The following is a 288,358-nucleotide window of genomic DNA, read 5'->3' on the forward strand; positions in this document are numbered from 1 at the left end:
CATTGGATTGGAGGAAAGAAGACAGGAACTCGATAACCGTGAAGAAGGGGAAGAAGATGAACAAAAGCAAATGCTCGGCATGGATATGGATGTAGGAGGCATGCTTGGGCAAGATGAAGATGGTATACTGTTCCCGGAATCCCCTTCAGAGGACAGATCAGCTGGACGGAGCTGGGAAGAGAAATTTCATTTTTCCCAAATGCCGGAAGAAAGAAGAAACCAAGATTTTATTGGCATTCATGATACAGGTAAGTTAACCACTTAAGCCCCGGACCAAAATGCAGGTAAAGGACCAGGCCCCTTTTTGCGATTCGGCACTGCGTCACTTTAACTGACAATTGCGCGGTCGTGCGACGTGGCTCCCAAACAAAATTGGCGTCCTATTTTTCCCCACAAATAGAGCTTTCTTTTGGTGGTATTTGATCACCTCTGCGGTTTTTATTTTTTGCGCTATAAACAAAAATAGAGCGACAATTTTGAAAAAAATGCAATATTTTTTACTTTTTGCTATAATAAATATTCCCCAAAAATATATAAAAAAATTGTTTTTTTCCTCCGTTTAGGCCGATACGTATTCTTCTACATATTTTTGGTAAAAAAAAAAAAATCGCAATAAGCGTTTATCGGTTGGTTTGCGCAAAATGTATAGCGTTTACAAAATAGGGGATAGTTTTATTGCATTTTTATTATTTTTTTTTTTTTTTACTACTAATGGCGGCGATCAGCGGTTTTTTTTGTGACTGCGACATTATGGCGGACACTTCGGACAATTTTGACATATTTTTGGGACCATTGTCATTTTCACAGCAAAAAATGCATTTAAATTGCATTGGGCCATACGATGGAGTATCTCAGGATACTCCATCGTATCTCTCTTTTTTGGCCCGCGTATCTATGCGAGTGATTCTTAGAATCATTTTCGCATAGATACACTTAAGATCCGCCATGTGTAAGTCACTTACACTGTCGGATCTTAAATGTAATTACTCCGCCCGCCGCTAGATGGCGTTTACGTTCAGGTCTCATTTGTTTATGCAAATGAGCCTGATACGCCGATTCCCGAACGAATTTGCGTCGCGTAACCGTCGCCAACGTCGTTTGCGTAAGCGTAAACTTACCCCTGCTATATGAGGGGTAAGTTTACACAAGTCCCACGTAGGCCATGTTAAGTATGGCGTCGGGTCCGCGTCGTGTTTTTCCGTCGGCTACGTCGTTTCCCTAAGTCGCTCTTGAATACGACTTTACGTCAATGACGCACACGTCGGCGTCATTGACGTTTTACGCCGAGAACTGGAGCATGCGCACTGGGCTATTTTAAGCCCGGCGCATGCGCAGTTCGTTAGAATCGGGGGCGCTTAATTTAAATAGAAGCCGCCCCCTTGGAGATACGCGTGGCTACGCCGGGCCATTTACACTCCGCCGCCCCAAACTACTGAGCAAGTGTTTGGGGAATACAGCACTTGCTCCTGTAGGTTGGGGAGGCGGAGTGTAAATGGCTTACGCGCCGCCCGCGGGAAATATACGAGAATATGGCCCATTGTTCATTGTGAAAATGACAGTTGCAGTTTGGGAGTTAACTACAGGGGGCGCTGTAGGAGTTAGGGTTCACCTAGTGTGTGTTTACAACTGTAGGGGGGGTGTGGCTGTAGGACTGACGTCATCGATCGAGTCTCCCTATAAAAGGGATCACTCGATCGATACGCCGCCACAGTGAAGCACGGGGAAGCCGTGTTTACATACGGCTCTCCCCGTTCTTCAGCTCCGGGGAGCGATCGTGACGGTGCGGCTATAAACTAATAGCCGTGCCGTCGTCCCGGATCGCTCCCCGAGGGAATCCGACCGCCGCATGTAGCGCGGGGGGGTCCCGATCCGACCCCCGACCCACGCCTAGGCAGGGACGTACAGGTACGCCAATGTGCCTGTACGTGCCATTCTGCCGACGTACATATACATGCGGCGGTCTGGAAGTGGTTAAAGGAACCTATTTAGAAAATGAAAAACAAACCTTTACAACCCCTTTAATCTTCTACATCAGGCAGGAAGTTTCATTTCTTACCATATTACTGCTATGTATAACAAAATAATAACAATAATTTTTTTTTTTTTTTTTTTTTTAACTGTTTAGATGGTCTCAGCTTTGGAGACCAACCTAGTAGGTCAATGACTTTGCCTTCTGCACTTGGACGAAGACCTCCAAGCAGGGACCAACAGCTGGATATGACTGAAGACGAGGTGGACCAAGGGAGTTCCCTAGGAGCATGGGACGGGGAAGAAGATGAAAACTGGAACGCACAGCACTATAACGGAACTGAACATGAAAAACTTGAGGACTTTGATCAAACTTCAGCAGGAGAAGATCAGTGGGACAACTCCCCAGGATCTCCCAGTGAAGATTACTCCAACATTCCAGGAAATCAGGGTGATGAATCCGATATCAATGACTTAATCTCCCCATCCCCCGCTCCGCTTCGCAGCACATGGAACACCAGACTACTTGGCGTGCTTGGTCTAGCGCCTGGTATAGAAGATGAGACTCTTCCAGAATCCTCACATACAGATAGTGGGGAAGGATCATCGGCCATTCCCCCTGGAGATCGTAGAAAGATGTCGAGGGTTACGCAGGTGTCCAACCAGACCAAGTCTACCTTGTCACCTTCTTTCACCAAAATGCAAAATGCACAGAATTCCAATGAGAAGAAAAGCAAAAACGCAATTTTGGCACAATATGGCAGAGGCAAGCTCAACTACCCTTTGCCCGATTTGTCCAAAGTTGGTCCCCGGGTCCGATTTCCTCGCGATGAGCCGGGTTATCGTCCTCCTCAGCCGCACAGGCCAAAAAACCAAAGCCAAAGTGCCCCTGTTCTCTTCAAATCACCAGCAGACATCGTAAGAGAGGTCCTGCTGAGCAGTGTTGAAATGCCAGTCCAAGAACCAGCCATTCCACCCACTGTACCACAGGAATTCAAGACCCCGCAGCAAGCTACTCAGCTTGTTCATCAGCTACAGGTGATTATATGGAGATTTTACACTTTTTATTTGTATGTATCTGGCGGATGTTAGTGGAAGAACCCGTCACCGGCATTCTTATATCTCTGTGGGCCCTGATTGGTCATCCACCAGTTCCTGCCTACTTGGAACAGAATCTCACCCTCTTTCTTTGGCTGGATGAAGTGTCTCGCTGATCTTGCTGGATAGTTTAGGAGAAGGTAAAAAACCCAGCAGGAAAAAATGAGGCTGGCCCATGTTGACCATGGCAGTAGGGTAGACCCTGGAATTCATTTTTAGAGATGTTGTCATTGGAATCCTGTGTTATGGAGTACAACACAGAAGTGTAAATGGGCCCTTGAGTTATTAAAGCGGAGTTCCACCCAGGAAAACAACATTTTGCCAAAAGTCCTAAAAAAATAAATTTATACTCACCCGAAATACCTGTTGCTATGCGGAAGTCCGTAATCTGCCTCTTCGGCACCGCGATGTGTTTTCTTCTTCTCCTTCTCCTAGTGAATGGGGCGCGCTGCTTTCTGGGAACTGTGTGTGTTCTCAGAGAGCAGCCGCCCATTCACAAGCTGGCACGAGACACGGCTTCACTGCCTGTTTCTCCTAGTGTGAATGGCGGCGCGGGACCTGCATCAGTCGTGGGATCGGCATCGGGGGGCCATCAGCGCGGGCAAGTAGGACAAGGTAAGTGTCCTTATTAAAAGTCAGCAGCTACACTGTTAGTAGCTGCTGACTTGCGGGTATAATCCCGCTTTAAAGCGGAGTTCCACACAATAAAGGAACTTCCGCTTTTCGGGAACCCTCCCCCAGGGCAGCCATCACAAATGTTGGGGCCCCTTACACAGCTTTAGGCAGGGCCCCCCTGGGGCAGAGAACAGAGGAGGGGTGGGGTGCTGACGAAAAAAAAAACAAGTGTAATCTCTTCTTTCCTGATGCAAGATAATAAGTGGGGGGGCCCTGGGGACCATCTGGCCCCTTACAGGTGTAATGCAAAATTAAAATAAAAAAAAATTGGAGGGGGGCCAGCTGAGCCTGTAAGGGGCCCTGGGACCATCGGGCCCCTTACAGGTGTAATACAAAAAAAAAAAAAAACGGGAGGGGGGCCAGCCGTGCCCCTAGGGACCATCAGGTGTAATGCCTGTACTCCCCTGATGGCGGACCTGCCCTCCTAAGACAGGTATTTGCACCCACTTCTGAGCATAGACTTCCGTGGGAGTCACGCCACTTCCACCCCCCCACTGTCTCCTGGAAAACACACTGGTCCCAGAAGAAAGCAGGGACCAGTGAGGGCGTGCCGCGCTACTTGCACATGCGTAGAAGGGAAACGGGCAGTGAAGCCGCAATGCTTCACTTCCAGATTCCCTCCCTAAGGGTGGCGGCGGGGGCAGCCGAGAGACGAACGATTGCTCGGCCTCGGCTGCTGACATTGCGGGAGCGCTGGACAAGTAAGTGTCCATTTTTTAAAAGTCAGCAGCTGCAGTATTTGTAGCTGCTGGCTTTAAAAAAAAAAAAAAAATAGAAATCGGGTGGAGCTCCGCTTTAAAGTGGAGGTTCACCCTATAAAAAATTTCGAACACTACATCCAGCCCAGTTCTGCAAATAAAATGACACTGACCTTTTTTTTTTTCCCCTGTAGATAGCGTTTAGCCATAGAATTCACCGCGGCTTCCGGGTAGGGAATCCCGCGGGAGTGGGCGTTCCTATTGACATGCCAATCAGATGGCATGCTAAACGACGGCGCTGTGTGCTAAACGCTATCTACGGGGAAAAAAACTGGATGTAGTGTTAGAATTTTTTTATAGGGTGAACCTCCGCTTTAAGTCTTAATACAAGCATTGAAGAATAAACCAAACTGCTAATGTGATTAGCTACAGAGCTTACATATAGTCAATACCTTTAAATAGCAGAAACAGCCAAGCAGGAGCACAGGTCAATGGCAGAAGAGATCCTGCTAATTAGACACAGGGTGGGGATTGAAGGTTTTCTAGATTAAGGCATCATTTACACTTGTGGGTGGGGGTGGTAAATACCAGGCTGAGCCGTGTTCTTGCCCCCCCCCCCCCATCTGCTCCTCTTTAAGCTGCAAGGACAGGGGATATGAATGCACACATGCCCCAGGAGTGATGCTTTGATGGGGGACAAGGGTATACACAGGCATTGTGGTTTGCATAACGGCATGGCAAAAATTATCCTCTCTGTTGCAGTGGGCAATACCACCTGCCGAACTTGAACTTTATGGGGCCATGCTACAACAAAGCCTCGTACACACGATCGGACTGCCAACCAACTTTTCGTGGATTTTGGTCCGAAGGACGTTGGCCATAAACTTGTTCTGCATACACACGGCACAACATTTTCGGCCAACATTCACCAAACTACATGTTTTTTAAGCTCTTTACTGCCACCCTTTGGGCAACTTCTGCTATTGTTGTCTGATCTTTAGCGTTGGTTCCGAGCATGCACGTTTGTACTTTGGATTTTAGTTGGACGCACTTGCGCACACACGATCGGATAAACCGATGTAACAGATTTATTGCCCAACAATTGGTGAGCATAAACATCCAACTTTTGTTGTCGTTAATTCAGCCAATAATTGTCTGATGGAGCATACACACGGTCGGATTATGCGACAACGCGTCCATCAGACAATTATGGCCATAAAGTTGGATCGTGTGTACGAGGCTTAAGAGTTCTGGCTTTTAGGGGTAAAAATAGGCGATTAGGAGGTGACATAATGACTCTTCACCACCTGTCAAACACCCTCTGAAGAGCGGTTGAGGTGTTTCAGGAAAATACAGCATTATGGCCACTAGATGGAGCTGACAGTCATAGGAAGTAAACGTATTACACAAATTACGGTGTTTATTTGTGACAGCTGTGTGACTGCTTGAGACACAGCAAATTTGTTTAACCACTTAAGGACCCCTTCACGCCGATATACGTCGGCAGAATGGCACAGCTGGGCACATCCACGTACCTGTACATTGCCCTTTAAGCCCAGCCGTGGGGTCACCGGCGCGTGCACGCGACCCGGCCTGAAGCTCCGTGGCCGTGGGACCCGCGGACCCGATTGCCGCCGGTGTCCCGCGATCGGTCCTCAAGAGCTGAAGAACGGGGAGAGGTGTGTGTAAACACAGCTTCCCCGTTCTTCACTGTGGCGCTGTCATTGATTGTGTGTTCCCTGTTATAGGGAAGCACGATCAATGATGTCACACGTCCAGCCCCGCCCCCCTACAGTTAGAAACACATATGAGGTCACACTTAACCCCTTCAGCGCCCCCTAGTGGTTAACTCCCAAACTGCAATTGTCATTTTTACAATAAACAATGCATTTTTATAGCATTTTTGGCTGTGAAAAATGACAATGATCCCAAAAATGTGTCAAAATTGTCCGATGTGTCCGCCATAATGTCGCAGTCATGAAAAAAATCGCTGATCGCCGCCATTAGTAGTAAAAAAAAATATATATAAAAAAAAATTCAATAAAAAACTATCCCCTATTTTGTAAACGCTATAAAATTTGCGCAAACCAATCGATAAACGCCTATTGCGTTTTTTTTTACCAAAAATAGGTAGAAGAAAACGTATCGGCCTAAACTGAGAAGAACAAATGTTTTTTTATATCTTTTTTGGGGATATTTATTATAGCAAAAAGTAAAAAATATATATATTTTTTTCAAAATTGTCGCTCTATTTTTGTTTATAGCGCAAAAAATAAAAACCGCAGAGGTGATCAAATACCACCAAAAGAAAGCTCTATTTGTGGGGAAAAAAGGACGCCAATTTTGTTTGGGAGCCACATTGCACGACCGCGCAATTGTCAGTTAAAGCGACGCAGTGCTGAATCGCAAAAACTGTCCGGGTCCTTTACCTGCATAAAGGTCCGGGTCTTAAGTGGTTAAATAGACACCTTAAAGTGGAGGTTCACCCTAAAAAAAAATTCTAACAATACATTGAGAAGACTGATTACACTGCGGGTATGCTGTTTTTTTTTCCGTACATACCTCGTTATTGCCGTTTCATCCCTCGGCTTCCGGGTATGATTCTTGCGGGTCTGGGCGTTCATAGTTGATTGACGTTCCTCCGACCGACGCATACTGTGCGTCACGACTTTCCGAAAGAAGCCAAACGTCGATGCGCAGGCGCCGTATAGAGCCGACTCTATACGGCGCCTGCGCAAAGACGTTCGGCTTCTGTCGGAAAGTCGTGACGCGCAGTATGCGTCGGTCGGAGGAACGTCAATCAACTAGGAACACCCAGTCCAGCAATAATCATACCCGGAAGCCGAGGGATGAAACGGCGATAACGAGGTATGTACGAAAAAAAAAAAAAAAACAGCATACCCGCAGTGTAATCAGTCTTCTCAATGTATTGTTAGAATTTTTTTTTAGGGTGAACCTCCACTTTAAACTGGAAGCAAATGTAATGCCGCGTACACACGGTCTGAATTTCCGACAAGATAAGATCGATGTGAGCTTTTGGTCGGAAATTCCGACCGTGTGTAGGCCCCATCAGACATTTTCTGTCAGGATTTCCGACAGCAAAAATTTGAGAGCTGGTTCTCAAATTTTCAGACGGCAAAAGATCTCGTCTGAATTTCCGATCATCTCTATGCAATTCCGGAGCGCAAAAAACCTACACATGCTCAGAATCATTGAACTTCATTTTTCTCGGCTCGTCGTAGTGTTTTATGTGACCGCGTTCTTGACGTTCAGAATTTCCGACAACATTTGTGTGACCGTGTGTATGCAACAGAAGTTTGAGCCAACATTCCACCTTTTTTTTTGGAAATTCCGATCGTGTTGGGTTGCGTTGATGGAAGTAGCTTTAGGTGGGTTTTGCACTACCATATGGGAATGCAATTCCCACTTGAAGGTTAAAATGTAAGTCAAAAAGAGGTCAGCTGCAGGTCCAGCGCACTCATCAATGAATTCTGAATGATCGCAGTAGTCACAGTAGTCTCTCAGACCCCAACAGATGCCATCAACACAAACCCAAAGCCCGTCAGCTCAGATCCAGCAATTGTCTCCTGGTTCCTATTTGTATCATTACCATGGCAGGTTTACAACCTAAATCCACAGAACGAGCCCACAAATTGGAGACTATTAAAATAGGGGCCGTACAGCAGCAAAGAAGCCTTGACGTATTTCATGCGATGGCGTTCAGTCCTAAGGCTCAGCTAAGCACCATGGCGTGAAACACCTCAGGGCCTTTTGCTGCTGTAAGGGACTTATTTGAATCAAGTCTCCCTGTGCTCAACGCCAATTGTTCAATTCTATGTATTTGTATTGACTACTATTGGGCAAAGCTGGCATGTCGGAAGGATGGAGTGTGGACACAAGAGTAATTCCCTGGAGTGAACATGGTTCATTCAAGTTTACAACCCGTCACAGATAACAGCTTCATCTACAATATAATCGAATACAGCGCTTCTCAACCAGGATGCCGTGCGGCGTCTTGTATTTTTGCAGTGTCAGCCGTTTACACAGTAGGGGGTCCCCGCCAGGGCCGATCCTAGGGTCAAAGGCGCCTGGGTGCAGAAATATTTCTGGCGCCCCCACATGGGTGTGGTCATGTTACTAACTCCTCTCATTCACAAATGTTTCTGTGGCAATGACTCAACCACAGAGATGCTCCCCCACGGAGTCTTCATTACCCTGGGATCCTTACATGATCTCTTAACAATAAACAAAATACAGGAAGAGAAGCAGAGTACTTTATTGGGACCTGGAGGGGGGCCTTTCTGATGGACACAGAGAGGGCTTCTGTTAGAGAGTCTGTTAGAAAGAGCCCCCAGACATACTACAGACATGATACAGGAGATGGTCAGAGACTGCAGACATAGTACAGGAGATGGTCAGAGACTGCATACGTAGTACAGGAAATGGTCAGAGACTGCATACACAGTACAGGAGATGATCAGAGACTGCAGACATAGTACAGGAGATTATCAGAGACCGCAGACATAGTAAAGGAGATGGTCAGAGACCGCAGACATAGTACAGGAGATGGGCAGGGGCTGTGTATCCTATGCAATCTATCATGCCATAAAACATCTAGAGCAGGGGCAGCCCAGAGCACGTGTAAAGGGATGCTATCCCCAGCACACTGAACACTGACTCACCACGGTTCTCTGTGCAGCCCAAGATAGAGATGGGAGGGGGAGGCATTTCAACTGGAGTTGGTGGAGACAGTGCAGGATCCAAGACTCCCAGTGTTAGGAATTCATTCCTGCACATCAGCACTCAGCAGCCACTGAAAACTAGAACTCTTGTGTCAGGAAGAGGAGCAGCCCCTCCCCCGAGCACTGGCAGGCTGGGCGGGCTCCCCTATGCTCACACATCAGTTCTGGACGGACACACACCTATGCTCAGAACACTAGTTCTGGATGGACACAAACAAGGAGGGAAGGAGGGAGGGGAGAACTCTGGCACTTCGGCGCCCCCACCTCTGCAGGCGCCTGGGTGCAAAGCACCCTGTGCACCCTGCCTAGGATCGGCCCTGGTCCCCGCGCCCATCAGCACCATGGAAATGCATGATGCTAGAGTGTGTGGCATTTCGGGCCACCCCAGCATTCAGAAGGGGACAGAAGTCCACCTCCATTTATCCTGGTCCACCTCCAGCTCACTTCCATGCTGTGCTGTGATAAAGCTTTGGAGGTAGGACTGTCCTGTATAAATGTGGGGGGGGGGGGGGAGGGGGTGGAGCCGGGTAGTCTTAGGATCCCTGATGTGAAAGGGAGGAAAATTGGGGACTCTGATGTGAAGGAGGAGGGGAGCTAAAGATTCTGATATGAAAGAAGGGGATGATGATGTTAAAGGGGGGGGGGCCTCTGATGTGAAAGGTGTGGAGTGGGAGGGGGGGAAACTGAGGATTCTGACGGGGGGGGGGGCGTGTGAGGTCTATTATACTCAAAAGGGGGGCTCTCGTGTGAAAGGGGGACCTCTGAAGTTAAAGGGGTGGGGGAACTACGGATTCTGATATAAAAGGGGGGGTGGCTCCAATGTGAAAGGGGGGATGAGGTCTCTGAAGAAAAGGGGGGGAGGAGGTCTCTGAAGAAAAGGGGGATGAGGACTCTTATATGCAGGGCCAATCCTAGGGTCACAGGTGCCTGGGTGCAGAAATATTTCTGCCGCCCCCACATGGGCGTCATTTTACTAACTACTCCCCTTTACAAATGTTTCTATGGCAATGACTCAACCACAGAGATGCTCCCCCACAAAGTCTTCATTACCCTGGGATCCTTACATGATCTCTTAACAATAAACAAAATACAGGAAGAGAAGCAGAGTACTTTATTGGACCTGGAGGGGGGCCTCTCTGATGGACACAGAGAGGGCTTCTGTTAGAGAGTCTGTTAGATGTTTGGCGCCCCCACCTCTGCAGGTGCCTGGGTGCAATGCACCCTGCCTAGGATCGGCCCTGCTTATATGAAGAGGGAAGGGGGTGAGGACTATTATATGAAAAAAGGGGACTCTGCTGTAAAGGGAGGGGGGCTGTGGACTCCGGTGTGAAGGGGCAGCTCTGATGTGAAAAAAGGGGACTGAGCACTCTGATGTAAAATCGGGGATGAGGACTTTTATAGGAAAGGGGTGACAACTAATAACTATAGTATAAAAGAGGGGGACTTTTATGTGAAGGGGAGGGGTCTGAGGACTATGGTGTTAAGGGGGGGATCTGATATGAAAGAGGGTGGCTAAGGGGGGGGGGGCTGACAACTATGGTGTTAAAGGGGGCCAGGCTCTGATGTGAAAGAGGGGGGCTGAGGACTCTGATGTAGAAAGAAGGGGTGAGGACTTTTTCTATGTAGGAGGGGGGGCAAGGACTGCGATATAAAAAGAGGGGAACTTTTATGTAATATCTATTCTGAAACCATGAATAGTAATAGCAATAAGATGATATGACTGCGGTCTCTGTACTTCCCCTCGTATTGTCTTCCTGTTCTTCTATAGAATCTAATCTTTCTAACCTGTCCTCCTTCTCCCGTCTCTAGGAGGATTATCACAAGCTGCTCACTAAGTACGCAGAGGCTGAAAATACCATTGACCGTCTGCGCCTGGAAGCCAAAGTAAGAGACTACGATGAGGATGGATTCCATCACCACATTCATGTTCAGGGCTGAAAACTGACATTTCCCACCACATTCAATATATTGTAAAAAATTAGAAAACTGGGGCCGGATTGAGGTAGGAGATACGACGGCGTATCTCCGGATACGCCGTCGTATCTATGCGCCTAATTCATAGAATCAGTTACGCATAGATTTCCCTAAGATCCGACCGGCTTAAGTGTCTTACACCGTCGTATCTTAGGCTGCATATTTACGCTGGCCGCTAGGTGGCGCTTCCGTCAATTTACGCGAGGAATATGCTAATTAGGTAGATACGCTGATTCACAAACGTACGTCCGCCCGGCGCTATTTTGTTACGTCGTTTACGTTAGGCTTTTCCGGCGTAGCGTTGCTCCTGCTTCTATGAGGCGTACGCAATGTTAAGTATGGACGTAGTTCCCGCGTTGAATTTTGAACTTTTTACGTCGTTTCCGTAAGTCGTTCGCAAATAGGGCTGGACGTAATTTACGTTCACGTAGAAAGCAATGACGATTTGCGGTGGAATTTCGAGCATGCGCACTGGGATTCTTTTACGAACGGCGCATGCGCTGTTCGTAAAAAATGTCAAATACGTGGGGTCATGTTAAATTTAGATAAAACACGCCCACAACATCCCCATTTGAATTAGGCGAGCTTACGCCAGCCCACATACGTTACGCCGCCGTAAGTTAGGGCGCAAGTTCTTTCTGAATACGGAACTTGCGCCCAAATTTACGGCGGCGTAACGTATCTGAGATACGTTACGCCAGCAGAAAGATCCGCTGATCTTTCTGAATCCAGCCCCTGGAAATTGTCAGGTGTACAAAGTCTGGGCACTCTACCAATCTGTCCCACATTATCCTAACATTGGAGTGAATACACCTTTGCCATTACAGTATCACCTCTCAATCTGTCCCCCAATCCAGGGCCAGGCCAGACAGAGCACAGCGCCCAGCTATCATGGCGCTCCAATGATTACACATGGAAAGCCACCATTAGGGTTCGTTCACGCTAGTGGTGCCCTCTGAAAAGTGCTTCGCATTCGGATCACTCTTCAGAGAGCATTTGACAGGCCATGAGTTCTATCACCTACTCCACACCTGCTTGGACACGCATAGAAAGATTTTCACCGCTCCAGGTGAGCCTTGTAGATGATCAGGGACGGTCGGATTACCAAGGTGCTGGTGATGCACGTAGCAATAGCAATGAAGAGAGGAAGATGGACAGCCGCACTAGTTAACCACTTCCTTACTGGGCACGTATACCCCTTCCTGACCAGGTGAAATTTCAGCTTCTGGCACTGCGTCGCTTTAACTGACAATTGCGCGGTCGTGCGATGTGGCTCCCAAACAAAATTGGCGTCCTTTTTTCCCCACAAATAGAGCTTTCTTTTGGTGGTATTTGATCACCTCTGCGGTTTTTATTTTTTGCGCCATAAACAAAAAAAGAGCGACAATTTAAAAAAAAAGTCAATATTTTTTACTTGTTACTATAATAAAATATCCCATTGTTTTTTATTTATTTTTTTAATATTTTTTTTCTCAGTTTAGGCCGATACGAATTCTTCTACATATTTTTGGTAAAAAAAAAAAATCGCAATAAGCGACTGGTTTGCGCAAAAGTTATAGCGCTTACAAAATAGGGGACAGAATTATTATTCATTTTTATTATAATTTTTTTTTACTAGTAATGGTGGCGATCTGCGATTTTTATTGGGACTGCGACGTTATGGCGGACACATCGGACACTTTTGACACATTTTTGGCGCCATTCACATTTATACTGCGATCAGTGCTATAAAAATGCACCGATTACTGTATAAATGTGACTGGCAGTGAAGGGGTTAACACTAGGGGGTGAGGAAGGGGTTAAATGTATTCCCTGGGTGTGTTCTAACTGTGGGGGGAGGGGGGTGACTGGGGGGGGTGACCGATGCTGTGTCCCTATGTACAAGGGACACAGATCGGTCTCCTCTCTCCCCTGACAGGACGTGGAGCTCTGTGTTTACACACAGAGCTCCACGTCTTGTCCCTGTAGCCGCCGATCGCGAGTGCCTGGCGGACATCGCGGCCGCCAGGCACGCGCATCGGCATCTCAGGAATGCGGCGGGCGCACGCGCGCCGCCGGCGGCGCTCGCGCGCCCTCTAGTGACCTGGAAGAGCGGAGGACGCATATATGCGTCCTGTTAGAGATTTAGAACCACCCTGCGGCCGCACATATTCGTACGGCCGTCGGGAAGTGGTTAAGTGCGAAACGCGTCGGCTGTCCTGTTTTGTGGTTGCGGTGACTGTACATGTTCCAGTTTGAAAATAAAGACAACTTTCTTTTAAACGTTTTTCTGGAGTGCGGCTGTCCATCTTCCTCTCTTCATTGCTATTGCTTGGACACGCATTAATGCATCACACACAGCTGCTCCGCCCACTCCACAGCCCAGAGCTCCAGTGAGCGGGAAGGGGGCAGAACAGAGAGCCAGTGACTGACAGTCTGAAGCTCTCTGCTCAGGGAGCTGTGAGAACCGAGCGATCGGCGGTGTTTGATCGCTCAGTTCTCAGTGTTCAAGCTTGCGGGGGACAGATGCAGCATCCAGCTGGGCAAATATGATTCTACAAAAAAAAAAAAAAATGGATTTACATACTTCTCTTTTAATCTGAGCTATCAGTTTTATGGCTCTGGTTCTGCTCTGCGCTATTAGTAGGACCTCTGCCATTCATAGAATGCCTTAGGCCCCTTTCACACGGTCGGACCGTTCAGGTCCGCCTGTCAGTTTTGTTGGCGGACCTGAACAGGCGCTCCATACATCTCTATGGAGCGTCGGATGTCAACGATGACATGTCCGCTGACATCCGACCCAATCCGATCCGCTAAAATCAGATGGATGCCGATACGTTGCCATCCGTCCATGGCGGATCGGATCGGGTGAGATCTGATGAAAACGGACATGCTGTCCGTTTTTGTACGATCTCTCCATAGGAGATAGCGGCGCTGGACAAGCCCCTCCCCGCTCATTGAGCAGAGAGGGACTTGTCATCCGCCAGCTCAGCGGAGAGATCTCCTGCTGATCTGGCAGACCGCTGAAAGCGGATCCATCCCTGTGTGAAAGGGGCCTTATAGGTTTTTTTCAGTGAATTCAAGGCATTCACTGATTAGAAAAGATGGAGAGGTGGGGAGGTGACCTCTTGATCCCCACCTCATTCAATCAGAGCATTCCTTGCATTCATTGAACAAAAAAAATACAAGTTGATGATCTATAATTGGCGGTGGTGGCAAGCGAGCCCCTTTGTTCAGTGTGCAGAGGGGAAGACGCTTGCACAGAACCCGGAAGATCACGTCTCTTACTTTATGTACTACAGTCATTTACAGTATCCCCAGCAGCCCTCCAGATATCAGATATGGGGGTCATTTCACGGTAAGGATATCATGTTACTCATTCGCATAACTTCTAAAGTAATTAAAGTCCAATTCATTTTAAAGAAATAACGATTTTGCGGTAAAGAACAAAAAAATAAATAAAAAATTTACAGTAAAGATCGCAAAAAACAAAACCGCACGGTAATCTGTTAAGTCCAATTCACAATCAAAAAGGGAACTAAAAAAAGGTGCGAGGTTTAACACCACCCTTTCTGGAACCAGTGCGGAACCACAAAGATGGGCCTATTCAAACCCTCAGAATTGTGCATTCCACCCACCGAGAGCCTAATTCAACCCACAGAAAGGGGTGCAATACTACCCTCACAGAGGGGTCTAATTCAACCCACAGAAAGGGGTGCAATACTACCCTCACAGAGGGGTCTAATTCAACCCACAGAAAGGGGTGCAATACTACCCTCACAGAGGGGTCTAATTCAACCCACAGAAAGGGGTGCAATACTACCCTCACAGAGGGGTCTAATTCAACCCACAGAAAGGGGTGCAATACTACCCTCACAGAGGGGTCTAATTCAACCCACAGAAAGGGGTGCAATACTACCCTCACAGAGGGGTCTAATTCAACCCACAGAAAAAATTTGCTTTGCTAACACTGAACCGCCTCTCAGCCAATCAGGTTGCCAGGTCTGTTACCGGTCACCTGATTGGCTGAAACGTCAGGCGCTGTGATGGGACGCCTGAGAGAGGATGGAAGAAGAGACAGGTTAGTGCTGGGTAGCATCTGATGGGGCACAGTAGCGGCAATTGAAGGGCACACTGGCAGCATTTGATGGGGCACACTGGTGGCAATTGATGGGCACAGTGTCAGCAATTGATGGGTACAGTGGCTGCGTTTGAGGACACAGTGGCGGCAATTTATGGGTACAGTGGCTACGTTTGATGGGCACAGTGGCTGCAATTGATGGTTTTTTTTTTTCAGTTTGTTTGCACCCCCCCCAAAAAAAAATTTGAGCACCAGCCGCCACTGGGCTGGATTCACACATATGCATGCGATTCGGATAGGAACCGAACCGCATTCCTATTCAAATCACACACACTGTCTGTGCAGGGCGAGTTGAGCCATGCATTTGTATGGCTCAAATCGCACCAAATCTGCAAAAAAATTATGCAGGAAACTTTTTCCGCACTGGAATAGGATCACATTAGGTGACTAGGTGCAGGTACCCGTAGAAATATTTGCCAGCACACCATTGAACAACGTAAACAGCGTCCAAATGGATGTTTTATTGCATGATCACAACACAAAGAAAGTGCAACGTTTCGGAGCCACGTGGGGCCCCTTCGTCAGGCATGTGGTCAGGTACCCCGCCCCCCCTCCTAAGTCACCCCTTGTCTCCACCCCCTAACCACCTTCGAGCATGATCCTGTGTAGCCAGCAACAATAGATCCCCCCCCCTAAAACAATAAATTCCTTCAACAAGAACAATTCCTTTCTAGCAGCATGAGATCCCACCCCCAGCAACAATAGATCCCCCTACAACAGATTCCTCCAACTACTTAGATACCCTCCTAGCAACAATTGTCCCCCCCCCCAGTAATAATAGATCTCCCACAGAAAAATACCTCCGACAACAATAGATTCTCCAGCAACAATAATTTCTCTCTAGAACAAAAATGTTTTCCCCCCAGCAACAATAGATTTTCCCACCAACAATAGATTCCCCCTCAGCAACAATAGAAATGTTTTTTTTTTATTGTCAATTTTTTTTTTTTTAAACATTAAAAAAAAATCTAAAATATTTTTGTTCAAAAATGTAAAAAAAGAATAAAAAAAAAAAAGGATAATTCACACAGCTTCTCCAGGTAGGCTGTAAGGGCCCCGTGATTTCTAACAGCAGCCCTGATACCACGTGGCAACTTGTAAGTTGGGTCTTGTTTGAGAGAGAGTAGCGGTGGTCTATTAATAAGAACCATATTTGTTTTTTCTGTTCGATTTATAGATGTAGATATTCTCAGTTCATTCTACAATTTTTTGCATTGTCTGTCATAATGTACTACCAGTATTAATATAAAGAACAAAAGGTTGAAACGCCATATTTTAATAAAAAAAGTCTTTTTTTCCGCAGGTACATCTTTACTCTGACCCCGCACAACCAAGCCACAGTGTTCAAATGGGAACGGTCATGCAAGGATCAAAAGTCATGGAGTTCACCATATCTCATGCCCAGGCAGCAACCTTCAGCTCAGTGAATGAGGACAATGCCATATCCAAAAATGACACAGGTACATGGAGGATGTATTTTTGGACTACATAAAAGTCACTGGATATAAACTATACACCAATTTCTAGGGGCCAGATTCACAAAGAGATACGACGGTGTATCTACAGATACACCATCGTATCTCTGACTTACACTGGTCCTATCTATGCGCCTGATTCATAGAATCAGATACGCATAGATAGGACTAAGATCTGACAGTGTTACACTGTGTTACACTGTCGGATCTTTTTTTAAATTTAAAAATGGCGCCGGGGGCGTTCCCGCTGATTTACGATAAATAATATGTAAATCAGCGAGATACGCAAATTCACGAACGTACGCGGACCCGTCGCAGTGTTCTTACGTCGCTTCCATAGCGGTTTTCCCGTCGTATACTTACCCCTGCTTTCATCAGGCGCAGCCAATGTTAAGTATAGCTGGCGTTCCCGTGTCGAATTTGAATTTTCCAACGTCGTTTGCGTACGCCGATTCACGAACACGCGCGTCGCAAGTCCCGCTCACGTCGAAACCACTGACGTCCTAGTGACGTCAGTGGGAGCAATGCACTCCGGGAAATTCCCCGGACGGCGCATGCGCATTTAAATCGGCGCGGGAACGCGCCTGATTTAAATAGTACACTCCCCCTAGCCGCGGAATTTGAATTCCGCCGGGGGATTTAGGATCTGCCGTCGCAAGTTTGGAGGTAAGTGGTTTGTGAATTAGCCACTTGCCTCCTAAACTTGCGGGAGCGGATCTTAATTCACGTAGATCAAGCGGATCTATAGATCCGCTGAGCTGCGTGAATCTGACCCTAGGAGTTTTTCTACGGCTGGTAGGGTTTGGTCCCATTCAACTGGACTTGTTCTATAATGGTGAAGATGTTTCACTGCTTATCCATGCAGCTTCTTTAGTTCTAATGAGTGCAGATGTGCCTCGGATCAGCTAGGAAACGTTGGTAACATTACAGAACAAGCCCAGTTGAATGAGACGAACTCCAACTAGATATACCATGACCTGGATAGATGAGAACCTTCACATGCCTGTTCTTGTATGGTTTACTAAGGTCCTTCATGGAAGTAGATCAAAGCTTATAAATTATTTCAAAGTCTTGACAGAGTTTCAGCTATGTTATTCAAAATATGAGAGGTGAAATTAGAACTCTTTAGTGCATAGAAGGTAAGACCTAATGGAAAAGAGCCAAAGGCTGCTTGAGGCCAATTAGCATCAATAATCACAGGTCAGAAAAAGGGGGGGGGGGGTGTTGATTGGGACTTTCGAGGCACTGATAGAAGACCATAAAGGTGATATAAAACAATATTTATTTACATACAATGTACAGTATAAAAAACATTTGGGACAGACCCCACAAATCAGATCAGGTAACAAGACCATCTGTGTCTAATGGGTGGAGCCATTGACCTCGACCGGTTTCGCGGTTGTACCGCTTCTTCAGGAGGGTCAATGCTGGTCAAGGCGATCAGGTCCTGGGTCTGATAGTCCCCCCGTGGCGCACAAGGGGGATAATTAGGATGGGCTCAGAAGGACTATAAGAAATTTATAGAAACTGGGGCAGAGTGGAAGCGGGGTGAATCAATTGATGCGGCAAAAACAAGGTGTCCGGTATGGATGTAAAGGACAATGTGCCAGGCGCAAAATGATGAACTCGCTGCGTGTCCCCAGGGAGAGCAGCCGTGCTATCTCTATCTTAGACACGCAGCGAGTTCATCATTTTGCGCCTGGCACATTGTCCTTTACATCCATACCGGACACCTTGTTTTTGACGCAGCAATTGATTCACCCCACTCCCACTCTGCCCCAGTTTCTATAAATTTCTTATAGTCCTTCTGAGCCCGTCCTAATTATCCCCCTCGTGCGCCACAAGGGGAATATCAGACCCAGGACCTGATCGCCTTGACCAGCATAGACCCTCCCGAAGAAGCGGTACAACCGCGAAACTGGTCAAGGTCAATGGCTCCACCCATTAGACACAGATGGTCTTGTTACCTGATCTGATTTGTGGGGTCTGTCCCAAATGTTTTTTATACTGTACATTGTTGTATGTAAATAAATATTGTTTTATATCACCTTTATGGTCTTCTATCAGTGCCTCGAAAGTCCCAATCAACACCCCCCCTTTTTCTGACCTGTGATTATTGATGCTAATTGGCCTCAAGCAGCCTTTGGCTCTTTTCCATTAGGTCTTACCTTCTATGAATTAAACGGGATGCTGGCACATTTGATTTATTTTATAGCTAGCCTAACAGAGGCAATACTCTCCCTTCTTGAACTCTTTAGTGCAGGCATGTCCAAAGTCTGGCCCACGGTTCCGGTTTTGAACGGCTCGCCTGGTTATCTAAACATATATATTTTTTGGTAATAAAAAAAAAAAAAAAAGCCGCGCGGCTTTTTTTTTTTTTACCATTTATTGCTTTTGTTTATCCAACGTCAGCTGCTGCCTATAGACTCTGTTGTGGGAGCGCGGTTTTTTTGTTTTCCATATATATTTTTTGTTGCCCCTGACAATCTCTGAGCACCGGGGCCACAACAGATATATAGGCTGGCTGCCTTGGAGGGGACAGGGAGGAGGCGGGACGAGTGCCGTGCATACAGGAGGAGATTTTCCTGTTTACAGGCGGCCTCTGCAATAGGAAGTCCCGTCTCTGGCGCTGCCATTGGACGACTGTTCTATCCATCAAAGGAGGCGGGACTTTCTATTAAAGAGGCCGCTGTGTAAACAGGAGATTCTCCTGTAGGTAATCTTTGGCACTCGTCCTGCCCCCTCCCTGTCCCTTCCAAGGCTGCATTCCTGGAAATGGTGGGTGCAGCATTCCTGGCAATGGTGGGTGCAGCATTCCTGACAATTGGGGGGTCTGCAGGTGGGCACTGACCCTTATTTAAGTTCACAGTTCTTTATTTAAAAATTACGTTTTTTTCCCTGAAACTTCAATCTTAAAGTTGTATGTTATACGCCAATAAATACGGTATATCCAAATAATACGTCTGAGCTCATCTCTTCACCACACACAGACACAAAGGCCAGAGAATTCTTGTTGGGTAGAGTATTAGTGCTCGGACGAACACACTTAGGGCCAGATCCTCGAAGTTACGCTGGCGTATCTATTGAAACGCCGCGTAACTTCTACTTTGCTCCGGCGTATCTTTGTTTTGTATCCACAAAACAAGATACGCCTGAAGCTGGGCTAGATCCGACTGGCGTATGTCTTAGTACACCGTCGGATCTAAGGTGCATATTTAAGCTGGCCGCTAGGTGGCGTTTCCGTCGATTTCTGCGTCGAGTATGCAAATTAGCTAGATACGGCGATCCACGAACGTACGTCCGGCCAGCGCATTTTTTTACGTCGTTTCCGTAAGGCTTTTTTCGGCGTATAGTTACCCCTGCTATATGAGGCGTATCCTATGTTAAGTATGGCTGTCGTTCCCGCATCGAATTTTGAATTTTTTACGTTGTTTGTGTAAGTCGTTCGCAAATAGGGCTTTGCGTAGATTGACGTTCACGTCGTAAGCCCTGGCTTGTTGCGGGTTAATTTCGAGCATGCGCACTGGGATACCCTCACGGACGGCGCATGCGCCGTTAAAAAAAAACGTAATTTACGTCGGGTCAAGACGTATTTACATAAAACACGCCCCCATCACATCCATTTGAATTGCGCGCCCTTACGCCGCCAAAGTTACACTACGCCGCCGTAACTTACGGCGCAAATTCTTTGAGGATAAGAAAAATACACTGTAAGTTACGGCGGCGTAGTGTATCAGAGATACGCTACGCCGGCCGCAACAATGCGCCAGGCTACGTGGATCTGGCCCATAGACCGAATTGTAATGGTTCAAAGAATGTCAGGCAAAATGGTCGGCCCTCACACATGTTCACTTCATCAAATCTGGCCTTCTTTGAAAAAAGTTTGGACTCCCCCTGCTTTAGTGTATAAAAACTTTTTTTTTATTGGTCTTGGAATTAAGCAAAGAAGGGTTAGGTGCTCTATTATGTTTTTACTGCTGTCTGTGTCTGTGGTGGGGAGGGGGGGTTGACTTTATTTGTCCTGGTGACACCTGTCACTTGGATTAAAAGTAGGGAAAAAACCTGCACCAGAACTTGAACCAGAGGAGGGTACATATGCAATGGCCACCCACTGAACTTGAGTCATTCTAATGGAGGTACCTGCAACCGCATGCATGTGGGGTTCAAGGGTGTAAAGCATTGGATTCCTGTTTACAGACAAACATTAGTGTAGCCCTCACTGTAGTATCACTTAAAAATTAAGGCAGGCATATTCGTTGTACTTTTTTTACCATGTATTGCACCCGGGCCAATATACCCGTACAAGTGTGTGCGGTGGCCCATAGCTACACTATATATAATTACATCTACTTTAAAATGTCTCTGCTTGCTCCTAGGCTCCTCTGCTCCACTGAATCAGTCAGCAAGTCCCTCAGATGCCACGTTACCAGGTACCTCAGGTTCTTCCCTTCTCCAGGGACCTGAAGACAGTGCTTCCATTCTAAGATCACACCTGGAGACCCTTCATAGAGAGGTTAGTGTATATCCCTTACATTTACACTGGACCCATGTAAGACCTGTAAGACCTCCACATTGCTAAAACTGTCCATACACTAGTAAAAAAAAAAAAATGAATTTTAAGAACGTCCATTAAATTTTTGACAAATTGGCATTGGTTTCCAACCGTAGTGAGGAGAGAATTCGAAAGAATTGGATGGAAAATTTGTTTCCAGAGCAAATGGAATTCTTTTGTTCCAAAATATAATGTTAAAAACAAACACAATATTTAAGTACTTTTGAATGACATTCGTCAAGCCATCAAAAATACTGAGAATCTTTGTATTACTATTCAGGAATTATGGGGCCCCTTACACAGCTTCAGGCATGGGCCCCTTGGAGCAGAGAACCGCGGGGGGGGGCTGCCGCCTGAAATTGAGAAGCGGGGGGGGGGGGGGGCCCTTTACAAAAAAAGAAGAAATAAAGAAAAGTATATATAAAAAATCCGGGGCCCTTTGATAAAAAGAAAAAAATATATATAAAAAATATATATTGATTTTATTTAAAAAGGGGGGTTGCCATCCAGGGCCCTGGGGACCTCTGGGCCCTTTAATAAAAAAATGTTTTATGAAAAGAAATTACGAAAAAAATGGGAGTTGCCATCCGGGACCTCTGGGCCCTTTAATAATAATAATAATAATAAAAAAACAAATATATAAAAATAAAAATAAACATTTATAAAAAAAAAAAGGGGGGGGTTGCCATCCAGGGCCCTGGGGACCTCCTCTGAGCCCTTTAATAAAAACAAAATATATATATATATATATATATATATATATATATATATATATATATATATATATATATATTTTTTTTTTTTTAATTATAAATATATAAAAAGAAATAAAATAATATAAAAAAAAAATTATAAAAAAGGGGGGTTGCCATCCGGGCCCCTGGGGACCTCCCGGACCTCTAAAAAGAAAAAAAAATTGGCCCTTTAATAAAAAATAAAATATATTTAAAAAAATATCCCTGGGGACCTCCAGACCCCTTACAGTACCCCTGTACCACCCTGATGGCGGCCCTGTTACTATTAGTATGATTATTTGCACAAATGTTTGTTCCAAAAACATTAGCTTATGGCTTTTTGTGCATTGATTACATCAGGGCTCTAAGGAACACGGTGCAAACCCAATTCTCCGGAGGAATGGAAGGTTTCTATGGAGAATGAAAACTGCCGGTACTGATGCACACTATTTTTAGTGCAGATCTTCTCAGGCTTTGTATAGGTTATCCAAGGTACACCCAGTAGCAGTTGAATGCCCTGCAGAGATATATTATACAGTACATCTGAAGCATGTCCCTTAATGGAGAATGAAATAAATAGGATTTTTGTACTCACTGTAAAATCATTTTCCTGGAGTCCATTGAAGGTTATTGAAACTCTTCAAATTCTAGACTATTTGTTTATACTTCTTTCTATCTATAGATTGCTAGACCAGATAGTCTAGAAATCCAGTAATTCCTGTGTCCCTCAAGGGACGATGACAACATTTTTATTTTTATACTCACTGTAAAATCCTTTGGTGTCCTTTTATGAAAGTGCGGAAAAATACCGCTTTTCAGTTCTCAGGCCCCATACACACGAGAGGATTTATATCCGTATCCGCGGATAAATCCTCTCGAGGATTTCAGCAGATTTCTATGCGATGGCGTGTACACACCATCGCATTGAAATCCGCGCCGAAATCCTCTGGCGATGACGTGTCGCGCCGTCGCCGCGATTATGACGCGGCGACGGGCGCGACGCTGTCATATAAGGAATTCCACGCATGCGTCAAATCATTACGACGCGTGCGGGGAATCCCTTTGGACGGATGGATCCGGTGTCTGTACAGACGAGCGGATCCATCCGTTGGGATGGACTTCAGCAGATGGATTTGTTGAGCATGTCAGCAAATATCCGATCTGCTGGAATCCATCCCAGGGGAGATTTATCCGCGGATAAATATCCGCCGGAGTGTACACACCATAGGATCTATCCGCTGAAACCCATTCGCTGGGATTTATCTGCGGATAGATTCTATGGTGTGTATGGGGCCTCAGGCATTCTCAGGGGAGATCGCTCTCCTCTGAGTGCCTGTTTATGAAACTTTGTAGATCGCTTCTCATGTTAAAGCGGAGGTTCACCCATAGAGAACACATTTTCCCCTTAGATGGATGCTCGTTTTGTCTAGGGGAATCGGCTATTTGTTTTAAAATATGAGCCATACTTATTGTTTACTAGATGCATCTTCTCCGCCGCTTCCGGGTATGGGCTGCGGGACTGGGCGTTCGTATTTTGATTGACAGTCTTCCGATAGGCTTCCGACGGTCGCATCCATCGCGTCACGATTTTCCGAAAGAAGCCGAACGTCGGTGCGCAGGCGCAGTATAGAGCCGCACCGACGTTCGGCTTCTTTCGGCTACTAGTGACGCGATGTATGCGACCGTCGGAAGCCTCTCGGAAGACTGTCAATCAAGAAGGAACGCCCGCTCCCGAAGACGGTAAGTACGGATCATATTTTAAAACAAATAGCCGACTCCCCTAAACAAAACGAGCATCCATCTATGGGGAAAAGAGGAGAAAAAACAGAAATGGGTGAACTCCCGCTTTAAGATGAGGAGCGATCTACAAACGGCTGGAAACTCCTGAGAACTTCTTCTCTCACTGTAATCTCGCGAGATGTAGCGGGATTACACTATGAGGAAGTGAAAAATACAAAAGTTGAACACGAATCAGCACACATTATACACCACATATTAATAAAATAATAAAGTTACATTCCCACCAAACAATATACATTAACCTAATTATTAAAAAATAGTTTTCATCTATAATTAAATCTCATACATGTGCCTATTTAAATGTGAATGGTGTATAGTATATGAATGGAATCCACATATCTAATGCAGCTATACACCATTCATAAAAATGAAAAATACATTTACAATCATTAAATATTTTTTTTTAATAAAGTATACAAATATAAACCCGTATAACTGTAATAGCACAGTCCATGTGTAAAACATATTTTAGGGTTTACAATTTTTTTGTTACTAATAAATTAGAAATGATATAAAAATGACTAATAATAGCATTTTAATGCAGGTAGAATTTATTTATATATATATATATGTATGTATGTATGTATGTATGTGTGTTTATTTTTATACGTATATATCTATATAAACATATATAGATATATACGTATAAAAATAAACACACATATACATACACTGTAAGGGCCAAATCCACAAAAGGGATACGCCGGCGTATCTACTGATACGCTGTCGTATCCCTGTTTCTATCTATGCGACTGATCCACAGAATCAGTTACGCATAGATATCCTTAAGATCCGGCAGGTGTAATAGTTTTACACTGTCGGATCTTACGATGCAGTACCTTGGCCGCCGCTGGTGGCATTTCTCGTCGAAATTCCGCGTCGGGTATGCAAATTAGCACTTACGGAGATCCTCCCACTGACACCAACAATGGGGCACTATGTTTTCCACTGATACCAATGATAGGATACTACTCCTCCTACTAATACCAATAATAGTGCACTACTCCTCCTACTGACCCCCAACACTGAGGCCCTATTTATTCTTACTGATGCTGGGCTCGGCACATTTTCTACCCCTGCTGGCCACAATCCGACCCTCCTAAAGTCTAAAGGACAGTAGACTGGCCCTTTGTTTGAAAAAGTTTGGAGACCCCTGCCCTAGAAGGATAGCTGAAATTTCATTGGGTGCTTTGTGCAACAGATCCAAATGCACTGTGCACCAATTAAACATCTTCATCTTTTGCAGGTTGACCTCTTTGAGGGGCTGTTGCAAGGAGGAAACCTGAATCCTGAAGAACAACAACAGGTAAAGGACAATGAATAAAGGAGGTCTGGTATCTCTCTAAACTGAATTCATTTCCTGTGTGTATGACCTTGCATATTGTACGTTTTCCATCCAGGCTGTGCGAGAGCTCCGTGGCTCTCTAGACGTACTGGAACGCAGGTACTTACAGGCCCAGGAGCAGTATCGCCAAGAACAGCGACGCACTGGGCGTCCATTTCAGGAACTGGATCCACAGAGGTAAGCAAATGGACATTGTATAGAGAGGAGAGCGTTCAATGCTTTTCAAAACCTAGGCAAGTTGTTTTTATTAATTTAAAGGGGTTGTAAAGGTTCATGTTTTTTCACCTTAATGCATGCTATGCATTAAGGTGAAAAAACGTCTTACGATCACTGCCCCCCCCCCCCCATTTTACTTACCTGATCCCTGGAAAGTCAATCAACTCCAATGACGCGGGGGGGGGGGGGGGTGGTTGTCAACCTAGCCCTGGAGTCGGCGGCTATGGACGGCAAATACAGGACTCGGGAGCACGCCCGCAAGGTAACCCCCTTGGGAGAGCGCTTCTCAGAGGGGGTTATCAGAAGCGTGGAGGAGCCGAGACAGCCGCCGAGGGACCCCAGAAGACGAGGATCGGGGCCACTCTGTGCAAAACAAGCTGCACAGTGGAGGCAAGTATAACATGTTTGTTATTTAAGAAAAAAAAAAAAGCTTTAGTATCACTTTAAGAAAAAACATGTAATATATTGCAGGCTACCCATCCTTAGAGGTGCTGGCTGAATGGGTTTTGTAGTACACTGAGATAGTTGGCAACAATGGCCCAGATTCAAAGAGATCTGCGCTATATTTGCGGAGGCGCAGGGCAACGATTTTGCCTTGCGCCCACGCAAATATTTTCCGCTGCCCTCGATTCACGGAGCAGTAGCTCCGTAAATTGCGAGGGCGCGCCGGCAAAATTGCCCGGTGTAAGCGCGCGCAATGTAAATGATCCCACCGGGGGCGGGAATCATTTAAATTAGGCGCGCTCCCGCGCCGAGCGTAGAGCGCATGCTCCGTCGGGAAACTTTCATCGCAAGGAGGTCATTTGCTTCAAAGTGAACGTGAATGGCGTCCAGCGCCATTCACGAATCACTTACGCAAACGACGTGAAATTCAAATTTCACGTCGCGGGAACGGCGGCTATACTTTAGCATTGGCTGCCCCTACTATTAGAAGGGGCAGCCTTACGCTAAAGATGCCGTACGGAAACTCTGTACCTTGCGTACGCAGGGCCCGCGCAACATTGTGAATCAGCGTAAGTATGCAATTTGCATACTATACGCTGACCACAATGGGAGCGCCCCCTAGCGGTCAACGCAAGAATGCAGCCTAAAATCTGCGGGCATAAGAGCCTTATGCCACGCAGATTTTAGGCTGCAGTCTGCGTAACGGGTTCTCTGAATCAGGAGAACTCGTTACGCCGGCGCAAGTCAGCAATTGCGCTGCGTAACCTATGGTTACGCAGGCGCAATTGCTTACTGAATCTGGGCCAATGTAACTGATAACACTCCAGCATAGGCAGAGTTCACAAAAAGTTGAAGAGAATTTTAAATGTGCAATACTAGGTGTGGACGTTTCCCTTTCAGGAAGGTGTCCTTAACCACTTCCCCCTCAAGTTATTTTTTTCATTCTTTGCACATCTGCATTTTTGGCTATGTTGCACAATATTTGCACAGCTGTTTATTTTCATGAATTTTTTTGTGAAACGCATGCAATATAATACCAGATTTTTGGTATATAGAAAATAAAAGACGAACCTTTACAGCCCCTTTAAGCAGATCAAAACATGTTTCAGAAGATATATTTGCTTCTTCAGGGTAATAATAAGGTATATCCATTCTAGAAAATAGCATACAAAAAGTAAATGACAAAGAAATAGCAAAAAAACAAACAAAACACAAATCTAATAATTTGGGATGTTGGCAGGATATTGTACTTTAATATATCAGAATATATCATTTGGCTCTAAACTTTAATATGTACTGATATGAGGCATCTCTTCTTCTTCACAGAGAACTTGCAGAATCCATATTTCAACTGGGAGTCCAACTGGATGAAGTACAAGAAAGAGTAGACCATTCCACCTTGTCCAATCCCAGCACAGACCTTACACGTACTACTCACCATTTAGATAATGCCCCATTACCATCAGCAGTGGTGCCTATTCCAACAACTCAGACCCCGTACCCACGGGTGAGTAACACATGGCCTCATGAATGCCCCCTAAAGGGATGAATTTAGTTGATATGGGTAGTACATGTCATGTAGTAGTATTGATGGACAAAATCCAAGATCTCATTAGTAAAGGGTTAAGCCCCATACACACTGAGACAATTGGGCAAACGATCTGCCGTTTTTCCGCAATGTTGCACAGCAAGTTGGAAACCGAGGATAGAAATACCGTATATACTCGAGTATAAGCCAAGTTTTTCAGCAAATTTTTTTGTGCTGAAAATGCCCCCCCTTGGCTTATACTCGAGTCACCTTTTTGCGCCTGATCTCCCGGAATTTGGGGGCCCTGTACTGGCTAGTCGTAGGTCCCCTGGACCCCAAACTTGGCACACATGTAGCCCCATTTCTCCTCTATAAGTTGTCTAGGAGACATACGGCTGGGGAGCACCAATTTTTTAAAGCCGGGCACCCCTTCCATAGACTCCCATGTTAAACGTCAGTCTAGTCATGGACACAGTGAGGCATGGGCAGAGTGAGGCATGCACATGGACACCCTCGGCTTATACTCGAGTCAATACGTTTTCCCATTTTTTTGTGGTAAAATTAGGTGCCTCGGCTTACATTCTGGTCGGCTTATACTCAAGTATATAGGATAATGTAAGAAAATTCTCGTACGACAAAGCCTTTATTTGTTGTTTCTGATCATGCGCAGTCTTTTGTATCTGATAATTCTCATATGAAAACGGTACACATTAAAATGAAAATTGTTTGTTCTGTTCCCAAGATGAGAAAAATTTTGGAGTTTGCCCCCTACAGAAATTTTCGCTCAGAAGGTCGGAATAGGCTGTCGAATGTTGTTTACACACTATCAGAAAATCCTATGATCGTTCCTCAGACGGAAATGTTTGCCCGATATTTTTATAGCGTGTACGGGGCATTAGTTCACCATTCAGAAAAAATGTAAACCAACACCCCTCCCCCAGTGCCCTCTGTACTTACCACGGTGGGCGATTTGTTTTCAGTGCACACTCAGCCGGTGCATCGGTTTGGGGTGATTTGAAATCCCCACTCCTCGTCCCCTTCTTTCTGTAGGGGCTCCGGGAGGGATCAGAGCAGTTCTGATTGGTCAAAGCTGTCCAGTGTCAGCGCTGACCAATCAGAACTGCTCTGATCCATCCCTCAGAGGTAAGTATAGCAGGGATCAGAAGTTAGGGTGTGTGATGCTCACCTTTTCATAGTTTCTGAAAGGTGAACTTACACTTTAAAACGGAGGTCCGCCCACACCTTGAAATACTAAAAGTCAGCAGCTACAAATCCTGCAGCTGCTGACTTTTAATATATGAACACTTACCTGTCCAGGGAGCCCACAATGTCGGCACCACAGCCAATCTTCAGATCGACTGTCGGGTGCAGCCGCCGCCATTGCCGGTAAGGGAATCCGGAATGAAGCCTTTCGGCTTCACAGCCGGTTCCCTACTGCACAAATGCAAAGCACGCTGCGATTTCAAATTGGCCCGGTGGTGGAGGAAGGAAGGAAGGAAGGAAGGAAGAGGAGGCTGAACTTCCGAGAGACGGCACCGTGGCCTCATCTCCCAGAAGTGGGGAAGGGGACCTGTCAAAAACAGGAAGAACAAGTGGAAGTCCCACTTTTGGGTGAAACTCTGCTTTAAGTGCTGTTTGCAAGTTAAAGAGTATGTGGTTTTACTCTATAGGAGGGGAATCCGCTGAGGGGCACATACCCTTAAAAGAAAATATCTAGGCCCAGATTCACGTAGATCGGCGCATCTTTCTGCCGGCGTAGCGCATCTCATATGCGCTACGCCAACGTAATTCTGAGAGGCAAGAGCAGTATTCACAAAGCACTCGCTCCCAAACTTGCGCCGGCGTAACGTAAATTGGCCGGCGTAAGCCCGCCTAATTCAAAGTAGGTTGAAGGAGGGCGTGATACATGTAAATGAACCGTGACCCCATGCAAATGAATGGCCGAACGAACGGCGCATGCTCAGAATCACGTTGCATATACTCCCTAAGATACGACGGCTCAATGCCTACGACGTGAACGTAACCTACGCCCAGCCCCATTCTCGTACGACTTACATAAACAACGTAAAATACGACGGCTGTTCCGACGTTCATAACCTAACATGACTTACCCCTGCTTTATGTGGGATAACTTTACGCCGGACGTACGCCTTACGTAAACGGCGTCGACTACTGCGACGGGCGTAAGTACGTTTGTGAATCGGCGTATCTAGGTCATTTACATATTCGACGCGTAAATTAATGGAAGCGCCCCTTGCGGCCAGCGTAAGTATGCGCCCAAGATACGACGGCGTAGGAGACTTACGTTGGTCGTATGAAGCCAAAATTCAGGCGTATCTTGTTTGCTGAATAAGGCGCATAGATACGAAGGCCCATCCGTGGACTTACGCGGCGCATCAGAAGATACGTCGGCGTAAGTCCTTTCTGAGTCCGGGTCCTACTAATTTGGCATCGCCTTTTCATTTTATTTTAGATTTTATATGTTAGCCCAGTTTTATTCATAAAATTCACCTGCAGCCATACAATTGCAATATACAGTAGTATGTTCTACAATTATCCTCATGTCTCCGTCTCTAGGTCACATCCCCAGGGCCTCCTGGACCTTCTGGTAATGCTATGGATACATCATATAAAGAGGATCCAGAAGAATGTTTACCTCAACCAGTCCGTTTTAAACACACGCAGCTGGAAAGGGATTATGGCACCTTGCTATCCACGTAAGTGTGCACGGCATCCACCTCGTCTTTTCAACATTCTGCATTGTGCCAGGTTAATGCGATGGAGCTACATTGCATCATTGTGGGTTAGCCATCAGGCTTGGGCTACAGATTCTGTTAAAGTGGAGCTCCACCCAAAAGGGGCAGTTCCACTTAAGGGCTCCCATCCCCCCAGGTTGTTTATGAAACTGAGCTTTTGGGGAGGGGGGGGGGGCAGATACCCGAATTGAAAGGTACCAGCTCCCACTTTCATTCCGGTCGCCTTAAGCGATCGGAAGCAGAAGTTCTCCTTCCCAAAGTCTTCTGGGACCAGTGGGCACCTGGTTGTGAAGCCCCAAGCTGTGCCTATAATGAAGATGCCGGCACCGGCGCCACCGAGGGAGAACACCTGGTGAAAATGGCTGGGGTGAGTGCACAACTGCATCGTGGAACAGGTGAGTGGCTGTTTTAATAAACAAACATTTTTGGAATTCTGCTTTAAGGTGCATATGAAGTTACATAGTTACATAGTTAGTCAGGTTGAAAAGTGGGGGTGTTAAGAATGATATAGGGGTGAAGTGGGGGTGATAAGGAACTTGAAGAATCCCCATCACTGTGTCACATAGATCAAATGATGAAAAAAGTAACCTGTGTGGGTGCAGGGCCGTTTGAAGGAATTTGGGGGCCCCAAGCAAAATGGACATGGAGGCCCCACCAACCCCCCCCCCCCCACATGCACGCACGCAAAGCCTCCCCATGTTCTTTTTACTCCCCCCTCCCTATGTTCTTTTTACACCCCCTACCGGGTCCATACCATGTGGCAGGAGATTCAGTTTCCTGTTCCCGGCCGGACTGAAAGGAAGTGAGCACTCAGTGTGCACTTCCTGTCAGTCCGGCCAGGAACAGGAAACTGAATTCCAGCCAGAGTCCGGACTGACAGGAGGAAGGAAGAGGAGCTCGGCCACGCTACAGAGAAGGGGAAGTGACAACTCAAGGCAGCAGTGCTGCAGGCTCTCTATAGAGCGCTCAGGCGGCTGCAGCATATTGGGAGTGCGGCAGGGGCCCTTTTTGGGGCCCCAGGCCAGCTCGGGGCCCCAAGCATTTGCTTGGTTTGCCTGCCTTGTAGCGACAGGCCTGTGTGGGTGCTTCAGCAAGTCAGGCTCTCTGGCACTATACTTTGCTAGACAGTGTCAGGCTGACCATGGAAACACCAGGCCACCTTTGGCATTGGACTGGTATGTGGATGGGCAGATACCATGCCACCCACAAATGCCATTTAGCACATTTATGCTTGATGTAGCTGAAGCAAGGACACATGTAGGCAATTGCAGTCTACTTTCTCCACTGCAGGTGGTGCTCCCTCACAGTGGCGCCACAGTTGGAGAGGTTGTTAAGAGGAACACAGTTCCTTCATGGTTTTCTGGGTCACTGATACCCAATTGGATGCTGCCCCATGTAAATCTAGTAGCCATCTTGTGTCAGGCAAAGCCTATTTAAAGGCCCTAGCTCCCAGGGTTGGCACACTTTTTGCGAGTCGGTAGTGTGAGGAAAGGTACCCCGCCAGTTAGGGACAGTACTAGCACTAGGGAAAGGTTCCTGATGAGGAGGTAAATTGTTGGGACGTAACTTCATTGGACCTTTTCATGCTTGGGACCGAGGTGGCCAGGTCGCATGCTGCTTTAACAGACGCCGTCAACCTGACCGATACCTGTCATCTTCACATTGGAAACTGTGTACCCGTTTGGGCAGACGTCCCTCTGGGTTATTGTGAACTGTCACTGCCTTACGTCAATATAAGTTTTCTCTTGCACCTGACTGTATGAATTATTGCTGCCGCATTACGCTGCACCCCACCTACTCTCATTCCCTTCTAAATCTTGTATACAAGGGGTTAGTCCTCTCTAACCAATTCAGAAGAGCATAGGGAAAACCGACTGATAGATCTGTAAATCCGAGCCTTATGTAAAGTAGCTGAATTATGAGATAGATGCACATTTCCAAATCACCTGATCATCACTATATGGCCTTGCGGGAGGGCCCAGTGTGGCCCTAAAATATTAGCTACACTTAACATGTGTGACTTTGCACCAATTCATAATGTTAGCACCGGAAAGTTGGTGACGTTTCCTCACTCCCATCTCTAAGCCAGACGTCATTCTAATAGTAGTTGGCATTGTTTTTTTTCCCACCTGATTTATTAGGTTTTGCCTTCATTATTTTTTAGTATTCATCTTCTTATAAAATAATATTGTTAGTAGCCATTTTGGCTTCACTTTGGCTGCAGATACAAGTACTTTCCCAGTTTGTTAATACCTGTATGTAAGCGGGGTGAGGCGATTCACTGAGGGAGACACACGTAAAGTTCTTTGAACAAGGTAACGTTTATTACCGAGAGGCGGTAGTAGTAACAGTCTTTACAATCAAACGGCAAATGGTTCCTCTCCAGGCATGGAGGCACAGATATGCAGTACAGATACTAGTTCTAAGCGATGTGGCTTTCTGAGTATCACAGGCACTTCCCACTTAATGGTACATTATATACCCCAGTTCACAATGCTTATTGGAAGAGGCTGGAAAAAACACATTACCCGTAGCAGCTGGGAGTCTTTCATTCGACCAAGGTTACCACTGCAGGACTCCGTAGGACCCTTAAACTATCCCTCACAGGCCGGAACACTCTCCCTGGCTTCTCCTGTCTCTCCCTCACAAGCAGGGTCTCTGTCCCTATCTACATCCACACGTGTTCTCCCTAAAAACTTGCCTGACCTTTACTATAAAAAGAAACCACCCAAAGATGGTCGCCCAAATCTCTCGAGATCTCGTGCGGCCTATCAGAACAGAGGGCTCCTCCAAAATGGTGTTGGAGACACTATAGAGGCAGAAGTGTTAAACATAAATACATACAAAAAACATAACAATTTGACTGCAGTATGAACACATATGATTACTTTACCACTTGCTCTTGCAGCACTAGACTGCCCTATCACTGACAGCTGCTTACATGTATATTTTCTTTGTGCTTTTAATCCTATAGATATAGCAGTTTTAAGTCCCTTCCAGATGCTCTGGGACTGGAGCAGGACGAATGGCCTCAGCAACTTCCGCAAATTGCCAAACCACATGATCTCCAAGATGGCAACCCAGGACAGCAGCAGTTTCAAATCTCCAGAGCACAGGATCATGCACAAGCTAGAAGACCATCAGGGCTGATGACCCCTGTTAGTAATCAGAGTCATCATGCCCATGCACAGGCTGTCAATTTACAACCTAAGGCAAAGCGCCAATCTCCAAGAAGTCGTCAGCAGCGTCATTCAAGGTCCATTACTCCTCAGAGCTTTCCACTGGCTGGAAGTTTCACAGAGGATGGGCATGCTAATAGTCCAACTGGTGGCACCAATGTACCCGTCACACCATCTCCCACAGAGCAACGTAGAGCATCTTCTGTGTCTAGCACACATGGCATTGTTCCAGATGAGGAAACATCATCATCATCCAGAAGGTATTATATCTGTCTGTCCATTCGTTTTACCTGCATTGTGTACATACAGTATATAAAGGTTTAAGTGTAAGTATACCAAAAAGTAGTTCTCACTACCAGTTTTGACCATTAATTATCTACTCCCAAACCTCTGCTGGTTCTTCCCTCCCTGATGACGGCCCTGCATACCTTTACCACTCTAGATTAGCTTTAGAACACCCTGTAGTATCACACCTCCTTGATTCTCCATACAATTAAATACAACCTGTAGAATTTTCTCCATAGATTTTAGAAGACATGCAATTTACCGGCCCCTTCCCTTTCTGAATGAACATCGTTAGTGATCGGTAGTTTGTGTTTGGGTTTTGGGGTGCACACCCTAATGCAATAGGCTGCGCGCACCTATGAGTGTGAGTGCATTCTGGGGAATTCATAAGGAGTGTCTAAGAGAATCCCATCATGGCTTTTCACCGAAAATGTTGGTACAGACAACAGGTTCATGTATCTTCTGGAAACAGGTACATACATTTGGTGCAAGCACTGCATGTAGAGGCACAATGGGCACCCCATCTTCAGTTTAGCTGAACTTCTTCTTTGCCTCAGGCCCTCAGCAGCTTTCACAGACGACCCATCAGCCAAGGGCCTTTCAACCTGGGCCTGTGGGGTTCAGAGACACTAGTTCCCTATCAGATCAGTTCCCCTTGTGATTAACAAGCAGGCCGTGGAAATATTTCACAGCCCATAGACAGCCTGCTACTGGCTGTAGAATCCACCCACTGCCTGCTATCAATCACAAGTAAACTAGTCCCTCAGATTCCCCATCAAGGTTTTCCCACTGCCATTGTCATGGGCTACTAGGGGCCCATCAGCTGTGGAAGGAACAGTGTCCTTTATGACCAATGGCAGATGGGGAGACAAACATGCCGCCACTCTACTACACAGCGTGCAGAGACAGGCACTATGCCTTTCTCTGTACTCCAAGTTACAGTTGGTCTTAATTACCTCCAGTTTTATCTACGAACTGGAGGCAAGGGTCTATGAATTTAGGGCAGCCATAGCCTCAGTAAAAGCAGCACTATTAGGAACTACCTGGGTCGGTAAAGCTACAGGAGATATTAAAGCACCCTCTACCGTAGGTAGGTGCTAGAGTAGGATTTTTGTAGGAGAACTGTCAGTGCAGGTAAATTTAGGCAGGCCTATGCTTCAGGCTAGGCCTGCTTGTTTTGATCTGGGGGCAGGGAGTGGTTGGTGTAGCAGTGGGTATGACCACCTGTTCAGGGCTGCCATATGGGGACCTCCGGGCCCCTTACAAAAAAAAAAAGGGGGTTGCCATCCGGGCCTCTTACAGATGTACTGCCTGTACCCCCCTGATGGCGGCCCTGCACCTGTGCTCTAGTTCTGGGACGCCTCCCCTGCTTCCAGGGAGAATGGTCTGGAAGAGGGGCAGGGCACAGGACTGGAGTGGCAGGGAGCGCATGCGAGGAGCCCTGACCAATCCCCAATTGGAATTGGGTGGGGGCAGGCCTCCCATATAAGAGGAGGGGAAATAGTCTGCATGGTGATGCAAGGGAAGTGAATTTTGATATTATCTGTGCATCAGTTCCTCAAGGCTCAACCGAATTTCAAGTTCTTAACATGATGGCAAAGCAACATGTTCTTTGGGCATCCCATATTCCCCTTTCCCCCAAAATATTTTTATGCCTCAATTAACAAAAATAAAACAATGCAAATGACTGTTCATTGTCTCTGATGTGATAGATGGAGGTCTGGCAGCAGGCTGATATGGTGAATGTTAGTTACTAGTAGCAACCAAGTGCTACATTTAATTTCTCACATTGTGCATAAATAGGGGGATCTGTAATACCTTTTTTCTCCCTAATTGCATTTGTAGGTGCTGGAGAAGGTATTGCTTTTGCTCTTGTGTAATTGTACAGCATAAAGAAATGATAGGATTCCGTTTCATGAAGACAGTGTCTTATCACTTGTCAAAGCTCCCTCCATAACCTAGTATGGAAAAGAATGTGCAGTCCAGCACTCCCACCATTCATCGGTTACGTTGCCTGTGCTCAGTGTACATGTTAATAGATTTGTGTCTGTGTTCTGTCAGGATGTCGTATGGGTCAAAGACTTTCCCACAACGTGTATCACAGAGCTCCCCATTGCCCCAGCTGAAAGAACAGTCTCCTCGGACCCCCACCACCGAGTTTTCCGTCAGTGAGGAAAGCATCCAGGAATCGCCATCTCATAAAAGCATGAAGAATGTCATCCCTTCAACTCACAAAGTGTCACCAAGGACTCCTAAAGAAAGCATGGCACAGGTAGGACAAGGAATCAGACTATGTTCATACAAGTGATAGGCCGGCCCTATGATGGGACCGGGTGGTACCATGGGTACCAGGCAGCACTTTTAGGGGGGCAGCATATTTTTTGTGCTATAAATATATATATATTTTAACTTTTTGCTATAATAAATATCCCCAAAATTTAGAAAAATAAACAATTTTCTTCAGTTTAGGCCAATATGTATTCTTCTACATATTTTTGGTACCAAAAAAAAACAAAAACACACAATTAGCGTACATTGATTAGTTTGCGCAAAAGACATTGTGGCCGCCGGCAATTCACAGATCCCTTTATACTCCTGGATACATGTATAGAGCCATGGCAGGTCCTTTTATACGCCTATATGCATGTATAGAGCCATGACAGGCCCTCGTTATACTCCTTTATACATGTATAGAGCCACGACAGGTCCTCTTTATACATTTATAGAGCCATGACAGGTCCTCTTTATACTCCTATATACATTTATAGAGCCATGGCAGGTCCTCTTATATTCCTTTACATGTAAAGAGTCTTGACAGGTCCTCTATATACATGTATAGAGCCATGACAGGTCCTCTTTATACATCTATAGACCCATGACAGGCCCTCGTTATACTCCTTTATACATGTATAGAGTCATGTCAAGTACTCTTTATAGTCCTATATACATTTATAGAGCCATGACAGGTCCTCTTGATATTCCTTTACATGTAAAGAGTAATGACAGGTCCTCTTTATACTCCTTTATACATGTAGAGCCATGACGGGTCCCCTTTATTTATCATGATATAAAATAATGAATGTGGGGGCCTTTTGGTTGGCGTGATTTTTTTTCTGGGGGGGGGGGGGGGCAGCATTTCATTCTTGGTCCCAGGCAGCACAATGTCTTGGGCCGGCACTGCAAGTGATTGGTATTTACAAAAGTCTCACACTGTATGAAAAGCAGGACAGGGGGGAAAAAAAAGGAATGCAACACCGATTAACGGTATAGGTAAAGAGATTGATACATATCTGCCCAAGAGCTTGTAATTTGGCTCAGCAAATCCGATATACTCACCTCTGTCAAGTCTATTGGTTAAAACACCTTATTGCACAGTTGATATACAGTGCCTTGAAAAAGTCTTCATACCCCTTGAAATTTTCTAAATTTTTTGTCATGTTACAACCAAAAAAGTAAATGTATTTTATTGGGATTTTATGTGATAGATCAACACAAAGTGGCACATAATTGTGCAGTGGAAGGAAAATGATAAATGGCTTTCAAAGTTTTTACAAATAAATATGTGAAAAGTGTGGAGGGCATTTGTATGGCGCCTTATAATCCCTCTGATGTGAGCTTTTGGTTGGAAATTCCGACCATGTTTAGGCTCCATCGGAATTTTTCTGTCGGAATTTCCGCCAAGAAAAAAATTGAGAGCTGGTTCTCAAATTTTCCGACGGGAAAAGTTCTTGTCGGAAATTCCAATCGTCTGTATGCAATTCTGATGGAGAAATATCCTCTGCATGCTCGGAATCAAGTCGACGCATGCTCGGAAGCATTGAACTTCACTTTTCTCGGCTCGTCGTAGTGTTGTACGTCACCGCGTTCTTGACGGTCGGAATTTTGTGTGATCGTATGTATGCAAGACAAGTTTGAGCTGAAAAAATCCACGTATTTCTTGTCGGATTTTTCGATCGTGTGTACGCGGCATAAGGGTTTTGCTTTTTGTTATACTTAACCCGTTTGCCTGGAGATTTTAAACTCAGCTAAAAAAAAATCTCCTCTATATACACGTGCCTTAGTATAATTTTTAGAATATGTTTTATAATATAGTTTACAATAACAGAATTAGAAACTAGATTCACAGACTAGAATATATCGTGAATCAAATTTTTTTACTTATTTTCATTACAGAGAAGGATTTTGTCCCCAGAGACTGATAGTGGTTTCCTTGGTTCAGAGAGTGGACGCTCCTTCCCGCTCCAGAAACAGAGACATCGGCTTAGTCTAAACAGGTAGGTACAGCTGCTTCAATGTCCTAAACCAGGGGTCTCCAAACTTTTCAAACAAAGGGCCACTTTATTGCCCTTCAGACTTTAGGAGGGCCAGATTGTGGCCAGCCGGGGAGGAAAATGTCAGTGAGAACAAATATGGCCTCAGGGTTGGTGGTCAAAAGGAGGAGTATTCCCCCTATTAGTAGGAGAAATAGTATCCCATCATTGGTATTGGTGGACGATATAGTGCCCCATTGTTGGTGTCAGTGGGAGGAACAGTGCCTCGTATCAGTGGGAGGAATTGTGCCCCAAGGGCCAGATAAAGGCTAGCAAAGGGCCGCATCTGGCCCTCGGGCTGCAGTTTGGAGACCCCTGTCCTAAACCAAAGACTAAAAATGTAATATAGAATCAGAATTCATCTCACTCCATGCTGATCTGAAGAACGACATGATGGGAACCTCTATCTACCTAATATAATACCTAGTATATCAATAGGTGCATACTACATGATTTGACTATTGATACCTAGTTCCAATTACATAGGAACTATCGACTATCTTGCAAAACGAGGAGGACCATCCTGTGGCATTATACGGGTGACCAGGGGCGGACTGACAACTCATGGGGCCCCCGACAATAGAAAATTATGGGACCCCTGGGCTTACAGATGGCCACCACGCTAGGAGGCAGTGCAGAGGCGGGGCAGCTAAAATCTCAGGATTTTCATATCAAAAGCATGTCGGTTTCAGACAGATCAGGGACAGATGTAAAAAAAAAAAAAACACAGATTTTTTCATACTGTCCCTGGTTTTACTGAGCCTGGCAACCCTGATGGGGCCCCCTATTGGCATGGGGCCCTCGGGCAGTGCACGAGTGCCTCAATGGTCAGTTCGCCCCTGTGGGTGACAATGACCATTTGTAGGAGGACCATTAAATATGTTTCTATTGTGATGTTTTTGACTATTAACTGTGAGTGTTCTTGCTGAAACTTTTCCCGAAGAAGCGGGTTATCTCCTGCGAAAAACAAACTGCGTCGAAATTACAGTTACTCACTGTGCTCCACCATAGGGGAGCCACCAATAAAAGTTTTACTTTTCATTTTTTTTATTTTCCCTTGCTAATGCGCAAGAGGTATCGGGAAGCAAGCAGAAAGAGAAGACCATGTAACATTGAGTAAAGCTGTGCTTTAAGTCCTAGGAGGTAGAGAAGGAAGGAGTAATACTTACCTTAATATTGACACCAGCAGGCTTCCTCCATCCATGCAACTGGTCCAGGGCTGCCACCTCTCTAAGGTGCTCTCGGCTGCAGTCACATGCTCACCTCCTCCACGTTCAATTCAGAGATAATAGTCTTGCCCTGTACATGATGACCCAGAGGAACCACGGAGAGCCTGGAGCACCAGGGAGAAGAGGACAGTGCTGAAGCTGCCCAGAGCAGTGAAAAGGATAAATGATACAGCCCCTTGTAATACACTGGCTGGAAAAGCGCCCAGAGGCGATTCAGTTCGCATGTGTAGCGCTATACAAGTCATTCATTCATTCATTCATACCCCTGGAGATAGTATTTAGCCCTTGTAGCATGGGGGACCCCACTTTTTTTATTTACACTCCTGGAGTTCAACTTAAGTAATATAAAATAACCAAATCATTATGCCAATAGCAGAAATGTAAAATGTGCTCTGGCCCTCAAAGAGTTGAACTAGTTGAGAAAAATAAAATTGGTGGCCAGATCTTCCAACCACCATCTCATATCTGGGACTAGCTTTTGTTTCCAGAATAATTCACTTCAAGCCTTACTTTTTTTTACAGAGAGGACCACCCTGTAACAACACATGATTCCTCTAATGCTGCTGTGAAAAACGTAAGGCGGCGCTCTAAAAATGGCAGCAGTAACTTCTCTGGGACCCATAAAGTGTTACGAGACCATAGAGAGAAAAACAACTCCTGGATGGGTCCATCGGAAGCCAGCTCTCCCTCCCTGGGGCCCAAGAGCCTTACTGACAGTGAGAGCCGGGAAGAGAGCCACACTGGTGAGTGTTCTACAGTATATGGTAATAATTTAATTGACAGTTTCTCCGCCATGGAACATTTTTATTTTAGAGCCATAAGGAGCTTTTTTTGGTGGTATTGATTTACCACTGAGTGTTTTCTTTTACTGTATAAAGCACAAAAAAAATCCATTAGCACCACCTGAGCAAGATTTGCAAGATACACTGGCAGCCAGGCTTTTTTTTATTCTGGCTGGAATGTACTGTACAAGTATACCCTCTCCCCCCTTAGCCCTTTTATGATTTCTACCTGGAAAATATGGCCACTGGTGACAATGAAAAGAAAACCAGCACACCAAGAAGTAGATTCTGAAGCAGGATGTACTGAAGTCCGATATCAACAAAAACGTTACACCAAGTTTCAAAAGCATGGCAGCCCTTTCTGTCACCTTGAAATGCCACCATGGGCCACCATGTTCTCGAAACATTGGTATAACTTGTTTGCCGATCTGGCACTTCAGTAGATGCCGTTTCAGAATCCACTTTTCCGAGTGCTGGTTTTCTCTTCAGTGTTGGGATTTTGCACTTTTAAACCATACACCCACCCCACAAGGGTTACCTATGGATGTTTTTCGATATAGTTTGATTAATCAACATTGGTGACAGATATAAGTCTGAAGTTATAAGTGCAAATGTTATTTGCATACCCCCAACTTTCTGAAATTAGAAAAAAAGGAAACAAAATATGGACCCATCCACCAAGTCAACATCACGTCCTCGTTGCATGAAGAATTAATATGTAAACATATGATCCAGTTGACCCTGCAAATCTTTTTTTCACAACTACTTTTCCTTTTATGAATATTATGTCAACCAGAGTTCCTCCAGAGGTCGTTAGGGGTTCCTTGAACTGTGGCTGATTGACCTCCCATTTATTGGAGCCTACATAGCTTCAGGGCCAACAACACTTGGCAGAGCTAGCTGACTTTTTAGCTGTCTGTAAGGGTGAAATTTGACCACTACTGTAAGGGAGGCATTCTTTCCTCTGACAACCATTGTAAGGTTAATTTTCCCCACCGACCTTTCAATGAAAGGGTTTTAGTAGGGGTCCTCAGACTTTAACATTTCAAGGGTTCCTCTGGGTAAAAGGTTGGGGAAGGCTGAGCTACATGGTATGATTAAACCAAACTAAAGCTTTAGTGTAGTACACGATCGGCAGTTCAAGAGCACTTTTTTTGGGGGGGGGGGGGCAACTGAAGAGGAAAGAGGAATAAAATGGTACTCATTCCAAAAAATACTTTCAAATTAGAAACATTGTAAGGCCTCGTATAAACGATCAGAATTTCCGATGGAAAAAGTCAGACTGACTTTTTCCATCGGAAATTCTGACCGCGTGTATGCCCTATCGGAGAAATTCCATCGGAAATTCCGATGAATTCCATCGGAGATTACATAGAGTTCTCTTTTCCTCTGATGGAATTCCTTCGGAATTCCGATGTGAGTTTGGTCGGGCTAAAGCCCGATCGTGTGTACAGGGCTTAAGCGAAGATTACTGGAACCACTGGGACGGGGCTAGACTTTCAGTGTCATCTACGGGCTGAAAGAGTTTCCCTTAATGTTTTTTTAATGCATACTAAATAAAAGATCTTGGAGCGAGCTTCTAGTGCTAGATGTCTTTTTTACCCCTAGGATGTCAGTGTAACAATAATGAATTTGGATTTGTAAAGCCTCATCTTTCTCTGCGCTGTTCCATTTTCTGTTTTCATTCAAACAGACTCCACAGTGCAAGAATAACTAACTAATAAAATGGCTTCAGCATTCTTTGTACTAATGACTCTGCTCTTACAGATGAATCAGACTCAGAACAAGAGAGATCAAGCAAGGTTATTGGTAAGGTGTCTTCTGGAGCCTCTCTACTTCCTTCACCTACTGACGAGCCATCCCAGCCTCTCCAGAACATTATGGAGTCTCGCATAGCCAGAGAGTAAGTCAAGAATTAAATTACTGTATATGCTTTATGAAAACATAATGATTTTACTAGAATCTGCTTTGGACCATCTTGTGTGTTTACTGCCACCCTTTCTAAAAGCAGTGGTGATTGGAGTTTGGTGGAAAGATCTCTGGTCAATCACAGAAGACTATCATGCCTTTGAACTTGCTAGGGAACTTAAACACTCCTGGAATCTATTGCCTAGCACAGCTACAGTTCCTCCTCCTTCATGCCACATAATTGCCCTCTCTATTTCTGGGGGTGTCTAGTAACTGTGTTGGCCCAGCTCCTGTGCTCTGCCCCTCACCCATCTACCAAACCTTTTATGTAGCTCAAAAGGGAAGACACAACATGAGTGAGTGTAAGTGAGTGAGAAACTTATATATCGCAACACATGCAAACTGAATCGCCTCTGGGCGCTTAGTATCGGTTCCCTACTGTCCTTTTGCCTTCAGAAAAGCTGGGTTTTGAGTTTTTTTCTGAAGGCCATGTGATTCACCTCCATTCGGATGCTGGTTGGTAGAGCGTTCCGTAGTCTAGGTCCTTGGACTGCAAATCTTCGTTCTCCTTTGGACTTGTATCTGGCTTTGGGTATCTGGAGTAGATTTTGGTCGGTGGATCGGAGAACACGATTGGGGTTGTGATTTTTTATTTTTCGCATAGATATTGGGGGGGCATTTCCTTGAACACACTTATGCGTTAGACAAAGTGCCTTGAAAGTGATTCTGTCTTTTACTGGCAACCAATGAAGGGATCTCAGTGAAGGCGAGATTGATTGGCCGTATTTTGAACGACTTGCAGATGAGTGATTTGGTATTTTGGGAGTCCGAGGTAAAGGGCATTTGCATAGTCGAGCCTGGAGTTGATAATTGTTCCCACCACGACTGCTATGTCTTCTTTCGGGATAAAGGGAACGAGTCTACGTAGTAGGCGCAGCAGATGGTGGGATCCACTGACTACTGACCCCATTTGTGCATCCATTGTCATGTGGGTGTCAAAGATGACTCCGAGACTTTGGTGCTAGGGGTGATAGTTTGTCCCAGAATGGGCGGCAGTGTCCATGTTGGTGCAGGAAATCTCTTTCGGTTGGCGTGAAACAGGAGAAGTTCTGTTTTTGAGCCGTTGAGTTTAAGGTAACTCTTCGTCAATCGTCATCCAATTTTCTATCAAAGTAAGGCATTTCTCTAGTCCGAGATAATGATCCTTATTGTTGCAGATGCGAAAATATAGTTGCATGTCATCCGTGTAGGAGTGGTAGAGTAACTTCTGGTTACTGATGATTTCAAAAAGAGGGCGGAGATAGATATTGAATAATACAGTCGACAAGGGGGATCCCTGAGGGACTCCGCATGACAAGTGGGGTACTATAGAGAGTCTGCTTCGGCTGCTGACTTCACATTCAATATGTCTGCTCCCAGCAACAGTTATGCCGCGTACACACGATCGGATTTTCTGTTGGAAAAACCTTGGATGGTTTTTCCGACGGAATTCCGCTCAAGCTTGGCTTGCATACACACGGTCACACCAAATTCCGACCGTCAAGAACGCGGTGACGTACAACACTACGACGAGCCGAGAAAATTAAGTTCAAAGCTTCCGAGCACGCGTCAAATTGTTTCCGAGCATGCGTCGGAATTGCTACAGACGATCACATTTTTTTTCCGTCTGAAAATTTGAGAACCTGCTCTCAAACTTTTGCTGGAGGAAATTCTGCCAGCAAAAGTCAGATGGAGCATACACATGGTCGGAATTTCAGACGAAAAGCTTACATTGGACTTTTACTGGCAGAAAATCTGACCGTGTGTACGGGGCATTATAGGGCTTTTTGAGGTCTGACAACAGGATCTCTTTAAGCCCAAGTTGAGATTTTCCTTGTTGCTCAGCGACAACCCCATGTCATTCAACTGTCCAATAAAAGAGCTTTGGAGAGCAGTAGAGAATTGGCACTATCCATAGGGGATAGGACCTATTCAGAGAAATTAACAACTTATATACTGCCTGACCTTAGGATCTAAAGGAGCCACCATAAGGACTAGGGTTGGCACCATTTGTAAAGGCCAAAACCAGACAATGGCCAAACGTTGTCTTCTTTTCTGTGTGGCATTATTATGGGTTGTGTTTTGTCACTTCAAAAAATATGCATAAACTATTGAATTCGCAAAAGAACAATACTTCCATATTACCAGATAAATTGTCAGGTTTTAGAGAAAGAACCATTATTAAAAGACTACGGTGTTATATATACTACCCTGTTACAGATACATATTAAGAGACAATCATGACTTTATATTTATATGATGCAGGACATTCTTGAGTCCCAATATCAACCACACTCTGTAGAGTAGCCATTCTGTCTCTCTCTCTCTCTCTCTCTCTCTCTCTCTCTCTATCAGGGTTCGGTTGAACTCCAGAGGATACTAGGGGTTCCTTGAGGTGTGGCTGTTTTGGCTTCCTATTTGGCAGTACCAGCACAGTTCTTGAGCCCGTGCCACTTGGCAGAGACAGCAAGACACTGCTGATCTTTTGTAGCCATCTGCAGGAGTGGCATTCTGAACGGTGTAAGGGTTGCACTTGTCTCATTGACCACCAATGTAAAGAGCATTCTTCCCACAGACCACCAACAAAAGAGACATTATTCCCATTGACCACACATGTAATAAGCATTTTTACCATTGACCAGCAATAATAACGTGCACTCCACCCAATGACCACCAACATAAGGAGCATTCTTCTCATGGACCGCCAGAAGAAGCCACACTCTTCCCACGGACCACCAAAGTAAAGAGAATTCTTCTTACCGACTACCAATATAAGGCACACTCTCCCCATGGACCACCGAAGTAAGGAGCATTCTTCCCACTGACCATCAATGAACTGGTGATAAGCTGTGAACTTCCCATGGACTACGAAAAGAGGGGTGTAAATCAGTGATTTTTAAGGTGCTCCTAATAACATTTAGGCCAACAGCCAATAGTGAACAGTAAAGAGACAGTACACAATTCATTGAAGTATTTTTGATAAAATACTCCAAATCAAACCATCATTGTATATTGCGTGGTTTGAACATGTTTTGCCAGGATTGGCTTCTTCAGGGTTAAAAGAACCGCTAATATCTTTGCTGGTTTGTTCTTCTACCCAGCATCAAGATACTAGTGGTTTATTTTTCCCCCCGAAGAAGCCAATCCTGACAAGACATGTTCAGACCATGTGATATATAAATAATGTTTTTTATTTGAGTATTTTATCAAAAATAATTCAATACATTTTGTACTGTTTTTTTAACTGTTTATATTGGTAGCCTAAATATTTTTAGGAGCACCTTAAATATCCCTGATTTAAACCATCTTTTCTTGTTCTTGGGATGATGGTGCAGACAAATTACTACACATACAGATGGTGCTACTTCCCATAGACTACCTCCAGTCCACACTGATAAGCACAGACTATTGTCTGTCTTCAAGAGCTCCTTGTCGAGTGGGTGTATGGTGCGCCACTGTCCATCTCACCACCTGTATCAATAACAATTGCTGTTCACGCAGCCAGCTAGCTGAAGCCACCAACTCACTGACAGTCAATTTGTTATGAGAGCATTTCACCATGCTGGAATAACCAATAAGTAGCAGGCTGATCTGTAGGGTGAAGATACTTCCGAGTGGTGGCTTCTGGAAAATTACCACTTTCTACTATATGACCGTCTTGTACAGATATATCATTGAACATGCTCCACAAAAACAGACGAGAGGTTCAGAGTCACGGGGCCAGATTCAGATGGGTCAGCGGATCTTTAGATCCGCGTAACCTATCTGATTTACGTTACGCCGCCGCAAGTTTTTGAGGCAAGTGCTTTATTCAGAAAGCACTTGCCTCTAAAGTTGCGGCGGCGTATCGTAAATCCCCCGGCGGAATTCAAATTCCGCGGCTAGGGGGTGTATACAATTTAAATCAGGCGCATCCCCGCGCCAAATGAACTGCGCATGCGCCGTCCGTAAACTTTCCCAGCGTGCATTGCTCCAAATGACGTCGCAAGGACGTCATTGGTTTCAACGTGAGCGTAACTTACATCCAGCTCTTTTCTGAATCGACTTACGCAAACTACGTCAAATTTCAAAACTCGGCGCGGGAACGACGGCCATACTTAACATAGGATACCCCTCACATAGCAGGGGTAACTATACGCTGGAAAAAGCCGAACGCAAACGACGTAAAAAAAATGTTCGTTTCGGATTCGGTGGAAATCCTCATTTGCATATTCGTCGCGTAAAAAAAAACGAAACGCCACCTAGCGGCCGGCCTGGAATTACAGCCTAAGATCCGACGGTGTAAGTCACTTACACCTGTCGGATCTTAGGGATATCTATGCGAAACCTGATTCTATGAATCAGGCGTATAGATACGACCGACGGAACTCAGAGATACGACGGCGTATCAGGAAATACGCCGTCGTATCTCTATCTGAATCTGCCCCACGTACTGAAAGCTGGACAAGGAATGATAACTGGGATGTCCAGTTGAGAATTGGACAGCTCGCAACCCTACCATGGGTACAGAAATCAATTTAATCAAGATGCAGCACTTCAGCTCTGATGTTACCAAGATTTTTTTTTAGGCCAGGACAAGTTAAATACAAAAAAAAAAAATATGAACATTCCCAGCCTTTACTTATAGTTTAGGTCCTGAAATTACCATTCTCCAAACCTTTGGTTTTAAGATATCCGTTTACGAACTGGTGCTCTGTAAGGAATTATTCATCCAAGACAGACTCCAGATAGGAAGAAAAAAGTGGGAAAAAAAAAGGGGGGAGTAAAAAATGTCTCTTTTTTACTCCTTTTAAAAGTTGAACTCCAGGCAGATATAAGACACAAATGAATGCATCACTATCAGATAGGACTGTGCTGTGTGAAGCAGCTGGGGAAATCTCAGGACTGGGTAGACAGAAATGCAAATCCTTTGGTCTCATAAATGTATTTCATTTGTGCAGCTTTATGGTATTTTTCCGGATATAACAAAAACAGATTCCTATTGCATGTTGTGCTAGAAAAAAAGAGAAGTATTTTAAGGAACCAAAAGAATAGACTATTAAGAAACAAGGTTGTTTTCTTGTTTACGAGTCAGCAGACCACTTCCAGGTGCTCTGCTAGGACTGGGTACAGTACATTTTGCGCTAAGCTTTTTTCCCTCTAATTGGGTCTCCAAAGTATTTTCTAGCTCACTAGGCACATCTGTGTACACTTGAATTTGCTTAATTGGCTAAACCAGTAGTTGTTAAGTGGAAGATTTGATGAAAACATGATCCGTTAAGGATGCTTTACCCAAGAGTGCAACCAATATAGTGACTTTCTCCATTTCTCGTTCTGTAAACATAATTTTAATGAAAGAAAAGAGCTGTGCACATAAGATATGTTATTAGATCGGGCAGTTGCTGGCTAAAGCTGGAGTTCGAGATCTGCCATTGGTGCTGGAAAACACTAGGTTGTCTGGAATCGGTGTCTTCTAAAACAATGATCCAACTAAACATGTAGGAAGTAAAGATAAGCGCAAACTTGTTCTAGACCAGCGATTCGTAAAATATTTAGGCCGGGTTCACACCGTCCCCGTATGCAGCTCACAGCAGGGGTCCAGTTCATGCTGGTTCACTGGTTCAGGTCCGATTTCAGCCCAAATTTTGAGCTGAAATCCAACCTAAAACATACCAAAAAAGCACACTTTTTTTCCGGCACACCGCACCAGACCCGCTGCGGAAATATGTGAACCAGCTCCATAGGGAGCCAGTCACATTCTCCTGCTATGCCAATTGAATGCGGGGTAACGCGCCAAAGGGCCAATATGACAGCTAGACAACCATTTCCAGAGACACCTGACCATCAAACCTAATTTATGGCCAAATGTACGTAGACACACCGTCATGTGGGTCAGCAGACTAGGTGTTTCCAGTGAAGGTTACAAGGACATTTAGGACAATTGTGCACCTCCAAACTCCTGGCAAGTTTGGCGAAGGCTTATTTCTGTTCCAGTATGACTGGGCCCCTATGCAGAAAGCCAGCTTCGTAAAGATTTGAGTTCTAGAAGAGGATTCATATTTATGATGTTGTTCCTTCCAAAGCGTGTAAACATACGCTTATGACATCTCTCTAGGGCAGGAGTCTCCAAACATTCTAAACAAAGGGCTGGTTTATTGTCCTTCAGACTCTAGGAGGGCCAGACTTTGGCATCGGGGAGTGGAAATTTCCCTGACATCAGTGGGAGTAAACATTACCACATTTGGTATTAGGGGGAGGAATAGTGCCCAATCGTTGGTATCATAGGGAGAAATAGTACCCCATTTTTGGTGTCGGTGGAAGAAATGGTGCACTATTGTTGGTGTCAGGTGGCAGAATAGTGTCTCATATCAGTGGCACAAGGGCCGGAAAAAGGCAAACAAAGGGCCACATCTGGCCCTCGGGCCACAGTTTAGAGACCACTGCTCTAGGGCAAGTTGGAACGTCCGAAGCATAGGTTTCAAGTTTGGGTAAAAAAAGTTTAGAGAGTTCATCAGATCTTGTTTCCCAAATATCTACCGTGGGAAGAAGGCCATTTTAGTGTGAGGAAGTCTTTGAATAGTGTAGAACCCCTACAGCCTCTGATAGTTATTTTTGTAATAAGAGAGTATACTGAATTTTCTAAGCTGTGAAAGTAATTTAGGAAACAGATCATCTGCTACTTTGTGGTAGCCTGAGTGGGTAGGGGGGCCAGGAATATCGGGGGAATTGCATATGGCACTTAGCAGGGATTTCCATAGTAAGGAGGATAAATACAAGGGGGGGGGGAGTGGGCAGCCTTGCCTAGTGCCACTGGTAAGATTAAAAGGCATTGGATAGAATACTTTTCGCTTTGACTGCTACAGAGGGGGTGGAGCAAGACGTCTGGAATGAATCAAAATGTGAGGCAGTTGATCCAGTCAAATGCTTTTTCTGTATCGGTAGATAACAGATAAGAGTCAACTTGGAGGCTAGAAAATATTTATAGAAATTAGGGCAGTCTAAGCCGCCCATCCAAGTAGGTGTTTGGAGGGAGGCCCTGGCAATCCTTGGATTTGATTTTCTCCAAATAAATAAAGATGTAGAGAATCTATATGTTGAAATTATCGCTTTGGGAGAAAAATGTTGGGCGACTTGCAGAAGATAAAGAAGCTTAGGGAAAAAAATAATTGTTATTTTATTTTTACGTCCAATGAGATAAAGGGGTAAAGATGTCCACAGGGGAAATCTCTTTTCCATATTGGCCATTACTGGGGAAATTTTTATTCTAGGGCTTTGATTTAATTAAAGGACAAAGTCTAATGGTGGAAGAGAGAATCTAACAGTGGGAGCATTGACAAATCAACGTTCTGCAGATAAAACACAAATGAATTTCCCATTGGATAAGGGGTAGTGTAAAGTTCTTCCTGGTCACTGGTAACAAAAAATGATCTAGTCCTTTCTGGTTCACCTCTTAGCTGGGGATCAGAGATTATGATGGTCATTTTCGGGAGAGCCAAGCATCAATCGATGTTGGAAAGCCATAGGAAGATTCCTGAAAGTACAGTGTTTGACTTGGAAGATTTTCAGAGCAAGACATGGATGAGTAATAAATCGGGAATGACTGACGATTCCCTTTCTTATACAATATACGTTCAATAAACACCATAAGGCCCCGTACACACGGTCGGTTTGGTCCGATGAGAATGGACCGAAGTTCATTTTCATCGGACCAAACCGACCGTGTGTATAGGTCATCGGTCTGTTTTCCTTTGGTCCAAAATTTTAAAACATGCTTCAAAACCGAACCGATGGACCGCTGCCTGATCGGACCAAACCGATGGTTAGTACAGAAAAGCATCGGTTCAAAACCCACGCATGCTCAGAATCAAGTCGACGCATGCTTGGAAGCATTGAACTTCGTTTTATTGAGCACGTCGTGTGTTTGACGTCACCACGTTCTGACCCGATCGGATTTTGGACTGACGGTGTGTACACATATCAGGCCGTACGGCCACTTCAGAGGTGAACCGATGAAAACGGTCCATCGGACCATTCTCATCGGTTTTGTCCGACCGTGTGTACAAGGCCTAAGCGTGCGCAAGGGGGGTGCCTAACCCTAGGGTTGGCAACCCATCAGTGGCGATCTCCTCAGTGATCATGGGCAGGTGACAGGTAAACTGCAATTCTTCCTTGCTGACCACAAGAACCTGGACAGGAGGTGGAATTTAGTGGAACCAATCTGTAATTTCCGCCTGCAGCAGCTGAAAGTAGGCTTCTCCTCTCCCTCTCACCAACATTCAGCTGCCACAAGAGGAAAATACCAATACCATAGCGATATATGCCCCCCGTCCCTATTCTTTCTTCTGCCTGGGTCCCCCTGCAAGCTCCCTTTTTGCCGGTCACTCCCCCCCTATTGCTTCAGGATGGAGAGCTGGGAAGAGGTCAGTAAATATGAGGTGCACACCCTAATGCCATAGGCTGCGCACACCTATGATAAACACCCATGTCTTTTCTATGCCTCCCCTCTTCTTGCTCAGCACTTCCTGACTCATCTCCTGGGGTTTGTGTTTGGCAACAGGTAACTAGGTGTTGCTGTATTCCACAGATGAAGGATTGCTGACTGTTAGTTGTTTGTTAGTATGGACACTTTGTGAATATAGGCAATCAATATATTATTTGTGAACCTCTATGTTTACACCAATGTGTCTATGCATGTACACAAGGAATTATATTATCAAACTGTACAGATATGGAAGATCTTCCTACGAATGTTTTGTAAGTATTAAGAACGATAACCAGTTTGATTTCTCCGTCTTTGGCCGCTGATCACTAGGAAAGCGGACGGATTTTCTGCATTGTAAAAAGTTCTGCGATATTAAAAGCTTGGCAGTTGTAGTAGATCATGCCATGGCTTGTTCTGTTATTCACGTTCCTTGGATTTTGTTGTTTTTTCTCCCTCCAGTGAGGCCATCCACAATTTACAGAAGGAAGTGACTCAGATCCGTCACCACCTCGAGAACAGCCTGAACCGATCACCAGCCCGGGGCAAGATGGGCAAGCCAGCCATTGTTCAGTGAGTGAATGGGGTTATGAGTACAAATACCATCAGTATTAAATGGTTGGCATTTTTATTTATTTTAGGTACTTATATAGCCCTGACTCAGCACTATATATAACATTACATTATTTTCAGTCTCTGCCCTCAAAGAGCTTACAATCCGTGTGCCAAAACTCCCGTCTGCTAACTTGGCTTGGGGTGCCATCAACAATTTATGGCACCAAAAGCTTGATGTGCATTTAGAAAAATTTTTTCTGAACTGCGCAGCAAAACATGCGTTTTCTGTGTGTTTTGTCGTGTTACCAAAGACATGTTGCTAGGTTAACTGGATCCTGTCTAAATTGGTCCCAATATGTGTATAAATGTGAGTTGGGGACCTTAGATTGTAAGCTCTTTGAGGGTAGGGACTGATGTAAATGTATAATATATATGTAAAGCTCTGTGTAAATTGACAGCGATATACAAGTACCTGAAATAAAAATAATAAATTAATATCTGGAAACACCAAGGGCCAGATTCCCGTAGATCTGCGGCGGCGTAACGTATCGCATTTACGTTACGCCGCCGCAAGTTTTACGGGCAAGTGCTTGATTCACAAAGCACTTGCCTGTAAAGTTACAGCGGCGTAGCGTAAATCCCCCGTCGCAAGCCCACCTAATTCAAATGATTCGCCGTCTCTAAAATTTCCCGACGTGCATTGCGCTAAATGACGTCGCAAGGACGCCATTGGTTTCGACGTGAACGTAAATGGCGTCCAGCCCCATTCACGGACGAGTTATGCAAACGGCGTAAAATTTTCAAATTTCGACGCGGGAACGACGGCCATACTTAACATTGAGTACGCCACCTAGGGGGCTTGTTTATCTTTACGCCGCGTATCTGTTACGGAAACGGCGTAAATTTACTGCGACGGGCAAGCGTACGTTCGTGAATCGGCGTAACGACTTATTCGCATATTCTACGCCGACCGCAATGGAAGCGCCACCTAGCGGCCAGCGTAAATATTGCACCCTAAGATACGACGGCGCAGGCCGTCGTATCTTAGGCATGTTTAAGTGTATCTCAGTTTGAGAATACATTTAGACATACGTTGGGCTTAGATTCGGAGTTACGTCGGCGTATCTGCTGATACGCCGGTGTAACTATTTGAGAATCTGGCCCCAAGTGTTAATGCAGCCTAAATGCCGCGTACACACGATCGGAAAATCCGACAAGAAATCCGTGAATTTTTTCCTGACGGAATCCCGGCTCAAACTTGTGTCGCATACACACGGTCACACCAAATTCCACCCGTAAAGAATACGGTGACGTACAACACGACGACGAGCCTAGAAAAATGAAATTCAATGCTTCCGAGCATGCGTCGACTTGATTCCGAGCATGCGTAGGATTTTTCTCCGTTGGAATTGCATACAGACGATTGGAATTTCCTCCAAGAACTTTTCCAGTTGGAAAAATAGAGAACCAGCTCTTAATTTTTTCTTGGTGGAAATTCCAATGGAGCCTACACACGGTCGGAATTTCCAACCAAAAGCACACATAAGACTTTTCCTGTTGGAATTTCCGATTGTGTGTATGCGGCATAAGAGGTAGCAATGGGAGGGTAGGGGGGCAGCACTTGGTGCCAATTAGGCCCTGTTCTACTGAGACCATCATAGAAAAGAATAACATCCCAACAAGAAAAGAGAGAAAATCATTGACCTCATCATTCTACCTGTTTATTGGCCAATCACAGGACAGCCTGGGGAGATCACCTTCCTGTATTGCAGAACTGCAGTAGGGAAAGTCAATTAAAAACTTGGCTGTGCTGTGTAAATCTCAGGACTAAATGGACAGTATATAAATCCTTATCAGGTCAAGCAGCTACCATATACACATGTATTTAATCTGTGTATTTAGCCATTTGTTGGTAGTTCAGCTTTAACCTTTATTCGATACTCACGTAAAAAAAAAAAGTTCAGGATTTAAAAACAAAAAAAACAAAACAGTTATGCTCACCTAAATGTAAGCAGCATCGATCCGATGCTGCATCTTCCCCCCTCTGGCACTGCGGTGAGAACTGAGTGATCAAACACCACTGATCACTCAGTTCTCCCCCTCCGATCTGAGTAGAGCCAGGACTGTCATTCAGTGGCTTTTTGCTCTCCCTTCCAGCGCTCCAGTGAGGTTGTGGAGGAGGAAGGTGGGGCTGGTGAGGTGACCAGCTGAGAGTCTGAGCCAGGTGCCGGTCCAGACATCCGTGTGGACCCCGACCACATGGTTGAGATCTTTCCCGAGCCTGGACTGGCTGAGTGATGCCCGCTGACAGCTGAGAACGAACTGCACTTCTGTGATCCTTAGAAGTATAGCCAAAAACGCTTTGGCTATATTTCTCCTTTTTGAGTCTGTTACTAGACTCTACAGGTCTTATACCCTAAACTACTCTTTTAATTTTAACCTTATTTGGGGAGGGGAGAACAGGTTTTAAATGATGAAATAATTTATTTTTGTTCTTTGCAGGAAGCAACACGATGAGGAAGGTCTTCACTTTTCACCTGGCTTGGAGACACCCATTTACGGACAGAGGGCACCAGTTAATGACTCAAGGGAAGGTAAGTGTCCAAGGCAGCTTGTAGAGCTGGGTTTCTTTTACATCTGTTAAACTTTTTTATAAAAGATGACCCAGAAAAAAAAAAAGGGAAGAAGGTATCTCGCTGGAAGAGAATTCTTCCCCAAGATGTAAAAAAAAAAAAAAAAAGAAGAAACCTCTTTTCTTCCAATCTTAACCACTTAAGCCCCGGACCAATATGCTGCTAAATGCCCAAAGGCGTTTTTACAATTCGGCACTGCGTCGCTTTAACAGACAATTGCGCGCTCGTGCGACGTGGCTCCCAAACAAAATTGGCGTCCTTTTTCCCCCACAAATAGAGCTTTCTTTTGGTGGTATTTGATCACCTCTGCGATTTTTATTTTTTGCGCTATAAACAAAAATAGAGCGACAATTTTGAAAAAAATTCAATATTTTTTACTTTTTGCTGTAATAAATATCCCCCAAAAACATATCTAAAAAATTTTTTCCTCAGTTTAGGCCGATAAGTATTCTTCTACCTATTTTTGGTAAAAAAAAAAATCGCAATAAGCGTTTATCGGTTGGTTTGTGCAAAATTTATAGCGTTTACAAAATAGGGGATAGTTTTATTGCATTTTTATTATTTTTTTTTTTTTTACTACTATTGGCGGCGATCAGCGATTTTTTTTGTGACTGCGACATTATGGCGGACACTTCGGACAATTTTGACACATTTTTGGGACCATTGTCATTTTCACAGCAAAAAATGCATTTAAATTGCATTGTTTATTGTGAAAATGACAGTTGCAGTTTGGGAGTTAACCACAGGGGGCGCTGAAGGAGTTAGGGTTCACCTAGTGTGTGTTTACAACTGTAGGGGGGTGTGGCTGTAGGACTGACGTCATCGATCGAGTCTCCCTATAAAAGGGATCACTAGATCGATGCAGCCGCCACAGTGAAGCACGGGGAAGCCGTGTTTACACACGGCTCTCCCCGTTCTTCAGCTCCGGGGAGCGATCGCGACGGAGCGGCTATAAATGAATAGCCGCGGCTTCGTCATGGATCGCTCCCCGCGGGAATCCGACCGCCACATGTAGCGGGGGGGGGTCCCGATCGGACCCCCGACCCGCGGAAAGGCAAGGACGTACCTGTACGCCCATTTGCCTGTACGTGCCATTCTGTGGACGTACATATACATGCGGCGGTCGGGAAGTAGTTAATGAGTGGCCACATGTCTTGTTAAACTCCCTTCCACAAAAAAAAGTTTTATCCCTATTGTGGGGTCACCAGTACGGTATTTGTACATTGAAATCATATCCCCTCTCAAGCGTCTCTTCTACAGAGAGAATAAGTTCAGCGCTCGCAACCTTTCTTCATAACTAATATCCTCCAGACCCTTTATTAGCTTTGTTGCCCTTCTCTGTACTCGCTCCATTTCCAGTACATCCTTCCTGAGGACTGGTGCCCAGAACTAGACAGCATACTCCAGGTGCGGCTGGACCAGAGTCTTGTAGAGTGGGAGAATTATTGTTTATCTCTGGAGTTAATCCCTTTTTAATGCATGACAATATTCTGTTTGCTTTGCTTGCAGTAGCTTGGTATTGCATGCCATTGCTGAGCCTATCTACTAGGTGTGTAGGCAAGACTGATGAAAGTCAGCTTCATCGGATATCTGATGAAAAAATCCACCGGTTTGTTTTCATCAGACGAACCGATCGTGTGTACAGGGCATAGCTCTACCATGTGAAATGTGATCAACCTATGTAAAATTACCACTTGCCGACTGCACTGTCCAGAATAACATGTATATTGATGATATGATTCTGCACATCCAGGTTTTCGTGTTTTTTCAGCTCTTTAGCACCACCCTTTGGGCAACTTCTGCTAATGTTGTGCTATGGTTAGCATTGCTTCTGAGCATGCGTTTGGACTTTGGATTTGTATACACACGGTCAGATAATCCGACGGCACACATTTGTTGTCGGAAAATTTGAAAGCATGCTATAAAACATTTGTTCAACAATTGTCCGATGGAGCGTACAAACGATCTGATTTTCCGACAAAACCCTGCCATCACAGATTTGTTGTCGGAAAATCCGATCGTCTGTACGAGGCTTAATAATGTCACTGGTTCACAAAAAAGTGTCAGTCAGGTGTCGGATTTGTCTGCCGCAATATAGCAGTCCCGCTATAAGTCGCTGATCTCTGCCATTACTAGTAAACAAATAAAACAATAAATAAAACAATCCGATAGTTTGTAGACACTATAATGGCGCGTACACATGATCGGAAATTCCGACAAGATTTTTTCTGACAGAATGTTGGCTCAAACTTGTGTTGCATACACACGGTAACACAAATCTTGTCGGAAATTACGACCGTCAAGAACGCAATGACGTACGACGAGCCGAGATCAATGAAGTTCAATTGGCAGTTTGGCTCTTCTGCTTGATTCTGAGCATGCATGTTTTTTTTGCGCATCGGAATTGCATACAGACGAGTGGATTTTCCGATAGGAACTTTTTCCGTCGGAAAAATAGAGAACCTGGTCTCAATCTTTTGTTGGTGGAAATTCCTACAGAAAAAGTCCAATGAAGCCTACACACGGTCGGAATATCCCACCAAAAGCTCACATGGTGTAACAGTGCTTTACCATGCAGGCCAGTGCAGCTTTGGCATCATTTTCTATGTGTCATAGCAGTATTTGTTTTTCTCCAGTGTAGAAAAACACATGTCATTGCATATAATGGGGTAGATTCAGTAAGCAATTGCTTAGTTGCGCCGGCGTATCGACTGCTCCTGATTCAGAAAGCTCGATACTCCGACTGCAGCCTAAGATATGACTGGCATAAGACTCTTATGCCGTCGTATCGTAGGCTGCATTCTTACGATGGCTGCTAGGTGGCGTTCCCGTAGTGGTCAGCGTAGAGTATGCAAATTGCATACTCACGCCGATTCACAACCGTACGCGTGCCCTGCGTTCGCATTTTACGTCGTTTGCGTTCATCGGTTTCTGCGTAAGGCTGCCCATGCTATTAGCAGGGGCAGCCAATGCTAAGTATACCCGTCGTTCCCGCGTCTCGATTTTTAAAAATTACGTCGTTTGCGTAAGTGAATCGTTGGACGCCATTTACGTTCACGTTGAAGCAAATGATGTCCTTGCGACGTCATTTACTGCAATACAAGTCGGGAAAGTTTCCCGACGGAGCATGCCCACTACGTTCGGCGCGGGAACGTGCCTAATTTAAATGATCCACGCCCCCTACGGGATCATTTAAATTACGCGCGCTTACGCCGGGCAGTTTTACAGAGCGCACACGCAAATTACGGAGCTACTGCTTCGTGAATGAAGCGTAGCGCAGGTAATTTATGGAGGCGTAGCGTAAAAACGGTACGCTGCGCCTCCGTAGTAGTGCACGCCCCTACCTGAATCCACCCCAATGTGAACAAGCCCCTAGGAAACCAATTGTAGGATGCGGTAGGCTACTATCTGGCCAGAGCTCAACTTCCTACCATGCACCTAAACAACTACCTAATAGTATGTGCCACACCTGGCTGTAGGTATACCCTTAGGCTGGTCATACAAAGTTCTTGTACAATTTTCCTTTAGATTTACCAAAACCATACAATATGATGCCAAACCTAAAACACTTTGTATGCAATCAGGCAGGCTCTTGCACTACATAGTTGAAGGAAATGTAATAATGTATGGCCAGTTTTATTGACATTTGCCTGTGAGGGAAAAATCTACAAAAATATATATATATTTTTATGTTAATTTATGTGATTCACAGAACACAGGTGGAGAAACTCTTCACCACATGACCATGACCCTACTCACCAAGCTACTCAAAGAGGAAAAGGAATCCAAGGGCCATATACAGGTGAGTTATTAGAACTTATGTTACGGCTAGCATGCAGGGCTGTCTTAATGAGAGGGCACACCTGGGCACTGCCCAGGGGCCCCTTGGATTTTCCCCAAAGCAGCTGGTCCTTGAACCCACCCTGCTCCGAAATTGGGGGCCCCGTGATGGCACTGAGAGTGATAGATACACAGAGGAGGCAGTCTGCCTCCTACCAGTGTTGTAACTAACGGCGTTTAAATAAACGCCGTTAGGTAACGATGGGCCTCCTGAGGGTAACGAGTAATCTATCAGATTACTTTTTCCCTCTCGGCAACGCCGTTCCCATTACTGGGCGGCGTTACCGAAATTACTCCTACCCGTGTCAGCAGTACTGCAGCCGTCGCCCGTCGCCGTCGGCCATCCATTATTAAAAAGAGCGCGCCTCCCGAGTGTGCCGTGATTGGCGGAACACTAATTTTCCCAGCAGAGCCTCTGTTTAGTGTTAACCCTATCACGGATGTCCTCTCATCCCGAGGCTGAGGATGAGAAGGCATCCGTGATGGGCTGAACACTAAACAGAGGCTCTGCTGGGAAAATTAGTGTTCCGCCAATCACGGCACACTCGGGAGGCGCGCTCTTTTTAATAATGGATGGCCGCCGGTTTAGCAGTAATATTACTGCACGAGAACACAGCGGAGTCAGATTAACCCTGCACGCGCCGAGAGCTACTGCCGAGGAGCACTGCATCTGGATGACCACGGGGGACACAGGCTTGTATAGGCTACCTACGGGGGGGGGGGGGTTCAGTCTATATGTCAAGGGGGTCAGTCTGGGGGGGGTCATTCTGTATGTCGCAATGGGGGTCAGTCTGTATGTCATGGGGGGGGTGGTCAGACTGTATATCGCAAGGGGGGTCAGTCTGTATGTCATGGGGGGAGGGTCAGTCTGTATGTCATGGGGGGGGGTCAGACTGTATGTCGCAAGGGGGGGTCAATCTGTATGTCACGGGGGGGTCAGTCTGTATGGAGATTTTGTAACAGCCTCACTGTGCCTGTAACATACATGTTACAGGCACAGTGAGGCATGTTTACAGATGGCACAGTGTCGTCTTATACGCTGGCAAAAAAAAACTCAGTTACTTTGCTGATTAACTAATTACTTTGCCAATGAAGTAACTGAGTCACTAACTCAATTACTTTTTCGGACAAGTAATTTGTAACTGTAACTAATTACTTTTTTAAAAGGAAGATGAGCAACACTGCCTCCTACCTACTTGATGTCTGTTTACCTGCACGGTCATCATTGTAGGGGGCCCCGGAGCATTACTTTGCCCAGGGGCCCATGATGCTATTAAGACGGCCCTGCTAGCATGTAAGAAACATGGTGGCCACTATTTTCTGACACTCTTTTGAAAATGCTAGTTGCCTGGTTAACCCATATGGAGCCCCAAAATTGTAATTTCTATAGTCTGTGGTTGCCAGGTCTGGCTCTCAATCTTGGAATATTTGTTCTGCTGCATGGCAAAGCCACCCAAAGATGTTTATTCCTATCTATTTGTGGACCTAAAATCATCATTTCTGGAGACAAACTATGGTTACCTGGTCTGGTGCCCAATCTCGGAACTGCTGTTCTGTTATATGACAAAGCAGCTCAAAGAAGTTCATTTATATCTAGTAGTAATTTATATCTAGTAGTCCTAAACTCATAATTTCTGTAGTCTAGAAATGGTTACTTAGTCTGGCATCCAATCTTGGAATCTTTATTCTTCTACATGGCAAAGTTACCCAAAGTTCATTCATTCATATGCGTTTGTTGTCCTAAAATCAGACTTCCTGTAGTCCATCTATGGTTCCCTGATCTGGCACCTAATGTTGGAGCCATTGTTCTGCTAAATGGAAAAGCCACCAAAAGAAGTTAATTAAAGTGGTTAAAAATAACAAACATGTTACTGTATACTTACCTGCTCTGTGCAAAGGAATTGACAGAGCGGTCCTAATCCTCCCCTTCGACGGTCCCCTGCTGTAACTGTCCGCTCCTCCTCTTCTGAATGCCCTCATATCAAGCTGGGCTGTGTGCCTCCATAGACACACACAGCATGGCTTGGCCCCATCCCCATTCCCTCCTCACAGGCTTTGATTGACAGCAGCAGGAGTCAATGGCTCCTGCTGCTGCCTCTGTGTCTAGACAGGCACGGCTCTGGATCCAAAGAGTAGCCAATAGTTTATAGCCGAGCTGGGTGGAGCTAATCATAGAAGCTTTTTTTTACCTTAAAGCAGAAAATGCATTAGGGTAAAAAAAAAAAAAAAAAGCTTCTGCCTTTAGAACCACTTTAATATTGGTTTGTAGTCCAAACATTATAATTTTTAGAGACAAACTATGGTTACCTGATCTGGTGCCCAACAGGGCTGGACTGGGACAAAAATTTGGCCCTGGACTTTATCCAGACTGGCCCACTTTGACAGGTCTCTCCCATGGTGGCCGGACAACTCCCGCCCCCTCCCCCCGGCCACCCAAGCCCCCTCTCCCCCTTCACTAGCCACTAGCCGTTCTACTTTATTAGAGTATAACGGCTGGTACTGGTATTCTTATAGGCAGTACCAGTGGGGAAGCTAGACATTATTTCACCCGGGGCAAAGAATCAGTTCGGTGCCCCCCCCATGGGACAAGATTAGGCAGAAGTGAGAAACTTCCAGGGCAAAGCTGTTGAGTCAACTGTCTGTCCCCTCCCCCGTGTTCCTTCTGGTCCCCCCCCCCCCCCATGCTCCTCTGTCATCCCCCCTGCTCCTCCCCCTGCTTCTCTGTTTCCCCCCAGGTGAGCGCTGCAGGGAAAAACAGAGGAGCAGGGGGCGGCGGTCCGCTGTCACTGAAGCCAGCCCACTGAGCCATCGGCCCACCGGGAAACTCCCGGTAGTCCCAATGGCCAGTCCATCCCTGGTGCCCAATCTTGGAACCTTTGTTCTGCTATATAGCAAAGCCACACAAAAGTTCATGAATATCGATTTGTAGTCCCAAAAATCATAATTTCTGTAGTTTGACTATAGTTACCTAGCCTGACTTCCAGGCTCTGAACTTTTGCTCTGCTGCATGGCAAAGACATTCAGTGTCAGATATGAAGATTCCACAGTTGGCTTTGTGGTGCACCAAAAGTAAAGATTCCAAGACTGGGCACCAGAACAGGTAACTATACTGTAGCTAGAGATTCCATAAATGGACACAGAGCAGGTCCTAACATTTTAGTGTATGGTTACCTTCTCTGGCACCCAGTCTTGGAACCTTTGTTCTACTGAATTGCAAAGCTGCGCAAAGAATTTCCACCTCTGACACATACAAGACATAGCAGTGATGTAAGAAGATTCTTCAGGTGGCTTTGTGGTGAAGTAAAGCAAAGATTGGGCGCCAGACTAGGTAACTATAGTTAGAGATATCAAAAACGGTCCCCCAGACTAGGCAAGTATAACCTCTTATGCCGCGTACACACGATCGAAAATTCCGTCAAGAAAACCGTGGATTTTCTTCCGACGGAATATTGGCTCAAACTTGAGTTGCATACAAACGGTCACATAAAAACCGTCAAGAACGCGGTGACGTACAACACTACAACGAGCCGAGAAAAATAAAGTTCAATGATTCCGCACATGCGTTTTTTTTTTTTTTGCGCGTCATAATTGCATACAGACGATCGTAATTTCCGACAAGCTCTCAAATTTTTGCTGTCGGAAATTCCAACAGAAAAAGTCCGATGGGGCCTACACACGGTTGGAATTTTCGACCAACAGCTCACATCGAAATTTTCTTGTTGGAAATTCCGATCGTGTGTACGCGGCATTCCACTTTTTTTTTTTTTTTTCTTTTAACAGACGGGGTCACCATAAAAATATTTTCTTGCTTCCTTAGGAACACGATACCGGTTTTTAAATCCTGCACCGATTGACATGACTGAACATGTTAGTGTGCCACATTGTCAGAGATGCCAAGAACCCGAAAGAAAGAAGCACGGTAGGAGCCACTTAGATACATCTGTATAATCACGCTTATTTACTGGATTTCAGTGGCAGACGAAAATGTTTTAATGTACAGTAGACAAATGCTTTGTTGATTAAAAGCTTCATGTGTCCATCATCTGCACTGAGCTCAGGCCGGCGAAGACGACCTCGAACCAATGGAGTCTGCCCCTAAATACCCCTCCCCAGCATGCACAGCGAGGCGATGAACCCTCCCGATTGGCTGCCGAGGAGAAATATCCACACTACTCTGACTCTACTGCTGCCACCTGCTGGTCTGGGGTGGGACCAACTCTCTAGACAATGACAGTATACACACACACACACACAGTACAGCCAAAGCTGGAACAGAGGCCCTAAATTTAGCCAAATAAACACAGTCAGAGGCAACAAACTTTTTGACCACCCTCTAAATTTACCGCAGCACCGGCTATGAAAGTAGCCAGGCGCTACATAAGTATACATGCACACTTATTAACCAAGTTAAACTAACCCCCCATCCTTTACAGACAAGGAAGCTGCCATCTTAGCCTCTGTTTGATCTACAGTTGCCAAATTGCTGCACATATGATCAATAGATATAGTGCAGAAATGAAGTAGACCTTTAGCATCAGAAAATATTATTGCCCCATTTAGCAGAAATTACTTATTGTAGGCATTTTGTATAACTGCCCACCCCTCTCTGGCATTGACTAAATGAAATGTTTGCCCACGTCCATTCAAAATTCCTTCATTTGCAAGATGCTTGCATGAGCTGCCAATTTACCCCTACAACACTTCAATGGGAATCAAATCAGGGCTTTCATAGAAACCAATCACATCCTTCCTCTCTTTCTTTAACCTGCACTACTTTAAACACTTAAATCCAATTGGTTCTTCTGGGAGCATACCTTTTATATGAGGCTTGTTGAGATTGGACATTAATGGCAACAGAGTACAGAACACTCTACAATGCTGCATTTATTTTTTTTTTTTTTTAATGATATATTCCATAATTGTGTTCTCTGCAGTTACCATGAAAACATCAAAGGAGGAGGAGGAGAGTGTCCCTCCTACACACCCAGCCTGTCCGTTATGTAAGGGGAACAATGGATCCGATAATACTCCAAGAACTGGTGAGTTTATTTTAGGATGTCGGATCACGAATTAGTCTAGTGATCAGGAAGGGGCAGATCCACATACATACACTGCGCCCGGCGCAGATGTAAGATACGCTACGCCGCTGTAACTTACTTGGGGCTTTGGTTTGAATCCTCAACGAAAGTAACGCAAGTTACGGCGGCGTAGTGTATCTCTTGCGGCGTAAGGGCGCGGAATTAAAATTGGGCGGGTAGGGGGCGTGTTTCATTTAAATGAAGCGCGTTCCCGCGACGAACGAACGGCGCATGCGCCGTCCGTAAAAACTCCCAGGGTGAATTGCTCCAAATGATGTCGCAAGGACGTTTTTTTTTTCAACGTGAACCCCATTCACGGATGACTTACGCAAACGACGTAAAATTTTCAAAATTAGACGCGGGAACGACGGCCATACTTAACATTGAGTACGCCACCATATAGCAGCTTTAACTATACGCTGGAAAAAGCCGAACGGAAACAACGTAAAAAAATGCGACGGCCGGTCGTACGTTCGTGGATCGTCAGAAATAGCTAATTTGCATACTCGACACGGATTACGACGGGAACGCCACCTAGCGGACGCAGAAAAATTGCATCTAAGATCCGACGGCATACGAAGACGTATGCCTGTCGGATCTAACACAGATGCCGTCGTATATTGTTTTGTGGATACCAAAACAAAGATACGACACGCAAAATTTGAAATTACGCAGCGTATCAAGCGATACGCCGCGTAATTTCTTTGAGGATCTGCCCAAAGAGTTTATAAGAGACTCTGTCTGTTCCAGAATGGGGAGATTTGTGGATTTGAACTATAGAAGTACAACATTTCTTTAGGGGCTGAATGGAAGTTGGTGAGCAAAGATGAGGGGGGGGGGGGGGGGGAGTTTTATTTATAATGTGGAGTAGAGCTATAAGAGGGGGCTGAATAAAGTTTTGTAGGCAGAGGTCAGCAGGGATCGGGGAGTTTAATATAATGATGAGCAGAGGGGGGTATAAGAGGGGGCTGAATGAAGGTTGGGGAGCAGAATTAAGCGGGAAGTATAGACGCGTTTTGTAAGCTGCGTTTTCCTCCCCTGGACACCTTTTGCTCCTGCCCTGTGTACACGAGGCCTAAATGTGGTGAATGAAGCTTTTTAGGAAAAATTGGTCAAAAGTGAGTGTAAAGGTCCAAGAAGACTGTGGCTGTGGGGGGGTGACAATGTGTTTTGTGTTGTGGGGGTCGGTGGAAGTAGCTGGGTAGAGGTCAATGTTCTTTGATGGGGTTAGTGAGAAAGGGAGTTATTGTAGGCTGCCAGGGAGAGGCGTTTGTTGAGTACAAGGTAATTTAGGCAGGGCCGATCCTAGGCAGGGTGCACAGGGTGCATTGCACCCAGGCGCCTGCAGAGGTGGGGGCGCCGAACATCTAACAGACTCTCTAACAGAATCCCTCTCTGTGTCCATCAGAAAGGCCCCCCTCCAGGTCCAATAAAGTACTCTGCTTCTCTTCCTGTATTTTGTTTATTGTTAAGAGATCATGTAAGGATCCCAGGGTAATGAAGACTTTGTGGGGGGAGCATCTCTGTGGTTGAGTCATTGCCATAGAAACATTTGTAAAGGGAAGAAGCTAGTAAAATGACCACGCCCATGTGGGGGCGCCAGAAATATTTCTGCACCCAGGCGCCTGTGACCCTAGGATCGGCCCTGAATTTAGGGTGTTGTACAGAAGTGATGCGAGAGCGAAGGGGTGATCAGGTTAGCCGTGATCAGGGCAGAGTTGACCTCTATTGGGGGAATTAATGGAAATTGTGAGGGAGAGGCCAGCTGTGATTGGGGGGATATGAATGAAGGTGATGGGGGAGGTTAAGGCAGGTTGCCGAACACAGGAGAACTATGAATGGGTGGATTCATGGAAATAATGAAGGGGTGAATGCCGTTAGTTAGGCAAAGGTAACCGTATTCAGAGAAGTCTATGGTGGGGAAATGTATTTTTTTAGACCGTGGAGTGGTAAGAGTTATAAGAAATATATTTGTAGATGCTTATAAAGTGATTTGTGTTCATTTTAAAGCCCAGTTCCAGACTAATACATCTGTACTGACTTATAGGAAATGAATAGCATGTCAAAAGACACACTGCGAATTGTGAATGAGCCCTAAACCAAAAGTTGATGCTGAACTGGTTGTAACCAGTATTACACTGACACCTACAGGCAAGATTGTGAACTACATTAGGATGCAAGAGACCCAACATCATCCAAAGCCTTGTTATAGTTCTCTTAGAGCAGATTGGGAAGGAATAGATCCTTTATCTGGGTTTTATTGCTGAACTTCCAACACTTGCTGTCCCAGTGACAGGGTATCTAACGAACAGAAACTGGGAAATCTTTTCAGCATGGCCGCCATCAGGGGGGGGGGGGGGGGGTACAGGCAGTACACCTGTAAGGGGTCAGGAGGCCCATAGGGCCCCATATGGCAACTCCCCTTTTTTTATTTTATTTTTATTAAAAAATATATATTTTTTTTCATATATTTTTAATTTTATTTTTTATTAAAAAAAAAAAAAAAAAAAAAAATTCTAATATATTTTTATTTTATTTTTTATTAAAGGGACAATTTTTTTTTTAGGGGTATGGGGGGCCCGGAGATCCCCAGGGCCCCGGATGACAACCCCCCTTTTTTTAATAAAAAAAATAAAAGTATATATTTTTTTTTTATATATATATATTTTTTTTTTATTAAAGGGCTCAGAGGTCCCCAGGGCCCCATGTGGCAAACCCAATTTTTTCACTGCTCCAGGGAGCCCATGCCTGAAGCTGTGTAAGGGGCCCCATAATTCCTGATGGCTGCCCTGCTTTTCAGTGGGGATAGAGGAACCCATTCATTTATTTTAGCAATAATAGGAAGGATTAGAAGTTCTTATCCTTCCCAACATTGCTAAAATAAATAAATAAATCTGACAAAGGATCTATTCCTTCCCAATCTACTCTAAGAAACTTATAAAAAGGCTTTGGATGATGTTGGAACCCATGCTTCGCATGAGCTGCTTCTTATTTCTTCTTCTGGTGTCTCTGAGACAGGAAGGGAGGTTATCCCCATTAAAGTCACAGGCAGTAATCAAAGACTGACAGAGGTTGTAACCCTTTTCTGCGCCAAGTAAAACCACCAGGGGCCAGGTCAGGGCTCCATGTCTGAATGGACACAGGGAGCTGTGACTCGGCTCGGGTGTCCCCATAGCAAGCTGCTTGCTGTGGGGGCACTCAACCGGAGGAAGGGGCCAGGAGCACAGAATAAGGACCCGAGAAGAGGAGGATCTGGGCTGCTCTGTGCAAATCCACTGCAACAGAACAGGTAAGTAACATGTTTGTTATTTTTATAGGAATTTTTTTTTTACTTTAGTATCACTTTAAACTTACAAAGATAGTGTCTTATGTTATCTCTCCAATATTCTCTCTTTTCTTCCTCATGGGCATCCAGTGAACTTCAGAACTGTAAAACTTCTGTCAGCCTTCCTCTCTAACTGAGCCAAGACCTAAAAATCAAGGCTGGAAATGTACATATAAGTTTGCAAAAAAAGTGACAACGTTGTTAAGACCGGGGAGAGAGGGAAGAGTTTACAATAAGGAAGTGACTGCTCTGGGCTTCAACAAAATGGTGGCCTCGGGCACAAAGAAACATAAGCAATTCTGGAGGCAATTTAGGCCCCTTTCACACTTGTACGACTTGTCCTGCGACTCGGTACTGAAAAGTCGCATGACAAGTCCTACTCCATGCTTTTCAAAGAATACCACTCATATCTGTGCGACTTCAAAGTAGTCCCTGCACTACTTTGGTCCAACTTTGAGATGACTTGAGGTCCCTAGACCTCAACATTATCCACTTCCCGACCGCCGCATGTAGATATACGTCGGCAGAATGGCACAGACAGGCACATCAACGTACCTGTATGTGCCTGCCTAGACGTGGGTCGGGGGTCCGATCGGGCGGTCGGGTTCCCTCGGGGAGCGATCCGGGACGACGGCGCGGCTATTTGTTTATAGCTGCTCCGTCGCGATCGCTCCCCGGAGCTGAAGAACGGGGAGAGCCGTATGTAAACACGGCTTCCCCGTGCTTCACTATGGCGCTGCATCGATCGAGTGATCCCCTTTATAGGGGAGACTCGATCGATGACGTCATTCCTACAGCCACACCCCCCTACAGTTGTAAACACACAATAAGTGTACACTAAATCCTACAGCGCCACCTGTGGTTAACTCCCAAACTGCAACTGTCATTTTCACAATAAAGAATGCAATTTAAATGCATTTTTTGCTGTGAAAATTACAATGGTCCCAAAAATGTGTCAAAATTGTCCGAAGTGTCCGCCATAATGTCGCAGTCACGAAAAAAATCGCTGATCGCCGCCATTAGTAGTAAAAAAAAAAATTAATAAAAATGCAATAAAACTATCCCCTATTTTGTAAACGCTATAAATTTTGCGCAAACCAATCGATAAACGCTTATTGCGATTTTTTTTTACCAAAAATAGATAGAAGAATACGTATCGGCCTAAACTGAGGAAAAAAAAAATGTTATATATGTTTTTGGGGGATATTTATTATAGCAAAAAGTAAAAAATATTGAATTTTTTTCAAAATTGTCGCTCTATTTTTGTTTATAGCGCAAAAAATAAAAACCGCAGAGGTGATAAAATACCACCAAAATAAAGCTCTATTTGTAGGGAAAAAAGGACGCCAATTTTGTTTGGGAGCCACGTCGCACAACCGCGCAATTGTCTGTTAAAGCGACGCAGTCCCGAACTGTAAAAACACCTTGGGTCTTTAGGCAGCATATTGGTCCGGGGCTTAAGTAGTTAAACAGGCATTGCTTCAAATCGCGGCAAAATTGCGCCACTTTCAGGTCGCACCAGTATGAAACGGGCCTTACAGCACACACACTAATTTTTTTAGCATACTTATTAATGAGGAATGTATGTTTTCTCTTTCGTTCATAGACGGACACAGCATCCTTTGACCTTAGGGTTATGTTCCTCCTACCAGGAGATTTTAGGCAGAATTCTTACAGCACTTAAGGTGTTAAAACTTTCCTTCATGCCGCTCCTCCCAGGGGGCGTGGCTCCCCCAGGCATAACCCACACCCTGCTCCAGCAGCCTCAGTTTGTTTCTGCCTAACCGTCTGGACTCTGGAGTTTTTTCTTGCAAATTTTTTTTTTTTTTGCATTTTGCGAGTTTTTTCTCGCTTTTTTATTTTATTTTTATTTTGAATCCTGCGATTCTTCTATCAACAGCCGACTGGGTGACAGGCTGGGTCCTCGACCCTTGTAGTCCCCCCAGGTTCGGCCTTCGAGCGTGTGCCGGCCCTCAGCTCCGCTTTGGGACGTCCACGACAGGCCCCATTGCTCCAGGGGCGGCCGGGGAACTTCGGTTCTAGGGCACACATATGACCGGTCTCTATGGCCTTGTCACAGTGTGTCTGGCTGACAGCCATGCCGTTCGCGGACGTTGGTTCTGTCTGGGATACCTCCAGCCGGGTAGTCGCAGGACAGGTAAGTAGTGGCCCCTTACTCAGGTAAGTGGTCTGGCTGGAATGTTTTCCCTTGGGAGGTCGACTGAGGGTTTTCCCCTGCTTTCCTCTCTCCCTTATTCCTCTCCCTCCTTCCCCCTTTGGGTGACGGCTGTGCAGGGGGTTTTTTTCCCTGGGGCTCATATTTTTTCACTCGGGTATGGCTGGGGCTGTTCTGTGTCACTGCAGGGGACTGTGGTGGACATTCTGGGCATTTTTGTGTGTGCTGTGTACTGTTTTGGTGTACTGTCATTTTTGGGTACACTGTCTTTTTAAAACTGCGCAACGGCGGCCATTTTGCCGGAGCCGCGCTTGTATTATTCGGCGGCCATTTTCTTGTGGCCGGCGCCGTTTTCAGCACTAGTTCGGCCTCTAGTGGCCGTTTCGGCGGGGAAAAAAGACCGCGAATCATCTGAGGGGACAGACGCAGCGCTGCAGCTTCTCCTCAGCACACACTTGTCCTTCACAGACCGCGCTGTACCAGGGGGGGTGGTGAGTCTCAGGGGGCCCCAGACTGTGCTCTAGCGGCCGGGAGGTGACCTGTGGGGGACTTTTTTCCTGCCATTGGCAGTGGGGGTGACACGGCAGCTGCAATATGGAGCCTGAATCAGGCCCCTCATTCCTCACAATGCCGGAATTAACCCTTAGCGCCCCTCCCCCTGCCACATCTGTTGAATCGGTGTCGGCTGTCCTGGAGTCTTTTCTCACCAGGTTTGAAGCTGCCAGTGCTCGGTTGGGGGGTAAAAAAGCGCCCCCCCCCCCGGAGGCTGTTTCTGGGGATATCTCTGACGCAGAATCTGATAACGCTGTTGCTGCTTCTGGTTCTGTCATGTCAGAGGATGCGGGCTTAACCCACATGGACAGCGAGGATGACTCTGCTGCGGAGTCTGCTGACAAGGAATTTGTTGGAGCTCTTATAACTGCGGTACGTGAGACTCTTCATTTAGAGGATGTGGCGGAGACACCAGCGGTGTCAGTCCCTTTTGGATTCCGCAAACCACCGCGTACCGCTAAGGTATTCCCTTGTGTTCCTTATTTGGACAATTTGTTGTATACGGAATGGGATACACCGCAAAAGGCTTTTACTGTTCCTAAAAGCTTTGCTACCCGTTACCCCCTGGAGGAGGACTTTTTAAAAAAGTGGGTCACTCCTCCGTCGGTGGACCCTCCTGTGTCCAGACTGAGTAAGGCTACTACGTTGCCTGTGGAGGGGGCTCCTGCTTTCAAGGACCCCGCTGATAGGAGAGTGGAGGCCGTGGCCCGCTCCCTGTTCTCGGTGGTGGGTTCGGCGGTAAGGCCTGCTCTGGCCGGCGCCCTGGTTGCTCAGACGCTAACTGAAAGGGCGAAGCTCCTGCTGCAGGATCTGGAGGTCCAGGGTGCTTCCGAGTCCTCTAGGGACCTGGCTGAGCAGTTGATTCAGGGTCAGAAGTTTCTCTGTGAGGCGGATATGGATTCGATTCCTTTGCTTTCCAGGGCTTCTGTCTACGCAGTGGTTCTGCGCCGCCTTATATGGCTGAAGTGCTGGTCGGCTGACCAGTCCTCGAAAAAGGACTTGGTGGATTTGCCCTTTAAGGGCGGACGGCTCTTTGGGGCATCCCTGGATGACATCATTAAGGATGCCACTGGAGGTAAGAGCACCTTGCTCCCTCAGTCGGGGAAGGGTAAGGAACCTCGCCGCAAGCAAGGTCCTACTTTTACTACCCCTAAGCGGTTTTTTCGTGCGCCCAGCGCGGCTGGAAAAGGTCCGCAAGGGGCAAAAGCCCCTGCTGCCGGGCGTAAGCGCCCCTGGTTTAACAAACCAAACAAGCCTGCGGACAAGCCTGCTTCCGCATGAAGGTCTGCCCCCGCCCGGGTCTCGGGTGGGGGGACGGCTTCACGACTTCGCGGATCGGTGGAACTCTCTTCTGACCGACCGTTGGGTTTGCGAGGTGGTCGCCTCGGGGTACAAGATAGAGTTCCTCTCTTGTCCCCCAAACAGATTTTTTCCATCCAACCTCCAGCTTCCTCAGGATCGGCGGCTAGCCCTGTCCGGGGCTGTCCAGGATCTTCTGGACAGAGGGGTGGTTGTGCCGGTTCCCTCGCTGCAACGGTTTCGGGGGTTCTACTCCAATCTGTTCGTGGTTCCCAAGAAGGGAGGGGTTCGCCCTGTCCTGGACCTAAAGGCCCTCAACTCCTTTGTCAAAGTGCAGCGATTCAGGATGGAGTCGGTCCGTTCTATCATAGCGGCCCTCCACCAGGGGGACTTCATGGCGTCCTTGGACATCATGGACGCATACCTGCATGTCCCCGTTTGCACAAGCCACCAAAGGTATCTGCGTTTTGCGATCGGGGAGGACCACTATCAATTCGTGGCCCTCCCGTTCGGGCTGGCGTCGGCACCACGGGTGTTCACCAAGGTGCTCGCCCCGATCCTGGCCTTGCTAAGGCAGCGAGGGATCGCTATCGTGGGATACCTGGACGACCTTCTCCTGAGAGCTTCTTCAAGCTCAGAGTTAGAGGAGGACGTGTCCATCACGTGTCGGACTCTGCAGGAGTTCGGCTGGCTTCTGAATCTCAAAAAATTAGTGTTGGTTCCGTCCCAGAGGCTGGAACACCTGGGGCTGGTTTTGGATTCGGGGGAGGCAAAAGTGTTCCTCCCATCGGAAAAACTGCGGACCCTGCAATCTGCAGTGAGACAGTTGTCGACCCAGAAGTGGTCGTCTCTTTGCTTCTGCATGCGGGTTCTGGGTCTGATGGTGGCCTCCTTCGAGGCGGTTCCGTATGCCCAATTCCACACCAGGGTACTACAGAAGGAGATTCTGTCACGATGGGACAGGGTCCCATCTTCTCTGGATCGCCAGATTCGGTTGAGCCATCTGGCCAAGTCTTCCCTGGCATGGTGGCTGACGTCTCCGGTGCTTCGGTCCGGGAAGTCTTTTCTTCCGTGCCGCTGGACAGTGGTCACGACGGATGCCAGCCTCTTCGGCTGGGGGGGGCGTCTGGGGCACCCAGTCAGCCCAGGGGCGCTGGACTCAGGAGGAGTCCCGCCTGCCGATCAATATCCTGGAGCTCCGAGCGATCAAGCTGTGCCTTGTCAGGTGGTCCCTAGAGCTGCAGGGCCGTCCTGTCAGGATCCAGTCCGACAACGCCACGGCCGTGGCGTACGTCAATCATCAGGGCGGCACAAGGAGCTCGGCCGCGGCGACGGAGGTCGCTCACATACTTCGGTGGGCCGAAAGGTCCGTTCCGGCCCTGTCAGCGGTATACATTCCGGGAGTTCTGAATTGGCAAGCCGACTTCCTAAGTCGCACGACTCTGGATCAAGGGGAGTGGTCTCTCCACCCGGAGGTTTTTCAGATCCTGTGCCAAAAATGGGGCACTCCAGACGTGGACCTTCTGGCGTCCCGTCTCAATCGGAAGGTACCACGGTTTGTGGCCAGGTCAAGGGACCCGTGGGCAGACGCGTCAGACGCGTTAGTGGCTCCCTGGGGTCAATATCACCTGATTTACGCCTTCCCTCCTCTAAGGCTCCTACCCCGCCTGCTGCGCAGGGTGGAAGCCGAAGGGATTCCAACGATCCTGATCGCCCCAGATTGGCCGCGTCGCTCTTGGTACGCGGACCTGGTACGTCTGGTGGCAGACGCCCCCTGGCGCCTGCCTCTGAGGGAAGATCTCCTGTCTCAGGGCCCGATCTTCCATCCTGCTTTACGGTCACTGGCTTTAACGGCGTGGCTGTTGAGAACCAGGTACTGAAGGACCGGGGCCTGTCGGGCCCGGTAATCTCTACCATGATGCGTGCACGGAAGTCCACTTCTCGAAAAATTTATCATCGTACATGGAAAGCATACATCTCTATGTGTGAGGAGATGAAGTGGCACCCCCGTACTTACGTGGTGTCCCGGATCCTGCTGTTCCTACAGCGGGGAGTGGACCAGGCTCTTGCCTTGAGTACGATCAAGAGCCAGATCTCTGCTCTGGCTGTTTATTTTCAGCGTCCCGTGGCAGCGCACTCTTTGGTTCGCACGTTTGTGCAGGGGGTCCGGCATGTGGCCCCCCCGGTGCGCCCTCCGCTACCTTCTTGGGACTTGAACTTGGTCCTCTCGGCGCTTCAGCGTGCCCCCTTTGAGGACATTCGGGAGATCCCCTTGCTGACTTTGTCGCAGAAGGTGGTCTTTCTGGTAGCTATTACCTCTATCAGACGAGTGTCTGAACTGGCGGCCTTGTCTTGCAAGGCCCCCTACTTGGTCATCCATCAGGATAAGGCGGTGCTGCGCCCGCGACCTTCTTTTCTTCCGAAGGTCGTTTCGGCCTTTCACATTAACGAGGACATTGTTGTTCCATCATTATGTCCTCAGCCGAAGAACCCGAAGGAAGCCGTTTTACATTCTCTAGATGTGGTTCGGGCCCTTCGAGTTTACTTGTCGGCGACAGCTCCGTTCCGGAAGTCGGACTCGCTGTTCGTGTCTGTGTCCGGTCCCAGTAAGGGCCTGGCAGTCTCGTCGGCCACCATTTCCAGGTGGATCCGACAGGTTGTGCTTCAGGCCTACGCCCTGAAGGGGCGGGCGCCTCCCTTTCGGGTCACGGCGCATTCGACCAGGGCGATTGGAGCCTCCTGGGTTTTCCGACACCAAGCCTCTGTGTTACAGGTGTGTAAGGCTGCGACCTGGTCGTCGGTCCACACTTTTTCAAAGTTTTATAAGGTGGATGTGAGTGCATCTTCTGATGCCTCATTCGGCCGCAGGGTGTTACAGGCGGCAGTTTAAGGTTGGAGTTCCTCCGTTGAGTAACTCCGGTTTTGTTTGGGGTGTAACCGGTTGTTTGCTGTGTTATTTTTCCCACCCCTCGTTTTTTGACACTGCTTGGGGACGTCCCTAAGGTCAAAGGATGCTGTGTCCGTCTATGAACGAAAGAGAAAAAAGGATTTTTGTACTCACCGTAAAATCCATTTCTCTGAGTTCATAGACGGACACAGCACCCACCCCTCCTTGGTTTGTACTGCTTGTTACGAACTGAGGCTGCTGGAGCAGGGTGTGGGTTATGCCTGGGGGAGCCACGCCCCCTGGGAGGAGCGGCATGAAGGAAAGTTTTAACACCTTAAGTGCTGTAAGAATTCTGCCTAAAATCTCCTGGTAGGAGGAACATAACCCTAAGGTCAAAGGATGCTGTGTCCGTCTATGAACTCAGAGAAATGGATTTTACGGTGAGTACAAAAATCCTTTTTTTTGATAAAGGAACATGAATTGTTATCAAACTGTTATGGGTAAAGTTCTGCTGGTTCTTCTTCTAGAAATAGGTAGGTGATTTCTCCAGCTTCTACCCAATACTGAAATGTCAGATTTGGCTTTACTGGCTCTTTGCAGTCCCTATATTGCAAGAATTTATTTTTCCATCCACAGAGGTCTACCCTTTCTAACTATTATTTTTCCTACAGAAATGACGAACGGTGAACACAGGCGTCATCGGAGGCATCAGCATTGCCAGCACTGGTATATGGGTCCTCCTCCTCCGGTCAGCTACATCCCCAGTCCACTTGTGCCTTACAGCCCTCCAGTCATGTGAGTTATTCTTTTTCATGACAGTTCAGAGACACGTGACACTTTATTGTGACCATTTACACACCTCCCAACTTTCTGAGATGGGAATGAGGGACACCTATCAGCAAAAGTATGCAGGCATAGGACACACCCCTTACCACGCCCCCTTAAAGGAGAATTGTACAAAAAAATAAGATTGGTTAAACCCACAAGTGCTTTTTTTACCACTACTATTTCTTTATATTGACTTTATATTGAATTTACAAATGCAGCAATTTAGAAATCAGATGAAAGGTTTAGCGCTGGGAACACTTTTTGATAGATAAAAAGTGCATTTTATATACAACTATATAGATCAGAGCAAAATGAGGGACAAATGAGGAGAATGAGGGACAGAGGGACATTGCTCCAAATCAGGGACAGTCCCTCGAAATGAGGGACAGTTGGGAGGTATGCATTTATCAACCTAGTATATGCTCACAAAGCTGGCCATACAAAATCTCCCACTACTGGCTGTTATATTATGATAGGTGAGCGATAGCGCTGGACTAATGCGATCTGAAGTTAAAGAGGAAGTAAACCCTAATGGGTTTTACTTACTCTTTTTCTACTTGAAAAGCTTGCAAATAAAAAGAATAATGGGCTAGTATGCATCGCATACTAGCCCATTATGTGACACTTACCTGCAAAAGAATCCAGCGATGTTCCGTGTGTAGGCATCGGCCATCTTCTGTCTCCTCTTCCTTCCTGGCTGCGGACTCCGGCTCTGTGATTCGCCGGAGCCGCGTGATGTCACTCCGGCACATGCGCACGAGAGCCGCCATTACGGCACAGAGTCTTGTTTCTTCTGCGCACAAGCGCAGTTAACATTTGTTCGGCGGAGTAAGTGCAATATCTCCGAAACGGCGGTATCGGTATCAGGACAACCCAATTTTGACACTTTCAGGGAACCAGTGACACTAATACAGTGCTCAGTGCTAAAAATGTGCACCGTCACTGTAGTAATGACACTGGCTGGGAAGGGAGTTAAACATCTAGGGCATAGGTGTCAAACACAAGGCCCGCGGGCCGAATCCGGCCCTCCGGGCCATTTCATGTGGCCCTCGCACCTCTCCTGCAGCTGCAGGAGAGCTCCAGCCCTCCTCTGGTCTTCCTCCAGACCCTTACTTTTAAGCAATGCATCCAGCTTCTTCCCAGAAGCAGCATAAGGAAAGGGGGGTACACTGATGTAAGAGAGGGTGGGGGGACTCAACTTCTGATGGGGGGGGGGGCTCTTGACATCTAATGTAAGGGGGAGGGGATGCGCTGGACATCTAATCTTAGAGGGCAATCTTAATGCTGATGCGGCCCACGATGGAATGGAGTTTGACACCCCTGATTCTAGAGTAATCAAAGGGTTAAATGTGTGCCTAACCAGTGTTTGTGTTTACTATGAGTGCTGTTTTTACTAGAGGAAGACATGGATTCCCTCCTTTCCAGAGACACAGAATCCATGCCTTCCCTGCTGTCAGAACCACGATCTGCCTTGTTTACCTAGGCAGATCCCCGTTCTGTGTAATTTACTGGCGATCGGCGGGTGCTGGAGAACATTAAGTGGCCAACAGATCAGCTTCTGCTGTGTATTTTCTTTCCCTGACGGCGCGCACGCGCCCCCTGCAGGTGGGAGGGTGGAATTGCGTATCTATACACACACGTTATTCGGCGCACAGTTGCCAACCTGTAGCAGTAAAACTGCTATAGGGCAGTCGCTAAGGGAGCTGGTTAATTGGTCATAAATGGCCAAGGTACAAGTGTCTCGTTAATTATTCTGACAGTTTCTTCAGCCTTTGTTTCACCTTGATATGTATACTGACCCTTCTTTCCTTTTTCCAGATACAGCACTCCACCTGGCATCTATGTTCCTGCTGGGTATAATGTCGCTGATGTAAGATCTTCATTTTCAAGAACCCCGTCCCCCAGTCCAGACATCTTGGTTTTGGATGATTTAAGCCGGGCATTAGAATCAGCCAAGGAAATGAAAATAACCAGCAAACGAATGTGCCGATCTCTGACCATGGACCTCAGCATGAAGCAGGGTCTTCATGGTTCCTGTCTCTTCTAGGGACCAGCAGAGCCTTACATAAGGTTTTAAATTACACATTCCCAAATAAAAGCTGTGAATTCATTTTGTAGCTGGATTTCCTAGAAATATCTGCACTCGCTTTTCTCTAGATAAAGCCCCCCCCATGTAGCACAAACCCTCTGCATTGCTATAGAAGACATCCCCAGTCCAACAGGCCGGTCTTTATGGGCCCTGTGCATTGGTTAAAAGTCTAGCCTTGCTCGGAAATGGAAGTCATAGGGCACTTTAGTCATTTGGTGGTTAAAGCACAAAATGACTGAGGTTCTTACAAGGTTTTTGCAGAGATGTGCGACTTCCAGGGCTTTTCCCTTTTCCATTAGATGTCGAGAGCTGGGACAAGCTCTGTCCTTGTCTGCACTCCAAGCAGTTGCTACTTAAAGTGGAGGTTCACCCGGAAATGTTAATTTTTAACATTAGATTGAGGCTCATTTTGTCTAGGGGAATCGGGTAGTTTTTTTTAAAATCGAAGCAGTACTTACCGTTTTAGAGAGCGATTTTCTCCGCCGCTTCCGGGTATGGGCTGCGGGACTGGGCGTTCCTATTTGATTGACAGGCTTCCGACGGTCGCATACATCGCGTCACGATTTTCCGAAAGTAGCCGAACATCGGTGCGCAGGCGCCATATAGAGCCGCACCGACGTTCGGCTTCTTTCGGCTACTCGTGACGCGATGGATGCGACCGTCGGAAGCCTGTCGGAAGCCTGTCAATCAAATAGGAACGCCCAGTCCCGAACACCATACCCGGAAGCGGCGGAGAAGATCGCTCTCTAAAACGGTAAGTACTGCTTCGATTTTAAAAAAAACACCCGATTCCCCTTGACAAAATGAGCCTCAATCTAATGTTAAAAAAAAAATTTCGGGTGAACTCCCGCTTTAAGAGGACCCAATGAAGCCTTGAGCGGCACCTATCAATTTAGTTTGGATCACATAATATCTAGGTCTTTGGTACTATACAGTTCCTAACGACACCGTGGTACATTTTGGATATTTCATTACTCTAGCCCAGCCACTCTCAACCAGGGTTCCTTCAGAGGTTGCTAGAGGTTCCTTGAGCTTTGGCTAATTGGCCTTTTACAATGGTGCCTGCATAGGTCCAGGCAGATCCAGTAGCTGGACCCAAGTATCTTTTTTAGATGTCTGTAAGGGAGGCATTTTGATCACCAAAGTAAAGGGGGCATTCTTGCGACCCCGATTGTTTTTAGTTGGGGTTCCCAAAACCTGAAAATTTTAGGGCTTCCTCTGGGTAAAAAAAAAAAAAAGGGGGGGGGGGGCTAGTTCAGCCTTTCTTAATCTGTTTCCCCTCATCTTCCAATTTTTTTTCCCATCACCCCCTTAAAAATAATGACAATATACTGTGTATTAAAAAAATAAATAAAATATGACTCTAGCCCAGCCATTCTCAACCAGGGTTCTTCCAGAGGTTACTAGAGGTTCCTTGACCTACCTCCTGATGGTGCCTTCGTAATTCCAAGGCCAACGCCACTTGACAGAGCCTGCAGCAGACTACCAATTAGGGTGGCATTTTGTTAATCACTGTAAAGGCGAGTGATCTTCCCTGTGACCACCAATATAGGGGATATTCTTCCAACTGACCCCAATTTTTTAATTTTAGATGGAGTTTCCCCGAGATGTGAAAATAATTTCAATGTTTCTTTTTTAGTTAAACAGGTTCAGAAAGGCCAATCTAGTGTATTTCTCCTTATCTTCCTAAAAATATTTCCCCTCATCTCTATAAAAATAATGGACTATACCAGTCTCCAAACTTTCTAAACATAGGGCCAGCTTACTGTACTTCAGACTTTAGGGGGGGTGTAGGATTTTGGCCAATGGGGGTAGAAAATATCCCCGATTCATTGAAAGTAAACAATGCCTTGGGCTTCATGGTCAGTGGGAGTAAAGAAATTACTAGAACGCGTAGTGCCCCATCGTTGAGATCATGTTGGGGGGGGGGGTAGCGCCCCATTGTTGAGATCATGTTGGGGGGGGATCGCGCCCCATCGTTGAGATCATGTTGGGGGGGGAATAACGCCCCATCGTTGAGATCATGTTGGGGGGGGGGGAATAACGCCCCATCGTTGAGATCATGTTGGGGGGATAACGCCCCATCGTTGAGATCATGTTGAGGGGGGGGAATAACGCCCCATCGTTGAGATCATGTTGGAGGGGATAGCGCCCCATTGTTGAGATCATGTTGGGGGGGATAGCGCCAGGGGTCAAGTCCTGGGGAAAAAAGTGTGGGAACTCCCACCCAAGATCCACTCCCCCACCAAAAAAATAAAATGGTACGCTCATATGCATAATTACTAAACCGCATGTTTTTTTTTCCACTGTACCTTAGTAATCCTTTATGTTACTGGCCGCTTCCTGTATATGGATTCATCGGGTAGTGTGCGGGTATTCCGTCACTTCCTCGATGCCGCAATGTCTCCTGGGAGCTTTTGTCATTGTTCCCAGGAGACATTGCGGAGGTCGGCCGCGAGTTATCGCGGGATTTAGAAAGAGCAAGTTCTTTTTAAAACATTACTAAGGTTCGCCTGCCCCTGACAGTGTCATGAGATGGGCATCGCCGCTTAGTGAGGGATTGGCTCGGCTGCTCAAGGCTGCTCTAGTCCTGCAAAGGGAACTGCGTTCCTGCTGTGAAAAAAGTGCAGGAACTCCGTTCCCACAGGACTTGAGCCCTGGATAGCGCCCCAAGGTCTGAATAAAGGCTAGCAAAAGAACCGCAGTTTGGAGACCCCTGAACTATACAGTATATAGAACAGAAAATTCAGACATGGACCATTTTTTATAACGTGTGCTTCCTACCCATGAACGTAATATTTGGTACTATGCAATTTTTTTCAACACTGTGGTACATATTGGATGTCCATTACTAATCCCCCTCAAAATATTTCCACATACCCTTTAAATAATAAAAAGACTAATGGACTATATATAAAAACTAATTCAGACATGGATCTCTCTTAATAAATACCGTCGGCTTCCCACCCATGACCATAATACCTCTCTCTGTCTTTGGTACTATACAATTTTTTACAACATTGTGGTACATTTTGGATATTTATTACTTTAGACAATCATGGTTTTCCTTTTTTAACTAAAGCACTGATCTTGGATAACTAAAATGCTTTTGTATTTTTCTGTATTTATATATTTTTGTATTTCAAATTTTAATATGAAGCTTAAAATTTGTAATAATAATTTATGTATATTTATATGTCTGAAGAACGGATCCTACAGGAATCTTTTTCTCTCGGCTGCTAGAACAGTTCTATCGTTAACATTTTTATTAGCCCATCGACCTATTCCATGGTTCTGCTGCAAAATATACATTCCTACATGTGTGGTCACGTTTCTGCGTGTCCAGTAGCAAGATGCAAATACGTTTTGTTTCCTTGATGACTTTTATTATGTGTCAAGTCTTACCAAATTAAGGAAAATGTCTGTCCAATCACGTCTAATGTATTTATTGTTGAATGAGGTGGTCTTTTTAGTTTTACTTTTCAGATTATGTTTGTTTTTTTTATAGCAATGCAAATCATGTTTGTGGTTTTATTTTTCTTATAAGAAAAGGTTACAGTTTTTAAACTGTGAAGGATTCAAGATGGCAGCTTTTACCAGAAACTATTTGGGTGTGTACGATGCTTGCTGATATTGTGAAAGAACAATGTGGATATATTTTTTTTGTATTTGATTGTTAAAAAATAAAAATGTAATGTTTTTTTCAAGCCTGTTCTTTGCTGTTTTGTTGCTGAAAATATTAATTTTAAAGCAATTACCTGGAGTCTGGTTATAAATAGAGCAAAAAAAAAAAAAAACACTTAAAACTACCAATAAATGGTGTATTACATGCTGTTCATGCTCAGTCTCTAGGAGATTCGTTTTCTGGGTATACTGGGTATATGGAAGGGTTTACAACCACTTTAGGCAAAATGTTATTTGTATTTTTAATTTTATTTTTTCCGCTTGTTGGCAACCACTGCGTAGGAACATCATGCATAACGTAGAAATATACACAGCATAGACATCAGCCCAGCACACTGTTATCAATACCAAAGTAAAGTGCATGTCTAATACAATTCTAAACAGGTACATATAAAACAGTATGGAGGAGGCTAAACTGCCCCATGAAGAACACCCCCTTGTATCAAGGGGTCTACCTCTCATACGTTCCCCTTTGCCAGTCATAGTTGCCTAGATCTCACGATCCATCTCATGATCCATTACCGCTCCTTTCCATTGAAATCAATGGGAAACCGCGCTAATACCGCCGGCAATGCGCCTCTGCAGAGGCGCATTACCGGCGGTATTAAAGCGGGGGTTCACCCTTAGAGGGCACATTTTAGCCTTAGATTCCTGCTCGTTTTGTCTAGGGGAATCGGCTATTTGTTTTAAAATATGAGCTGTACTTACCGTTTACGAGATGCATTTTCTCCGCCGCTTCCGGGTATGGGCTGCGGGAATGGGCGTTCCTTCTTGATTGACAGTCTTCCGAGAGGCTTCCGACGGTCGCATCCATCGCGTCACGATTTTCCGAAAGAAGCCGAACGTCGGTGCGCAGGCGCAGTATAGAGCCGCACCGACGTTCGGCTTCTTTCGGCTACGAGTGACGCGATGGATGCGACCATCGGAAGCCTCTCGGAAGACTGTCAATCAAGAAGGAACGCCCGCTCCCGAAGACCCATACCCGGAAGCGGCGGAGAGGATGCAGCTCGAAAACGGGTAAGTACGGATCATATTTTAATACAAATAGCCGATTCCCCTAGACCGAACGAGCAGGAATCTAAGGGGACAAGGGCAAAAATTTAATAAATGGGTGAACTCCCGCTTTAACCCTTTTTCAGCCGCTAGCGGGGGTTAAAACCGCACCGCTAGCGGCCGAATATCACGGTAAATACGGCGATATATCGCCGCTAAAAATGGTGTCGCTATACCGCACCTCCACTGCCCTGTGTGAAAGGGGCCTTAGGGATTTTATGCTCAGCTGCAGCCGCTCTGTCTGTATAAATCAATGATAGGATGAGTGAGCGGTCCTGCAGCGGATAGCATGCTGATAACTAAGGATGAGCTCCGGCGTGTTCGCATAGAACACGTGCGGAGCCTGCCAGGAAGTGGGCACCCGCGCTGCGCTAATCACAGCCAGGCAGACATTTCCCGATCTCTGCAGCCGAGCATCGGGAAATGTCTGCCTGGCTGCGATTAGCGCAGCGCGGGTGCAGACTTCCTGGCGGGCTCCGCACGTGTTCTATGCGAACACGCCGGAGCTCATCCTTACTGATAACATGGAGCCATAGATGAGTGGACCTGGATGCAAACTGTCTGCATGCAAGGCTGCTCATCTATCCAATCTAGTTCAATCAAAAAAAAAAAAACACACACACACACCACAACAACCATACAGTCCCATATACACAATCCTATACCCACACAATGCATCCAAAGAAAGGCAAAAAATAAGAAAAAAAAAACTCCCAGCAGAGCATGATCCAATTTGCTCCAGCAGTGCAAAAAAATCCTTCCTGATCCCCCAAGAGGCATTTGGATATTCCCTGGATCAATTTTACCTATAAAATGTTAGTACTCAGCTATATTATGTACACCTAGGAAAGAATCCAGTATATATATATATATTAGGGCTGTGACTGATTAAAATTTTTGTGTTCGATTAATCGTTTTTTTTTTTTAATCGATTAATCGACTAATTTCGATTAATTAACGCACATACAGATACAACTACTTTTAGCTGATCTCCTTGCATTGCAACTCTGCATTAGCCACTGGTAAATGTGGTGGGGGCAGTATGGGGGGCAGATGTGTATATTCTTGCAGTATGGGGGCAGATGTGTATATTACAGCATCTGCCCCCATGCTGTAATATACACATCTGCCCCCATGCTGTAATGTACACATCTGACCCCATGCTGTAATATACACATCTGCCCCCATACTGCAAGAATATACACATCTGCCCCCATACTGCAAGAATATACACATCTGCCCCCCATACTGCCCCCACCACATTTACCAGTGGCTAATGCAGAGTTGCAATGCAAGGAGATCAGCTAAAAGTAGTTGTGTGGCAGATGTGTACATTACAGCATGGGGCAGATGTGTATATTCTTGCAGTTTGGGGGCAGATGTGTACATTACAGCATGGGGGCAGATGTGTACATTACAGCATGGGGGCAGATGTGTACATTACAGCATGGGGCAGATGTGTACATTACAGCATCTGCCTCCATGCTGTAATATACACATCTGCCCCCATGCTTTAATATACACATCTGCCTCCCATACTGCAAGAATATACACATCTGCCCCCATGTGTACATTACAGCATGGGGGCAGATGTGTATATTCTTGCAGTATGGGGGCAGATGTGTATATTACAGCATGGGGGCAGATGTGTACATTACAGCATGGGGGCAGATGTGAACATTTCAGCATGGGGGCAGATGTGTACATTACAGCATGGGGGCAGATGTTTACATTACAGCATCTGCCCCCATGCTTTAATATACACATCTGTCCCCATACTCCAGGAATATATACATCTGCCCCATAATGTTACCACACACAGATGGTTGTCCTTTCTTACCTGACTATCAGGCAGGCAGACCCATCTGCAGAGTAGCCGATGGACACACGTGCGCAAGGGAAGAAGATACAAGCAGGCGGGCAGGTGATGATGACGTCAGCGCGCCGCGGCTCCGGAGCTAGGCCGAAGCCGCGGCCTTTCCTATGGGCGAGACCGCGGAGCTCACTCCGCGGATCGTCATCGATCAAAATAATTTTAATCGACCAAAGAAATTAACGATTAATCGACCAATTAATCGTTAATTTCCGCAGCCCTAATATATATACATACATACACACACATACACACACACACTGAATATTTTATTTTAAATCAAAGCAATGACTATATTATATAGACCCATAATTGTTAACCATAATTAATCTAAATTAAACCAAGCAAGTTAAAATCAAACTGAAAATTTACCGTAACCATCAATGGGAAAGGACACGGTGGAGGTATTTTTCCCAAACACTAGTAAAATCAGATATGTTGAGCTAGTGGTCCTATGTGTAGGTTCAGCCCATTGGGACTTCAATCAGAGCCAGAACTCGCAGTCAGTGACAACTTGTAGGCATTTTATATTTCAGAGATTTACTAAAGCTGAGCACTCAGAACCTGGTGCAGTTGTGCATGGCAGCCAATCATCTTCTAACTTTCCACCGTGGTGAAGAGGCAGAAGAGCTACTTCCGCATAGCAACTGCCCTTTCAGGTGAGTGGAAAAAAAACAAAATTCAATTTTTTTTTTTTTCATTTATTTTAATATCTTTAGGAAAAAAAAAAAAAAAACGTGTGGAACTCTACTTTAAGCTTTGACAGTAATGCCACGTACACACCATCACTTTATGTGATGAAAAAAAACGACACTTTCTGTGAAGTAAAAAATGACGTTTTTGAAACTTCAATTTTCAAAGACGAAGTTGCCTACACACCATCGTTTTCTCACAATGATCTTGCAAAGTGAGGTTACGTTCCACCACGTTTTACCATTGAAGCTCGCTTCATAAGTAGCTTCTGGGCATGCGTGGATGAAAAAACGTCTTAGAAAACGACGTTTTTTGCTACACACGGTCAATTTCTGTGAAGTAAAAAGTGCACTTTTGAAAAACGACACATAAAATTGAAGCATGCTTCAATTTTTTTTGGTCGTTTTTTACAAGACATAAAACGACGTTTTCCCCCACACACAGTCAATTAAAGTGACGTTTTTAAGAACGTTATTTTTTTTCATCACATAAAGTGATGGTGTGTACGCGGCATAAGGCTGCATTCACACCTGAGCGTAGCGTTTTCGGTCGTTTTTTTCCGGCGTTTTGTCGCGCGTTTGCATACAGCGTTGTCCGACGTTTTTGAACTTCAACGTTTTTTATTTTAGCCAATAGGAAAAATGATCATCTCTTTAATCACTTGTTGCTACGTTTGTAGATTTTTTTTATCTTCTGCCTGGGTAAAATGTTCTATTGATTAAAGCGACAAAACGCCCGTAGAAACGCTCATTGTTGCGCTAGACCAGCCTTTCTCAACCAGTGTGCCGCGGCACACTGGTGTGCCGTCAGAGGTTCTCAGGTGTGCCGCGGGGTCAGTGGAGAGAAGGCTGTCAGATGAGCTCTCCTGCCGAACTGTGAAAAGCTCTGTCGGCTTCAAAAATGAAAGTGAAGTGCAGAGGAGTGTGCTGTGCTCTCTGCTTCCCCCTAGAGTGCAGTACCCGGCTAAAGAGAAATCTGAAAAGGTACTGAGCTAGAAGCTACATTATTTTTTTTTTAAATGGCTTTATACATTTGTCTGTGTGTGTGTGCACATGTGACTGTCTCTGTGTGTGTGTGCGTGCACATGTGACTGTCTGTATGTGTGTGTGCACATGTGACTGTCTGTATGTGTGTGTGTGTGTGTGTGTGTGTGTGTGTGTGTGTGTGTGTGTGTGTGTGTGTGTGTGTGTGTGTGTGTGTGTGTGCACATGTGACTGTCTGTATGCATAGTTGCCAACATTTGTCCTGGGACACTTTGCAGCACAGCTATTAATTAATTACCACACTCACTTCCCCGAAGCTCCACCCACTACGCATAATGTTCGCCAGGCGAAGATTATGCAGAGTGGGTGGAGCTTCGGAGAAGTCAGTGTGGTAATTAATTAATAGCTGTGCTGCAAAGTGTCCCTGCAAATTTTTTAATAATGTTGGCAAGTATGCTGTATGTGTGTGTGCACATGTGACTGTCTGTCTGTATGTGTGTGTGTGTGTGTGTGTGTGCGTGCGTGCACATGTGACTGTCTGTATGTGTGTGTGTGCACATGTGACTGTCTGTGTGTGTGTGTGTGCGTGCACATGTGACTGTCTGTATGTGTGTGTGTGTGCACATGTGACTGTCTGTCTGTATGTGTGTGTGTGCACATGTGACTGTCTGTCTGTATGTGTGTGTGTGCACATGTGACTGTCTGTCTGTGTGTGTGCGCACATGTGACTGTCTGTCTGTATGTGTGTGTGTGCACATGTGACTGTCTGTCTGTATGTGTGTGTGTGCACATGTGACTGTCTGTCTGTGTGTGTGCGCACATGTGACTGTCTGTCTGTATGTGTGTGTGTGCACATGTGACTGTCTGTCTGTATGTGTGTGTGTGTGTGTGTGTGCACATGTGACTGTCTGTGTGTGTGTGCACATGTGACTGTCTGTCTGTATGTGTGTGTGTGTGTGCACATGTGACTGTGTGTGTGCACATGTGACCGTCTGTCTGTATGTGTGTGTGCACATGTGACTGTGTGTGTGCACATGTGACTGTGTGTGTGCACATGTGACTGTCTGTATGTATGTGTGTGTGTGCACATGTGACTGTCTGTATGTGTGTGTGTGCACATGTGACTGTCTGTCTGTATGTGTGTGTGTGCGTGCACATGTGACTGTCTGTATGTGTGTGTGTGCACATGTGACTGTCTGTCTGTATGTGTGTGTGTGTGTGTGTGTGTGTGTGTGTGTACATGTGACTGTCTGTCTGTATGTATGTGTGTGTGTGTGTGTGTGTGCACACATGTGACTGTCTGTCTGTATGTGTGTGTGTGCACATGTGACTGTCTGTCTGTGTGTGTGTGCACATGTGACTGTCTGTCTGTATGTGTGTGTGTGTGTGTGCACATGTGACTGTCTGTCTGTATGTGTGTGTGCACATGTGACTGTATGTGTGTGTGTGTGTGTGCACATGTGTCTGTCTGTCTGTATGTGTGTGTGTGTGTGTGCACATGTGACTGTCTGTATGTGTGTGTGTGCACATGTGACTGTGTGTGTGTGTGTGTGTGTGCACATGTGACTGTCTGTCTGTATGTGCACATGTGACGGTCTGTCTGTCTGTGTGTGCACATGTGACTGTCTGTCTGTATGTGTGTGCACATGTGACTGTCTGTCTGTATGCGTGTGTGTGTGTGTGTGTGCACATGTGACTGTGTGTCTGTATGTGTGTGCACATGTGACTGTCTGTCTGTATGTGTGTGCACATGTGACTGTCTGTCTGTATGTGTGTGCACATGTGACTGTCTGTCTGTATGTGTGTGTGTGTGTGTGTGCACATGTGACTGTCTGTCTGTATGTGTGTGTGTGTGTGTGCACATGTGACTGTCTGTCTGTATGTGTGTGCACATGTGACTGTCTGTCTGTATGTGTGTGTGTGCACATGTGACTGTCTGTCTGTATGTGTGTGTGTGCACATGTGACTGTCTGTCTGTATGTGTGTGTGTGCACATGTGACTGTCTGTCTGTATGTGTGTGTGTGCACATGTGACTGTCTGTCTGTGTGTGCACATGTGACTGTGTGTCTGTATGTGTGTGCACATGTGACTGTGTGTCTGTATGTGTGTGCACATGTGACTGTGTGTCTGTATGTGTGTGCACATGTGACTGTCTGTCTGTATGTGTGTGTGTGCACATGTGACTGTCTGTCTGTATGTGTGTGTGTGCACATGTGACTGTCTGTCTGTATGTGTGTGTGTGCACATGTGACCGTCTGTCTGTATGTGTGTGCACATGTGACTGTCTGTCTGTGTGCGTGTGTGTATCAGGTTTGCCAACTTTCAGTAAATTTACAAAGAGTTTGTAAAATCCATACTTTTTGCATTTGTCCATGAATGTCAGTTACAGACATGCAGCCTACATGTCCGCAATGGACATTCAAGGACAGATGAAAAAAGTACGGATTTTACAAACTTCGTAAATTTACTGAAAGTTGGCAACCCTGGTATGTATGTATGTATGTATGTATGTGTATGCATGTGTAAGCCTGTGTCTGTAGTCTGTATGTATGTTACTTTTAATCCTGCCCCCCCCATTCCTGTACCATGACAATGGATTTTGTAGGGCTTGTTTGATAGCAAGGACTGCTGCTTCTCTGAAAAGCAATCCATGCACAGATCGCTTTTCAGAGGCATTTGACAGGCCGTAAAGAGGCATTATGTTGCCTCTTTACTACCTGTTTTAAGCCCGTAAATGCAGCATCACTACACCGCAACCGTGCAATGCACACAGTTGCGGGGTAGTTGCAGTGCACCCCCATTCACCCTCGGTATACCTCCAGTTGCAGCCACAGCATGTGAACACCCCAGCTGCTGCAGCTAAAGGTAGAGAAGTTGGGGGTGGTAAAAACGTCTCAACCATGTGGTTTTAACGCCCCTTTGACATGTTAACAAGCCCTTGGTTCACATCTGTGCAGCTGCATGTAGGGCAGACCATTCATTTCAATGGGCTTCTGTACCCACAAAAATGCAGGGAAACAAGTCCCCAACCTTCTTCTTTTTTTTTTAATTGCACTACAGCTAAAGCACCCGACATTTTCCAATGTGTGGGTGTACCATTAAGAATTAATGGTACCTCTAAAGAGCAGAGCATTATTCTGTGTGTCAGGAATGAGCGCGATTTTGCGCGTGTTCTGCGACACACCATAATGTGAACCAAGCCTTGGACTGGGGTGCCTCAAGACTGAAAATACTTTTTAAGGGCGCCCCGACTGGAAAAAGGTTGAGAAACACTGCCATAGAGAATAATGTATTTTTTCCCCTCTAGCGTTTTGGAGCTTCAGGCGACAAAACGCTCAGGTGTGAATGCAGCCTAAAACCTGGAAGCGGATTGGTTACTATACAGAGCCGTGCCAGATTTTGCACTCTCTACTTTTAGTAAATCTTGCCTACATGTGCTTTTTGTTCAGACTTGCAATCACAGTGCCCGCCACCCAGCAGGGAAGTCCTCCAGTCCAGTTGACCTCCTGTGTATCTCTGGGATGTCATTGGATCGAATTCAGAGAGCCGCAAATGAAGTCAACGCAAAACTGTGAAATTTGTTTAAGGCCCCTTTCACATTGAGGAGTTTTTCAGGCAGTACAGTGCTAAAAATAGCGCTGCTATCCCGCCTGAAAAACTCCTTTACTGCAGACTCAATGTGAAAGCCTGAGGGCTTTCACACTGAGGCGATGCGCTGGCGGGAGACAAAAAAATCTCCTGTCAGCAGCATCTTTGGAGCGGTGAGAGTAGCGGCGTGTATACCGCTCCTTCCCATTGAAAACAATGGGAAACCGCGGCAATACTGCCCGCAATGCGCCTCTATAGAGGCGCATTGTGGGCGGTATTAACCCTTTATCGGCCGCTAGCGGGGGTTAATACCGCACCGCTAGCGGCCGATTCACGTGGCAATCCCGGCGGTATAGCGCCGCTATTTTTAGCGGCGTTATACTGCCACCGCAGCTCCCGCCCCAGTGTGAAAGGGGCCTAACTCATCTGTTATAGAAAGGAGAATGGTCTTCCTAGATGAAGTGTAATTGCACATTATTATTATTTTTTTTTATAATAACCCCTCTGGGTGATCAATGTGCAATAAAAGGTTTTTAGGAAAACTTTGTAGCAGATTCCTACCTTTGTTCAGAAGATATCGCTGTGTGCTGTCCTATTCCTGAATGGGAGGATCTGCCTTGATGAGACTCACCTGAGCAGATCTCAGTGTTCTAATGAGGAAAGCTGTGGAGTTGAAGGCCTCATGCACACTGGGCATTTAACCCCCTGGTGTGGGTGGAAGGTCCAGGTGTGGCACTGCTGCCTGTAAAACTCTATGAGAAGCCGGGACTGTACGGTGCACCCGCGGCATTATGCGTCCAGAGATAAATGCATGGAACCCAAGCAGCCTGCCTTCTGGGCACTTGTCCCTGGGCACATACCGCCCTCAACATTAGTAACACCATCCAGCTGCTTTCAGCCAGTCACAGTGTTGTATGGGCTGAACGATGTGCCTGTGACTTCCTGCTGCACCTAATCATTAATGTCTCATGCATTGGGGTCTAAGGCCTCATTCATATATAGATGAACAGTGTATTGCTGCGACTGGGCTGGCAATCGATTACGGGTGTCTGTGACTGCTCAGCCTGTACAAAGCAATGACAGGCTGGAAGGAGGTGTAACTGTCTGCACATCCAATAGTTATCTGTAGTTAGCAGTGGCTGACGCTCATAAGGGGCGCTGCCCCCCCTAATCCATTCACCCAGCCCCTAATCTCCATGCAGGGCATCAGACGCATGGATTTCAATGCTTTTTTTATTCTTTTAAGCACGTGATTAGAGCCCGAGGCTTTAATTGGCTTCAAAAAAAGGGAGTGCTCGGGGGTCAGAGTACTGCACCCCAAGCCCACCCACTTGTGTCACATTAGCAAATTAGCAACTGTGCCCATCAAACGCAGCCACTATGCCATCAAACACAGCCACTGTACCATCAATTGCTGCCAGTGTGCCCATCAATTGTCGCTACTGTGCTCATCAATTGCTGCCACTGTGCCCCATCAATTGCTGCCAGTGTGCCCATCAATTTCCGGCTACTTTGCCCATCAATTGCTAACAGTGTGCCCATCAATTGTCGCTATTGTGCTCATCAATTGCCGCTACTGTGCCCCATCAAATGCTGCCAGTGTGCATCGCCCGGCACTTACCTGTCTCGTAGCAGGTCACGGTGGCGTCCTCCACGTCCACGCTCCTCGATGTCTTCTCCCGTCCTCTCTATCAGGCATCCAATCACAGGCAGCCAATCAGGTGATTGGTAACAGACCCGAGCACCTGATTGGCTGAGAGGCGGTCAATGTTAGGAAAGTGATTTATTCTCTTTCGCTAAGTGAACAGCGAGCGCCCAGCATGGCGCCTGCTGTTCACCATTTTGGACAGCCTATGGCGCTAATCAGGTGCTTCCAAAAAAAACAAAAAACGCTGATGTAATTCAGGAGCCTGGCGCCTGACAAGGGGCCGGACACCTGAATAGGGGGTGGCAGCAATGCATGAATCTATCTATGTGAGAGAAAGGTGGCAGGAGAGAGGGGGCGGCTCCCGTGCGCCCTTTATGGACGCACCGCCACTGCCATACACTATAAGAATTTTGTTAGAAAATTCTTATTTCAGGAACATTTGTCATCAAAATCATCGAATGTACTAAGAATTTTCATATAAATTGTCTGTTTGCAAATCTACAAGAGTATGGCGAGCTTTACACTTTCCTGTGTTCTGTAGGACCTGGCTTCTCCTGTGCTCTCTGGATCATGTGATATGAATTTTCCCATAAGGCCCCTTTCAGACTGGGGCGGGAGCCGTGGTGGCGGTATAACGCCGCTAAAAATAGCGGCGCTATACCGCCAGAATTGCCGCGGGTATCAGCCGCTAGCGGTGCGGTATTAACCCCCGCTAGCGGCCGATAAAGGGTTAATACCGCCCGCAATGCGCCTCTATATTGCCGCGGTTTCCCATTGTTTTCAATGGGAAGGAGCGGTGAAGGAGCGGTATACATGCCGCTCCTCTCACCGCTCCAAAGATGCTGCTGACAGGAGATTCTCCCGCCAGCGCATCGCCTCAGTGTGAAAGCCCTCGGGCTTTCACATTAAGTATGCAGTGAAGGAGTTCTTCAGGCGGGATTTTTAGCGCTGTACTGCCTGAAAAACTCCTCAATGTGAGAGGGGCCTTATATAGAACGCAGAGGAAGCCTGCTCTTGCTTCCCAGCAGTTCATAGATCAGACATATTGAAAGTCCAGCAGCTCCAAGTTAAAAAAAAATATTGTCATATGTGAGTAATCAGACATGCTATAGCAGTAATAATTTATACACAATACCACCAACAACATAAAGGGGGGACGTTGTGGGCCCAGTTCAGATGACAGAAGACCCATAATAAAATGTCCCAGGTAGCAGGCCCTGTAGCCACTTTTTGTTTTGTGGAAAACATAGATTATCCACTTAAGACACCGACCAATATGCGGGTTAAGGACCTGGCCCCTTTTTGCGATTCGGCACTGCGTTGCTTTAACTGACAATTGCGCGGTCGTGCGACGTGCCTCCCAAACAAAATTGGCGTCCTTTTTTTCCACAAATAGAGCTTTCTTTTGGTAATATTTGATCACCTCTGCGGTTTTAATTTTTTGCGCTATAAACAAAAATAGAGCGACAATTTAAAAAAAAAACAATATTTTTTGCTTTAATAAATATCCCCAAAAAATATATAACATTTTTTTTTTCCTCAGTTTAGGCCGATACATATTTTTGGTAAAATAAAAATCGCAATAAGCATTTATTGGTTGGTTTGCGCAAAATTTATAGCGTTTACAAAATAGGGGATAGATTTATGGCATTTTTATTAATCATTTTTTTTACTACTAATGGTGGCGATCAGCATTTTTTTGTGACTGCGACATTATGGCGGACACATCGAACACTTTGACACATTTTTGGGACCATTGTCATTTTCACAGCGAAAAGTGCTATAAAAATGTACTGATACTGTGAAAATGACACTGGCAGTGAAGGGGTTAACCAGGAGGGGGCGCTGTAGGGGTTAAGTGTGTTCTAAGTGTGTTCTAAGGGAGTGTTCTTGTTGTGGGGGGGCGTGGCTGTGCGTGTGACATCACTGATCGTCTTTCCCTAACACAGGGAACAGACAATCAGTGACAGCCACACTAGGAAGAACGGGGAAGGTTTGTTTACACTTACCTCTCCCCGTTCTTCCTCTCTGTGACCCGATCGCGGGACACCGGCGGCGATCGGGTCTGCGGGTACCTGCGGGCACGGTCACGGAGGACGGGACCAGGTCGCGAGCGTGCCACGGCTGGGCATCTTAAAGGGGACGTACCTGTACGTCCATGTGCCCAGCCGTGCCATTCTGCCAACGTAAATAGTCGTGCGGCGGTCCTTAAGCGGTTATTGTTCAGTAAGATATTTTTATGTAAAAAAATTGCCCTGCTAGCGGACAAATATCGCCACTAAAACTAGTGCCTCTTTACCGATAACGCGGCCAGATGGCAGTGTGAAATAGCTCTTCAGATAATTCAACTTCACTCCATGCCTATATAAATATAGAAAAGAACAAGAAAAATGCGCCTACTAAGTGCAGTATGTAAAACAATGATGGATTTATTGGTAAAAATCAGCCAAATGGCTACTCACAAGGCAGTGGTGAAATACATGCATGTAGAATAAAGTTGTGGGGTCACTCTGTCGGCCGAAACTGCGTGCAGTATTAGCAGCGGTGCGATCTGATGCACTCGTCTCAAAAAAGGCCCACACCAAAGAACTTTTGAAATAACGCTGAGAGACAGCAGCGCCCTGCACATGCGTAGCTCTGCGTTGTGATGTTGTCGGTGTGCTGCCCTTAAGCTGGCCCCTGGAGGGCATCCTGCCTCATTGGAGATGTGCCTGTGCCTCCTCCTCCTCTCTCCTATCAGGCACCCACGTAGAGTCAGTGACCTCATCATTCCCTCCCTCCTCATCACTGTAGAAAACCTGGCAGTATGCTGCAGCTGGGGGAACATGACTGCCAGATTGCTGTCCTTCTTGGGCACCCCCTCTCTCTAGGTTTACGTTACTGCCTTCCTCTAGCTGTGTACCATCATCGGAGCCCTCAAAACGCTGCGCATCCTCATGCAGCATGTACCCAACAATGTGTACAAACAGTTCGGGGGACTACTCAGGAGGACATGGTGGGGCTAGGGAAGGAGTGACTGATGCCATTGAGCAGAGGGAAGAGGACGCCTTGGCAGTTGCTTTGCCAGACAAAGTACCCTGAGCCTGGGTAAGAGAGGATGAGGACGGCTTGGTCATCCACTCTACCAAGTCTTCGGCATGTTGCGGCTCAACGCGGCCAGCTGCCGAAAACAAGGACGAGAGTGTCCAACGGGCACGTGCTGATGAGGATGCACCGTGTCCACGACCAACACTGTTGCCTCTAGACGCAGAGCCTGCTTGCCCTCGTGACTCTCTGCCTCTCCTTGTTGTCCTTCCAGACATACTAATGGCCTGCAGAGGACAAAGGCAGCACACACACCTCGTAGCTTTAGGTGCAAACTGCAGAGGACACGGGCAGTACACACCAAGTAGATTTAGGTGCAAACTGCAGAGGACACGGGCAGTACACACCAAGTAGCTTTAGGTGCAAACTGCAGAGGACAAAGGCAGTACACACCAAGTAGATTTAGGTGCAAACTGCAGAGGACACAGGCAGTACACACCAAGTAGATTTAGGTGCAAACTGCAGAGGACACGGGCAGTACACATCAAGTAGCTTTAGATGCAAACTGCAGAGGACACGGGCAGTACACACTACGTAGCTTTAGGTGCAAACTGTAGAGGACACGGGCAGTACACACCAAGTAGCTTTAGGTGCAAACTGCAGAGGACACAGGCAGTACACACACTATGTAGCTTTAGGTGCAAACTGCAGAGGACACGGGCAGTACACACCAAGTAGCTTTAGGTGCAAACTGCAGAGGACAAAGGCAGTACACACACCACGTAGCTTTATTGTGCACACTGCAGAGGACACGGCCAGTACACAACAAGTAGCTTTAGGTTCAAACTGCAGAGGACAAAGGCAGTACACACACCACGTAGCTTTGTGGTGCACACTGCAGAGGACACAGGCAGTACACACTATGTAGCTTTAGGTGCAAACTGCAGAGGACACGGGCAGTACACACCGAGTAGCTTTAGGTGCAAACTGCAGAGGATAAAGGCAGTACACACACCACGTAGCTTTATGGTGCACACTGCAGAGGACACAGGCAGTACACACTACGTAGCCTTAGGTGCAAACTGCAGAGGACACTGGCAGTACAAACACTAAGTAGCTTTAGGTCCAAACTACAGAGGACAAAGACAGTACACACACCATGTAGCTTTATGGTGCACACTGCAGAGAACACAGGCAATACACCACGTGAGAATACTGCAGCTAGCACAATCACCTGCCTGCCAGTAAATTAGGAAGAGCTGATCTAGCTAAACTATACTGTGTATAAATATATGTACAACACCTGGGATGCATATATATCCTCTACACACTGTAACTTTAACTGACTAGCCTGCCTGCTCTATCTACCTAGAAAAAATTACACTCTCTCTCTCTCTCTCCGTCTCTAACCACCGCCGCAACACACTACACAAGGCCGACCTGCAAGTGGCCTTTTATAGTGTGGGGCGTGTACTAAACCCCCTGAGCCATAATTGGCCAAAGCCTCCCTGGCTTTGGCCAATTATGGCTCTCCGTTTTTTGCGTGCTGTGATTGGCCAAGCATGCGGGTCATAGTGCATGCTTGGCCAATCATCAGCCAGCAGTGCACTGCGATGCCGCAGTGAATTATGGGCCGTGACGCGGCACTCGAATTTGGCACGAACGGCCCGTGATGTTCGTATTTCAACGAACAGTCGAACATACGATGTTCGAGTCGAATATGGGTTCGACTCGAAAACGAAGCTCATCCCTAGTCAATAAATGGCATGCAAAATAGAAATTGCTATATACAGTATAAATCACAAATCAACTGTGTAAATGTACCACACAATATATGGATAACAAGAAAGACATATGCAGACACCGAGATGGTTCCAAATGGTACAGGAGCCAGAGAGCAATTCAAGGGAAAGTATCCTTTTATATAAGGATTAGTGTTTTATCGAATGCAAGAACAGAAAAGCCCCCATCCCCATAAAAGGGCATGGAGCATAGCATCAACATGTAGTTCAGGTAATAGTCCTGACCTATATGGAATTATATTTCTAACTTTACTTCTAGAGGCTGTCAAGGGTAATTACTAGCGATTTGGATAGAACTTTTATCTCCAAGTTTATTTGGATCATATGTTGTCACAGGGATTAAAGGGTCCAGACCATAAAAAGCTGGGGCCCAAAAAACTCTCTGGCTCTCTGGCTCCTGGACCAAAAAACTCTCTGGCTCTCTGGCTCCTGGACCATTTGGAATCGTCTCGGTGTCTGCATTTGTCTTTTTTGTAACCCATATATTGTGAGGTACATTTACACAGTTGATATGTGATTTATACTGTATATAGCAATTTTTTTTTGCATGTCATGTATTGACTTTTATCTTGTAGAGTCTATTCATTGCATTCCTAAATAAAGAATCCCCGAAGAAGACTCAGTGAGTTGAAACTCGCAGGGGTCCCTCTGGGTTGCGATGCTCACTTGATGAATGGAGTTCCTTTCAATTTTTAGTTCATTTCATGTAACATGTATATTATATGTGCATGATTTTTATTTCTATATTTTATTGTGAGTACTAATAAACCTTTCTACATTTGATACAATCACGTTTCCATATTGGTGCCTCTAATGTCCCATCCCAACTTTTTCTTTTTCCATTTACCATTGGGATGTGGCACCCTTTTGACACCTGGACAGCCTTGGCATTTCTGATAGAATTTGATTAAAGAACGTCAGTTAAAATGTGCCCATTTATATTGCTGGTCAGTGAAATCCTCCCTTGCCTACATAGTCATGTAGCACACACCCCTAGGGACTGCTGATGAACTTGGAACCCCCTACTCCTGCACAGTCAGGCACAACAAATTTTCACAAGCACCCCAGAGTCAGAGAACAGTCTGTGACTTTGTTTTTGTTATTTATTGAAGGTTAATATTTTGGATAGGGATAGGAGGTTATGGGATGCCCACTTGACTTCAGCAAAACTTGCAGAAACAACTTCATGGACATCTTCCTATATACAGTCTTTATATAGGGCCATATTCTCAGTAGAGTTACGACGGAGTATCTCAGGAAACTCTGTCATATCTCTCTTTTTTGACCCGCGTATCTAGAATCATTTTCGCATAGATACGCTGAAGATCCGACATGTGTAAGTCACTTACACTGTCGGATCTTAAATGTAATTCGCCGCCGGCCGCTAGGTGGCGTTTACGTTCAGGTCTCATTTGTTTATGCAAATGAGCCTGATACGCCGATTCCCGAACGAAATCGCGTTGCGTAACCGTCGCTTATGTCGTTTGCGTAAGCGTAAGGTTACCCCTGCTATATGAGGGGTAACCTTACGCCAGACCCTTACGCGGACCCGACGCCATGTTAAGTATCGCGTCGGGTCCGCGTCGTCTTTTCCCGTTGAGTACGTCGTTTTCTTAAGTTGTTCTTGAATACGACTTTACATCAATGACGCACACGTTGGCGTCATTGACGTTTTCCGCCGAGAACTGGAGCATGCACACTGGGCTATTTTTAGCCCGGCGCATGCGCGGATACGATCGAAACGGGGGCGCGCTTAATTTAAATATAAGCCGCCCCCTTTAAAATACGCGGGGATACGCCGGGCCTTTTACACTACGCCTCCGCAAACTACGGAGCAAGTGCTTGAGGAATACGGCACTTGCTCCAGTAAGTTGCAGCGGCGTATTGTAAATAGCTTACGCAAGGCCGCCGCAGAATATTGGAGAATCTGGCCCATAGTCTCCTTCACTTGCATGCAGCCCACACTTGTTTACTTCAGCTGAATCACTGTGAGATAATCTGACAGGCTCCCAGTCAGATTTTAGCAATGGCCCTTCACAGGCCTTGATGCGTAGCAAAACAATGTGGTGAAACTTATTTTCTGTGACCACTGCTCCCAGCACCACCTCTTCAGACACTGCCAAGTTCAACCCACCAGGCTGCAGCTGCCCTTTTCACTAGCTCTCCAGGCTAACTCTCACACCAGTCCCCCGACTGACTTCACCAGTCCACCCGGCCAACTCTCAGGAGATCTCTCATTAAAGGATGAAGACTACATGTGGCAGTCTTCCCCCTTGTTAGTCCCCAACAGTGCTGATCTACTCACTCTGTCCTCTCTTGCTCCCGTGCCTCCAGGAAGGGCTTCCTCCCTTGTGTTCTGGCAGGATGCTTCCAGCACCTGAGCCCTGGCCCAAGGCAGGTCATCTCCATCTTCCATCTGACTGTGCCCGTTGGCCCATGACCAATTGTGACCAATTGTGAGGCAAGTTCTGCCCCCTTCCAGCCCACTAGTGGGGATTGGCCAAGGCCTCAAATATTCAAGGTAGTTCCTCCTAACCTCCACCCACTAATTCTAGAAGATTCTCCAACCTTCTAGACCAGGGGAGGCACCAGATAGCTGCCAGGATGAGTCACCCAGTTTTGAACTTCACTGAACCCTGACCCAGATTCCATGGCTCAGACTTTGCTCTGAGCCAAACTAGAATTTGCCTACTCTAAACTCTAACACAACCTTCACAAACTTCTAGTGCACACTAGAGAGTGCTACGGTCAGTACAGACAGGCTCAGGGGCGGCCCGTACATTAAAGGTGCATGGATGCTGTCCCCCCTATCCATGCGTCCGGCCCCTTGCAGGATGCCGATGCATGGATTCCAATTCCAATGTTTTTTGAAGCACCTGATTAGAGCTTCAAATTAGGATGGGATCGGGGCGCAGAGAATGAAAACCGAGCCCACCCAGGTGTGTTACAATAGCGAATGAATATTCGCAATTGTAACACTGATCCTCCTTTTGGCCAATCAGGAAGGGGGTCTTGAGACCCATTACCCTATTGGCTGAAAGGACAGGCAATCCTATTGGTCGTCTAGGAGGAGGGGAGGAGACGCACCCACTGTGAAGGAGGAAAGAACACAGAAGCTGCTGTCCGATGCCTGATGCCTGCTGCCCGCCACCTAGAAGGGGTAAGTGCTGGACCGACTGGCAGACAGCGAGCGAGGTGCCGCCGGCCAGGGGGTGGTTGCCCCCCCCCCCAAAAAAAACACCATCCCCCACTGGACAGCTCCCTTAGATTGGTAGTTAGTGGCAGTAGGGGCCTTTTACATTGGTGGTCAGAAAGCTAAAAAGACCACTGGTGTCTGAGATTACTTATTTATAGTCAGAATTTGCTCACAGCTCAAGGAATCCCCTAGCAACCTTTGAAGGAACCCTAAGGTTCCATGGAACCCTGCTTGAGAAAGCCTGTGATTCTTACAAAGTTTTCTACAATATAAATAATAAATCTGAATTTGTTTATATACAGTGTCTTGAAAAAATATTCATACCCCTTAAAGCGGATGTGCCACTAAACAAATATATTAAAAGCCAGCAGCTACAAATACTGCAGCTGCTGACTTTTAATATAAGGACACTTACCTGTCCTGGAGTCCAGCGGTGATCGCAGCAGATGACGAGCCGATCGCTCGTCACCCTGCTGCTCCCCCCTCCATCCCCGGTGAGGGAACCAGGAAGTGAAGCGCTCCGGCTTCACTGCCCGGTTCCCTACGGCGCATGCGCGAGTCGCGCTGCGCCCGCCGATTGGCTCCCGCTGTGTGCTGGGAGCCGAGTGTTCCCAGCATACAACGGGGGACGGACGGGAAGCAAAGAAAAAACCCGTCTTTTGCCCGTATCGTAGGGCCGGAAGTGGGTGCAGATACCTGTCTGTAGACAGGTATCTGCACCCCCCTCCCCCCTGAATGGTGTCAAATGTGACACCGGAGGGGGGGAGGGTGCCGATCAGCGGGACTCCACTTTAGAGTGGAGATCCGCTTTAAATCTTTCACATTTTGTCATGTTACAACCAAAAACGTAAATGTATTTTATTGGGATTTTATGTGATAGACCAACACAAATAGGTACATAATTATGAAGTGGAAGGAAAATTATAAATGGATTTTTTTTTTTACAAATCAATATCTGCAAAGTGTGACGTGCATTTGTATTCAGCCCCCTTTTCTCTGATACCCTCAACTAAAATCTAGTGGAACCAATTGCCTTCAGAAGTCACCTAATTGGTAAATAGAGTCCACCCGTGTGTAGTTTAATCTCAGTATAAATACAGCTGATTTGTGAAGCCCTCAGAGGTTTGTTAGAGAACCTTAGAGAACAAACAGCATCATGAAGGCCAAGGAACACACCAGACAGGTCATGGATAAAGTTGTGGAGAATTTATAAAAGAGTATGGCACAACTGCAAACCTATCAAGACATGACCGTCCACCTAAACTGACAGGCCGGGCAAGGAGAGCATTAATCAAAGAAGCAGACAAGAGGCCCATGGTAACTCTGGAGGAGCTGCAGAGATCCACAGCTCAGGTGGGAGAATCTGTCCACAGGACAACTATTAGTCATGCTCTCCACAAATCTGCCCTTTATGGAGGAGTGGCAAGAAGAAAGACATTGTTGAAAGAAAGCCATAAGAAGTCCCATTTGCAGTTTGCGAGAAGCCATACGGGGGACACAGCAAACATGGGGAAGAAGGTGCTCTGGTCAGATAAGACCAAAATAGTTTTTTTTTTTGGCCTAAAAGCAAAACACTATGTGTGGCGAAGAACGAACACTACCCATCACCCTGAACACACCATCCCCACTGTGAAACATGGTGGCAGCAGCATCATGTTGTGGGGATGCTTTTCTTCAGCAGGGACAGGGAAGCTGGTCAGATTTGATGGGAAGATGGATGAAGCCAAATACAGGGCAATCTTAGAATAAAATCTGTTAGAGTCTGCTAAAGACTTGAGACTGGGGCAGAGGTTCGCCTTTCAGCAGGACAAATACCCTAAACATACAGCCAGAGCTACAATGGAATGGTGAAGATCAAAGCATAGTCATGTGTTAGAATGGCCCATTCGAAGTCCAGACCTATATCCAATTGAGAATCTCTGGCAAATCTGGTAGAGACAGACCCAAAAAGACTTGTAGCTGTAACTGCAGTGAAAGGTGGTTCTACAAAGTATTGACTCAGGGGGCTAAAAACAAATGCATGAAACACTTTCCACATACTTATTTGTAGAAAAAAAATTCAAAAGCATTTATAATTTTCCTTACAAAATCCCAATAAAATACATTTACATTTTTGACTGTATGACAAAATGTGGAAAATGTCAAGGGGTATATTTTCTAGGCACTGTATCTATGTGTTGAATTTTTATCCTTTGAGTGCCATCCTAGAAAGTGCTAATTTGTATTCTTTTTTGGTGTACTTATTTACTGGTTTGGACAATGGCACTCTAGGGCTTTAGCGCAGTGTGACCTTTGATTTCTCTTGTCTTTTCTAAAACCATTGGATACAGAGATGTGGATGTCCATCATTTGGGTAACCATTATGCCCCGTACACACGATCGGTTCGTATGATGAAAACGGACCGTTTTCATCGGACAAACCGATCGTGTGTGGGCCCCATCGTTTTTTTTTCCATCTGTGAAAAAAATAAAACCTGTTTTAAATGTTTCTTATGGTTAAAAAACCGATAGAGAAAAACGATCGTCTGTGGGGAAATCCATCGGTCAAAAATCCACGCATGCTCAGAATCAAGTCGATGCATGCTCGGAAGCATTGAACTTCATTTTTCTCAGCACCTCATTGTGCTTTACGTCACCGCGTTGGACACCATCGGATTTTTAACCGATGGTGTGTAGGCAAGACTGATGAAAGTCAGCTTCATCGGATATCCAATAAAAAAATACATCGGTCCATTTTCATCAGACAAACCGATCGTGTGTACAGGGCATAAGAGTACATAAGAGTACCACAATGCCGCGTACACATGATCGTTTAAACCAATGAGAATGGTCTGATGGACCATTTTCATCGGTCAAAACCGATCCTGTGTGGGCGCCATCGGTTAGTTAACCATCGGTTCAAAAAAAGGCAACTTGTTTTAAAATTAACCGATGGATTCCTAACCGATAGGACAAAACCGATCGTTAGTAGGCACGACCATCGGTTAAAAATCAACGCATGCTCAGAATCAAGTCGACGCATGCTTGGAAGCATTGAACTTCGTTCTTTTCAGCGCGTCGTTGTGTTTTACGTCACCGCGTTCTGACACAATAGTTTTTTTAACCGATGGTGTGTAGGCGTGACGGACCATCAGTCAGCTTCATCGGTTAACCGAAGAAAACGGTCCATCGGTCCGTACTCATCGGATGGACCAATCGTGTGTACGCGGCATTAGAGTACATCATATAATAAAGCTCAGAACCAAGGTCCTCGGTAACAGAACCTTTCTCTATTATTAGAAGATACTTTTAACATAAACACTGCTTACTGTACGTCTTTAAATCTCTTTATTACTTGCAGGCAAAATGACAAACTGTTTCACAGAACAAATATTACAAGAAATGAAGGAGTGAGACTGAGGACTCTGTAAACCAGTCTGAGGCTCCATGCACACTGGGCTTAAGAAAACGTCTGTTCTCTCAGGAGTAAAAAACGCTCATATAGAGCATTTTCTGTACAAAGTTTAGACGAGTCTAGAAGAGTTTTACGTTTTTTCTACCTCTAAACGTTAAACTCAAAATATGCCTCTTAATGTCCTAGTGTGCATGGACACATAGGATAACATTTGCTGCTTCTACAGGCAGAACACAAAACACCCGTAGAAGCAACGTTTTTTAAGCCAAAGTGCATAGAGCCTAAGATTTAGCGTTTATTCATTCAGATGTCAACCGCTTCTATAGCAGCAGATCAAGCAAGAACTAAAATTGTACCATATAGTGAATAACTGAACACACTGATTTTCACATCCAATAAAACACAATCAGCGCAATTTGAGCAAGTTTTGTTATTGAAGAGTTGTTTTTATGTGAGTATGATGTTGCCCTAGCTTCCTTTCCCCCCAACAAATTGAAGAACTATAACTTAGCTTTGTGAAATGGATTGGAGTCAGTTGCTGTTACAAAATGTGCTACCTTCATAATAGGTCAGCTCCTTCAAGTGTAATTTAATTTAAGAAATTAATTTGAGTATTTTCTGATCATAATTATGAGCGATTCTGAGACCTCCGTCTCACTCCAGCTTTCCAGAAACATAAATATCTCTTCATATATTATATATATATACGACAGAACTAAATTCAGACATTTAGTTCGCTACACACATTAAAGATGCAAGCATTCATTTCCAAGAGCTGGGGCAGGACAAGCTCACTCAGATACAGAAACACACATTTCCAGAACAGTGAACAAATCGGTGGGGAGGTCGAAGGCTTAGTAAGAACTGCAGGGGCCTACTTAAATATAAGCTGTGGAAAGGGTCATGAGGGACGCATGTTCTAGACAGTGTTTGAGATGCATGGCATCACCAGATTTTTACCCCATCAAACGTTGTGCTTTATGATATGGGGGAACGCTACAGGCCCAAACGTCCTGCCATATTCCTGCACGTCCAGTAAAAACATGGTAAGAATGTGCATTGTGGAAACATAAAAGTGACTATAAATAAAGCAATGTAAAGAGTAGCAAAATCTAGATACAGATTATATGCTACAGAAATACGACCGAGAGGCAAAGCCAAAAGTGCAACACGGAAGAACTCATAGTAAAAATGGCTGATTGGGCATATATCCAGGCTAGCGGCAGATGTGTGAAAAATAGTCAATTATCCAAAAACACAAGATCCAAAGTGCGCTGGGGTCATTACAAATTCCAGGACAAACAGACAGAATACAACCTCCACAATGCAGGGCTCACAAGAAAAATAGGGGGCGAGGAGTACAAAATGGCTGACGTTACATCCATGCCATAATGCAAAAAAAAGCCTCAATTAGAGACCATGATTTAGCATTGGTTTAAAAGTAGGGTTGGGCTGGAGGAACTCCCTTTCTGCTGGTGGGGCAAAGAATAAACTGAAGATACGTCTTCAGCAGCCAGTTGTCAGGTTGGGAGTGGGTAGAAGAAGGTTTGGGGGGAAAGATAGGCTACAACATCTGGGGGAACAGGGGAAATCTAACTGCTGATTTCATCATCTGTCTTATTCATTCTCTTCAGAGCGTCCAGGAGTTTTTGAGGGGTGAGGATGTGAGTGGAGCCTGCAACACAACAGAGGAAAAAGAAGAAGAGAGAATAAAGAGAGATAAGTATACAATGATTGGAACAATTGATCTTCGTAAAATCCAAAAACATTCTTCTTGTGCATATGTTTTCTAAGTTAGTGCACTGAACCCCCCCCCCCCCAACCTCGAAAAAAAATAATGGGGTAAAATTCCTCCCTACAATCAGATTTAGTGCCAACCCTAAAAATTCAGTTTTGATCAAATGCCGTGTTGCTTTAATAAAACCAAAGCCAACCCAACTGGTTCAATTTTGTATATACATACCAAAACTTAAACATCCTCTCCATTCCAGTTGCCAAACCTTCCCACCATTAAACTCTTCATCTATTTCTTACGTTATGAAGAAGAGCCCCCAAGACCAGTGACGCTACATGGTGGGGGTTAGGACCAGAATCTCGGGAGGGGAAAAGTTGCCATTGGTAAATAATATATCAGGACGGATCCTGCAGCCTTTATTCAAAACTGAAATAATGGCTTGGGTCTCAGACTTTATTGCGCTGCTTTATTTATAGAAATGGTTTGAAGACCATAACCTATTGGATTAGAACTCATATGTGCTATATGAGACCATCATTCCATTTGTTGCCAAACTAAAATTCCCAAAGCTAGATCAGCCAGTTCCTTGATCCATGGACATACAGTATGGGGAGATGAAACTTGGGCGCCTTTCATATGGACCGTGTCCAGCCTGATCAGTAGGGATTCCGTGAATAGATTCCCTACTAAATCGAAGCGGAACAGAACAAATGTCACTTTGTGGCATTTGTGTCCATTCATTTTCTATTTTATTTATTTTTTGCTGCATTTAAAAAATGGAGCTTTCAGGACCCAACTATAGATAGCTGTATATAAACAGACCTGCAACCTTTTAAGATCAGACTACCTTAGATCCTTCACGTTTAGGTCCATTTGTTTTTTTGGACCTGGAAAGTAATCAGATGTAAACAAACACAAGTCAATTTACATCCGGCTGTCCATAGACTAACATGAAGCTTCTGATCAGGTCTGCCTAAAAACCCGACAGGCTGACTTAAATGGACCACCCAGGTGAAAGGGACCTTTGTTATTACAAAAGTAAGTCAAAAGCAGTATCCTTTTCAGGTGGTTCTGAGTCGCTTTCACTTGTGTTTGAGTTGCTTTTGCATTCACATTGAACTGGTACTTTGCTCTAACTTTTTTAAAACTTTTTAACATGGAGCAACTTTTAAAATATTTTTTTCTCAGGGAAGCCCTACTATTAATTACCATATCTACATCTTATGGTACATTGGTGCAGCAGTCAGCGGAAAGAATGATTCTCACATTTGTGGTCATTGGGAAGAATCCCTTCCCCCTCTATAGATAGCTAAAAAGATCACCGACATCAGTGGTTAAATATTTGAGGGACAGAAATTGTAAATTGCTCAAGGAGCCCCTACCTGTCTCTCTCGAGAAACCCTACGGTTCTACGGAACCCTAGTCAAGAAAATATCTACGGTTTTGATGTCGGAATGTCCGATCGTGTGTACGCGGCATTAGAGATTTGGAAACCTATCAACAGAGATAAAGAGAGGTCTCCTTGCAGTGGATGCCATGCCTCATAGGTGCTAATAGGGAGACCCCCTGACATGTACTGACAGTAAATAGATATGTCACTGAAAGTTAGAATGAGATGTCTTAATGTCTGAGACATTCCAAACTTTTGCAATCCTCTATATAATGTTGACTTTGGGAAAATAGCATATCAAAGAATGCAGGACACCAGTATGTGGACTATAGATTTATATATAGAAAGCTACTTTTGTAAAAAATCATTACCTTAAAAATATAAAATATTAAAGATCTATATTTAAAGGCAGAATACATTAAAAAAGAAACATATAGAGGACATGTATTATGTCATCCTGCACAGACTCTGATTATTAGCTTGGGTTTTTTAGTTTGACAACCATCTAACAGTGAATAGAATATTAAGGCTTAGTAAGAATTATTTTTTACATCATAAAATGTAATCTATGTAGACTGCAATTAACCATTTAAATAACCAAAATAGGCTTTAATATTACCTGTCACCATTTTAAGAATGAAAAGCAAGTCCCAAGTAGAACAAACTAGAGCCAATCAAAGGCTATAAATTATGGATCAATAAATCAATCTGCTGTTTTAGTTTAAAAGGCCAAATGCTTACATGTATTTAGTTATAAATGTAAATAACATTATGTATGGATTGTTCTAATGGGGACTGGAACATTGTCTACAAATATATCACCCATAAACATACAGAAGATATCACATAGCCTTCCCAGAATCCCCGGCATGCAATGTCCTCTTGGATGCCCCACCCGACTCCCCCACCAGTTCAAAAACTGCCTGGGGCTCATTTAATAGCATGCATTTAGGTACGACATTGGCATTAGCTTTCATCTGGTGGACAGTGCAAAACAGTAGGTAATGTAGAGGGTCAAACAGTGTATGTGCTGTCATTGCAACCAGATTTCGGGTGTCAAAGTTCCAGTGCAGGTTACTAAATTGCGTGAAAATTTTAGTAGGTTGCCATGAACAATACAGACACTTTGTTCTTTTAGGATCTTTGATTTAAACAAGGCTTATTGATTAGTGGTCATCCTTGCCAATGTTGTCCTTAAATCCATGAAAGTGAGTCCCCATGGTGTCACACATCCCCACCCCCAAAATCAATGCTTGCTGAGCTGGAATCTGTGGCATGCACAGATCCCATGAACGAGCAGTGAACATAAAAAGTGACTCGCATGTGCTGTGGCCCAGTCCCTGCCCAGGGAGAGAAGGAGTTAATGGAACAGTTGTCCCCGGTATAATGCTGATAATGCCAAACAGTTGTGGTTCAAACCAAGAAATCAGTACCATTTGAATCATCTTTATAGTTATTATGGTTGGAATCCATATTAATACAGATGTACCCATCCAGGTCTTGGTCATTTAGGGGTAATTTGCAGTAGGCCCATTGACAGAAGAGTGGACATTTTGTGCAGTGCCTAGAATTCAGCCTATTAATTAGGACCTAATGGTAGATATGGGGATTTTGGCACCTCTTGAATTGTACTTGTATATTGGTGGTCTCTCGCCAATGGATAGGCAGATTCATAGCCATAACAAAAATGTCTGTGTTACAGGATATGAGCCATGAGTATAAAGGTATTGGACAGGTATTGGATGGACTGCTTTGGCATTAACCCATTCTCCACCACAGCAGGGTAAGAGTGTATGTTCCTTGCCTTGATTTGTGCGTTATGACTTCATGCAACCAGTGGCAATGTTTTTGGTGGTGGTCTACAGCCACCCTCCATGTAATTTATTGTTACAAAGACAGTGGTAGAGCCAACAAGTGAGCTGCTTGCAGAACTATAAGCTTGAAAATGTTTGTCCCTTGATGAATATGACAAGATGATTTATGGAAAAGGGATGAAGAGGAGCATGTGATGATGAATGTAAGTTGTTTATGTCCTGTATTATAACTATGTGATAATAGTATCTTCATGTAATGTTACCATGTAACTACCATAAAACAGGGATTAGTTCTAATAATTATTAGTTTATTAGATTATTAGTTCTAATAATAATGAAACCAGTAGCACTGCAATAGTAGTAGATGTAGAAATCACTATAGGTCCCATGGTTCCTAAAGGGGCAGCTCAAACCTCAATTAAAGGCCCCTTGTCTCTATCTCCTCATTGTCGCAATTCAACATATTCATTATATTTTTTTATCAGCTAGCAGTGGATTTTATGCTTTTGGAAGTTGCTATATTGTATTAAAGCGGATGTGCCATGTAAAAAAAATATTAAAAGCCAGCAGCTACAAATACTGCAGCTGCTGACTTTTAATATTAGGACACTTACCTGTCCTGGAGTCCAGTGCCGTCCGCAGCAGAGGACGAGCCATCCTCAGTGAGGGAACCAGGAAGTAAAGTGCTCCGGCTTCACTACCCGGTTCCCTACGGCGCATGTGCGAGTTGCGCTGCGTCTGCTGATTGGCTCCCGCTGTGCTCTGGGAGCCGAGTGTTCCCAGAGCACAACGGGGGGAGAAAGGGAGGTGACGTCCTGCCCACAGTCTGCCCAAAACTGTGTGGCCCGAAGTGGGTGCAAATACCTGTCTTTAGACAGGTATCTGCACCCCCCTCCCCCCTGAAAGGGGGGAGGGTTCTGATCAGTGGGAGTTCCACTTTAGGGTGGAGCTCCGCTTTAAGTATTTGAGTGTATGGCATATTCTAAAAAAATATATAATATTGCAGGCTTTATATAAGCCCAGAAAAATGTAGTTGTGCCCCTAAAAAAGTGGCCATAGGCAAAGGTTCCCTCAGATATTATCTGGCACCAGCCAGGCTATATATGAGGTACCTCAAAGTGCTGTTAAGGCCTTCAGATAAACCAACAACAGAGGTCATTGGCATAGTGAAGTATTTATCATCATGCTCTGATAAAGAGGTGTCAATGGGTGACTTGGACATTTAGAGCACTACATTGGGTGTGTAGAACTCCTATGTGGTTGCTTCTAGACATGTGCATGCGTTTTCGTCCGAATTTCGGGTATTTTCGTTATTGTTTTAACAAACGAAAATGAACGCGCAGAATCCGAAATCCGACAAAAAAAAATGCTTTATTTTCGTTGCTACAACAGTTCGATATAGATAGAAGATTTGACATGACGCTGACAATAGCGATCTGTGTCTATCGAAACTGTGGTCGAATGTGCCTAACCTAACTCTATTAGTCCAAGATTATTCTACATAGAGAGGAAAGATTTGACATAGAGAGAAAAGATTCAACATTATAGAGACAGTGTTGGGGTAGACCATTCGACGTGAACGACGAAGATTCAACGAAGCAGCAAAAAACATAAAAACATTGAATCTGTCATTGAAGGCTTATGGTGTCTGTCGAAAGTTCTAAAAAGATTCGACAAGCAGCTAAACTGTACGAAGCCGCAATCGTACATTTCCGGTCAAATGCTCGGCCCATAGGCTATAGAAGAATTCTAATGTTGATTGACTAGTAATCATAATTAATAAATATATTTATTACTAGTCATACAACATTACAATTCTTCTATAGCTTGAAGGCGGAACATTTAACCGGAAATGTACAATTGCGGCGACGTACAGTTTAGCTGCAACTTTGAATCTTCTTAGAACATTTGACAGACACCATAAGCCTTCAATGACAGATTCAACCTTAATTAATTCGGATTCTCGGAAAATTCTTTTTTTTAACGAAACAAAATAAATAAAAACTAATTTCAGGAGTAACTAAATAAAAAAAATTTGCAGACGAAAACAAAAATCCGAAACTAAATATTTCAGTGTGCACATGTCTAGTTGCTGCCAATCATCAACTAAAACAGTTATTTGTTCTTCAGAGTCAGAACCATCCTTAAAGATGAAAGAGTTGCAAGTATATTTATATGAACAAAATTTTCACAACATACTTCACTTTGCCTGCATGATCTTCTGCCTAATATAGTTGGATTCATCAATATAGAAGCTGCAATGTTGCATAATTTAGACTGTTTTAGGAGGTTATTGTAGATATAAACTTGGCAATCCAGGCGCCAGGACGGTTATGACTTTTTGGCGTATCATGAAAAATGCAATCTTGGTAAAAGTGTATTGGTTAGGTTGGAAATGTTCACTTAAAATATTACTGTCTGTTTTACAAAAATACAAGAAATTCTTGTGGATGTGAAGATTGGGGGAAAATATCTACTTGCGTCAACTGCAAAATTTGGAATTATATAATCAGAATATTAGGCAAATCACGATTTAGTTTTTGTCTAGTTTTGAGAATTTTGTCTAAATGCAAACTCTGAAATTGTACATTATACCCTAGATGGATGTTATTCTGTCAAATTGAACTTTTATACATTAAAAATTATTTTTTTATATATTCATTTGTGTATCTTTGCACCTTTAAAGTCCCAATTTTCCTCTCAACATTGTTATCAATCAAAAGGGATGTGTTGCCAATGACTTACAGATAACAAGTTATCAATTTCTCTTATAATTTAGTTCAATCACAGCTCTGCTTGACCTATGTATAATGTCAGAATGTTATTCTGGTCAAATATAAGATGGTTTTCACTAAATTGTGATGCTGTTGGCATGATTGCCAGTGATGACTGGCATCGGAGGATATTCCTTGCCAATAGATATCAAGGCACTGTCTTTGGAATTGGGTAGATTATATCTAGATTGATATGGGTACAAAATGTCTGGAGTGTGTTCTGAGTATACATAACATATGAGCATGTATGTCCACCAGCCTTTCATGTGGCATCAAAGACATCATTTAGTACTCAGATTGCATCTTAACACCCATGTGATGTCTATGGTCAAATTTTCATCTACTCAGCATTTAAAGAAACCAGTGCAAAGAGAAATATGTTCATTGCTATTGATGAGTTCCTTCTTAAAATACTGCTTGCTATGTTGTCACATTAATCCTCTAAAATGGAGTGTCAAACCAAATGTCAAAAAATCATGAAGAGTTTAATTCATCATAAAAGTTTAGAACAAGACATGTTTTAGGAGTTCTTAAGTGTCCCCTTCATCAGGGCTTAAAATTGCTGGTAAAAGTCTGGTTGGTCTCAGGCTTGAATGGGTTACCAATTGTAAAATTTAAAATCTTAGTATTAACTATTTAATCCATTCAAGGCCAATTAAATACAGACTTGTACCAGCAATTTTAAAGGAGGGTCCCTTTAGAACCTTCAAAACATGTCGGCTTATCCTTTTGAATTTTTATGATGACATAAACTCTCAGTATTTGGTCTGGTGATCCTGACAAAGTGTCTACCACGACAACCATCTAACCAGCATCTTCAGAAGGAGAGGTCAGCATTGGTAACATACAAAGTTCTCTTAGCCCGGGATTTTGTTCATCTCGATAATATATAAGAATTTAAATGTTGATGATTCGATGTCCATAAGGAGTGTGGAGAAAATTAACAATTATGGAGGATATGGGATGAGAAATTAAAAGGAACAAAGGAACACGGAGATAAGTTTGGGAAAGTGATGTAACAATGAAAAGCATTACACAGGGTCATAATATAATAAGAAAAAAAAGAAAGTTGGGTCATATATTGATCATGGGGTGACATGATCAGCTGGAGGAAACAGGACACATTTTCAATTCTTCCTAGAATGACAATTACAACAGAAATAAAAACCAGCAAGCATTTTACTATAGTAAAAACGAGAGAAATGAATCAGTGACGTCCGAGCTGAGGGTGAGTGGGGCAGAGATATCCACAAAGGGTGGGGGATTTGGGGGTATTAAAGTCTCTCTTTACTTTTTTTTAGTCCCAGCTCGTTAGACCTCACTCCATGATGGGAGACGGGTCCTCGAATGACACCCGACTGCTGTCTCGGAAGTCTGGGTGTCTGAGGTCTCCAAGAAATTTGATGGGTGTTAATATGTGTGTGGAACCTGTGAGAGAAGAAAGGGGGGCTGACAAAGGCCTAAGACGGACAGGTAGGAGCAGTATAGGGATAAAGAGAAGGAACTGTTAAAGGACTAATGCAAAGAATATGCATGCGGAAGAGAGGCATGGTATAGAAACACAAAATAAAAAAACCAAGGAGGCAGCAAATAAATCAAAAATGCATGGTGGCATAGATAAGAAAGGTAATACGCATAACCAATGCTGAAATAAAAATAGAGAAATAGGCCTTCTCATAGACCAATATAAGGCAAAACAGGGTGAGGGTTGAATAGCAGAAGGATAAAAACGACAAGGAGAAAATGTCTTAGGAAACTCTAAGGAGACAGAGCCAGCAGGGATGCTTTGGTGATTCTGAGTTATTAGGAAAAGCAAAGCCAAGAAAAGATAAGAGCAAGTAGGGGGATGTTTACATGAGAAGGAGGGGGTCAATAGGAAGCGAAGACAGGAGGAGGCAAAGGAAGTTTGAGATAGAGGATGGAAGCACAGAATAGGCTCAGACAAAATGAAAAAGCACAGGGGAGTCTGAGACAGAAGTGAGAAGCCAAGAGAAGGCCGACATAGAATGTGGGAGGCTGGGGAAAAATAAGGATGTGAGGAGAGGCTGAGGCAGTAGCGCAAGTGAGGCTGAGTTAAAAGATAGAGCACAGGGGTAGTTGAAAAAGAAGGAAACTCAAGGGAAACGGAAGTAGAAGTAGTAAGGACAGGAGAAGCTGAGACGGAAGAAGGAAGGACAAGGGAATCTAAGACGGAAGAAGGAAGGACAAGGCAAGCTAGGACAGAAGAAGGAAGGACAGGGGAAGCTAAGACAGAAGGAAGGAAGGACAGGGGAAACTCGGACAGAAGGAAGGAAGGACAGGGGAAGCTAAGACAGAAGCAAGGAAGGACAGGGGAAGCTAACACAGAAGAAGGAAGGACAAGGGAAGCTAAGACAGAAGAAGGAAGGACAGGGGAAGCTAAGACAGATGTAAGGAAGGACAGGGGAAACTAAGACAGAAGGAAGGAAAGACAGGGGAAGCTAAGACAGAAGGAAGGAAGGACAGGGGAAACTAAGACAGAAGGAAGGAAGGACAGGGGAAGCTAAGACAGAAGGAAGGAAGGACAGAGGAAGCTGAGATGGAAGAAGAAAGGACAGGTAAAGCTGAGACAGAAAAAGGAAGGGCAAGGGAAGATGAGATAGAAAAAGGAAGGACAGGGGAAGCTGAGATGGAATGACAAAGGAGGCTGAGACAAAACAGCACAGGTGAGTCTCGGACAGGAGGAAGAAGCACAGGGGAGGATGAGGCAGAACAAAAAAGAACATGAAAGGGGAGGCTCAGAGAGGAAAGGGGAGCACAGAGATACTAAGAGAAAAAAGGGAAGCACAGGAGGGCTGAGACAGAAATAGGAAACACTGGGATGGCTAAATCAGAAGAAGGAGCACAATGGAGGATAAGTTCATGGGAGGTTGAGAGAGAAGAAGGAAGCACAGGGAGGGCGAGACAAGAAAAAATGCACCGTAACAGAGAATGGAAGCTAAGCAGAGGTTAAAAGAGGAGGAGAGAATCTCATACATTCACATAAATGTGCCATAAAAATATAAATAGGACTATAATAAATCAGTAAAGTCAATCCGTGGCTTTCAATCGCCATTATGGAATAGAAAAAGAAATAATACTGATAATACTGCCAAAAACACCTACTGTCCTCAAAGTGAAAATATATTATTTTCTAAATACAGTACATGATGCTGTGTTTAAAAAAAATGCTGGGCTATATAAAAAAAAACAGTACAGATTCCCTTTATGGTGAACCATTCTTGACAGAAATGCCTGCCCTGCCAATGCTGGCTTCCTTTAGAAGTTTTTAGTCCTTCGGCTTTTATACTGATCCTTCAGCATCCTTACTAATTGAAACAATGCTTAGGAGCAAGAATACAGCCAGGTCTCCTGATCTGTATACTCCAGTTCTAAAGTTGGCCAAACACTGATAGATTTTCGTATGGACGTTGGCGGTCTCCTCAGTACATTTGATAATGCCATCAGAGACTTGAATGTTGTTAACAAATAAATAAAATTTAGTTCACTTTTAACAATTAATTTTGGAATTAATTAAATTTCCCAAACAAAAACCACACTCACTTTTCAGGCTTGCTTACACTAGGGGATAGTATAGCCATGTGGTTGAGCCAGGTGTTTACCACCCATTAACTGCTCCCCTTAAGCTGGAAAGGAGGTAGGGGTGTACACGTGCCAAGGCCGCAATGCTTTGCTTCAAGGCTAGGGCAGGAAAGATACCCTCCAGCAGGGCCGATCTGCCTTATAGGCTCACTTTGCAAGCCGCTTAGGGCCCCTGCAAGGCTGCGGAGGGCCCCCCAAATTACTTGGGGCCCCAGGGATGTCAGGATCGGCACTGCCTTCCAGTCACATTCATCAGGGACTACTGCCTGCCAAACGTGACCCATTCAGGTGAATAGGGCCGTGCTGCAATAACAGGGAGGGTATTTATGAAAGGTCTCCGCACAAATGTGAAGTAGAAAGCTTCAAACAGTGTGGTTTCTTTGTAATCATAATGCAAAAAATACACTCAAAATCCAAACTTAGCACATTTTTGTGAATGGCATCCCAGGGCTCTAAGAAATTAGAAATAGGCAGAAGGAGGACATAAAGCTGAGTAGAGATCACAATGAGAAAAAAGGAAACAGAGGAGCAACAACATAATAGACAGAGATGGCTTACTGCATGACAGACATGTATGGGAAATTCATTGGATGGGGTATAGATCAGCAGTGAAGAAAGGGGAAGCATAGTAAAGACAGACAGACTGACAAGAGACAGCGAAAGACGAAACTCTTAACAAGAGAGACAGAGAAAGACATTAGACGTACACTTCTCTAGCGGTGAGAAAACTGCACAAAACTCCACAAATACAATTATTTATCATTACATTGGATTGGACTTCTAAATCGAATGTCAAACTTCCATCAAAGTGAAAACTCTCTGATGAGTAATTGGCTGGGATAGCCAATGATAATTGAACTTATTAGTAGCTTTATATTAAAAAAAAAATTTTTTAAACAATTTTGTAATAATTTTTGCTTTGGGATAGAGGGTACTAAGCTACAGTTTTTTCACCATAGGAAAAATGTTCATCTTAAAGAGCAACATTAGTGATAACAGACAGACGTTTTAACATTATAATCACCATAAACAGACGCAAATTTATTTTACAAGGCAGCGCATATAGTACAGGTGCTGTTCAAACTGTCGTCACTCACAGCAACAGTTTATGGCTGTCATGGCCTTAGTAACCCTATGCTTGCATTGGGTTATAGCAATGTTTTTCAACTCCAGTCCTCAAGGCGCCCCAACGTATCTTGTTTTCAGGATTTCCGTCAGTTGGGAAACGGCTGTGGTAATTACTAAGGCAGTGAAACTGATCAAATCACCTGTGCAAAATAATGGAAAGCCTTAAAACATGACCTGTTGGGGCGCCTTGAGGACTGGAGTTGAGAAACACTGGGTTATAGCACTCTGTCTGCCTTATTAAATAAAACACACAGACTTCAATGAGAAAGGCATAAAGACCATTTCAGAATGAACCACGCAAACACACAATAATATGCACCAACACGCAACAGACACCCATTCTACGGGTACAGACATACTTCTCTACAGGGCTACAATGGAAAGAGTTGGCATTGCCTACATCACAAGTCTCAAACTGGTGGGCCTCCAGCTGTTGGGAAACTACAAGTCCCATGAGGCATTGCAAGGCTGACAGTTTTAAGCATGACTCCCACAGGCAGAGGCATGATGGGACTTGTAGTTTCGCAGCAGCTGGAGGGCCACCAGTTTGAGACACCTGGCCTACATCATCCATGTTCCCATGGCCATCCTTCCACCAGATGTTAAAAAATTACAGCTGGTATTGGATTTGCAGTGTTGCAGTACTATTCTCAACCGTGGGCTCAGTAGACAATAGAAGCATGGTGGCAGGTAAGGCAAATAATTAATTTAAATAATACTTCTATAGCTTTTCTTCCAGGAGACTCAAAATATTTAGCTGGTGAAGCAGCCACCTTGGGCTCACTCACTCGATGCCAATTAACCTACTAGCAATGTAAAAGGAAACCAGAGTCCTCTTTGGAAACCCACGCAAGCAGGACATGCAAACTCTATTAAGAATGTGCCCTGGTCAAAATTCAAACCAAGGACCCCAGTGTTGTAAGGCAGAAGTGCTAACCACTAAGCCCCTTCTTCAATGGTGAGACCTTCTTCAATGTTGTACATGCTAAAGTAATACAGCACAAAGAGCACATAGCTCCTCTAGGGTAAGGAAAAAACTATCAAAACGATTGATAGCTTATAAAGTCGATGAATCCCAATAGATGTGAAATCTGCGTTTATTTTCCTACTTTCATATCATTGTGAAGGTGTACTGGGTACCCACCAAATAAGAGTCATTCCATGTTTGACTAGCAAGCCTTGTACACACGCACGCTTTTCTCTGCCAAAAAAGCTCCTGGGAGAGCTTTTTTCTAAGAATACTGTGCGTGTGTATGGTTTCTCGCCGAGAAAACTGCCTGGAATCTCTATGAGAAAAATAGAGAACCTGTTCTCCATTTTCTCATCGTGATTCTCGGCATAGTTTTCCTACCGAGAAACCCGAGCGTCTGTATACTTACCTGCCTCCATGGAAACCCGCGCATTCTCAATGAGACTTTGGCGTATTCGCGGTAGCTTCCAAGCTTCTACTGATACGCCGTCGTATCCCTGTTTCTATCTTTGGAACTGATCCACAGAATCAGTTTCACATAGATAGACAGAAGATCCGACATATGTAAGGGACTTACACTGTCGGATCTTAGGATGCAGTACCGCAGCCGCCGCTGGGGGCATTTCTCGTCGAAATGCCGCTTCGGGTATGCAAATTAGCACTTACAGAGATCCACGAAGCTTTTAAGCTTCGTTTTTTCTCCGTAAGTATTAGTTTGCCGTCGCAATATTAGGGCTGCTTTTACAAGGGTTAAACTGTTTAGGCCTTGTAAAAGCAGACCCTTCTATCCCGCGTCGCCGTCTTTTTTTTTTCAATTTTTTTTTTCCCGCCGCAACTCATATTTTTTTTTTAAGCCCGTCGCGATTCTCAAAACCCGGCGCAACGTAAAACCGCGCAAAGCACGTTGGGAAAATGACGTTGTGAGCATGCGCAGTACGGCCGGCGCGGGAGTGCGCCTAATTTAATGGGACTCGCCCCATTAAATTAGGAATGCCTTGCGCCAGCCGGATTTAAGTTACACAGCCGAAAATTTCTAGGTAAGTGCTTTGTGGATCGGGCACTTAGGTAGAAATTTTCCGGCAGTGTAACTTAAATCCGAATATTTAAGTTACACCGGCTGGCTGTGGATCTGGCCCAAAGTGATTGACGTGATGACAAAAGCTTCCCCCCGGTGCATAGAGCGCGTCACCAGTTTCCAAAAGAAGCCGAACGTCGGTGCGCAGGCGCCGTATAGTGCTGTATAGAGCCGACTCGCAGTTCGGCTTCTTTCGGAAACTGGTGACACGCATTATGCACCGGGGGGAAGCTTTTGTCATCACGTCAATCACTTAGGCCCCATACACACCATAGAATCTATCCGCAGATAAATCCCATCAAATGGGTTTCTGCGGATAGATCCTATGGTGTGTACACGCCAACGGATATTTATCCGCGGATAAATCTCCCCTGGGATGGATTTCCAGCAGATGGATATTTGCTGACATGCTCAACAAATCCATCTGCTGGAATCCATTCCAACGGATGGATCCGCTCGTCTGTACAGACTTACCGGATCCATCCGTCTAAAGGGATTCCCCGCACGCGTCGTAATGATTTGACGCATGCGTGGAATTCCTTATATGACAGCGTCGCGCCCGTCGCCGCGTCATAATAGCGGCGACGGCGCGACACGTCATCGGCAGAGGATTTCAGCGCGGATTTCATCGCATAGAAATCCTCTGAAATCCTCGAGAGGATTTATCCGCGGATACGGTCCGCTGGACCGTATCTGCGGATAAATCCTCTCGTGTGTATGGGGCCTCAGTCTCTGAATAGGAACGCCCACTCCCGCGGGAGCCACTACCCGGAAGCGGGGGGGAAAATAGCTATACGAGGGTATGTACAGCGAAAAAAAAAACATGTTTTAGGGTGAACCTCCGCTTTAAGATCCTCCTACAGTTTTCGTGAAATTTGACCATTTGATGTGATTTGGAGGGTGTGTGTAGGGGGAGGGGTTTTGTGGGGCCGTGGTTAAGTTCCGGCACCTATTGTTTGAGAAAAAAAGCCCTGCTGAAATAACATGGGTGCTCAGTATTGTGGCACCAAGCACCTGTAGAGATGTAGCCTAAATTGCACTGAACTGCATTAACTGTACAAGCTCAATAAACTAAGCAAAAGACAATGTAATCATGATAAACTGAACCTAGGAAGCTATAAACTGTCCCTGGACTGCGCCCGAACTGTCCTTGCTCCAACTGTTAACCACAGACCCATCTCACTGCATGCCTGGAGCATCCTCTCCAGGAAGGCAGATGATGTCCCATGGGAGGCCATAAATGGGTTACAATAAAAGTAAACTCACACTCACACAATATCAGTCATATACAGATGGATAAAAGCACATAAATAGGGACAATATTAAACGGGGGAGACACATCTAAACACAAAATATGGGCAATCACAAACACACATGAAACGCACTCAAAGAATAGAAACATATACATAATGAAAGAGACAGACATGTAAGTTATGATGGACGCACATACGCAGCTACATACGCACAGATTAAAAGTGTTTCTGTCCACATCCCAAAAGCAGATCCCAGTAAACAGCCCTGTGCATGTTGGATGGTCTATGCATACGTCACTCACCTATAAGGACTTCCCATTTGCCACTGGCCTGAGATACCTCATATGCACAGCGCATCTCACTGAAACCCAATCCACCAAGGATGAAGATGATCAGACGTGGACCAGCCCGGTACTCTCCTGGAGCCTTGTTCTTGTGCCAGTGTCCATAGCGGGCACTGAGGATAGAATGTTCAACAGGTTATGATGTTCAAATATTCCATTAATATAAAAGAGTATATTTTTTTAACATTGACTGGTATATAGCAGCAAGAGCCTTCCTGGTGGAACCATTGTCTTCTTTCTGTTTTATTTTGCCTTCCTCTGGATCAACTGTTGGTATAGAATTGTGAATATGTAGGTTTTCTGCAACTTAAGCAGAGCACCTTCCTTGTTCATCCTCCAAGAATTAAGCAACATACACACCCTACTGATCGTGATATTCCCTCTCGGAGGCCAGTAGTCACAAAAAAGGAAACTTTTGTGCCCTGGATGCTTGATCACCCTGTCCTTTGACACACTAGCACTAAATTGACCTTGAGTTGGATTGCAGCTTTTGAAATATGGATGTAGGTGGACAGGTTCCTAGGCGCAAATGAGAAGTATGAGCCCCCAGGACGTCTTAATAGTATCACAGGCCCCTGGGAAAAGTAATGCTCTGGGGCCCCTACAATGGAGACAGTGCAGGTAAACGGACATCAAGTAGGTAGGAGGCAGACCAGCGGAGCTTCCCCTATTGGGTGGAGCTCCGCATTAACTACATGAACAATCATTCTGTTACATACATAAAAGTAACAAAGCTGTCCTGTGCATATAATATATCTGCTAGATTGATGCCTCCCCAGCACTCTGACCCCTCTACACCCCTGATGTCCCCCCAGCACTCTGACCCCTCTACACCCTAGATATTCCCCCCAGCACTGTAACCAAATACCATAAGATACCCCTTGTATTGTGATCCCACTACAGCCCTGATACCCCCTACACTGTGGCCTCTCTACATCCCTTCCTTCGAGTCCTGAGCATTCAAGCTGCATGGGGCAGGGTCAGAGCCTCACTGGCGCTCCGGCCCTGCCCCTCCCTGCTGGCTGTGAAATAATAGGTATCATTCTGTACAGCACGGCACACCGTTGCCAGCCTACCTCCTCTGTGGCAACATCACTCTCAGGGCCATCATGGGGCCCCCAATTTCGGGGCAGCGTGGGCTCAAGAACCAGCAGCTTTGGGAAAAGTGCAGGGGCACCCATGCAGCTGGGGCCCCTGGGCAGTGTCCAGGTGTGCCCTCTCATTAAGACAGCCCGGTGAGCCCCTGGTATGTGCAACTTCATTCACTTTTCCAAAGGACGAAATTGCCAGTTTACTAACGATAACAATTTTACATAGTAACCTAAATAACTATGTAATGTAACCTCATTTTAGTGTCTAGGTCATCCCTATTCAACCTTTTATCCCCAAGGAACCCTTGCCATCACCAGATTCAGGGTCAATCAGCCACCAATCAAGGAACCCCTATCAACCTCTGGAGGAACCCTAGGATCTCATGGAACTCGGGTTGATTCAGGTAATGGCGCAAGGGCTATCATGTTTTGCTATAAAAAATAAAAAAAAGATAGGCTGGCCTACAGTCTGGCTAGGGAGCATCCCACTTCAACATACTAATTTGGAAAGCAGGGAAAGTATATTTTTTTTACATGTTTAAAGCCACTGATTAAAACATTGACACTAAAGACTGAAAGATACAAATAATTATGATATAGCCAAATACTAAGATTCTTTGGTGATTTTTTTTCCTGGTATCTCAGTGAAGGATATGGTCTCACCATAATACAATCTATTTAGTCAATCCAAAATTGTTATCGTTAGTAAACTGGTAATTTTGTCCTTTGGAAAAGCAAATTAAGTTGCATATTAATATTAAAATGACATACCAGAGGCTGGTGTCCGAGAGAGAACATCATGATCAGTAGGGTGTGTATGTGGCTTAATTCTTGGAGGACGAACAAGGAAGCTACTCTGCTTAAGTTGCCCACCCACTAAGGCCCCGTACACACGACCAAACATATATGCTGAAACTGGTCCGCGGACCAGTTTCAGCATACATGTTCGGTCGTGTGTAGGCGCGAGCGGGCAGAATTCCAGCAAACATTTGCCCGCCGGGCCTTTTCCCAGCAGACAAATATTCCTGGACTTGTTTTAAAACCGTCCGCTGGAATCCTGCCCGCTCGGACATGTTCGGTCGTCTGTACAGACCTACCGTACATGTCCGAGCACCCGCCATCCCTCGCATGCGTCGAATGACTTCAACACATGAGTGGAAGCATTCAAAAGGCAGACCCGCCCACGTCACCGCGTCATTGTCGCGGCGACGGCGCGGACACGCCCCGCGTATTGTTTACGCGCGGACTTCTGTACAATGGTTAGTACAGCCATCGTACAGAAGTCCCCGGGCAGACATGTACGGTGAAAACGGTCCAACGGACCGGTTTCATCGTACATGTTTGCCCGTGTGTACCCGGCCTAACATGCAGGAAAACTGGAAGATGGAAGGAGGGACTTCTTGTTGGTACTCAAGGCCAGATGCTAATCCAGCCCAGACTGGAGGAAGGACAGAATATGTCCCACTGAGAACTTCTGATACAGTGAGAGATAGCATCGAAAATTGTATTTTTTAGGATGCAACATTTTTACTGTATAATTAGTAAGACAGGCAACATAGAAAATCTCTTAAAGATTTACTAAATCCTAGTTTTAAAAAAAAATAACAAACATATCATACCTCCTCTGTGCATCTGGTTTTGCACAGAGTGGCCCCGATCCTCCTCTTTTGCGGCCCCTCAGCGGCACTGGTGGCTCCTCCTCTTTGCCCTGTCGGAGAAGCACTCCCTTTCAGACACCCGTGTGGGCACGCTACTGAGTCCTGCCGCTGCGTCAATTGACACAGACAGCAGGACTTGGCCCCGCCCCGCATGTCAATGGAATTTATTGACAGCAGTGGGAGCCAATGGCTGCGCTGCTATCAATCTATCCAATCAGGACATGAGACACCATCCAGAGCTGGTGTGCTCGTTCCTGTCGCAGGAATTACGGGGCTCAGTTAAGTAAAGGGGGGGGGGGGAGCTTCTGCATGACAGGAGTTTTTTTGCATAGAATGCATTAAGGTGAAAAACCTTGAGGGTTTACAACCCCTTTAGAGGCTACATGTTTTTTTCCTGGTGGGCAGGAGGGGAAGCTGCCTTAGGCGCAGTGGTGGGGGGCATTCCTCACTGCGCACTCCAGATGGATGGCTGGCAACCAGGGGGGCGTAACTTCATGCCTACTCTAACATCTACTGCTGTCCCACCAACATGCCCACTCCCTACCCTATAAGCCCATGAAAAACACAGCTTGCATATGTAACTACCTTCTAGCTGCTAGAAAGCAACTGATTGGCCATGCATGCTCACTGCACACTCCATGCCAACCATGGGCAGCCAGAACAAGGTGGCAGAGAATGGGTGCAAGGCAGTACACCCATTCTACGTCATGCATTAGCAGCGGGAAAGTGGGGTGCAGTTCTGCATACTTACCCTGGGCTCTCAATGATTCTGCCCCAGGTCTGCTTCAGCAACCATATGTTGGAATTATCTTTATGTTTTTGGAATTTTTGCACTCATTCATTGCCCTGCCTACATAGGCTCAATTTTTCATATGCAACTGGCATACCAACCTCACAGCCGTTGTACTAAAAGAAGCAGAAGAGCGTGTGGAGATGTATGGGTAGTGTTTTGTGTCCAGCTTGTCCTCAATGGTATCCTGGATCAAAGAGAATTAGGAAAATGTGAGATCCACTCTAAGAAAAGGACAGATCCTGGATACAACCAGGAGAATGATCAGGAGACACATGGAAGATAAAAGAAAACGAAATATCGTACAACTGAGATTGTCACCTGTTTTTTAGAATACTTCTCTTAAAGAGATATTAAACCAAAAAGGCAAGCTTTTTTTATATTACAGCTTACCAGTTTTTAGATGTAATGGCTGCATTTGTTTTCTTTTTTTTTTTTTTTATATATATATATACTTGGACTTACTGTACATTGATCGCCATTACTATGTGTTCCCATGTGGCGGCGTGGCAGCACTAAACAAACTGGATGGGTTTGGTTTTTATGATGTGTACTCTTGCTATTGTTCCTCATTAAAGTAAGTATTACACTATATGGTGTTTTCTATTTATTGGCTATGGTGTATGCTGAACAACAAGCGGAGTGCTGCCCCCTGGAGGATGTTCATTAGCAAACTTCAGACAGGCTTGTACATGGGCTTTCTTGAGCAGGGGGACGTCGCGGGTGCTGCAGGATTTCAGTCCTTCATGGCGTAGTGTGTTACCAATTGTTTTTTCTTGGTGACTATGGTCCCAGCTGCTTTAAGATCATTGACAAGAGTCTCCCGTGTTGTTCTGGGCTAATTCCTTACTGTTCTCGCGATCATTGAAACTCCACGAGGTGAGATCTTGCATGGAGCCCCAGACCAACGAAGATTGTATTTCCTGCATTTGTGAAAAAACTTTGTCATCCTCTCACCAAGCTGCTTGGCTATGGTCTTGTAGCCCAATCCAGCCTTGTGTAGGTCTACAATCTTTGGTCTTGGCCATGGTGGAGAGATTGGAATCTGATTAATAGATTTTTTCTGATTGATTCTTTTTTACTCCTTTCTTTACTGAGCTCTCAGCCCCTGATGATATCCCTATACCCCTGTGACGACGTCTTTGTGAGACAAAACGATTGTCGGGAAGTTGACGCGCTGGCGTCTTCGCCCATAGGAAGGGTGTCTGCTTGCCGGCCGGCTGTTTGTTTTTAAATGCGATTTTTATGGGAGCTGAGGTGGCTCAACGCGATTGGCACTGCGCTGACAAGCCATTCACCTGCAGCTAGGGGTTCGGATCCCGGTCTCGGCTACATGTGAATTGAGTTTGGTGGTCTCAGCCCGGCTCCCCGTGGGTGTGCTATGCGAGGTAAGCCTGCACTTAGTACGCCCACCTCCATCCCACAAAAACTACCACACTTACACACGCACTCGAAATTGGGTTAACATGCACGCACTTTGACCACGCGGTCTCTAAAAAGAGAGGCGAAGGACTAACGGGGCTGGTTGAGCGGGCTAATCCTCTCACTCCCTTATAGGGAGTCCCTCTGCCCCGTTGGGCTTCAAAGCGGAGCAGGTAGGCGGGCTGTGTGGGAGGACCCCCTCACACACCTACCATTGCCACCCGGGGCATGGAGAAAGGTGGCAGATTGCCTCTGGGGGAGGCCTGCCTACTCCCAACTCCTGCAGTCCGGCTCCTCTCTCGAGTACACGCACAAAATACACTTAAAAAAAAAAAATGCGATTTTATTCAGATACCTTTGTGAGTATATCTGATTTTTTATATATTAAACCTTGTGCATACAATATTATGCTATGCAAGTATTTCTTCCCTTGGTACTGTACGAGATATCTGGTGTGAGTGAGTTGATCGTTTCCACTCGTTCGGATCATTTCCATCAACCCTCCAGCCGTCGCCATTGACGAGATCGATCTGGATCCGCTCGGATTTCTTGTGACCATCTTCCTGGTGTACGACCTATTCCAGTTCAAAGTGTGTTTTCCAGGCCTATCTAGCCTGTGTTATGGTAAGCAGGCTTGTACTTCTGGTGAAGGGACACGTGTGGTATTGGTGCCATCTTAGATTTTTCTTCACGTTTTTGTCATTCTGGAATCATTTTTGCTTGACACATATGAGGACTTTTTTTCTCTTTTTTGCTGCCATTTGTTGGCAATTGGACTCTTATATTATTTAATATAATATCACATGGGTTACATTCACATTCATGCACCAAATGTGGTATTTGTGTTGTTTATATTTTAAGACATTTTCCACTGTTTATTTACATGTTGGTTTATAGCGCAGTTTTTCACTTTTTCTACCCCTTTTTTATACCCTCTCTACACCAAAAGAAAGTTTTATGGTAAAAATTCAAAAATACACCAAAAGCATATCAACTCACCTCCATAATATCTTTAACAACCGGAGTCCATCGAGACAACTGATAGGTCTGTTCGCTGATTCTCTCTTTGCGGTCTGGTTTGCTCCTGCGGCGAAGTGTGGACTAAAGATTGAGCAAATTATTATCTTGTGAAAAGACAAAGTGACAGCTTTAGGAAAAACACAATATATTTCCAATATGCTGGCCTGATCCTGATCATTATTAAATTGTCCTCAAAATTCAAGTCTTATCCAGATTATGTATTTATTATGTGAAGACCAATTCACAGCGTGCGGCAACCCATAGAAAGCACACTGATTGTATTTATATCCGTGGAGATGAATTCTGATTGGTTACTACACTTCACTCTTTTTATTTACTTACCAAATAAAATGAACAGATTTCCTGTTTGTATGTTATTGTGTGGCACCAACTGCATGTATTAAGTAAATATATATATATATATATATATATATATATATATATATATATATATATATATATATATATATATATATATATATATAGGGCTTTTTTTCAGGGGGAACTCAGTTCCACCACCTCTGGCTCTGACCCTTTGGTGCCTGCTCACTACAATCACTTATAAAGATAGAAGTCTGGTTTCTGTGTTTATAAGTGACAGCTCTGCACTCTGTGTGCAACCCTCCTGAACTCTGCGCTCTGTATGTAATGCAATCCTGGTAGTTAATGCCCCCTTAAGACCCTTCTACTGTTTGTGAAATCTGAACAGGGTCGTGGTTGAGTTCCTGCACCTATTTTCTGAGAAAAAAAGCTCTGTTATATATATATATATATATACACACACACACACTGTATATACATACACATACAGAAATTCATTGCCTAAATAAACTATTCTAAATAGTAATGAGCCAAGGTACAGCAAGCAGTCACATAGCAGGCCATCAGTCCAATCAGCTAAGGCCGCGTACACACGATCGGTCCATCCGATGAGAATGGTCTGATGGAAACCGATCGTGTGTGGGCGCCATCAGTTAGTTAACCTTCGGTCAAAAAAATAGGAACTTGCTTTAAAATTTAACCGATGGACACCTAATCGATAGGTCAAAACCGATCGTTAGTACGCACGACCATCGGTTAAAAATCCATGCATGCTCAGAATCAAGTCGACGCATGCTTGGAAGCATTGAACTGAATTTTTTTTCAGCACGTCGTTGTGTTTTACCTCACCGCGTTCTGACACGATCGGTTATTTAACCTATGGTGTGTAGGCACATCAGACCATCAGTCAGCTTCATCGGTTAACCGATGACAACGGTCCTTCGGACCGTTCTCATCAGATGGACTGATCGTGTGTACGAGGCTTAAGGCCACGCATAACATCATTGATCTTATGGCATCATTGACATCAATGTCGTTGTCTAAATATGACTATGTGGCCATATTTGGATAATTTCATCAGCCAGCATGTGTGGCAGGTGGGGAATTTCAGAGCTGCAGCTAATTGGGCCAGTGGTCAACTCTCCCATGTGTTTGGCCCAAATTTAGCTCATCACCAATTCTGACATAATGTATAGATGTGATTTATCGTATATGAAAAAACGGGTGCTATTTATATACAGTAATATCTTGGTTTGCAAGCATAATTTGTCCCACAAGCATGCTTGTAATCCAAAGCACTCTTGTATCAAAGCAAATTTTACCATAAAAAATAATGGAAACTCAGGTAATTCGTTCCACGACCATTTATTCATATACAAATGATCAAAATATGAGCAAAAGCTCATATTAATACTGTACAGTTCTGTAGTAGGAATAATGCACTGTACCTCTGTGTTGAAAAAAAAAAGAAGAAAAAGAATTACAGTTTTAATGTAAAAAAAAAAAAAGAAGAATTACACTCACAATGTTAAGGAGTCTGGAGCTCATCCATGTAAAGCTGCTTTGTACAGTATATTACAGTAAATCTGCTGGTGTACAGTATACAGTCCTATATGTGGCCAGAGGTTTGGGGGTGATGGTGGCTCCCAGTGCTTCCTGATGAACTCAGAGACACTCGGGAACTGCGGACATCTCTTCTGGGAGCTCCAAACGCACGTTACACCTGCTCCACCCAGCTGGGAGTGTCTCTGGGTGTCTCCGACAGATTTATTGTACATATACACAGTAACTTTACATGGATGAACACCAGACTCCTTAACATTGTGAGTGTATTTCTTCTAGTAGTAGAAGTAGTAAATCCAGTGCTCGTAAATCAAGACAGTGTTCGTATATCAAGGCAAAATTAAAGAAAAAATGTTGCTCGTCTTTTAAAACGCTTGTATACTGCGTTACTCGTAGACTGAGGTATTACTATAAATTATGAAATAAGGCTCCTTGAAGCAAATGACCATTCTGTATGAATAAATAAATATATATATATATATATATATATATATATATATATATATATACACATACATACATACAGTATACAAAATAAGATGATTGTAGTGGTCTTTGTGGTTGAAGAGAGACAGCCTATGAAGGAGCATCACTAAAAATGAGTTGTGTGCTTGTGTTGTATATATATATATATATATATATATATATATATATATATATATATACACACACACAAATACATACTGACCTTACCATTTAGAAATATACCTACATCAGTAATGATGGGAACTCCTAAATGACCCATATTGGTGATGATCTCGCTGTCTTCTGGTGGGATCTGTGCGTGCTGGATCAGTTTATTCAAATTCTCTTCGGTGATCCCTGATTGGGAGAGAAAAGAGACACATTTAAGCAAACTATACAAGAGGGAATGGGAGATGAAGAAGCAAGATCTGTGGTCAGAATTTGCCATATACATGATCTGGTACCTTTATGACAAGGCATCAGATGCAGCATGAACCCCAATATATTGGTGTATCCTTTAGGTTTTATACCAAAATTGAAGAACTACCATAAATGGATTCTGATTATGAAGTACTATTTATTACATCAGTGGTCTTCAAACTGCGGCCCGGGGGCCGGATGTGGCCCTTTGCTTGCCCTTTAATGGCCCTTATAGCACTATCCTGCCTACTGATACGAGACCCTATTCTACCAACTGACACCAACATTGGGACGCTATTCCTCCCATTGATACCAATGATGGCACCCTATTCCTCCCAATGATACCAACAATGGGCCACTATTCCTCCCACTGATGCCAATGATGGGGCACCATTCCTCCTAATGATACCAACGCTGGGGCACTTATCCTCTCAACGATACCAATGATGGGGTACTTTTTCTCCCAATGATACCAACGATGGGACGATATTCTTCCCACTGACACCAACGTCGGGGCAATGTTTACTACCACTGATGCCTGGAAACTTTCCATGCCTGCTGGTCGCAATCCGGCCCCCATGGAGTCTGATGGACAATAAACTGGCTCTTTGTTTATAAAGTTTGGAGACCCCTGCATTACATGAACTGAACATTTAGACCAGTATGTTGGAATCACGTGTTTGGTATCTAAATGATTTGCGGTTTCTTTCCCATTGTCACCCGGTATAGCTGGTGTTACCCTAAAGTAGTCTTTATCAACCTTTTTAACATGTAGGAACCTTTGAAATAACTTACCGGTCCCAAGGAATCCCTGCTAATAATTACTATGGTATATCCACAGCCAGGGCTGCTGTTAGAAATCACGGGGCCCCGTACAGCCTACCTGGCAGGGCCCCCCTCAAATATATCAAAACAAGATTTTCACTTAAAATATACTAAAATCATTCTTAGCGGACACAAAGATAACAGAGAAGCTGTGTGAATTAGCCCTTTTTAAATAGTTTTTTACATTGTTAAACAAAAACATTTTATATATTTTTTTAAAAACATTTAAATGTTTTGAAAAAAAAATATTTTACAATTTTTTAAAAATATGTTTTTTACATTTTTCCCCCAAGAATTTTATTCAATTTTACAAGGAATTAAAACAATACATAGTTACAATTTGTTATTTTTTTAATGGGACAGGGAAGCCGGCAGCTGTGTCTCTCCCTGCAGCAGCTGAAAGTCAGCTGCTGCAGAGAGTCACATAGGGCATCCTGTAATTGCCCCTCCATCCAACTGCACTGATTCCCTCTGCTGTTTGGGCCCCCCTGTGAGCCCGGGCCCCCTACAGGAGGACTGGTGGTCCCCCCCTATCAGCGGCCCTGTCCACAGCTCATATATCTACAGCCTGAAGTGATAGTCAGTGGGGTGAATGCTCCTTACAAAAGGTAATTAGTGTCTGTGGTAGCAGATCATTAGTGTCTGTGTTAGCAGATCTAAGAGGTAGACATCGCTCTTTGTTCAAGGAAGTCCTACCAATCTCTGCAGGAACCCTTGTTGAGAAAGGCTGCCCTAACAATCTGCAGGTTGATACCGTGTATTCAGTCATAAGCGTCTGCCTTGCAACAGTGGGGTCATCATTTCGAATCCCAACCAGGACTATATCTGCATGTAGTTGACATGTTTTCCCTGTGCTTGGGTGGGTTTCCTTCCACACTCCAAAGACATGTCGGTAGGTTAACTGGCTCTTGTCTTAAAATTGGCCTTAGTATGTACATGTATGCATGTGAAACAGGGACCTTAGATTGTAAGCTCCTTGAGGGAAGGGACAGATGTGAAGTTTCAGTATGTAAAGCCCTGCATAAAATGTCAGTACTATATAGATACCTTTATTAAATATATAAGAACATCGGGTTTGTATGTAGGCTGCTTCATTTGATTATTCTGTTTGTGTAAGATGAGGAAGGGGCAGATTGAGTAGTTTTCAAGTTGTCAAGCCTATGGGCCACTGGCCTTTTATGTTCAAGATGTGAGAAGCAACAATAGGCAACTCATCAGTACCGAGCTAGGGAAACTGATGAAGGACAACTTTTGACAGCTGAAAGACAAGTTGAGTACAGTCTGGTGTGTAGGACACAGGTGTTCACAAACCAGGAATGTCACTAGGCACTGACCTCCGGTTGTGACAATTTTTCAATGGACTGGTGAACCTGGTGTTCCCCTTGCCCATAAGGGCAAGGGGAACAAAAACCACAACGTTCACATTGTTGGGGTTGAGATCCAGAGGCAGTTACCCCTTTTACATTTGGAATATAATAGTAATGCTGTGGGCATTTCTATATACAGTATATGGCAGATAGGGAGATAGGGAAGAACATGCATTCAAACACAGTCACTGCACTTACCGTTCTTAAGGAAGATGTAAAGGAGAATGATGCGAATTTTATCATATGTACTGACATTTCCATCCAGTAGAATGGGTACAATTGCCCTCATAGGATCTTTGATCTTCTCGCCCTCTGCATCTGTGCCCATAGCAAGATCCTGAGAAATGATCATAAATGAATATGGAAGTGTCCTCCTTCTTGTAACATTAAAATCAGAAAAGTAACAATGTGCTAATACCATAAAATAAAGTAGGTATGACTGACTATGGGAGCCAGACTCTTATGTCAGGAATATCAAAGAGTACAGAAGGTGCACTGACATCAGAACACATGAGGTCAGGCTGGGAGGCACAGATATAACTGCTCTACTCCTATTTACCAGCAATGTGTTTATATTACATAAAGTGCAATTAACCCCGAAAAGAAATTTTTATTTTTATTTTGCAGCTTTCCAGTCCTTAAAGGAGTTCTCTGACCTAAAACTTTTAACCCCCGCTGTGCCCGGGCTGTAAAACTATACAAAATAAACTGTCACTTACCTGCCTACGATCCCCCGTTGTTCCGATATCGCCGTCCCGTTCTCTGGGCCCGGGCCCCTTCCGCTTCCTGTGTGTCGGTGACTCATAGTGCGCTCAGCCTATCAGCGGCCGCAGCAATGTCCCGTCGCGGCCGCTGATAGGCTGAGCGCACTATGAGTCACCGACACACAGGAAGCGGAAGAGACCGGGACCGGAGAACGGGACGGCGATATCGGAACAACGGGGGATCGTAGGCAGGTAAGTGACAGTTTATTTTGTATAGTTTTACAGCCCGGGCACAGCGGGGGTTAAAAGTTTTAGGTCAGAGAACTCCTTTAAAGTGGAGGTTCACCCAAAAACTTAATTTTTAACATTAGATTGAGGCTCATTGTGTCAAGGGGAATCGGGTGTTTTCTTTTAAAATCGAAAGCAGTACTTACCGTTTTAAAGATAGATCTTCTCCGCCGCTTCCTGGTATGGGCTGCGGGACTGGGCGTTCCTATTTGATTGCCAGGCTTCCAACAGGCTTCCGATGGTCGCATACATCGCGTCACGATTTTCCGAAAGTAGCCGAACGTCGGTGCGCAGGCGCCGTATAGAGCCACACCGATGTTCGGCTTCTTTCGGCTACTCGTGACGCGATGTATGCGACCGTCGGAAGCCTGTCAATCAAATAGGAACGCCCAGTCCCGAAGACCATACCCGGAAGCGGCGGAGAAGATCTATCTCTAAAACGGTAAGTACTGCTTCGATTTAAAAAATAAATAAACGATTCCCCTTGACAAAATGAGCCTCAATCTAATGTGAGGTGAACTCCCGCTTTAAGCCCTGTACACACGGGCCAGAATCTCGTCAGGAAAAAAACTTTTCTTTTGAATGGCAAGAACGCGGTGATGTCATCTATTTTTCTCGTCGAGATTCTGGCAGTTTTCTTGACGATAAACCTGAAAGCCTCGTACACACACACACGGTTTTCTCGCCAAGAACCAGCAAGAAAACTGCTGGCAGAGCTTTCTTGCCGAGAAAACCGTGCATGTGTACGAGGCTTTAGATTTAATGGCTGCATTCGTTTGTATTTTTCAGGCTTTTTCTTTTACCTGGTGATCCTGCCAATAACACTTCCTGTCCCAGAGCGACATGTGCTCTCTCCCTGTACTGCATCTAGAAAGAGCAGCGTTGCCACCCTAGGACAGAAAGTCCTAGGGTTAGGACTGTAGGACACCTCCGTCTATCATCATCTTCATACAAAAGGGGAAGATGTTCTGTAGTTCACGTAGGTGAACTCAGCAGAGCTGATAACACTGTTTGATAACACTAAAGAATGAGACTCCAGGTCCGGGGTGATACTAGACCTGATATACTCCAACTCTTGTCCAATGCCTGAGTAGCTGACCACTGTTTCAAGACTCAAACCCCGCCTGCTGAAGCTTGCATTAATAAGGCCTTATGCACACCTAGCATTTTGTAAACGCAAATGTATTTGCATTTTTCTTAGCGTTTTTTTGCATTACATGCATGGGGCAGACTATTTATTTCAATTGGCTGTCTTACATGAGACAAATGCGGCAAAGTAGCTCACAGAGCTTATTGCAGGGTTCAGTTTTACGCATAGTTTACTGCACTTAGGTAATGCACTAGGAGGTGGCTTCAACTTAGGTATTGCACTAGCAGGTGGTTTCAACTTGGGTATAACCACAGCACATCAGTGTGAAAGGGGGGTCCGACTAATTGGACCCTCCATTCACCTCTAAGTAGTGGCAGACATAAACCGGCTTGTGTCCTACCTCCAATCTGGTCCGCTTAAAAAAAAAAAACTTGGAGCATAGCAGAGCAGACATGGACATGCCATCCACCTGCTCCGTTCATTGTGGCCCGCGACCAGTTACCAGGTCGCTTATGTGGCCCTCGCTCTTCAAAAGGTTGGTCACCCATGCACTAAGAGGTGGTTTCAACTTGGGAAATCCAACAGGTGCGGCTTTAACTTAGGTACTGCACCAAGAGGTGGCTTCACCTTACTAGTTGTAGTGATATAATATATAGTTTTCAGTAGATAATTGATATTTAGGTATTAGTATGATGATGCAAGTTATGCTCTGCAGCAACACCCAAGTTCTCCAGAGAGTGCAATTTATTTGACTTCCAACACAGAACAAAGTTCAAAGTCCACAGATGATACAAATCCAACAGAGTACATATAATTCAGAGTCCCATTTCTCCTAGATGAATTATAGACCTGTGCCTTCATATTCATAGATAATATAACTAGACAAGACTGAATGCCAGCTTATATTGCCTATCCACTGAATGGCTGAGCAATTGGATTGGCCATCTTTGATCTACATTGTGTCTCTCAGAGTGACAGATAATGACCCTAGCCGGAGACAGCTTCAGTCATCACATGCCCTAATTTGCATTCTTGCATATTAACATCAACAAGTCTCTTTTGATATGTGCAATTATATTAACAGGTACCAAATGTGGCCTGAGTACAGGTTTGATGTGTAAAATAGACTTATCCTGGTTTCTTGCATATTGACATCAACAAGCCCCTTTTAATATGTGCAATTAGATTACAGATACCAAATGTCAACTGAAATCTGGCCTGGTCAATTTTGGACTTATACATATATCTATAATAATATAATATCCCACATAAATCGGCCAACATATTACAACACTAGTGCACTAAGAGGTGGCTTCAACTTGGATATTGCAATTACTTGATACATCATGTCTTACCTGTTCTACGCGGCAAAGTTTATCCACGGTTCCCTGGTAATGCTTCATGCAGTCCTCAGCCAGGTGTAGGTGAGTGGAGTACTGCAGAGAAATCACCCATTTACTAATTACTGCATAGCAATGCAAATGTTAACAGTCATGGCAAGACAGAACTGGGGAGTAGCCATCATCTATATAATGTAGACGCATGGTGAAATGGCACTAAGCACTCTGGAATTATGAGTCAATATTAAACAGGCTGGCTTTATCAGAGGAAAGCTTGTCCATTGGAGAAATACATTAAGAATGTCACTGGAGGACTGGGTGAGGGGCATGTGACCTTGGGCCAATACCAATATAATATTTTGGGGCCTTGAGTGGGAATGGTTTACTGTTCAGACATCAATCAAAGTAGGAGGCACAGACAGCGACATTTGCAGAGAGTTGTTTGGAGGTTTCTGTGAAGACTTACAATTGAAGCACCAGGCATTGACTTCCTTTACATCTATCAGATAACATGTAACCAAATTTCTAAGCCACAAGGCAAGTTGATGCTGAAATATAAAGTTCACCATGCACGGCTCAAATTTCAGTCAATTCCTGCTGAATCAAACAATATTCCCCTGGTGACCCTATTGGTACCACTTGGCTCAACAAAACTCGACTGGAGCCAGGTGGAAAGTTGTTGGCCAAAAAGCGACCGCATCCAAAAAGATGAAGTCGCTGTTTAGGTGTTCAAGCACCTGCAGGTTGCATACAATAGGAAGCAGTGCAGATTCCCCCATCTACACTGTTCAGCATGGATGAATCTAGTGATTTTCTCTCATTTTGCCCATAGGCTGAACAAAAGAAATCTAGCCACGTATGGCCAGCTTAAATCTGTACCTATCACGTAAGTCTCCTACGCCGTGGTATCTTAACTGCATATTTACGCTGGCCGCTAGGGGCGTGTACGCTGATTTACGCCTAGAATATGTAAATCAGCTAGCTACGCCTATTCACGAACGTACGCCCGGCCGTCGCAGTACAGATACGCCGTTTATGTTAGGCTTTTTCCGGCGTAAAGATAAACCACCAAAAACATGGCTCAGCCAATGTTAAGTATGGACATCGGAACCGCGTCAAATTTTTAAAATTTTACATCGTTTGCGTAACTCGTCCGTGAATGGGGCTGGCCGTAATTTACGTTCACGTCGAAAGCATGACGATTTGCCAACGTCATTTGGAGCATGCGCACTGGGATACGTCCACGGACGGCACATGCGCAGTTCGTTAAAAATGTAAAATACGTGGGGTCACTAGTATTTTACATAGAACACGCCCCCAACCAGCCTATTTTGAATTAGGCGGGTTTACGCCGGCCCAGTTACACTGCGCCGCCGTAAGTTTCAGCGCAAGTTCTTTGTGAATACAGGACCTGCGGCTCAAACTTACGGCGGCGTAGTGTATCTGAGATACGCTACGCCGGCCAAAATCTACGTGAATCTACCCCAATGTCTGCTCATGGTAGTATGACCAAGGTGGATCAGATTCGTTGTAGTAGTAGAGAGACTGCTATGTCTGCAAATTTTACTATAAGCATGGATCACATCAAGTGCACTAATAGCAAGGTCTGTTGAATATTCAAGGAACATAGATCAGATTCGATGTACTAGTAGAAAGATTTCTATGTTCGCTGACTATACTACTATAAATGTTGATCAGATCTGGTATAATAATAAAGAGATTGCTATGTCTGGATCAGATCAGTGTAGTAGTAATGAGATTGCTGTGTCTGAATTCAGTAATTCTAAGCAGTGATATGTTATTCAATATCTCTACTCACCTTGCTTAACTCTTTTTGGTACTGTGGCATCTTCTTCAGCATTTGCGAAAGATCCCTCATGGTTGCCTAGGACAGACAGAATAAATCCCATTATCACTACTGTGGTCACGTTACCTATTGGTGTTACCATGTACCGGTATGAAGAGTCAATCACCTTGTCACCTGTGTTCATCCTCTTGCTGGAAGAAAAGTCCTTCAGAGAGCGGGTCACCTCCCTAGGATTCAGAAGAACAGAACAAGTCAGCCAAATAGGAATATACTTATAAGATCCATTAATCTTTTTTTTTGCGTCCCACTGGGGAGATTTTCCTCATTTCATTTCTCTAGACACAACAAGAATTGTGAGGAAATCATCTCTTAAACCAGGGGTCTCCAAAGTTTCTAATCAAAGGGCCAGCTTATTGTCCTTCAGACTTTAGGGGGGGCGGACTGTGGCCCTTGGGAGAAGAAAAAGTCCCAACATCAGTGGGGGAAAAAAAATGCCCTATTATTTGTTTCAGTAGAAGTAATTGTGCCTCAACATTGGTGTCAGTGGGGGTAATTGTGCCCTATTCTTGGTGTCACTGGGAGAAATTGTGCCCCATCATGGGGCCCAATTGTTTGTGTCATTGGGAGAAATTGTGCCTCATCATTGGTGTCATTGGTCCCCATTGTTGGCATCATTGGGAGGAATTATGGCTCCAAGTGCCGGGTTAAAGCAAGTAAAGGGCCGTATCTGGCCCCGGGCCATAGTTTGGAGACCACTGTCTTAAACTAAAATGTCACTGTAACAAGTGTCCCCATTAGACAATTTCTCCGTTATTCCTGTTCCATTTCTATTCCTCCCCCTCCCATTCCTTCGCCCCCAGGGCTGAGGATTCTCCCCACTCCCTTCTGTTACATTGCTAGGACCTGGAGATCAGCTGCTCGAGCGCCAGCTCTGCATCAAAGGAGGAAGTGGAGAGAGTCACGTGTGCCTCCATATCAAGAAGCACTGTGTACTTCTCTTTTCTCCAAAAGAATGAAACAAATTGTTAAGTGTCCAAGGGAAGGACAGTAGATGCAGGGATGGGAATGGATTTAAATTAACCTGTTTGTAGGCAGGTGTGCTCATTCACAGGGGTGCCACAGTTGAAGAGGAAGTCAAGGGGAACACAGTTCCTCTATGGTTTCCTGGGTCACTGGGGAAGCACCTGATTGGATTCTGACACCCCATGTAACTCCAGCAGCTATCTTGGGTCAGGCAGAGCCTATTTAAGGCCCTGGTTCCCAGGTTTGGAGTGCTTTTGGTGAGTTGGTAGAGTGGGGACATCGCACCTGTTAGGGACAGTACTAGTGATCGGAAAATGTTCCTGAGGAGGAGGGAAAGTGTAGGATATCAACCCCCTTGGACAACTTCTAGTTTGGGGCACAGATGCTGTCAACCCGGCTGATACCTGTCATCTTCACATCATTGGAATTTGTTATTTTACCCGTTTAGGCAAGCGTCCTTCCGGGTTGTTGTGAACTGTCATTCCTTTACTTCATTACCGTTTTCTATTGTACTTGTATGTGTGAGTTACTGCCGCCACAAATGTTGCACCCCACTTACATGTTGGTTTGCCCTCCGTGGGTAATGCATATGTTCATTTTAAGGTCCAATCTAGCCTCTATAGGCCAAAGTACTTACTGGGAAACCTCTGCAATGTGTTTGTGACGCAAGGTCACCCAAAGATCGTCATCTTCATCTAAGAGGACCTCCTTGACTCGCTGTTCTCCTATACCACTCGTTTCATACCTAAGACAAAGATATTTTAGAGATTTAAAACTCTAAAACTGTCATTACAGAAAAGCAGGACTTCTGCCCACAGCAAACAAGCAGATCTATTTTATTTTTTTTATAGAAAAATGATAGATAACACCAATCTGGTTGCTACAGACAATGGACCTTTTTAAAACGGAACTTAAGATTCATCCAACAGTAAAATATACATTTGCATGATCATGTTAAAAATATTGGAAAAACTGGGAAAAAATGGAAAAACACTACCACACAAGTTAAAGTGGAACCATACACTAGGATTATAGAAACGCAAGTAATCGAACATCTACCGTATTTTCCGGCGTGTCAGACGGCGGCCATCCATTATTCATCCTCGGACGAGAGGACATCCGTGATAGGCGGAACACTGAACAGAGGCTCTGCTGGGAAAATTAGTGTTCCGCCTATCACTGAACAGCCTGAGGAGGCGCGGCTTTTGAATAATGGAATCGCGGCCGTCTGACTACTCTGCAAACAGGAGAAGGTAGGGAGGTCGTCGAGGCAGGGAATGGAATGGCACAGTGAGGCATGTATAGATGGCACAGTGAGGCATGTATAGATGGCACAGTGAGGCATGTATAGATGGCACAGTGAGACATGTATAGATGGCACAGTGAGACATGTATAGATGGCACAGTGAGGCATGTATAGATGGCACAGTGAGGCATGTATAGATGGCACAGTGAGGCATGTATAATGGCACAGTGAGGGGTCATCTTATACAGTGAGTATATCCCAAAACCAACATTTTAGCTGGAAAATTAGGGGGTCGTCTTATACGCCCAGTCATCTTATACGCCGGCAAATACGGTAATACAACCTTTCCCAACCATTTTACCGCATTGGAACCCTTGAACTAATTTTCAGGTCTCAGGGACCCCCTGCTAATATCAGACTATTGGGGATCATTGCGAAGATGACCCTTATATTGGTGGTGGTTAGTGATGTGCTTGGTTATGTGGCCATATTGGTCAATGATGTCATGAGCATTCCCACCCCTTTATGTACATGCAGTTGCAAGGTAGAGAATGCCCTGGCCATAGCTGATTGACCCGGAATCGACAACTTCCTTCCACGTTTGGCCAAACATGGTTTCAAACAGAATTCACGGTCATCTGTATTGGTGGTTAGTGGAATGAACTCCCCCCTGTGTAGGTGATAAGAATACTACCCTTGCAGTCATGCCGCTTCTTCTTTTGATGTCTGGTGTCAGACCTGAAATTATGCAGGCATCATCAGATGGAAAGTCAGTTGGCCACAGCTCAAGAACCCCTAGCCATCTTTGGAGGAACCCTAGGGTTCCTTGGAACACTGGTTGAGAATGGCTGATCTAATAGCTTTAATAAATAACAGAATGGACAAGTACACCGAAGTAAACAGAAGTGTACAAACACAAAAATTCATAGGCAGTCCACTAAGATTATTGAAGGGAGTTATTTATGTGGCATCCTCAGCATCTTTGTTCAAGATCTTGTCCTACAGGTGATGATGATCATTAATGCCACATGCACAACACCATCCATAAGTTGAAGAGGAGAAGCAGAACCAATCCATGAGGGAAGGGTGGCATGGAAGAAATGTTGTGCAGAGAAGAGAAATACAGGGCCAGATTCTCGTAGGAGATACGACGGTGTATCTCCAGATACGCAGTCGTATCTCTGAGTCAGAGCCGTCGTATCTTGGCGCCTGATTCAAAGAATCAGATACGCCAAAATTTCTCTAAGATACGACCAGCGTAAGTCTCCTACGCCATCGTATCTTAACTGCATATTTACGCTGGCCGCTAGGGGCGTGTGCGCTGATTTAAGCCTAGAAATATGTAAATCAGCTAGATACGCCTATTCAGGAACGTACGCCCGGCCGACGCAGTACAGATACGCCGTTTACGTTAGGCTTTTTCCGGCGTAAAGTTACCCCTGCTCTATGAGGCGTATATGAGGCGTACCAATGTTAGGTATGGACGTCGGAACAGTGTCAAATTTTTCAAGTTTTACGTCGTTTGCATAAGTCGTTCGCGAATAGGGCTGGGCGTCATTTACGTTCACGTCTAAAGCATTGGCTTTTTGCGGGTTAATTTGGAGCATGCGCACTGGGATACTTAATGGACGGCGCATGCGCCGTTCGTAAAAAGCGTCATTTACGTGGGGTCACAATAAATTAACATAACACACACCCACATCTTCCACATTTGAATTAGGCGGGCTTACGCCGGCCTATTTATGCTACGGCGCCGCAACTTTGCTTTGAGAATACAGCACTTGCCTGTCAAAGTTGCGGAGGCGTAACGTAAATAGGATACGTTACACCCGCACAAAGATGCGCGCTCCTACGTGAATCCGGGCCTCAGACTTTTGTATTATGCTGTATTGCAGTAACTGTCATGTGCACCCGAAAAGCAGTAAAAATGCACTCCATGTAGACCCCAAAAAACAAAATGAACATTTGTCTCTGAACAGTACAGAGTAATTTGATCAAGACAATAAGATAGGAATAGTGCTGGGGTTTTCTTAATATATCACATATATCAACTTTTTATCTTACTTATAAACATCATTCTCCACCGGCAGAAGGTCATAGCTCATGGCCTGGAAGGTTAGCTCATGTAGAACTGGGGAGGCAGGATCAAAACCCCGATCCAAGATAATGAGTTGGGAACGAGCCTTGTCTGGGCCCTGGAATTGAAGAGAAGAAACCAAAAGTAACTAAAGTAGTCCACTACTATATTTTTTTTCTTACAATGGCCACCATTAATCAGATATTTTCCATTCTTAATGACTGTAGTTGTTTAATGCCTCACCTCCCCCATTGTGGGATCATCAGCCTTGTATGCATCAAGCTTATCTTGGATCAGCTGCGCAAGCATTGCGTTATCCTTGTAATCTCTGAGGGAAAACATACGGGGTAATCACTATACTTATGTAACCTACTAAACTTCTACAACCATTTGCACTACACAGCACCCCGCAGCATCAATCCTTCATGCACATAACCAGCATACATCACTGTTTAATCGCTATCCTGTTACTTTTTCAATCATTGGTAATCTCCTATACAATATGCTCACTCTTGGGAGCCACTGTGTCTATTCCTTTATAACTGAACTTAATCCCAAAACTAATCTGTTTTCCAGTGAATTTATAAATAGATGCTAACCCCTAAATCCCACTTATTTCATTTGCTGTATTTTTTCTGTTCAAAGATTACAACTTACAACTTACCGTACCCGACTCACTGTTGATGCTTTCAGGCTATAAAAACTAAAGAGCAGCTAGCTTAAGAAATTGAGGTTGAAAAAAGCAAATGGACAGTGTAACAGAACGACCCATGACACCCGAAGACTTTTGAAGGATGAGGGGTACTCCTGTGCCAGCGTCACTAATAACTCTTGGGTCTAGGGTCATCCTGTGCCCCTTTTGGGCATAGGGTGACTGAGAAATAGTAATTATAAATTACATGAGATGGGACATTACTGATAATTCATATTGCAGGATATCTTGAGATATTACAGTTTGGTTCATGCTGACCCACACCAGGTCAGTGGAGTGTTTTCATTCAATGTGAGGACACATGCTTTTGAGATGTTAATTGAGGCTCCTGAAAGACCTTTCGTTATGTATGCTAATAATACTGTTTTGTGTGTGGAATGTGACTTGTCAAGCTGTAGTAATAACCTGCTCTAATGTAGAGACAGGCTGTCTGGAATGTTTAGTAATTAGCCCATCTGAAGGTGTATTGAAGCCAAATTGTGTGATGCTGGGGGTGGAGAGTTCTTTGTTCCTTTGATTACTGTAACATGTTGTACTGTATATAAGAAAGCTAACCATTAAAGCAGTTGTTCATACATTTTGACTATGGCCCCGTACACACGACCGAGGAACTCGACGTGCCAAACACATCGAGTTCCTCGGCGAGTTCAGTGTGGAAGCCGCCGAGGAGCTCGGCGGGCCGACTTTCCTCATTGAACAACGAGGAAATAGAGAACATGTTCTCTATTTCCTCGCCGAGGTCCTCGTCGGCTTCCTCGGCCGAAAGTGTACACACGGCCGGGTTTCTCGGCAGAATTCAGCTCTGAACCGAGTTTCTGGCTGAATTCTGCCGAGAAACTCGGTCGTGTGTACGGGGCCTCAGAGAACGGAGCTTGTCTCGTTATTCTGGGAAATGAAATGGATCGTGTCTGCTAGATTGTGGAGTGTCCGATAAGCTGTCGTGGCTGATGGAATGGGAATATCGTAAACGGTGGTGACCGTTACAGACAGTTTTACTTTGCTGGGGAATTTTCACTTTGCCTGGGAAATTTCCCTTAGCTTACTAAATGAGGTGACTTCCATCATCCAAAAATTGGTGACTTCAATCATCCTGCTGTTATAATAGAAGACATTGAAGAGTTGATTGAAGGATCCAAAAAAAAAATAACAACCTAGTTAAGCTAAGAGAGAATTATCCATAAGGAACAAGAGGTCCATCACTTTAGAACCGATGCAAAAAACTGAGAACTCACATTAGGGTTATAAAGGGATGCCTAGGGGGCATGTCCTCAAAAGCTATGCTGAGTCCGACATACAGTCACCTGATGTTACGAGCCTATAGCCCAAGGTCTATGATTATCAAGCCTGTGTTCTGTATTGTACGATTAAAGGAGTTGTAAACCCTCAAGGTTTTTCACCTTAATGCATTAAGGTGAAAAACCATCTGCGCTGCAGCTGCCCCCCTTTTTCTTACCTGAACCTGGTTGTTCCAGCGACGAGCACAAACCCAGCAGCTCCAGGCACTGTCTCGGGTCCTCATTGGATAGAATGATAGCAGCAGGAGCCATTGGCTCCCACTGCTGTCAATCAAATCTAGTGACATGGGAGCGGTGGCCAGAGCCGAGTCTTGCTGTCTGCATCAATGGACGCGCAGCAGCAGGACTTGGGAGCGCACCCCATGGAAAGCGCCTCTCCGTGGGGGGCACCCAATGAAGAGGAGAAGCCAGGAGCATTGCCGGGGTACCACAGAAAAAGAGGATCGGGGCTGCTCTGTGCAATACCCTTGCACAGAGCAGGTACGTATGACATGTTAGTTATTTTAAGAAAAAAACAATGAACCTTTACAATCACATTAATGGTATACTGTTTTTCTTTTCCTGATGATTAAATATTCTTTGATAAGTGACTTTTCCACACATTCACTAAGCTAAGAAAAAAAATCCCTTACAGAGTGAACCCCCTATTTGCCTTTAGTAAATCAGTGCCGTTTCATGTAGTCTAACCTTTAACAGTTACAAGAAAATATTACCTATCAAAGAGATCTCAGCCCACCTTTACTGATACAATCAGAAAAATCCTGGATTCAACTTTATTTTCTTGGCTGTGTGTACTGTAAATGTACATGTCTCAAACTCTGCCGCTTCCTCTGTCACTATGGGCCAGATTCACAAAAGAGATACGACGGCGTATCTCCTGATACACCGTCGTATCTCTGTTTCTATCTATGCGACTGATTCATAGAATCAGTTACGCATAGATATCCCTAAGATCCGACAGGTGTAATTGTTTTACACTGTCGGATCTTAGGATGCAGTACCGCGGCCGCCGCTGGGGGGAGTTCGCGTCGTAAACCAGCGTCGGGTATGCAAATTAGGAGTTACGGCGATCCACGATGGATTTTCACGTTCGCTACGTCGCGGCTAGTCTAGTTTCCCGTCGCAAAGTTAGTCGTCGTTTTGGGTGCCTTAACTTTACACAGCAATCGTATTGCTGTATAAAGTATGGCTGTCGTTCCCGCGTCGAAATTTTAAAATGAACGTCGTTTGCGTAAGCCGTCTGGGAATACAGAATTACGCTACGCGCATCACCGTTCGAAAAAATGACGTCACTGCGCGCAAAGCACAACTGGAATTGCGAAACGGAGCATGCGCAGTAGGTCCGGCGCGGGAGCGCGCCTAATTTAAATGGCACACGCCCATTTGAATTGGCCCGCCTTGCGCCGGACGTATTTACGATACACCGCCGCAAGTTTCCAGGTAAGTGCTTTGTGGATCGGGCACTAAAACTGGAAACTTGCGGCGGTGTAACGTAAACGGGTTACGTTACACGGCCGCAAATGTATGTGAATCTGGCCCTATGTGACTAGCAAGGGTAAGAATCCATCACACTTAGACAGCTCGGTTCCCTGCTCCTTCTAAAACTGTGACCAGCCATAGTACAAATCTATCTCACTAAGCGAAGGGTTAAAGATCTCAAGGCTTGGGTGGTACATTGTCTACTATATAAAAACAAATGTCCATCAATCTGTCCCCCAATTGCACACTGCAAGCTATTCTAAATAACAGAAGCTGCCTATAGGGGCCCACATATTGTCCTGCTCCAAAGAAATAACTAGAAAGGGAAGATTTTTTTTTTTTAATTTTTAGGTATATATAGCCAGATTCAGGTAGTGTTACGCCGGCGTATCAGTAGATACGCTGACGTAACTCTGAATCTAAGTGTATTCTCAAAATGAGATACACTTAAATCTAGCTAAGATACGACAGCCTTCATCGTCGTATCTTAGCTTTCTACTTAGGCCGGACGCTAGGGGCGTGAACGCTGATTTATGCCTAGAATGCGTAAATCAGCGAGATACGCCGATTCACAAACGTACGTACGCCCGTCACAATTAGTTACGCTGTTTACGGAAGACATACGCCGGCATAAAGATAAAGCTGCTCCCTAGGTGGCGCAGCCCATGCAAGGTATGGACGTCGGAACAAGCCTATCTTTTTACGTTGTTTGCGTAAGTCGTACGCGAATAGGGCTGTGCATAAGTTACGTTCACGTCGTAGGCAGTGTTCGACGTATCTTAGGCATTCTAGCCGACACATGCGCTGTTCGTTGATAACGTCATTTACGTGGGGTCATGCTTAATTTCCCTAAAACACGCCCACCTCTTCCTCATTTGAATTAGGCGCGCTTACGCCGGCCCATTTACGCTATGCCGCCGTAACTTAGGACGCAAGTGCTTTGTGAATACAGCACTTGCCTCTCTAACTTGCGGTGGCGTAGTGTAAATACCATACGCTACGCCCGCACAAAGTTACGCTGCCCTACCTGAATCTGGCCAATTGTGTGAATGAGAACACATGACAAATATATTGAAATTTGACTGCCTATAGTCTATATAAACAGTAATTTGTCCAAATAAACAGTCATGTAGTTGTAGCCAAGGTCATCCTGAAGAAGGGTGAGAGCCTGAATGACTGATTCAATTTTCCCCCAAATTCTTTTTTTTCTGTGTATAAGTAACTGGTTCCATTGTGCCCTAAGGAACAACGGCTTCCCCTGACAGCACTGCTTTAATAACACACCCGCGGTAGCGCACAGCTGGATATTCTTTCAAGGTGGCACACAAAGTGGCGAGCTGCTCTGCAAGGCGCTCCAGGATCGGGTTCTTCATCTGAGCTTTATGAGGACTGTAGAAACTGTGGAAGGAATCGGGGTAATCCAAGGAAAACACCTAGAAGATATAGTCAGTAAAAGTCTAGTGAGAAAAGACATTAGATGGGTCAAGGCATATAATTAACGTATACCGTATATACACCATATGGCTAAAAATGGACACCTTTCCATTTCATTGAGCGCTTTCAACCTTGTGGTGACAGTTTAGGGAGGGATCTCATCTGTTCCAGCATGACGGAGTCCCTGTGCACAAAGCCAGCCCCATAAAGACATGGATTGGTGAGCAACTTGAGTGGCTTATACAGATCCCAGACCTCACCTTTTTTTAACGCTATTGGGATGATTCTGAACACCGACTATGAGCCAGATCTTTTCATTGAACATCGGGTCTTGATCCCCCCCCAATGCTTGTGTAGCTGAAGTGTACAAGTTCCACAGAAACACTCCAAAATATTGTGGGAAGCTTTACCAGAAGAATGGAGGCTGTTATCATTTCAAAGGGGGATGGAGGTCGGGGGCAACAATATACATGGCCATAAGGCCATGGTTTTGGAATGGGATATCCAACAAGCTCATATACTGTAGGTCTGGTGGTTCCAATTAACATGGTTCCTTTCTGAGATGCTAGTGGTTGCAATACCACTGCACAGAGCAGGTAAGTATGACATGTTTGTTATTTTAAAAAAACGTAAACAGCGGCGTTCCACCCAAAAATGGAACTTCCGCTTTTCGGGAATCCTCCCTACCCCCCTCCAGTGTCACATTTGCCACCTTTCAGGGGGAGGGGGAGCAGATACCTGTCTAATACAGGTATTTTGCTCCCACTTCTGGGCATAAATCACAGCAGTATCCGCAGATATCTACGCCACGTCCGGCGCCCCCCCCCCACTGTCTTCTGGGAGACACACAGTTCCCAGAAGACAGCAGGGACAATTCAGATCGCGCATCGGGACTCGCGCATGTGCAGTAGGGAACCAGGAAGTGAATCCGCAATGCTTCACTTCCTGATTCCCTTACTGAAGATGGCGGCGGCAGCACCCGAGAGCCGAGGAATAGATCGGCTTCGGGTGCCGACATCACCGGCGTCCTGGACAGGTAAGTGTCCATATTTTAAAATTAACCCGCTGCAGTATTTGTTGCTACTGACTTAAAAGAAAAAAAACATTTTGGCGGAACTCCGCTTTAAGCCCTTAATATCACTTTATTGTGTCTGCAGTCCCTGACCATCTCTTATAGCTCTTCTATAGTCTTTGACCATCTCCTGTTGCATGTTTGCAGTCTCTAACCAGGGCTGATCCTAGTGTCACAGACACCTGGGTGCAGAAATATTTCTGGCGCCCCCCACATGGGCGTGGTCATCTAACTAACCCCTCCCCTTTACAAATATTTATATGGCTACGACTCAAACACAGAGATGCTCCCTTAAGAAGTCTTCATTAGTGTCCCCCATCAGAGCCCCCCCAGCAGGTGTCCCCCATCAAAGCCCCCCCACAGCAGGTGTCCCCCATCAGAGCCCCCCACAGCAGGTGTCCCCATAGATCAGTACTTGTCCAATAGATCCCTGTAGCTCGGGCGTGCTGGGAGCAGAAGCACATTACAGGGGGGCGGGGCATACGTGGCATCTTTGGTTACTTGGAGGGTGGCACTCGGAGAGCATTTCTGGGAGTGCACGGGATGATTGGCAGCAGCTCCGGCCAACCCAGAAGCCTCTCATCACACCGCCTATGCGAAAAGAGCCGACACACGCAGAGGGGGTGGGGCAGACAGGAGACTGCTCCATGCACACCAGACAGAATTAATTAGTGGAGCCTAGTACCGGAACGTGTTCCAGTACTAGGCTCCGCTGTGGTACCCAGCCCGGGTTCCGGGGACAGTGGGAGGTATGCGCTCTTGTCAGTTGCCAGCGGAGAGAGCAAGCGGGATGGGGAACCGCTGCACCCGCTACATGCGCTCTGCCTCTGGACACAGACAAGGAGGAGGGAGGGGAGCACTTTGGAGCTTCGGCGCCCCCACCTCTGCAGCGCCTGGGTGCGAAGCACCCCGTGCACCCTGCCTAGGATCGGCCATGTCTCTAACAGCTTTCTGTAGCAATCACTGAACATTACAGTCAGCCACCTACAGTATATCAGGAAAGTTGACCACCACTGGTATAGGGAACTGCAAGAAATTGATACCAAATCAAACTCACGTACTTACACAAGCTGCATTTAAAAATATATTTATTGATATAGTAATGAAAATTCAGCTAAATCACTGTAAATATTTTATATCTACCTGGAGGTTAACTTTAAAAAATACATAAAGCCTTCACTGCCCAAATTTTGCCCATGTGACACTCACCTGTGACTCGTAGGGAAGGAATGCGATGTTGATCTCGGTCAACGTCTTGATAACTTTGGATGCTCGTGATTTGACCAGCTCATTAAACAGGGTGTCTGGACAGGCTGTGGAAACAGGTTGTGAAACAATAAGCACAATGGCTGATGGAAGAAAACAAAGGGAAAGATGCGGGGGGGCACCAGACCGGGGAGGAGATAGGAGGGTGATCATCTCAGTGTTAGTGACACACTTACAGTCTGTAAAGAAGACGTGTGCTGCTTTGTACTTAGAGGAAGAAGGATCTTTGAAGTCATTGATGAGGCAATGAACAGACTGCAAGAGAAGGAAGGAGCGTGAGAGGAAGCCAAAGGTACAAGGTGACAAAGATGGAATAAGAAATGTGCACAAGCTATGGATCTGATCTGAAATTAAAGTTCCTGTTTGTATAATAGTGATCCCCCGCGCTAAAAAGAAAAGTTACAACCAATGCTGCTACTTATAACCATAAATATCAAAACCTGTGAAAATGAAATATATACAGTAAAACCTTGGATTGCGAGCATAATTCGTTCCAGAAACATGCTTGTAATCCAAAGCACTTGTATATCAAAGCATTTTTTTACAGGGTATAATAGAGAAGAGAGGCACCTCTAATGCCCTGTACACACGATCGGTTCATCCGATGAAAACGAACCGATGAATTTTTTCATCAGATATCCGATGAAGCTGACTTCCATCAGTCTTGCCTACACACCATCAGTTAAAAATCCGATCGTGTCCAACGCGGTGACGTAAAGCACAACGACGTGCAGATAAAAATGAAGTTCAATGCTTCCCAGCATGCGTCGACTTGATTCTGAGCATGCGTGGATTTTTGAGCGATGGATTTTCCCACAGACGAACGTTTTTTTCTATCGGCTTTTTAACCATCAGAAATTTTTAAAAGCGTGCTGACGTCACCACGCTCCCAGCTGATCGGCCTGAGCCGAAGCTGGCTGAACTTTTTTCTCTAGTCTCTTAACCTTGCACACCAAAAGCTTTTTAGATGTCAGTAGTTTGTTTCCTTTGTATGGAATAAAGCGACCTCTTTTTTACCAAATACTGCACTATGAAGCCGTGTTTTTCCTTTTTATGCACACGTTCCTGTATTTCCTTTTGATGTGGATACCATCCCCGGAGATATTCGAGATGGCAGTGTCCCCTGAATCACCTGTGGAGGAGTGGACCAGGACGGAGCGTTTGGAACAAGCCGAGGATACTCCTTTGTGCAGAGCCTGTTTGATCCCTGCGGGGGTCCTACTGATCTGGTAAGCGGCCATTTACTTACCTTTGATGGTGGGATTGTGATTGAAGATTCTTGCATTATCCCTGTTGGTGGATAGAATTTGGGTTCCCTGCATTAATGCTATAAGGACTGTACCCCCAAACCATTTATGCAATATATTATTTGTTTGATTTTCTCCTTTTAGGAGTAAAAGGACATTTGTATCTGCCCATTTATCAACTTACTTTTACTAATTTTGAGGGTTGCGCACTTATCTGTTTTATTTTTCACGTGTTTCAAGCCTAGTATTCAGGTTTTCTGTATTTAGGTGCTGCACCTTTTTTCACATATTTTTTCAATTTATTTATTACGTTTTTTGTCTTCACCAATCATTGGTGTCTTTGCACACATTTTTTGCACTTTGTTTGTTAAATAGGGGTTAGCGCGGATTGTTTTTGCTATATATAAATGCTTCTTTAAAGATCCTTTTTAGGGAAGTCCACCACCCACCTACTACGGTAATATTTACCTTCCCTGATCTGTCTGAGTCTTGAGTCTAATCCCTGTGTAAGCTTTGAGTTGGAGCTTATATGGGGCTAATGATCTCATATCTCACATGTGATAGTGTTTGGGCCTGGTGATTGAATTCTGAGTCCCGAACATTGCACCCTGAGAGTGAGGAGAAGGTCACATGCTCCTCCGTACCCAGAAGTATTGGGTATTTCTGAGAACCCCTGACAGACAAACAGAGTGGTGGGGGTGCCTAGCAAAGGTGGACATTAATGGGTGAGGGAGGTTGGGTGGCCTGTCAACAGAATCTTTCGCTTACCCAAATTTGCTTTGCCTTTTTGAGCTAATTTTAATAAATATTAAGAATGATGTGGTTCCATTTGAAAAATGTCACATGGCATTCAAAACTTTAAATGGCTTTACCCTCTGTCTCTAGTTCCCCCATATAAAAAGGACAGGCACCCCAAAATCCAGGCTGCTCTATAATACCTTTATGGTTGCTGATCTGGTCCTATTGCGTCCAACCTAATGTGGAAAACTACCGGCCCATCACATGATGGATGTCCTCACTAATCAATATTAACTTACATAAAGAGTGGTGGGTAGGGGAGGATCAGAGCACAGTGGATTGTCATTTCAAGAGAACCTGTCATTTTAACCAGAATTAGCACAGTGGCAAAGTCTCTTTATGGCCTCGTACACACGAGGTTAACCAGAGGACAACGGTCTGAAGGACCGTTTTCATCGGTCAAAACCGATCGTGTGTGGGCCCCATAGGTTATTTAACCATAGGTTAAAAAAAAGCCAACTTGCTTTAAAATTAACCTATGAATTCCTAACCTATAGGTCAAAACCGATCGTTAGTAGGCACGACCATCGGTTAAAAATCCACGCATGCTCAGAATCAAGTCGACGCATGCTTGGAAGCATTGAACTTCGTTTTTTCAGCACGTCGTTGTGTTTTACGTCACCGCGTTCTGACACGATCGGTTATTTAACCAATGGTGTGTGGGCGTGACGGACCATCAGTCAGCTTCATGACAACGGTCCTTCAGACCGCTGTCCTCTGGTTAACCTATCGTGTGTACGACTCTTAAAAGCTTTAGGAAAAATCTCTATATTTAGAATACTCCTCATAAAGGAAGATGAAAATATGGTAGCTACTATTGTTGACTTGTTTTAAGGTGTAGAGACTCCAGGGTTACATAGCTAATAAAAAAAAAGTCCATCTCGTTTAACCAATAGAAAAAATAAAATAAATAGAAAACTTCCATATGCAGGATCCTATACTCATTGTTGATCAAGGGGAAGGCAAAAAAAAAACAATAAAGCATGATCCGATTTTGCTCCAGTGAAAAAATCCCTTTACTGGTCCCCCAGAAGGCAATCAGATATTCCCTGGATCAACTATCCCTAGTGTTATGAACTATAATGCCGACAGGGCCGCCATAAGGGGGGTACAGGCATTACACCTGTAAGGGGCACAATGGTCCCCAGGGGCCCGGCTGGCCCCCCTCCCGTTTTTTTTATTACACCTGTAAGGGGCCCAATGGTCCCCAGGGCCCCTTACAGGCCTGGCCGGCCCCCCCTCCCATTTTTTGTATTTATTATACATTTTTACTTGCATTACACCCGATGGTACCCATGGCCCGATAAGATTACACTTGTTTTTTTTCGTCAGCACCCCCCCCCCGGTTCTCTGCTCCAGTGGGGGCCCTGCCTAAAGCTGTGTAAGGGGCCCCAAAATTTGTGATGGCTGCCCTGAATGTCGAGTACACGCAATCGGAATTTCCGACAACAAATGTTCGATGTGAGCTTGTTGTCGGATAATCCGACCGCGTGTTGTAGGTTCCATCGGAATTTCCAACAACAAATGTTTGAGAGCTGGTTCTCAAATTGTCCGACAACAAAACTTGTTGTCGGAAATTGTGATCGCGTGTACACAATTCCGACGCACAAAATTCCACGCAATGCTCGGAATCAAGCAGAAGAGCCGCACTAGCTATTGAACTTCATACATCTTGTACGTCACTGCGTTCTTGACATTCGTAATTTCCCGACAACATTTGTGTGACCGTGTGTATGCAAGACAAGTTTGAGCCAACATCTGTCGGAAAAAATGTTGTTGTCGAAATGTCCGATCGTGTGTACGCGGCATAAATGTAAATATCCAATTATATTTTGTGCATTTAGGAATGCATCCAGCTCTTTTATTTAAACAATCTATTGAGCTGACCAGGAATAGTTCCTAAGGGTGCCCTACCTTGAGGTAAGTAGTCCTCTATATCCTAGCTTCACATCCTAGTGAGTCATTAATCTGGAACCAATGAAGTCTAAAGTGCCTTATTGCCTGTCCATACTTGTTCCAGGTTAGTGGCTCTCTAGGGTAGTAAAACAAGGATCAAGATAAAAATGGTGGAGCGTACACCAAGTAAGCAGTGGCAGCTCACAAATTTCCGTGCTGACAGACGTCCTATTGTTAAAACAAAATAAAAAAGGTAGGATAATAGAAGTCACCAAAGGACCTATAACTGCTGTCTGTATATTGTATTATAAAAACAAGACACATTACAGCATGAGTTATGAGAATAGCCTTGTGTGTTCTGCTCCACAGCCACCAATTACACCAAACGAGATTGCATCTTCTAGGCGGGCAGGAATCTGACCGGTGTTTGTAGGCAATACAAAATGTCCTGAGTCGTTTTCCATCAGGAAGTTTTATTGTCAGTAGGGGAACCCTTCCTGCTTTTCTACATATATTCTTTAGAGGATTGATAGACATTAGGTAACATTTTAGCAAGCTGATTAATAACAGTGTTAATGCAAAGAAAAGCGAGAGCCAGCAGAGAAGGGAAACATTGGATAAATACATATTGATTTTACATTCATACTGTTGCAGTTACTTCAGTGCAGCCTAGCCATTCAATAACACGATACTCAAGAACAGGGCCGTTTGAAGGAATTTGGGGGCCCCAAGCAAAATGGACATGGAGGCCACCCAGTTTGCTGCTAATAACAGATTGTTCTGGAAAACCCATCCTGTCTGATATTAGCATGTGACATTGGACATTCCCTCTCCTTCCCTAGTGAACCCTTCGGAACACGTAGCCTTGGAGAACATATTACTTTTAAGCAGATGACATCATCCACCTAACCCAGGGGTCTTCAAACTTTTCAAACAAAGGGCCAGTTTATTGTTCCTCAGACCTTAAGGCCCCGTACACACGACTGGATCTGTCTGCTGGGATTTATCCGCGGATCAGTTCCAGCAGACAAATCCGGTCGTGTGTACGGCCTAGCGGACATTTTTCGGCGGACATTTGTCCAGCCGATCGTTTTTTCAGCGGATAAAAATTTTGTAGCATGCTAAGAAATCTATCCGCTGTAAACCTGTACAGACTCACCGGATAAGTCCGACCGATCCCCATCCCTCGCATGCGTCGAAGTATTTACCTTCCAGGGTCGCGCACGTCACCGCGTCATCATCGCGGCGACGGCGCGGCCACTTCGCGACACGTCACCGCAGATGTTTTCCGCAGGGATTTTGGTCTGACCTAAATCCGCCAGCGGACATATCCGATGGAAACGGTCCGGCGGACCGTTTTCATCGGATGTCCACTCGTGTGTACAGGGCCTAAGAGGGCCGGATTGTGGCCAGCAGGGGCAGGAAATATCCGCATCAGTGAAAATAAATATGGTGGTCAATAGGAGGAGTAGTGCCCCTATCAGTAGGAGGAATAGTATCCCATCATTGGTGTCAGTGGAAGAAAGAGTGTCCCAATGTTGGTGTCAGTGGGAGGAATAGTGACTTACATCAGTGGAAGGAATAGTGCCCCAAGGGCCAGATAGAAGCTAGCAAAGACAAAAGGCAAAGACCCCTAACCTAATCCATCATAGTCCGATTAAAGCAAAAAGATTTCATACTTGACTGATCTGACTGCAGTTAGCTGAAATCTGATCAGGTGGTACAAATTGTTAAAATCTAGGGCCCTTTCACACAGGGCGGATCAGTAATGACGTGTGTCCGTAAGCTCAGCGGGGATTGCTCCGTATATCCCCGCTGAGCCGGCGGCTGACAGGGCGGTCCCCGCACTCTGTGTAGGGACCGCCCTGTCTTTTCTCCGCTCTCCCCAATGGGGGATCGGATGAACATGGACCGTGTGTCCGTGTTCATCCGATCCGCAGACAGAAGAAAAAATAGGGGTTTCTTCCGTCCGCAAAATCGGACCTTTGCGGAGGCGGGTGATTACGGGTGTCAGCGGATGTTTATCCGCTGACACCCGCAATCACATAGGGACCAATGTATGTCCCTTTTTCATCCGCAAACGGATGGATGAAAAAGCGGACATATGGTCCGCACACGTGAAAGGGGCCTTAGGGTGTTTTGTTGCTCTTTGAATTATTTTTCAATAAGCAGGACTTGACTTTTTTGCATTTGACATTTTGCCATCTAAATTCTGTTTCAATAGTTTATGTTGCATTTTCAAGGAAATACATATCAACAGTTCTGCCCACTTAAGTAAGGGCTGTGCCAAAATGTTGGGACCGCTGAGCATTAAAAGGAAAAATACAGTATTCAGCGCTATGAAAAACTAGCGTGGGTAGTTAACAAATAATGCAAAATCATAAGAATACCACCAGCAAAGGTGATCCACATTCCATGACCTGCATGCACACTCGGGCAGCCCATAGATATTCAACCAGCGGAATTCAAACATTCAAAGTGGATGGGGGAATCTTCTCCCTGAGCTATTGTATTCTGACAATGAGGAGGCTTCCCCGCCATCAGAAAACGCTGATCAGAGCTGCTGGTTATAGACTACAGCAATGATCGAGTGGGGAAAATCTGACAGGGCAGTTGTACAGAAGCTTAGATCAACCTCTCTGCCTATACATGGATCAAAATGTGGCATGTCCCTCCTGAACTGCCCAAATTTTGATCTATGTATGGCCAGCTTTAAATGTAGATAGTAAAGGCCCATGGTAGCAATGGGGGAAGAGGACAGAAGAGGCAGGAAAAGGGTTAATATAGACATAAATAGTGGTAAAAGGAGTAAAAAGAGAAAATAATGAATGCCCCCATGGGCCCAGAACAAAGAGCAAAATAAAATTATAGGAAACTGATGCTAGATAGATTTAGCATTTCATTCCCGAACCGACAGAGCCAAGTTTGGGGTCAATAGCACCTATGGCCGTGGAGATATGGCGTCTAAAGCTGACCCTATTTTCCCATAGGCGCCCATGTTAAATCGGTCTCAACACACCCAACTTTGCACGTCCGGTTCTCCCAAAGAACCATTCTGAAGGTGATACAATCAGGTCTTAAAATCTTGTCCAGTCTCTATTTTTCTTGCATACAGTAGATAAGCAAGCTATCAGCCCTCACCTCCCTCCACCTTTACCCTACCATTGACATAAGCTTGGCTGTGCTGGCCGAACTGAAACTACATGCTATGAACTGAGTGTTACATAAGGGCAGTTCCATTGGACCTGCTCATCTGACCTCCTTTAGAATCAATACCTACATATAAAAGATAAACATGAAGTTTGGTTGAATTGGTACCTTTTCAGAAGGTGTGATCAGGTATACTGCTTCCAGGCTGGGGAGTGGTTCCCTCCGCTTGTTAATGTCCTCAACAACTGCAAGGAAAAAATAATTATTCACAACAAGCCACTGGACAAATACCTGTTTTATTAGCACTTTACAATGACAACGTCTAAAGTCTTTGATTTTTTTTTCATAGATATTACATGTGAAAAAAAAAAAGTTGATTATATATATATATATATATAGTGGTATGAAAAAGTTTTAAGACTAGTTTTGTAACACACCAACAGATGGCAGCACAAGGCTGCACACACAGGCCCAGATTCTCGTAGATCGGCGTATCTTTGTGCGGGCGTAACGTATCCTATTTAGGTTACGCCTCCGCAACTTAGACGGGCAAGTCCAGTATTCTCAAAGCACTTGCCCTGTAAGTTGCGGCGGCGTAGCGTAAATAGGCCGGCGTAAGCCCGCCTAATTTAAATTTGGAAGATGTGGTCGTGTGTTATGTAAATGTTATGTGACCCCACGTAAATGACGCTTTTTACGAATGGCGCATGCGCCGTCCGTGGACATATCCCAGTGTGCATTGCTCCAAAGTACGCCGCAAGGACGTATTGGTTTAGACGTGAACGTAAATGACGTCCAGCCCCATTCACGGAAGACTTACGCAAACGACGTAAAATTTTCAAAATTCGACGCGGGAATGACGTCCATACTTAACATTGGTACGCCGCATGTACGCCTCATATAGCAGGGGTAACATTACGCTGGGAAAAGCCTAACGTAAACGGCGTATCTGTACTGCGTCGGCCGGGCGTACGTTCGTGAATTCGCGTATCTAGCTGATTTACATATTTCTAGGCGTAAATCAGCGTACACGCCCCTAGCGACCAGCGTAAATATGCAGTTAAGATTCGACGGCGTAAGAGACTTACGCCAGTCGGATCTAATAGAAATATATGCGTAACTGATTCTAAGGCCGGGTACACACGAGAGGATTTATCCGCGGAAACGGTCCGGGGGACCGTTTCCGCGGATAAATCCTCTGGCGGATTTTGATCTCATGGTTGTACTAACCATGAGATCAAAATCCCCGTGGATTTCCGTCCGCGGTGACGTGTCGCGCCGTCGCCGCGATGATGACGCGGCGACGTGAGCGACGCTGTCATATAAGGAATTCCACGCATGCGTCGAATCATTACAACGCATGCAGGGGATGGATTCGGACGGATTGATCCGGTGAGTCTGTACAGACCAGCGGATCAATCCGTTGGAATGGATTCCAGCGGATCGATTTCTTAGCATGTCAAGAAATTTTGATCCGCTGGAAATCCATCCCCGGGGACAAAAATCCGCGGAAACAGATCCGCTGGATCGTACACACCAGGGGATCTATCCGCTGGAGCCGGTCCGCGGATCAATTCCAGCGGATCGATCCTCTCGTGTGTATGGGGCCTTAGAATCAGGCGCATAGATACAATGGCGTATCTGGAGATACGCCGTCGTATCTCCTTTGAGAATCTGGGCCACAGTCACGTGGACAACGGCGGATCCAGGGGGGGGGGCAACAGGGCAATTGCCCCCCCCGAGGCAATCATGTCACATTGGCTTTTAAACTGCTTTGCGGTGCCTGCAGCTCCCGCTGCCGAGTCTCTCACTCTCTCTCCCTCTCTCATCACCAGGGCTGGTAGGCTGCCTGTCCTGCGGCTGCTTTGAGCTGTAGCTGACTGCAGCGCTCCCCTCTCTCCTGAGTGTATGACATCGGGCATCTCTCGCTGTGTGTGAGAGTTGGGTCTGTGTTCGGCTGTGCTGCCTGTGCTAGACCTGCTCGTGTGATAGTAGATGGAGATGGAACACTGATTGAATCAGTGTTTTGTCTATCACACAAGCCCGTCTAGGGGGGGGACTTTGCTAGAGCCGAACACAGACCTACAGCTCCTGTTTGTTCCATGACACACGTCGGGAGAGGAGATACCTGCTGTGTGTGATCGAGGCAATGCCATGGTGAGTGCCATGCACAGTGTGGCTGCATTAATAGACAAAAGTGGGGCTGCATTCATAGACAAAAGTGGGACTGCATTTAATTACAAAAGTGGGACTGCATTCAATTACAAAAGTGGGACTGCATTCATAGACACAAGTGGGGCTGCATTCATAGACACAAGTGGGGCTGCATTCATAGACACAAGTGGGGCTGCATTGATATACACAAGTGGGGCTGCATTGATATACACAAGTGGGGCTGCATTGATATACAAAAGTGGGGCTACATTGATATACAAAAGTGGGGCTGCATTGATATACAAAAGTGGGGCTGCATTGATATACAAAAGTGGGTCTGCATTGATATACAAAAGTGGGACTGCATTAATATACAAAAGTGGGACTGAATTTATACACAAAGGTGGGGCTGCGTTCATATGCACAGTGAGGCTGCAATGGTGGGCACTGATGAGGCTGCATTGATCTCTTGTACCATGTGTTCAGTCTCTGACCATCCCTTGTACCATGCCTGCAGTCTCTGACCATCTCTTATACCATGTCTGCAGTCTCTGACCATCCCTTGTACCATGCCAGCAGTCTCTGACCATCTCTTATACCACGTCTGCAGTCTCTGACTATCCCTTGTACCATGCCTGCAGTCTCTGACCATCTCTTATACCACGTCTGCAGTCTCTGACCATCCCTTGTACCATGCCTGCAGTCTCTGACCATCTCTTATACCATGTGTTCAGTCTCTGACCATCTCTTATACCATGTGTTCAGTCTCTGACCATCCCTCGTACCATGCCTGCAGTCTCTGACCATCTCTTATACCACATCTGCAGTCTCTGACCATCCCTTGTACCATGCCTGCAGTCTCTGACCATCTCTTATACCACGTCTGCAGTCTCTGACCATCCCTTGTACCATGCCTGCAGTCTCGGCCATCTCTTATACCATGTGTTCAGTCTCTGACCATCCCTTGTACCATGCCTGCAGTCTCTGACCATCTCTTGTACCACGTCTGCAGTCTCTGACCATCCCTTGTACCACGTCTGCAGGCTCTGACCGTCCCTTGTACCACGTCTGCAGTCTCTGACCATCTCCTGTACCACGCCTGCAGTCTCTGACCATCTCTTATACCACTTCTGCAGTCTCTGACCATCCCTTGTACCACGTCTGCAGTCTCTGACCATCTCCTGTACCACGTCTGCAGTCTCTGACCATCTCCTGTACCACGTCTGCAGTCTCTGACCATCTCCTGTACCACGTCTGCAGTCTCTGACTATCTCTTATACCATGTCTGCAGTCTCTGACCATCCCTTGTACCACGTCTGCAGTCTCTGACCATCTCCTGTACCACGTCTGCAGTCTCTGACCATCTCTTGTACCATGCCTGCAGTCTCTGACCATCTCTTGTACCATGTCTGCAGTCTCTGACCATCCCTTGTACCATGCCTGCAGTCTCTGACCATCTCTTGTACCACGTCTGCAGTCTCTGATCATCCCTTGTACCATGTCTGCAGTCTCTGACCATCCCTTGTACCATGCCTGCAGTCTCTGACCATCTCTTGTACCACGTCTGCAGTCTCTGATCATCCCTTGTACCACGTCTGCAGTCTCTGACCATCTCCTGTACCACGTCTGCAGTCTCTGACCATCTCTTGTACCATGTCTGCAGTCTCTGACCATCTCTTGTACCATGTCTGCAGTCTCTGACCATCTCTTGTACCATGTCTGCAGTCCCTGACAATCTCTTGTACCATGTCTGCAGTCCCTGACAATCTCTTGTACCATGTCTGCAGTCCCTGACAATCTCTTGTACCATGTCTGCAGTCCCTGACAATCGTCTACAACTATGGGATAGATTTATCGCATTTATATTTAAATATTTTTTACTAGTAATGGCGGCGATCATTGATTTTTTAGCGGTACTGCAACATTGCAGCGGACACCTAATTGAGTTCTGTAAGCAACACCTTATTTTCTGGCAGTGCCCCTCCCGAGACTAGACTCTGGATCCGCCCTTGCATGTGGAGCACCGACCTTCATAAGTCAGTGTGCCAAGAGACATTGTCCTGTGTACTTTGGGAGCTGTGCAACTGGTGCTTATTTGACCACGTGCATTACCACGTCTGCTATTTCATCATGGACATCAATGATGTCAATGTTAACAACGGCAATGCTGCAAAGAGTCGTTTGAGGTGTTTTGAGTAGCACATGCTCTTTAAAAGCGGAAGAACATCACTGTAAGATGACGAGAGATCAGGAAGACCTTCAACGAGCTCAACCCCCAAAACTGTCAAAACCATTCAGCAACTTGTGCATGAGGATCATTGGAGAACAATTGTGCATGCCACTCAAAACACCTTGAACGACTCATTGCAGCATTGCCATAAACTTGCCGAATAACGTCAAACATCTCTGTGGCAGATTTGCCCAGTTTCACACAGAATTTCACGTTTGCACTTTGTACTAATCTGCTGTCCATGATGATGCTAGGCCATGTGTGTCCTAGCAACCTAGGACGCTAAGTGGCAGGAGCCTCCTGCATCCTAGCAACTGAGGATGCTGGGCACCAGAAGGCATCCCAATCAGAGCAATCAGATAGCCAGATTCAGTAAGACCTGCCTAACGTTAGGAAGGCGTAGCCTATCTCATATACGCTACGCCGCCGTAAGTTAGAGAGGCAAGTGCTGTATTCACAAAGCACTTGCGTCCTAAGTTACGGCGGCGTAGCGTAAATGGGCCGGCGTAAGCCCGCCTAATTCAAATTGTGAAGAGGTGGGCGTGTTTTATGTAAATAAACCATGACCCCACGTAAATGACGTTTTGAACGAACGCCGCATGCGCCGTCCGTGGACGTATCCCAGTGCGCATGCGTCGGATAGAATGCCTAAGATACGTCGAACACTGCCTACTACGTGAACGTAATTTACGCACAGCCCTATTCTCGTACAACTTACGCATACGACGTAAAAAGATACGCTTGTTCTGACGTCCATACTTTGCATGGGCTGCGCCACCTAGAGACCAGCATTATCTTTACGCCGGCGTATGTCTTCCGTAAACGGCGTAACTAATTGCGACGGGCGTACGTACGTTCGTGAATCGGCGTATCTTGCTCATTTGCATATTCGACACGGGAAAACAACGGAAGCGCCACCTAGCGGCCAGCGTAAATATGCACCCTAAGATACGACGGCGTAGGAGACTTACGCCGCTCGTATCTTAGCCTAATTTAAGCGTATCTGGTTTCCAGAATACACTTAAATTTACGACGGCGTAACTCTCTCTGAATCTGGCTAAGAATCTTTGTTTGCACTATATGCATGTAAATGTTTACACAATTACATGCATACAGTGTACAGGTGTGGTAATGCACATAATCAGAATAGCACCAGTTGCACAGCTCCCAATGTACACAGGACAATGTCTTTTGGAACACTGACTTATGAAGGTCGGTGCTTGCCTTGGAGCCTGCAAAGCATTGCAGCTGCGATCAGATTCGCAGGTGCAAGCCACAGACTTCCTTCAGCCCCAGGTGTGTACAGAGCTACATACCATCTCTTATGGAGCTGGAGGAAGTAAACAATGGACTACAAAGTGCAGTGATATTACCGCAATTGTGCTCCATTGGGTTCTACAAATTCCTCTGCCACAGGGGTGGATGGGACAGGTAGCCTTTCCAATAACAGATCTGTAAATTGATCTGTGAATAAAAGGCACAGCTGTATGAGTGTAGCCACACACAGTCACGCTAAATACAAATACAATGAGGGTGCTCAAGGGAGAAGAACCCCACAATTCAGGTAAGTGAGGGGCAAGGGTAGGGAGGGGATGCTGGGAAATGTGACTATGTTTAATTGTATGCCCCAAATACAGGGCAGGACTTACCATTGGGCTTGACTGGGCTCAAGCCCATGGGCCCTGCCCAATAGGGGGCCCCCGGGCTCAATCGCTGCAACCCCCCATTCGTGGCAATCACGGCAACCCCCTCCCGCAATTTTGCGGCAATCCCCTCCAGCCAATTCGTGGCAATGGTGGCAATTCCCTCCCGCAATTTCGCAGCAATGCCCCGTTCGCGGCAATCGCAGCAACCACCTCCCGTAATTTCGTGGCAATTTCAGGAAACCCCCCCTCTCAACAACTTCGGTGGATGGATGTAATCCTTGGCACCCCACTCGCTCAACAACTTCGGTGGATGGATGTAATACTCGGCAGCCCCCAGCCCCCCCCCCCCCCACTCAACAACTTCAATGCTCCAGGGGGCTCCTTCACTGCAGCTGTATAAGGGGCCCCAAAATTTCTGAAGGCTTCCCCCCCCTGCTCAACAACTTTGATCGGCGGCGGTCAGCGGGCTCAACAACTTACCCCCCCTTCAACAACTATGATCGATCGCGGTAACAACCCCCCCCCCCGCTTCTCTGCTCCAGGGGGCCCCTTCGATTATTAAGCCCAGGGGCCCCCACCACCCTAAGTCCTGCCCTGCCCAAATATGAGTGTAACACGAAACATGGTCAGAAAAGTGGACTGTAAGGATGGCCTAATGGCAATGATCTTGAGAACCAAATTGGACCTGCTCCAGTCTCCAATAACTTATCACTGGAATGGCAAATAGTAAGAGGTCAGTAGGTAACCTGAATTACAGGTAATACTGATTTTTGCTGGTTTATTGGACCTCTTATCTATTTGTATCTAAAATATTTCCTTTCCTATTCCTTACTTGTTATTCCTTCAGTCATTATATCCGTCATCTTACAACATGATGATAACATGCGTGTGCTCAGCTGGTCCACTACAAGAACCTGCAAAAAAAAAAACAAAGAAAAAAGGTATGAGGCAATATAGAAAGCAATAAAAAAATAGAAAGGGCTCAGTGTAATCATTTAAACCATAAACAATATTTATGGTAGCCAATCCAGCTCATTTTCTAAGCCATTGAACTGGAACAAACATGCAGGTCAGGAGTTCTGACTTCTTCCTGACTTTTAATCTTCATGTTTGTTCCGGGTCAGTGACTCAGAAGATATTAAAACCGCAGAAACAGCCATATAACTAGCATTCTTATGCCCCATACACACAAGCGGAATTTCCGCCAGCAAAATTTAGATGGGAGCTTTTCATCGGAAATTCCGACCATGTGTAGGTTCCATCAGACTTTCGCTGTCGGAATTTCTGCCAGCAAAAGTTTGAGAGCTGATTCTCAATTTTTCCGACGGAAAAAATTCCTATTGGAAAATCTGTTCGTCTGTATGGAATTCGGATGGGAAAAAAAACATGCATGCTCGGAAAAAATTTCACGCATGCTCGGAAGCACTGAACTTCTTTTTTTCGCCTCGTTGTACTGTTGTACGTCACCGCGTTCTTAACGCTCGAAATCTCAGAGAACTTTTGTGTGACCGTGTGTATGCAAGCCAAGCTTGAGTGGAATTCCATCGAAAAACCATCCAGGATCACATGGTCTCAAGCAATGGTATACAGACTTTGAATATTGAGGATTAGGAATGTCTGATAATAATTAACATAACAATATAGATCAACTGACACAGATTTGTCAAAGTAATATACAATAATATTGATGGATGGGATTGGTTTGAAGCAATGGGAAGTTGGGGTCATTGTGGTATACAACCCCAATTCCCAAAAAGTTTGGACACTGTAAAATGTACAAAAAATTTAGAATGCAATGATTTGTAAATCTCATAAACCCTCTACTCAACTCCATCGGTCTCAAGAAGTCAGCTCAACTCATACCAAAATCGATATCAGCAATGGCGGTGCGTCCATAGAGGGCGCAGGAGCGCCGCCCCCTCTCTCCTGCACCGCTCTATCACCAATAGATAGATTCATGCATTGCATGAATCTATCTATTGTCGCCGCTGTCGCCCCCTATTCAGGTGTCCGGCCCCTTGTCGGGCGCCGGGCATCTGAATTACAGCGGCGGGGTGTTTGTGGAAGCGCCTGATTAGAGCCGTGGGCTCTAATAGGCGTCCGGATTAAAGCCGTGGACTCTAATAGGCTTCCAAATTGGTAAACAGCAAGCGCAATGCTGTGTGTTCGCTGTTTACACAGTGCTGTGTTAGAGAAGTAATTAAATTGCCTCCCTAACACTGACCCGCCTCTCAGCCAATCAAGTGCTCGGGTCTGGTTACCCTGTCACCTAATTGGCTGAAGCAACAGGCGCTGTGATTGGACACCTATCAGGCGTCCAATCATAGCAGAGATGGCGGAAAGAGGACGGGAGAAGACATGGAGGACTCGGAGCGCGGAGGACAGCGCAGAGACAGGTAAGTGCAGCATTTGATGGGGCACAGTAGCGGCAATTGTTGGGGCACACTGACGGCAATTGACGGGGCACACTGACGGAAATTGCAGGACTTTTTTTGACGCCCTGCCAGCGCAGCTCTCAGTGTGAAAGCACTCGGTCTTTCACATTGGGATTGCAGATGAAGCTTCTCTCAGGCGATTTACAGGCGCTTTTATTTTAACGCTAAGACCCCTTTCACACTGGGGCGTTTTTCAGGCGCTTTAGTGTGAAAGCACTGGGGCTTTCACATTGGGATTGCAGATGCAGCTTCTTTCAGGCACTTTTTTTAACGCTAAAGTGCCTGAAAAACGCCCCAGTGTAAAAGGGGTCTTAGGGTGGCAGTCTGACGAATACTGTATAGAAGGCATTCTAACCATTGCCCACCAGCATAAACGGCATTCTTCCAACTGAATTTATTTTGACCTGGGTTCCCCAGAACCTGAAAATTACTTCAAAGGTTCCTCTGAGGCATAAGGCCGCGTACACACGATCGGTCAAAACCGATGAAAACGGACTGAAGGACTGTTTCATTGGTTAACCGATGAAGCTGACTGATGGTCTGATGTGCCTACACACCATCAGTTAAAAAAACTATTGTGTTAAAACGCGGTGACGTAAAACACAAGACGTGCTGAAAAAAACTAAGTTCAATGCTTCCGAGCATGCGTCGACTTGATTCTGAGCATGCACGGGTTTTTGACCCTTGCTTTTGCATACTAACGATCGGTTTTGACCTATCGGTTAGGCGTCCATCGGTTAAATTTTAAAGCAAGTTCTCTTTTTTTTGACCGAAGGATAACTGACCGATGGGGCCCACACACGATCGGTTTGGACCGATGAAACGGTCCTTCAGTCCGTTTTCATCGGTTTTGACCGATCGTGTGTACGCGGCCTATAGGTTGAGAAAGACTGGAGTGTATCTTCCTACGTGTCTGGAGTACTGCAATTTACAAGCCTCGAAATCCATTGAGCTAGCTCAGGATACATCAACAATTTTTTTTTTCTAGCACCATGAATTCTTTTTTTGTGGGAGGTCAAGATAGACAGAGTGCTTCTCATGACCCCACGTCCTCTTCCAAAAAGGTGCCATCTCACCAGTGAAATTATTGTTCCTTCACAGCTTCCAAGGACAATGCCTCAGAGCAAAACAAGAAGGCCCAAAGCTAAGCAACTGTGAACTTCACTTCTGTAGAATTAAATGTAATAATAACATAAAGCACAGTACCTTCCACTCTCCTTTCTTCTTAACCTTCCTGATCACATCATGCATGATTTCTGTAACAAAAAGTAGCATTTTAAATTATCGTAATAAATATGCATCTCAAAATTCAGTTTATTGTACATAATATGCTTATAGGTAACAAAACAAGAAAAAGCCAAAAGTAAATGCTATGCATTTGCGATACAAAATCTAAAAAGGGGACAAAGAATGTGATGATGGCACCCTGAACAACTTTGTTTATTGCAAATTGAATCCAACACTGGAAAAGTGAAGAACTACGCAGACCTGTGCATGGTCACAATGAATAGCACCTACTGTATTTGCTGGCGTATAAGACTACCTTTTACACTTAAAAAACTGGCCAAAAATCAGGGGTCGTCTTATACGCCGGGTCAGTTGCTCGGATGCCTGCTGGACGTGCGGTAATACTGTATTTAGCTTCGGCTACATACAGTATATACCGCTTAGCCAATCCCGGTGAGCGATGTATTCAAATGAATACAGAGCCTGTTTGGATTGGGGTAACAACCTCTGCCAATCCGGATTGGCTTTGAGAGGCAGAGAGGCGTGGGCTGATAATGTTACAGCCTCTGCTAATCCAAGCAGGCTTTGTATTAATTAATAGAATACATCACTCGCCGTGATTGGCTTCATCTCCAGCAAGAATGAAGAAGAATATGGCTCCAGAAGAAAGAAATATGAAGCATCGGAAGGGGGGTCGTCTTATACGGTGAGTACAGGCAAAAAAATCTTTAAAAACTTCAAAATTAGGGGGTCGTCTTATACGCCGGCAAATACGGTATATAGCTTTTAATTAATGCCGTCACCCATGTACACATTTCAGTGATTTTGCTCACTTCTGTTTCAATACGTTTCTATCAAAAGTTTTCCAAATTAACAATAAAAATGTACGCGGTGTAGACAATAATACACATAAATAGGCTAAAGGGCCATCTGTAAGTCCATGACTACCCTGTACATAATCAATAATGCAACTTAAGAAATTTGTTGACTATTCCCAAAGCAGCATGCGGTTCATAAAGAAGATACATGGTTGGGATGGTGGAGGCAACGTGTAAACGTAGGTTTTTAGGAGCTAGCCGATTCAAAGGAGTATAAAGTTGACAACGGCTACATTGCTATTTGAATTCTGAGGTGAGGTGGAGTGTCGAGGTCCAACACGATGCGGGTAAAAGTAAAAATTATGGGGTAAAGGAGGTGCGGAGGGTGAGAAAGATATTAAAAACAGGTGGCGGATCCTAGCCACACTGGCCAAAATTGTTGCCATTAGTATAGAAGAGATGTCAGAGGGTCAATTGCTTGCAATCAAAGTCAGCAGGAAGGTCAAAACTACCTTCCATCTGGTATCCCCCTCAGAATTATTTACTGTCTGGAGCCCCCTACTAAATCACTCTCACTCTGTAGCACTGCTTACACAGGTCTGAGGAATCTCCCCCTAGAAGAGTACTCAGGCACCACCCTCTGCACTGTGGGAAGGCAGGGAATAGGGTAATGTTGGCCATGACCACCAGTGGGTGAAAAAAGCAGTGGAGACACAAGTGGAAGAGAAGAACTGTATGTACAGTATGTGATGCCAACTCCTCTTCTCTAGACATGTGCGTTCCCGTTCTTAACGAATAGATTTTCGTACAAATTTGTTAGTTTTCGTACATACGTAACAAATCGAGCATACGAAAAGCTGAAAGAACCAAAATATGAAAATTACGTAATTACGAATAAGCAAAATAACGAACAAGCAAAAATACGAACGTATGATTGGACAATCTTACTAAAATACGAAACACCGAAAAAGCAAAAGAACGAAAATGACATCTATAACGAACGATTTGCATTCCGTATTTTAAATCCTTTGTCTGTTCGTATTTTCATTCTTATGTTCGTATTTTCATTTGTGTGTTTTGTAAATCCGTTTCTTTGTCTGTTCGTAAATTTGTGTACTTGTATCGTTCTTTCGAATGGGCAGTGTAGTTAGTGAGTCATTACTTAATATCTTAGCCAATCAGCTTATCTCTTTTGTGCTGAGTCACATTGTACAGTGTAAAGCCTCGCACACACGATCGGACTTCAAACAAACTTTTCCTTCGATTTTTGTCTGAAGAGAGTTGGCCGGACTTTTGAAACCGAAAAAGTTAGTCCGATAGAGCGTACACATGGTCGGATTTTTTGGAAAACGCTCTTTTTGACGTTTGTTGGCAAAAAGTCCGACCGTGTGTACACGGCTTAAGAGAAAGTATATCTTAATATGGATTAGCCGCGTGCTGCTATGTATTTACGAAAGTACAAAATTACGAATTTCGAATCAACGAAAATAAATTAGACAGAATTACGAATCATTCAAGATAAACGAAAATAAAACTGTTACGAAAATACGAACGGGTCCGAATCTTTATGAATCTACGGAATGAGGCGAAACAGAACAAAAAAATACGAACATTTTTGTTGTGCACATGTCTACTCTTCTCTAATGCGGACTTCTGGGCTACATGGGCAATGTACAGGGTTGCTTTAGGCCGAAAAACAGTAGCACTCAATAGTAAGTAGATGGGTAGAGTCTATCCTAAAGATCATCATTGTTCATTTGTGGTCAGGACAGCACCAACCCTTGGTTTAGCCAACTGTGTTGCAAAGGTGTGAAAACAGGAGTTTAGAAATGATGGGCTTACAAGGAAACCTAGCACTTTTAGAAGGTGGACAGCAATAACTATCATGACAGGTCATCCTTTCTAAGGCCGCATACACACGGTTGGTCAAACCCAATGAAAACGGACTGAAGGACCTTTTCATCGGTCCAAACCGATCGTGTGTGGGCCCCATCGGTCAGTTATCCTTCGGTCCAAAAATGTAGAACTTGCTTTAAAATTGAACCAATGGACGCCTAACCGATCGGTCAAAACCGATGGTTAGTATGCAAAAGCATCGGTTAAAGGTCCACTCATGCTCGGAGTCGAGTCGACGCATGCTTGGAAGCATTGAACTTCGTTTTTTTCAGCACGTCGTGTGTTTTACGTCACCGCGTTCTGACACGATCATTTTTTAACCTATGGTGTGTAGGCACATCAGACCATCAGTCAGCTTCATCGGTTAACCGATGACAATGGTCCTTCGGACCGTTCTCATCGGATGGACCGACCGTGTGTACGCAGCCTTACTCTCTTTTTTCACGCATTTTCAACACGATTTTCTTACCACAAAAGAACAATGATACTTTTTAGAGGAAAGTCTCATTTTGTCTACTCGATATTCTGAACTTCTGTTGGATTGTATATTCCATCTAAACCCTGCAACGAATGAAAAGACTGCTGCTTGCTAATGTAAGTACCGTATTTTTCGCTGTATAAGACGCTCCGGCATATAAGATGCACCCAATTTTAAAGGAGGAAAATCTAGAAAAAAAAGATTCTGAACCAAATACTGTACAGTAGTCAAATATTTGTCCCCCACTGGTCATCACCATCACACCACCCCAACATTAGCCCAGTAACATTAGCCCAGTAACATTAGCCCAGTAACAGCCAGTAACATTACATTGCCCTGCCCCCTAATAGCCAGTCCAACACACCTCACTGTTCCTCCGATGCGCGCTCTGTTAGGATCCGCGCGCAGAGGGGTGATGACGACAGTGCGCACCGCTGCCGGGTGTACCAAGATGGAGGACGGGCTCCGGAGCTAGGCCAAAGCCGCGGTCTTTCCTAAGGCGTTCTGTTCCAGTTCGGATCGCGGATCGCCAATTGGACAGGTAAACTTGTCTATTCGCCGTATAAGACGCACCAACTTCCCCCCCCCCCCAGTTCTGGGGAAGAAAAAGTGCGTCTTATACGGCAAAAAATACAGTAAACCCCCCTATCGTTTTAAGCCAAGGAAGCTGCCATCTTTGCCTCTGTTTAATCTACAGCTGCCAATGCCATGATGCTGCACATGTGATCAGTCATGACACCAGCCATTGCATGGTTTGACAGTTTGACTGAGAGCACAACCAATGGGAGAGATACAATTTCGTCACGTGACGAAAATAAAAAACAGTTTTATGGATGAGTTTACTTCCGTTTTAATGACTTTTGACTTTGCTTATCATCCCTTCTCCCCCAGCAGCTTCCTCGAACTACGCAATCAGTTGCTTCATTTTGGCAATATAATTTTAACCCAAGTGTAATTCATTTAAACATAATTTCATTTTACAATCAGTTGCTTAATTTAGTGTCTTGACATGACCAGATACGAAAAACATTAAATAAAAACAGTGGAATACAATAAGCTGTGAACTGCACTGCAACATGTTAAACTGTGGATTTATTGGAGATATGCTAATATATGCCCCCATTCCTTCACTCTGGACTCCCTATGTATCAGAAGCCCTACCCTACAATTTATAAACAGCTGGGATTACTGCAGCAATGCCGTAACTAATAATTACCAGAACACATTTAACTTCATATGTACCAACTGAGAACACGAAGATCTGTTTGCCGTTTATCAGGGATGTATATACTGTATATACAGTACCGGTATATACAGGGCTGTCTTAATGAGAGGGCACACCTAGGCACTGCCCAGGGGGCCCAGCTGCATGGGGGGCCCTGCACTTTCCCCAAAGCAGCTGGCCCTTGAGCCCACGCTGCCCCAAATTTGGGGGCCCCAGGATGGTACTGAGAGTGATAAATACACAGGGGAGGCAGTCTGCCTCCTACCTACTTGGGCCCGGATTCAGATACAATAGTGTATCTATCGGCGGGCGTAACGTATTTCAGATACGTTACGCCGCCGTAAATTAGGGCGCAAGTTCGGTATTCAGAAAGAACTTGCGCCCTAAGTTAAGGCGGCGTAACATATGTGGTCCGGCGTAAGCCCGCGGAATTCGAATGTGGATGATGTGGGCGTGTTTTATTCAAATTAATTGTGACCCCACGTACTTGAAGTTTTTTACAAACGGCGCATGCGCCGTTCGTGAAAGAATCCCAGTGCGCATGCTCCAAATTAACCCGCAAAAAGCCAATGCTTTCGACGTGAACATAAATTACGCCCAGCCCTATTCGCGAACGACTTAATCGACGAAAAATACGACGCTGGCCCGACGTCCATACTTAACATAGGATACCCCTCATATAGCAGGGGTAACTTTACGCCGGAAAAAGCCTAACGTAAGCGACGTAAAAAAATGCGCCAGGTGGACGTACGTTTCTGAATCGGCGTATCGACCTAATTTGCATATTCCTTGCGTAAATCTACGGAAGCGCCACCTAGTGGCCTGCGTAAATATGCAGCCTAGGATACAACGGTGTAAGAGACTTACACCGGTCGGATCTTAGGGAAATCTATGCGTAACTGATTCTGTGAATCAGTCGCATAGATACGACCGAGCGCACTCAGAGTTACGACGGTGTATCCGGAGATACGCCGTCGTAACTGCTATCTGAATCCGGGCCATGATGTCTGTTTACCTGCACTGTCATTGTAGGGGCCCCAGAGCATTACTTTGCCCAGGGGCCCATGATGCTATTAAGACGGCCCTGAGTATATACAGTATTATATATTGGACACAATTTGCAAAAAAAAAAAAAAGGCCTAGTAGAAGTGCCCATGTATCAGGAACACGGACATTTGGATAAATTATACAACAAGCAAAAGTCAGCCCCATACTACTTTCCCAACGGCAGCTGCATGGACTTCTCCTACATTATTGTTTGGTTGGGGGCATTATGATCCAGAGCCTATTGTTCTCTGGAGATAAGAATGGTACCTGAGGGCATATGCCGTACATACACACCGAGTATTAGCATGCATGTCTGTTTACTTACTGGGGGAAGGAAAGAGGATTTCAATATAACACAGCCGTGACAGATTCACACACACAGCACATTATTATCTTGTATACAAGATCAATGGGTTGAAACGCACAGTATTGCAGAAATGTTTTTTTTCTTTGTGATCAACCCTACGAAAAGCTACATTACATTCATCCACTAAAATAAAGGATAAAGAGCCATACTTGTTTTTTTTTTCTATACATTTTCTTAATTATACTTGTCCTCTTAAAGCGGAGTTCCGGCCACAATTTCACTTTTTAAATATAAATACCCCTGTAATACACAAGCTTAATGTATTCTAGTAAAGTTAGTCTGTAAACTAAGGTCCGTTTTGTTAGGTTGTTACAGCATTTAGACACTTTATAAAATAGAAATTGACTGGGGCCATCTTAAGTGTGGGCATCATGAAGCCAGACTGTATGACTTCCTAGATTTCAGCTTTGCAGATCTAGCACATGCTCAGTGCTGCACAAGCAGTGTCAGATCAGGTTTCAGCACCTGTGCTGTCCAAGTCACATGATTCTTTGAGACTGGGGATTGCACAGACTCCTGGAAAGTTACACCCACTACATTCCCAGGAGTCTGTGCGGTGTAGGTTAGGAAGCATTAAGCACCTAGGTGCAGGAAGTGGGAAGATTAACTATTCTGCCTAGCAACAACACTTTGAAGGCATCTAAAAAAAAAAGAATTTTTCGTAAAGGACTAATGACATTTTTTTAAAACTACTAATGTAATGTTATATTTATGGGTAGAACTCCACTTTAATTTTAGGTACGAGAATGAATACTGTCAAGACTCCAAATTTTGGCGGGGACAGAATATGTTGGTATGTTTTGGGTCATTTGGAAGGGAATGAATAATCAAGTTTGATGATATCACAAACAGTAAACTGTAAAAAAAAAAATCTGTATTTTCAAAATTGTAAAATTGTCATATTTTAGTTCTCTTCAATAATTGTGTTTCACTAGGTCTAGAGACTAAAGAATATGCCATGGTAAAATTTACTACTCAAAAATGTAGCGGATTGGATTCTGGTCAAGGGTTTTCGGGCAGCTGTTCACGCTTATCCACGTACCCATCCGCAAGGATGTCAAACTAGCATTGCTTCATTGTCCGATCCCGGGTCTCTTTTCCTATCAACAGAAATTGGCCACCAACCAGTGGCGGCTGGTGGGTTTTTCTTTTGGGAGGGCAGCAAAAAATCAACATCTCCCCCTGGGGCAGCACTACCACCCCCCTCAGGGCGGCCGGCGGCACAGCACTACCAACCCACCACCCTGGGCAGCCGGCGGTCTGGCACTTACCCGATCTAGGTGGCGGGCTGTGGTGTCCTGCAGCATAGCTCGGGCGGTGGGGTGCGGGCAGTGGCTCTGGTGTCCGCTTCTCCAGCGGCTTCCTCCATCATGTGTCTCCTTTCTCTTCCGCCTAAGTGCTAGGCATCCAACAGGATCACATGACGCATTGGCCAATCGGGAAACAGGTCTATCGACCTGCCTCCTGATTGGTGGGGAGGAACTTTAGTGTGAAAATACCGAAAATTCATTCACTATCGTCACACAACTGGGTGGGCTCAAAGCACAGTGCTCTGCGCCCTGAGTCCACCCTTATTTAAAGCCTTCTAGAGCCTCTGGCTCTAATTACGTGCTTCAAAAAAATACTCCCCCCCCCATTGGAATCCATAGTCCAGCACCCTATGTAGACCAGGGGGCCGGACGCATTGGATGGAGGGGTGACATCCGTGTGCCATCTATTCTATTCCTACCTATTTATAGTTGCTAAACATACAATATCAAGGGGCATTTTCCCTATTGATCCTCAAGGAATTTGTTTTGGTAAGGAATCCTAATTTCTGAAAAAAAAAATTAAGTTTTCTTCTGAGCTAGAAAAAAATTAAAGTCTACCTTAAAGCCAAAGCCACTTCAAGTTTTATTTGCTTATTACGGTTGCCAGGGTTGCCAACCATTAGTAAATTCATGGACAGTTTGTAGAATCTGTGATTTTTACATCAGTCTGTGAATGTATGTTACAGACATCACAGATTTTTACAAACTGTCCATGAATTTATTGATGAGTGGCAACACTACAGGTCGCAGTGCTGGAAAGACCCTGCTAGAGTCCGGCTCCTCTCTCGAGTACACGCACAAAAACAAAAAAAAAACAGTTCCCTGTGCAGAAAAAATGATCACATGGGAGTATTTAGTGTTTTTTTCTGCCAGAAAGCACTAATCAAAAACAAAACCAGAATGCCCCCCCCCCCTCTAAATAGGCAAACATATGCCTATAAATGTTCTAATATGCATGGTAAAATAGGATGACACTGAGCTGATTCTACAGGCAGACCCAAAAAACTCTTGTAGGCGTGCGCACAGGGTGTGCCGGATGTGCCCAGGCACACTGCCCTGGCTCCCCCCTGCCTGCTTTCCTCCTCTCCTGGCAGTCGTTACTGTGTAGATGTTTTAGGATGAGTGAGTAAAGGGGCTGGTAAATATGTATTTATCAACCCCTTTCCTTTCTGAATAAACATCGTGAGTGTGTGTTTGAGCTTTGGGGTACACACCCTAATACAATAGTCTGCACACACCTATGTGTAGAAGAAGCCTTTTTTAAGCCAGTGTGCATGGACACTAGAATAGAAATCTATCTCCAACCAGCATACCATGATTTCTCTCCTTCCACCCCCAACTCCATTATACAGTTGTATTTTTGAAAAAAAAATGTTTTATTACAAAATACTTTTTTTTTATTATTATTACAAGATCTGGCTTTGCAAATCTTTTTTTTCTCGCCTAAGCAGCAATGAAGTTTCCATAGTGGTGGCTGGTGCTCAATTTTTTTGGGGGGGCCACAAACTGAAAAAAAAAACATCAATTGCCGCCACTGTGCCCATTAAATGCCACCAGTTTACCCCCTCAAATGATGCCAGTTTCCCCATCAAATGCAGCCAGTTTCCCCATCAAATGCAGCCAGTTTCCCCATCAAATGCAGCCAGTTTCCCCATCAAATGCAGCCAGTTTCCCCATCAAATGCAGCCAGTTTCCCCATCAAATGATGCCAGTTTCCCCATCAAATGATGCCAGTTTCCCCATCAAATGATGCCAGTTTCCCCATCAAATGATGCCAGTTTCCCCATCAAATGATGCCAGTTTCCCCATCAAATGCAGCCAGTTTTCCATCAAATGCAGCCAGTTTTCCATCAAATGCAGCCAGTTTTCCATCAAATGCAGCCAGTTTTCCATCAAATGCAGCCAGTTTTCCATCAAATGCAGCCAGTTTTCCATCAAATGCAGCCAGTTTCCCATCAAATGCAGCCAGTTTCCCATCAAATGCAGCCAGTTTCCCATCAAATGCAGCCTGTTTTCCATCAAATGCAGCCTGTTTTCCATCAAATGCAGCCTGTTTTCCATCAAATGCAGCCAGTTTCCCCATCAAATGCAGCCAGTTTCCCCATCAAATGCAGCCAGTTTCCCCATCAAATGCAGCCAGTTTCCCCATCAAATGCAGCCAGTTTTCCCTCAAATGCAGCCAGTTTTCCCTCAAATGCAGCCAGTTTCCCCTCAAATGCAGCCAGTTTTCCCTCAAATGCAGCCAGTTTTCCCTCAAATGATGCCAGTTTTCCCTCAAATGCAGACAGTTTCCCCATCAAATGATGCCAGTTTCCCCACCAAATGCAGCCAGTTTCCCTTCAAATGATGCCCGGCACTTACCTTTCTCGGATCAGCGCCGTCCTCCTCCACGCTCCCTCCGAGTCCTCGATGTCTTCTCCTTTCCTCAATGTCGCTTCAGCCAATCAGGTGACCGGTAATCAGACCCGGTGCACCTGATTGGCTGAGAAGCAGGTCAGTGTTAGGGAAGCGATTCCCTAACACAGCATGGTTTAAACAGGGAACGTACAGCAGTGCACCCTCTGTTTAACCATTTGAAAGCCAATAAGAGCCCATAGGCTCTAATCAGGAAGCCTATTAGAGCCTCTGGCTCCACTGCGTTTCCACCACCTGTCCGATGCCTCCTGAGATTTTCACATCACGCATCCCAGGAGGCATCAGGGGAGGCATCAGGGGAAATCTACACAACACTGTGCATATGCCAGGCAATCTCCACCATACTGCACATCATCAGGGGGGCGGCTGCCAGGACTAGGAAGAGACAGCCGACCCCTTGATAACACGTGAAGAGAATGTGGCATGCTGTGGGGGATTGGCAGATTAAACCAGACAATGCTGCATTCTCTAGGCATGGGATTACCTTTTTAGAAAGAAGAAAAAAAGCACAGTGGTAGTGAAATTCCTCTTTCAAATATTAAATCAGAGGACCCAAACAGAAAAATGATTGCTGTAATAAGGCCAGAGAAAATTATTATTGCCAAAATAATATAAAGATATACAAAGACAAATAACGATGGCCATGTAATAAAATAAAAATTATACAACAAACACACACACGCAATAAATGTATTTGTTGCCATTCAAGCATAGTTCCTAATGTTGTAAAGCGCTAAGCAAACTGTAGGAGCTATATAATAATAATAATAAATTATTAATAATGTTTTCTCATTTGTAGAGCAGAAAATGAAAAGCAAATATATCAATAAAGTCATAATTAAAGTTCAAAACAGAAAATAGATTTATGAGCATCATTGCAATATAATAATACTCCTACATGCAGTACAAAAATACTATTTAACCACTTCCTTACTGGGCACATATACCCCTTCCTGACCAGGTGAAATTTCAGCTTCCGGCACTGCGTCGTTTTAACTGACAATTGCGCGGTCGTGCGACGTGGCTCCCAAACAAAATTGACGTCCTTTTTTCCCCACAAATAGAGCTTTATTTTGGTGGTATTTGATCACCTCTGCGGTTTTTATTTTTTGCGCTATAAACAAAAATAGAGCGACAATTTTGAAAAAAAAACAATATTTTTTACTTGTTACTATAATAAATTGCCCAATTTTTTTAAAAAAAATTATTTTTTCTCAGTCTAGGCGATACGTATTATTCTACATATTTTTGTTAAAAAAAATAAATAAATAAAAAAATCGCAAGAAGCGTCTGGTTTGCGCAAAAGTTATTGCGCTTACAAAATAGGGGACAGAATTATTATTTTTTATTATTTTTTTTTACTACTAATGGCGGCGATCAGCATTTTTTTTCGTGACTGCGACATTATGGCGGAGACATCGGACACTTTTGACACATTTTTGGCGCCATTCACATTTATACAGCGATCAGCGCTATAAATATGCACCAATTACTGTATAAATGTGACTGGCATTGAAGGGGTTAACACTAGGGGGTGAGGAAGGGGTTAATGTGTACCCTGAATTGTGTTACTAACTGTGGGGGAAGGGGGGTGACTGGGGGAGGTGACCGATGCTGTGTCCCTATGTACAAGGGACACAGATCCGTCTCCTCTCTCCCCTGACAGGACGTGGAGCTCTGTGTTTACACACAGAGCTCCACGTCTTGTCCCTGTAGCCGCCGATCGCGAGTCCCTGGCGGACATCGCGGCCGCCAGGCACTCGCATCGGCATCTCAGCGATGCGGCGAGCGCGCGCGCCCGCGCCGCTGGCTGCGCGCGCAGGCCGTAAAAACACGGCCTCCCAGAGATGTAGAGCCACCCTGCGGCCGTACAAAGTCGTACGGCCGTCGGGAAGTGGTTAAATACTATTTAAAGAGGAACTCCAAGCTGAACTTAAAAGACATTAATAAATGCTGCTCTGTATTCATAATACATCAGGAACTTTTTTTTTATTAATGCCTGGATGTGACATGTTATCAGCCTCTTGCAGCCCCTGTACAGCAGAGTTAGGACGGTGTCCGTGTAATTCTCTCCCCCCAGCCTCACACGTGCTCCAGTCCCCCATATGTGCCCTGTGTTGTCAATCATAGTCTGTGTGTTTTATGACTCAGTCACCACTGATCTGCTGATCTTACTCTTGGAAAAACTAGGCTACTAAGCCAATTGGCGATCCATTACAAACATTATGGGGCAGATCCACAAAAGAATTACGCCGGCGTATCTATTAAGTTCCCGCGTCGTATCTTTGTTTTGTATCTACAAAACAAGATACGACTGCATCTCGGATCGATCCGACAGGCGTACGTCTTAGTACGCCGTCGGATCGTAGATGCATTGTTTCCGCCGGCCGCTAGGTGGCGTTTCAGTCGAATTCCGCGTCGAGTATGCAAATTAGCTAGCTATGGCGATCCACGAACGTACGTCCGGGCGGCGCTTTTTTTTGCGTCGTTTGCGTTTGCCTTTTTCCGGCGTATAGTTAAAGCTGCTATATGGTGGCATACTCAATGTTAAGTATGGCCGTCGTTCCCGCGTCGAAATTTGAATTTTTTACGTCGTTTGCGTAAGTCGTTCGCGAATAGGGATTTGCGTAGAATGATGTCACCGTCAGAAGCTTTGGCTTGTTCCGGTTTATTTTCGAGCATGCGCACTGGGATACACTCACGGACGGCGCATGCGCCGTTAAAAAAAAACGTTGTTTACGTCGGGTCACGACGTATTTACATAAAACACGCCCCCATCACATCGATTTGAATTGCGCGCCCTTACGCCGCCAAAGATACACTACGCCGCCGTAACTTACGGCGCAAATTCTTTGAGGATTCGAAAAAAAAAGTAAGTTACGGCGGCGTAGTGTATCTTAGATCCGCTACGCCCGCCGGTAATATGCGCCGCTGTACGCGGATCTGCCCCATTATATATTTATATATGTATGTATGTATGTATGTATGTATGTATGTATGTATGTATGTATTTTTCCCCTTTTTTTATCTTGTTATTATTTTGTTATACTTATTTGAGTATTTATTATTTGTATGTATTTGTTTTCTTATTTATATTTTATATTCTTGTGTATTTATTTTTTTCTTATTTATATTTTATACTTATTTGTGTATTGTATGTATAATATGTAATTATTGTTTATTTATATATTTTTCCTCGTTTATTTTTTTCTTTCTTATTTATATTTTAGATTCTTTTGTATTTATTTTTATTCTTATTTGTGTATTATTTTATTTATTTTTTATACTTATTTGTGTACTGTATGTATAATATGTAATTATTATTTATTTATATCTTTTTCCTCATTTATTTTTTCTTATTTATATTTTATACTTATTTGTGTATTATATGTATAATATGTAATTGTTTATTTATATATTTTTCCTCATTTAGTTTTTTCTTATTATTTTTTATACTTATTTGTGTATTTATACATTTTTTCTTATTTATGTATTTAATTGTTATGTATTTATATCTTTTTTTCTTTTATCCTTTTTAATTTTATTTTCCTATTTATTTTATTTAGGTTGAACAAGATGGATTTGAGTCTTTTCCAACCTGACTATGTAACTTTGTAACAAATACGTCCCAATCCATAGTTTAAAAATATTGCACAAAACAAACTTACATTACATAGTTACATAGTTGTAAAAACACAAGTCCACCCGGCTCAACCAACAACAAAAAAAAGAATACCAGCACAGCCAAAAAGAAAACCTCCATATCCAATAACCACAGTTGATCCAGACGAAGGCAAAAAAAAAAACAATAAAGCATGATCCAATTTGCTCCATTAGGGGAAAATATTCCTTTAACCACTTCCTTCCCACTGTATGTCGTCCTGGGCTTTGATTGGGTATATCTGAATGATGGGTGCAGCTACAGACATCATTAAGATATCCTCGCTGGCAATTCCCTACACCAGGGCTCGACAAAATCCAGGCGCCCAGTCGCAATTGCGACAAGAAATTGTGACCTGGCGCCTGGGGAAGCTTAGGCCTGCAGAAGGCCGTGGCCTCAATTACCGGCTGGCCCTGGCCGGCCGGTATTTGAGGCCGTGGCTTTGTGGCCTACTGCAGGCCTAAGCTTCCTAATGTGATCTGGCGTCATCTTGTGGTGGCCGTTGGCATTACAAGTAGCAAAACAGCATTTCCAATGTGTTTTTACTGCCATCTCCGTCCCTCTAATTAGAACCCACAAACATTATATATATTTTTTATTCTAACACCCTAGCGAATAAAATGGCGGTCGTTGCAATACTTTCTGTCACACCGTATGACAACAGTAAAGTTAGCCCAATTTTTTTTTTATATTGTGAAAGATAATGTTAAGCCGAGTAAATTGATACCCAACATGTCACGCTTTAAAATTGCATCCGCTCGTGGAATGGCGACAAACTTTTACCCTTTAAAATCTCCATAGGCGACGTTTACAAAATTCTACAGGTTGCATGTTTTGAGTTACAGAAGAGGTCTAGGGCTAGAATTATTGCTCTCGCTCTACCACGGCGATACCTCACATGTGTGGTTTGAATACCGTTTACATATGCGGGCGCTACTCACATATGCGTTCACTTCTGCGCGAGCTTGGCGAGACAGGGTGCATTTTTTGTCTCCTACCTTTTTTAGCTGGCTCCTAGATTCCAAGAAAATTTGTCAAACGCTGTCCTACACCATAAGAACAATAAGGCCCCATTCACACCTGAGCATAGCGTTTTCAGGCACAAAGTTGCAGGATTTTAGCGAAATTTTTGCGGCTTTTTTTGCAGCGATTTTGTACAGGTCAAAAGGTCACCAATGTAAAAAGCTCAAAAACGCCCAATCACGTGACGTCCGGCCTCGGCAGTTGTAAACACTACCGTGTATTCGGTGGGAAAGCCGAGATCGTTTTTATTTTTTATCTCAGGCTTTCAAGCCTAGAGGAGAGATGTGGGGGGTCTTATGGACCCCTATATATCTCCATAAAGAGGACCTGTGTAAAAAAAATTAAAAAAATTAAAATAAAACCAAAACAATAAAAACCAAAACAACACGCAGAAGCGAACAAATACGTACATCGCACCCACATATCTAAGCGACGTTCAAACCACACATGTGAGGTATCACTACGAATGTTAGAGCGAGAGCTCCTCTGTAACAATAAACAGGTAACCTGTAAAAAAAAAATTTAAGTGTTGACTATGGAGATTTTTACCGAAGTTTGGCGCCATTAAACAAACGTGCAAAATTTTAAAGTATGACATGCTAGATATCCATTTACTCGGCATAACATCATCTTTCACATTATATAAAAAAATTGGTCTAACTTTTTTTTTTTTTATTAATGAATTTTTTTTTTTTTTTTTTTTAAACGCTGTTGAAAAATTGCTGCGCAAATACCGTGTCACATAAAAAGTTGCAATGACCGCCATTTTATTCCCTAAGGTCTCTGTTAAAAAAAAACTATATAGGGCTAGATTCAGGTAGGGGCGCGCAATGTTACGGCGGCGTAGCGTATCGTATTTACGCTACGCCGCCGTAAATCAGAGAGGCAAGTGCTGTATTCACAAAGCACTTGCCTCCTAAGTTACGGCGGCGTAGCGTAAATGGGGCCGGCGTAAGCGCGCCTTATTCAAATGAGGATGAGGGGGGCATGTTTTATGTAAATGGGCGGTGACCCGACGTGATTGACGTTTTTTACAAACGGCGCATGCGCCGTCCGTGTACATATCCCAGTGTGCATTGCTGCAAAGTACGCCGCAAGGACGTATCGGTTTTGATGTGAACGTAAATTACGTCCAGCCCTATTCGCGAACGACTTACGCAAATGACGTAAAAAATTCAAATTTCGATGCGGGAACAACGGCCATACTTTACGCCGGAAAACGCCTTACGTAAACAGCGTATCTTTACTGCGACGGGCGCACGTACGTTCGTGAATCGGCGTATCTAGTCATTTACATATTCTACGCCGAACTCAACGGAAGCGCCACCTAGCGGCCAGCGGAAAAAATTCCATCATAAGTGACGACAGCGAAGGCCGTCGTATCGGTTTCGATGTGAACGTAAATTACGTCCAGCCCTATTCGCGAACGACTTACGCAAACGACGTAAAACATTAAAAATTTGACGCGGGAACAACGTCCATACTTAACATTGCGTACGCCTCATAGAAGCAGGAGCAACGTTACGCCGGAAAAGCCTTACGCAAACTACGTAAAAAAATTCCGCCGGGCGCACGTACATTTATGAATCGGCGTATCTAGGTCATTTGCATATTCTACGCTGAAATCTACGGAAGCGCCCCTAGTGGCCAGCGTAAAATTGCACACAATTATACGCCGGCGTATTCAAGTTACGTCGGCGGAGGAAGCCTATTTTTTAAACGTATCTGCCTTTGAGAATCGGCGTAAAGATACGACGGCGCAGATTTGAAATTACGGCGGCGTATCTGGAGATACGTCGCCGTATGTTGTTGCTGAATCTAGCCCACAGTGTTTGGGGGTTCTGAGTAATTTTCTAGCAAAACAAAATCAAAATAGGAGGAGTGCCAGAATTGGCCTGGTATGGAAGTGGTTAATAAACTGCAATCCCCCAAAGACATCTTGATAACACCAAACATTTTCCAGGTTTTGGCACTGTGCAGCATTGTTTTAACCCCCCCGACATCTTTAAATATATTTTTCTTCCGTGTGCATCAGCTATTACAGTAGCTTTAGTGCTTTGCCCTTTAGGTTTATTCAATGTTTGTTTGTCTTTCTATCCAGATACAGCAAACCATCTTTTATTTTAAAGTAATAACAGCGATAGTAACAGTAAATTAATAAATTGTGTTTTTATTGCTATTTGTATTCTGCTGTGACAACGCACAACAGCAATTCCAGCGCTGTGTAATATATCAAAAGAGACAAAATCAGATTTCCGAATAAAAACTCACCGCAGACGCAGGATAGGTTTTTACTTTTAGAAGGAGGTCAGCTGTTATTTTATCACAGGGGTGAAGCTGGACTAGGCAGTTAGTTACATGCATAACCTTATCAGTAACCATGGGGGGAATAATTTGTCGGCTCTCAACAGTTGGAAAAAATTATATATAGAGCATGGGCACATATGCGTTGTAAGGGGTTAGCTCGGTGGCGGGGTGTGTGACCCCTTGGATGGGTTCCCTACACACTGAATTTATACAGACAGGCAGTTGAAGACGGTTGAAAACAAAGGGCCAGATTCAGGTACAAATGCGGCGGCGTAACGTATCGCCTTTACGTTACACCGCCGCAAGTTTTCCTCGTAAGTGCTTGATTCACAAAGCACTTGAGTATATACTTGCGGTGGAGTAACGTAAAGACGTCTGGCGCAAGCCCGCCTAATTCAAATGGGGCGTGTACCATTTAAATTATGTGCGCTCCCGCGCCGAACGTTCTGCGCATGCTCCGTTAGGAAATTTCCCGACGTGCTTTGCGCGAAATTACGGCGCCCCGACGTGTTTGTGAATGGCGACGTGCATAACGTACTTACGAAAAAGAAAAAAAAAATTGACGTGGGAACGACGGCTATACTTTAACATGGCTCGTCTAAAGTTAAGCCATAAAAAAGCAGGCTTAGCTTTGCGACGGGAAAAAACGACGAGTGACAACGTAACGCATGCGAATACCTTCATGGATAGCCGTAAAAGCCAATTTGCATTCCCGACGCTGGAAAACGACGCCAACTGCACCCAGCGGCGGCCGAAGTATTGCAGCCTAAGATCGGAAGGCATACGAAGCCGTAAGCCTGTCGGATCTTAGCCAAATGGCGTCGTATCTTGTTTGTGAATCACAAATTAAGATACGACGCGGCAAATTTTAAAATACGCCGGAGTATCAGTAGATACTCCGGCGTATTTCTTCTGTGAATCTGGCCCAAAGATTTGGGTTTATTCTTCCATCTTGCTGGAAACAAGTGCAAGCATCCAAACAGCATAAACAAAATCAAACATAAAATAAACCCTGGCCACTTGGGGCGTCTATCTTCACCACACAGGAACCTATCTATTAAGTCTGGCACATCCTAGTACTGGGCAGACAGTGCTGGTCATACAGCAGAAAAACAATAGTCTTTTGATTTTTATCACACAGAAAAATCAATCCTCTCCTCACCATCTCAGAAGACTTTCAGTACGCTGCTCTCCTTACTCACAAAGCCTCAGGATGCAGCAATTCTGTGGTAATACTCTGGATTACTTATAGAGGTCTTAATTGCCTCATTCTGAACAGCTGACGTTTTCCAACGGCCTTAGACCTTTCCTGGCTACTTCTCGCAGCCGACGCCTAATAACAATTGGTGTATTGTCTAAAGAAGGCAGAAATGTATGTCCCGTCTGTGACAACACCCACAGATTTGCCTGACTTCCTGTCACAGCGTATACATTTTTTCTTCTTAAGAGAGCACCGTAGTAAAAAAAAAAAACTACGCTTTAACCACTTTAGACCCGGACCATTATGCAGGTTAAGGACCTTGCCCCTTTTTGTGATTCGGCACTGCGTCGCTTTAACTGACAATTGCGCGGTCATGCTACGTGGCTCCCAAACAAAATTGGGGTAATTTTTTTTTTTTTAAAAGGGCTTTCTTTTGGTGGTATTTGATCACCTCACCTTGATCACCTTTGCGCTATAAACAAAAATAGAGCATCAATTTAGAAAAAAATTCAATATTTTTAACTTTTTGCTATAATAAATATCCCCCAAAAATATATATAAAAAAAAGTTTTTTTCCTCAGTTTAGGCCGATACGTATTCTTCTACCTTTTTTTGGTAAAAAAAAAAAAAAAAAAAAAAAAATCGCAATAAGCGTTTATCGATTGGTTACAAAATAGGGGATAGTTTTATTGCATTTTTATTATTATTATTTTTTTACTTCTAATGGTGGCGATCAGCGATTTATTTTGTGACTGCGACATTATGGCGGACACATTGGACACTTTTGACACATTTTTGGGGCCATTGTCATTTTCACAGCAAAAAGTGCTATAAAAATGCACTGTTTACTGTGAAAATGACAATTGCAGTTTAGGAGTTAACCCCTACAGCGCCCCCTAGTGGTTAAGTGTGACCTCATATGTGTTTTTAACTGTGGGGGGGCGGTGCTGGACGTGTCACTTCAGTGATCGTCTTTCCCTATATCAGGGAACAGACGATCAATGAAACTGCCACAACGAAGAACAGGGAAGGTGTGTTTACACACAACTCTCCCCGTTTTTCAGCTCCGGTGACCGATCGCGGGACACCCGCGGTGATCGGGTCCGCGGGCGCGGTCACGGAGCTTCGGACCGGGTCGTGAGTGTGCCACCGCCGGCACGCTCGCGACCCCACGGTTGGGCTTAAAGAATCACGTACAGGTACGTGATTGTGCCCAGCCGTGCTGTTAAGACCTGCAGTGGTTATGGCACTGAGGCCTTCTTTCCGTCCCTCAATCGACAAGCATAAGTGAATATCACTACCATAGGAGGTAGAGGGATAGTGGAGATGAATGCAGTTTCCAGGAGGATTCTTCCCAATGGTTAGAATATTCCCCCAAACATGAGCCTATACTTCATGAAGGGTGTACCAGGCATTGAACAACTTTATTGAGAAGGCAGGCTCTTATATACACCAAAAAGAATACTTGCAGTAATCGGATGGACAATGACACACTCCACCCACAACATCATACAATGGGTACTAACGAGCCTCCAATACACATCTTTTAGGAGACAGACATACTGTCTCTGAGATAATCTACATGAGTTAATTACTAATCATTTAGGTGACAAAAGATATGCTCCTTTCACCTGCTACACAATACACATTTATCATCAATCGAAATTCACACAATACAGTGTCAATTAGCATCACACCATGAAAGGTTCCTGAGAGCCAGACAAGGTTCATTTACATGACAGTAGCAGACGACATTACCACAACAAGCTTTTATAGTACACCCGCCCTCCCTCTGCCTGGGAGATACTGAGATCAGTTAAGGAATAAACCAATTATCTCCAGGCAGAGAGAACACAAATTTTCCAAAAAGTTGGAACACCCCTTTCCACACAAGGTATCCCTACAATTACATATCCTCTGATAGCCCCGATCTGGGGGACCAACATATCCAAATTTCACTCGTATCGGTCCAGGGGTTCTTAAAAAACAAACCGAACCTATGAGAAAATACAGAATAAAGTCTATTTTCTTCACACGTGCCATTCTGCCGACGTATGGTTGAAAAAAGACCATCCAGTTCAACCATTAAAAGAAAAAAAATCATACAATCCCATATACCCAATTCTACACCCACAGTTGATCCAGAGGAAGGCAAAAAACCCCAGCAAAGCATGATCCAATTTGCTACAGCAGGGAAAAAATTCCTTCCTGATCCCCCGAGAGGCAATCGGGTTTTCCCCGGATCAACTTTACCTATAAATGTCAGTACCCAGTTACTGTATATTATGTACATTTAGGAAATAATCCAGGCCTTTCTTAAAGCAATCTACTGAGCTGGCCAGAACCACCTCTGGAGGGAGTCTATTCCACATTTTCACAGCTCTTACTGTGAAGAAACCTTTCCGTATTTGGAGATTAAATCTTTTCCTGATGTAAAGAGTGCCCCCTTATCATTTGTGTTTACCGAAAAGTGAATAACTCAACACCAAGTTCACTATATGGACCCCTTATATATTTGTACATGTTGATCATATCCCCCCTTATTCTCCTCTTCTCAAGAGAATAAATTCAATTTCTCTAATCTTTCCTCATAGCTGAGCTCCTCCATTCCTCTTATCAGTTTGGTTGCCCTTCTCTGCACTTTCTCCAGTTCCCCAATATCCTTTTTGAGAACTGGAGCCCAAAACTGAACTGCATATTCCAGATGAGGTCTTACTAATGATTTGTACAGGGGGGCAAAATGATATCTCTCTCTCTGGAGTCCATACTTCTCTTATACAAGAAAGGACTTTACTCACTTTGGAAACCACAGCTTGGCATTGCATGTTATTATTGAGCTTATGATCTACCAAAACCCCCAGATCCTTCTCCTCCATGGAGTTGTACTCCCCCTAGTATGTATGATGCATGCAAATTCTTAGCCCCCAAGTGCATAATTTCACATTTATCAACATTAACATTAGAGCACAGAATTAAGTAAGTATTTGCTCCTTATTCAGCACCCCTGAGACTTAATGGGTATTTAACCCTTGACATGTTTTGCCCCAAAGCCCTGGACAGCCGTGTAAACCCAAGGAAGAAATGAATAACAAAAAAAGGTTATTTTCATACTGCAAGCCATTGGGAGTGGGTCAGCCAGGTAAGAGATGTAACAACAGATCGTTTTCATTTTGGACTTTTCCTTCAATAAATAAGCGAAAAGGATAAAAGGTGTGCTATTGTATTCAGGTTTATATCAGATCTCCACATCCAAAGCCAAACATTTTTTTCCATTCAGCCCTGAAGAATCTTATGGTGTAGTAAGCACAAAACAAAGGAAGGGGCCCTATTAAAGTGATTAATTACTGCGTCCTTTGAATGCAAGCTGATTACCTACTTCCAATCTGTCACTGCTGAGGTTGTGGGAGGGTAATAGAATTGTGTTCCAAAGACCAGACTCCACGACAGCTGTTTGCTTTCTGCCATCATTGATAACTCATCCTGATTTCTATTGGCTGTCCCATTGTTTGAAGGTTTGTCCCTGGAAAGGCCATGGATTTTCAGCAACATTTATTATTTTACAGTATCTCACAAAAGTGAGTACACCCCTCACATTTTTGTAAATATTTTATTCTATCTTTTGATGTGACAACACTGAAGAAATTACACTTTGATACAATGTTGTGTAGTGAGTGTATAGCTTGTATAACAGTGTAAATTTGCTGTCCCCTCAAAATAACTCAACACACAGCTATTAACGTCTAAACCGCTGGCAACAAAAGTGAGTACACCCCCTAAGTGAAAATGTCCAAGTTGGGCCCAATAAGTGATTTTCCCTCCTCAATGTCATGTGATTTGTTATGCCGTGTACACACGATCGGTCAAACCGATGAGAGCGGCCTGATGGACCGTTTTCATCGGACCAAACCGATCGTGTGTGGGCCCCATCGGTTATTTATCCATAGGTTAAAAAAAAAGCAATCTTGTTTTAAATTTAACCGATGGATACCTAACCGATAGAAAAAAAAACGATCGTTTGTAGGCACGTCCATCGGTTAAAAATCCACGCATGCTCAGAATCAAGTCGACGGATGCTTGGAAGCATTGAACTTTTTTTTTTTTCAGCACGTCGTTGTGTTTTCCGTCACCGCGTTCTGACACGATCGTTTTTTTAACAGATGGTGTGTAGGCGACTGACCATCAGTCAGCTTCATCGATTAACCGATGGAAACGGTCCATTAGATCGTTTTCATCGGATGGATCGATCGTGTGTACAGGGCATGAGTGTTACAAGGTCTCATGTGTGAATGGGGAGCAGGTGTGTTAAATTTGGAGTTATCGCTCTCACTCTCTCATACTGGTCACTGGAAGTTCAGCATGGCACCTCATGGCAAAGAACTCTCTGAGGATCTGAAAAAAAGAATTGTTGCTCTACATAAAAATGACCTAGACTATAAGAAGATTGCCAAGACCATGAAAATGACCTGCAGCACGGTGGCCAAGACCATGCAGCGGTTTAACAGGACAGGTTCTATTCCCGAACAGGCCTCACTATGGTCACCCAAAGGAGTTGAGTGCACAGCGTCAAATCCAGAGGTTGTCTTTGGGAAATAGACATATGAGTGCTGCCAGTATTTCTGCAGAGGTTGAAGGGGTGGGGGGGTCAGCCTGTTGGTGCCGCACATATTGCTAGTTCCTATATACTTCTGTGCAGATCAGTGGTTTTCAACCTTATTGAGACCAGGACCTGGTAAATATTTCCAAAGTAACCTAAGAGCCGGTTCACACTACAGCGGCACGACTTCGGGGGCGACTCTGCAAGTCGTCCTGAGGACGACTTCAGAGGCGATTTGCAAAACGACTTCTGTATAGAAGTCAATGCAGGTCGCCCCGAGCCGCCCCCGAAGTCGTACAGGAAGCTTTTTCTAAGTCGGAGCAACTTGCGTCGCTCCTATTAGAACAGTTCCATTGCATTCAATGGGACGCGATTCGTCAGGCGGCTAAGCCACCTGACGTGTCGTCGCCCCAGTGTGAACCGGGTCTTACAGTATAAAAACTTATAACAACACCATAAAATTATAGGAATACAAATGATGTATTGATATGCTGGGAGACTCTGGATGGGGCTGGGTGTCATTGTTGGGGGACAGGGGTTCTAAAGGAGGTTTTGGTGAGATCTACGGCAACTGTGGGGGATTGGGTCTCTCTCTGGAGAGAGCTGTGGGTTTCTTAAGAAAGCCGAAGGTGAGCAAGCCAGGGTCCGGGGGCAGATGGAACAGATAGGGATCAAGCAGAAGCTTAGTCAGTAAACAAGCCAAAGGTCAGTAACAAGTGGTTGCAGGTTGGGAGCCAGCAGAAGTGTACTCGAGGAACAAGCCAAAGTTTAGTACTGAGTGGTAGTGAAATATGGACAGCAGCAAGGTGCACAATATTGCCTGGAGAGAGAGCACTAAAATCTGACAAACAGGAAGTGCAGAGACATGGCTTAAATCAGGAAGTTCATGGGAGGAGCAAAGATATCAAGGCTCACAAGAAACAAGACACAAAGCAAGGTTGTCCAAGGAATCATGCAGAGAGCAGTCCAGCATCTCAGGTGGCACAGCTAAAAGAAACAAAGCCAGACAGCACAGAGGGTCCAGGTTCAGATCCGGATCCTGACAGCATTCTCTGAATTGTGCCCATGCTGAGCAGCCAAACTCCTGTATTTAAATTGCATCAGGGCACCTGCTCAGCACAGGACCCAGAAGCAAGTGGAGATCACTGCAGTAGTGGTTTCTATTCAGGGCCGGATTCCTGACAAGACCACCGAGGCCAGGCCTCAGGGCGGCAGTGGATGCAGGGGCGGCGCCGGTTGTAACACACAGCGGGAGACTGCTGTGTCACGGAGCTTACTGTGAAAAGTTTGGGCGCGCTGTGATAAAAGTCCCGCCCTCCTCCTAGACCAGCTCGTGTGATAGAGGCAGCGTTCTGTCTATCTGTCTATCACACGATCTAGTCTAGGAGGAGGGCGGGACTTTTATCACAGCGTGCCCAAACTTTTTACAGTGAGCTCTGTGACACAGCAGGAGATGCCCGGTGTGCGTAATGCACACACTGACTGGTGAGGCTACATTGTTTGGCACAGTAAAGCCTCGTACACACGATAGGTTAACCAGAGGACAACGGTCTGAAGGACCGTTGTCTTAGGTTAACCGATGAAGCTGACTGATGGTCCGTCACACCTACACACCATAGGTTAAATAACCGATCGTGTCAGAACGCAGTGACGTAAAACACAACGACGTGCTGAAAAAAACGAAGTTCAATGCTTCCAAGCATGCGTCGACTTGATTCTGAGCATGCGTGGATTTTTAACCGATGGTTGTGCCTACTAACGATCGGTTTTGACCCATCGGTTACCAACCCATAGGTTAATTTTAAAGCAAGTTGTCTTTTTTTTTAACCGATGGTTAAATAACCTATGGGGCCCACACACGATCGGTTTTGACCGATGAAAACGGTCCTTCAGACCGTTGTCCTCTGGTTAACCTATTGTGTGTACGAGGCCTTAGGCTGCAATGATGGAGAGGGGGGTTGAGGGGGGCTGTAATGATGGTGAGGGGGGCTACAATGAGGGCACAGTAAAGCAGCAATGACAGTGCGGGAGGCTGCAATGAGGGCACCGTAAGGCGGCAGTGATGGTAAGGCCGCAATGATGGTGAGGCGGCAATGATGGGCACGGGTTGGGGGACTTTCAGGTTTATTTTGGCGGGGGGGGGGGCGTCTATGAAGGGAGTAAATCCGGGCCTGTGTCTACTTCAGTTATTTCCAGCTTTCAGGGGCATAAGCCGGGTATGGTATGTAGCTACATAGGTTCTTGGTGTGATGGCAATATACACAGGAGCATGACTGGGGGGCAAGGACAGAGCCCGGTCACTCTATAACAGGAGGGATCACCAATTATTTTAATTAAAGCTGCAGATGTAAAAATGTTGAAAATTCGATTTTGGTATTGGTTTACATACAATTTAAGTTGGCCATAGAGGAGTTTATTCATTCTTTCCATAGCATTCGATGAGCCAATCGTTGCATCGTTGAAATTTTCCAGCAAACTAACTTTTTTCGGATCATTTTCAATATTAAACATAATTTTTTGGGATTGATTTCTACTACTACCCCTATAGGTCATTATAGCTCAATGCGCATTTCACTTATTTTTTTTTTCATGTAATGTGACCAGCTTATTCAGAATGTATCTTTTGTGTACAGCTGAGCAAATAACAGCAGGCATGGTGATGTAGAGGATGACACTGCAAAGAGAGACCTTACAATGAGTTCTTACCAGGAATTCATCTACTTTATTTTATAGCTAGCTAGTTCTTTTCCAGCCTACTTAATATAGAATTCTTAACATACCTATATACAATTATCTTAAAGTGGACCCATTTATTAACCACTTAAAGACCAGGCATTTTCCTGACATTTGTTGTTGACAAGTAAAAAACTGTATTTATTGCTAGAAAATCACTTAGAACCCCCAAACTTTATATATTTTTTTTAGCAGAGACCCTAGAGAATAAAATTGCAATACTTTATGTCACACTGTATTTGCACAGCGGTCTTTCAAACACAATTTTTGGGGAAAAAATACACTTTAACCGGTTAAGCCCCTTAGGCAGCTAAATGCCCAAGCCAGGTTTTGCGATTCGGCACTGCGTCGCTTTAACAGACAATTGCGCGGTCGTGCGACGTGGCTCCCAAACAAAATTGGCGTCCTTTTTTCCCCACAAATAGAGCTTTCCTTTGGTGGTATTTGATCACCTCTGCGGTTTTTATTTTTTGCTCTATAAACAAACATAGAGCGACAATTTTGAAAAAAATGCAATATTTTTTACTTTTTGCTATAATAAATATCCCCAAAAAACATATATAAAAAAACATTTTCCTCAGTTTAGGCCGATACGTATTCTTCTACATATTTTTGGTAAAAAAAATCGCAATAAGCGTTTATCGATTGGTTTGCGCAAAATTTATAGCGTTTACAAAATAGGGGATATTTTTATTAATTTTTTTTTTTTTACTACTAATGGCGGCGATCAGCGATTTTTTTCGTGACTGCGACATTATGGCGGACACTTCGGACAATTTTGACACATTTTTGGGACCATTGTAATTTTCACAGCAAAACATGCATTTAAAATGCATTCTTTATTGTGAAAATGACAGTTGCAGTTTGGGAGTTAACCACAGGGGGCACTGAAGGTGTTAGGCTTCACCTAGTGTGTGTTTACAACTGTAGGGGGGTGTGGCTGTAGGTCTGATGTCATCGATTGTGTCTCCCCTATAAAGGGGATGACACGATCGATGCGCCGCCACAGTGAAGCACGGGGAAGCCGTGTTTACATACGGCTCTCCCCGTTCTTCAGCTCCGGGGGCCGATCGCACCCTCGTCCCCGATCGCTCCCCGCGGGTTTCCGACCGCTGCATGTACCGGGGGGGTCACGATCGGACCCGCGGAAAGGCGGGGACGTACATGTACGCTCATATATTCTAAAACTAAAAGCAGCCTTTTCCAACCTTTTACCCCAGAGGAATCCCTAAAACAATTTTCAGGTGAAACAATTATTAAATCCAATTCCTTGGGGGTCAATGGGGCAAATACCCCCTACATTGGGGGTCAATATGAACAATGCCAACCTTAAAGACCGCTAGAAAGATCATTGATTTCATGCTGCTTGCATACACACTCTCAGACCAAATTCCGACCGTCCAAAACGCTGTGACGTAAAACACTTCGACGAGCCGAGAAAAATTAAGTTCAATGCTTACGAGCATGCGTCGACTTGATTATGAGCATGCATGTTTTTTTCTCCGTCGGAGTTCCACACAGATGATCGGAAATTCCGATATGATTTTTTTTCATTCGGAAAAAAATAAAACATGTTCTATCTCTAAACGCAGACGGAAAAAAGTCCAATGGGGCCCACACACGGTCAGAATATCCGATGAAAAAATTCCTGCTGACTTTTTTCATCGGAAATTTCGATTGTGTGTACAAGGCATTGTCCTTCTTGCCGTGGCCTATATGGCACCACCTGCTAGTATCACTAAAAATACCCACTACCACCATGGTCGAACCCAGTGGTGGTCACTATGGCGCATTGAGAAAGGACCCCTGTATGGCCCGAAAACATAGGCTTTATATGGCGCATATGACTTTGCACTAATATGAAAGTGTATATTATTTGCATCGAAATGCTGATGATGGATTATCTTTCTTACTTTTATCTACAGGGCACCATCTGCTAGTGTCACTACAAGCACCTCCCAATCACCAAGGTCAAACACTGTAAAGCCTCGTACACACGCTCGGTTTGCGTGCGTATACTAACCTGTCGCTGTGGAAACCCGCGCATGCTCAAAATGACTTCAACGCATGCGCGGTAGCTTCCTAGGCATAGGTAGGGTGCAGCAAGATGGCGGCGACGGCATCGAATGTGACGAGCGCATGTTTGTCGTACGCGATGACGTCACCGCGTTCTTGCCTTCCAAAAGAACCGCGGTTGCCAAGAATCTCGTCAGGAAAAACAACGTTTTTTTCCTGACGAGATTCTGGCCCTTGTGTACGAGGTTTAAAAAGTGCAGCCTATGGCCTAGATTCACGTACGGCCGTTCTACGTTGCGCGGGCGTAGCATATCGTATTTACGCTACGCCGCCGCAACTTAGAGAGGCAAGTGCTGTATTCACAAAGCACTTGCGTCCTAAGTTACGGCGGCGTAGCGCAAATGGGCTGGCGTAAGCGCGCGGAATTCAAAGTAGGCTGGTAGGGGGCGTGTTGTATTTAAATGAGGCTTGACCCCATGTAGATGCATGGCTGAACGAACGGCGCATGCTCAGTATCACGTCGTATTTACGCCCAAACATACATCGGCTCATTGCCTATGACGTGAACGTAACTTAAGCATAGCCCTATTAGCGTACGACTTACGCAAACAACGTAAAAAGATACGCTTGTTCCAACGTCCATACTTTGCATGGGCTGCGCCACCTAGAGACCAGCTTTATCTTTACGCCGGCATATGTCTTACGTAAACGACGTAACTAATTGCGACGGGCGTACGTACGGTCATGAATCGGTGTATCTTGCTCATTTACATATTCAATGCGGAAATCAAGGAAGCGCCACCTAGCGGCCAGCGTAATTTTTGCAACCCAAGATACGACGGCGTAGGAGACTAACGCCGCTCGTATCTTGGCCAAATCTATGCGTAACTGATTCTATGAATCAGGCGCATAGATACGCCGGCGGCCATTCGGACTTACAACGGCGTATCTGGAGATATGCCGTCGTAAGTCTTTGGGAATCTGGGCCTATACCTATATTGCTGCATCAAAAATGTGTGTGAAATGCTCAGGTAAAGCTAATTTTTGACAGTTTTTTTTGTCAAGTAACTAGCTTTCCATTGGCTAAAAAAATAAATAAAATACTCAAGCCTGAAACACGTTCAAAAACATGCAACAATCCCTGTATAAACACTCAGCTTCCGCTGAAAAATGCTCGGCTTAGACCTGTAACATGATATGATATTTTATACTGAAATATTAGCTATTTTATATTTTACCTAAGGACCCTTTCACACTGGGGCGTTTTTCGAGCGTTATTCAAGCGTTTTTCAGGCGCATTGGCGTTAAAAAAAAAAGCCTGTAAAGCACCTGAAAGAAGCCTCATCTGCAATCCCAATGTGAAAGACCGAGTGCTTTCAGAGCCCTGCCAGCGCCCGAAAAACGCTGGTAAAGCACCGCTAAGACCCTAACGTTTTAGGGTGTTTTTGCAGTGCCTCAGTGTGAAAGGGTAAGGCGTTTTTACAGCGCTTTCAATTCATTTCAATGGAGAGGGGCGTTTTTGGAACATTTTTTTTTCAGCGCCCAAAAGCTGCTCCAAAGATACTGCTTGCAGGACTCAGTGTGAAAGGTCCATTGAGATGCATGGAGAGTGTTTTATGAGCGTTTTAATAAGCGATATTTTTTTAACGCTAAAACGCTGTAAAAACGCTTCAGTGTGAAAGGGGTCTAAACGTTGGTCATACTGTACGGACAAAGGTTGCATAAAAATGTACTTTATGGGCCAGATTCTCAAAAACGCGCCTATCTATAGGTGGGCGTAGCGTATCTCAGATACACTGCGCCGCCGTAACTTAGTGAGGCAGGTCCTGTATTCTCAAAGAACTTGCGGCCAAAGTTACGGCGGCGTAGTGTAACTGTGCCGGCGTAAGCCTGCGTAATTCAAAGTAGGCTAGTGTGGGCGTGTTTTATGTTAATGTATCGTGACCCGACGTGATTGACGTTTTTAACGAACGGCGCATGCGCCGTCCGTGAATGTATCCCAGTGCGCATGCTCAAAATTACGCCGCAAATGGTCGATGCTTTCGAAGTGAACATAAATTCCGTCCAACCCCATTCACGGACGACTTACGCAAACGACGTAAAACACGACGCTGTTCGTACGTTTCCGACGTCCATACCTAACATGACTTACCCCTGCTTTATGAGGGGTAACTTTCCGCCGGCGTATGTCTTACGTAAACGACGTATCTTGCTACACCGGGCGCACGTACGTTCGTGAATCGGCGTATCTAGCTCATTAGCATTTTCGACGCGTAAATCTACGGAAGTGCCACCTAGCGGCCAGCGTAAATATGCAACTAAGATACAACGGCGTAAGAGACTTACGCCGCTCGTATCTTAGCTGAATTTATGCGTAACTGATTCTAAGAATCAGCCGCATAGATACGACGGCTCTCATTCAGACTTACGACGGCGTACATGGCGCTACGCTGTCGTAAGTCCTTTGAGAATCTGGGCCTATATCTTTTTACTAGCAGTCAGCCTTTACCTTTCCAGGTCATCTGCGATTTCATGCATCAGAAATGCTTCTACACATCAGAACCTTCTGCACAATGGATTCTTTTTTAGATTATCAAATATTTAATGAATGTTACGGGAGATTTAAGTGGTCTTTTTAGATGGACTGAAAACAGATTCTTGCCACATCCACTGGGCCAAATTAGTGAATTAGTGAAATGTACGCAGTAAGTATTTATTTCCTCTTGCTTGAAAAATGTACGTTAGAAATATTTCCCCCTTACCAGCGACTAAGAGAGTCTTCATATAATATCATTTCACACTTGTGTGACAAATTCCACCTACCGACCAACCTCACCTCTCATGAACGCCAACAGTGAGCCAGTGTAGAATTGCACTAGCTTGTGTATAAAGAGGACTTTACTTTAGGTCTAATATATGTAAATAGCATACAGTCACTATATTTACCGAACTCTACAATGGGCAGTTATTTCAGAGCCCATCAGATCAGAATCCAACCAAGTCTACGGCCCCGTACACACGACCGAGGAACTCGACGTGCCAAACACATCGAGTTCCTCGTCGAGTTCAGTGTGGAAGCCGCCGAGGAACTCGGCAGGCCGACTTTTGCCATAGAACAACGAGGAAATAGAGAACATGTTCTCTATTTCCTCGCCGAGGTCCTCGTCGGCTTCCTCAGCCGAAAGTGTACACACGGCCGGGTTTCTCGGCAGAATTCAGCTCTGAACCGAGTTTCTGGCTGAATTCTGCCGAGAAACTCGGTCGTGTGTACGGGGCCTACCAGTTTTCTACCAGCAATGTGCATACATCGCATTCTGTAATGAATAAAGCAGTATCCCTCTTTTTTTTTTTAAACACCTTTAATTATTTATACATTTTTTTTTTACTATTTTTATATATTAGCATTTGCTGGGCAGAACTGGGCCACCCTAGGTTGTAGCACATGACATTATATATTGCATTTTAACAGTTTTAGCTAGTGGGCCAACTGCTTTTTACCCAATATTTACTACACAGAGAGTGTGTGTGACTGATGGTGACGTTAGATTGTTAGCTCTGCAGGGCTGCATAAAGAGTGGTCAACTGTCATGCAATACTATTCAATAAAAACATCTATATAGATTTATAGTGATATATATATATATATATATATATATATATATATATATATACATAGAGCTAGATTCACAAAGACTTTACGCCGGCGTATCTATTGATACGCCGCGTAAGTTAAAAGATGCGCCATCGTATCTATGCGCGCTATTCAGGGAACAAGATACGCCTGAATTTCTGCTTCATCCGACCGACGTAAGTGTTAGTATGCCGTCGTATCTAGGGTGCATATTTACGCTGGCCAATAGGGGCGCGTCCGTAGATTTACACGTCGAATATGTAAATGAGCTAGATACGCCGATTCACGAACGTACTTGCGCCCGCTACGCCGTTTACGTAAGGCTTACGTCCGTCGTAAAGTTATCCCTGTTATATCAGGCGCAGCCAATGTTAAGGTATGGACGTCGGAACAGCCGTCAAATTTTGCGTTGTTTACATAAGTCGTACGTGAATGGGGCTGTGCGTAGGTTACGTTCACGTCAAAAGCATTGAGCCGACGTATCTTAGGGAGTATATGCGACGTGATTCTGAGCATGCGCGCGCATGTGCCATTCGTTGGGGGAGTCATTTACATGGGGTCACGGCTAATTTTAATACAACACGCCCACTACCTTCCGAATTTGAATTAGGCACATTTACACTACGCCGGCGCAACGTACGGCGCGAGATCTTTCAGAATACTGTTCTGGGCTCCCTGTTTTACGTTGGCGTAGCGCATCTCATATCTAAGGTCCATAAAGACATGGATGAGCGTGTTTGGGGTGGAGGAACTTGACTGGCCTGCTCAGAGTCCTGACCTCAACCTGATAGAACACCTTTGGGATGAATTAGAGCGGAGACGGCGAGCCAGGCCTTCTTGTCCAACATCAGTGCCTGACCTCACAAATGCACTTCTGGAAGAATGGTCAAACATTCCCATAGACACACTCCTAAACCTTGTGGAAAGTCTTCCCAGAAGAGTTGAAGCTGTTATAGCTGCGAAGGGTGGGCCAACTCAATATTGGACCCTACGGACTAAGACTGGGATGCCATTAAAATTCATGTGCGTGTAAAGGCCGGTGCCCCAATACTTTTGGAAATTTAATGTAATATACACATATATCTATAAATCTAGATAGATAGATGTTTTTATGAAATAGTATTGCATGAGAGTTGGCCACTCTAGTGAGAGAGAGAGAGAGAGAGAGAGAGAGAGAGAGAGAGAGAGAGAGAAAAAGAGATATATATAAATATACTAGTATCGGTATCAGGACCGATACTGAGCATTTGCGCGAGTACTTGTACTCGCGCAAATGCTCCCGATGCTTCGCCCGATACTTTTTTTTTTTCAGAGACAGCGGGCGGAGAGGGGGCGGAGAGCGGAGCAGTGAAGTCCTCAAAGAGAAAGCCAGCCCCCCCCCCCCCCCCGTCTAGTTGATAAGCACAGGGAACAATACAGCTTCCATTTGAATAGCTGTGTGTTCCCCCGCCGCCCCTCGTCATATATAGCCCCTCCCTCTTGTCCGGGCACTTTGATAGACAGATCACCCGTCCCAGGATTGGATGGGTGATCTGTCTATCAAAGTGCCCGGACAAGGGGGAGGGGTTATATATGAGGAGGCGCGGCGGGGGAACACACAGCTATTCAAATGGAAGCTGTATTGTTCCCTGTGCTTATCAACTAGACGGGGGGGGGGGCCTGGCTTTCTCTTTGAGGACTTCACTGCTCCGCTCTCCGCCCCCTTGCCGTCCCCTCACCGCCCGCTCTCCGCCCACTGTCTCTGAAAAAAAAAAGTATCAGGCGAAGCATCGGGAGCATTTGCGCGAGTACAACTATTCAAATGAAAGCTGTATTGTTCCCCGCACTTATCAACTAGGCGGCGGGGGGGGGGGGGGGCTTGGCTTTCTCTTCGGGACATTGCTGCATTTGTGGGGACATGGCTGCATTTGTGGGGACATGGCTGCATTTGTGGGGACATGGCTGCATTTGGGGACACATTTTAAAAAAAGTATTGGTATTCGGTATCGGCGAGTACATGAAAAAAAGTATCGGTACTTGTACTCAGTCCTAAAAAAGTGGTATCGGGACAACCCTAATAATATAAACACAAATAGAGAGAGAGAGAGAGAGAGAGAGAGAGAGAGAGAGAGAGAGAGAGAGAAATGTTGATATAGATATATAAGAATAAAGACATTTTTTTTTATAAACATTATATATATATATATATATATAAAAATAAATAAAAGGTATTGGCTATTTTTTTTTTTATATTGCTACAGAAACTCCCTGTGAACCTTTTAGCATAATTTTCTTCCATTTTTTTCTTTGGCGTTAATAAAATATTGAATTGTTTAAAATTCTATTGATGTCACTTCCCTATTCAGGATAACAATGTTCACACACTGGCATACAATGCAGTGTTGGCGTTGTCACCCTGATGTGTGCACTTCCCATACATGGCTTCAAGTTGATGTGTGGATGAATGACATGCCTGAATACCTATTCTAATGCCCCATACAGACGGTCGTTTTTTGTGATGAAAAAAAAATGACGTTTGAAGTGATGAAAAAAAACGACATTTTTGAAACTTCATTTTCAAAAACGATGTAGCATACACACCATCATTTTGAAAAATGATGAACAAAGTGACGGCACTCTAAAGGGGAAGTTCTATTCGCCTTGAGGCTGCTTTTAGCTGGTTACTTGTTAGTAAAAGATGATTCGTGCTTTTTTGTCTGTTAAAGCGTGATGAATGTGCTTACTCCATTATGAATGGTAGTTTTACCTCCCGTCTCAAAACTTGCTTCTGGGCATGTGCGGGTTTAAAAACGTCGTTTTGCCCACACACTATCATTTTCATTGACACAAAAAATGACATTTTGAAAAACGACACAAAAAATTCGAGCATGTTCGAATTTTTTTTTGGTCGTTTTTCTGAAGACATAAAACGACATTTTCCCCACACACTATCATTTTAAATGACGTTTTCAAAAACGTCATTTTTTTTCATCACAAAAAACGATCGTCTGTATGCGGCATAATAATGGGAAGAGGAAGGAGGATTATGCTTTGGGACATAAAGGTGATATAACCGGAAGCGACACTCTCCCTGCCGACGGCTCCAACTGAGACAGTAAAAAAGTGATCATGTGACTGCCATCTAAAACACAAAAGAATTAGAAATTTCTCTTGCAAATTTCAGATCATTTTGTGAATGAGAAATGTCTCTTGTGCTTGTATTTCATTTTGCTCATAGGTTTACATAGGCTTTAATGCACACTCAATGCCAAGTCTACAATGTTTGGAAATGGAAATGCACTAACATTTGAAAAACATATTATAAACACATGTCTAGTGGATGTAACTAGCATGCAGACATGCACAGCTTCTGTAAAGTGCACAATTCACATCCCCCTCCCCTCTCCCCTCCCAGGATTGGCTGTCTTTCCTGTGTTTTGATTACATGTTTTCAAAATATGGGGTGATCCACAGTTCAGTGTAAACAGCCATCAGAATATACATAGACAAGAAGCTGTGCATGTCTGCAAGCTAGTGCACGAGATATGTAAATAACCTGTCACTCAAGCAAGGACTTTGGTCTTTATCTGGAAGTCTGTTTTATTTCACTGAACAATAAAAAGAGGATTGCTCAGAGCTGGATTAACTCTGTGTGGCAAGACTGGGCACAGATGATAGGAAATCTTATTCTCTACATTGTGACATTAAAAAAAAATTGGGGCGTTTACATACACTTTAAAGAAATAAAACAACATTCAGGAAAATCTACATAAGTGTCCAGTCCAGTGTAACAATTGGTGGCAGCCGGCCGAATTGTAGGTTTGACATTGACGGACCGACCAAATGGGGGGGGGGGGGGGGTAGTGGCGGATTTTTTTTGGCCCCCCAAAATGGAGTACCAGCTGCCACTGGTAGTAATAGAAACTGCTGAACTGTGGTAATTCATATTATCTACAAACGTCCATTAAATGTGCTGCTAACAGAATTTAGATTCTTCAGGAAAACCTCATCCAAATATAAACTCCACTATTCCACTAATGAAGAAATACCTAAAGCAGAAATAAACCCATCAATTTAGCAGGTAATCAGTTACATTCCTGGTATGGGTGTGTGCAGCCTATTGCATTAGAGAGGGCACCCCAAAGCTCAAACACACATAGATGCCTCAGCAGCATCACTGGACAGTGAATGAATGGAAAATGCTCTATGCTGAGCGGCTTTCTGTTCATTCACAAACTGAAGCATAGTATAAACAGTTTACTATGCTTCCGTTGGACACAGTGGTCCAGATTCTCAAAGGGCTTACGACGGTGCAAAGCCATGTATGCCGCCGTAAGTCCTAATCTGGGCCGTCGTATCTATGCGACTGTTTCTTAGAATCAGTTACGCATAGATATCCATTAGATCCGACAGGCGTAAGGCTCTTACACCGTCGGATGTTAAATGCAATTTTTTTTTCCCGCTAGGTGTCGCCTCTGTCGTTTTCCCCGTCGAGTATGCAAATTAGCTAGATACGCGAATTCCCAAATGTACGCGTGGCCGACGCAGTGAATTTACGACGTTTACGTTAGGTTTTTCCGGCGTAAAGTTGCCCCTGCTATATGAGGGGCAACCAATGTTAAGTATGGCCATCGTTCCCGCGTCTAAATATATAAATTTAAGTTGTTTGCGTAAGTCGTCCGTGAATGGGGCTGGACGCCATTTACGTTCACGTCAAAACCAATGACGTCCTTGCGACGTCATTTGGAGCAATGCACCCTGGGATATTTTTCGGACAGCGCATGCACAGTACGTTCAGCGCGGGAACGCGCTTAATTTAAATACTACACGCCCCCTACCCGCCGAATTTGAATTAGGCGGGCTTGCGCTGGGTGATTTACGCTACGCCGCCGCAACTTTACATGCAAGTGCTTTGTGAATAAAGCACTTGTCTGTAAAACTTGCGGCGGCGTAACGTAAATTAGATACGTTACGCCCGCCGAGTTTTACGCCCATCTACGAGAATCTGGGCCAGTGTGTTCACTGTGTTCATTTAGAAAAGGAAGGGGCCAGTAAATAACAATTGATTAGCCTTCTCTCCCACCCCCCATCCTAAAACATCCACCGCAGCAGCCAGGGGGGAGATGAGAGGAAGGAAGGGAAGTCAGTAGCACTGCGGTGGGGTGAATCGGCACCCCACAGAGTGATTAGGGTGTGCCCAGGTACACCTGACACACCCCTTGCGCACGCCTATGATTCCTGGCATGCTGTCACATTACCTGACCAAAACGTCAAACCAACAAATAACTGGCGTTATAACTGATCACATGTGCAGCTCCACGGAAGTTGCAAATCAAACAGAAGCTAGGATGGCAGCTTCCTTGGCTGACAAGGACAGGAGGGTTTAGTTCCACTTTAAAGAAGTAAATCTGGGTGCTGTCTACTGTATTACAGTTCATAGGCACACCGAAGCTACGACCTCTGCCTTTGATTGTCATGTGACTGCCTACGACGGCCATAACCATACTAATAAATTATGTACTAGAACATCTGCTCAGTAGCAGCAGGCATCATATGTGACTCAATCTGCATAACACACACATTATATGACTGTGTATGCTGACACGTATATCCATTGGTGTATATTTGTGTAAGCGTCTTGTATGCAATAGTTCATAATATATATATATATATATATATATATATATATTTTTTTTTTTTTTTTTTTTTTTTTCAGCACACTGTACTACAACCATCTACAAAAAAAAAGCTACGGTCTACTATAACTCCATAAATCAATTATAGAAACTGATACCTAGTAATAAATAGTCTATATGATATATATAATTGCATACAGTACACCTACACACACATGTATATATATAAAACAATCTTTTTTAGTAAGATTAGTGTATATATATATATATATATTTTTTTTGTAGATGGTTGTAGTACAGTGTGCTGAAAAAAAATATATTTACACTCACACACACATATATATATATATATATATATATATATATATATATATATATATATATATATAGCTATATATAAATATATAGACAATTTCATAAACTACACTTGCATGTATATGCACACATGGATACACTAAACTGCTCTGAATTTTTTTATTTATATATATATATATATATATATATATATATATTTTTTTTTTTTTTTTTTTTTCAGCACACTGTATTACAACCATCTATAGGGTGATACGTAGTCTATATGATCCTACAATGTAGCCCTATATATGGTCCTACATCTGGTATCTCGTCTTGCTCTCTGAGAACAGACATTAATAACAGCAGGTCAATAAAGGACAATGCTGACCCCCCTGTCCAGCGACTGTGACGGAAGGAATTACCCCCAGGAGATTTGGGTGAGGGGCAGTGAGAGGGTTAATAGGGCGATGTGTAAAGACAGATAATATAAATGGGGAGGTATATTGATCCAGTTACGAGGAAGAATAGAATTCAAAGGTATAATCATAGGGCCAGATTCACGTATATCGCCGCATCTTTGAGGCGGCGTAGCGTATCCTATTTACGCTACGCCGCCTTAAGTCAGAGAGGCAAGTGCTGTATTCTCAAAGCACTTGCCTCCTAAGTTAAGGCGGCGTAGCGAAAATGTGGCTGACGTAAGCGCACGTAATTCAAATGAGGATGAGGGGGCGTGTTTTATTTAAATGAATGGTGACCCAACGTGATTGACAGTTTTTACGAACGGCGCATGCGCCGTCCGTGTACATATCCCAGTGTGCATTGCGGCAAAGTACGCCGCAAGGACGTATTGGTTTCGACGTAAACGTAAATTACGTCCAGCCCCATTCACGGACGACTTACACAAACGACGTAAATTTAAAAATTTCGATGCGGGAACGACGGCCATACTTTACATTGGCTACACCACCTAGGGGGCAGCTTTATCTTTACGCCGGCATACCTCTTACGGAAACGGCGTATCTTTACTGCGACGGGCAAGCGTACGTTCGTGAATCGGCGTATCTACTCATTTGCATATTCTATGCCGAACGCAATGGAAGCGCTTCCTAGCGGCCATCGGAAATATTGCACCCTAAGATACGACGGCGCAGGCCGTCGTATCTTAGGCAGGTTTAAGTGTATCTCAGTTTGAGCATACACTTAAACATACGGCGGCTTAGATTCCGAGTTACGTCAACGTATCTACCGATACGCCGGCGTAACTCTTTGTGAATCTGGCCCATACTGTTGTAAAACTAAATTGATACATTTACATAAAGAAAAAAAATCTGAAGATTAATTAATACAGTTGCAATGAAAGATGTAATTGGAAGGTATATAATTGGTATACATCTCTCATTTAAAAATCCCAAAACCCCCTTTTTGCGACAGTTATAAAGAGATACTGATACAATTACATATACAAACAATAGGAAGGTGTGTTGATATAAACTTAATTGGAAGGTATATTGATACAGTTATAAGGAGATACTGATACAATTACATGGAGCAAAAGAATTGGAAGGGAAATTGATACAGTTATGTGGAAAAACTGATACAATTTACATAAACAACGAATAGGGAGGTGTGTTGATACTGTTATAGGGAGATGTGTATAAAAATTGAATTGGAAGGTATATTGATACAGTTAAATAATGCTAGGTCTTATTTTCGGGGTAGGTCTTACGGGAAAACACAGAGATGGCATTGGAAGGTATATTGATGCCGTTATAATGAGAGATAGCAATGGAAGATATATGGATGTAGGTATAAGATGAGGTAGATTGGAAGGTATATTGATACAGTTATAAGGAGAGATATCATTGGAAGGTATATTGATACAGTTATAAGGAGATACTGATACAATTACATGGAGCAAAAGAATTGGAAGGGTAATTGATACAGTTATGTGGAAAAACTGATACAATATAGGGAGATGTGTAAAAAATAATAATTGGAAGTTATATTGATGCAGGTATAAGAAGAGATAGCATTGGAAGGTATAGTTATAATGTTTGCTGATTGATTTTGGGCTTATAACCATCACTTGTCACATACGAGTCATTATTACTTTGCAGCGCAGCTATTATTTTTCCCATACAGTTATAATGAGAGATAGCATTGGAAGGTATATTGATACAGCTATAATAAGAGATAGGATTGGAAGGTACAGTTATAATGGAGAGATGGCATTGGAAGGTATATTGATGCAGGTATAAGGAGAGATAGCATTGGAAGGTATATTGATACAGTTATAAGGAGAGATAGAATTGGAAGGTATATTGATACAGTTATAAGGAGAGGTAGATTGCAAGGTATATTGATGCAGGTATAAGGAGAGGTAGATTGGAAGGTATATTGATACAGTTATAAGGAGAGGTAGATTGGAAGGTATATTGATACAGGTATAAGGAGAGGTAGATTGGAAGGTATATTGATGCAGGTATAAGGAGAGGTAGAATTGGAAGGTATATTGATACAGTTATAAGGAGAGGTAGATTGCAAGGTATATTGATACAGTTATAAGGAGAGGTAGATTGGAAGGTATATTGATACAGTTATAATGAGAGGTAGATTGGAAGTTACATTGATACAGTTATAAGGAGAGGTAGATTGGAAGGTATATTGATGCATCTATAAGGAGATATTGATACAATTAGATGGAGAAAAGGAAATGGAGGGTTAATTGATACAGTTACAAGGAGGAATGGAAAGGTATATAATACTATCACAAGCAGATATGGATACTGTTACAAAGAAGGGGAAGATGATGGGAGAAGGTGGAGCCTAGGAGGGGATGGGGAATGATTAATGATGCCAGTATTTTACTAGAAGCTGCCACTACATAGGATCTATATTGGAATAAATAATCCCCGGCTATTGCAGACAGGTGGATTGCAGAGGAAGATGGAGGGATGAGGAGGGATGAGGAGGGATGGGGTGAGTGTGTAGGGAGGAGTTAGGATCACAGAGATGATTGATGTTGCAGTATGCCATGGGGAGCCATCTGGCCTGATTTTGGGGAGCATGCAGAGTGAATGGGGGGTACCAGCCATACAATGCAGGGGTCAGGACCAGCATTGTCCAAGGACCGACAATACAAGGGGACTGATGACACAGAGGACAGGGATGGATCTGGTGCATGATGCAGCCACACATCCGCAGCAGCCAGGGAGGGGTCTAATCCACAGACAAGGACAGCACAATAATAAGACATTGGGGGCCCCTCACCTCCCCTCTACACCCCAATAATCCTCTTACTTTCTCCCACCACCGCCTTGAGCCCGCTGGGTGCCATGATCCTGTCCTGGTCCAAGCGCTAAATCCGATCCAGGAGATGTGCAGAGAGGAGAGGGCTGCTGTCAGCTGACTGCAGGGGATGGGGTGGAGAGAGGGAGACAGGGAGGGGGGAGGGGGGAGGACTATGCTGCTGCTACTGCTGATGCTGATGGTGAAGAGAGGAGGGGGAGAGGATGGAGCACATATCAGCTGACCAGAATACAAGAGGAAAGAGCATCAAAAGGGAGGGGATGCTGCAGGAGAGAGCAAGAAGGTGGGGTGACATCTTGGATCAGGTGTCACCAGGACCCCCTCTCTACCTCTACCTCCCCCTGTGCATGCTATCTCCTAATGATCATTGTCACCCAGCACAATGTTCTCATTTATTAATACATCTCCATAAAAAAAAAAAAAACACCCTGCTCTCTGACTCTATGGCCCAGATTCTGAAACGAGATACGACGGCGTATCTCCAGATACGCCGTCGTATCTCTGCGTTGCACGGTCGTATCTATGCGCCTGATTCTTAGAATCAGTTACGCATAGATTTCCCTTAGATCCGACTGGCGTAACTGTGTTACACTGTCATATCATAAATGCATATTTACGCTGGCCGCTAGGTGGCGCTTCCGTCAAATTCCGCGTCGAGTATGCAAATTAGCTAGATACGCAAATTCCCGAACGTACGCCCCGGCCGACGCAGTACATTTGCGCCGTTTACGTTAGGCTTTTCCCGGCGTAAAGTTGCCCCTGCTATATGAGGCATAACTGCGGCCAATGTTAAGTATGGCCGTCGTTCCCGCGTCGAAATTCGAAAATTTAACGTCGTTTGCGTAAGTCGTCCGTGAACGGGGCTGGACGTCATTTACGTACACGTCAAAACCAATACGTCCTTGCGACGTACTTTGCCGCAAAGCACACTGGGATATTCCACGGATGGCGCATGCGCCGTAAGTGCAAAATGTCAATCACGTTGGGTCACAGTACATTAGCATAAAACACGCCCCCCTGTTCAACATTTGAATTAGGCGGGCTTACGCCGGCCGATTTACACTACGCCACCGCAACTTACTGAGCACGGGGGCAGATTCACAGAAGAAGTACGCCGGCGTATCTACTGATACGCCGGTGTACTTTCAAATTTCCCGCGTCGTATCTTTAGTTTGTATTCTCAAACCAAGATACGACGGCATTTGGGTAAGATCCGACAGGCGTACGGCTTCGTACGCCTTCGGATCTTAGATGCAATACTTCGGCGCCCGCTGGGTGGAGTTTGCGTCGTTTTCAGCGTCGGGTATGCAAATTAGCTATTTCCGTCGATCCACGAACGTACGTGCGGTCGTCGCATTCTCTTACGTCGTCTGTAGTCGGCTTTTTCCGGCGTAAAGTTAAAGCTGCTATTTTGTGGCGTATAGATAGACATGCCATGTTAAAGTATGTCCGTCGTTCCCGCGTCGAAATTAGAATTTTTTTTTTTTTGCGTAAGTCGTACGTGAATAGGAATGGACGTAAGTCACGTCGAGGTTCTAAAAACGACGTCACTGCGACGAAATTTCGTGCAAAGCACGGCGGGAAATTTCGAGACGGAGCATGCGCAGTACGATCGGCGGGAGAACGCGCCTAATTTAAATGATCCACGCTCCCTACCCAGATCATTTGAATTAGGCGGGCTTGCGCCGGTGGAATTTATGCTACGCCGCCGCAACTTTACAGGCAAGTGCTTTGTGAATCAAGCACTTGCCCGTAAAACTTGCGGCGGTGTAACGTAAATGAGATACGTTACGCCGCCGGAAATCTACGTGAATCTGGCCCCAAGTGCTTTGAGAATACAGCACATGCCCATCTAAGTTGCGGGGGCGTAACGTAAATCGGAAACGTTACGCCGCCGCAAATATACGCCGTTCTACGAGAATCTGGCCCTATGGTTTTAAACCTATCGTGCCCTTTCTCAGCCTTTTTAACATGGAGGAACCCTTTGGAATTCTTTTCTGGGCTCAGGGAACCCCCGCTAATAATTATTATATCAGCAGCTCATGATACATGAATGTGATGATCATTAGAAAGAAAACCCCTTTCATTTGTGGTGGTTGGAAGAATCCACCCTAATGCCTTGTACACACAATCGTTTTTTTTCCGTCGGAATTCCGCTCATGTTGTCTTGCATACACACGGTCACACCAAATTCCGACCGTCAAAAACGCGGTGACGTTCAACACGCAAAAAAAAAAAATGAAGTTCAATGCTTCCAAACATGCGTCGACTTGATTCTGAGCATGCGCGGTTTTCTTGTCGGAATTTCCAATCGTGTGTACGCGCCATAAATGTAGGGGGGGGGGGTAGGCTACTGTGTGTAGGCTCCACCTGAATTTTTCTGTCAGAGTTTCCGCCAAGAAAAATTTGAGAGTTGGTTTTCAAATTTTTAGATGGGAAAAGTTCTTGCCGGAAATTCTGATCGTCTGTATGCAATTCAGACGGAGAAAAATCCTTTGCATGCTTGGAATCAAGTCAACGCATGCTCGGAAGCATTAAACTTCATTTTTCTCGGCTCGTCGTAGTGTTGTACGTCACCACAGTCGGAATTCTAAGTTTGAGCCAAAATTCCGTCTGAAAAAAATCAACGATTTTCTTGTCGGAATTTCCAATCGTGTGTACGCGCCATAAATGTAGGGGGGGTGGGCTGCCAGGCACACGAGAGCGGCCCATTGGGCCGGAGCACCCCATTCCTCCTTCATTACCTCTTATTAGTGTCCACCTATGTAATAGGAGGAGTCCTTTCATTTGTCTACCATGGTTGAGACGCAGGATCTTTCATTCTATGAGACGCAGGATCTTTCATTCTATGAGACGCAGGATCTTTCATTCTATGAGACGCAGGATCTTTCATTCTATGAGACGCAGGATCTTTCATTCTATGAGATGCAGAATAGTGTAGGCAGGGCTCAAAATTTCAAGTCCTGAGCTACTAGCCAGGCCTCAAGGCATACTCGCCACCAGTTGCCCCGCCCAACCCCTACCATGTCCCACCCCTAATCCCGCCCCTAGACACGCCCTCATAAATCTCATGAAATTACACTTAAATGTTTTATGTAGAATTAAGTAATAAATATTAACAACAACTTTATCCGTGCCCAAAAATGCAGCCTGCCCATGTCTATCAATGCAGCAAAATGTCCCCATTTTCCAGCCAGAGTCCCCTCACCCACATTGCAGCCATTGTCCCCTCACCCACATTGCAGCCAGAGTCCCCTCACCCACATTGCAGCCAGAGTCCCCTCACCCACATTGCAGCCAGAGTCCCCTCACCCACATTGCAGCCAGGGTCCCCTCACCCACATTGCAGCCAGAGTCCCCTCACCCACATTGCAGCCAGGGTCCCCTCACCCACATTGCAGCCAGAGTCCCCTCACCCACATTGCAGCCAGGGTCCCCTCCCTCACATTGCAGCCAGAGTCCCCTCACCCACATTGCAGCCAGAGTCCCCTCACCCACATTGCAGCCAGAGTCCCCTCACCCACATTGCAGCCAGAGTCCCCTCACCCACATTGCAGCCAGAGTCCCCTCACCCACATTGCAGCCAGGGTCCCCTCCCTCACATTGCAGCCAGAGTCCCCTCACCCACATTGCAGCCAGAGTCCCCTCACCCACATTGCAGCCAGAGTCCCCTCACCCACATTGCAGCCAGGGTCCCCTCCCTCACATTGCAGCCAGGGTCCCCTCACCCACATTGCAGCCAGAGTCCCCTCACCCACATTGCAGCCAGAGTCCCCTCACCCACACATATTGCAGCCAGATTCCCCCCCACACATATTGCAGCCAGAGTCCCCCCCCCCCACAACACATATTAGCCAGAGTCCCCCCCCCCACACATATTAGCCAGAGTTCTCCCCCCGACCACACACACACACACATATTAGCCAGAGTTCTCACCCCCACACTAGGGTGACCACGTGTCCCGGATTGCCCGGGACTGTCCCTTAATTAATACTTGTGTCCCGTGTCCCGGACACCCTCATTACGGGACAATACAGAGTCCCGGAATTGGCCTGGGCCGATCTAATGCCCCCTAAAATAGCCTTTGCATACATCCTCTCTGTCTCAGCCTGTGGTGGACCCCTAGCTGACAGAGAGTGAGACCCCTTTTTACTTTATTTCCACCGCTGGCTCAGTGCCCAAACTGGTTGCTACCTGGCTGCCTCCCGCTTGGCGTGTAGCAACCAGTGACGTCAGAGCAGGAGAGAGGGAGAGACCTATAGCAGCAGATGAGAGTTTAACTTCCTCCTCCGCGCCTTCTGTTCAGCTCCACCCACCTCCTCGTGTATGTTCTGGAGTCCAGCCAGGCAGCCAGAAGAAACATCAGACTCTGAGACAGACTGCAGGGTACAGATGAGAGATGGTACAAACTAAGGCAAGTAACATTACAAAGCACTGACCAGCATTGAAGATCCATCGGTGTTATAATCCTGTCGGCTCTCCCTCAGCAGTCAGAGTTCAGTAAGACACTGGAGTGTGTGTCTGCACTCTGCACAGGACACTCAGAGGCTTGCTCCAGATAAGGGTCGGCAGGAGAGACACTGACACATGACACCCTGGATGGAAGGAGGAAACATCCTTAGATATCAGGGCAGGGTTCATGCTGGGACTTGTAATACTTCACTTTTGGGGATGTGACTCCCCCCCCCCCCCCCAAAAGTGAAGAACTACAGGTCCCAGCATGAACTCCTCAGAGCTGAAGATGTTTCCTGCACACATGATAACTCCTCACACCCAGTCCTGTCCAGCTGCTCGATGTCTCTTCTCTCCCACTACTTGTTTGCCTCTCCCTGCAGCAGCCCCCCTCCCTCCTCCTTCACCCTCAGCCTTTCATGTTCTGCCACCTTTTCACCTTCTAGTCTTGTTACCCCCTCTGTATACCAAGCAATCCTCTCAGGAGTGGCTCATCAGCGACTATCACAACCTCAGAATCCTGCCAGCATTCCATTCATTGCTCCTTCAAACTGACAGAAATGTTTTAGTTACTCCACTGCAGCGGTGTAACTACAGGGGGCGCCATTGCAACCCAGCCTCATACTCCAGGGGGTCCATGCAGCTTCCCTCTAAACCTGGATAGGAGGGGTGGCATATAGAGGAACTGATGCCCTCCATGTTCTTCTTGCAGCCACTGAATGCCTGCAGGAGGTAAAGGAGGAAAAGCGGGCATTCAGTGGCTGCAAGAAGAACATGGGGGGGGGGGCATCAGTTTCTCTATATGCCACCCCTCTTATCCAGTTTCCTTCTGCTGCCCACAGGTCCCTCAACACTCTCCTGGCTGATCTTCCCCAGTAACTTCTCTGCTCTCTCCTACCTCACCCCCCATTCGCCAACCCCCTGCTGTCCTCTGGTCCCACCCTGTGCTGTTCTTCAGTCCCCCCCCCCTCCTGTGCTGTCCTCTGGTCCCACCTGTGCTGTTCTTCAGTCCCCCCCTCCTGTGCTGTTCCTGATTTGAAGGAACTGTCCCTCATTTAGGGCATTGTCCCTCTGTCCCTCTTTCCTCTTTGTTTGTCCCTCAAGGAGCCAATATAAAAGAATAGTAGTGGTAAAAAAGCACCTGTGGGTTTAACCATTTTTATTTTTGTTTATAATTCTCCTACATATTTTTGCTAATAGGTGTCCCTCATTCCCATCTCAGAAAGTTGGGAGGTATGCCTCTATCCATCCCACGGTCCCCCTGTCCATCCCACGGTCCCCCTGTCCATCGCACTGCCCCTCTGACTACTCTGTGCCCCCCCCCCCCTGACCACTCAGTTGTTCTTCTTGATGCCTAGGGCCCACTTTTGATCTTGCGCATGGGCCGCTGATTTCATACGCCCCTGCCCCCAAAATCTGCAAAAAAAATGGGGGGGGGGGGGGTCCCTGAATGGCAGTTTGGAAATGTGGTCACCCTACCCCACACACATATTAGCCAGAGTCCCCCCCCCCCCACACACATATTAGCCAGAGTTCCCCTCCCCCCACACACACACACATATTAGCCAGAGTTCTCCCCCCGACCACACACACACACATATTAGCCAGAGTTCTCACCCCCACACACATATTAGCCAGAGTCCCCCCCCCCCACACACATATTAGCCAGAGTTCCCCTCCCCCCACACACACACACATATTAGCCAGAGTTCTCCCCCCGACCACACACACACACATATTAGCCAGAGTTCTCACCCCCACACACATATTAGCCAGAGTCCCCCCCCCCCCCCCCCCACACACATATTAGCCAGAGTTCCCCTCCCCCCACACACACACATATATTAGCCAGAGTTCTCACCCCCCCCCCCCCACACACATATTAGAAGATAAGAATGATCCATACATTGATGGTCAGTGGGAAGAATGTTCCTTACATTGGTGATCAGTGGGAAGAATGTTCCTTACATTGGTGATCAGTGGGAAGAATGTCCCTTACATTGGTGATCAGTGAGAAGAATGTTCCTTACATTGGTGATCAGTGGGAAGAATGTCCCTTACATTGGTGATCAGTGGGAAGAATGTTCCTTACATTGGTGATCAGTGAGAAGAATGTCCCTTACATTGGTGATCAGTGGGAAGAATGTTCCTTACATTGGTGATCAGTGGGAAGAATGTTCCTTACATTGGTGATCAGTGGGAAGAATGTCCCTTACATTGGTGATCAGTGGGAAGAATGTTCCTTACATTGGAGATCAGTGGGAAGAATGTCCCTTACATTGGTAATCAGTGGGAAGAATGCTCCTTACATTGGTGATCAGTGGGAAGAATGTTCCTTACATTGGTGATCAGTGGGAAGAATGTCCCATACATTGATGGTCAGTGGGAAGAATGTCCCTTACATTGGGGATCAGTGGGAAGAATGCTTCTTACGTTAATAGTCAATGAAAAAATGTTCCTTACATTAGTCGTCAGTGGGAAGAATTTTCTTTACAATGGGAGGCAATGAGAAGTATACCCCTTGCATAATTAGTCAGTGGTAAGAATGCTCCTATTACAATAGTGATCAGAACGCCACCCTCACAGACACCTAAAAAGATCATTGGTGTCATGCCATTGGTTATGCCAAGGGGAGTTGGTCCTGGAACTATGCAGACACCATCAGATAGGAGGTCATTCAGTTACAGCTCAAAGAACCCCTAGTACCCTCTGCAGAAAACCTAGGGGTCCATGGAACCCTGTTGAGAATGGCTGATCTATACACAGAACATGATTTGTATAGGAGGCTGTATGATTTGGTAGATGTAGCCATAGGAATTACTAGTGAGAATTATTCATACATGACACACCTTGCCTTGGGTAACAAAATAACATTTGGTCCTGGGACACACTGGGCACCTTTGCTGCCAATGTGCTATGTGCTTGTGCTTGTACTGGGTGTCCAAAGTGCCTCTGTGCCTTTAAGTAGGATTGGGCTACCTCCAGGCCCACCTGCCCCTTATCCATCCATTAGAAGGCATGTGCCTCCATTGTGGAGACCCTCATAAATATACAGGCCAGCCAGAATGCTGATTGGGCGTACACTAGCATGCATGCGTGCGCAACGTCCATTGGGCCGCGAACGCGCATGTGCCGAATGGCCGTTCCACTGCGCATGCGTGCGGGAACACGGCTGGCGTGGCTGAAATGGTTGTTTCTCTGACAGTCAGGCAAAATGGTCGGCCCTCGCGCATGTTCACTTTATCAAATCTGGCCCTCTTTGAAAAAAGTTTGGACACCCCTGAGGTAGTAGATGCTTTGTCAGTGTCACCACACTATGGCAGTGTCTCTCTTCTTATAATCCTTCCTAAAGTCACAACATTACTAAAAGGTCTTTTTAATAGAAAGTATGCATTTACAACACACAGAAGACACCAGGCTCTGTTCAAGAATGGTGCCAGAACCGAGCGCAGTCACTAAGGCTAGGTTCACATCACGATTTTTACATCCGATAATCGGACCGTTAAATCGGATGAAATCGTATATGACAAAATCGTATGTAATCGGATCAGTCATCCGACTACATACGATTTAGATTGACCACAATATAGAAAAAAATCGGACACGATTTTAATACGATTTCAAATCAGGACCAAAAATCGTGGTCAAACACGATTTTTGATGCGATTTTAAATCGTATCAAAACGGATGCGGATCAAATCGGATGCACTTGGGGACCTACATTAATGAATGGAAGTGAATGGATACGTTTTGCCATACAGATTTGTACGATTTCAAACCTAAAAATCGTGAGAACAAGTAGGATGATAAAATCGTGGTGTGAATGCACCCTTACCCTTTCCTCAGTTTCTGATGTCATCAGTTTGTGCCGAAACTCCTTTATGTGTATATAAAGTCAGCACTTTTTTATTATTATTTTTGGATTGAGTAGCAAGGGATTAGAAACACATTTGTTTTTTGTTTTTTATTGGTAGCCATGTATACGCTATGGGTAGCCACTGTCTCTATGTGTTCTGGTTACTACAGTCACCAGGACTGAAACTGGGGGAGAATCCTAAATTTTGAGATGTCACCAGGATGGGAACAGAGAAAAGATCTTTGAATAGGGAGACTTAAAGGAGATTTCCCTCACTATGAAAAGAGATTTCCTGTCACTTCCTGCGCTGCCTACAAGGTAGAAAGTTCATTATAATCTCCTCAATGGGACATACAGTTGCAAGAAAAAGTATGTGAACCCTTTTGGAATGATATGGATTTCTGCACAAATTGGTCATAAAATGTGATCTGATCTTCATCTAAGTCACAACCATAGACAATCACAGTCTGCTTAAACTAATAACACACATAGAATTAAATGTTACCAAGTTTTTATTGTTCAAAACACTGTAAACATTCACAGTGCAGGTGGAAAAAGTATGTGAACCCTTGGATTTAATAACTGGTTGAACCTCCTTTGGCAGTAATAACTTCAACCAAACGTTTCCTGTAGTTGCAGATCAGACGTGCACAATGGTCAGGAGAAATTCTTGACCATTCCTCTTTACAGAACTGTTTCAGTTCAGCAATATTCTTGGGATGTCTGGTGTGAATCGCTTTCTTGAGGTCATGCCACAGCATCTCAATCGGGTTGAGGTCAGGACTCTGACTGGGCCACACCAGAAGGCGTATTTTCTTCTGTTTAAGCCATGCTGTTGAGTTACTTCTATGCTTTGGGTCATTGTCCTGTTGCAACACCCATCTTCTGTTGAGATTCAGCTGGTGGACAGATGGCCTTAAGTTCTCCTGCAAAATGTCTTGGTAAACTTTGTAAAAAAAAAAATTCGGGTGAACTCCCGCTTTAAGTGGTATCACTGCATTTGAAATCACAATAGAGCGCTGGTATCTTTTTAATCATCACAACTGTAGCTGTGGAAAAAAAAAATTACCAGGATTTTAATCATTGGCTATTCAATCAAAACTAAAAAAAAAAGTTCTGTCTATAGATTTACTGTGTTTCCTACATGTTGCATTAAATCTGAGCAGTTAACCCATGAAGTGCTGCTACTATACTGTGAAGAGAACCAACACCAGTGAAGGGATGATTTCTACAGGGACCTTCAACCTGCAGGATGTGTGTGGGAAGGTGCAGTCTACTTTCTCAACTGCAGGGTGAGAGGAAATCAAGAAGAACATGGTTCCTCTATGGTTTCCTGGGTCACTGGGGAAGCTGAAGCTATCCGGTTGAATGCATGTGACTCTGGCGGGCCTTCTTGGGTCAGGCAAAGTCTATTCAAGACCCTGACTTCCAGGCTTGGCGTGCATTTAACGTGTACATAGTGTAGGGACAGGTCACCCATCTGTTAGGAACAGGGAATAGCGACAGGGAGGGGTTACAGACGGGTAGGGACAGGATAGGGACATACCTACCATGCTTCCAGGAAGCCTCCCCATTTGGGAACAGACTGGCCAGGCCCCATTCTGTCCCTCAAGACAGACGCTGTCGACATAGCTGAGGCCTGCTCTGCTACACATCACTGTTGTATTCTGTGAGCGTTCCCGGTCAGGTGCCTTCCCGTCAGGCTTGTTGTGAAATTTAACATTAATACTTCTGTTTCTAAGTTCTGTTTCTCTAACTGGACTCTGAGTGTTTACTGTCGTACGACCCTGTTGCACCTCCCGACATGTGGGATACACTTCATTACAGGGAAGTTATATCCCTGGTGCTTTTTCCCTCAAAAATGTTTCACTATTCAGCATTAGGGTTGTACAGTGGAACCTTGATTTGCGAGCAACTATTTTTTTTAATTCTGACTCGGTTTGCGAGTGTTGTTTTGCAAGACGAGCAGAATTCAAGCTAAATAGGCCTGCAGTACCTCATTTGGCCTGGAGGTACAGGGGCGCAGAAGCCGAGCAGAGCCAAAAATAGGCCTGCAGTACCTAATTTGTCCTGAGGTACGGGGGGGCAGGAGCCGAGAAAAGCTGAACATTGGCCTGCAGTACCTCATTTGGCCTGAGGTATGAGGGCGCAGGAAACGAGTGTCCTTGGGCTTTTTTGGCTGTTTTCTGCGCTCTCTGGCACCCCCCCAACCTCTGGCCGCATTCAGTATTGCATCCTATTGAAGTCAATGCAGAACAAATAATTTTGGTTTCTATTGACTTCAATGGGAAAACTCGCTTTCATATGTGAGTACTTTGGATTACGAGCATTCTCCTGGAACGGATTATGCTCGTAATCCGAGGTTCAACTGTACTGCATTGAGATGTTACCCAATGGTAGGAAGAAATAGATGCATGGAATTGTGAAAATTTTGATTTCTGAACACTAATTTATGGACACAATGACTATATAAAATAATTGTGTTTATTTTTAAAGTGGAGGTTCAGCCAAAAACCTTTTTTTTTTAACATTAGATTGAGGCTCGTTTTGTCAAGGGGAATCGGGTGTTTTTTTTACAATAGAAATCCGTACTTACCGTTTTAGAGATACATCTTCTCCGCCGCTTCCGGGTATGGGCTGCGGGACTGGGCATTCCTATTTGATTGACAGTCTTTCGACAGACTTCCGATGGTCGCATACATCGCGTCACGATTTTCCGAAAGTAGCCGAACGTCGGTGCGCAGGTGCCGTATAGAGCCGCACCGACGTTCGGCTTCTTTCGGCTACTCGTGACGCGATGTATGCGACCGTCGGAAGTAGGGTTGTCCAGATACCGATACCAGTATCGGTATCGGGACCGATACCGAGTATTTGCAGGAGTACTCGTACTCGCGCAAATACCCCCGATACCTAAATAGAATACTTCCCCCCCCCTTTCCCCCCCCGCCGCCGCCGCATCGAGGGACATGGCTAGAGGGACATTGCTGCATATGTGAGGGACATGGCTAGAGGGACATTGCTGCATATGTGAGGGACATGGCTAGAGGGACATGGCTGCATATGTGAGGGACATGGCTAGAGGGACATGGCTGCATATGTGGGGGACATGGCTGCATATATGGGGGGACGTGGCTGCATATGTGGGGGACATGGCTGCATATGGGGGGGACATGGCTGCATTTGGGGACACATTTAAAAAAAGTATCGGTATTCGGTATCGGCGACTACTTGAAAAAAAGTATCGGTACTTGTACTCGGTCCTAAAAAAGTGGTATCGGGACAACCCTAGTCGGAAGCCTGTTGGAAGACTGTCAATCAAATAGGAACGCCCAGTCCTGAAGACCATACCCGGAAGCGGTGGAGAAGATCGCTCTCTAAAACGGTAAGTACTGCTTTGATTAAAAAAAAAAAAACAGATTCCCCTTCACAAAACGAGACTCAATCTAATGTTAAAAAAACAATTCGGGTGAACTCCCGCTTTAAGTGGTATCACTGCATTTGAAATCACAATAGAGCGCTGGTATCTTTTTAATCATCACAACTTCTGCCAGACCTTTGAAGTAAACCAGATTCCTCGGTCTGACACAATCTCGTCTGTGATATCCTGCAGTCTCACCACATCTCTAAAGAAAACATCAGCTGTGGTAAAGCTGAAGAGGTACATATCATTGGTAGGTAATGAGTCATTTTGTGAGTTGATCCACCACCACTACAAAGACTGAATTGTACCTTTTGGAAAATGGGAGCTCTGCAATAGTCCATTGAAGGCATGCTTCAAGGGTGAGTTGGTACAGACATGGATCTGAGGAGCCTTTGGTGTGAGCCCAAATGGCACAAGACAAGAATGAATGCTCTGCAATCCTTAAAAAGATCAGGCCATCGGAAGCAAATCTCGTGTCTTGGCAATGCCAAAGTGCCAAGCCAAGTCAGGTGAAGACCATGGCAAAACCATTAGGGATGTTTGCCCAGAGATCTTTAGGGATACAATTCTTGTTCTTATGCAGAAGCTGGCCATTTGAATGACAGTGGGCCAAATTAGGAAAAGATAGGCAAGTCCTGGAAGTTTCTCTGATCCAGGATAACCAGTTGATAACCAGACTGAATGATCAAGACTGGCTGTCATTTTTAGTACTCTAATGCCGCATACATACGAACGGATTTTCCGTTGGAAAAAAATCAGATGGTTTTTCAGACGGAATTCCGCTCAAGCTTGTGTTGCATACACGCGGTCACACCAAATTCCGACCGTCAAGAACGCGGTGACGTACAACACTAGGACGAGCCGAGAAAAGTTCAATGCTTCCGAGCATGTGTCGAATTGTTTCCGAGCATGGGTGTTTTTTTTCCCGTCGGAATTCCATACAGACGAACAGATTTTCCATAAGGAATCTTTTCCGTTGGAAAAATTGAGAACCTGCTCTCCAAGCCCGTCGGAAATTTCAACGGAAAAAGTCTGATGGGGCACACACACATCGGAATATCCAATGAAAATCTCCCATCTGATTTTTTCCATCGGAAATTCCGACTGTGTGTACCCGGCATTATGTTGCTTACACACGATCATTTTTCGGCATGAAAAAAACGTTGTTTAAAAAAAAATGTCATTTAAAATGATGGTGTGTGGGCTTCACATCATTTTTCAGCTTCTGAAAAACGACAAAAATTTTTTTCGCACATGTTGCATTTTATAACGATGTTTTAAACAATGTTGTTTTTCGGGTTGTAAAAAATGATCGTGTGTGGGCTAAAACGGCGTTAAAAACCTGCATATCCTCAGAAGCAAGTTCTGAGACGGGAGCGCTCGTTCTGGTAAAACTACCGTTCATAATGGAGTAAGCACATTCATCGCACTGTAACAGACAGAAAAGCGCAAATCGTCTTTTACTAACAGGGAATCAGCTAAAGCAGCCCCAAGGGTGGCGTCATCCGCATGGAACTTCCCCTTTATAGTGCCGTCGTACGTGTTGTACGTCACCGCGCTTTGCTAGAGCATTTTTAAAAAATGATGGCGTGTAGGCAACGTCGTTTTAATGATGAAGTTGGAAAAACTTAGTTTTTTCTACATGCCGAAAAATGATCGTGTGTACGCGGCATTAGACCTGGATCAGAAGGTCAGGTGAAAATCAAACATCTTTAAAAGAAGATAGCCCAGCTAGCCTGGCCTGGTCTAAGGTGCTTGGCTGACCTTAAATATTGTAATATCCTATGGTCAGTCAGGATGAGATTGGCTACCCCTTTCTAAAATATAATGTCATTCCTTTTCATATTTCAAAATAATAAATCAACAGGATGCAAGACTACCTTAGACCCAGAACACTGATCGCTCCTAGTGTAGTTTCTAAAGTGTCAATGTCTATGACAAAAGCTAGGGCAGGGTCCTGGTACTTCTGGGGTGCAGAGGTGTAGAGCATCTTCAGTTTGTCAAATGTGGACTTTTTTACCAAAAATATGTAGCAGAATACATATTGGCCCAAGCTGATGAAAAAATTTGATTTTTTTTTATTATTTATAGCAGAAAGTAAAAAAAATATTTTTTTTCAAAATAGTTTTTTGTTTGTTTTTGTTTTTTGTTTTTTTTATAGCGCAAAAAAAAACTTGCAGAGGTGATCAAATACCACTAAAATAAAGCTCTATTTGTTGGAAAAAAATGACATCAATATTATTTGGGTACAGCATCGCATAACCACGCAATTGTCAGTTAAAATAACACAGTGATGTATCGCAAAAAACGGCCTGGTCATTAAGGGGGTAAAACCTTTGTTTATGCTACACTACTCTACGAGGGTGCTACACTTGGGTTCGGTATGAGCCTGTGTTTGGGGAAATCTGGAAGTAAGCCGTCCAATCAAATTATATTAAGGGGGTTCAAGGCTTGGTCATCTCCTGATAACAAGGCATAGAAGTGTAGAGTATTCTATTTTTTTCTTACTGAATGTCAGAGGTTCAAATCTGCGCCTTATGCCATTTTTATTTCTAGGTGATGATGTCCATGCAGTAATCAAACATGACACTAGAGGGAGGCAGAGCTCAGCTGTTTATTCTGGTTAGAAAGTTACCAAATACTGGCTTCATGCCATGGTTGCCAGGTTGTCCTATATTTAGCTTATTAAGCTGCTTTGCAAGAAAAGAAAAAAAAAATGATATAAGCCACAAACAAGCGCTTCCTGAGTTAAGCCCACATAGTTTATTAGAAGAGAAACAAGATACAATAATACCACAATACCTTCTTTGATCTACTGACATACCGACAGACAGGTGGGTCATGGTGTACTTTTCGGGCGTAGGAACCCTATGTCTTCCCAGAATGTTCATGCTTGCTCCAGACAACACAACTGACTGTATCAGCTACCAAGAAAAATAAATTGCCATCATGCCACAGCACAGACATAAAACAGAAAAATCAGCGCGGCTCTGTATTCATTAAAGTGGTTGTAAACCTCAGACATGAAATATGAACAAAGCATATCCCTCTATAGTGTGGCCCGGATCCACAAAGAGCTGCCTATCTTTAAGGCAGGCGTAGCGTATCTCAGATACACTACGCCGCCGTAACTTACAGCGTATTTTCCGTATCCACAAAGAATTTGCGCCGTAAGTTAGGGCGGCGTAGTGTAAATGTGTCGGCATAAGGGCGCGGAATTCAAATGACTAAGATGTGGGCGTGTTTTATGTTAATTCAACTTGACCCCACGTAAATGACGTTTTTTTTTAACGGCGCATACGCCGTCCGTGGGGGTATACCAGTGCGCATGCTCGAAATCACGTCGCAAATAGTCAATGCTTTCGACGTGAACGTAATTTACGCAAAGCCCTATTCGCGAACGTTCTACGCAAACGACGGAAAATTAGACGCTGGCCCGACGTCCATACTTAACATTGCGTACGCCTCATAGAGCAGGGGTAACTTTACGCCGAAAAAAGCCTAACGTAAATGACGTAAAAAAAAATGCGCCGGGCGGACATACGTTTGTGGATCGACGTATCTAGCTAATTTGCATACTCTACTCGGAAATCAACGGAAACGCCACCTAGCGGCCAGCGTAAATATGCACCTAAGATCCGACGGCGTACTAAGACATACGTCAGTCGGATCGGGCCCACATTCAGTCGTATCTTGTTTTGTGGATAAAAAACAAAGATACGACGACGTATCGTAGAACTTACGCGGCGTATCAATAGAAACGCCGCCGTAAGTTCTTTGTGGATCCGGGCCTTTGTGTTTGGCTCAATTAAGAGCACTAAGTGTAATTTCTGAATGCTACTTTGTTCCTCTGCATGAACCACTTCTGACACGTTCTCCTGACACCAAGACATCATGGTGACAGGGGAAGGATCTCCAGCAGATTGACAGCCTCAGCTCTCTCTTCCTGTGAGCTGTGTGAAGGGGGTGTTTCCCTTCCCTCCAACCAGCTCCCAGAGCTCTCTTCACTGAGCTCTGCAGAGTGTAACTTCAGCTCTCCCTTCCCTTTTTTTCTGAACGCTCATGCCGCGTACACACGATCGAGTTTCTCGGCGGTGAAAACACAGCCGAGAAACCCGACGGGAAAACCGAGGACCGGCTTGGTCCCTTTTCCCTGTGTACACACCGCCGGTTTTCCGGACAGTTTCTCTCTTGGTCGAGAAAACCGGGCAGGTGTAGGCTCACTAGCAGTTTTTCCCTATGGGGAAACTGCAAAGCAAAAAAACGCTGCGTTTCGCGGCGAGAAAAATTTAGAACATGTTCTAAATTTTCTCGTCATGATTCTCTGCGGTTTTCTCGTCGGGAAAACTGCTGGAGAGCCTACACACGGCCGGTTTTCTCGTCCAAGAGAAAACATGACAGTTTTCCCGACGAGAAAACTGATCGTGTGTACGCGGCATAAGACAAGCTCTATAAATTCTGGACTTTGGATATAGAGAAGAGAAGACTGCATATAAACAGATACAACTTATGTAGGAGGATTTGTTTCATCTCTGTATCACCTGAGGCCAGCCACTTCACTGGGTATATGTAAGGGTTTACAACAGCTTTAAAGAGGAAGTACCGTATTTAATCGGCATATACCACGCACTTTTTTCCCCTGAAAATCAGGGCAAAATCGTGGGTGTGCGGTATACGCCGATACCCGCTTTCCCGCGCCGAGTTTTGAATACTGCGCCGACATATACCGAGCGTAGTACACTCGGGTATAGTCGGGCAGTCTCGGCTCCTTCCGCGCTCACGTCCTGGACATACAGGACGTCAGCACGAGAGTTGCCGAGCATTGCCGACAATACACGAGTGTACTGCGCTCTGTATATGTCGGCGCAGTATTCAAACTCGGCGCGGGAAACGAGCAGGGAGGACGCCGCAGAAGGACGCCGGACCCGATGAAGAGGACACCCGAAGCCGCAGAAGGACGCCGGACCCGACGAAGAGGACACCCGAAGCCGCAGACGAACGCCGGACCCGACGACGCCGCCGCGCAAGACACCAAAACTGTAAGTACAAAAAAAACGTTTTTTCCACAGGATTCGGGGCAACTTTAGGGGTGCGCGGTATACGCGGGAGCGCGTTATACCGCGATAAATACGGTAACTCCTCTTTTTTTTCCCCCAATACACCCTGCAAGACAAAGGCATAATGAGCTAGTTTGCATAGCATACTAGCTTATTATGAAGTACTTCCCTGAGATCGAAGCCCCCGCAGCGGTGCTCGTTGCCCTCCTCCGTCTGCACCATCTCTCCACGAGTGACTTCCGCGTATTGCGGCTCCAGTGCTGTGACTGGCCGGAGCTGCGATGACGTCACTCCAGCGCATGCGCGCGGGTGCCGCCACCAATGACTTGATCGCAGTTAGAAGTGGCACACTCAGTGCACCTGTGTGCCGTTGTCTGCGGCGCATGTAACGTAGACATCGGTGCCTTTTTTTTGCAAATATCTCCTAAACCATGTAGGTTTGGGAGATATCTGTTGCACCTACAGGTAAGCCTTAATATAGACTTACCTGTAGGTTATAGTGGTCTGTAAGGGTTTACAACCACTTCATTACATCATTAAAGCAAAAACCCGCAAAAAAATATTTAAGATTAGATTGAGGCTCATTTTGTCTAGGGTAAGCAGTACTTACCGTTTTAGAGAGCGATCTTCTCTGCCGCTTCCGGGTATGGTCTTCGGGACTGGGCGTTCCTTCTTGATTGACAGGCTTCCGACGGTCGCATCTATCGCGTCACGATTTTCCGAAAGTAGCCGAACGTCGGTGCGCAGGCGCAGTATAGAGCCGCAGCGACGTTCGGCTTCTTTCGGCTACTCGTGACGCGATAGATGCGACCGTCGGAAGCCTGTCGGAAGGCTGTCAATCAAGAAGGAACGCCCAGTCCCAAAGACCCATACCCGGAAGCGGCAGAGAAGATCTATCTCTAAAACGGTAAGTACTGCTTTGTTTTTTAAAAAACTAGCCGATTCCCCTAGACAAAATGAGCATGAATCTAATCTTAAATTTTTTTTTGCGGGGGTGAACCTCCACTTTAAATGTATTTTCTATGCAAGCAATGTAAGTGCCTGAATGTGACCTGTTATTGTAAGTGGATTGGATGACCGCCAGACTGAGGACATCCAGTGGCAGAAAATAGGACTGCATGGGAGTGCTCTGGATTGAAGTGAATATTGCAACAAAAGCAGTTTTTCTGTTTTAAATATTTTTTCTTGTTATATTTATTGCTATTTTTTACTTTAAGTGACCTGCAGCAATTTTTTTGATGCAGTGCGCTAAAATACCAAACCATGAGTTATGGTCCACTAAAATGCCCTGGGTGGTTTGTTTTGTCACTCATAATTGTGAGCGCTACTGAGCTACTGTCTTATCCAACAAATAATGTGTCATTTTGTTCGGCACCTTTTAGGATTCATTTCTGCTAGACAGAGAAGCCATGATGAGCAATCCTTTGTGTCTTATTCTATCAATTTACCTTTAGGGTGCCACCAATTAGATTTCATGAGGATATTTATTTATTGTTCTATTTTATGCAATAAACTCACTCTATATGTAATCCAGAATGTTATGTAACTTTTACTTGGTATGTAGATGATCTCATAAGAAACATATGGTGAAGGGTTTAATAGAATTGATTACACGATGTTCTGTATATGTTTAAAGTATAATTAAACCCTCAGTAAAAATGTCTTGCCTATAATAATTCTGATACTAAAACTAATATTAATACTAATTAAATAATATAAATACAAATAATACTGTTAATAATATATACTCATATATATATATATATATATATATATATATATATATATATATTGTGAGGGGTTAGCTCGGTAGCGGGGTGTGTGACCCCTTGGATGGGTTCACCACACACTGAATTTATACAGACTGGCAGTCGAAGACGGTTGAAAACAAAGTTTCTGGTTTATTTTTCCCATCTTGCTGGAAAACAAGTGCAAGCATTCAAACAGCATAAACAAAATCAAACATAAAATAAACCCTGGCCACTCTGGGCGTCTACCTTCCACACAGGAATCTATCTATGAAGTCTAACACAGCCTACTGCTGGGTAGACAGTGCTGGTCATACAGCACAAAACAATAGTCTTTTGATTTTTATCACACAGAAAAATCAATCCTCTTCTCACCTTCACACAAGGCTTTCTGGCACTGCTCTCCTACTCACACAGACTCAGGATGTTGCAGCCAATTAGTGGTAATCCTTTGGACTTCTTATAGAGGTCTTTAACTGCCTCACTCTGAACAGCTGGAGTCTTCCAACGGCCCTTAGCCTTCCTGGCTATTTCTGCAGCCGACGCCCAATAATTATTTTATTTATTTATTTATTAAAATTCTTAAAAGTACAAAAAAGTACAAAACGCAGTCAGTTACCCGTAGGCCTCGATGCGCCGAGAACAACAATACAGCAACAACCAATAATGATTGGTGTATTGTCTAAAGAAGGCAGAAATGTATGTTCCGTCTGTGACAACACCCACAGATTTACCTGACTTCCTGTCACAATATATATATAATATAAATGTTTATTATTATTATTATTATTATTATTATTATTATTATTATTATTATTATTATTATTATTACTAGTAGTGGTAGTAGCATATATTAATTGTATTTTTAATGTTTATCAGCATTGCTTTTATTTATATTATTCAATCAGTATTATCAACATTAATATTTGTATTATTTAATCAATATTAGTATAATTTATTATATTATTATTAATACTACTAATAATGATGATACTAAATTATTTTAATATTGATTAAATAATATAAATAATACAATTAATATTATTATTATTTTTATTATTATTATTATTATTATTATTATTATTATTATTAATAACAATATTAATAATAATAATAATAATAATAATAATAATAATAATAATAAATTATAATAATGCTGCTTGAATAATATAGATAATACCATTTGTCAAGATGTAATACTTATGACAATAAAAATGATTGTACCAGAATAATATAGATAATACCAATGCTGATAATAATAATACTATTAATACATACTACTACTACTACTACTAATAATAATGATAATAATAATAATAATAATAATAATAGTAGTAGTAATAATATTAACAAAAGTAATATTAATAATAAATAATACTAGAATACTAATACTGATCAAATAGTAATCTGCTTTTTTTTCTTCTTTTAAACAAATTTATACCTACAGTACCAATTTATTGCCTTTACAGGGAGTGCAGAATTATTAGGCAAATGAGTATTTTGACCACATCATCCTCTTTATGCATGTTGTCTTACTCCAAGCTGTATAGGCTTGAAAGCCTTCTACCAATTAAGCATATTAGGTGATGTGCATCTCTGTAATGTGGTCTCTGTGGTCTAATGACATTAACACCCTATATCAGGTGTGCATAATTATTAGTCAACTTCCTTTCCTTTGGCAAAATGGGTCAAAAGAAGGACTTGACAGGCTCAGAAAAGTCAAAAATAGTGAGATATCTTGCAGAGGGATGCAGCACTCTTAAAATTGCAAAGCTTCTGAAGCGTGATCATCAAACAATCAAGCGTTTCATTCAAAATAGTCAACAGGGTCGCAAGAAGCGTGTGGAAAAACCAAGGCGCAAAATAACTGCCCATGAACTGAGAAAAGTCAAGCGTGCAGCTGCCAAGATGCCACTTGCCACCAGTTTGGCCATATTTCAGAGCTGCAACATCACTGGAGTGCCCAAAAGCACAAGGTGTGCAATACTCAGAGACATGGCCAAGGTAAGAAAGGCTGAAAGACGACCACCACTGAACAAGACACACAAGCTGAAACGTCAAGACTGGGCCAAGAAATATCTCAAGACTGATTTTTCTAAGGTTTTTATGGACTGATGAAATGAGAGTGAGTCTTGATGGGCCAGATGGATGGGCCCGTGGCTGGATTGGTAAAGGGCAGAGAGCTCCAGTCCGACTCAGACGCCAGCAAGGTGGAGGTGGAGTACTGGTTTGGGCTGGTATCATCAAAGATGAGCTTGTGGGGCCTTTTCGGTTTGAGGATGGAGTCAAGCTCAACTCCCAGTCCTACTGCCAGTTTCTGGAAGACACCTTCTTCAAGCAGTGGTACAGGAAGAAGTCTGCATCCTTCAAGAAAAACATGATTTTCATGCAGGACAATGCTCCATCACACGCGTCCAAGTACTCCACAGCGTGGCTGGCAAGAAAGGGTATAAAAGAAGAAAAACTAATGACATGGCGTCCTTGTTCACCTGATCTGAACCCCATTGAGAACCTGTGGTCCATCATCAAATGTGAGATTTACAAGGAGGGAAAAACAGTACACCTCTCTGAACAGTGTCTGGGAGGCTGTGGTTGCTGCTGCACGCAATGTTGATGGTGAACAGATCAAAACACTGACAGAATCCATGGATGGCAGGCTTTTGAGTGTCCATGCAAAGAAAGGTGGCTATATTGGTCACTGATTTGTTTTTGTTTTGTTTTTGAATGTCAGAAATGTATATTTGTGAATGTTGAGATGTTATATTGGTTTCACTGGTAAAAATAAATAATTGAAATGGGTATATATTTCTTTTTTGTTAAGTTGCCTAATAATTCTGCACAGTAATAGTCACCTGCACACACAGATATCCCCCTAAAATAGCTAACACTAAAAACAAACTAAAAACTACTTCCAAAAATATTCTGCTTTGATATTAATGAGTTTTTTGGGTTCATTGAGAACATGGTTGTTGTTCAATAATACAATTAATCCTCAAAAATACAACTTGCCTAATAATTCTGCACTCCCTGTATATCTGCACACCACACACATCTCTTCTCTCCGCAGTTTCTTCTTCCGGTAGCTTCTTGTTCATGTACCCGCATTTTATATGTGGGCGCAAGTCCCACTGATCACATGGGGCCAGCTGCTACCTGGGGATAAGCTGGCCATACACCTGTAGATTTTCCAGCGAATGTTAACTCAAGCATTTATATGAAAATTTGCATGAAAATTCTCAATACATTCAATGACTGGTAGAATGTAAGGCAGGGGCGGACTGACCATTCGGGCACTGCCCAAGGGCCCCATGCCACTAAGGGGCTCCATCAGGGTTGCCAGCCTCAGTAAAACCAGGGACAGTATGTAAAAATACGTTTTTTTTTCTTACATCTGTCCCTGAAATGTCCCTTACCGACATCCTTTTGGTCTAAAAATCCCAAGATTATAGCTGCCCCGCCTCTCCAGTACCTTCTCAGTGTGTGTATGTATACTGTGTGTGTACTGTGTGTCTGTATGTGTGTGTATACTGTGTATGTATACTGTATGTGTGTGTGTATACAGTACTGTGTGGCCCCATAATCTCCTATTGCCTGGGGGCCCCATAATCTCCTATTGCCTGGGGGCCCCATAATCTCCTATTGCCTGGGGGCCCCATGAGTTGTCAGTCCGCCCCTGCTTAAAGGTACTTTGGAAACTTGTTTTTAACATTAGATTTTGGAATGAATTGACTTTACCAAACGGAAAGCACCATCACTGTTATGCCGCGTACACATGATCAGAAATTCCGACAACTAATATTCAATGTGAGCTTATTGTCAGAAATTCCGACCATCAGACATTTGCCTTCGGAATTTCCTACAAGAAAAATTTGAGAGCTGGTTCTCAATTTTTCCGACAGCAAAAGTTCTTGTCGGAAAATCCTACACATGCTCGGTATCATTGAACTTAATATTTCTCGGCTCGTCGTAGTGTTGTACGTGACCGCGTTCTTGATGTTCGGAATTTCCAACAACATTTGTGTGACCGTGTGTATGCAACACAAGTTTGAGCCAAAATTCCGTCCCAAAAAAATCCACGGTTTTGTTGTCGGAATTTCTTTTTTTTTTTTCATATTTAAATCTTTTATTTTATTTTTTTGTTGTCGGAATTTCTGACCGTGTGTACATGGCATGAGAAATTCATTTGTTTGAGAAAAAAATCCCATCCTGCTCCTTCAAATTTTCTTGTCACTACAGTCAACTATCTTCAGTGTGCTTACATCATCATAATACTGGAGCTTATATGTTATAGTCCTGATGGGTTTGTCAAATTATTACTTCTGCAGGAATGGATGAGCACTAGGGGTGCAACGGATCACAGTTGACCCGTGATCCGAACGGGTCACCCCCTTTGGATCAGAACACACTGTGACCCGCGGATTGCCATGGCTCCAGAGCTAGGCCGAAGCCGTGGCCTTTCCTAATGTTACGGCCGCGGCTCCGGAGCTAGGCCAAAGCCGCGGCCTTTCCTAACGTTATTGCCGCGGCTTCGGCCTACCTCCGAACCGTGAGTTTTTTGATCCGTTGCACCCCTAATAAGAAACCATGTTTCCAAAGCCTTAATAAATATATTATTTTCTCTAAACTCATCCTCCTCAACAATACTTTCATGGAACCTTGGTGTTCCTCTAGAGAATTCTAGGGGTTCTTTGAACTGTGGCTGATTGGCCTCCCATCTGATGGTGCCTGCATAGTTCTGGGGCCAACACCACTTGGCAAAGACAGCTTCAGGACACCAATGATCTTTTTAGCTGTCAATAAGGGTGGCATTTTGACTCGGGGGAGGGCATTCTTCACACTGATCAGCAATGTAATGAAGATGCTTCCCTTTGACCACCAATGTAAGGTGACTTCTTTGCACTGAAAACCAATGCGATTAGAATGCTTCCCAATGATCACCAATGTAAGGGAGGCATTCTCCCCACTAGCCACCTCAATTTACGGTGAGCATTCTCCCCACTGGCCACCAATTTAAGGTCAGCATTCTACCAACTGGCCACTAGGGTAAGCAGGGCCGTTTGAAGGAATTTGGGGGCCCCAAGCAAAATGGAGACCCCCAAGCACCCCTTGCGCACACAAAACCTGCGTTAGCGCTACACAAATTTTTTACACCCATGTTCTTACTCCCTCCCCCCAGTCCCTATGTTTTTCTATTCTCACCTCCCCTTCTTCCCTGTAGGCTGCCACTGTAGCGTGGCCAAGCTCCTCTTCCTCCTCTTAGTCTGGTGTTCTATCATTATGGGTCCCCTATCAGATAGTGCCGGGGCTGGGCCGGGTACCGCGTGGTACAGGAGATTCAGTTTCCTGTGTTCCCGGCCGGACTGAAAGGAAGTGAGCACCCAGTATGCACTTCCTGTCAGTCTGGCCGGGAACCGGAAACTGAATCTCCTGTACCACCTGGCCGGACTGACAGAACTTCAGGAGGAAAGAAAAGGAGCTCGGCCACACTACAGCCTGGGATAGGGAAGTTGGGGGCCCCAGGCCAGCTCGGGGCCCCAAGCAATTGTTTGTTTTGCCTGTCCTGTAGCAACGGGCCTGAGTGTAAGGAGTATTTTCCCCAATGACCACCAATATAATGGGGGAAATCTGCCCCCTGACCCCTAATGAATAGACTTTTGATACGCTTTGCTAGTACTTTATGAATAAATTAACATTTGACTTTACATGCTGCCAATCTAAAGTTTATTGGAGCAGAAGACCTTTGCAACACATTGGCTATGAAGAGTTTATTGGCATTGAACATTATCACAATTGTATTTCAGGGACAGTTGCAACAGAACTCAGGTCCTCGGAGGGAAAAGAGAACCTATTGTTCTCTGACCCAATGTAATGGTTAGAGGAGTCAGAAGGAGACAAATTGCCTAATAATGTGCTTCATCTAATCAAGCAGAGTGATTTTTCTGATAAAGGTCATTTTGTGGTTTAAAACATTCGGTTTGATGTTATGTGTACAATAAATCTTTTCATTATTCTTCATTCAACTGTCTTATGTTACTACAGTTTCAAAGTATTTATCCCTTTTACCTCTACAACAGACCTTCTCAATCTTTTTAACATGAAGAAACCCTTGAAATAGCTCTTATGTCACAGGGAACCCCTTGCTAATAATTGCTCATGGTACACTGCCGTGAACTGGTGGCAAACAAACTATTTTACACCCAGAGATGCTCTTTATAACAAAATAATTTTTAGTAACAATGAAAGGAAACAAAAAATAATACCCAAAACGAAAAAGTAATATTCCCTCACATTGGTGGTCCATGAAAAAGTGTGGTTAGTGGAGAAGGGATCCCTTTGATCAGTGGTCAGTGGAGAAGGGATCCCTTAGATTGATGGTCAGTGGAGAAGGGTTTTTCTTAGATTGGTGGTTAGTGGAGAAGGGATCCCTTAGATCAGTGGTCAGTGGAGAAGGGATCCCTTAGATCAGTGGTCAGTGGAGAAGGGATCCCTTAGATCAGTGGTCAGTGGAGAAGGGATCCCTTAGATTGATGGTCAGTGGAGAAGGGATTTTCTTGGATTGGTGGTTAGTGGAGAAGGGATCCCTTAGATCAGTGGTCAGTGGAGAAGGGATCCCTTAGATCAGTGGTCAGTGGAGAAGGGATCCCTTAGATCAGTGGTCAGTGGAGAAGGGATCCCTTAGATCAGTGGAGAAGGGATCCCTTAGATCAGTGGTCAGTGGAGAAGGGATCCCTTAGATCAGTGGTCAGTGGAGAAGGGATCCCTTTAGATTTGTGGTCAGTGGAGAAGGGATCCCTTAGATCGGTGGTCAGTGGAGAAGGGATCCCTTAGATCGGTGGTCAGTGGAGAAGCGATCCCTTAGATTGGTGGTCAGTGGAGAAGCGATCCCTTAGATCGGTGGTCAGTGGAGAAGGGATCCCTTAGATCGGTGGTCAGTGGAGAAGGGATCCCTTAGATCAGTGGTCAGTGAAGAAGGGTTTTCTTTAGATCGGTGGTCAGTGAAGAAGGGATCCCTTAGATTGGTGGTCAGTGGAGAAGCGATCCCTTAGATTGGTGGTCAGTGGAGAAGGGATCCCTTTAGATTTGTGGTCAGTGGAGAAGGGATCCCTTAGATCGGTGGTCAGTGGAGAAGGGATCCCTTAGATCGGTGGTCAGTGGAGAAGCGATCCCTTAGATTGGTGGTCAGTGGAGAAGGGATCCCTTTAGATTTGTGGTCAGTGGAGAAGGGATCCCTTAGATCGGTGGTCAGTGGAGAAGGGATCCCTTAGATCGGTGGTCAGTGGAGAAGGGATCCCTTAGATTTGTGGTCAGTGGAGAAGGGACCCCTTGGATTGGTGGTCAGTGTAGAAGGGAACCCTTAGATTTGTGGTCAGTGGAGAAGGGATCCCTTAGATTTGTGGTCAGTGGAGAAGGGATCCCTTAGATTTGAGGTCAGTGAAGAAGGAAACCCTTAGATTGGTGGTCAGTGGAGAAGGGATCCCTTAGATTGGTGGTCAGTGTAGAAGGGAACCCTTAGATTTGTGGTCAGTGGAGAAGGGATCCCTTAGATTGGTGTTCAGTGGAGAAGGGTTTCCTTAGATCGGTGGTCAGTGGAGAAGGTATCCATTAGATTGGTGGTCAGTGGAGAAGGGGTCCCTTAGATCAGTGGTCAGTGGAGAAGGGGTCCCTTAGATCGGTGGTCAGTGAAGAAGGGATCCCTTAGATCGGTGGTCAGTGAAGAAGGGTTTTCTTTAGATCGGTGGTCAGTGGAGAAGGGATCCCTTAGATCGGTGGTCAGCGGAGAAGGGTCCCTTAGATCAGTGGTCAGTGAAGAAGGGTTTTCTTTAGATCGGTGGTCAGTGGAGAAGGGATCCCTTAGATCGGTGGTCAGTGGAGAAGGTATCCCTTAGATCGGTGGTCAGTGGAGAAGGGATCCCTTAGATCGGTGGTCAGTAAAGAAGGGATCCCTTTAGAGTTGTGGGTATTTGCTGTTTTTTTTTCTTTTGGGATAAAGGTTATACATATATTAATAAAAGCTGACCATTGTAAGCACTCCTGTCAGCGGTAAATGGTTTGTTCTAACCCTCAATCTGGAACTTTTGCTGGTCAGTTTGGTCTGGGGTTAAAAGAATTTGAAAAATAACAGACTTACTGGCTGAATCACCAGGTGAAAATGAAGGGGAAAAAAAACCCTAATCAAAAGAAAACGAATGCAGCCATCGCATCTAAGTACTGGTAAGCTACATATAGATTGCATTCTTTTTGGGTGTAGATATATTAGCAAAATGAAGTAACAATGATGGTACTATTCTCTGTACAGAGATTAATGTTACAACGCATCTTCCTTCACTCTCACATTTGTATGGCCCATCTACAGTGGTGGAGATTCAGTTACATGTCAATGACCTTGAGCTCTTTTCACGCTGAAACTGAACTTTAACTTAAAAGTTTGCTTCAAATTTGAAACAGTAACTGAAACTGTGGCCAAATATAGGTAAGCATTAAAATATATCATGTTAAATATAGATCAGAAATGTAGTCAGTTGATCATCAAGGCACACAATGTTCAATCTAGGTCATGAACGGTAAGTATTTGGTTACACAATTGTATGGATTGTCTCCTGAAGGATTGAAATATTGTTACATTTCTATTATAAGATTATCTCTTCGTACATTGTACAGAACATATGGTCATTGATATCAGGGGAGGAAGGTCATTTCAAAAACTGTGTATATGTGAATGCAATGTTTCATTTTATTTTAAATAGTTTGTTGGGGCCAAGCTGGCCCAAATGAACTATTTCCATTACTAAGAAAGGCTCCTGCTGTCAGTACTATAGTACTATATATATATATATATATATATATATATATATATATATATATATATATATATATGTGTGTAGATAGATAGGGCTGGATTCACATAGAGCGGCGTATCTTTGTGCGGGCGTATCGCATCTCATATGCGCTACGCCGACGAGAGAGAGGGAGGAGGGGAGAGAGAGGGGAAGGGGGAGAGAGAGGGAGGGGGAGGGAGAGAGAGAGGGGGAGGGAGAGAGAGAGGGGGAGGGAGAGAGAGAGAGAGAGAGAGAGAGGGGGGGAGGGAGAGAGAGAGAGAGAGAGAGAGGGGGGAGGGAGAGAGAGAGAGAGAGAGAGAGGGGGAGGGAGAGAGAGAGAGAGAGAGAGAGAGAGAGAGGGGGAGAGGGGGAGAGAGAGGGTGAGGGGGGAGAGAGAGAGATAGAGGAGGGGGAGAGAGAGGAGGGGGAGAGAGAGAGGTGGAGGGGGGAGAGAGAGGGGGAGGGGGAGAGAGAGAGGGGGGGAGAGGGGGAGAGAGAGAGGGAGGGGGAGAGAGAGGGAGGAGGGGAGAGAGAGGGGGTGGGAAGAGAGAGAGAGGGAGGGGGAGGGAGAGAGAGAGGGGGAGAGGGAGAGAGAGAGGGGGGAGGGAGAGAGAGAGAGGGGGAGAGAGAGAGAGAGAGAGAGGGGGGAGAGGGGGAGAGAGAGAGAGAGAGAGAGGGGGAAGAGAGAGGGAGGGGGAGAGAGAGGGAGGGGGAGAGAGAGAGAAGGGGAGAGAGAGAGGGGAGGGGGAGGGGGAGAGAGAGAGGGGGAGGGGGAGAGAGAGAGGGGGGGAGAGAGAGAGGGGAGGGGGCGAGAGAGAGAGGGGGGGAGAGAGAGAGGGGGAGGGGGAGAGAGAGAGGGGGAGAGAGAGAGGGGGAAGAGAGAGAGGGGGGGGGAGAGAGGGGAGAGAGAGAGAGGGAGGGGGAAGAGAGAGGGAGGAGGGGAGAGAGAGAGGGGGAGGGGGAGGGAGAGAGAGAGGGGGAGGGAGAGGGAAGAACAGTATTCACAAAGCACTCGCTCCCAACGTTGCACCGGCGTAACGTAAATTGTCCGGCGTAAGCCCGCCTAGTGGGGGTGATCCATTTAAATCAAGCTTTACCCCATGCAAATGATGGGCCGAACGAACGGCGCATGCGCGCGCATGCTCAGAATCACGTCGAATTTACTCCCTAAGCTACGACGGCTCAATGCCTACGACGTGAACGTAACCTACGCCCAGCCCCATTCACGTACGACTTACGTAAACGACGTAAAAGACGACGGCTGTTCCGACGTCCATACCTTTGGGATGCGCCTCCTTATATGTGGAATAACTTTACGTCGGACGTACGCCTTACGTAAACGGCGTAGATTACTGCGACGGGCGTAAGTACGTTCGTGAATCTGCATATCTCGCTCATTTACATATTCGACGCGTAAATCAATGGAAGCGCCCCTTGCGGCCAGCGTAAATATGCGCCCTAGATACGACGGCGTAGGAAACTTACGTCGGTCGGATGGAGCCACATTTCAGGCGTATCTTCTATGAAGAATCAGGCGCATAGATACGACGGCGCATCCGTGCACTTACGCTGCGTATCTCAAGATACGTCAGCGTAAGTGTCTGTGAATTAAAGGGCACAGTGGCATCAATTGGCACAGTGGCGACAATTGGCACAGTGGCGACAATTGGCACAGTGGCGACAATTGATGGGCACAGTGGCTGCGTTTGATGGCATGGCATAGTGGTGACGATTGATGGCACAGTGGCTGCGTTTGATGGCATGGCACAGTGGCTGCGTTTGATGGCATGGCACAGTGGTGGCAATTGATGGCACAGTGGCTGCGTTTGATGGCATGGCACAGTGGCTGCGTTTGATGGCATGGCACAGTGGTGACAATTGATGGCACAGTGGCTGCGTTTGATGGCATGGCACAGTGGCTGCGTTTGATGGCATGGCACAGTGGTGACAATTGATGGCACAGTGGCTGTGTTTGATGGCATGGCACAGTGGCTGCGTTTGATGGCATGGCACATTGGTGACAATTGATGGCACAGTGGCTGCGTTTGATGGGCCCAATGGCTGCATTTGATGGGCCCAGTGGCTGCATTTGAAGGGCACAGTGAGGCTGCAATTGTTTTTTTTTTTTCTGTTTGCGCCCCCCCCCAAAAATTTTGAGCACCAGCCGCCACTGTATCCCATTCCCATAATGTCACTGTGGCTACTGCAAATGCATGCCTCGGCGTCCTATGTCCAATGGGCCCTGTGTTCTACTAGATGACATCAAAGGACCTGTTACTACCGGAGCATAGGAGAGAAGAGGCTGCAAGGACCGGTCTTAGGGCTAATGGAAGTGGAGGATAAGGAAATCAAAAGTACTTTTTGTGGCCCCCTAGACCTGAACCAGCATTTATATTGCAGTGTGAGGGCAACCCCTTGGTAAGGGAGAATTTTTCCATTCCCTGGAGTTCAACTTTAATGGGACCATATGATTCAGAAGGAAAGAACTCTAAAAACGGCAAAAGGACCTAAGTATTGCCATCTGCATTACAAATAGCAAAGAAACGTTTGGGCTTTAACCGCTTCAGCCCTGGACCATTTCGTAGCTAAAGGACCAGGCCACTTTTTGCGATTCGGCACTGCGTCACTTTAACTGACAATTGCGCAGTCGTGCGACGTGGCTCCCAAACAAAATTGACGTCCTTTATTTCCCACAATTAGAGCTTTCTTTTGGTGGTATTTGATCACCTCTGCGGTTTTTATTTGTTGCGTTATAAACAAAAATACAGCGAAAATTTTGAAAATAAATGCAATATGTTTTACTTTTTGCTATAATAAATATCCCCCAAAAATATATAAAGTTTAGGCCGATACGTATTCTTCTACATATTTTTGGAAAAAAAAAAAAAAAACGCAAAAGCGTTTATTGATTGGTTTGCGCAAAAAGTTATAGCGTCTACAAAATAGGGGATAGTTTTATGGCATTTTTATTAATAATATTTTTTTTTACTAGTAATGGCGGCGATCTTAGATTTTTATCGTAACTGCGACATTATGGCGGACACATCGGACACCTTTGGCACTATTTTGGGGCCATTGTCATTTTTACAGCGATCAGTGCTATAAAAATGCGCGGATTACTGTGAAAATGACACTGGCAGTGAATGGGTTAACCTGTATGGGGCGCTGAAAAGGTCAAGTGTTTCCTAGGGAGTGATTACTACTGTGTGGGGGCGTGGCTTGGCGTGTGACGTCACTGATCGCCGTTCCCTATGACAGGGAACAGGCGATCAGTGACAATCACACTAGGAAGAACGGGGAGAGGTTTGTTTACACTTAACTCTCCCCGTTCTTCAGCTCTGTGACCCGATCACGGGACACCGGCGGCGATCGGGTCCCGCGGGCGCAATCACGGAGCTTAGGACCGGGTCGCGAGCGCGGCGGCGAGAGCGTGACCCACGGCTGCGCTCTAAACCGCTTAAGGACCGCCCACGCCATATATACGTCGGCAGAATGGCACGGACAGGCATGTACCTGTACATGGCCCTTCAAATGCCTGCCGTGTGGTCGCGAGCGTGCCGCCTTCCCCGTGAGTCGGACTGCGGGTCCCGCAAACTCGATTGCCGTGGAAATCCCTGCGATCGTCTCACGGAGGTATAGAGCAAGGAGATGCTTGTGTAAACAAGCATCTCCTTGCTCTGCCTAGTGAGAATGACACTGATCTTGGCTCCGTGTACTCGGAGCGGAGATCAGTGTCATGTGACACAGAGCCCATCCCCCCCACAGTTAGAAACACAATGCAGGGAACACTTAACCCTTACAGCGCCACCTAGTGGTTAACCCCTTCACTGCCAGTGTCATTTTCACAGTAACCAATGCATTTTTATTGCACTGATCGCTGTAAAAATGACAATGTGTGTCGAAAGTGTCCGATGTGTCCGCCATAATGTCGCAGCCACGAAAAAAATCACTGATCGCCGTCATTACTAGTAAAAATAATGAATAAAAATACTATAAAACTATCCCCTATTTTGTAAACGCTATAACTTTTGCGCAAACCAATCAATAAACGCTTATTGCGATTTGTTTTACCAACAATAGGTAGAAGAATACGTATTGGCCTAAACTGAGGGGAAAAAAAATATTTATATCTTTTTTGGGGATATTTATTATAGCAAAAAGTTATTTTTTTTTTCAAAATTGACGCTCTATTTTTGTTTATAGCGCAAAAAATTAAAACCGCAGAGGTGATCAAATACCACCAAAAAAAAGCTCTATTTGTGGGGAAAAAAAGGACGGCAATTTTGTTTGGGAGCCACGTCGCACGACCGCGCAATTGTCAGTTAAAGTGACGCAGTGCCGAATCGCAAAAAGTGGCCCGGTCTTTGACCAGCGCAATGGTCCGGGGCTTCAGTGGTTAAGTACTTTTTAATATTACGATATGTTGGAATAATATCTCTCACGATAAGCGAGTCAAAATGTAAACCGCCTACAAATAACCACCTCGTGTCTTGTCTGATCACATTTTTATATCACATCCTCAAGGAAACGCATTGCAATCTCTTCTGTCAGCATAGCAACAATGTAAACATGAAGAACGGGCGTCTGACTCATCGGATTAGGAAACCTCAATGAGGCGGCAGAGTACACACACCGCCTTCTGTGCCAGGGGGCATTTCAGCGACATGCGATGTCTTTCCTGAGAAGATCAAAATTATATTTTTTTACTGTTATAGTACTAAAGTTTAATGTATTTCATCAGAAGCATATGTGTATAGCAGAAATCAGCACACTACAGTCAATGGGTGATGTCAGAAAAGACCACCAAGGCTTACATCTTCACTAGTGTTGAGCAGAATATGCCATATTCGATTTCGCGATATATCTCGAATATATATTTGAATATTCGAGATATATTCGCTAAATTCGAATATTCGTGATATTTTATCGAAATTAAATGATTGCGATTTTTCGCTATTGCGAATGCGAAAATAATTGCGATTTTTTGATAACTGCGGTAGGAGCACTCTGATTGGCTCAGAATATTCGTGATATTTTATCGAAATATCGCAACATGCGAATGCGATATTTATTGCGCAATTTCGAGAAATGCTGGAGGAGCGCTCTGATTGGCTCAGAATATTCGTGATATTTTATCGAAATATCGCAACATGCGAATGCGATATTTATTGCGCAATTTCGACAAATGCTGTAGGAGCACTCTGATTGGCTCAGAATATTCGTGATATTTTACAATACAAAATAATTGCGAATATTCGGCAAATGCGGAAGGAGCACTCTGATTGGCTCAGAATATTCTTGATATTTTACAATACAAAATAATTGCGAATATTCGGCAAATGCGGAAGGAGCACTCTGATTGGCTCAGAATATTCTTGATATTTTACAATACAAAATAATTGCGAATATTCGGCAAATGCAGAAGGAGCACTCTGATTGGCTCAGAATATTCTTGATATTTTACAATACAAAATAATTGCGAATATTCGGCAAATGCTGAAGGAGCACTCTGATTGGCTCAGAATATTCGTGATATTTTACAATAGAAAATAAAAAGTGTTTTGCATTGGTGGTGATTCTTTACTCTATCCATCTGTCACAGCCATTTGTCAATCAAACACCTTGAAGATTGAACACGTTCATGCTGCATGCTTTGGACTTTTTTTCACTTCACATATCAAAGACATTTTTATGAAAGATTATTTTTCTATTATTGGGACTACATTTCTTTATATATTTTTTTCACTGTGTATTTCACAAGTTATTTGCGCTTGCTTATTTTATAATTTGCCCACATGTCTTGTCACTAGACATATTTTTTATTCTTGTAGAGCGACTCCATTTTCTGTCTTGTATTAATTTATGTTGTATAACATTTTTTTAGTTGCTGCTGTATTCTCCCCTTTTTTAAGGTATGCGCAATTTTTTCCTTCTTACAAAAAATAATAATATCAAACATACAAATATTCATAACAGAAACATACACAAAGCCCCCCCCTTTTGCATCAGAGACAATCAGAGTTCTCCTACCACAGTTATCGAAAATTCGCAATCATTTTCGCATTCGCAATAGCGAAAAATCGCAATTTTTTTTTTTTCAATTTGGCAACATAAAAGGATCGCCTCAGCTTAGCTACTCGGCCCAGGGTCTCTAATCATACCAGCAATGCTTTTAGACGTCGATAGGATGTGATCTGTTTTAAAAATCAAATTGAAAAAATGCGAATATTCGGAATTGCGAATATTCACCGCGAAATTCGAAATATAGCGCGATTTCTCGAATATGCTATATTCGAGTCGAATATTCGCAATGCGAATATTCGTGAGCAACACTAATCTTCACCATCATGTAGCCGCATACACCTGCTTCTCATGTGCTGCTTCCCTGAATTTCTAGGAAGGAAGGAAGGCTTATGCCGCGTACACACGATCATTTTTCATATATATATATATTAGGGTTGTCCCAATACCACTTTTTTAGGACTGAGTACAAGTACCGATACTTTTTTTCATGTACTCGCCGATACCGAATACCGATACTTTTTTTAAATGTGTCCCCAAATGCAGCCATGTCCCCCCACATATTACAGCCATGTCCCCCACATAATGCAGCCATGTCCCCCACATATTCCAGCCATGTCCCCCACATAATGCAGCCATGTCCTCCACATAATGCAGCCATGTCCCCCACATATTCCAGCCATGTCCCCCACATATTCCAGCCATGTCCCCCACATATGCAGCCATGTCCCCCACATATTCCAGCCATGTCCCCCACATATTCCAGCCATGTCCCCCACATATGCAGCCATGTCCCCCACATATTCCAGCCATGTCCCCCACATAATGCAGCCATGTCCCCCACATATTCCAGCCATGTCCCCAACATATTCTAGCCATGTCCCCCACATATTCCAGCCATGTCCCCCACATAATGCAGCCATGTCCCCCACATATTCCAGCCATGTCCCCCACATAATGCAGCCATGTCCCCCACATATTACAGCCATGTCCCCCACATAATGCAGCCATGTCCCCCACATATTCCAACCATGTCCCCCACATATTCCAGCCATGTCCACCACATAATGCAGCCATGTCCCCCACATATTCCAGCCATGTCCCCCACATAATGCAGCCATGTGCCCCACATATTCCAGCCATGTCCCCCACATATTCCAGCCATGTCCCCCACATATTCCAGCCATGTCCCCCACATAATGCAGCCATGTCCTACATACCTTGATGATGCCGCACATGCCGCCGTTAATCAGCGTGCGGGGAACATTACAGCTTTCGCTTGAATAGCTGTATCCCCGCCGCGTATAGACACTCCCCCTTGCGTGGGATTGGACAGATCATCTGTCCAATCCCGCGCAAGGGGGAGTGTCTATACACGGCGGGGATACAGCTATTCAAAAAACCGCAATAAGCGTATATTGATTGGTTTGCGCAAAAGTTATAGCGGCTACAAAATAGGGGGATAGAATTATGGCATTTTTATTATTATTATTATTATTTTGTTTTACTAGTAATGGCAGCAATCTGCAATTTTTTACGTGACTGCGACTTTATGGCGGGACACTTTTGACACATTTTTGGGACCATTGTCATTTTTACAGCCATCAGTGCTATAAAAATGCACTGATAACTGTAAAAATGACACTGGCAGTGAAGGGGTTAACCACTAGGTGGCGCTGAAGGGGTTAAGTGTGTCCTAGGGGTGTGTTCTTCTAACTGTAGCGGGGATGGGCTGTGTGTGACACGACACTGATCACCGCTCCCGATTACAGGAAGCTGTGTACACTGTCCTGTTACTAGGAAGACTGGGGAAATGCTTGTTTACATCTGCATTTCCCCGTTCTTCCTCACAGCACGCGCCCACAATGCCGGCTTCTTTTTTTTTCACAAGAAACACAATGCCGGCTTCTTAACCACTTAAGCCGCGGACCTTTAGGCAGCTAAATGCCCAGGCCAGGTTTTGCGATTCGGCACTGCGTCGCTTTAACAGACAATTGCGCGGTCGTGCGACGTTGCTCCCAAACAAAATTGGTGTCCTTTTTTCCCACAAATAGAGCTTTCTTTTGGTGATATTTGATTACCTCTGCGGTTTTTATTTTTTGCGCTATAAACAAAAATAGAGCGACAATTTTGAAAAAAATGCAATATTTTTTACTTTTTGCTGTAATAAATATCCCCCAAAAACATATATATAAAAAAAAATTTCCTCAGTTTAGGCCGATACGTATTCTTCTACCTATTTTTGGTAAAAAAAAATCGCAATAAGCGTTTATCGATTGGTTTGCGCAAAATTTATAGCGTTTACAAAATAGGGGATATTTTTATTGCATTTTTATAAAAAAATATTTTTTTTACTACTAATGGCGGCGATCAGCGATTTTTTTCGTGACTGCGACTTTATGGCGGACACTTGGGACAATTTTGACACATTTTTGGGACCATTGTCATTTTCACAGCAAAAAATGCATTTAAATTGCATTGTTTATTGTGAAAATGACAGTTGCAGTTTGGGAGTTAACCACAGGTGGCGCTGTAGGAGTTATGCTTCACCTAGTGTGTGTTTACAACAGTAGGGGGGTGTGGCTGTAGGTCTGATGTTATCGATTGTGTCTCCCTATAAAGGGGATGACACGATCGATGCAGCCGCCACAGTGAAGCACGGGGAAGCCATGTTTACATACGGCTCTCCCCGTTCTTCAGCTCCGGGGAGCGATCGCGAATAGCCGCGCCGTCGTCCCGGATCGCTCCCCGAGGGAATCCGCCCGCCGCACGCAGCGGAGGGGGTCCCGATCGGACCCCCGACCCGCGCAAAGGCAAGGACGTATATATACGCCCATCTGCCTGTCCGTGCCATTTTGCAGACGTAAATAGTCGTGCGGCGAGCGTTAAGTGGTTAAAGGGGACGTATATATACATCCTTCTGTTGTCGACGTAAATAGTCGTACGCTGGTCGGCAAGCAGTTAATGCCCCTTTACTGTTTGGGAAATCTGACCACACCCATTATTTGATGTGATTTGGAGAATGTGTGTGGGGAGGAGTTTTGTGGGGGGGTGGGGGTTCGTAGTAGAGTTCCAGCACCAGTGGTTTGAGGAAAAAAGCCCTGGGTGGGGGTGTCTACTACAGTGATTTGCAGGTTCCAGGGGCGTCGGCCATGTATGGGGCGTCGGCCATGTATGGTATTGTACATAGTTACATTAGTTCATGTTGGACCAATGCAATTCTGTAAAAATATCCATACCTGGAATTCTTCTTTGAGCACACTGCAATACAATAGTGTGAACTAAGCACATTGGAATAAATTGCTTTTTTACTGTACATGTACTTGGAATGTGTTCAAAAATGAACCCGATGACTGCATGTGAAGAAGCCCTCAGGGATCCAGCAAAATAGGGAGGAAAGGACAAACTCAATACACAAAAAAACTGCACCTTTGGTAAAAATATCCTCCTCCACGATGAAAAAAATAAAAAAAAAAGTAAGGCTTTAACCCCTTCAGTACAGGAATTTTATTCCCACCTCAATACCGGGCCTATTATGGCACTTCTCTCCTACATGTACAAATCACCATTCTTTTGCTAGAAAATAACTCAGAACCCCCAAACATTATATATGATTTTTTGCGCAATCATTTTTTAAACGCCTTTTTTTTTGGAAAAAAAAATGGTTTCATGAATTTAAAAATAACAAAAAACAGTAAAGATAGCACAATTTGTTTGTAAAATATGAAAGATGATGTCACGCCGAGTAAAAACATACCTAACATGTCACGCATTAAAATTGCGCACGCTCATGGAATGGCGCCAAACTTTGTTACTTAAAGTGGAGTTCCACCCATAAATATAACATTACATCAGTAGCTTTAAAAAAATGTCATGAGTCCTTTACGAAAAAAAAACATTTTTTTTTAGATGCCTTCAAAGTGTTGTTGCTAGGCAGAATAGTTAATCTTCCCACTTCCTGCACCTAGGTGCTTAATGCTTCCTAACCTACACCGCACAGACTCCTGGGAATGTAGTGGGTGTAACTTTCCAGGAGTCTGTGCACTCCCCAGTCTCAAAGAATCATGTGACTTGGACAGTACAGGTGCTGAAACCTGATCTGACACTGCTTGTGCAGCACTGAGCATGTGCGAGATCTGCAAGGCTGAAATCCAGAAAGTCATACAGTCTGGCTTCATGATGCCCACACTTAAGATGGCCCCAGTCAATTTCTATTTTATAAAGTGTCTAAATGCTGTAACAACCTAACAAAACGAACCTTAGTTTACAGACTAACTTTACTAGAATACATTAAGCTTGTGTATTACAGGGGTATTTATATTTAAAAAGTGAAATTGTGGCCGGAACTCCGCTTTAAAAATCTCCATAGGCGACGCTTTGAAAAATGTTACAGGTTACCAGTTTAGAGTTACAGAGGAGGTCTAGAATTGTTGCACACGCTCTAACGCACGCGGCGACACCTCACATGTGTGGTTTGAACGGCGTTTACATACGTGGGCGGGACTTACGTGTGCGTTCACTTATGAGCGCGAGCTACCGGGGACAGGGGCATTTTAAAAAATATATATATTACTTATTTAATTTTTTTTTTTTTTTTTACCCTTTTTTATTCCTATTACAAGGAATGTAAACATGCCTCGTAATAGAAATAGTGTGTGACAGGTCCTCTTTATGGAGAGAGGCGGGGTCAAAAAGACCCCACATCTCTCCTCCAGGCTGGAAAGCATGAGATTGTGAAAAAAAATCCACCGATCTCATGCTTACTAGCCGTAATCGCGGCTTTGTTTACTTCCAGGTACCCGGGCGTGACGTCATCACATCGCGCCCGGGCCTCCGACGGTCATAGAGTTGACTGATGACCATCGGATCACCGGTCATCTCTATGCTTCCCATCCGTCACCGGACAAATAATTCTCCGGGCCCCCGATGGCACGGGAGAGCCGGAAGAAGCACCAGATGGCGGCGGGAGGGGGAAGTCCCCTCCCGGCCGCCTAAAGGAAAGATCAAGCGGCGGAACTGCCGCTATGATCGTTCTTATGGTGCGCAGAATCGCTGCCGGCAAATAATGATATCTGAATGATGCCTCTAGCTCAGTGGTCTCAAAGTACCGGCCCGCGGGCCATTTGCGGCCCGCGGACCAGATATAAATAGCCCTCAGGCAGGGTGGAAGTGGGGGGAGCAAAGAGTAAAAAAAAAAAAAAAATTTTTTTTTTTTTTTTTTTTTGTGAGCTGGTGCTATCTGGTGGTGAGCCGTTGGTATTACAAGTTATTACCACCAGATGTGAGCTGGTGCTATCTGGTGGTGAGCCGTTGGTATTACAAGTTATTACCACCAGATGTGAGCTGGCGCCATCTGGTGGTGGCCGTTGGTATTACAAGTTAAGCATTACAAGTTAAACAGCAATTCTAATGTCATTTTACACTATTTTCACTGCCATCTTCTTCCCTCTAATTAGAACCCCCAAACATTATATATATTTTTTATCCTAACACCCTAGAGAATAAAATGGCGATCGTTGCAATACTTTCTGTTACGCCGTATTTGCACAGCGGTCTTACAAGCGCACTTTTTTGGGGAAAAATTACACTTTTTTTCATTAAAAAATAAGACAACAGTAAAGTTATCCCCATTTTTTTTTTATATTATGAAAGATAATGTTACGCCGAGTAAATTCATACCCAACATGTCACGCTTCAAAATTGCGTCCGCTCGTGGAATGCCGACAAACTTTTTTACCCTTTAAAATCTTCATAGGCGACGTTTAAAAAAATCTACAGGTTGCATGTTTTAAGTTACAGAGGAGGTCTAGTGCTAGAATTATTGCTCTCGCTCTACCAATCGCAGCGATACCTCACATGTGTGGTTTGAACACTGTTTACATATGCGGGCGCTGCTTGGGTATGTGTTCGCTTCTGCGCGCAAGCCCGTCGGGACGGGACGCATTTTCTGGCTCCTAACTTTTTTAGCTGGCTCCTAGATTCCAAGCAAATTTGTCAAACCCTGACTTACACCAGTGCTGGTGGTAATAATGCGCTCGCTGACACCAGTGCTGGTGGTAATAATGCGCTCGCTGACACCAGTGCTGGTGGTAATAATGCGCTCGCTGACACCAGTGCTGGGGGTTAATAATGTGTTCGCTGACACCAGTACTGTTGTTTTTGAAGTTTGAAAGTTTGCATGCGGCCCCCCATGGCATATGAAAACTTGTCTTGTGGCCCTCAGGTAATTTGAGTTTGAGACCCCTGCTCTAGCTGCACCCATAATTCAGATATCCCCTCACAAAGTCCAGGACGTCATATGACATCCACCCGGAATGGGAGATCCCCTCTGTGGACGTCATATGACTATAGGCCGGTACTGAAGTGGTTAATATCACTTATTTGCATGAAGTTGACATGAGGCATACCAACAGGGGTCGCAATTGTGTCCCGGCCCCATGCTGCAGGGGGCCAATTCGGTGGCCCCTTGTATGCTCGGATAGGATAGGATAGGCACTGAATGCCTGCGGGAGGAAGAGGAGGAGAAGCGAGCATTCAGCAGCTGCAGGAGGGAATGGAGAGATTGGTTCCTGTATATGCAGCTGCCTCAGCCGCTGCTCCTATCCAAAATGTTTCTGCTGCCCCCCCGTGTGCCATATAGCCCCCCTGAGCTCTTTCTCAGCTCTATCCTGGCCCCCTCCCTCATCTCCAGCAGCTCTGTTGGGTTCCGACCTCCCCTCTCCTGCTGGCTACTGCGGGGGAATCTGGCAGGGTGGGGAGCAAGGAGGGGGTTGGTAATTGGTGTCATTTATCGGCCCCTTTCTTGTCTGAATGGAGAGTCAGTGATCGGTACCAATCTCTGACTCTGTCTATTCATAACTGAAACATAGTACAGTGAAACCTTGGACTACGAGCATAATCCGCTTCAGGAGAATTCTCGCAATCCAAAGCACTCGCATATCAAAAGCGAGTTTCCCCATAGAAGTCAATATAAACTAAAATAATTTGTTCCACATTGACTTCAATGGCATGCAATATCGCATGTGGCCAGAGGTGGGGGGTGCCAGAGAGCCTCGGAAAGGCACGGGGACAGCTCAGCTGTGTACAGAACGCCTCCAGGTTGCCATATTGCATTTTACAGAAAATTACAGAGCTGCAGATTGAAAACCAAAAGTCATTATTAACCACTTAAGCCCCGGACTAAAATGCAGCTAAATGCCCAGGCCAGGTTTTGCGATTCGGCACTGCGTCGTTTTAACAGACAATTGCGCGGTCGTGCGACGTGGCGCCCAAACAAAATTGACGTCCTTTTTTTCCCACAAATAGAGCTTTCTTTTGGTGGTATTTGATCACCTCTGTGGTTTTTATTTTTTGCGCTATAAACAAAAATAGAGCGACAGTTTTGAAAAAAATACAATATTTTTTACTTTTTTCTATAATAAATATCCCCCCAAAAATATATAAAAAAAAACATTTTTTTTCCTCAGTTTAGGCCAATACGTATTCTTCTACATATTTTTGTTAAAAAAAAAAAATCGGAGTAAGCGTTTATCGGTTGGTTTGCGCAAAATTTATAGCGTTTATAAAATAGGAGATAGTTTTATTGCATTTTTATTTTTTTTTTATTTTTTTTTACTACTAATGGCGGTGATCTGCGACATTATGGCGGACTCTTCGGACAATTTTGACACATTTTTGGGACCATTGTCATTTTCACAGCAAAAAATGCATTTAAATTGCATTGTTTATTGTGAAAATGACGGTTGCAGTTTGGGAGTTAACCACAAGGGGGTGCTGTAGGAGTTATGTTTCACCTAGTGTGTGTTTACAACTGTAGGGGGGTGTGGCTGTAGGTCTGACGTCATCGATTGTGTCCCCCTATAAAAGGGATCACTCGATCGATGCAGCCGCCACAGTGAAGCACGGGGAAGCCCTGTTTACATAGGGCTCTCCCCGTTCTTCAGCTCCGGGGAGCGATCGCGAGGGGGTGGCTATAAACGAATAGCCGCCCCCTCATCCCGGATCGCTCCCAGACGATTTCCGACCGCCGCATGTACCGGGGGTGGGGGGGTCCCGATCGGACCCCCGACCTGCGGAAAGGCAGGGACGTACATGTACGCCCATCTGCCTGTACGTGCCATTCTGTGGATGTTTATGTACATGCGGCGGTCGTTAAGTGGTTAATATCATTCAACTACAATAATACCTGCGTAGCAATTGTATATGCTATAATATTATTATTATTTATTTATTTTTTTGCGATTTGCCAGTTGCTATTTTTTTATCCCATGAAAGTGGAGTTACCCTTAAACTCCAAAGAGTAAAATACAGACATGGATGATGGCAAGGATGCTTCTAGGGTCCTGAATGACCATGGACAGCTAATAACTTGAGGCATGCAGTGCATTAACCCCTTCCTTAAAAATGACATAATATACATATACTACACCATTAACGATAAATTAGTAGTAGTATTAAAATTATAAAATATAAAAAATTAACATGTTATAAATCTCTATTACAATACATATAGACTATTTATATAACCAGGGTTAATTTTGATCATTAGGAAACCGGTATAATTGTATTCATTAGTCAGGAAGCAATTTAAATCCAGTTCAATATTGAGGCCCAATGGCTGCATCGCTCTAAAGCGATACAACCACTGGGTCTCATTTTGGGATATAGCCTTTCTGAGGACTAGTGACTCTATCTATGCCATAATGATTAACTTGCGTGGGTCCCTATCAGGGGAGGGCTGGCAGGGGGGGCAGGGTGGAAATCTCCCCCCGGGCTGGTGACACTATGCACAGCCACCGGCCGCCACTACCAAATGCTGTTTTTGCAGAGCAGGAATATGCCTGCTGGAGCTCTGTTAACACAGTTCACGGCCGCTGCTCACCCCCCACTGGTGGACTGATGTAAGGGGGGCCACTGTGCGGACTCTGATGTAAGGGGGGCCACTGTGCGGACTCTGATGTAAGGGGGGCCACTGTGCGGACTCTGATGTAAGGGGGCCTCTGTGCGGACTCTGATGTAAGGGGGGCCTCTGTGCAGACTCTGATGTAAGGGGGGCCTCTGTGCAGACTCTGATGTAAGGGGGGCCTCTGTGCAGACTCTGATGTAAGGGGGGCCTCTGTGCAGACTCTGATGTAAGGGGGGCCTCTGTGCAGACTCTGATGTAAGGGGGGGCCTCTGTGCAGACTCTGATGTAAGGGGGGCCTCTGTGCAGACTCTGATGTAAGGGGGGCCTCTGTGCAGACTCTGATGTAAGGGGGGCCTCTGTGCAGACTCTGATGTAAGGGGGGCCTCTGTGCAGACTCTGATGTAAGGGGGGCCTCTGTGCAGACTCTGATGTAAGGGGGGCCTCTGTGCAGACTCTGATGTAAGGGGGGCCTCTGTGCAGACTCTGATGTAAGGGGGGCCTCTGTGCAGACTCTGATGTAAGGGGGGCCTCTGTGCAGACTCTGTTGTAAGGGGGGCCTCTGTGCAGACTCTGATGTAAGGGGGGCCTCTGTGCAGACTCTGATGTAAGGGGGGCCTCTGTGCAGACTCTGATGTAAGGGGGGCCTCTGTGCAGACTCTATTGTAAGGGGGGCCACTGTGCGGACTCTAATGTAAGGGGGGCCACTGTGCGGACTCTGATGTAAAGGGGGCCTCTGTGCGGACTCTGATGTAAGGGGGGCCTCTGTGCGGACTCTGATGTAAGGGGGGCCACTGTGCGGACTCTGATGTAAGGGGAGCCTCTGTGCGGACTCTGATGTAAGGGGAGCCTCTGTGCGGACTCTTGTGATCATGAAAAATCTTAGACTGTTTTCCTCGATCCATCACTTTTCCACGCTCTATGGGCCACTTGACTGGACTTGCCCCCCAGGCCTAAGGCTGCCAGCCCTCCCCTGGTCCCTATTGCATACCCCCCCAACCATCCCGGATTCCGCGGGATCCTCCCGCAATTCTAAGTGTGTCCCGGGGTCCCGCGGACTAGACTAGATTCCCGGAAAACAGGGCCCCCGGGCGTGACATTACGGGGGGCGACGTTCCGTGCCTCCATGTTTGATTTCCCCCGCCCTGTTCGGTGTCCGGTACCTGGCCTGTGATTGGGCGTATTGGCGTCATGTGCGTGGTGGGGCTGGCCTGTCTGCGAACGTCTAGAAGTCCCGCCTCCGCACATGACCGCTATACGCCCAATCACAGTGCGGGAAATATGGACCATGGTGGAAGGGGGTGCTGCAGGTGGATGGCGCTGGCGGGGATTCGGGACAGAGGTATTTGCACAGGTAGGAGAAACCCCCCCCCCGTTTAACAACTCTGATCCCCGGCCCCCCCTCGTTCAACAACATTGATCCCCCCGCTCAACAACTTTGACCCCCCCCCGCTCAACAACCTTGACCCCCCCACTCAACAACTTTGATTCCCGGCTCCCCCCGCTCAACAAGATGGCCCGCATTGGATTTATTAAATGTTAAATGTTGGGAGGTATGCTATTGCGGCACAGATCAAAATGCCTTGAGACGCTATGGTTAGGAAAACCCTTAATGATATTAGCCACATGTTCGTTTATCCTAACCTTCAACTCTCTAGTTGTCCGCCCTTCATACTGGAAGGAACAGGGACATTCCAGAACATAGGTGACGTACCTAGAGTGACAAGTGACAAGCGGCTTAATGGTGAATTCTTGTTTGGTAACATTAGACCTGAATTTACTCATTTTCTTCCTCTGTCTACTAGTAGTTTTGCAGGATCTACAGCGAGTGCAATAATGAAATCCAGATCCATCGAGGAATGTTAATGGTTTTTCAGAGGGGTCTGGTACATTTGATGCTATCATGTTCCTCAAACCAGGGGCCCTTGTGTAGATAAATTTCGGTTTTGGTGGCAAAATCTTGGCCAAATCCGTATCCTTGAGTAGGATAGGCCAAAACTGCCTGAAGATTCTTTCCACACTTTTATGCTGTCTGTGGAATCCAGAAAGAAACGCCAATTCCCCCTGGTGGGGAGCCCTCCCTCCAGATTCCAACAATGAATGCCTATCCATATTGGAAACTAGGGCCCAGATTCTCGTACATGGGCGTAAAACTCCGCGGGCGTAACGTATCTCATTAAAGTTACGCCGCCGCAAGTTTTACAGGCAAGTGCTTTATTCACAAAGCACTTGCCTGTAAAGTTGCGGCAGCGTAAATCTCCCGGCACAAGCCCGCCTAATTCAAATTAGCCGTGTAGGGGGCGTGGAGCATTTAAATTAAGCGCGTTTCCACGCCGGACGTACTGCGCATGCGTCGTCCGAAAAATATCCCAGGGTGCATTGCTCCAAATGACGTCGCAAGGACGGCATTGGTTTCGACTTGAATGTAAATGGCGTCCAGCCCCATTCACGGACGACTTACGCAAACAACGTAAATTTTGAAATTTCGATGCGGGAACGACGGCCATACTTAACATTGGTTGCCCTCATATAGCAGGGGCAACTTTACGCCGCGCAAAACTTACGGAAACGTTGTAACTTCACTGCGTCGACCGCGCGTACGTTCGAGAATTCGCGTAACTAGCTAATTTGCATACTCGACAGGGAAAACGACGGAGGCGACACCTAGCGGCGAAAAAAAAATTGCATTTAAGATCCGACAGCGTAAGAGCCTTACGCCTGTCGGATCTAATGGATATCTATGCGTAACTGATTCTAAGAATCAGTCGCATAGATACGACGGCCCAGATTAGGACTTACGACGGCGTACATGGCGTTGCTCCGTCGTAAGCCCTTTGAGAATCTGGGCCTAGATTTTTTGTGGTCAATAAAACGTGGTTTTGGGTAACCTTTTTCTACAAACCTCTCAGTCAACATGTTGGCCTGTTGGTCAAAGTCGGTTAATTGATCACAATTGCGAAGAATGCGCATGAATTGCCCTTTTGGTATAGCTCCCAACCACTTGGAAAGGTGGCAACTAGTGGTGGGCACAAACCCTGAGCAAGATATTTGGTAGTATTTAACCACTTCCGGACCGCCGCACGACTATATAGACTATATACGTCGGCACTTTGAAGAGGGATATCTCTGTTATGGCAGCAGCTAGCTGCCATAACCCAGGTTTCCATCTCTTCAGGCGGCGGTCTGTTTTACAATAATGGTCGGCTCTGCAAGATCACCGTTATCGGCGGCGGGAGAGGGGCCCCCTTCCGCCGCTCTCCCGCGCCCTCCGCTGCTTACCGAAGCCGTCGGTAGCGGCCGGTGCTCTCTGTGGCTGGGTATGGAGACGAGTGAGGGGAAGATGGCCATCTCCTTATCATTGCAGGGTGGAGGCAAGGTCAAAACTTCACTTCCGCCCATAGCTCCTAAAGGGACATTTTTTCAAATGCCAATTATTATTTTTTTATTGCATTTTAGTGTAGATATGAGATGTGAGGCCTTTTTGACCCCAAAACTCATATTTAAGAGGACCTGTCATGCTTTTTTCTCTTACAAGGGATGTTTACATTCCTTGTAAAAATGTATTTGTTTCTTAAAAAATAAAGTAAAATAAATAAGAAAAACATTTTTTTTATATCGCCCCGTCAAGCTTGCGCGCAGAAGTGAACGCAGACGTGAGCAGCGCCCGCATATAAAAAGGGTGTTCAAACCACACATGTGAGGCATTGCCATGATCGGTAGAGCGAGAGCAATAATTCTAGCCCTAGACCTCCTCTGAAACTCAAAACATGCAACCTGTAGAATTTTTTAAACATCCCCTATGGAGATTTTTGAGGGTAAAAGTTTGACGCCATTCCACGAGCAGGCGCAATTTTGAAGCGTGACATGTTGGGTATCAAATTACTTGGCGTAACATTATCTTTCACAATATAAAAAAAATTGGGCTAAACTTTACTGTTGTCTTATATTTTAATTTAAAAAGTTGTATTTTAGTGGGGACAAGGGCCTCTTCCCAACAACCCTTGCCCGGTGGTTGTCGGGGTCTGTGGGCTTATCAGAATCTGGAAGCCCCCTTTAACAAGGGGGCCCCCAGATACAGGCCCCCCTATGTGAATGAGTATGGGGTACATTGTACCCCTACCCATTCACCAAAAAAAAGTAGTGTAGCGTTAAAAACAACAGTAGACAGTTTTTGACAAGTCTTTTATTAAAGGGGCTGTAAAGGTTTGTTTAATATCTTCTTCTTTTCCGATCTTCCTCCATCTTCTCTCACATCTTCTACCTCCATTCTTCTCTTTCTCCCCCTGCTTCTTTTTCCTCTCTTCTTCTTTCTTTGGTGTCCTTCTTCCTCCACTCCCGCCGACGACCTTCCTCCGATGCTGCATCCCGCTGATCGGGGACGACGATGTCCTGCATTTCTTAAATGGGGGCGTGGCAATTGGATTACGGCACATGAAGGCCACGCCCCTTATGACGTCACTAACCCACCATGCCCCGGGCGGTGACATCATAAGGGGCGTGGCCTCCGTGTGACATAATCCGATTGCCACACCAAATTTTTTAAATTTGGTGTGGGGGTCCTCTCCGAATCCATACTAGACCCAAGGGCCTGGTATGGACCTGGGGGGACCCCACGTTGCTTTTTTTTTTATGGCAATTCTTTTTTTTACTGTAAAAATGGAGTGTTGCGCTGATACAAACATTTGCTGCTGTATATACAATATGTGCCGTAAGATACCAAGTACACACACTAATACAATATGAGGTATCAATCAATACGTGCAAAGTGAAGAGATTGCAGAGTGAATAGCCTTCCTAATACCAATGCAATATCCTGATGTGCATAAAACAATAAGGAATAAATAGTGTCACACTGGTTACAAAAGTCCTTTGATCAGCTATGCTTCGGTACAATAGGCTTGACTAGGAGAAAAAGAGGCGGACTAGTCCTTTGCTGTGCTGAGACTGTTGTCCATGTGTGATGTACTACAACTGACTTTCCATTCATCCGGAGTCAAACAGCTCATGTAAGGAGAAAGGAGACGGACAATAGTGTAAAAACTTATGGAAAAGGGGAAAGACAAGTAAGCAATGTGGTCGATGCACTCAGGAAACCCCAGATCAAATTCGGCCTCAGAAGACAGCTTTGAAAACTGCCGCTCAGTGTTGCGATCTCCTCATTCAGACGGGTCTCCGTCGATCGCGTCACTAGGCTCCTCCCCCGCGCGTTGCGTCACTCGGCACGTGACTTAGTCATGGGTTGTCATGTGACCAGGTCAGCTGAGCTTTTATCTGAGCTGGCAATGGAGAGAGGCACACGGAGGAGAGATCCTATCACATCATTGCCGGTGACTTGTCCTCAATGTTCCCCTAACGGGGAAGTTCCTTCACTGACTGCGCAGGCGCAAACTTCCCGACGGAAATCCCCGAACCTCGCCCGGCATCCAGGCTCATTCTTTAACATCCCCGTGGATTGGAGGATGTTAAAAAAAGAGCCAGGAGGCCGTCCGAGCGCAGCGAGGACGTGAGGCCGACTGGCCACTTACCTCGAAATCCACGTCGCCCTGGATGCCGGCCGCGGTTCGGGGATTTCCGTCAGCAAGTTTGCGCCTGCGCAGTCCTTGAAGGAACTTTCCCGATAGCTGGAACCGTCTCAGCACATCAGTTTGCGCATGCGCTGGAACTTCCACGATAGCTGGAACCAGCACGGCAGATCACCGGCAGATACCAAAGTACATATGAAAACCGGATAGTACAATAAGAATGATACAATGACTTTAATTACACAGTTATAGATAAAACCAAGTTAAAATGAATAAAAAACGTCATTCTATACAGTTTACTATGCACGGAAGTGACAATGCCCCCAGTGGTCAAAAGGTTCAACACCCGTGGCTAGTCAATAAACATGACCATGTATAGATCCAGCCATAGATTCAGTGGGAAGCCCGCTGACAGCTGATGACTCATCGGTTGTTAAAGCGGGGGTTCACCCTATCGACGGGAAAAAAATGTTTTTTTTTTATTTTACCTTAAAATCAGGCATTGTAGCGCGAGCTACAGTATGCCTGTCACAAATTTTTTACCGCCGTACTCACCTTGTAGTCGTCCATCGAAGATTCCGGGGAATGGGCGTGCCTATGGAGACGGAGGATGATTGACGGCCGGCTCTGGCGCGTCTCGCTTCTCCGGAAATAGCCGAAATAGTCTCGGTCTTCACGACGCGTGCGCATAGCCTGTGCGCACGCGTCGTGAAGAGCCGAGACCTACTCCGGCTGTCTTCGGGGAGAGTGACGTGCCAGGGCCGGCCGTCAATCATCCTCCCTCTCCATAGGCACGCCCATTCCCCGCGGGAGCCGGAATCTACGATGGACGACTACAAGGTGAGTATGGGGTTAAAAAAATCGGGACAGGCATACTGTAGCTCGCGCTACAATGCCTGTCTCGATGGTAAAATGTGTCGGGGGGGGTGAACTACCGCTTTAAGGACGCGGCGGCCGGCTTCCCGGCCCCCTCCTTAGCAACCAGCTAGATACAGTGTAAAAAAACGCAAATCATGGCAAAATCACGGTAAAAACGCATGTCCAAAAAACGTGGCAAGCACCGCAAAAATCACTGCAGAAACGCTCAAAAGCAACATGTATAGATGTGAATCGAGCCTAAGGAGGTATGTAACTGGAAGACAGGACAGAGCATTGTCACCGCACAGCAGGAAGTGCCTGAACAAGGACCTTCATGACATTACATGGCAGTATTTATAGCGCAAATACTAAAAATGTATTCAGTAATTACAATAATATGTTAAATTATATATTTAGTCATTGGGTTTAGCTCTACTTTGGTATATAGATGAATACTTTACATCCACTCACATAAGAGGCTCAGTAGGAGCATTGCTAATTTCAATGCTGTACTTCATGTTTTCCAAAAATATCCAGAGGCTTGCTTCATTTCATAGAGGATCATACTTAAATAATATGTGACAGACTTAATGTCATCCTTGCTAACTGATACCTGTATTGGATTTTATGACTTAGTATCAGTGTTTACCAAGGAAAGACACACAGCTCAGGTATTCATGTAATCCTCTTCTGATGTAATATTAGGAGGAGTCATTTAATACCTTACTACCTCATGAACAGCAATACACATCAAGAAAGCATGCATTGAGTACGATGTATTGAATGGTAGGTTGCTTGTGGCCCAAGGTCAATGAGTGTTTGGTGTCCCATGTTTAAATCTGCTGCAGTTCTCAGCCTTCAAAAAGCAATCTCCAAATACACTATATTACCAAAAGTATTGGGACGCCTGCAGGGGTCAAGTCCTGGGGGAAAAGTGTGGGAACTCCCACCCAAGATCCACTCCTCCACCAAAAAAAAAAATGATACGCTTATATGCATAATTACTAAACCGCATGTTTTTTTTTTGTTTTCGATCCACTGTACCTTAGTAATCCTTTATGTTACTGGCCGCTTCCTGTATATGGATTCATCGGGTAGTGTGCGGGTATTCCGTCACTTCCTTGATGCCGCAATGTCTCCTGGGAGCTTTTGTCATTGTTCCCAGGAGACATTGCGGAGGTCTGCCGCGAGGTATCGTGGGATTTAGAAAGAACTTTAAGCAAGACCTCCGCAATGTCTCCTGGAACAATGACAAAAGCTCCCAGGAGACATTGCGGGGACGAGGAAGTGACGGAATACCCGCACACTACCCGATGAATCCATATACAGGAAGCGGCCAGTAACATAAAGGATTACTAAGGTTCACCTGCCCCTGACAGTGACTCGAGCTGGGCATCGCCGCTTAGTGAAGGATTGGCTCGGCTGCTCTAGTCCTGCAAAGGGAACTGCGTTCCTGCTGTGAAAAAAGTGCAGGAACTCTGTTCCCACGCGTTCCGGCAGGACTTGAGCCCTGGACGCCTGCCTTTACACGCACATGAACATTAATGGCATCCCGGGCCTTAGTCCATAGGGTTCAGTATTGAGTTGGCCCACCTTTTGCAGCTATAACAGCATCAACTCTTCTGGGAAGGCCATCCACAAGGTTTAGGAGTGTGTCTATGGGAGTGTTTGACCATTCTTCCAGAAGCGCATTTGTGAGGTCAGGCACTGATGCACTCATTTGTGAGGTCAAGCTCAAGAAGGCCTGGCTCACAGTCTCTGCTCTGATTCATCCCAAAGTATGCAAGCCGCTTAGGGCCTTGAAAAGCTGCTGAGGCCCCCCCAAATTACTAGCGGCCCCTGCATGGTGAGAAGTCATTTTCGCACCCCTCACCCCGCTTCTCAACTCGCTGGCTGCATGGGAGAAGAGGTAAGAAGTCAGCACCCCCCGCTTCTCACTTTAATGTAAGATGTCATCTCCAACAGCAGAACTCCCCTCTCTTCTCAACTTTAACCGCTTAATGACCTCCTCCTGCACATATACGTCGGCAGAATGGCACGGCTGGGCTAAACTTTACTGTTGTCTTATATTTTAATTTAAAAAGGTGTATTTTAATGGGGACAAGGGCCTCTTCCCAACAACCCTTGCCCGGTGGTTGTCGGGGTCTGTGGGCAGGGGGCTTATCAGAATCTGACCCTGGGCACTTAAAGAGTACGTACGTGTACGTGCTTGTGCCCAGTCGTGCCATTCTGTCGACGCGCGCCCGTGAACCGGTCCGAAGCTCCGTGACCACGGGACCCGCGGACCCGATCGCCGCTGGAGTCCCGCGATCGGTCCCCGGAGCTGAAGAACGGGGAGAGCTGTGTGTAAACACAGCTTCCCCGTTCTTCACTGTGGCGCCGTCATCGATCGTGTGTTCCCTTTTATAGGGAAACACAATCAATGGCGTCAGACCTACAGCCACACCCCCCTACAGCTAGAAACACAAATGAGGTCACACTTAACCCCTTCAGCGCCCCCTAGTGGTTAACTCCCAAACTGCAATTGTCATTTTCACAGTAAACAATGCATTTTTTAATGCATTTTTTTGCTGTGAAAATGACAATGGTCCCAAAAATGTGTCAAAAGTGTCCGATGTGTCCGCCATAATGTCGCAGTCCCGAAAAAAAAAACGCTGATCGCCGCCATTAGTAGTAAAAAAAAATAATAATTAATAAAAATGCAATAAAACGATCCCCTATTTTGTAAACGCTATAAATTTTGCGCAAACCAATCGATAAACGCTTATTGCGATTTTTTTTACCAAAAATAGGTAGAAGAATCCGTATCGGCCTAAACTGAGGGAAAAACATTTTTTTATATATTTTTGGGGGTTATTTATTATAGCAAAAAGTAAAAAATATTGCATTTTTTTCAAAATTGTCGCTCTATTTTTGTTTATAACGCAAAAAATAAAACCCACAGAGGTGATCAAATACCACCAAAAGAAAGCTCTATTTGTGGGAAAAAAAAGGACGCCAATTTTGTTTGGGAGCCACGTCGCACGACCGCGCAATTGTCAGTTAAATCGACGCAGTGCCGAATCGCAAAAACTGGCCAGGTCTTTTAGCTGCCTAAAGGTCCGGGTCTTAAGTGGTTAATGTGACATGTCACTGTCGGCAGCGCCCGACATGTCATTTTGCTTAGAGAGGTCTGTACCGGCACTGGGTCAGGTTCCTCCACCCCAAACTCGCTCATCCATGTCTTTTTGGACCTTGTACAAAGCAAGGACATTAATCAAGATCTCCTTCTAAAGCAGCCCTCAATAATACAAACAATAGAAGTTTAGAGGGTTATTTTCCATTTACCTCCTCCTCCTCCAACACTCTAATGCCCCGTACACACGATCAGAAATTCCGCCAGCATAAGTCCGATGTGAGCTTTTGAACCGAAATTCCGACCGTGTGTAGGCTCCGTCGGACTTTTGCTGGCGGAATTTCCGCCAGCAAAAGATTGAGAGCTGGTTCTCAAATTTTCCGACGTAAAGAATTCCTTTTGGAAAATCCGTCTGTAGCAAGTCCGACTCACAAAATTCCGACGCATGCTCGGAAACAATTCGACGCGTGCTTGGAAGCATTGAACTTCATTTTCTCGACTCGCCATAGTGTTGTACGTCACCACGCTCTTGGCGGTCGGAATTTGGTGTGACCGTGTGTATGCCAGACAAGCTTGAGCGGAATTCCGTCAGAAAAACCATCCAAGGTTTTTCCGATGGAAAATCCGATCGTGTGTACGCGGCATAACAATGTCAATGTATAATGTTATACCAAGTCAACAATGTAAATTAGGCATCTATGAGGATTTCCTTCTGATTCCTGCCACCAGCCATACATTATTAGACCCATCTTCTTGGACGGTCTTTTCTGTTGTGTAGCTTGACCCTTAATCAAGATTCTCCTAAATTACTTCATATCTAGAATTAAATCTGTCTCGTTTTTAATCCTTCTTTCGAAAGAATTACAAAACAAAAGTATTTAAAAAAAGACAATGTGCAAAGGGGCAGAGGGTGGTCGCTCAAATCACACCATCAGAATTCTGACGTCATTAACTAAAAGCTAACTGATGTGATAGGCTACTGAGTAAATGTCATTAAAAAACAGGGGGCTAGATTCACGTAGAATCGCGTAACTTTGTGCGGGCGTAACGTATCCTATTTACGTTACGCCTCCGCAACTTTTACAGGCAAGTGCCGTATTCTAAAAAGAAAATTGCGACGGCGTAGCGTAAATAAGCCGGCGTAAGCCCGCCTAATTCAAATTGTGAAGAGGTGGGCGTGTGTTATGTAAATCAACCCTGACCCAACATGATTAAAGCGGGAGTTCACCCATTTATTACATTTTTCCTCTTTTCCCCTTAGATTCCTGCTCGTTGTGTCTAGGGGAACCGGCTATTTGTTTTAAAATATGAGCAGTACTTACCATTTTCGAGATGCATCTTCTTCCGTCGCTTCCGGGTATGGGTCTTCGGGAGCGGGCGTTCCTTCTTGATTGACAGTCTTCCGAGAGGCTTCCGACGGTCGCATCCATCGCGTCACTAGTAGCCGAAAGAAGCCGAAAGTCGGTGCGGCTCTATACTGCGCCTGCACACCGACGTTTGGCTTCTTTCGGAAAATCGTGACGCGATGGATGCGACCGTCGGAAGCCTCTCAGAAGACTGTCAATCAAGAAGGAACGCCCAGTCCCGCAGCCCATACCCGGAAGCGACGGAGAAGATGCATCTCGTAAACGGTAAGTACAGCTCATATTTTAAAACAAATAGACAATTCCCCTAGACAAAACGAGCATGAAGCTAAGGGGAAAAAGTGCTCTCTAAGGGTGAACCTCCGCTTTAAAGTTTTTCACGGCATGCGCCGTCCGTGGAATTTTCCAGTGTGCATTGCTCCAAAGTACGCCGCAAGGACGTCATTGGTTTCAACATGAACGTAAATGACGTCCAGCCCCATTCACGGACGACTTACGCAAACGATGTAAATTTTTCAAATTTCGTCACCGGAACGACGGCCATACTTAACATTGGTACGCCGCGTATACGCCTCATATAGCAGGGGTAACTTTAAGCCGGGAAAAGCCTAACGTAAACGGCGTAACTGTACTGCGTCGGCCAGGCGTACGTTCGTGAATTCGCGTATCTAGCTGATTTACATATTCTAGGCGTAAATCAGCGTACACGCCCCTAGCGGCCAGCGTAAATATGCAGTTAAGATCCGACGGCGTAAGAGACTTATGCCGGTCGGATCTAATAGAAATCTATCAGATAGTTTTCAAGTACAGACTGAGAGGTGACCAGTCTCTCAGTGTCCGGCTACCTTGAGCCCCGATGGTTTGTCGAGACCCTATTGGATCGCCAGCCCCTCATTGGCTCTCCTCAGATGGACTCCCCACCGAACAGCTAACTCGCTTGGGATCTTCAGGATTGGGAACCCAGTTGACTACTGGGCTCCCCGCCACATCTCAAATGTTCCGGACTAACTTGGTTCCGGAAACAGGAACACCACGTGGGACGCCCACCCGGGCCTGGAAGGCCATTACGCCAGGGCGCCGTGATGCGCGGTCACCCTAAAGGTGGGTGCCGCACTCCGAAGAAGAACCCAGAACAATGGCGTCTGCCCCATAAATACCCTCCCCCAGCATGCACAGCGAGGCTCAACCCTCCTGATTGGCTACTGGGGAAGAGCAACCAAACCTCGACTCCACTGCTGCCACCCATCGCCCTGGGGTAGGAACTACACCCCAGTAACAATAGACAACCCACAGCATAGCCAAGCTGAGACAGAGACCAGATTTAAACCTAATGGGCTAGATTCAGATAGCCCTGTGTAATGTTGTGCGGGCGTAGCGTATGGTATTTACGCTACGCCGCCGCAATTTAGAGAGGCAAGTGCAGTATTCACAAAGCACTTGCTCCGTAAGTTGCGACGGCATATCGTAAATCTGCCGGCGTAAGCGTGCCAAATTCAAATTCTGAAGAGGTGGGCGTGTTTTATGTAAATAAAACATGACCCCACGTATTTGATGTTTTTTCCGAACAGCGAATGCGCCGTTCATGAAAGAATCCCAGTGCGCATGCTCGAAATTATGCCGCAAATCGTCAATGCTTCAGACGTGAACGTAACTTACGTACAGCCCTATTCGCGAACGACTTACCCAAACGACGTAAAAATGTCAAAATTTTACGCGGGAACGACGTCCATAATTAACATTGCGTACGCCTCATATAGCAGGAGTAACCTTACGCTGGAAAAAGCCCAACGTAAAAAAATGCGCCGGGCGTACGTACGTTTGTGAATCGACGTATCTACCTAATTAGCATATTCCTCGCGTAAATACGTCGGCGTAAGAGACTTACACCGGTCGGATCTTAGTCAAATCTATGCGTAACTGATTCTAAGAATCAGGTGCATAGATACGACGCCGCAACTCAGAGATACGACGGCGTATCTGGAGATACGCCGTCGTATCTCGTACATGAATCTAGCCCAATGACTGGATCAGAGTCAGTTATAAGTAACCAGGCACTACAAAGGTCTAAACACAAAACTCCAGCTCAATAACGTTATTTTAATTTGCATTAATACAGACTACAAATGAAAATTCTGTACAATACAATGATGTATAGCGCGTCATTTGGGTGGGGAGAGCTGGTCATAAGTCCCAGTGGTCGTTAAATGAAGAGTATCTGTAATGTATTAAGATAAAAAACCTTCTGTCTTTACAAACACTTTAACCACTTAAGGACCGCCTCCTGCACATATATGTCGGCAGAATGGCACGGCTGGGCACAGGCACGTACAGGTACGCCCTCTTTAAGTGCCCAGCCGTGGGTCGCGTGCCCGCGACCCGGTCGGAAGCTCCGTGGCTGCGGGACCCAGGGACCCGATCGCCGCCGGTGTCCCGCGATCGGTCACAGGAGCAGAAGAACGGGGAGAGGTGTGTGTAAACACACCTTCCCCGTTCTTCACAGTGACAGTGTCACTGATCGTCTGTTCCCTGATATAGGGAAAGACGATCAATGACGTCACAGTTAGAAACACATATGAGGTCACACATAACCCTTACAGCGCCCCCTAGTGGTTAACTCCTAAACTGCAATTGTCATTTTCACAGTAATCAATGCATTTTTATAGCACTTTTTGCTAGGAAAATGACAATGGTACCAAAAATGTGTAAAAATTGTCAGATTTGTCCGCCATAATGTCGCAGTCACAAAAAATAAAAATAAAAATCGCTGTTTGCCGCCATTACTAGTAAAAAAATATATATTAATAAAAATGCCATAAAACTATACCCCATTTTGTAAACGCTATAAAGTTTGCGCAAACCAATCAATAAACGCTTATTGTGATTTTTTTTTACCAAAAATGTAGAAGAATACGTATCGGCCTAAACTGAGGGAAAAAAAAAATTTTTTATATAGTTTTTGGGGATATTTATTATAGCAAAAAGTTTAAAATATTGAATTTTTTTCAAAATTGTCGCTCTATTTTTGTTTATAGCGGAAAAAATAAAAACAGCAGAGATGATCAGATACCACCAAAAGAAAGCGCTATTTGTGGGGAAAAAAGGACGCCAATTTTGTTTGGGAGACACGTCGCACGACCGCACAATCGTCAGTTAAATCGACGGAGTGGGAAATCGCAAAAACTGGCCAGGTCCTTCATCTGCATTTTTGGTCGGGTCTTAAGTGGTTAAGGAGACCATCAGAGACTAGGGGCATGTTGCATGAGACAACTGGGCTTTACTACAATTAAGGGACCCTTTACAAATCAGTGCTCCATGTACTGACTGCTGGGGCCCAAGGGCCACATGTCAAATACCAAAGGGCCACATATGGACCTCAGGCTGCAGGTTGGGCACCAGGGACATACCATATGGTGCAGAAGTGAACATTGTTGTCTGTATACCAGGGTTTGGTCATTACTTAGTAAAAAAATATGGGCTAGATTCAGCATTGATTTCCGCCGGCGTATCTATAGATACGCCGCGTAAATTCAAAGCTGCGCCGGTCTATCTTCTTTCTGTATTCAGAAAGCAAGATACGCCGACATTAGCCTAAGATCCGACTGGCGTAAGTCTCTTACACCGTCGTATCTTAGGGTGCATATTTACGCTGGCCGCTAGGTGGCGCTTCCGTCGTTTTTGATTTAGAATATGCAAATGACCAAGATACGCCGATTCACAAACTTACGTACGCCCGGCGCTATTTTTTTACGTCGTTTACGTTAGGCTTTTTCGGCGTAACGTTGCTCCTGCTTCTATGAGGAGTACGCAATGTTAAGTATGGACGTCGTTCCCGCGTCGAATTTTGAATTTTTTACATCGTTTGCGTAAGTCGTTCGCGAATAGGGCTGGACGTAATTTACGTTCACGTCGAAACCAATGACGTCCTTGCGGCGTACTTTGGAGCAATGCACACTGGGAAATTCCACGGACGGTCGCATGCGCCGTTCGGGAAAAACGTCAATCACATCGGGTCACCACCCATTTACATAAAACACGCCCCCCTCATACTCATTTGAATTAGGCACGCTTACTCCGGCCCCATTTACGCTAAGCCGCCGCAACTTACGGAGCAAGTGCTTTGTGAATACTGCACTTGCCCACGTAAGTTGCGGCGGGGTAGCGTAAATAACATACGCTACGCCCGCACAAACTTACGGCGGGCTACCTGAATCTAGCCCTATGTGTCTTGGGGACCTTCTGTATTGCAGGACAAAACTTTGCAGGGGTGGTAAGTGAGAGACGGTACATGAGCTTTCCTACGAAATTCATTTACCCAATTAGTCTGATAATTTTACATTATAACATAGAGGGGGAAAATAAACCTCACCTGTCCTGTGAGCCTTGGACAGGGCCATGAAGCACGTGCTTCCAGCAGGTGGTTAGGACTGATCACTCACATCTGGGTTCTCCACCTGCTGCATTGACAGCTAACAGGAAGCTTTGGCAGGTGATCAGCTTGTAAAATGTGAAAAGGATATAGATGAGGATGATGATAAACACAAAAACGTCAATATTAAATAAAGGACGGTGAGTGGCTCATTAAGGCAGACTTTTTATATTAATTGCTTGCATGCTAATGAGAAGTCTATGCATGTCTCGCACAGATCAGCTCCCTACTGTTCACCTTGTAACAGGCTAGGAAGTTACAATATTAACCACTTCACCCCCGGAAGATTTGGCCCCTTAACCACTTAAGCCCCGGACCATTTTTCTGGCCAAAGACCAGGCCACTTTTTGCGATTCGGCACTGCGTCGCTTTAACTGACAATTGCGCGGTCGTGCGACGTGGCTCCCAATCAAAATTGATGTCCTTTTTTCCCCACATATGGAGCTTTCTTTTGGTGGTATTTGATCACCTCTGCGCTTTTTATTTTTTGCGCTATAAGCAAAAATAAAGCAACAATTTGGGAAAAGAATGCAATATTATTTACTTTTTGCTATAATAAATATCCCCAAAAATATATATAAAAAAAAAAAATTCCCCCCAGTTTAGGCCGATACGTATTCTTCTACATATTTTTGGTAAAAAATCGCAATAAGCGTACATTGATTGGTTTGCGCAAAAGTTATAGGCCCAGATTCTCAAAGACTTACGACGGCGTATCTCCAGATACGCCATCGTAAGTCCGAATGGCCGCCGTCGTATCTATGCGCCTGATTCATAGAATCAGTTACGCATTGATTTGGCCAAGATACGAGCGGCGTAAGTATCCTAACGCCGTCGTATCTTGGGGTGCATATTTATGCTGGCCGCTAGGTGGCGCTTCCGTTGATTTCCGCGTCAAATATGTAAATGAGCAAGATACGCCGATTCACAAACGTACGTACGCCCGTCGCAATTAGTTACGCCGTTTACATAAGACATACACCGGCGTAAAGATAAAGCAGGTCTCTAGGTGGCACAGCCCATGCAAGGTATGGACGTCGGAACAAGCGTATCTTTTTACGTCGTTTACGTAAGTCGTACGTGAATGGGGCTGTGCGTAGGTTACTTTCACGTCACAGGCATTGGGCCGGCGTATCTTTGGGCGTAAATACGACGTGATACTGAGCATGTGCGCGCATGCGCCGTTCGTTCGGCCATGCATCCACATGGGGTCACCCTTAATTTAAATACAACACGCCCACGACCTTCCTACTTTGAATTACGCGTGCTTATGCCGGCCGATTTACGATACGCCGCCGTAACTTAGGACGCAAGTGCTTTGTGAATACAGCACTTGCCTCTCTAAGTAGCGGCAGCGTAAATAAGATACGCTACGCCCGCACAACGTAAAGCGGCCCTACGTGAATCTAGGCCATAGTGTCTACAAAATAGGGGATGGTTTTATGGCATTTTTATTATAATTTTTTTTTACTAGTAATGGAGGCGATCTGGATTTTTATCGTGACTGCGACATTATGGCGGACACATCGGACACTTTTGACACATTTTTGGGACTATTGTCATTTTTACAGCGATCAGTGAAAATGACACTGGCAGTGAAGGAGTTAACCACTAGGTGGCGCTGAAGGGGTTAAGTGTGCCCTAGGGAGTGCTTCTAACTGTAGGGGGGATGGGCTGTGGGTGACACGACAGTGATCACAGCTTCTGATTTCAGGAAGCTGTGGTCACTGTCCTGTCACTAGGAAGACTGGGGGAATGCTTGTTTACATCAGCATTTCCCCTTTCTTCCTCACCGTGACACGATCGCGGGTATGCCCGCGGACATCAAGTCTGCGGGACACGTGGTTGGAGTCACGGAGCTCGCGGCGCGTCCACAATGCCACTTCTTAAAGGGGACATATATATACATCCTTTTGCCTGTCTGTGCCATGCTGCAGACGTATACCTGTGTGCGACGGTCGGCAAGCAGTTAATGACCAGGCCATTTTTTGCCTTACAGCACTGCGTCATTTTAACTGACAATTGCGCGGTCGTGCGACGTTGTACAAAAACAAAATTGACGTCCTTTTGTTCCTGAAAATAGAGATTTTTCTTGGTGGTATGTGATCTGTGATTAAAATTTTTGCGCCAATTTTGAAAGAAAAGCAATATTTTTTACGTTTTGCTATAATAAATATCCCCCAGATTAAAAAAAATAATAATTTCTTCCTCAGTTTAGGCCGGTGTGTATTCTTCTACATATTTTTGGTAAAAAAAATCGCTATAAGCGTATATTGATTGGTTTGCGCAAAAGTTATAGCGTCTACAAAATAGGGGATAGATTAATGGCATTTTATTATTATTATTTTTTTTTTTACTAGTAATGGCGTTGATCTGCGATTTTTATCGGGACTGCGACATTGCAATGGACAGATCGGACACTTTTGACACTGAGCCTAGGTTCACACTGCTGCGAATTCAAAATCACGGTAAAATGCGCGATTTTACCGCGATTTCGCGGCTGCGATTTTGGGGTGATTTCGGCCGCAATTTAATGTAAATCGCGGCCCGAAATCGCAAAAAGTTGTACAGGAACTACTTTTTGAAATCGCAGATGCGGCGTCGCACTGATTAGGACAGTGCCATTGCCGACAATTGCCGCCGATTTGAGATGCGATTTGACATGTCAAATCGCATCTCAAATCGTTCCAAATCGTACCCAGTGTGAACCAGGGCTTAAGGTCCGCTTTAAGGAAATGCTGCCTTCTTCTTGCAGATGACATCATTCGATGATATTTCTCTACTGATCCTAGAAACAGTCACTGGACTGGAGCTCAAGAAATGCTTTTAGTGATAGAAGGTAAAGCTTTATATTGATAAAATGAATAATGTGGCGCTTACTTACTATGGGCCAGATTCAGAAAGACTTACGACGGGCGTATCTGTAGATACGCCGTCATAAGTCCGAATCCGCGCCGTCGCAACTTTAAGCATATGCTCAAACTGAGATACGCTTAAATGTTGCTAAGATATGACCGGCGTAAGTCTCCTACGCTGTCGTATCTTAACTGCATATTTACACTGGCCGCTAGGGGCGTGTACGCTGATTTACGCCTAGAATATGTAAATCAGCTAGATACGCCTATTCACGAACGTACGCCCGGCCGACGCAGTACAGATACACCATTTACGTTAGGCTTTTTCCGGCGTAAAGTTACCCCTGCTATATGAGGCGCAGCCAATGTTAAGTATGGACGTCGGGACCGCGTCGAATTTTGCGTAGATTACGTCGTTTGCGTAAGTCGTTTGCGATTGGGGCGTAATTTACGTTCACGTCGAAAGCATAGGCTTTTTGCGGGTTAATTTGGAGCATTCGCACTGGGATACTTTCACGGACGGCGCATGCACCGTTCAGTAAAAAGCGTCATTTACGTGGGGTCACAATACATTTACATAATACACGCCCACATGTTCCACATTTGAATTAGGCGGGCTTACTCCGGCCTATTTACGCTACGCCGCCGCAACTTTGCTTGGTGAATACTGCACTTGCCTGTCAAAGTTGCAGAGGCGTAACGTAAATAGGATACGTTACGCCCGCACAAAAATACGCGGTCCCTACCTGAATCTACCCCTAAATATGCAACTATACACAAATAACGTGTTCTGCATATACAAGTGCAGTGCAAATTCCAAAGTGAGAAATGCAATGAAGAAATATCATATGCAATAAATTGCAACAATTCCAAAGTGACAATTCAGGCAATGAAATCCTTTCTCCAGGGACACAAACAGATATTGCGGTTTCCACTAGTTATGATAATCTCTTTACGGCCCCTTGCTTCCTATCATAAACAGTTCACATGTAACAAAGAGAGGTCTCCATGGTGTAGTATTTCTATATACATTTATTTAGACAAAATAGCAACTAACAGTTAAAAAAGTGCTGTTCAGCTGAGCAAACAATAGGACCTCCGGTCTTGGCCACGACCAGAAGTGACATCACCCGCCTCCTCCTGTCGCATTGCGTCACTGATCACGTGACTTCATCAAGGGTATGACATGCAGCAGTGGTTTTCAAAACGGGTATCCTTGATGAAGTCACGTGATCAGTGACGCAATGCGTTGGGAGGAGCCGAGTGACGTCACTAACAGTCACGGCTATGACCGAAAGTCCTATTGTTTGCTAAGTTAAACAGCACTTTTTTAACTGTAAGTTGCTACTTTGTCAAAATAAATGTATATAGAAATTATTGCCTGGGGTCACGGCTATACAGAGGCTCTGTCTAAGGTGAGAGGCTGGGGCAAACCACTGGCGTACTATGGATGGTTGAAGCATTTGGATTTCTTAATTCCATTTTCTGCACAAGCACTTTCTATCATGAACTTTGAGATTAGGCACGTTTTTTACATGTATTCACTGCATTGTCACTTTGGAATTGTTGCACTTTATTGCATATGATGTTTATTCACTGCATTTGTCACTTTGGAATTTGTACCTGGCTCCTCCCTTCATGTTGTGTCACTGATCACGTGACTTCATCAAGGGTATGATATTTATTTAGTACTACTTAGTACTAATTATTGTTCATTGTTTATTTGAAGATATATCACATATTAGGGTTGCACTGATACCGATACTTGTATCAGTATCGGCACCGATACTAGCCAATTTCGCGAGTATCGGAAGTGACATTGCTAGGGAGCAGACCGCCTCCTCCTCCCGTCCGGACAGTGCCTCCTAGTGGCATCGCTAGGTGCAGGCCTGCCCGTCCTAACAGCCCACCAGCCTAGTCTCCTCGCTGCATACCTCCCTCCTCCAGCTCTGACTCCGGGCTCTCCCTGGCTGGATGCTGAGGCTCTCTGTGTATCCTGTTGCACTGAGCAGCAGGGCTCTCTCTCTCATTCGTGGGCAGCTCCTCCCCCCACGGGACACAAAAGATGCGGCCGGATCTATGGGGGTGCTCCCCAGATTTCAGTTGTGGCCCCCTCCATGGACATTGTGGTCGCTGAGCTTCTCTTCAATCCCCGCACTCAGGGCTGGGACAAGAGGCAGAGGACAGAAGAAGTGTCAGTGGCAGAGAGGAGGAGGTGCAGGCTCTCTCCCATCAGGTTAGTGGCGTGTTCCACTATAGAGTACCTGTACCATGCCTGCAGTCTCTGGCTGTCTCCTGTACCATGCAGTCTCTGGCTATCTCCTGTACCATGCCTGCAGTCTCTGGCTGTTTCCTGTACCATGCAGTCTCTGGCTATCTCCTGTACCATGCCTGCAGTCTCTGGCTGTTTCCTGTACCATGCAGTCTCTGGCTTTCTCCTGTACCATGCAGTCTCTGGCTGTCTCCTGTACCATGCCTGCAGTCTCTGGCTGTTTCCTGTACCATGCAGTCTCTGGCTATCTCCTGTACCATGCCTGCAGTCTCTGGCTGTTTCCTGTACCATGCAGTCTCTGGCTTTCTCCTGTACCATGCAGTCTCTGGCTGTCTCCTGTACCATGCGGTCTCTGGCTGTCTCCTTTACCATGCAGTCTCTGGCTGTCTCCTGTGCCATGCCTGCAGATCCTGACAGTCTCCTGTATCATGCCTGCAGTCCCTGACAGTCTCCTGTACCATGCCTCTGTCCCTGACGGTCTCCTGTACCATGCCTGCAGTCCCTGATGGTCTCCTGTACCATGCCTACAGTCCCTGATGGTCTCCTGTACCATGCCTGCAGTCCCTCACAATCTCCTGTGCCATGCCTGCAGTCCCTTATGGTCTCCTGTACCATGTCTGCAGTCCCTGACGGTCTCCTGTACCATGCCTGCAGTTCCTGACGGTCTCCTGTACCATGCCTGCAGTCCCTGACGGTCTCCTGTACCAGGTCTTTAGTCCCTGACGGTCTCCTGTACCATGCCTGCAGTTCCTGACGGTCTCCTGTACCATGTCTTTAGTCCCTGACGGTCTCCTGTACCATGCCTACAGTTCCTGACGGTCTCCTGTACAATGCCTTCAGTCCCTGACGGTCTCCTGTACAATGCCTTCAGTCCCTGACGGTCTCCTGTACCATGCCTGCAGTCTCTGACGGTCTCCTGTATATGTTTGCAGTCTCTGACGGTCTCCTGTACCCTGCAGTCTCTGACGGTCTCCTGTACCCTGCAGCCCCTGACTGTCTCCTGTACTTCCCTTCTCCTTCCCTCTACCAGCTGTCACCCCTGCCCCTATGTTTCCCAATAACCCTCCTATTCCCATCCTCTCTCCCCCCCCCCCCCCCAGCGATCACAGCCTTTTCCATCCCAACTCTCCCACCCCACAATCCCTTTTTCACCCCACCCTCAACTACCGCCACCTCCCAAACCACCCCTCTTCCTAGGCGATAGGTATCAGAAATTGGTATCGGCGAGTACCTGAGGTAAATTATCGGTACTCGTACTCGGTGTTAAAAAAGTGGCATCGGTGCACCCCTATCACATATGTTTAGTTATTTTGAATAAGCGCCACATTATTCATTTTATCATTTACACCGTGTGAGAACGCCATTTATGTTGGCAGCTACTTAGTTTATCATTTATTTTGTGGTTTGCGCATTAGTATTTGCACTCTATTTAAATCTTTATAGTGTTGTATATTAAATTGTCAGTTATTATTTTTTTTTGTCTTGCACAGTTCTTCATAGGACCCCTTTAGACTGATATTTCTACAAATCTCGAGCGAAGCTGACATGGGAAAAGGTCTCGCTAAAAACGGTGGATTCCAGCAAGCTGTGACAACAAGCAGAACACATGAAAACTCATTCTCATAGCGTCCTATAATAATACAACACCAACCTCTCCAAGAAAAACATTGGAAGATCAACAACTTGAACAGCTGCCCTGTGAAAAAAAAAAAATGCTGATTGCTGGAATCTTGTCGGCCAGCAGCAAGTCAACATGACGATCGGAGCCGGGTCATAAAAAATATTCCTAATTTTGAACAATTTCCAGAAGCACTGGCCTAGATTCAGGTACATTTGCGCCCTCTTACGGAGGCGCAGCGTTCCGTTTTTACGCTACGCCTCCGTAAATTACGTGCGCTACGCTTCATTCACGAAGCAGTAGCTCCGTAATTTGCGTGTGCGCTCCGTAAAACTGCCCGGCGTAAGCGCGCGTAATTTAAATGATCCCGTAGGGGGCGTGGATCATTTAAATTAGGCGCGTTCCCGCGCCGAACGTAGTGCGCATGCTCCATCGGGAAACTTTCCTGACGTGCATTGCGGTAAATGATGTCGCAAGGACGTCATTTGCTTCAACGTGAACGTAAATGGCGTCCAGCGCCATTCACGATTCACTTACGCAAACGACTTAATTTTTAAAAATCGCGACGCGGGAACGACGGGTATACTTAGCATTGGCTGCCCCTGCTAATAGCATGGGCAGCCTTACGCAGAAACCGACAAACGCAAACGACGTAAAATGCGAACGCAGGGCGCGCGTACGGTTGTAAATCGGCGTGAGTATGCAATTTGCATACTCTACGCTGACCACTACGGGAACGCCACCTAGCGGCCATCATAAGAATGCAGCCTGCGATACGACGGCATAAGAGCCTTATGCCAGTCATATCTTAGGCTGCAGTCGGCGTATCGAGCTTTCTGAATACAGAAAAGTTGATACGCCGGCGCAACTAAGCAATTGCGCTGCGTATCTATGGATACGCAGACGCAATTGCTTACTGAATCTACCCCACTGTTAGTTAATTAAAAAATATGGAAAGGATACGGCAAGAGGCGATGAGTCGAGCGCACCTAGGTCCGGTCTGAGCAGAGGTCGTGAACATTTTACGAGGTTTTACGTGCCGAATACGAACGCCATTGGAGTCAAAAGTTTAAAAAAAACATTCTATCCATTTTCTGGACTAATAGGCCAGGGATTGTCAAACAATTTACACAATTGAACTGGGCAGTGGATTGCCTGTCCATAGGGGGCGCCGGCGCTTTGCATAGAGATTGGCATGGATTTCATTATTTATTTATTTTAAGCACGTGATCAAAGCCTGAGGCTCTAATAGGCTTCAAAAAAGGGTCTCCTCGGGGTGCAGAGCACTACTTAACCACTTAAGCCCCGGACCAAAATGCAGCTAAAGGCCCAGGCCAGGTTTTGCGATTCGGCACTGCGTCGCTTTAACAGACAATTGCGCGGTCGTGCGACATGGCTCCCAAACAAAATTGACGTCCTTTTTTCCCCACAAATAGAGCTTTCTTTTGGTGGTATTTGATCACCTCTGCGGTTTTAAATTTTTTGCTCTATAAACAAAAATAGAGCGACAATTTTGAAAAAAATGCAATATTTTTTACTTTTTGCTATAATAAATATCCCCCAAAAACATATATAAAAACATTTTTTTTTCCTCAGTTTAGGCCGATACGTTTTCCTTTACCTATTTTTGGTAAAAAAAATCGCAATAAGCGTTTTATTGATTGGTTTGCACAAAACTTATAGCGTTTACAAAACGAGTGTACTGCGCTCGGTATATGTCGGCGCAGTATTCAAACTCGGCACGGGAAACGAGCGGGGAGGACGCGAGGACGCCACAGAAGGATGCCGGACCCGACGAAGAGAACCCCCGAAGCCGCAGACGGACGCCGGACCCGACGAGGCCGCCGATGGACGCCGCGGAAGACACCAAAACTGTAAGTACAAAAAATCTTTTTTTCACAGGAATCCGGGTCAAGTTTAGGGGTGCGCGCTATACACGGGAGCACGCTATACCCCGGTAAATACGGTACTTAGCCACAATATCACCGGTTGCCTACTGCCGATATTCACCAGGCTCTTCCTAGTGAGGGAACTATAGAGCCATACCACCATGGGACAGCTGAACTCTTCCCCACCAACTTCCTCCTGGCTCTCTCTCTATTGAGTTTCCTCCTGACCCAACTAGATTCTTGGACATGGATTTACAGATAGACCCCCCCAGATAATCCTAGATGGGACCTCAGCATCTTCTTTAAGGCTTCCCCAAGGATTCTGTAGCAGGGGCTGAGCTTCTTACAGGACTGGTCTAGGGTTTCCACCTGTCCGGTTTTGACAAATGCGTCCGGATTTTAGTCCACCTGAAACCCGGACACACATACTTCCAGTTCAGCTGATCTAATGGGGGTCTTTATGGGGAGAGCCTGTGTTACGGAGGGATGACACTGACCCCTTTATTACAAGAGGGGGGATGACACTGACCCCTTGTATTATGAAGAAGGGGGGTGACACTGACCTCTGTATTATGAAGAAGGGGGGTAACACTGACCTCTGTATTATGAAGAAGGGGGGTGACACTGACCTCCGTATTATGAAGAAGGGGGGGTGACACTGACCTACATATTATAAAGAAGGGGGGGTGACACTGACCTCCGTATTATGAAGAAGGGGTGACACTGACCTCCCTATTATGAAGGAGGGGGGTGACACTGACCTCTGTATTATGAAGAAGGGGTGACACTGACCTCCCTATTATGAAGAAGGGGGGTGACACTGACCTCCGTATTATGAAGAAGGGGGGTGACACTGACCTACATATTATGAAGAAGGGGGGTAACACTAACCTCCGTATTATGAAGAAGGGTGGTGACACTGACCTCCGTATTATGAGAAAGGAGGGTGACACTGACCTCTGTATTATGAAGAAGGGGGGGTGACACTGACCTCCGTATTATGAAGAAGGGGTGACACTGACCTCCCTATTATGAAGAAGGGGGGTGACACTGACCTCCCTATTATGAAGAAGGGGGGTGACACTGACCTCCGTATTATGAAGAAGGGGGGCGACACTGACCTCCGTATTATGAAGAAGGGGGGTAACACTAACCTCCGTATTATGAAGAAGGGTGGTGACACTGACCTCCGTATTATGAGAAAGGAGGGTGACACTGACCTCTGTATTATGAAGAAGGAGGGTGACACTGACCTCTGTATTATGAAGAAGGAGGGTGACACTGACCTCCGTATTATGAAGGAGGAGGATGACACTGACCTCTGTATTATGAAGGAGGAGGATGACACTGACCTCTGTATTATGAATAAGGGGGTGACACTGACCTCTGTATTATGAAGAAGGAGGGTGACACTGACCTCTGTATTATGAATAAGGGGGTGACACTGACCTCCGTATTATGAAGGAGGAGGATGACACTGACCTCTGTATTATGAAGGAGGAGGATGACACTGACCTCTGTATTATGAAGAAGGGGAGTGACACTGACCTCCGTATTATGAAGAAGGGGGGTGACACTGACCTCCCTATTATGAAGAAGGGGAGTGACACTGGCCTCTGTATTATGAAGAAGGGGGGTAACACTGACCTCCGTATTATGAAGAAAGGGGATGACACTGACCTCCGTATTATGAAGAAGGGGGGTAACACTGACCTCTGTATTATGAAGAAGGGGGGTAACACTGACCTCTGTATTATGAAGAAGGGGGGTAACACTGACCTCCGTATTATGTAGAAGGGGGTAACACTGACCTCTGTATTATGAAGAAGGGGGGTAACACTGACCTCTGTATTATGAAGAAGGGGGGTAACACTGACCTCCGTATTATGTAGATGGGGGTAACACTGACCTCTGTATTATGAAGAAGGGGGTAACACTGACCTCTGTATTATGAAGAAGGGGGGTAACACTGACCTCCGTATTATGTAGAAGGGGGTAACACTGACCTCCGTATTATGTAGAAGGGGGTGACACTGACCTCTGTATTATGAAGAAGGGGGTGACACTGACCTCTGTATTATGAAGGAGGAGGATGACATTGACCTCCATATTATGAAGAAGGGGGGTAACACTGACCTCTGTATTATGAAGAAGGGTGGTGACACTGACCTCCGTATTATGTAGAAGGGGGTAACACTGACCTCTGTATTATGAAGAAGGGGGTGACACTGACCTCTGTATTATGAAGAAGGGGGTGACACTGACCTCTGTATTATGAAGGAGGAGGATGACATTGACCTCCATATTATGAAGAAGGGGGGTAACACTGACCTCCGTATTATGAAGAAGGGGAGTGACACTGACCTCCGTATTACAGTTCCGTATACAGTTCATTGTATATTACCAGGATGTGTTATGTGGGGGAGGGGTGGATTTCTCACTTTTTATACTGTGGATCACCTCATATTATGATAAACATAACATAACATATGATAAACATGTCCAAGCTAGATATGTAAATAACCTGTCACTCAAAGCAAAGAGAGAGGAAAGGACTTTTTATTTAGACAGGTTTTATCTGGAAGTCTGTTAATTTTCACTGAACAATAAAAGAGGATTGCTCAGAGCTGGATTAACTCTGTGTGGCAAGACTGGGCACAGATGATAGGAAATCTTATTCTCTACATTGTGACATCCACTTTAATGAAAATGGTCTTCAGGCTTTTATAAAGCATGGATCATAATCAGAGATCTTGTAATTTTTCCCTTGGTAAACTGGCAGAGTTAATGAAGCATCATTTCTAGGCAACACTCGCAATGCCTCACACATCACGGCCGCCTGCGTTGTTGACTCGCTGTCACCAGAAAACATGTGGCCAAGGAGCTGTTTTCACTAAAAATAAATTGCTCTTGTGATGTAGGCGCAAGCTCCTGCCAGTTTCCCTTATTTAGAATGTTTTGTAAGGAATATTCTCCTTTCCCTTTGTTCCAAGGCGTCTGCCTTGCTCTTCTCATAAGACATGAAGAATTTGGTGGGGAGGCCCCGCCCTGAAGATTTCCATTATAGGGGGTGTGTGTAAAATTCGAATTGTATGAGCTGATGTGACCCCCTTTTCTGTGTTCACAGCCCTGTAATTGATTTATTACATTCATTTCAATGTTTTTAACCTTGCATAGCAGACTAAAATCCACTCATTTAACACTAAACTTGATGCAGATCTAAAAAGCACAAATTAACCACTTAAGACCCAGACCAAAATGCAGGTAAAGGACCCGGCCAGTTTTTGCGATTCGGCACTGCGTCGCTTTAATTGACAATTGCGCGGTCGTGCGACGTGGCTCCCAAACAAAATTGACGTCCATTTTTTCCCACAAATAGAGCTTTCTTTTGGTGGTATTTGATCACCTCTTCGGTTTTTATTTTTTGCGCTATAAACAAAAATAGAGCGACAATTTTGAAAAAAAATCAATATTTTTTTAATTTTTGCTATAATAAATATCCCCCAAAAATATATAAAAAAACTTTTTTTCCTCAGTTTAGGCCGATACGTATTCTTCTACCTATTTTTGGTATAAAAAAAATTATACGGCTAGATTCACGTACGGCGGCGTATCTTTCTGCCGGCGTAGCGCATCCCATTTGCACTACGCTGACGTAAGATAGTGAGGCAAGTACTGTATTCACAAAGCACTTGCCTCCTAATTAGGTGCTTCAAAAATATCCCCCCGCCGCTAGAATTCAGGCCCCCCGCGTCCTGAATAGGGGGTGGCTACAGTGGCCATGGATAGATTCATGCAATGCATGAATCTATCCATTTTATATATAGGGGGTGGCTGGAGAGAGGGGGCGGCGCCCGTGCGCCCTTATGGACTGGTCTATAGATGCAACCTCTTGCATGTGGTCCAGCATTGGTAGCCCTCTCTTCTCAGCTCACAGATCCAACCCCACAAGGTGGGGGGGGGGGGGGCCAATCTCCTCAGGGCTTTAGACTATTTAACAGCAACCTACCTCCATCTGGGCACACCTCTCCAAGGAATGGCTATGCCCTGCTGAATATTAAGACTGGACTTTTGAATCCTCCTGCCCTAAGCTGTAGAAACCTATCTTAGAAGCAGGGGGAAGCAATCAAACCCCCAGCCTGTGAAGCTCTGAGAAGACCAAAGCAAACAATTGCTGATCCTTATAGAAGAAGCCAAAACTAAAATTTACCCAGCAGCCTTACTAGGAGGGTGCTACATAATTTGAAGCAACCTATGACATTCCTCAACATCAATGCTAAGTTACATTTTGTTCCCTAAACACCAATGCAATGTTAGAGGTTTGCACTGAGCACCAAGGGCCAGATTCAGGTAGAATAGCGGCGGCGTAACGTATCGCATTTACGTTACACCGCCGCAAGTTTTATGGCCAAGTACTTGATTCACAAAGCACTTGCCTGTAAAGTTGCGGCGGCGTAGCGTAAATCCCTCCGGCGCAAGCCCGCCTAATTCAAATGGGGCGTGGATCATTTAAATTAGGGGCGTTCCTGCGCCGAACGTACTGCGCATGCTCCGTTTTGAAATTTCCCGCCTTGTTTTTCGCGAAATGACGTCGCACTGACGTCATTTTTTGAACGTCAACGTGAGTTACGTCCTTTCCTATTCACGGACGACTTACTCAAAAAAAAAAAAAAAAATTCGGCGCGGGAACGACGGCCATACTTTAACATGGCAGGTCTAAATATAGGCCACAAAATAGCAGCTCTAAGTATATGCCGGAAAAAGCCGACTAGCGACGACGTAAGAGAATGCGACGGCAGCGCGTACCTTCGTGAATTGCCGTAAAAAGCTCATTAGCATACCTGACGCGGAAAACAACGCAAACTCCACCCAGCGGGCGCCGAAGTATTACACCTATGATCCGAAGGCGTACAAAGCCCTACGCCTGTCGGATCAAAGCCAAAAGCCGTTGTATCTTGGTTTGAGGATTCAAACTAAAGATACAACGCGGCAAATTTGAAAATACGCCAGAGTATCAGTAGATACTCCGGCGTATTTCTTCTGTGAATCTGGCCCCAAATGTTTGCTACCACTGAGAACTGATGCAAAATTAGTGTTGCCATTGAACACCATTGCAGATTTAACCATTTTAAAAGTGTATAACTCTTCCTATACAGAAACTGCATTTATTTTATCCTATGTGAATAGGGCAACATCAAATGCTCTCAGTCTATATCCCCTGCAGATTAAATGCTATTCACTGAAATACATTACTGGGAAAATATTGCATTATAGCCAATAGATGGAGCTGAGGAGCATACTTATTTCCTATAATACTCAACACCATCTAGTGGCCACAATGCAGTATTTTCCCCATCCACACTTTTTTTTTTCAATAAATAACATTAGATCTGCAGATATTATAGCCTAAGAACATTCAACCATCCCCCATTTGCACTGAACAGTTTTACAAACAGTATGTGAAGTTTTCATAACTATACACTTTTGTCTACCACAGCGTGAGTTGTAGATCACAAAATGTATTCAGAAGTTCCTTGAGATCTTGGCCCAGATTCTCAAAGGAGATACGACGGCGTATCTCTGAGTCTGGACCGTCGTATCTCTGAGTCTGGGCGGTCGTATCTATGCGCCTGATTCTTAGAATCAGGCGCATAGATTTGTATTAGATCTGACCGGTCTCTTACGCCGTCGGATCTTAACTGCATATTTATATGAAATATGTAAATCCGCTAGATACGCCAATTCACGAACGTACGCCCAGCCGACGCAGTACAGATACGCCGTTTACGTTAGGCTTTTCCCGGCGTAAAGTTACCCCTGCTCTATGAGGCGTACATGCGGCGTACCAATGTTAAGTATGGACGTCGTTCCCGCGTCGAATTTTTAATATTTTACGTCGTTTGCGTAAGTCGTTCGTGAATGGGGCTGGACGTAATTTACGTTCACGTCAAAACCAATACGTCCTTGCAGCGTACTTTGGAGCAACGCACACTGGGATATTCCACGGACGGCGCATGCGCCGTTCCTGAAAAACGTTAATCACGTCAGGTCACAAGTTATTTACATAAAACACGCCCCTCTGTTCCACATTGGAATTAGGCGGACTTACGCCGGTCTATTTACTCTACGCCGCCGCAACTTACGGAGCAAGTGCTTTGAGAATACTGCACTTGCCCGTCTAAGTTGCGGAGGCGTAGCGTAAATAGGATACGCTACGCCGGAACAAAGATACGCTCTTCTACGACAAAAAAGTTGAGAAAGGCTGGTCTATGATTTTCCCATTACTTTGGCTAAACCTTCTCCATTCTTACCGTAATTCGTGTAAAATACCGTGTACCGTGTAAAAAATTTCAGCTGGAGCTACTGAACTCTGTAAACAGGATTTTTTAAAACAGCGCCCCCCTCTGGTGCTTGTGATATACAGATGCTCTATTTCTTATTTAACTGACAAAGAGAAGGATTGTAATAAATAAGAGAGAAATATTACACAATCTCTATACTGTATATTGATATTCGACTGCTGCAAGGTTGTGCTTTGATGTCTGTTTACTTACAAGTCATTCACAAGGCCACATTATGTCATGGAGATGTAAGAAATAGCAACAGAGCTTGTACTGCTACTTTCAGTTTTATTACAGAGGCACTCTGAGACCACCATTACTGACTTGCTTTTGAAGGGTATGTAGCTGTGATCCTTATCCTTGTTTGACTGTTTGGAGAGTCGATGATGACTTGGTAGAAGCATGCAGCAATAGGGGAGTTGGGAGACCTAAAATGCATGTACATGTTTTGGGTCAATGATGACGCACTAAGTAGTAATGCAAGCATTTGTATGACACTGACACATTTTACACCTTTAAAAACAGGTCAGCATGGCTGTTCTTACATTTTTTAGGGATTTGTCATGAGAAATTATGGAGCATGTCATTGCTAAATGCTGGTTTTAAGAGTGCTATTTCCCCGACACAGGGCTAAGGAATTCTGGCACTTATTTACAGCCTGCTATTTCCAATTCTGGGATTGTTTTGCTTTGTGTCTTTTGGTTACTTTTGCAGTAAATGCAAGGAAGCATAAAAATGTTCTTTACGTAACAAAATGCTGTACCTACAAACTACATACAATTATAGGAAACAGTACATACAAAGACATACAGGGCCGATCCTAGGGTCACAGGCGCCTGGGTGCAGAAATATTTCTGGTGCCCCCACATGGGCGTGGTCATTTTTACTAACTCCTCCCCATTACAAATATTTCCATGGCAACGACTCAACCACAGAGATGCTCCCCCACAAAGTCTTCATTACCCTGGGATCCTTACATGATCTCTTAACAACAAAATACAGGAAGAGAAGCAGAGTACTTTTTTGGGACCTGGAGGGGGGCCTCTCTGATGGACACAGAGAGGGCTTCTGTTAGAGAGAAAAACGAAAACTAGTGGCGCTTTACCGCCCATTTCCCCGCACTGTCAGTGTGAAAGGGCTCTTGGTACATCTCATTATACATCACATCTGTAGACGGACTACTGAGGCACAGGAATCTGTGTATCCTATGCAATCTATCATGCCATAAAACATCTAGAGCAGGGGTAGCCCAGAGCATGTATAAAGGTATGGGCTGGCTGCCCTATGCTCACACATCAGTTCTGGACAGACACACACCTATGCTCAGAACACTAGTTCTGGATGGACACAAACAAGGAGTAAAGGAGGGAGGGGAGAAATCTGGCACTTCGGCGCCCCCACCTCTGCAGGCGCCTGGGTGCAATGCAACCTGCGCACCCTGCCTAGGATCGGCCCTGAAGACATACAAAGTATTATAAACTGTGAATACAATATACACATGCACAAGCGATCTATCCTCCCTAGCAAATAAGCATGGACAATGTATGCAATACGTATACACTAAACAGTTACTTAACTTGGTTCATCCTGGTGATGGAGTGTTCTTCCTTTTTTTTTTTTTACTACCACATCAGACATCAGGTTGGAAAAAGCGCCCAGAGGCGATTCAGTTCGCATGTGTAGCGCTATACAAGTCATTCATTCATTCATTCAACCACAGCCAGAGACTTGCTCATGATTTCATTCATTCATACATATCGTCTGTTCTTCGGTTTCGCATCATTTGTGGTTTTCCGTATATTATTTTATATATTTATCTTTTACTTCATTAATTTTTTTTTCCTTCCCTTTTTTTTTTATATTACTATTAGTTTACGTATCAAATTTAATTATAGACCAAACCCTCTCCCCGCCCCCCTCCCTCCCCTATTCCCCAATGGTTTGTTCCTTCCTCTTTATTCCTCTATTATTTTTTCCAAATATTCCTCCGATGATTTAAAGTCTTTCCACTGTCTCCATTTTTTATTATGTTTATTGAGTTGGCCCGCATCACAACTACATAGATATTCCATTTTGTTGTAGTTTTCCACTCTTTCAAATCATTCTTTTATATCTGTTTTTTCTATACTTAGCCAATTTTTTGGTATCAATCCTTTTGCGGCATTTATTAATGGTGGGATTAATGTTTTCCTATATCTTATGTTAGATCCTTTTGATTCATGGAACACACAAGCTTGTATACTATTAGATATCTTTTCTCCAGTTATTACTTCCACATATTCCTGAATTTCCTGCCAGTATTCCTTTATCTTTGGACAGCCCCACCGTATATGTGTAGTTGTCCCAATCTGTCCACATTCTCTCCAACACAATGGGGTTTTGTCTTTATTAAATTTATGAATCACTTCGGGTGTCCTATGCCATCAATGGGTACAAGTCGCCTAGAAGTCGGATTGAAGAAGTGTACATTAGGACAGCTCCCATTCACTTCAATGTAATTTGACATGTTGCGCGACTTGTTGCAACTTCAAGTCGGATCCCAAGTCGCCCCTGTGTGAACCGGCTCTAAAGATACTATTAGATAGCGCGGATACTCACTTGTTTTTTGTACTATTCAAATATAACTGTGTTAGCTCGGTGTTGCTGTTAACATCCAATCATATTACAGCTATCATTTTACTATTAAAACATTTAATGAATACTTTGTTTTAAGCTATTCTTATTTTTCTGCTTCATTATGTGTTCTCGTGATTCTGTATCACACGCTCAGTAACAACTGCAGTTCAGCTCAAGTAGTTGACCCTGTTTTTCAGCTTCAAGTACTGACACTTTCTTCATCAGCACATAGCTTGTCTCCAGTCCAATGGGTGTCATCTGTGCAGCACACAGGCCTCAATGTATTTTATCTGGAGATGATCCAGTTCTCTGTTGGTAAAAGGAGCGGATGGCGTGACCAGGACATTTTTTTTCCGGCAGAAGTTGTTTGTGCTTCAAATGTAATGACAAATGTAATGTCTTTTTGGAAATAGATTTTACATAGGAGAAAGGGGCGATAAAGCACCACTTTGACTATGGTCAAACCATTTCAGAAGTCCACCATGGACCTTAAGCAGTTCCGCACTGGATGAGGAGGACACTCTTGTGTAGGTTTTAGCATACATGATAATTTAACCAATTCATGCTTTTTTGATACTAGTACAAACATGCCTCCCAACTTTCTGAGATTGGAAATGGGACATGCAAATTTTTAAAGAGAACGTTAACCTTAAAATAGGTTTCAACTGTCCCTCATTTGGATGGCCTCTTATGAAAAGTGAACCTGAACTCAAAAACTTTTACATTTGTTGCTATAGAGAACATAGACAAAAGGCAAAAGTATGGACCTTGTTTGTATACTGGTGTGCAGTCATGTCCCTAAACTGTTCCCACAAAGTTGGGAGTATGAAATTGTCCAAAATGTCTTGGTATGCTGACGTCTTAAGAGTTCCCTTCACTGGAACGAAGGGGTCAAGTCTAACCCCTGAAAAACAACCCCACATCAAAATTCCCCCTTCCACCAAATGATTTGAAGGGGTGGGCCAATACGTTTGGCAATATAGTATGGATGAGCAAGTTTGGGGTGGAGGAACTTGACTGCACGAAGTTCTGACCTCAACCCAATAGAACACCTTTGGACTAAATTAGAGCGGAGACTGCGAGCCAGGTCTTCTTGTCCAACATCAATGCCTGACCTCACAAATGTGCTTCTGGCAGAATGGTCAAACATTCCCATAGACACCCTCCAAAACCTTGTGGACAGCCTTCCCAGAAGAAGAGTTGAAGCTGTTATAGCTGCAAAGGGTGGGCCAACTCTATATTGAACCCTACGGACTAAGACTGGGATGTCAATAAAGTTCATGTGCGTGTAAAGGCCGGCGTCCCAATACTTTTGGCAGTATAGTGTTTCTCAAGTCCATCAGCCTTCTTCACTCATAGTTGTTGACATGCTGGAGAAAGTACCGCTGTCTTTTAAGGAGCGTCTTTCATTTACGTGTAAAAAAATAATACAGTGGATAGATAAGGGAGCAGAATAATTAAAGAGAAAAAATAAAATTTCCCTATAAATATGAAGTTACAATATGCCATCCCATACAATTTTCGGTCTGATTTTGGCCTTCAAAAGGTTGACCACGACAGCCTTAAACTGGCCTTACACCTGTATGTAGCGCCATGCTCCCAAATGACTGGGCGCTATGTTAAATTTAGTGGGTGTCTGAGCCGATAATGTGGCTCAGACTGTATGATTTGTACTGAATTAGCCTCTGTCCTGACAGTGGCTGTGCCTGATAGCATTTTCCCACTGTAAATTTTTCCACTGTAGGTGGCGATCCCCCCACAGGCCAGTGTTGGAACACGGGCAAGCCATAGATCCTTAAGTATCTTTCCTTGGGAACAGCCCAGTGGGAGTGGTTCCCTTCTGTGCATGCCAGGAAGAGATACTTAAGGGGCAGACGCCATATTTTGGGGTCCTTCGCCTCGTGGCCCTCCTGACACGCGGTATGTGTTGTGTGATTTCCAGCCCCGAGACCACATTAGCCCGAGGCTGCATCTCTACTAGTAGGCTCAGTCATGCTGACTGGGGCCTACGAATCAAGAGGGATCCCAAGCTGTCCATCTAAGCAAAGGAAGCTACACTTAATGAAGGAAACCAGGGGAGGACCTGCCCTGGAGGAGACCAAGCGGAAGGCTTATGTCTCGGGAGTGGCCTGGTGACCTTATTAAGGAGGGATCCACAACTCAAGTTGTCCTACAGTTTGCCGGGTCGGCTTAAAGGCTTTTTCACTGTACGGCTGGAAGTTCGGGTATTACATCCTGTGGCAGAGGATTCCGGACTGTTCAATTTGTTCTCAATCAGTCTGTGGCAGAGACTTGTTGTCGAACTGGTTCGTGCATCATTCCGGCTGCTGGGCCAAGTGAGAGGGGTCTATCCGGGTGAGCAATACCCACTAAGGAGGGAGTGGTGAATGACTTTGGAGTATAGAGGTTTTTCCCCAGTGATCTGTACCATGTACCTGAACCTTCCCTTCCCCCTTCTACCTTCTTCACAAGTTTTGGGCAAAAGAATAAAACCTGACAGTTAGAGGTTTTACATCTTGTGTGGACATTGTTCTTTCAGACTTTCTTCCCCATAGACGACAAATGTTGAGGTAACGTGCCGGCCCAAAACTAACCAGCAGCTCCTTCGGGTGATACATGTAAAATTGTGTTAGAAAACTATTGTTTTCAGAATGTTTGTTTTGATAATCTAAGTCGGTAAAGAGGACAATTTAACAAACAGTAGCAACCAGAACAAAGATAACAAAGAAGATAAGGATGGAAAAAATGTTGTAGACTTCAATAGGTACAAGCTAATTTTTTATAGTTGAATTCACTCCCAGGTGAATTTTTTTTAAAGGGGTTGTAAAGGAAAACATTTTTTTCCCTAAATAGCTTCCTTTACCATAGTTCAGTCCTCCTTCACTTACCTCATCCTTCCATTTTGCTTTTAAATGTCCTTATTTCTCCTGAGAAATCTTCACTTCCTGTTCTTCTGTCTGTAACTCCACACAGTAATGCGAGGCTTTCTCCCTGGTGTGGAGAAAGCCTCTTGAGGGGGGAGGGGGCGAGCAGGCAATTCAGGACACTCTCTACTTTGTAGATAGAGAAAAGAGCTGTGTGTTAGTGGGCGTCCTGACTCCCCCCTCAAGAGGCTTTCTCCACACCAGGGAGAAAGCCTCGCATTACTGTATGGAGTTACAGACAGAAGAACAGGAAGTGAGGATTTCTCAGAAGAAATAAGGACATTAAAAAGCAAAATCGAAGGATGAGGTAAGTGAAGGAGGACTGCACTAAGGTAAAGGAAACTATTAAGGGAAAAAAATGTTTTCCTTTACAACCCCTTTAACTATTCTATGCATATAAACTTGAGATAAAGATAATCGAGAAGTAGAACATTCCTTCCATGAAAATCGAGACACTGACATGGTACTGAAACAAAAAAGTCATTCAAAATTAATCTGGTGCATGAAGGCACCATTGAAGGGTCGGATGAGTGATTTTTATAGTTTCTTGTCCAAGCGTGCAAACGAAATTCTACAGGTGTAAGGCAAGCATTGGATGATCAGTACTGCACAGTGCAGCACAGCTTTGGCCCCTAAAGGGTCCATCCTGACCTCAAAGGGTATACAAGAGGCCAATATCTAAGACAGATGACAGTTGCACATAAAATAAATCTAACATGCATACACTCTTGAATTAAACACTAATTAACACTAGCAATGGTTCTTACAGTGATCAGCTTTATTTTTATTTTTTTATGTAAAACCTTTATCCAAAAAGAGAAAAAAACAGTTTGCTGTAAATGCTTATAAAGTGTAAGGCCTCGTACACACGATAGGTTAACCAGAGGACAACGGTCTGAAGGACCGTTGTCATATATTAACCGATGAAGCTGACTGATGGTCCGTCGCGCCCACACACCATAGGTTAAATAACCGATCGTGTCAGAACGCGGTGACGTAAAACACAACGGCGTACTGAAAAAAAACGAAGTTCAATGCTTCCAAGCATGCGTCGACTTGATTCTGAGCATGCGTGGATTTTTAACCGATGGTCGTGCCTACTAACGATCAGTTTTGACCTATCGGTTAGCAATCCATCAGTTGAATTTTAAAGCAAGTTGGCTTTTTTTTAACCGAAGGTTAAATAACCTATGGGGCCCACACACGATCGGTGTGTACGAGGCCTTAGCTGGAGTTTGGCTTCAATTTGCTAGTTTATTTAAATCTGCTATTTAGACACGTGCGGTTCGTTTCTTTCCGAATAAAAATTCGGATGAAATTTCCTTATTTGGAGACTTGGATGTATCGAATTTACAAAATTCGAATTCAAATCTTTTTCGAATACTTTCCGAATTTGAATCGTTTTCAAATTTAAATACTTTTTGAATTCAAATAGATTCGAATAGTTTTCCAATTTCCAAAGTGAATAAAATAGAATAGAAAATAAAGGAATAAAAATAGAAAAAAAATTATATTCTATGGCCCAGATTCTCATACATTAGCGCTGCTCCTGGGCAGCGTAATGTATGAGCTCTACGTTTCACTGCCGCAGGTCTACAGGTTTAAATCCTGATTCTCAGAACACTTACCTGTAAACTTGCGGCGGTGTATCGTTAGATTGCTCGGCGCAAGCCTGCCCAATTCAAATGGGGCGGGCACCATTTAAATTAGGCGCGCTCCCGCGCCGAGCGTACTGCGCATGCTCCGTCGGGTAAATTACCCGACGTGCATTGCGCTAAATGACGTCGCCCCGACGTCATTTGCCTAGATGTATACGTAAATGGCGTCCAGCGCCATTCACGGACGTCTTACGCAAACGACGTAATTTTGATTCAATTCGACGCGGGAACGACGGCCATAGTTAACATTGGTTGCCCCTGCTAATTAGCAGGGGCAACCTTACGCGTCGGGTACGCTACGCAAACGACGTTAATTCGCTGCGTCGACCTCGCGTATGTTCGGGAATCGCCGTACTTACCTCATTTGCATAGACGACGGGGAAAAGCGACGATGCGACACCTAGCGGCGGGAAAAAAAATTACTTTTAAGATCTGACAGCGTAACAGCCTTACGCTTGTCAGATCTAATGGGTACCTATGCGCAACTGATTCTAAGAATCAGTCGCATAGATACCCGGGGCCAGATGAGGAGTTACGACGGCGCTAATGGTGTTGCGCCGTCGTAACGCCTTCGAGAATCTGGCCCTATTTGTTTATTTTCTATTCTAATTTTATTATTTTTGGAAAACGATTTGAATTGAGAAACTATTTGAAATTGATTTGAAAACTTTTCGAATCAATTAGAAAACGAATAAACAAATGCCGAAAACAAATGAAACAAATTTAACTAAACTAATTTATGTAAATGGGTAAAAAGAAGTGCAGCGCTTGTAAAACATGTATCAATATTCCTGTATCGATAAAGTGCAGATGTGCAAAGAAATGCAACTACATAAAATGAAATATGCATGTATCAATTGATGTGTAAACAAAACCATGTGCCATATAATAAGATGCAACAATAAAGTGCAATAATAAAAAGTGACATATGTGCTAAAAAGTCCATATAAGTGACTTAAATTCTTGTGGAAATAAAGTGACTTGGTACAAATGCTTGACCTCGTGAGAACCGTACATGCGAAGAGCATGTCTCTTCGGGACACCACACTCACACGCTCTGCGCATGTGCGATCGCTTCTAGATTTATAGCATTTTTATTTATTTTTACTAGTAATCTGCGATTTTATCATGACTGCGATATTATGGCGGACACATCGGACACTTTTGACACTATTTTGTGACCATTCACATTTATACAGCGATCAGAGCAATAAATATGCACTGATACTTAGTAAATGTGACTGGCAGGGAAGGGGTTAACACTAGAGGGCGATCAAGGGGTTAATGTGTTCCCTAGGGAGTGATTCTTACTGTGGGGGGGGGGGAGGGACTGACTGGGGGAGGTGACCTATCGGTACAAGGGACACAGCATCGGTCTCCTCTCCCTAACAGGACGTTGATCTCTTTGTTTACACACAGAGATCCACAGTCCTGCTCAGTTACTGTGCAATCGCAGGTGCCTGGCCGACATCGCGGCCGCCGGGCACGCACATCGGGTTCCCAGTGACACGAGTAAGCATCACCACCTTTTTCCCGTTGTTCACTTCATTTTGACTGCATCGCTTTGGTTGTTTTTTGGATTTCATTTGTACAATAAAGACATTGTTTTAAGGAGTGCGGCAGTCCAGGATCGTCTTCTATCCAATGCACCTGTGCATAGCCAGCACCTTTTTGGTTTAGTGGGACGGAAGCAAAGCCAAGGGATCAGCAGTTTTTATAGCGGTATCATCTCTCACTTCCTAGTGACATGGCGGGCGCGTGTTCACGCCCCCTAGTGGCTCTGGAAGGCGCAGCGTCATATGACGTCTGCCCAGAACAATAGGCTCATCGTCCTGCCGTCATATGACGTAGATCGCCCAGAACAATAGGCTCATCGTCCTGCCGTCATATGACGTCCGCCCAGAACAATAGGCTCATCGTCCCGCCGTCATATGACGTCCGCCCAGCCCAGAACAATAGGCTCATCGTCCCGCCGTCATATGACGTCCGCCCAGAACAATAGGCTCATTGTCCTGCCGTCATATGACGTCCGCCCAGAACAATAGGCTCATCGTCCCGCCGTCATATAAAGTCCGCCCAGAACAATAGGCTCATCGTCCCGCCGTCATATGACGTCCGCCCAGAACAATAGGCTCATCGTCCTGCCGTCATATGACATCTGCCCAGAACAATAGGCTCATCATCCCGCCGTCATATGACGTCCGCCCAGAACAATAGGCTCATCATCCCGCCATCATATGACGTCCGCCCAGAACAATAGGCTCATCGTCCCGCCGTCATATGACGTCCGCCCAGAACAATAGGCTCATCCTCCCGCCGTCATATGACGTCCGCCCAGAACAATAGGCTCAACATCCCGCCATCATATGACGTCCGCCCAGAACAATAGGCTCATCGTCCTGCCGTCATATGATGTCCGCCCAGAACAATAGGCTCATCGCCCGTCGTCATATGATGTCCGCCCAGAACAATAGGCTCATCGTCCTGCCGTCATATGACGTCCGCCCAGAACAATAGGCTCATCGTCCCGCCGTCATATGATGTCCGCCCAGAACAATAGGCTCATCGCCCGTCGTCATATGACGTCCGCCCAGAACAATAGGCTCATCGTCCTGCCGTCATATGATGTCCGCCCAGAATAATAGGCTTATCGTCCTGCCATCATATGACATCCGCCCAGAACAATAGGCTCATCGCCCCGCCGCCATATGACGTCCGCCCAGAATAATAGGCTCATCCTCCCGCCGTCATCTGACGGTGGGTGGTGGAGTAGTGGTTAAAGAGACAATATTGCACTGGAGTTCCCACTTTTGGGTGGAACTCTGCTTTAAGGGGAGATATAATCAACATGTACAAATATATAAGGGGTCCATATAGTGAACTTGGTGTTGAGTTATTCACTTTACGGTCAACACAGAGGACAAGGGGGCACTCTTTACGTCTAGAGGAAAAGAGATTTCATCTCCAAATACGGAAAGGTTTCTTCATAATAAGAGCTGTAAAAATGTGGAATAGACTCTCTCCAGAGGGGGTTCTGGCCAGCTCAGTAGATTGCATTAAAAAAGGCCTGGATACTTTCCTAAATGTACATAATATAACTGGGTACTAACATTTATAGGTAAAGTTGATCCAGGGAAAATCCGATTGCCTCTCGGGGGATCAGGAAGGATTTTTTTCCCCTGCTAAAGCAAATTGGATCATGCTTTGCTGTTTTTTTTTGCCTTCCTCTGGATCAACTGTGGGTGTAGAATTGGGTATATGCGATTGTATGATATTATTATTATTTTATTTCTTATGGTTGAACTTGATGGACTTGTGTCTTTTTTAAACCTGACTATGGGGCATATTCTTAAAGATCTGAGGCGGCGGAACGTATGTCCTTTACGTTACGCCGCCGCAAGTTTAAGTGGCAAGTGCCTGATTCCCAAACCACTTACCTGTAAACTTGCGGCGGCGTCGCGTAAAGTCCACCCGCGCAAGCCCTCCTAATTCAAATGATCCTGGTAGGGGGCGTGGATCATTTAAATTAGGCGCGCTCCCGCACCGATCGTAATGCGCATGCTCCGTCGGGTAAATTACCCGACGTGCATTGCGCTAAATGACGTCTCACGGACGTCATTTGTTTTGACTGTAACGTAAATGGCGTCCAGCGCCATTCACGGACGACTTACGCAAACGACGTTAAATTTTCAAATTTCGAAGCGGGATCGACGGCCATACTTAACAATGAGTACGCCACCTAGGGGGCATCTTTATCTTTACGCCGCGTATCGCTTACGGAAACGACGTTAAAACACTACGGCGGGCAAGCGTACGTTAGAGAATCGGCATGACTAGTCATTTGCAAATTCTACGCTGACCGCCACCTAGCGGTCAGCGTAAATATTGCAGCCTAAGATACAACGGCGCAGGCAGTCGTATCTTAGGCATGTTTAAGTGTATCTCAGTTTAAGAATACACTTAAACATAGGATCGGACTTACGTCGGCGTATCTGCTGATACGCCGGCGTAAATTATTTGAGAATATGGCCCTATGTAACTATGTGGGACTTTTTCGCACATATGTCACTTTTTATTATTGCACTTTATTGTTGCATCTTATTATATGGCACATGGTTTTGTTTACACATCAATTGATACATGCATATTTCATTTTATGTAGTTGCAATTCTCTGCACATCTGAACTTTATCGATACAGGAATATTGATACATTTTACAAGCGCTGCACTTCTCTTTATCCATTTTGACTTAGCGCCTAGTATTCAGGTTATAGCGTTGAGCTGCTGCTTGATATATTTGAAACTGAGCGCGGATATTTCACCCACCTAATTTATGTAAATAACGAATCAAAACAAAAACATTTTTTGGTTCTACACATGTCTACTGCTAGCAGATTTGACTTTCACCTCCCCCGGAATGACAATATTGCTGTCCTGTGCGCCTTCATCCAGAGCGGGGGGCACTCTAATACAGGAGCTGTGTTGCCAGCCAGATCACCAGGTGAAAACAGAGGAAAAAAAGCCTAACAAATTCACCCACCACATCTAATGATTGGTAAGCTGCAATATATACATTATTTGGTTTTGGGTTTAATACCACTTTAAGTTTTGACATGTTGTGTATCTACAAAAAAATTGGTAATTTATAGCATTTGTGTGCCCTAAAATTACCGTATTTTCCGGCGTATAAGACGACTTTTTAACCTCTGAAATTCTTCTTAAAAGTCGGGGGGTCGTCTTATACGCCAGTAACCTAACATGCAGACCGCGGCCGTCCATTTTTCAAAAGCCGCGCCTCCTTCTTCTGCCGTTCCGTGATAGGCGGAACACTCAGCTTCCCAGGAGACAAAGGGCCAGATTCTCGTAGATCGGCGTATTTTTGTGCGGGTGTAACATATCCTATTTCCGTTACGCCTCCGCAACTTAGACGGGCAAGTGCTGTATTCTCAAAGCACTTGCCCCGTAAGTTGCGGCGGCGTAGCGTAAATAGGCCGGCGTAAGCCCGCCTAATTCAAATTTGGAACAGGGACCCGACGTGATTGACGTTTTTCACGAACGGCGCATGCGCTATCCGTGGAATATCCCAGTGTTCATTGCTCCAAAGTACGCCGCAAGGACGTATTGGTTTCGACGTGAACGTAAATGACGTCCAGCCCCATTCACGGACGACTTACGCAAACAACGTAAAAAAATCAAAATTTGACGCGGGAACGACGGCCATACTTAACATTGGTACGCCGCACTTACGCCACCATATAGCAGGGGTAACTTTACGCCGGGAAAAGCCTAATGTAAACGGCGTAACTTTACAGTGTCGGCCGGGCGTACGTTCGTGAATTCGCGTATCTAGTTGATTTACATATTTCGACGCGTAAATCAGCGTACACGCCCCTAGCGGCCAGCGTAAAAATGCAGTTACGATCCGACGGTGTAAGAGACTTACACCTGTCGGATCTAAGGGAAATCAATGCGTAACTGATTCTAAGAATCAGGCGCATAGATACGACGGCGCAACTCAGAGATACGACGGCGTATCTGGAGATACGCCGTCTTATCTCCTCTGAGAATCTGGCCCATTGTTTCCTGGGAAGCTGAGTGTTCTGCCTATCACGGAACAGCAGAAGGAGGAGGCGCGGCTTTTGAAAAAATGGACGGCCGCGGTCTGACAGATAGGATAAGGTAAGGGATCGTCAAGACATGCAGTGACACAGTGAGGCATGTAATGGGGCACAGTGAGTCTGGCATGTAATGGCACAGTGAGGCATGTAGTGGCACAGTGAGGCATGTAATGGGGCACAGGGAGTCTGGCATGTAATAGCACAGTGGGGCATGTAGTGGCACAGTGAGGCATGTAATGGGGCACAGTGAGTCTGGCATGTAATGGCACAGTGAGGCATGTAGTGGCACAGTCTGGCATGTAATGGCACAGTGGGGCATGTAGTGGCACAGTCTGGCATGTAATGGTGGCACAGTCTGGCATGTATTGGTGGCACAGTCTGGCATGTAATGGCACAGTGAGGCGAGGCATGACTAGTAGGAAGGGGGTCATCTTATACAGCGAGTATATCCCAGAACCAACATTTTAGCTGGAAAATTAGGGGGTCGTCTTATACGCCGGCAAATACGGTAACTTTAGTGTATTGTTTACTGAAATTTTGCATGTAATAAACCGCTGCGGTAATATGGTGCAACATAAAAAAAAATTAACTACCACCACTTTATTCTCTAGGACAGCTTTTCTCAACCTTTTCAACACAGGGAAACCCCTTGTTAACTGCACAGAGAACCCCTGCTAAAAATGACTAGCTCTACAACTCATGATACATTAGTGGGATGGTCAGTGGGAAGAATGCTCCGTACACTTGTAGTCATTGGGAAGAATTACCCCCTTACAGAGAACTAAAAAGATCAGTGGAGTCAGTGGGAACACTTACCTGTCCAGGGAGCCCGCAATGTCCTCACCCGAAGCCGACCCGTCCCTCCGCTCCAGGTGCAGGTGCCAACATTCTTACTAAGGGAAACAGGAAATGAAGCCTTGCGTCTTCACAAGCTGTTTCCTATTGCACATGCGCGAATCTCAATGGTCCCTGCTGTCTTCTGGGACCCGTGTGTCTCCAGAAGACAGCGGGAGGGGGTTATAGGAGGGGCCGGACATTGTGTATCTATGCCCGGAAGTGGGAGCAGATTCCTGGATTTGACAGGTATCTGCTCCCCCTTCCCCCTTGAAAGGTGTCAAATGTGGCACCAGAGGGGGGGAGGAATCCAATCCGCCGAAGGTCCATTTCTGGGTGGAACTCTGCTTTAAAGTGGAGGTCCACCCTAAAAAATAAAATCACATAAACGGGCTCCTTAAAATACATAAAAAAAAAAAAGAATTTTTTTTATACTTACCAGAAATGCCTGTTGCTAGGCAGATCGTCCTAATCTGCCAGTTCCTATACCGCAGCGCTCTTCCTTCTTGTCCTCCTCACGTTGTGTTCTGGGGAATGCGGCGCACACACAGGTCCCATAAGACAGCCGGCCATACACAAAGCGCCACGTGACTCGCGCATGCGCAGTAGGAAACAGGGAGTGAAGCCGCAAGTTCGAATTGGCGGCGCCGTGACCCAATCCGATGGACGGATCGGCCTCGGGCGGCTGACATCTTGGGCTCCCTGGACAAGTAAGTGTCCTTATTAAAAGTCAGCAGCTACAGTGTTTGTAGCGCCTGATTTAACCACTTCATTACTGGGCACTTAAACCCCCTTCGTGTCCAGACCAATTTTCAGCTTTCAGCGCCGACGCATTTTGAATGACAATTGCGCGGTCATACAACACTGTACCCAAATTATATTTTTATCATTTTTTCCCCACACATAGAGCTTTCTTTTGGTGGTATTTGATCATCTGTGCGATTTTTATTTTTTGCGCTATAAACAGAAAAATGTTGAAAAAAAACACAATATTTTTTACTTTTTGTTATAATAATATCCCATTTAAAAAAAAAAAAATCCTCGGTTTAGGCCGATACGTATTCTTCTTCATATTTTT

At 45.0% G+C, this 288,358-nt stretch overlaps 2 protein-coding genes across 5 annotated transcripts in view; one reads left to right on the top strand and one right to left on the bottom strand.

Annotated features, from left to right (window-relative positions):
• The window catches only part of AKNA (AT-hook transcription factor), a 94,655-nt gene extending 19,057 nt beyond the window's left edge, over positions 1–75,598 (top strand). For 2 of the 3 annotated variants that reach the window (XM_040322970.1, XM_040322968.1), the window contains exons 2-22: positions 1–248; positions 2,126–3,006; positions 10,991–11,065; positions 16,579–16,735; positions 21,127–21,263; positions 25,083–25,142; positions 25,237–25,358; positions 27,168–27,348; positions 29,947–30,086; positions 33,100–33,564; positions 35,651–35,861; positions 37,763–37,863; positions 39,651–39,871; positions 41,678–41,813; positions 50,778–50,888; positions 53,373–53,464; positions 57,216–57,305; positions 61,161–61,262; positions 62,278–62,382; positions 73,332–73,455; positions 75,307–75,598. The exon at positions 1–248 is cut by the window's left edge and continues 138 nt beyond it. In XM_040322970.1, coding sequence (XP_040178904.1) covers positions 1–248; positions 2,126–3,006; positions 10,991–11,065; positions 16,579–16,735; positions 21,127–21,263; positions 25,083–25,142; positions 25,237–25,358; positions 27,168–27,348; positions 29,947–30,086; positions 33,100–33,564; positions 35,651–35,861; positions 37,763–37,863; positions 39,651–39,871; positions 41,678–41,813; positions 50,778–50,888; positions 53,373–53,464; positions 57,216–57,305; positions 61,161–61,262; positions 62,278–62,382; positions 73,332–73,455; positions 75,307–75,535 — 3,988 coding nt within the window. In that variant the 3' untranslated portion in view covers positions 75,536–75,598. The remainder of the gene's footprint in view (positions 249–2,125; positions 3,007–10,990; positions 11,066–16,578; positions 16,736–21,126; positions 21,264–25,082; positions 25,143–25,236; positions 25,359–27,167; positions 27,349–29,946; positions 30,087–33,099; positions 33,565–35,650; positions 35,862–37,762; positions 37,864–39,650; positions 39,872–41,677; positions 41,814–50,777; positions 50,889–53,372; positions 53,465–57,215; positions 57,306–61,160; positions 61,263–62,277; positions 62,383–73,331; positions 73,456–75,306) is intronic. The other variant, XM_040322971.1, reaches the window with a different exon arrangement.
• Positions 75,599–100,927: 25,329 nt separating this feature from the next.
• STXBP1 (syntaxin binding protein 1) lies at positions 100,928–201,223 on the bottom strand. Of its 2 annotated transcripts, XM_040322974.1 has the most exons (20): positions 201,089–201,223; positions 161,137–161,186; positions 158,328–158,409; positions 151,634–151,710; positions 144,551–144,629; positions 144,318–144,421; positions 141,887–142,035; positions 137,360–137,444; positions 137,104–137,234; positions 134,431–134,538; positions 132,937–132,997; positions 132,783–132,848; positions 130,979–131,059; positions 127,740–127,878; positions 125,177–125,286; positions 122,560–122,661; positions 120,240–120,325; positions 116,558–116,712; positions 109,521–109,657; positions 102,103–102,191 (listed from the first exon to the last, which is right to left on the bottom strand). In XM_040322974.1, exons 1-19 carry the CDS (start codon positions 201,123–201,125, stop codon positions 109,548–109,550), a joined length of 1,812 nt encoding a protein of 603 aa, XP_040178908.1. In that variant the 5' UTR covers positions 201,126–201,223; the 3' UTR covers positions 102,103–102,191; positions 109,521–109,547. The 2 variants fall into 2 exon arrangements, with proteins under 2 accessions (XP_040178909.1, XP_040178908.1); XM_040322975.1 differs by lacking the exon at positions 109,521–109,657 and having other exon boundaries at positions 100,928–102,191; positions 201,089–201,222.
• Positions 201,224–288,358: the final 87,135 nt, after the last annotated feature.

The sequence above is a fragment of the Rana temporaria genome, chromosome 9 (genome assembly GCF_905171775.1).
Source record: "Rana temporaria chromosome 9, aRanTem1.1, whole genome shotgun sequence".
Taxonomy (NCBI): Eukaryota; Metazoa; Chordata; class Amphibia; order Anura; family Ranidae; genus Rana; species Rana temporaria.

What these genes read in the sequence shown, in the direction of transcription:
- STXBP1 (XM_040322974.1), bottom strand. Translation starts at nt 201,125, where the DNA reads ATGGCACCCAGCGGGCTCAAGGCGGTGGTGGGAGAAA. An exon ending in TCCTTCCCTACGAGTCACAG is followed by an intron (nt 142,036 to 144,317) that starts GTGAGTGTCACA and finishes TATATCTTCTAG; the next exon opens with GTGTTTTCCTTGGATTACCC. An exon ending in CCAGCTGTGCGCTACCGCGG is followed by an intron (nt 137,445 to 141,886) that starts GTGTGTTATTAA and finishes GTTTTCCCTCAG; the next exon opens with AGATTACAAGGATAACGCAA.